This window comes from Chelonia mydas, chromosome 1 (genome assembly GCF_015237465.2).
Source record: "Chelonia mydas isolate rCheMyd1 chromosome 1, rCheMyd1.pri.v2, whole genome shotgun sequence".
In the NCBI taxonomy this organism is placed as follows: Eukaryota; Metazoa; Chordata; order Testudines; family Cheloniidae; genus Chelonia; species Chelonia mydas.
This window is the reverse complement of record NC_057849.1, coordinates 128,820,707-129,109,064: the sequence shown is the minus strand read 5'-3', so window position 1 is coordinate 129,109,064 and position 288,358 is coordinate 128,820,707. Positions and strand designations below refer to the sequence as shown.

Below are 288,358 nucleotides of genomic sequence, written 5' to 3'. Positions count from 1 at the left end.
GAAATGGTATCAATATCCTTTTTTGTGTGCTGAGAATGTTCTCAGTGCATGCATTCTTCTCTATTCTCTTTTCTTTCTGGATGACAGCTGCTAGAAACGAGTAAATTCTTGTCACAGAAAGGATGATCAGTTAATCCAGATAGGGGAAAAGATGAAAGAATAGATGGTGAGATATTTTAGTACTCAGCTCATATCCCTCCATCATTCTTAGTAATAATTGGTCATACCAGCTAAGACACTTGCAGGGCATTGTTTGGAGAATTATAGGCTTTATTATTAACATTTTTTTCATTTTTAGTTTTTAAAGCACAGAGGTAGCATTGAAAGGTTGCTTAACTCCACTGACAAATTAGGGAAGACTGAAATCCTCTAGCATGGAGAGCCCGATTTGTTCCACTGAAGTCAATAGGAAATTTCTCTCAACATCTTGGAAACGTCCATATTACTCAGCTCAGGAATGCATTAGTAAATCTAAAAAGCCTGATGATAAATGGCCTCATCTTCTCTGAATCCCACTGTCCAGCATGTATGTCCAACTTGGAGAGATTCAGGTCCAGTTAAAGTAAATTTAGCCACATTCCATATCATGTACTTCCTTACCTTAATTACCTTGAGAGTCTAATCATGCTGTGTATTTCCCCATGAACAGTTAGCTTGGTCATCTAGTTTTCCCTCAACATTTTCTATTTTCTGCTTCAGCAAAGCAGTTTCAGACTTGTCATTATTTTCCATTGCTATCATCTGTATTACATTTTCAAGTGTTTCTAATCTAGATTTTATAGCACACAGATCCTTGGATAAGGTTTATATGTCTTCTGAGATTTTGTCCAATTTACCTGACAGGAAATCTTTAAGTACTGAGATTTCCTGAGAGTGAGCTGGTTGCTGTGCTGCTAAATCTGACCTGGGGCTCTTGTTAGGCGAGTGTGTCTCAAACCTTTAATTACCCTCTGATTTTCCAGTTATTGATTTTGGTCAGGCACAAATTAATGTTGCGGGTCAGCACTTCCAGACATTTGCCAAACTTGGCAATTTCAGGAGGACTCAAGAGTGCATGTGAGTGATCCAAGCAGTCATTTTTGTTTGTGTTCCATGTGACCCTTCAATATAAAAATACTTTAAAAGTAATAGAAAGCAAACAACAAGAGTGAAGAAAAGTTTATCTTACATCCATCCTGTAGTCTTGCCATGAAGAGAAGGCCTTAATGTACAAAAACTAATGGATAATTACCGTATAGGTGATATTTACTGTTTCATGTCTTTCAAATCAGAAATATAAATGATTTTTTTTCATGAAAGGATCAATATTATTCAACTTGCAAATTCTAAAACATGCCTTTTGCAACCTTGAGGTGAACAGACTGGTTAAAACTGGCAGAAAGTCAACTGAGAGGAAGATGCCCCCAAAGCTACCACAAAAGATGTGTATCCTTCCTACCCCTAAATACAAGATGCTACTTCAGGCAAAATTATGGATGAACACATATGATAATGGCCACAAGCTGCACATACAGATAATTTGGGCACTCAGTGTTGTGCAGGCACAAATAAAAGCTCGATGATTGAAGCTCGATGGCAGATATGACCCTAAAGGTCATCATTATGCATTAAAGGACAAAAGCATATGTACCTCTTGAGAGCCTAAAAGTTACTCAGCCTTTGGCCTGATGCCTCACAGCTTACACTGGGCTTGCATCAATGATCCATTAATACATGCCATGTCACAGATCATTACCCAAACAGCAAATGCAGACAATTTAATAGTTCGCATGCATGTCTAAAATCCATTATTAGCTTTAACATGAAGATGAAATTGAAGTAAGTGAAGACAAAAGAGCATGTTCTATTGAGACACTAAAGAGGAGTCAGTGATACATGAATCAATACATTGTAATAAGAAAACACTCATGTCCTATTAGATAAACCAAGCTTGTGGGGTGGGCGGGGGGAGATGAATTATTGGTGGAGTGGTACCATCTACAGATTTCACATGTTGCCACTAAAACATAAAGTAGTCATTTTCCCTTTATCTGACAGTTACTTATTTCAAGCATATGCTATTCTACCTTTCTAAATCATATCTTTTGGTCACATGCCACAAGCCTGGCCGCTCTATACGTGTGGAATAAATTACATATTGGAAGACAGTTCAGGCCTTAACAGCAATTTGATCATCACAAGCATCTGTAGATCTTATTATTTATAAGCAAAAATGCCTGAGTTGCATATTAAACCACAAATATCTTGTTTAGAGTTAAATTAAAGATCTGATCATAGAATCATAGAATAACAGAGTTGGAAGGGACCTCTGGAGGCCTTTTAGTCCAACCCCCTGCCCAGAGCAGGACCAATCCCAACTAAATCATCCCAGCCAGGGCTTTGTCAAGCCTGACCTTAAAAACTTCTAAGGAAGGGGATTCCACCACCTCCCTAGGTAACGCATTCCAGTGTTTCACCACCCTCCTAGTGAAAAAGTTTTTCCTAATATCCAACCTAAACCTCCCCCACTGCAACTTGAGACCATTACTCCTTGTCCTGTCATCTGCTATCACTGAGAATAGTCTAGATCCATCCTCTTTGGATCCACCTTTCAGGTAGTTAAAAGCAGTTATCAAATCCCCCCTCATTCTTCTCTTCCGTAGACTAAACAATCCCAGTTCCCTCAGCCTCTCCTCATAACTCATGTGTTCCAGTCCCCTAATCATTTTTGTTGCCCTTCGCTGGACTCTCTCCAATTTTTCCACATCCTTCTTGTAGTGTGGGGCCCAAAACTGGACACAGCACTCCAGATGAGGCCTCACCAATGTCGAATAGAGGGGAACGATCACGTCCCTCGATCTGCTGGCAATGTCCCTACTTATACACCCCAAAATGTCATTGGCCTTCTTGGCAACAAGGGCACACCGTTGACTTATATCCAGCTTCTCGTCCACTGTCACCCCTAGGTCCTTCTCTGCAGAACTGCTTCCTAGCCATTTGATCCCTAGTCTGTAGCGGTGCATTGGATTCTTCCATCCTAAGTGCAGGACTCTGCACTTGTCCTTGTTGAACCTCATCAGATTTCTTTTGGCCCAATCCTCCAATTTGTCTAGGTCCCTCTGTATCCTATCCCTACCCTCCAGCGTATCTACCTCTCCTCCCAGTTTAGTGTCATCCGCAAACTTGCTGAGGGTGCAATCCACACCATCCTCCAGATCATTAATGAAGATATTGATATCTTCTGATAAGAAAGGCATTCAAATGTACCAAAGTTGAAACTGTTGATGGCTGGTAGATATTGCACAAATTAAACCACTGCATTTCAAATGCAAAACCATTGCACTGTCCATTTTAAAATTTGTATTTCAAAAATAAAATATAAAAATAAAAACTTCTGGCAAACTGACCCCACAGACTGGCTCTGATCAATAAAACACTTTAGACACATGTTTAATTTGAAACATGCAATCAGTTCCATGGAGTTCAAGTACATTTGTATAGTAGGCTTGCTATTTAGTGAAATCATCTCAAGAAAATCACTTTAAAATTCTCAAGAAAATAGATAATTAGGAATCTAATTTGTCAGTTTTTACTGAAAAAGATCATATTCCTGTCATTCCTTTTGTGAACTCTTATCTGATAGAGCAGGTCAGCATTTTTTGACTGACATTTTTTTCTGCTAAAAATGGGGTTTCAAAGAAAAATGAAATTATGAACAGGAAAATGTCATTTTTGACAAAGCTTTTCAAAATCTTGAAGGGGAATTTCTGAACAAATAAATCAAATGAAATGAAGATTTTAATTAAAGCAAAATGAAAAATTTTCATTTTGAAAACAAAAAAAAATCTAACATTTTGTTTTCTCTCTCCTGCCCATTCACCCTTTTTCCTTTTTCATCACAGAATGCCAGAGAATGAATAATGTCTAGTTCCCCACCTTTTTCTTCCTCTCCCCTTTCCTTTTTCCACTCTAACTTTTTAAAACTTCCTCAATTTGGAAAAGGTAGAATGGCAAAGGAAAAAAAGAGAAAAGAAAAAAAAAAAGAGAGAGAAAGCCCATTGGACATTATTAATTTTTTTTGCACAGAGTGGTAAAAAGAAAAGAAAAAAAAGGGGTGGGGGGATTTATAATTCAAGATTTCAAAAGTTTGAAAAAATTGGAACATTTTTAGGTTCTCAGTTTCAATCCTTCAAAATGGAAACCACGTTGAAAATTTCATTTATTATGTAATTATTTTTCCATTTTTCTTTCAGCTCTATTATCCAACAGGAGGAGCTATGTGCAGTTTTTGTGATAAAACCCCAAATCACATGAAACTCTCCTGGTTTAGAGTTTAGCTAAAAACTGAAAGCTCAGACGAGGGTTGTCAAATGACTGGCTAAGGTTCAAGTAAAGCCAAGCATAGTTTTGAATGTGAATCATAGAATCATAGACTATCAGGTTGGAAGGGACCTCTGGAGGCCATCTTGTCCAACCCCCTGCCCAGAGCAGGACCAATCCCAACTGAATCTAGCTGCTGTATGGTTTTGCAGCAGACATGGAAAATTTGTGATTTTATATGTTTTGGAAACAAAAATGAGAAACTCAGTTATTTCTTACTCAATTCCACTTTGACATTTTTAGGCCTCAATCCTGCAAACACTTAAACATATGCTTAACTTTACTACTGTCAGCATGACATCACTGATTTTAATGGGAGCTATAGCCAGTAGTAAAGTGCTTAAGCATTTCATAACTGGGCCTTGAAGTGTTGGAACCCCAAACTCAGAACAGAGCTGAATGATCAAAAGAGAAGAAAGTGCTTGTAGGACCCCTGCAAAGCAAAATAGTCTAGCACAGTTCTACAGACTGAGATGGCAATGCATGTTTACAGCTTAAATTCCTTAGCAGGACCACTGTGAATATGGCACCTTCATAGAACCTGCTCTAATTTAGGACTCAGAAGAACTGGTCAGGTTCTCTTTTGATTTTGATACATATTTACAATCTTTAATACAACTTAATGGCTTTTTTGTCTTGGAATAAATAGAATATCTGGTTAATCATCAATAATAATTTACATCACTCCCTGCATATTTACAGTGATAAAATTTGGTGCATCTGCATGGGCTTGTAAGTGTGTAAGTGTCACTGCATATTTGTCCAGGTGTTTTACATCATTTATAGGTAAACGAATGTGTATGCTGGGGAAAGCAGTGCTCTAACCAGAGACTAGCATTTTGGTGAGGCTCCACTGTAGAACAAATTATAGCTGTGAGGAGACAGTCACTTTTTTCTTCACTTAATATATTCTTGAATTACACCAGCCAGAAAGCCAGTGAGGTTTACTTTTCAATAGACATTGCTCCTTTAGTACCACGGATATTAATGTTCATACTAATGTAAACATTTGTGGAAAATAATTTCTGCAACAGTTCTTCTTGGAAGTTTCTCTCTCTCTGCTACATACAGATAGGGACAACCCTTTAAGCATGCTGCATATTTGTCTACTTAGCTGGGCTGAGACTCCTCAAACATGTCAGAAAGGGAACTTATTAGAAGATGAGATCTCTGGACAGTCTACTTAATGTAAATAGATTAACTAAAACGAACAGCTATGTGAATCCAGACCATACATGATCTGATATGACCTATCAGAATATTTATGTTATGAGGACATCTAACTCAAAACAATTATATTTTAAATGTATCACAGCTGAATTATGCTTTGCAAAGATTTTTTAAAAGTTATTCTAATTGCAAATGAATTTTGGTTCCCTTAGAATGTCAAACTAACAAAGGTCATGACTGGAAACAAATGACAGGGTAACATTTAAAGCAAGTGGTTTTTAGGTACTGTGAAAAAATGAATAGGCATAACCTCTGACCCCCAATGTTTGGTACCTGAAAGCATTTCTATTTCTAGACAAATTCACAACATAGTCATAAAAGAGGGGAGGTTCATATACAGTAGATGAACAGGTGGTGTATAATTTATGAAGTATGGTATATTATAGACTTAACTGTTCAATATTTTTAACTTTGAGAGAATGATTTTTATGAGATTTGGGCTGTTAAATCTTTAACGATCAATAGGGGGCAGGCAATACATAGTTTAAAACTGAAGTCTTTTTAAATTCCTCAGTGCAAAACTAATAGCTGCATACTGGTAGAATTTCCACTGCAAAGTACCATTTCCATTTGCACTCAGTCTAGCATCACTTGTTCAGTTTGTTCCAATAGGATCTCTAAACAAAGAATAGTTTCTTACTCATCTGGAAATTAAGTTATTCAAAACATAAGGGATTCACAGAAGTTCAAATCTAACAGAAGATGCCAATCTAACAAATCACCCAGCCACAAACCAATTCAGCAGAGTCAACAGGTGAATACCGCACACACATAGCCGAGGGAATAGAACTCAGTAACATCTGCATCGGGCTTGTATTACTGACTGAAAGAAGGGCTTCAACTCTAAACAGATAATATAGTATAACACATATATTACTATGTGTGATTGGGTGTTCACTCCACACTAGCCTAGAAGGGCTTAATGAGGCTGAGTACAGGTCAATTAATTGGATAAGAATTAGGTGGCCTAAGTAACTCCTGGATGAGAAGGAACAGAGGAGGCTAGTATAAAGCCAGGAAGCTGGCACTAGGAAGGGCTGTAGCAGGGGGAGCCTGTAGCCCACCTCTAGACATTAGGGAAGGAAATCTAAGGAAGAGGGTGTAGGAAAAGGCTCAGGAAAACAGCAGTAAGGTTAAGCAGGATGGAGACTTAGCTGTTGATTAGAGGGTCCCTGAGCTGGAACCTGTCAGAGGATGGGCCTGGGTTCCCTTACCAGCCACAGGGGAAGTGGCACAGTTTGGGCAGTGGATGGGAAGACTACCAAAGACAGTGTGTAGCAAGGGACTTTGATACCCTGGAAGGGGAGAACTACAGTAACCTAGCCAGAGGTCCAAGCCACGAAGAGAGAGCACCCTGAGTCACACAGACAGAGAGAGAGAGAGCGAGCGTGCGTGTGTGCGCAGAAGGGGGTGTCAGACCTGAAAAGAGCTAATCCCAGAGTGGCCCGGTGGAGGTGTCCTAGCAGTGAGTGGGCCCTGTGTCCCTATGTAACATATAGAAACCTGTTCCAATAATACTAAGAATTTGACTCCATGTCAGTTAAATCCAAGGAGTGAAATCCTGTCTCTTTGAAACCAATATGAGTTTTGTCATAGACTTCAGTAGGACCAGGACTTCACCCTAGAGCTTCAGCTGGACTGTGTTGCCATAACTCACCTGAAGTCCATACAGCTATGTTGATTTATACCATCCAAGTATTTGGCCCAAGGCTGCTCAGAAGTGGCAATTTTTTGGAATTTAGACATTTGTCCACTGATGAAATCATTTTACTTTCTAGGCCACTGAATATCCATCAAAAGGTCAGAATTTCCTGTCACTAGTAGCCTTGGTTGTATTTTCAAAACGACTGTAAAAGTACCTTCATGCATCGCAAGAGGCACTAGAATAATCCTTAATTCACTACACAGTGATATGCTCTTCAAACTGCAGATCAGATGCTGCATCAACTTTTTCCTCCATTACTGTGGAATCTTTTAAAATGGCTAGAGTAATAACTTTAACAGTACTTAATTTAGTTTGGAGGACAGATTCTAAGAGGAAAAAAATGTATGCAGTACAGTCACAGACCTTTTGCACAGACAACTTCATAGTGTGGACATCCAGCATTTACCCTAATGACTCATCCAGACCTTTGGCTGGAACTACTGTATATCAGTTCTTAGGAAAAAATCTTGTGCTCATCACTCAGAACAAATAACCTGAGCGGAGTGGAAAAAATCCTCCTGCAAGGCTGTTACTCCAAAATTTGGACCCAAGGCACCCCAATACTGGCTTGCCTATAACCATAAATTGATCAATTTATTCTGCCCAAATGGATAATAAGGTTGTAGCCCGCCCTAAAGGAATTGCCAGGGTTTTACCAGGGGGTTTCTCTTTAACTTGCAGAGGACTCCCCAGAGCAGGCTAATCCTGCTAACCTGTGGGAGGACACAGATACAACCCTCCACTCAAAAGACTGGACATCCAAGCAGTAATTCTTTGAAAACAAAGTATCATTTATTTAAAGGAAATAAGCAGTTACAATACATTCAAGAAAGCAAGAGGGAGAACATTATAATACACAAAATATAGTAAAACATTATTAACTCTTGTTTAGAAATTATACATTAAAGGAGTGCAATAAAGAAAAGACACAGACTCCACAGAATACATAGCATACACAGATCATATAACAGTTACAGTGTGATACACAAAGACCCTGCATACATATATATACAAGCCCTACTACAATGCTGATACAAATACTATACTTATTACAGTGTAGCAGGTGGCGCCTCTATACATACATATAGGAAAGCATTATACGCTTGTTACAATTTAACATTACCATTCTGTGAGAGATGATCAAATGGTCATAGGATGGGGTCATAGCACTCAGATGCAAACATCCAGCTTTATTTACAAGCATGCCCAGACAGTCTTTTAAATTAGACAGGGGAAAAAAATCAGATTTACATGCCTTCACACTTCCTCTGAACTGTCTTTTGGTCCTTCTACTCTGTCTGGACACAAAAGGTCCATGACTGACCAGGCTATGTCATTTCAGTTGCTGCCTCCAACCGCTGCCTCAGAGTGCTGTCTGCCACTTCTGTGGCTGCTGTCTTCATAGAATCATAGACTGTCAGGGTTGGAAGGGACCTCCGGAGGTCATCTCGTCCAACCCCCTGCTCAAAGCAGGACCAACCCTCATCTAATTCATCCCAGCCAGGGCTTTGTCAAGCTGGGCCTTAAAAACCTCTAAGGAAGGAGATTCTGCCACCTCTCTAGGTAACCCATTCCAGTGCTTCACCACCCTCCTAATGAAAAAGTTTTTCCTAATATCCAACCTAAACCTCCCCCACTGCAACTCGAGACCATTGCCCCTTGTTCTGTCATCTGCCACCACTGAGAACAGCTGAGCTCCATCCTCTTTGGAACCCCCCTTCAGGTAGTTGAAAGCAGCTATCAAATTCCCCCCTCATTCCTCCTTTCTGCAGACTAAATAATCCCAGTTTCCTCAGCCTCTCCTCATAAGTCATGTGCTCCAGCCTGCTAATCATTTTTGTTGCCCTTCGCTGGACTCCTTTCAAATTTTTCCACATCCTTCTTGTAGTGTGGGGCCCAAAACTGGACACAGTACTCCAGATGAGGCTTCACCAATGTCGAATAGAGGGGAATGATCATGTCCCTCGATCTGCTGGCAATGCCCCTACTTATACAGCCCAAAATGCCATTGGCCTTCTTGGCAACAAGGGCACACTGTTGACTCATATCCAGCTTCTCGTCCACTGTAACCCCTAGGTCCTTTTCTTCAGAACTGCTGCCGAGCCATTCGGTCCCTAATCTGTAGCGGTGCATGGGATTCTTCCATCCTAAGTGCAGGACTCTGCACTTGTCCTTGTTGAACCTCATCAGATTTCATTTGGCCCAATCCTCTAATTTGTCTAGGTCCCTCTGTATCCTATCCCTACCCTCCAGCGTATCTACCTCTCCTCCCAGTTTAGTGTCATCTGCAAACTTGCTGAGGGTGCAATCCACACCATCCTCCAGATTGTTAATAAAGATTTGGTTGTTGTTGCTGCTGATGCTTCAGGTAGCTGCTTCACTTCTCCTTTGCTGGTTGATCTTCTCTGCTTGGTTTTACATACACACCAGCCTGCTGGTTGTCAGCCTTATAGCCAGTCCCTAGCCTCCTCTGATTGGTTGCTTTTCCAAGCTCAGCAATTAGTATAGATCCTCCCTGCCTAATTGTACCAGCTCAGCCAATCATCTTAAATGTATTATCATACACGCTAATCCTGTCTAGATCCTCCTTCTAGCTATTAGCATAAATCCTACTCCTAGCTCCACCCTTCAGGCATTTTGGAGAGGAAGCTGAGTCATGCCTGTTGAACTCTATTTCAACCCTATCTCTTATCTGCTGTTGGTCAATTCAATCTGTGTCCTTCATTTTGATGTTTTCTAATAGAGAATCATTGTGACCACCATTTTGGATTTTTAGCTCTCAACTATCACTATGTATTCCTTGTCTAAAGCCTTAATTTTAAAACTAACTACTGTTTCATGCAAGCTAAAGCATTATGATATTGCCACCACCACTGTTATGTTAATTTGGAGAGGTAATTTCTCTTATGTTTTTAAACCCCTCTAACTGCTTTCCTCTGAATATCTCTGTCCTAGGTGCTGCAAGCGTATTTTAAAGTAACTAAAAGCAAAATTTCTTGTTTCAAGGCCATGGACCTGCTTCACAATCATTTTCAGAACTGGAATGGGCTCCATGGTCCTACTATCCCTGATGGGTGCAGTGTCGGATTTACCAGTCTGGCTCATGCCCCACTCCCTTACTGTCTTTACTTAGTCCTTAAAGAACTGCTGCACTCAGTGATGCAGGAAGCAAATTTTAGAGCCCAGCCATGGGATTCACATGGGATGAGCTTATAAGTGCTCCTGACATCTTTCCTCTTCGCATGTTCTACCGGTCTAGGCCACTCCAAACAGGTTTCTGGGGAAAGTCTTCTAATGTGCAGAAGACTTACTGGTAATGTGCCACCTAGATGCTGAGAATATGCACCCTGTGTTATAAAATGTGTCTTTTCTTTCTTTTCCTCTTTCAAGTAAACTTACAGGAAGCTATCTAATATATACAATAGCTCTTACATATCTGAAAAGGGTGAATAAACTTGATCACCACCCTATACAATTCTGAGGTTCTTTTGGGCTTGAGTGCACTAGACATTTAGGGAATGCATTACTACAGTAGTCAGCATTTAAAAGTCCACATTTATTCCCAGTTACCATGAAGCTATATCAGATATATTGCAACTGCACTCTATTTGTAGTACAAGGAAATACAGTGGTATCGGAGATTCAGCCGTATGGGAACTGTAGGAAAGTGGACTCATTGCTGGCATGCCCCCTTGTCACCAGGCATGGCAGCTCTCTCCTCATGCTATCACAGCTCTGCAGTAGTTCCCCTTTTTGTGACTCAGTCCTCCAGCCAGATCACACTTTGAAGTCTCTCCTCTTCCAGGGTAAACAAGAAGTCCAGTTCAACTAAACTATAAACTAAAAAAAATCCTTCACCCCTACCCAGGCTCTGTCTTACCCCTTCCTCAGCTTTGCAGAGCTGTCCTGCCGCTCTTGTGCAAAATGACACCTCCAGGACTTTCTCCCTAGAGCTTTAGTTCCAGACTCAATAGTCCTTCTCCCACTTGTATCAAGATGTTTTTTTACTACCTCTTCTAGTGGTCAGTAAGAGATCCCAGGCCCTCCCTCCCCTCTGGGTTCCAGGCAAGTGACCCCGTCGCAAGCAGCTGAGGTCTGTTCCCTCACACTCTTTGCTGCTTCCCTGGGCTATTTTTTTTACCTTGGTCTTCCTTCAGGCCCTTTCCCACAGTCTTCCCTGGGCTTACTGTACATCTGCCCCTCTCTCTAGGCCCTTCCTTCACTCTCTAGTAAGCGGAGAGGAACTACAGAGTTCTTTCCCTCTTTCCTTGCAGTTCCCTTCTTCTTGGGTTTTGTGGTGCAGCAGCCTAACTTCCTGAGTCTATGACTGACTTCGTAGATAGATTATGACTTAAAGTCTGTCACATTTCCCAGTATAATTAAAGAATTGTACAATAACTTTTTCAATAGGGCCCCATTTCCCTTGTATTCTGGATAGGTGTTGCAAAGAAAATTTTGTTAGTCTAAGGCTTCTGAGTTCTCCATCCAAATATCTCCTTTCACTGATAAACTCTTATGGAATTGTAAAGACTATCTATTTTTTTCCTGGCCCTTACATGTTTTGCATAGTCCATCCTTATGTTTATTTATTAGAAATAGATTACTATTTAATCTACTGACCTGTTACAATTCTGAATAGAGTCACTTTGCTCTTCCACTCAGAGTAAAATTATATCAACATTTTCAACTGCTGGGCGTACGTCATGGAATTTTTTCCCTTTCATTTCATGTAACACAGTTCTTGCCATTCCTCTCATAGCTTACTTTTGACTAAGTGTTTAAATTCCAGTTTGCTTATGGGGATCTCTAGGTCAACTTGTTCGTGATTAATGGCATTTTTTGCCTCTTTGTCTTCCAAGTCCTTGCCAGCTGTCCCTACATGTATTGGGATCCATGCTATTACTATGGTCACATCCAGCTGTACCAATTCGGTTGTTAGCAGTCAAGACAAAGATAAAAGTAGTTAGCCTTATGGCTTTCTTGAGTCCAGATGTAGGCACTCAGAAATCAATTCCCACTCTACCCATTCCTTCCTCTTTAAAGCCATCAGTATACATTGGACAAAATAGTGTCCCCACTTATCACAAATATCTTCATTTGCTATATCTCGTATTTTTATCATTCTTCTCCTTTTGTTTATTTTATTATATCATTCCATGTCTATCTTGGAGGATGGAGGGAGGGTAGGGGTTTCCAGTGATATTTTCCTGTAGCTATAGACTTTGACCTCTTTTAACCCTCTCTTCTCATTGAGATTCTTTATCCTACTTGCATGAGGAAATTTGATATTTTTGTCTTCCAATTAACTCCCCACAATCAGTATATATTAGTTTAGTGTTATCATCTTCACTATAATCTAGTGCTTGGCCCAAAAGATTAGGTCTAGGTGCTTCATTCTAAGAGTGACAGGCATTTCTCTACCTGTTATCTGCATTACACACAGAGGCATAGTAATGAAGTCAGCACATGCTATGCAATGCTCATGCTTCAATACAGTCCTGTTTTCTCAGATTTGTTTTTGATGCTGGCCTAACGGCCTGGCAGCCATACTTGATTAGTGCTCTGTATAGCATTATCACAGTTTTTTTATCCGCTCCCCAGGAGGCTCCAAATGTACTTTTATGTAAGTTTATTTTTCCTTTGCTATAACATTTTCAGTACAGTACCTCAGGTGAGCTTGTTATCAAATATCATAGAATTTGTACTTTCACTATGCTTATTCATGGTCATAAAAACATAATTTTATCTCTTTCTGAATCTTCCATGTTATGAAGCTCTTTCCCTTAATTTTGTTAATGGAGAACTTGAAGCCCCACCTGTTTGATTTTTTTGGTGGCACTGTGCTGCTGGAGAAGCCCTTAATCAGCTCCTGACACTCCAGCCCCAATCAGGGAGAATGGATTGGGGCTGGGTGAACCACCCTATGTTTGCCTGGTAACTGACCACACCTGCCAGCCTCATTAGCAGGAGCTATAAGGCTGGAAGGAAGGAAGGAAGGAAATGTGGTGTGAGGTGAGGTGAGGTAGAGGGGAAAACAAAATAAAACAAAACAAAACAAAAACACCACGAACGAACCTGCCTAAGAGCGGGAGGGTAGGCTCCGAGGGAATAGGAGCCTCCTAGTCTGTTGCTGGCCAGGCCAGTGGTAGGCCAAGCAGTTGCAAAGCCTGTATATAGTTGGAAACTGGTATTGGGAAATGGATCACAAATAAAGAACACGGGTGTTGAACCAGACTTAAGTGTCCCCGATTCACAGAAAAGAGGGACCAAGGGCCTGAATCCAGAGGGGTGCAGTGTGCACCCTGTTATAGGAACTTTCAAGGTTTCTACTTTTGGTCCATATGGCACAGTCATCAGCAAATCTGATGCCTATCCTGCACACAATTCCTTTGGAAGATCATTTATCATGATGTTAAAGAGGGTTGGGGTAATGACATTCCCCTGTGGGGTTCCATTTATAATGGAATACATGATGGAAAAGGCTTTCTCTACCTGGATTTGTATAGTTTTTGTGCTTAGAAAATTCCTTGTCCATCTGTACATTCTTTCTGCAGTATCTAGGGTTGCCACTTTTATGTAATAGTCCTCCCCCTAACACACTGTAGGCTTTTTTCTATATACAGAAAGATTACTATAACGTGTTCTTTGGTTCTCAAGCTTTGTGCTTCTTTCTTTATCCATATGATGTGGTCTGTCACACTCCTACTCTTCAGAATCCACTTTGTGTTCAATCTCTGAGCCTATTTCTTTCTAAGTGTGCTATTAATCTCTTTGTCACCAGTTTTTCCATAGTTTTACCTAAACATGCCATGCGGGCAATTGGTCTGTATGCCTCAGGCCTACAGCACATCTTGCGTGGTTTCCTCACTGGTACAATAAACATGTTTCCAGTCCCTAGATATTTTCTCTTTCCTCCGTATTCTTTTGTATAATTTTTGTATTTACCTCCAGCTTTTGTCACTTAGGTGTTTGAGCATTTCAAAGCTTATTTCATCGTTGCTTGGTGCGGTGCTGTTGCTACTGATTATCATTTTTTGGAATTCCCTCATGCAGAAGTTTTCATTTAAGATAAGATCCACATTCTCTTCATCTCATCATTATCATTAAGGGAATGTTCTTTTCCTTTCCCTAATTTCTATCCTCTGATCTTAGTCATTACTGACTTTTTGAAACATGGCAGCCAGAGTTTTCTCTTTTTTTCTTTTGGAACTTATTGCTCTATGGCCTTCCACTTGGTATTGAGTGATTGCAAGTCTTTATTCCATTCTGTAGCCTTTATTTTAATTTGAATTGATAGTTTTGTGTTAAATCATAGGGAGTCCAGCTCCTGTGTTGCCACAGTTTTAAGATCAACAGGGTGGAAATCACCCTTAGATTTGGAAACTCTAGGAACACACGAAGAATGAAGACAGTGACCATACACACACACACACAGACTCACAAGTAAAAAGTTTTACTAAGCAGATGATAAAGGTTACAATCACACATGCGTATACAAAACTTGAGGGAACCCATGCAATAGCTGCTGCATTCATGTTCACATACTCGAAGATGTTATAGAGTCTGGTGGCTCTTTCAACAGCTGGTCATTAATAGAGGGGTGGTTCCTGTTGGGGGTCTTCATAATGAGGTCTTACCTCAAGGTCTTCCCACCCTATCCATACCAGAGAACTCTTTTTATCTTGTGTTAGGCATGGTTAAAAGGACCTTATGCGTATACATGTGGGTTCCAACCTCCTTGTCCTTATCTGTATTTCCACATCCCATAAATGTTGGGGTGCCCTGCTTTTCATAGGTTGTTTTCTTATTCTCATTATGTAAATGTTAATAACGTGCTGAACATGCTTCCGTGGTGACCTGCAATCTGAACAGAACTTTCCATGATGTTACAGTCAGGTGTCTTGCAGTCTAGATGGGTACCTTGTGGTATATTTTTCCAGAGCATCACCTATTGGCACATCCTTTATAGTATTCTGGTAACTTTACTGGCATAGAGACATTCCTCGGTCATCTACCTATGTCAAGCCTCCTTAAGTCTGGGGCCTAGTGTAGCTAATCTGAAATCTTACAGGCCTTAGCCTGTAGGTCTTGCATTACAGCTTTGCTTTACTTATATATCTAATACACACTCATCACTCCTAAATACTTGTCATCCTTATACTCTTATAATTCTATCCCACTTATCTATTCCTATACCTACAATTTATCACACATTGATTACATATGAAATAGCATATGAGTTAACCATGACAACAGGATGATACAATTAAATGATAAAATGAACAATTCATTTTCTGAAGTTGCTTGTATACCTCCATATCATTATTGTACTGGTATTGTTCACTTTCCCACAGTATTTCATTCAGCTTTCAATTTTTTCCCTTTTTATAGCATTTTGTGCAACTGCCATACTTTTTTTATATGTATATTCAGGGTGATCGCAGTAGCTTGAATAAAAGAAAAGAGCTCAGATCTTCACCCACCACTCAATTCAAACAAAAACTTCCAATTATGTACCCATAGATCACCAGCTCTCACCTGCAGTGTGATGGGAAGAAGTTGACTGCTATGCCATACACTTGCATCCAGGCAATGCCATACTCACTTCCATCAAATGGTGATTCTATCAAGTCATGGCACCCAGAAAGATAATGGAGTAAATAATCAATTTGTAAGCATGTAGAAGATAATAAGGTGACAAGTAACAGTCAACATGTTTGTCAAAAACAAATCATGTCAAGCCAACCTTACATCCTTCTTTGACAGTGTAACAAGCCTCATGGCTGGGGGAAAGCAGTAGATATGATATATCTCAACTTTAGTAAGGATTTTGATAACATCTCACATGAACTTCTCACAAGCAAATCAGGGAAATATATTCTAGACAAACCTATTGTAAGGTGGATGCACAACTGGTTCGAAAACTACTCAGAGTTATCAATGGTTCATAGTCAAGCTGGAAGAGCACATTGAGTGAGGTCTGCAAGGATCTGTCCTGGATCTGATTCTATTCAATATCTTCATAACGGATTTGGATAATGGCCTAAAGAGTATACTTATTACATTTGAGGATAATACCAAACTTGGAGGGGTTGAAAGCACTTTGGAGGACAGGATTAGAATTCCAAATGATCTTGATAAACTGGAGAAATGTTATGAAATAAATAAGATGACATTCAATAAGGACAAATGCAAAGTACTATACTTAGGAAGGAATCAATAGTATAAATACAAGATGGGAAATGACTGCCTATGAAGGAGTACTGCAGGAAAGGATCTGGGGCTTATACTGGAACGCAAACTAAATATGAGTCACCAATATAATACTGTTGCAAAAAAACAAACAAAACTGAAAATCATTATGGGATGTATTAGCAGGAGTGTTGTAAGCAAGACACAAGAAGTAATTCTTCCAACCCACTCAGCACTGATAAAGGCTCAGCTGGAATACTGGGTCGAAGTCTGGGCACCACTCTTCAGGAAAGATGTGTACAAATTGGAGAAATTTCTCCAGAGGAGAACCACAAAAATGATTAAAGGTCTAGAAAACATGACCTATGAGGGAAAGATTATAAAAAACTGGTTTGTTTAATCTGGAGAGGAGAAAACTGAGGGGGGACATAAGTCTTCAAGTACATAAAAGGTTCTTATAAAGAGGAGGGTGTTAAATTGTTCTTATCCACTGAGGACAGGACAATAAATAATAGGCTTAAATTGCAGCAAGGAAAATTTAGGTTAGACATTAGTAAAAACTTCTTAACTGTAATGGTAGTTAAACCCTGGAACAAATTACCTAGGTAGATTGTGGAATCTCCATCATTGGAGGTTGTTTAACCTGTTCTTAAAAAAACCTGTCAAAGATGATCTAGATAATACTTAGTCCTGCCTCAGTGCAGGGGACTGGGGTAGATCACCTATCAAGGGCCCTTCCAGTCCTACATTTCTATGATTCTATAATCTTCATCATTTTCAGAGAATGCTTGGGCCATCCAGCCCCTTATTTTGGTGTAATTTCAACAGGCCTCACTGATTTCATTCCCTTAAAATGTCAAAGATATTCTGGATCTAGACAACTTATATCCCAGTGTGCGTCACACAGGTCCTTATCTCCTGTGCAACTGTGCAACTCCTAGTCTTGCAGAAGTCCTGCTGCCCCCATCTGCAATATTTCCTGGCTTAATCACACTGGTCTTCCAAAGGACAGAATCTAGCCCTTAGCCCTAATCAGAATGCCATAAATACCTTATAAAAAGACACAATGCTCCATTTTCTCTCTTGGGACCCAAGTCTACCCCATTTACTAGCATTGCCAACTTTGGTTGGACAAACTCCTGGAGATTTCATCACATGACAATCTTTAATTATAGATTAATCTTTAATTCCTGGAGACTCCAGGACAACCTGGGAGGGTTGGCAACCCTGCGTATACTCATCATCCTAAACTGAAGTCAGTGGGCATTTTGCCATTGACTTCAATGGGGCCAAGACTTTACCCATGAGTACTTTACTTTGCAAGTACGCACATGGAAACCAAAGGGGCTAGTCATGGAGAGAGGCACTGTTCATTGTGAGGGATTGTGGCAGAATCTTGCCCATAATAAATAAGGCAGTAATTTCCTATGAAGAATACAACTTTTGAAAGCTGACAGTTGACTTGATACCCTATTTGTGGTACATGATCTCACTGTATTTCCTAGAGAAAATGCTTAAAACAACCTTAGTACTTAAGCCATCATCTCAGAATCTGTAGTCACATTGAATGACATGTGAATGAAGGCTGATTGCTATTTGCTTAACTACATTACTATTATAAGCAACCAAAGTAAATAAATAAATTTTGGCTTTAACATTAGAAAAGCATTTTATAAATTAAACTCCTGCTGTTTTGCACATTCTCAGCTCATTACTAAGACCAAACAACATATTCATTATCTGACACTTGCGTATGAACATCAGTCACTGGAAACAGAAACAGAAGGTGTGTAGGCTGGATTATTTTTAATATAGTTTCTTCAGTTAAAGTTCATTTGTATGATAAAGTAAATTGCATTATTCTGTAGACTTGTACAGATGACAGTTAGAACATTTGGGGGGTTTAGAATATCATATCGTGTGTTTATATTCTAGATAAGAAACTCAGTGAGTTTAGCTATTTAAGATGCCCTCATTCTACCTCTGCAATTAACAGGTTGTGAGATTATAAAATAATTGTAAAGGTTGTGAAGGAACTTGTGTGACAGATATTGCAATGTATTTGTTGGTTCATATTCTTCATTTTAAATCCTTAAAACCCAATAGAAAAGCCTAAGCAAAGTGCGTTTATGTAAAGGGTTATTCAGTATTGGGAATCAGCTACCAGAATTAGGAAGAGCCATTTTTATTTAGTCCGACATCCCATATATTAAACTAAGATTCCTTCTTGAGCTATAGAAACTTTATCATGTTGAAAGGCTCTGGTGTTCGAACTTAACTGAGACCTTATGTGAGTCAAATGCTTTCCAATGTGTCTCTTTTCTGCTGAAGATTTAACAATATGAATAATAAATAAATGATTAATACTTAACTCTTCTATGGCTCTCTTCATCCTCAGAGGTTTTACAAAACTAAAAATAATTCTGTGAGACAGATGTGTCATTATCATCGTTCTGCAATTACAGTGTCCCTTACATTGAAGGATTAGTACTTTTTTCTATTGCCTGTCATCAACTAACACCAAGATAAGTCAGCTGATCCTTACCATAATGAAAGGCACAATCTTGCTCCCAAAGAAGTAAATGGAAGAATTTCAGGGTAAGGATGATCAGATCCTGAGGTTTGAAAGAGGGTATTTCTTTGGCCAGCTCTACACTAAAAAGTTACGTCAATCCAGATATGTCACTCGGGGATGTGAAAAATCCACACCCCTGAACAATGTAGTTAAGCTGATCTAACCCCCAGTGTAGACAGTGCTAGGTCAATGGAAGAAGTCCTACCTATCGCCTCTCAGGGAGGTGGGTTAACTACAGTGATGGTAGAACCTCTCCCAGTTTCTACACTGAAGCGCTATTCCTACCTACATGCCTCCAGCTTTCACCCTGACCACACCACACGATCCACTGTCTACAGCCAAGCTCTGCGATATAACCACATTTGCTCCAACCCCTCAGACAGAGACAAACACCTACAAGATCTCTATCAAGCATTCTTACAACTACAATACCCACCTGCAGAAGTGAAGAAACAGATTGATAGAGCCAGAAGAGTTCCCAGAAGTCACCTACTACAGGACAGACCTAACAAAGAAAATAACAGAACGCCACTAGCCGTCACCTTCAGCCCCCAACTAAAACCTCTCCAACGCATTATCAAGGATCTACAACCTATCCTGAAGGATGACCCAACACTCTCACAAATCTTGGGAGACAGGCCAGTCCTTGCCTACAGACAGCCCCCCAACCTGAAGTGAATACTCACCAGCAACCACATACCACACAACAGAACCACTAACCCTTGCAACAAAGCCCGTTGCCAACTGTGCCCACATATCTAATCAGGGGACACCATCACAGGGCCTAATCACATCAGCCACACTATTAGAGGCTCATACACCTGCACATCTACCAATGTGATATATGCCATCATGTGCCAGCAATGCCCCTCTGCCATATACATTGGTCAAACTGGACAGTCTCTACGTAAAAGAATAAATGGACACAAATCAGATGTCAAGAATTATAACATTCATAAACCAGTCGGAGAACACTTCAATCTCTCTGGTCACGCGATTACAGACATGAAAGTTGCGATATTACAACAGAAAAACTTCAAATCCAGACTCCAGCGAGAGACTGCTGAATTGGAATTCATTTGCAAATTGGATACAATTAACTTAGGCTTGAATAGAGACTGGGAGTGGCTAAGTCATTATGCAAGGTAACCTATTTCCCCTTGTTTTTTCCTACCCCCCACCCCTTCCTCAGACGTTCTTGTTAAACCCTGGATTTGTGCTGGAAATGGCCCACCTTGATTATCATACACATTGTAAGGAGAGTGATCACTTTAGATATGCTATTACCAACAGAAGAGTGGGTTTGTGTGAGGGGGGGGGCGGGGCAGAAAACCTGGATTTGTGCTGGAAATGGCCCATCTTGATTATCATACACATTGTAAGGAGAGTGATCACTTTACATAAGCTATTACCAGCAGGAGAGTGGGGTGGGGGGAGAGAAAACCTTCTGTAGTGATAATCACCCATTTTTTCATGGTTTGTGTGTATAAAAACGTCTTCTCTATTTTCCACAGTATGCATCCGATGAAGTGAGCTGTAGCTCACGAAAGCTTATGCTCAAATAAATTGGTTAGTCGCTAAGGTGCCACAAGTCCTCCTTTTCTTTTTGCAAATACAGACTAACACGGCTGCTACTCTGAAATATAGCAGAGCAGCTGCAGCAGTGTAGCAGTTTAAGCGTAGACATCACCTTTCTGTTTTAACTCACCAGATTGCTTGCTTGTGTTTTAGTGGACGTTACACTGGGACAAAGAACCAAGAGAGAAATACTAAACAGCGGGAAAATTGAGGATAAGTCTCAGACTATTGTCTTTTCCCAGAAACTGGAAGCTAACATGTTTCCAGTAATATAAGTCTTGAGAATCCTATGATAAATTTGCATTTTAAGCAGCATTCAAACTGGGGAACTAAAAGTCTGGGTACGCTCCCTCTCTCATCCAGTCCTCAGTCATCACAGCTGTTCTCCCCCATACTTTACCCAACTTACTTCCCCCTCCACCCCCCGCTGCCTTTTGTAGCAAGGAAGTACAATAAAATGTGTAAATAACATTTTTATATCCATGTACCTACCTACACATCTAAATTCAGGATCAGAGGCTCAGATCTTCAGTTGGACCAGAGGTCTGTTTGGAAGGTGCCATTTTGCACCAGGGTGTCAGGAGGGGAGTGATTTACAGCCACTGAACAAATTGATTTCTAGGTTTACTGGCCAAACTGAAAATAATGTGGTTAAGTTTGAACTGAAACAGATTTTTCTCAATTTCTTGGCAAAATGAAAAATGGGGGTGGGAGGGGGGATTGTTCAGGTCACAACAAAACATTTTGAATATTGATTCAAAATAGTTCTTTGAAATGAAATGTCAAATCAAAAATGATGTTTTCAAAATAAAAAGCTGAATGTTGTCATTTTGATTCAACACTTTCAAAATGCTTGGTTTGTGGGGGTTGGGGGAGTTGGAAATTTGTGTTTTCAGATTTTTTTGAGTGAAACTGTTTGCCAAATACAAAATGAATTTGTGAATAGTTTTAGGGCTCATCCCAAAATGCATATTTTTGATGAACATGCTGTTTGCTGAAGATTTTTGTTCAGCTCTAATGGCCAGCTGTATACAGATTTCTCCTTGTTGGCTATTTATACCAGTTTGCCAGCCTCTTAGTGCCACAGGAGCACACAAAATTATGTCTACACTGCAATCAACCCCCCATAGCTGGCCTGTGTCAGCTGATTTGGGCTTGTAGGGCTCAGGCTGTGGGGCTATAAAACTTCAGTATAGACATTTGGGCTCAGGCTCTGGGACCCTTCCCCTACATGGGGCCCCAGTACTTTGGCTCCAGCCTGAGCCCAGCCATTTCCATTGTAGTTTTATAGCCCTGCAGCCTGATCCATGCAAGCCCCAGTCAGCTGGCAGAGGCCAGCTGTGGGTGTTGAATTGCAGTAGAGACTTATCCAAAGGGGCCAGAGTGATGGCCATGATCTGGACCTGAATGGGAAAAGTGAATCTCGTCAGAATGGAATAAGTATGATAGTACCAAAATGTATGGACTTAGTTTAGATTGCAGTTGTTTGAGTGTCTGAGAATGGTATGCAGTTTGTCGTCAGGGTTTAGTACCTGGGAAGGTACAGGGATACAGTGAGTGGTGTAGAATTTCCCTTGGGTATGTGGTACTTCTCTGCCCATTAGCTCCAAAGATGAGAAGATCTGGGTCATTTTAGAATGGCATTTTATCAGTGGATTGCCACTCAGTATTACTAAAGAAATGATTTAAACATCGTGTAAATATATGCTGCACATTCTGCCTATCTACCTCTCCTCCCACCAAATAATAGTTACATGATATGTCTTCCTGGGTAACAATGAGGATGCCAGGTATATTCCATGTCATGGAGTTTATTTTCCATACAACTGCAGTGGACACACCCTTCACTATGTGGTGAACAAATGTTTCTCCCCTGTACCACTGTTGCTGTGAATGTGCATGTGTGTGTAGGAGGTATGCATACACATAAGGGTGCGCACACACACGCACACACACACACACTCAACATATCAATTAACAGAATTTAGTAAAACAAAATCTAAGGGCTGAATACTACTATTTATTGCTCTTGAACTGATTTGGAGCCCACATTAGCTTCACAGATTTGTGCACTTTATCTTAAAATAAAGTGTAGTGACTTTGAATTGCATTTCCCCCACTTCTGTACACCAGGACTGAGGAAGGCATAATATTCTTAGTTCATATTGGTTCAGTAATATATTGGAGATACAAAGTGCCATGAAGAGCTGACCTATTAAACTGCAATGTGCATGTAACACCTGAAACCTATGAGGAAATTACATTGTCAGAGTGTTTTCAAGGTATCAAACCCACTTAACTGTATACAAGGCTTGATTTTCTGACTGAACTTCTGCCATTCCTTTTGACTTCAGTTCAAGTTATGGGTGCTCAGCTCTTTTGAAAATTAGGCCTATGCCATTTTACTCAGCTGAAACCCACATCTAGTCTCAAGATTAGAACTGTCTGAAACTATCTTTCTCACATACAAAATTGCCTTTGGGGGGGGGGGAGGGAAGAGGGTAGGAGAAAGCAGAGGAGCAGGTTTTTTTTTTTAAATGAAACTGCAAAATGTTAAAAAAAAAGTCAAAACTGACAAAAAACTCTGATTCTTTGATAGGACAGGAATGTTTTGTTCACTGCTCTGCTGACGATATATTTAAAGTTAACTAGCTCAAGACCTAACTAGCTGAAAATGGTCAAATCCGCACTTTCAGCAGCTTGTGCATATAAAGAACTGATCCTAGGCACCTGCAGATACTCAAACTTCCTGGGGGCCCTGGCTCTCAGGGGCTTCAGCAGAAGTAGGGCTTAAAATGGGGACCATAAAACCTCAAGCCATACCAAGTTAGAGGTGATACAAGCACTTCTACTTTAGCCAAAGTAGGCTGGTATTCACCTTCCCATAGCTATACTGACAGTGAAGTCCTAAAAGCAGTAAAAAGTAATAGAAACTTATTTTTTGAAAGAAAAAGGCCAGACTCAGTTACCCCTATTCATGTCAGGTAGCATTTTGTTCCACAAATATTTCCAGTGACTTCAGTGGGGGCTATTTATGGAGTAAGGTGCTGTCAAGGTTCCTCCCCCACTCTGAACTCTAGGGTACTGCATGAAAACCTCCTAAGCTTACTTTTACCAGCTTAGGTTAAAACTTCCCCAAGGTACAAATTAATTTTATCCTTTGTCCTTGGAATATCCACTGCCACACCAAACTCTAACTGGGTTTACTGGGAAACATAGTTTGGACACGTCTTTCCCCCCAAAATCCTCCCAACCCTTGCACCCCACTTCCTGGGAAAGGTTTGGTAAAAATCCTCACCAGTTTGCATAGGTGACCACAGACCCAAGCCCTTGGATCTGAGAACAATGAAAAAGCATTCAGTTTTCTTACAAGAAGACTTTTAATAGAAATAGAAGTAAATAGAAGTAAATAGAAGTAAAGAAATCACCCCTGTAAAATCAGGATGGTGGATACCTTACAGGGTAATTAGATTCAAAACCTAGGCAAAACCTTAAGTTACAAAAAAGACACACAGACAGAAATAGTCATTCTATTCAGCACAATTCTTTTCTCAGCCATTTAAAGAAATCATAATCTAACGCATACCTAGCTAGATTACTTACTAAAAGTTCTAAGACTCCATTCCTGTTCTATCCCTGGCAAAAGCAGCATACCAACAGACACAGATCCTTTGTTTCTCTCCCTCCTCCCAGCTTTTGAAAGTATCTTGTCTCCTCATTGGTCATTTTGGTCAGGTGCCAGCGAGGTTACCGTTAGCTTCTTAACCCTTTACAGGTGAGAGGATTTTTCCTCTGGCCAGGAGGGATTTTAAAGGGGTTTACCCTTCCCTTTATATTTATGACAGGTGCTATTCAACAAAACATGTATAAGGTTATCAGAAGTTGGCCCAGAGTAAGCAGCTGTGTACCAGGGAGCTGATCAGCTGACTGATAGTGTCATATTTATAGAGACTCTTCTTCTGACCAAAAATCACACTTTAAATGGGCAATCTCAAGGCTACATTAAAATTAGACCTAACAGCTGTGTTTTGGGTTGCAGGCTGGTGTGCGCACAAAGCTAAATTTCTCTCCTCACCCTCTCTCCTTGTATGCAGGCAAGATATTGAAATATATAAGTACCGTTCTTCACAAGTACCATAGACAGTAAGCTTTTTGTAACCTTCACACCTTGCATGGTTACCAGAACAGAACAAAGAGAGCACTAGGTAATCAAAGGCTTCTGATCAAAATAAGCATAGACCCTGCCTGCATGATATTTGGGACATGCGGAAGAGAGATGGAGTTTTATCAGCAATGCAGTCCTTGCCTTGGAGAGCTGATAGATTTATTAGGATCAAAATGGAAGTAAGTGTAAGCTGCTAGAGGGGGTCAACCGGGTCTAACAGCACTGAAGGCCTTTACCATGCAAGATGTTTAGTCCAGGGCTTTGGTCTCAGATTTAAAGATTCACATGTTATAATAAACAAAAAAAGATTTAATAGAAACCCAGCTCTTTAACAACCCTTTTCCCCTTTCTATAATTCCTCCTCAGCAGCTTCTCACCTTCAGACCTGAGGGAGGCTGTCTTCTTTAGAGCTACTTGCTTTAACCCCAGGCACTTCACTAACCTACAGGAGTCCACCTTGCCTAATTGCCCCACCCTTCATCTTTAGCATAGCTGCAAGGAACTTAATTCTCTGTCTATCTTAGGTACTTACATGGCTGGTATTATCGTAGCATCTGAGCACCTCACAGTCTGGAATGTATTTATCCTCACAACACCCCTGTGAGGTAGGGAAGTGCTATCATCCCCATTTAACAGATGGGGCAATGAGGCACAGAGAGGCTGAGTGATTTGCCCAAGGTCACGCAGGAAGCCTGTGGTGGATCAAGGACTTGAACCCAGGGCACTCAAGTTCTTCCTTTCCCTGCCAGTACCTCAGAAGCAATTTTTAGAAATATATGTTTCTAAGGTAGGTGTCATTAGGTGCCTGTCAATCTTGGCTTTGTCCCTATAATAAATTCTAATTTTCTCAGGCAGTTTATTAAATGAGAGAGAGAGAAAAATTAGTGTATGTCAGTGGGAGAGAGAGATTTTGCTAATTACAATGTTGCAAAACATTCTTAGGAATACTTGACAGGTTTCAGACTAACAGCCGAGTTAGTCTGTATTCGCAAAAAGAAAAGGAGTACTTGTGGCACCTTAGAGACTAACCAATTTATTTGAGCATAAGCTTTCGTGAGCTACAGCTCACTTCATCGGATGCATACTGTGGAAAGTGTAGAAGATCTTTTTATACACACAAAGCATGAAAAAATTCTTCCCCCCACTCCACTCTCCTGCTGGTAATAGCTTATGTAAAGTAATCACTCTCCTTACAATGTGTATGATAATCAAGTTGGGCCATTTCCAGCACAAATCCAGGTTTTCTCACCCCCCCCCCCCCCACAAACCCATTCTCCTGCTGGTAATAGCTTATCTAAAGTGACCATTCTCCTTACAATGTGTGTGATAATCAAGGTGGGCCATTTCCAGCACAAATCCAGGGTTTAACAAGAACGTCTGAGGAGTACTCCTTTTCTTAGGAATACTGTAACTGAAAAGTATCTGGAGACAGAGGAACAGATTTGTGAAAGTACTATCATAGGCATATCTGTAAATATGAGGGCAATCTTGAAAAACATCCATATTGTAAAGGAAAGTTTTCTGACTTTCAGAATTAACACATTTCTTTCCCTGTGTGGGGGGAGGGGGAGTGGGAGAAGCCTTTATTAGGCTGATCCACTGATGGGACTATAGCTCAGTCAATGCAATAGCAGTGTGGCAGCAGTAATAAAGATTAGAAATATTAAATGCTTCAGATACTTGTTATTCTGTAGGAGGTATGTGAAGGGGTACACCTGGACTTTGTGGATCCCTACATGAGGACCCTGGGCCCCACTATATCCCACACAGGAAGTATTGAAGTGATGGAAAGGAGCAGAGAAGGTGGATCCTCCGGGTCTGCCTAAAGAGGCCTTACAGAAGCAGCCAATCAGAGCCCAGTAGGCTTAGATAAAAGGAGCTGCAGGGCCTTAACACATCAGTTCCTGGCTGGGACCAGAGGGGCGCGGCGCGGCGCGGCGCGGCGCGGCAAGGCAAGGCGCGGCGCGGCGCGGCGCGGCGCGGCGCTTTTCTCTGGCCAAAGTAGCTTAAGGGATTGGCAGAGTTTGGGTCTGGCTGCATTTACTTAAGAAGGGTTTGCAGGGGGAGAGAGGACATAGGAGCCTTAACCCTGATAGAAGGGAGGAGCTAAAAGGGGCCACATAGGAAGAGGACCAGGGAAGCAGCAGCAATAAACTGAAATTGAGCAATGCATAGCTGCTGCTTATATGGTCCTTGGGTTGGAACCCAAAGTAGTGGGTGGGCTTGGGTTCCCCCACTGGCCACAGTGACATAAACCCCAAGAAGGGGACAGGGCTTATTTGCAAGCCTGAACAAAAGGCTGAATTTAAAGGGCCCAAAGCTGGGACTGAAGACCCTAGTGAGGTCAACTGGGACTGTTCATTTATTGGGCTCTTTATTACCACAGAAGGGGTTCATTTGGACTTTGTGACTTGGCTGGAGGGCCAAGCAGTGGAAGACCCATCCAGGTCAGCCGACAGCCTTCAGGAAGCACCAAGGGGGAGAAAAGAACTGCAATACCACATCCAGCCATTAGGAGTGCCCCCATTGCAACATGATAAAAGATCTTATTCCCACTGGTAGAAAGCACACTCTATCTCCTGCTAGGTGGTAGGAAGGGTGACAATATTTCTATGAATTAGGTGCCTGAAGGTTTGCCAAGAACACTTGCGGTGAAATCTGAAGCCAATGGCAAAACTCCTATTGACTTCAGTGGGGCTAGGATTTCATGCATGGTCAGCTAACAGGAATTTTGGAGAATGTCTATAATCCACATGAAGTCATCATGGGGAGGTAGAAGAAAAAGGTTAAAAGAAATAACAGCAAAAAGAAAAGCATATAATGAAAAATCTGTAAAAACTGGTTATAAAACATTGGAAAACCCTATTCATGCTCAAGTCACCTCCTTGAATATTTCATCTTTATAGATATTTTGTGCTACACATCTGGAAAGAGCCTTTCCTCATTAAAACTCCTTCATAAAACTTTCCCCAGTTTTATGTCCTGGAATTAAAGACTTCATATTCGCCTTGAGTAGACTCAGCTATGTTGTATACAATGGTCCTGATTCTCTGTTGCTGGCAAGAAGTATGATCATTTAGGGAGGGATTTTCAAAAGCACTCAGCATTAGCTGCACACTGCTCCTACTGAAATCTGCATAATTTTGACCAAACACTTTTGGAAGTATTCACTCCACTGCGTGTGCCACACAGCACCACTGGTGCAGGTGACTGGAGAATTTGGTTTGGGTATCATTTCACGCTCATTTTGAGCAGGTTTAAACGACCACCCAAGGTACAAAGACGTGATAATCAGGATTCTAGGGCTGGATTCCTCACTGCTCATCAGCCCCTTTGTGCCAACTCAAAGTGGCTGCCAAGCAGTTCCAAAGCTATCAGGAAAATATCGCTTGTGTGGTACTTCTTTACTCAGTGTGCCCTAGACAGCTCGTTAGCCCTACCCATCACAGGAGCCCTCAGCATATGGAGTGTACTGGTGGCAAGTGTACTCTGACAGGGGCAAATGCCCCAGCTATTTCCCGACCGTTCCAATGCTGACTGTTCCTCCATGTTGATAGCAATAAAAACACATGGTAACCATATGGTGGTCAGGGAATCATATCAACAGCAGCAACACTATGCTCGTACCACAGAATCCTAACCAGTGAACACACACAGTCATCTGAGGGGGTGCTGAGTGCCTCTGAGTTGGGGGCCTTGATTCATCCACTGCACCAGAGCCGAGCCCAGTGCAAGGGACTGGGGACAGGAGTTAGGTTTCCAATATTGTGTTGTATAACATTGCTGGGAAAAAATTTGGCCCTCACCACAGGCTGGGTCAGTTCTCAGCTCTGTCTAAAATTGAGCCCCAGCTGCCTTGGCCATTATGTGAATTACTCTGCAACACATAATACAGAGTTTCTCTTCTGATACAATGAATTTAAATCCTCCATATTTTCTCAGTAGCCATAGCCGAAATTATTTTCAGATGCAAGGCTATACATCTGGGCAGGAAGGAACTGACTCCATTGAATACAGGAACAAAAAACTTACTGCAAAATAAGGTTTTTTTATCTAGGAAAAATAATCTTACCCCACAAATGTAGTATACACAATTCCTAAAATAGAATGTAATGCAAACTTTCCACAAACACACATGCACAGGTTGAAATCAAACTAGTGAAATCTGTAAACATTTTTAAAGTAGGAAAATATGGAATTGTAAACAAATAATCACTAATCTGCATTAAAATGCAGTCAAATTTTCTCATGGATAAGTATTTTGTTTTCACTCTGTTGTAATGCAATTAAATCAATATGGAATAAAAAACAGATTTCAGTGAATGAAGCAGCTAAAATCCTTACTGTTTCTGTGTTTCATTTCCTTAGACTCTTTCTATGATACAGGAATATTTTGACAGAAATTGTAACTAAGAATACTGAGCTGTGCCTTGCTTTGCAATATAAGGTTCTTGCATCACAATTCACAGCTGTTCCACATTCATATTTTGTTTATTTCAGACTCAAATTCACCTCTAGCTTACACAAATCTGGTTTTATCAACAATGTAAATAGTTGACAGGTTGCCTCCTGATTATGTGATTATAGGAAAATTTACACTTTATACATGCTAATGAAAATAATATTTATAATTTTAAAATTGACCTGCAAGTGATTAAAAATGGTGTTGTTCTTCTATAAAGAAAACTTGGAAGGTTTTTATGTTTTTAAAGTATTTTTCTGTTTGTTTTTTTTTACATTAAGAAGTCAGGTCATGTCTACCCTGGAAAGCTCCGTGAAGTCGGGAGACCTGCTGAAATTATGACATCACAAGAGACCGAAAACAGAGCAATGAAGAGGGAAAGGGACATGGAATTTGGTTGTTTAACTCACTCTATTTTTTTGTTATCACCTTTTAAATTCTAATGACTAATGAGCTCTTTGGTAAAAGGATATCTTTGTTACAGAGTCAACTCCTCTAATGTGGGGGAGTTCATAATAAACATCCTACAAAGAAAGAAAGAAACTGGGAAGACCAGCTTTCAGATTCCTAATATTTTCCATGCTATATATATTTATATAAAAAAATCCTTTCCAGACCATCTTTACTTTTTCTCCTTTACTGTTCTTTTGTTGTAGGCCTTATTTTGGGTCACTAGCACATCTTTAAAGAGCAAATTTTAGTTTTAGCAAGTGGATGATTATATTCTATATCAGTTGAATTTGCTTGGATCTTCCATATATATTTTAATTAGGACTATCAAGCAATTAAAAAAATTAATCACAGTTAATCACATGATTAATCGTGCTGTTAAGCATTAATAGAATACCATTTATTTAAATATTTTTGGACGTTTTCTACATTTTCAAATATATTGATTTTAATTACAACACAGAATACAAATTTAATTAATGCATTATTATTTTAACGAGCATCATTAGCATCATCAGCATGGAAGCATGTCCTCTGGAATGGTGGCCGAAGTATGAAGGGGCATAGGAATATTTAGCATATCTGGCACTTAAATACCTTGCAATGCCAGCTACAAAAGTGCTATGCAAACTCCTGTTCTCACTTTCAGGTGACATTGTAAATAAGAAGCAAACAGCATTATCTCCCGTAAATGTAAACAAACTTGTTTGTCTTAGGGCTGGTCTACACTACATCATTAGATTGACATTCCCTGCATTAGGACAAATTTATAATGTGTGTGTCTACACTACCAAGCCCTTCCCGCTGACCTAAAGGCCTTTTAAAATCAATGTCCGTACTCCACCTCAAAGAGAGGAGTAGCACTAGATTCAACCGTCCCAGGTTGAATTAGGGGTAGTGTAGACATGCACAGTGTATTTCAACTTGTTTGGCCTCTGGGAGGTGTCCCAGAGTGCTCCAATGTGTCCGCTCTGGACAGCACTTTCAACTCCACTGCACTTCAGTCAAGTAAACAGGAAAAGCCCTGGGAAGTTTTCAATTTCATTTGCTGTTTGATCAGCGTGGAGAGCTCACCACCACAGCTGACCATGGCTGTCTCTGTTCAATGTTCGTTAGCATAATAAAATGCATGAATTGAGGACAAGAGACTCTTTATTCACTGTGCACACTGTGGTTGGTGGAGGTCTAGTTTACAGAGCAGTACATGCGAAAAAGGGAGCAGGTTGGTAAGGAACAACACACAGAACGGTCACATCAGTGTTGCATCATTCATGAAACAGGTTTTCAAAGCCTCTCGGAGATGCAGTGCACCTTGAAGTGCTCTTCTTATTGCCCTAGTGTCTGGCTGCTCATAATTGGCAGCCAGACAATCTGCCTCAACCCCCACACCCCGCCAGAAACTTTTCCCCCTTACTTTCACAGATATTATGTAGAACACAGCAAGCAGCAACAACAATAGGAATATTGCTTTTGCTGAGGTCCAACCTAGTGAGTAAACTGCGCCAGCGCCCTTTTAGACATCCAAAGGCACATTCTACCACCATTCTGCACTTGCTCAGCCTATGGTTTAACTGCTCCTTACTGCTCTGCAGGCTACCTGTGTACGGCTTCATGAGCCATGGGACCAAGGGGTAGGCTGGGTCTCCAAGGGTAACTATTGGCATTTCAACATCACCAAAGGTAATTTTCTGGTCTGGGAAGTAAGTTCCTTCTTGTGGCTTTCTGAAGAGACTGGAGTTCCTAAAGATGCGCTTGTCATGTACCTTTCCCGACCATCCCACGTTGATGTCAGTGAAACGGCCCCTGTGATCCACTAGTGCTTCAACACCATTGAAAAGTAGCCCTTCCGGTCTATGTACTCTTTGGCAAGGTGATCTGGTGCCAAGATAGGGATGTGTGTTCCGTCTATCACCCCACCACAGTTAGGGAACCCCATCACGGCAAAGCCATCCACTATATCCTCCACGTTTCCTAGAGTCACTACCCTTCTTAGCAAAAGTGAATTGATTTCCCTGGCTAATTGGATCACAGCAGCCCCCACGGTAGATTTACGCACTCCAAACTGATTCCCGACTGACCGGTAGCAATCTGGAATCGCAAGCTTCCACAGGGCTATCACCGCTCACTTCTCAACTGTCAGAGCAGGTCTCATTTTGGTATTTCTGCGATTCAGGGCTGGGGAAAGAAATTAGCAAAGTTCCATGAAAGTGGCATTACAGATTCAAAAGTTATGCAGCCACTGTTCCTCATCCCATACCTGCATCACGATGTGATCCCACCAGTTTGTGCTTGTTTCCCTGGCCCAGAAGTGGCGTTCCACTGTGTCAACAAGTCCGGCTGCCACTGCCAGTATGTGCAAATTTCTCCGTTCCATGGCTTCCAGCCCAGCTATTTGCATGGCATCACATTCTTCCGCGCAGCTGGTCCTGGCTAGGCTCTGCAAATATTGCAGGACGATGTGTGAGGTGTCTGTGGGTGGGGTCCATGCTTGCTGTGCTGTGGCATTTGCAAGAATAATCCAGACTTAGGCACGAAAATGATTGTTTGACATTGCTTTGAGAGATGGAGGGAGGGAGGAGACAAGTGCATCATGGGAGGCTGATGATATGTACCCAAAACACCTCACAAAAATGTTTTTGTCCCATCAGGCTTTGAGAGCCTAACCCAGAATTCCAATAGGCAGCAGGAACTGTGGGATAGCTGACCACAGTGCATCGCTCCGTAAGTCATGCTACTCATGGTAGTGGGGATGCACTCCATCGACGGAATGTGCATAGTGGGGACATACACCACCGATTTTGTAAAATCAGAGGCTACAGGTCAACTTTAATAAATTCAACCTAATTTCGTAGTGTAGACAAGCCCTTAGTGGTTGGCCAAACAAAAGGTAGGACTGAGTGGACTTGTAGGCTCCAAAGTTTTACATTGTTTTGCTTTTGAGTGTAGTTATGTAACAAAAAATATCTACATTTGTAAGTTAAACTTTCACAATAAAAAGATCGCACTTTAGTACTTGTGTGAGGTGAATTGAAAAATACAATTTCTTTTATCATTTTTACAGTGCAAATATTTGTAATAAAAATAATAATATAAAGTGAGCACTGCACACTTTGTATTCTGTGTTGTAATTGAAGTAAATATATTTGAAAATATAGAAAAACATCCAAAAATATTTAATACATTTCAATTGACATTCTATTGTTTAACAGTGAAATTAAATCTGTGATTAATTTTTTTAATCACAAATAACTTTTTTAGTTAATCACGTGAGTTAACTGTGATTAATTGACAGTCCTAATTTTAATAATTGATATGGGGTGGAGAGGTGCATGCCTGGAGATGTATTTCCTGAGACTAAAAGAAGAACTTTCTCACAGAAATGCTTTTATATCAGAAGCCTTCAGTCCTACCTTTTGAATGCAGACCCAACCCAGTCATGTATTTGTCACATCAACTTGCTCCTATTGACCTTTGAACTAGGATCTGAACTTCATGTCATAGTGTAAGGCCTAGTTATTTAGTTTAATGTTTTACTCTTTTTATTAATTTGTTTGTTTATTTGATCAGGTGGTTTGTAATAATTTCAGAATCAGTAGGTTCATGACCATATTGTTTATCATGAGCTTTCAAGACAAGGGCAGAAGTGTTTTAATCTCAGCTATGGAATTTAATTGGAGCCAGTACCTTCAAACAGTTCTCACACAAATACCCCATGTGTATGAGTAATCTCACTGACTTCTGTGGGACTGCTCTTGTCAGGAGTTGTGTTTGTACAGCACCTTGAAGGTACAAGGTGCCATATGAGTAGAAGTAATAGGTAAAAGTAGAGATCTCCAAAGAGGTCTTGAAGGTGCAAGGTGCCATATGAGTAGAAGTAATAGGTAAAAGTAGAGATCTCCAAAGAGAATAATATAAAGTGAACACTATACACTTTGTATTCTGTGTTGTAATTGAAATCAATATATTTGAAAATATAGAAAAACATCCAAAAATATTTAATAAATTTCAATTGACATTCTATTGTTTAACAGTGCAATTAAATCTGTGATCTCCTTCAGACTGTTAGGGTCTGACCAAGAAGCCAATGGATATCAATGGAAATGCTGGGTTTAATTCTTTCTGCTGGGCCTTCCTGGATGCTGAAGAGGTGCAAAAAATTCATTGTAAACTCTTAAGGGCGGGAACTGTCTTTGTTCTGTATTTATACAGCACCCAACACAATGGGGTCTGGGTTCATGACTGGAGCGCCAAGGCGCTATGATGATAAAAAAAAATTACATGTTCAGCTGAAAATTCCCCTCTTTTGTTGGCGCTTTGTGTTTTTCCCCCTTTACTAAGTTTCCGATCCTTCAAAAGCTTAAGTGGATGTTAAGCTAGAGACACGAGTAGCTTCACTGAAGGAAATGGCATTACTCACTGTGGATAAACAAAGGTCTAAATGGTTGCAGGACCAGGACCTAAATATGCTGTTCATAAATTTATGTGCCTATGAGAATGATTACACCCTGGAAGGAATATTTTCATTGAATTTCTAATATATGGTCCTGGCATTTTTTTTCAACTCCAGAACAACAGCCAGCTTTATAAACACAGCGTTAATAGAATTGAAAATCATGTGCTGAAGTGGCACGTTGGTTTACTGCTATGTACAGGGTTACCCTGTAAATGTAAAAGAGCATACTCCTTGTACACGAACTACTGCTGCAAAATATAATATGCCAAAGTGCTTAGCTGCATTTATTAATCATATAATAAATCTTCACCAAGCAAAAAGAGTTGCCATTAAATATTTTACAAATGGGAATCCGACTGCTAAAATGTATTATTGCGCAATGTATTGACCTAATAAATGGTATTAAAAAATAAATGAAGCTTAAACTGCACAGAGCACTGAGTTTTCAAATGAATTCCTCAAAAGCTTCCATCTTTCCTTCAGAACAGCTGAACTTTTACTGTACTCAGATCTCCTGGATTTGTTTAGTATGCACTGCTCTGTACTGCACAGGTGTGAGTATATACTATTATATTTAATTGTCTGGTGTGAGCTCAGTATAACCATATCAAAATGATTTATAAAAGACCACAGTGCTCATTTCTGAAAATTTATTTTTCGAACGTTTTTTGGGAAAAAGCATGTATCCAGGTCATTACTGTGATAGAATACTCCAAATGTTCTAACTGTCCAGCTGGGACTCATGGAATTATTGTCCTTTCAGAGAAAAAATGCCCACATATAAGTCATGGACAGAGAATTGATTTCCTCATAATATTAAAGCAAGTCTTTTCCTGGAGGAATTATTATGTTAGTAAACAAATCCACATCTGTCCCATTTATTGCCACGTACTTCATGCAACAGCTGTGCTTCGTAACATTAATCAAAATGTGGTTGTGAAAGGTACAAGACAACTGTTGGCTGTGGTTATTTTTGTGTGTGCATATTACATTAAAAAACCCTGCTTTAAAAGATGATATATTCAAGTACTCTAAAGTTAGGAAATGTCAGAATTAAAGTTGCCCAGGAAACTTTAATCCTGCCCCTTGTGTGTTTTTCCACAAGATCCCTGCCTCATTCACTGGAGAGTGCCTTCCCTCCAGTGGTCGAGGTGGTGCAGGATCCTTTTTGGCTCATCACTGCTCAAACACATCCAAATAGAAGAACATTGGCAGAAATGCTTTATTCTAGGAGGCTTCTGTCATACCTCTCAAATGCAGACCCAACCACAGGAATACATGCCTTTGTCACATCAAGACTTGGTTATTGCAAAGCTCTCTTGGGCTTACCTTGAAGATGACATGGAAATGACAATTGGTTGCACACTCACTGCTTGGTGGGGCAGAAAGATATGAAAATCTTATTCCAATATTTTGCATGCTAACACTGGTTGTCTGTCCAAACCCAGACTCAGCTATCTGAGAGATTGCCTCTTGCTCCATACATACCAGTGGTAGCTACTTTTGATGGGGACTGTAAGGCTTGGTCTACAGCACACAGTTAGGTCAACATCAGTTGCCTTGTGTCGACCTAGTAGTGCATGTGTTTTCATTTAAATTTGTCACCCACCGATGTAAAAGTACCCCGTTCTGCCGACATAGTAACACCACCTCCCTCAGAAGCATTGAGCCATGATCAATGTACTGAGCTCAAAGCAATGTGAGTGTAAACACTGCATCACTTAGGTTGATCCTAACAGTCCTCCAGCAGCTGTTCCACAATGACAAAAACACTGACCGCTCTGGTCTCAGTTGTGAACTCCACTGCCCATGGGTTATGTATACCAGAAGGGCCCCCATCCCTTTAAAGCCCTGTGAATTTTTGAAATGCCTTTTCCTGATTGTCGAGCTAGGGGAACACACCTAGCAGCTCTCCAGTGTTGGGCACAACTGCCCAGCTGATCATGCCAGCTACATGTTCCAGATGCACTCCGGCCGGGAGTAGACTGGAGATGTTGTATCTCCTGGTTGTGTGGGGAGAAGAGGCTGTGCAAGCATAGCTATGGACCAGCTGTAGAAATGTCAACAGCTATGAGCAGATAGCGTGGGGGATGCAGGAGAAGGGATATGACAGGGACCAGCAGCAGTGCCACGTGAAAGCTAAGGAGGTGTGGCAGACATACCAGAAGCCCAGGGAGGCCAACAGTCAATCCGGTGCCACAGGTCTGCTGCTTGTACAAAGAGCTGTGTGCCATACTTTGGGAACACACCACCCTCACCTCACAGATCACCAGGGATACATCTGAGGATCCCAAGCCATGGGCCCCTGGCCTGAACAGCAAGGAGGAGGAGGAGAAAGAGGAGAAGGATGGGGTCCAGTCATGCCACTAGTCATGACCAGTTTGAGACTCCTCCGCAGTCCAGTCAGTCCCAGCAGTTGAGCACAGACAAGCCTGATGCAAGGGAAGGATCCTCGGCTAAGTGTGCAAATGTATTTCCCATTACAGTGATGGCACCCCCAACTTAACAGGACGCAGCTATCAACTTCGTATTAAAAATTTACTCCTACTAGAAGAGATAGTGGCAGAGCTGGATTAACTTTTTGTGGGCCTGGCGGCAAACATATTTGTGGGCCTCCATGAAGGCAATGGAGCATGGTGCAGGGAGGTCAGTCCCTGGAGCGAGGGGCCAGCCAGAGGCAATAGGGCATGGCATGGCAGGGGCAGCCCAGCTCCGCCCCCTGCAAGGGCACTATTTACAAAACGGCAGTTGCCAGACGCACAGTGGCCTGCCCAGCCCTGTGCTGCCAGCATCCCCTAGGGGATGGGCCCATTCCATGCACACAGCCCCCCACACCCAACACCCACAGACTCCCTTTGGCCAGAGCCTCCCCCCAGACCCACTATGCCCAGCACCCTGCCCAGACCCACCCACAAATGCACAGCACCCTGCACAACACCACCCCTGCCCACAGCCCCATCACAACTGCCCAGCACCCCCTACAGAACCCCCAGTCCCTAGTGCCCCAACACACACATAGATCCTCCCCACCCCTTCACAGCCCAGCACCCCCCCTCCCCACAGACTCCCCCGAGACCCACTCCTCCAAGCCCTGCCTCCCAGCTGCACTCACCGGCCCTGCTGGGAGGTGACTGTGTCTACCGGGCTGAGCCAGCAGAGCAGCCAAGGCTGGTCCCAGGGCCAGGAATCACTCTGGCCACTCAGGAGTGGCGCAATCAGCCAGGCGAGCGCCTGCCCTGGCCTGCCCTGGCCAGACTCCCACAAGATGCACTTGCCTGGAGGGGCCAGCCAAGCCCCTCACACTGTCCCCCCGCCACACACACCCTTGGATGAGACTGACCAGGCTTCTGCACCAGTCCCAGGCGGCTCAGTTCCGGGGAGACAGGTGGGTCCCCACAGGTGGTGGGAAGCAGAGACTGCCTGGAGCCGGAGGTGCACTGGGATCTGGCCAGGGGGCTGAGAGGAGCCATTGTAAACCCAGCACTGGATAGTGGTACAACAAAGAGAGGTAACATTGTGATCGGCTTTGCATTCCCCTAGGCATGGGGCCCCATGCAGAGCAGTTTGTTTATGCGTCAGTGAAGTGGCCCAGATGATGCACCAGTGCTTGCATAACCATACAAAATATCCCTTTCTGCTGATGTACTCTGTGACAAGGTGGTCTGGTGCCAAAATAGGGATACGTGTGCATTCTATTGCTTCACCACAGTTCAGGAACCCAATTTCTGCGAATCCATCCAGTATATCCTGCACATTGCTGAAGGTCATAGTCCTGCATAGCAGGTGGCAATTAATTGCTCTACACACTTGCATGACACAGTGGATTTTCCAACTCCAGAATGATTTCCCACTGACTGGTAGCAATCTGACGTTGCCAGTTTCCACAGTGTGATTGCCTCTTACTTCTCCACTGTCAAAGCAGCTCTTATTCTGGCATCTGTAAGTGGGAAGTCTGGGTTAAGCCTGGTACGGAGATCCAAGGATGTGGCCTTGTGCGTCTGAAAGTTCTGCAGCTACTGCTCATCATCCCAAACCAGCATTATGATGCAATCCCACCAGGCAGGGCTCGTTTCTCCGGCCCGGAAGCTGCACTACACTCTCTGTAGCTGCTCCATGAACAGCACCAACAACCTTGAATTGGTTCACTCTATGCACCACAGCAATCTGTCCTCCAAGAAATTGTCATGTTCCCTGCTGATTCGGTTATTCTTGTGGCTGGAGAATTGTGCTTCCTGTGCTTGCAATGCTTATGACAATAGGGCAGAGCTTCTGTCAGATACGGTGGATACTGAGGAGGTCCATTCAGCTTTGTGGGATTTTTTTAAAAAGGTGCAAAAATTATGGGATATAGATGACATTGTGAGATGGAGACAGTTGAACACTGGGAAGTTGACCCCTTGCACGCAGTCACCCCTGTGCAAGTTGTTTTGGTCCCACCATTTATTGCCAAAACTTCCCAAAAGACAGTACGCTGGATGGTGACAGATTGTGGACTGGGATACCTACCTATGGTGCACCGCACTGTGCATTGACCCAAGCACTCCTGGTGAGTACGTGCAGCGCCAACGCAAAGAGCCGACTATGCATGTGCACAAGCAGTATGCTAACTAATGGTGGCTTTATGCCGACATAATTTGCATCAACCAAAGTTTGTAGTGTAGACATGGCCTAAGGCTGACAGAGCCCAGGTTTGAACTTAGAGCATTCCCATTGCACTCCTCTTTACTTAACAATTAAATACGTAATAATAGGCTGGAACTCGAGACTTGACATCCTTCTCTTGCAGCAAGAATAATAACATTACTTAGCACTTGTATACAACTTTTCATCCATAGACCTCAAAGCACATTTCAGAAATGGGAAAACTGATGCATAGATAGGTTAGGTGACAACATGCCCTGATTGAGCAAGCTAAGGAATAAACTCTCTAGATTTGATTCCTTTTAACTAAACCTTTTCAGTATGTCTACCCTGGAGCTGGAGCTGTAATTTCCAGCTCAGAGAGACATATGCGTGCTGGTTTTCATTGAGCCAGTGCACTAATAAGAGCAGTGTAGCAGGATCATCATTAGCTGCCATAAGGTTAGCTGCCATATGCACAATCCTGTTAGACACCCCAGGTATATGGTTGGGTGCTAGTCTATCCTGCCACCTGCATCATTGTGGCTCCACTGTTATTTTCAGTGTGCAAGTTTGGTACAACCATGAGAAAAGAGTCTTTAGGCTGCTATTAGTTGACTGGTGAGATGATTCTTTGTGTGAGGAAGTATTTCAAACTTCATGCAGCACACTGTCACAATGTATTCGCTCATTAGAAATGACCTTGCTTCATCAAAGTCACCAACTTTTCTTTTAAGAGCCTGAACAGTCTGTTAGCTTAGCTTGCTGGTGGTGATCAAAAGGGAAACAAAGAAACAAGGTGACTAAATCCATTAGAGAAACAATCCTTTGAGAATGATAGCCTTTTAAAAATTAATAGCATTTCAGTCAAAGAATCACTGGGGCTTTTAAAGGCTAAGAGCAAGGTATCTTTTAACTAAGGATTAGAGGAGATCTTGAAAGTTTAGCCTGAAGTTATCTATCAGAGTACAACCACTGAAGATTTACATACTCAGTGGTACAAAGTATTAGAGCATAAATGTTGCTTTTAGTTTTGATGTGTAGTCCAAAATACACTCTATCCTGAGATGGGTGCTGCATTGATTTGAAGAACTGGCAAATGGAAAAGAAAACCATTAACTTTATCTCACTGTAGATTTGTAGAGGCTTTTGGTGTATTACACCTTAGAGAGCAATAGAGAAATTTTTTCATTATTTTTAATTATAATCATCATAAAATACTATCTTAAATTAAAAGGCCACATCCTGCCATTGATTTTGCACATTACTGCCACTGAAATCATTAGGATTTCTAAGTTATCATTAGGATTTCAGTAGGGGTTCAATGTATATGGTTCAAAGACATGACTTGGGAAACACTTAAAAACAAATGTATCTCTTTTACTTTCAGTGATTCTCTAGCAACTCATATTATTGCTGAACAGCTAATAGACAAGAGAGTTATGCAAGTAATTTGAAGCTGTTTAGGAAAATGAGTATTCCCAGTGAAGACCATGATGGGGAATATAGACTTTTGCCCTTACAATAACAAACACTGAAATATTTGTGTGTGTGTGTGTGTGTGTGTATTTAGGACCAGGGTCTCAGTTGTACCTTGTTAGTACTGGGGGCAGCTGGGAAGAGGGGGTCCAAAAGCACCATTCAATATTAGACAGCGGTGTAGTGCCAGCCCAATCCCCAGAATAATTTACAGCAGCCTCAGGGTTGCCCCTAAATTGTATCAAATGCCAACAGCCTCCAAGGGCCATTTCTCAGGCTGGGGTTTGCTAAAATCCATGGGCACTCCAGTCACTCACCCCTGCCCCCAGATATGCCCCAAAACAGTCTTAATGGGGCTGAGTATCTAGTTCTTAACAACTTGGGTGCACAATTGTCTGATTTACATACAAACTGATGACAACTGTGCACACAAATTTAGGTACACAATTGAATGTATATTTCTGAGGAACTAAAAACTTAAAAAGAAAATTGTCTTGTATTATCTGAGCACTTGGTCTAAGTTAAAGGCTTTTCTCAGGAGTCCAGGGCAACGGTTGTTCAAGACCCTCAGTTCAACATAAGCATGGAAGGGAATCGGGAGAAAAACAGAGTTTATTGCATATAACCTCAGGCACTAGAGGTGGTCCACGTGGTGATGGATTCATTTATCTTTGTCCACTCACTTAGGAATCTTACTGACTTGGAACCCTAAGAGATTACATCAGCAAATCACATAGCTCTATGCTTCTATTCTATTTTATTAATCAGAGCATTATTTCTTCAACAAGCGGCAGCACGGAAGCTGTGATAAGAGGGGACATTCTGCTTTGGCCAGTCCCATGACACAGTGGCATAGACAAGAAGGCACAGAGAATAATAATAATACTAATAAGCCAATAATGCCTACAAATACAAACATTTGAACAAACTATTTGGTTATGGAGGCACCTGTCTCAGAAACTGTGGCCTCGTATAAGGATATCTCGTGAACTATACCATTTGATAGAAGTGTAGGTAATGTGGAATAACTGGGACTCAAATATTCCAATCTGAGTTAAGATAAATACAAATGGTCTGAATATGGAAATAAAATGGATAGAGGGTCTGCAATATCGGAGATTGCTGAAGAAATGTACAAACAACAAATCACCAGATGCTAAAAGTAGGAGAAAATCATGTTGTTTGAAAACTATATTTAGGGAGGCACAAAAGAATCAGAATGCTTGCAGGTCACTGATAACTAGAAAAGTTCCTGCTTACCCTTACAGTTAAGTATGACTGAAGACAGTGGGGAAAAGGTGTTGGCAGGAAGATATTGAGACAAGGAAATTACCAAGAAGAGGGGAAATTGAGATATTAAATTATAATTCTGTTTATTAGATTAGATAATGAAATACTGATATCTGTATTTGTGTTAAACTTCAGTCAAGTACTATGCCTGAAGATTAATATTGAATTAGGTACATGAGTCTGTGGTCTGGGCATTGCTGGAAATGGTACAGTTGTGCCTGATCTCTGGTCTTCGGAGTGACACAGAGAATCAGTGATAGACTGAACATTCTTAGCCCAATCAATTGTGGGGAAAAAGAAAAACAAGGTTACTGAAATGAGCTGTTTATATATATATATATAAAATAAATGTTCAGTATTATTAATAGTGGATCATATACAAAGGCAAATGTCATAGTATCATTCCTTAACTGAATTTTCATAATTAATTAACCAGGAAGAAAGAGCTATGAATAAAAACCTGAATGATTCTCTATTTTAAATGTTAACATTTACAACGTACATTTTAGTATGACAGCAGAAAAATCCATAAAAACAAAATTTCAGGTTTTGCTTCTCCTTAATTGTCATTTTTCATTCGAGCATGTTCTGTTTTATTTGACGTTGAAGGACACACTGTACAAACAACAACCTCTCAAGGGTGTATCAAAATATTTCAACTTAATTCAAGGGAAGCCTCACAATGGTTTCATACACTATGTCTTTATCCTTAGTGGCAGAAGGCAGTATAAAATAGGCTTGGTTTTTTTAAAATGAACATGATGTGCATGGAGATATTCAATAAGAATATTATGAATATATAGATATAATACTGATATATTCATAATGAACATTTCATGGTATTATAGGACTTTGATCATTCTGAACATCCTCATTTCTAAATGTACTGCTAATAAGTCTTAAAATTTACTTCGTGTTAAAATTTCACGTTGATTTGGGTCCAGGTTAATTTACTTTTATCATGTAAGAGGCTGGATCTTAAATTTAAGACTAACAAAGCAGAATTATTACAAATGTGGCACTAGTTTCTCTCATCCAATGCCCACATTCAAACCCCACAGTGGTAACAAATGGTGACAAAAAACTGCAATAGATGGTCTTGAGACCATTTTGGTTTCTTTTTAAATTCACATTGGGCATAATGGGGGCTAAAGTGTAGACCTTGTGATGGTCCTCTCAACAGAAGTGAATTTCACTGTTATGGTGCCTACACACACTCACACACACACACATATTAGACTCTCATTGGCATATTAGTGTATTTTGAAACATTCTGCTCGATGTTAAGATTCATTTATTGGGTTTTTTAAGTGAATTATGAAACACTGTTATATTATTCCTCAATAAACTTCAAATTTGGTGTGAGACCTTTTGTGTATTGTGGGCCTAGGCCAGTGGTGCCACAACAATTTTTATACTGAGGGTGTTGAAGGCGTACACCATGTATATGGGTTATTACCACTTCAAGCCTGGGGGTGCAGTAGCACCCCCAGCACTCCTAGCTCCAAGCACTTATGGCCCAAGCCTATGAGCTACTGAGTACATTGATGTCAGTTACCCTCAACTTTCATTGACTTCAGTAGGAACTAAGGACACTCAGTACTTTTCATCAGGAGCTGAGTACTTCACATAATTGGGAGAACTGGTCCGAAAATAGTGAAGAAAATTAGAAGAAATTTTGCACCGGACAGGGATTCAGTAGACTTGGGTTCTATTTCTCCCTCTTTCCCTGAGCCGCTGCATGATCTTGAACTAGTCACTTCACCTCTCTCTCCCTTTGGCTGACTTTTCTATTTAGACCGTCTCTTAATATGTCTTTGTGCAGTGCCTAGCACAATGGAGACCACTCCTTGTCTGGATTCTCTAAGAGTATTATTGTTATTTTTAACAACAATTACTACAATCTGTTCTACTTGATCCCAGGCAAAATTATGGAGAGGCTGATACAAGATACAATCAGTAAAGAATTAAAGGATGGTAGCATAATTAATACCAGTCAAAAGTGGTTTTATGGAGAAGAGGTCTTGTCCAACAAGCCTGATCTAATCTTTTGATGAGATTACAAGTCTGGTTGAGAAAGATAACTATGTTGATATAAGAGACTTAAGCTTCTGTTGGATATTTGACTTAGTGCCATATAACATTTTGATTTAAAAAATTACTTTCAACAGAATCACAGTAGCACATATTAAATGAATTAAAAACTGGGTAACTCATAGATGTAAAATAATTATAAATGGAGAATCATCATCCACAGGGCTGTTCCTCGTATGGTCCCCCAGGAATCTGTTGTTGGCCCGATGCTATTCAATGATTTATTTATCAATGATCTGAAAGAAAATCATCGCTGATAAATCTTGCAGAAGACACAAATATTGGTAGAGTGGTAAACAATCATAAGAACAGGTCAGTTATACAGAGAAATCTGAATCATTTCATAATATGGGCTCACTTAAGCAGCACACATTTTAATACAGCCATATGCTACATTGTACATTTAGGAACAAAGAAAGTAGGTCTTGGAGAGCATATCCTGGAAAGCAGTGACTCTGTAAAAGCCTTTGGGGTCTGGGGGTTACCAACTGAACATAAACTGCCAGTGTGATCCTGTGAGGGCTAATGCAATTCTTGAAGGTCCAAGCAAAGGACATTGAGCAGGAGTAGGGAGTTGGTATTTCCTCTGTTTACATCATTAGTGAGACCATTGCTAGAATACTGTGTCCAGTTCTGATGACCATACTCCAAAAAATGGTGAAAGCTATATGAATGTTCTCAGGTTTGGAAAACATGCTGACAGCAAAACACATAGGCAGCTCAGTCTATTTAATTTATTGAAGAGAAAATTAAGAGGGGACAGATTCACAAGGGGGACTTAAGAACCTAACCATCACTTTAGGTACTTAAGTCCAACATTTAGGACCACTGGCATTCATGAAACCACCATTTAGCGCAGTGGTGGGCAACCTGAAGCCCACGGGCTGCACACAGCCCGTCAGGGTAATCCACTGGTGGGCCCCCAGACAGTCGGTTTACATTTGCATGGCAGCCTGCAGTTCCCAGTGGCTGCAATTCACCATTCCCGGCCAATGGGAGCTGCAGAAAGTGGCGGCCAGCACGTCCCTGTGGCCTACACCGCTTCCCATAGCTCCCATTGGCCACGAATGGTGAACCGTGGCCACTGGGAGCTGCGGGTTGCCGTGCAAATGTACACAAACTGTCTGGAGGACTGCCAGCGGATTACCCTGACGGGCCGCGTGTGACCCCCGGGCCACAGGTTGCCCACCACTGGTTTAGCTACTGCCTAATTCTATATGTGGTGAATTTCCATTAGCAAAGTCCCCTAGGCACCTACATTTCTGCAGGTGGGTGCTCACAAAGCTTCCTGAGACCTGACAGCACAAAGAAGCTCAGCACCTATTTCACTCCTAAACCCCAACAGGATTAATAAACTAGTATTCCCCACCTATTTCAGCTGCAGGATCCAGTCCAGCATGCATGATCTTAGACCACTGTCAGACTGGGCCTCATACAAAACACAGTCAGAGGAGGTGGTGGAGGTAACCCCCTTAAAACCAATAACTCAGTGGTTAGAGCACTCAGTGAGAATGTGGGATGCAGCAGTTTAAATCTCTCCTCTGTCTGATTCAGAGCAAGGCCTTGAACCCAGGTTTCTCACCTGAATGCTCTCACTATTGGGCTACAGGAGTGCATTTTGGGGTTGTGTTGTCAGTCTTTCCTGTTAAAGCTGTTCCATTTTGTATTAAGTGCTTAAATAGTTATTGGGGGAGAGAGAGAGAGAGTGAAATTGACTTGATAGCCCAGTGATAAGGGCTCTATAGACTATGCTCGAGATCAGCCAGATGATAGGGGCTTGATGCAGGAATTACTGGGTGAGATTCTATGGCCTGTGTTATGCAGGAGATCAGAGTACATGATGATAATGGTTCCTTTTGGTTTTAAAATCTATGAATCTATGAGCCTCTCCAAAGCAAGGGGCAAGCAGGAGGGAAATTTAGACTCAGAAGAGTGTCTCTTAGTCACAGTATCTCCTGGGAGAAATCCTAGGGGAGTGCAAGTTATGCAGCATCCCTTTCTTAAGGCTGTGACTAAGGTCACAATCTAGCCCTAAGAGACAAAGTAACAAGTAAGCTCAAAATACCATTTTTAGTCACTTTTCCGAGCAGAATGGCTCGTTAAGAGATTCAGTCTAAATAGATATTTTTGGAATGCAATTTTGTATAAATGTATTTGTAAATAACACCCCCCCACACAACAAATGGGATAGACACATTTTATAACTTAAAACAAATAAGATATTCTGCCACTCTTATTGTTTCGTAAATATTCCCATTGATTTCAAAGGGACTGCTTGCAGGATCAGATGCAGATTAACATGAGTGGCAGAATCAGGCCCTAAATAATGAAGGACCAGACTGTGCCCTTGTCTTCCTTGACCGAGAAGGGCAATAACGTGGATCTTGGGTCACGATCTGGTTTGGAGGACATCCCCTGTTCTCACCTATGCCCTACCTATGAGCAAGTGGCAGAGAGGGGTGTGGAGTGAGTGGAGTCTTGACTCCACCCCCGACATAAAGGACAGAGTAGAGTCCCAGGAACTTGCATTCATTCAAAGGCTGAAGTATTCTCCCTTGCCCTGAAGCAAGATAGGGGCAACAGGGAAGGAACTTTGACTCTGAGATCCCCTTCCCAGGGCTGCTCCTGGGGTGCAGCAGTTATCACAGCATCATAGAAATGTAGGATTGGAAGGGACCTCAAGAGGTCATCTAGTCCAGTCCCCTGCACCTAGGCAGGACTAAGTATTATCCAGACCATCCCTGACAGGTGTTTGTCTAATCTGTTTTTAAAAATCTCCAGTGATGGAGATTCCACAACTTCCCTAGTCAATTTATTCCAGTGCTTAACTACCCTTCACTTAGGAAGTTTTTCTTAAAGTCTAACATAAATCTCCCTTGCTGCAATTTAAACCCATTACCTCTTGCTCTGTTTTCTATGGTGTGATGCTAGTAAATGAAATGCCGGCTCTTGCCAAGGTCATAGGCATTAGCTAAGAACTGACAAACTCATAGTTGGAAATCAAACAGCTCACCTGTATGTTAGTTTTGTTCAAAATAGGTAGTAGTCTAATAAAAATATATTTAGATTCTATGAAATGTTTGTAAGGTGTTGCATGCGTTAATCTCCCTTGTAATGTCTGTATTCCATGCTATAAGGAAATATGTAAGTTTTGCTGTATAACTTTGAAAAGATTTTCTCTGAACTTGTGGCCCCAGGCATGGGACTCATCTGCCCCTGCCCATTCAGGAGGTCTATCAAGATTAAACGGGATATAAGGAACATAACAATGCAAAGAATTTGTGAATGGCCTTATCACACCTTGGAAATGCTATATGACAGGGAGTTTGTCTCATGGACCGGGAGGCTAAATGTAAAAGATAAAACAGGGTCACAAGAAATTTTTTCATCTCTTTGCTGTTTGAACTCTAATTCTAAATTAACAGAGAACAGAGACACTAAATTAAGGCAGAGTTCCTCAGGGGTTAACCCTGGGTCTGCCATGAAAGACATTTTGAATTGACAGATTACTACATCTCTGTCATCTTTAGGAACCATAGATGGTAACTCATTTGTGTGTATATGTTTGTTTGCTTTATCCTGTAAATAACTCTCATTTCTTTTTCCTAGTTAATAAACCCTCAGTTAGTTTATTACAGAATTGGCTACAAGCATTATCTTTGGTGCGAGATCTGAGATACAAATTGGTCTGAGGTACATGACTGGAAATAACCTGAATACTTTGTGATCTTTGGTACAAATGACCATGTAGCACTAAGTCCAGCTCCCCGGGTACCAAGATAGACTGGGGAGTCTAAGAGGACTGTCTGTGACTCCATGGTAAGACTGCTACAGTGATGCAGGAGTTCACATTTGTTACTGGGTTGGTGAAATCTAATTATAGAACACACCACCAGTTTGGGGTGTCTGCCCTGCTTTGACAGTCTTCCCTGAGGTAGGCACTCATGCTCATGAGCCACTCCAGACAGCGTGACAAGTGGTTTAGGAGAACAATTTACCTATGTTCTCTTTATAATAACTTTTTATGTTCTTGAAGACTGTTATCATGTCCTCCGTCATGTCTTGTCTTGTCTTCTGCCCAAAAGCTAAGCTTAGAAAGTATCACATTTATTAGACATAGGGTTAGCTTTTGGCATCGAGCCACACAACTTCAAAAGGAACTCCAGGAGGGATTTTGCCTCCACCAGTCTTGCATATGCAAGCGGAGTGCTATGTCCCTGCTTTTGGCTACCTTTGAAGAACATGAATTTCCGTGATACCAGTAGTGTAGGAACTATGATTGTGGTTGGTCCATGGGTGGAATGTGCAAAGTAGAGGCATGGCTTCTGACGCTATCCTCCCTGCCACATTTACTAGGGCAGGGACAGTCTGACCTATAGCTTGCATAATTTGTTGTCATAAATTCATGATGCCTTCCATTTTGTCCAGTCAAGATTCTGCATTATGAAATTTAACTTCGGTTGTGCACCCCATAGTTTGAATTGCAAAAAGAATTGATTTCATAGACCTGTCCTTCCAAGTGACTTCATTTTCCATTGTAACTGCTTTGAACTTCCCTTGGGGAATGATAAACTCCAAATAGACACAACTTTCTACCCAGAACTCAGATTGTAAATTAAGGACCAACATCTATTGCTTTTTTGTTTACTTTTTTTTTCTTTTTTTCTTTTTTTCTTTTTTTTTTTGCCTTTGGCACCATTGGTGCTAGTAGGAAATCACAATCAGGAACAGAAGAAAGACAATATCCCAGATAAGTGAGGCCTCTTACAAAACTCACAAATATTTCCCAAATAAATTTTCATCTTGCTCTGTCCTGCAGTGTATTTTTAAACAGTTCTATCCTTTTTGGTGGCCTGGGATTTTCTCTTCCTAACTCTTCAAAACACAAACCTGCCTAGTTTACCATTGACTTTAAATTATTGGACCTCTTGCTGTTGTGTTTTTAATGTACCATAAATGCCACATGAATATGCTGACATCCCAGTAAAGGAAATATTTGGTTAATGGGATTCAGGACAGATGGACTCCAAACAACTATTTGGAGGTAAAAGGGGTAAAGGAAAAGGGAAAAAAAAGGTCTGACTCATTATCAGTTCCTTATGAACAATTATAAGCAGATTGCCACTTTTGAAAAGGTGATTAAATAGATAGTTGTGTTATTACATTAAATAAATATTTTTTTATCTGAGAAAGATCTTTTGACAACTATAGAGAAAACTATGGCACACATTTGGTTTGGAGATGATATTGACTATATGTGTTATATTTTCTATTTTGCTTTCTCTCTGTTTTTTATTATATGGGAAATATGGTTGTAAATGGGCTGTTTTAAGAACTTCTATGTGTGTTTTGTTTATTTGACCTTCATAATCTTCTGTTTGCAACATCATTGAAGCTAATGGGAATTATGCTTGAGTATAGACTGCAGGAACAGGGCCTTTTAATATAATAAATCAAATCAGTGAATTCTGGTACCCCATATTTAAACAGCAAATACTGTTAAAGTAAACAATATCATCTTTATTTGCCCAACTGGGCATGGTTTTTAATGTTGGTATTACTAGATAGTAACAGATAATTATTTAAGAGGCATTCAGGTTTATTTAAAATTGATGAAAAGTGACTCATAAAATCAGATTAATTCTGTACAATATAACATTCTATTAGTCACTTGCAGATCTCACTTCACATAACCAGTATGTGGCGCTGTCTCCTGTCAAAAAACAGCCCTGACTTTCACAAAGCTGGTCTTTAGGAGAGCTAGTGTTTACATTGCCAGCTGTAAATGTCACAGCACAACACTGAAGAAGGACTAATTGTGTTTTCATAGTAGCATGAGGTCAATGCTTTATGCGTTTAAGGATTATTTTTGCTTGCGTTTTTAATGTTTTTAATGCTGAGAGATGACTTTTTTTAGTTTATTGGGGAGGGGAGGACCCAACAATTCTGAGAATAAAATAATCAAAAGAAACAAACCAAAACCAAAAACCAAGTAAACAAAAACAGATCAATATATTTTAGATTGTGGAAAAGGAAAAGACATGTACTGCATCAAAGTAACACAATTCACAAGAAAAAGGATTTTTAAAAGCAGAAATTTAAGAGTGGTTAGCAGTAGTCAGCAGAAAATCGTGTTTGCTTTAACAAATTACTAATTTTATTCCATGGATGTCTAAAAGTTGTGTGTGTTTAATAAACTAAAACAATCTCTTGTTTACTTCAGAAGTTTGCAAAAAACATGTTACTTTGTGCATCCTACTTGTTTCCAAATCTCATGTTCCATGAAGAAACTTAGTAAACTTTCTCCCTATAACATACAGACACGCACATTCATATATTTACATTTATATGTGTATGTAATTTCTTTCTAACAATCAGGTATATATTTAGTCCTTACAGGTTTTTGACTGCCAACCTTGTTTACCAAGTATTTGAATTACAGTGCCTGGGTTTCTTTAGTTTCTTAATCTCCTTGTAAGAGAAACATGTCCTGTGCGAATTTGGTTTTAGTGGCATTGAACAGCCATTCTTTTGTGTGCTAACCAACTCAGCCTCACTTAAAAGGAATTCAGAGACTACCCTGATGATCTCTGTAACTGTGACCTTTCCAACACAAGCAACTGAATAAACTGTATTCACAAACTTTTTTAATGATTAAGGGCTCTGTGCCTTTTGCTACCAATCTTCAAAAAACCAATAAAACAGCAGGATTCATGGACTTTAATGTAGTTATTTTAGTTTTAATATGCAGCATTGTTTGGTTAGTAGTACAATAGCACTAACACTGGGAATAAATCTGTCTGTCTTCCATACCTGTCATATCTGAGCACCAAATACCATTATTAAAGATGGCTGCAGATTTTTTCAGACCGCCATACTTATTTAATAAAATTGTGGCAAAAGTTGAAAGCATTTGGTATGCTTGTAGACATAATTAATCAGTCAAGGGTAATGGGTTTTGTCAGTTGTCTGTTCCCTTCTAGACTTGGGGTGTCACTGAGGAATTGCAGAATTGTTAGTCAAGCCTAAAACAGACTAAATGGGTCAGAAACAGACATTTTCTGAATTGGATAGGCAGACCCAGGCCACCTCTGACTAGTAAGGCTGTAGCTGCAGCCTTTAGCAGCCTTGCTAGGGCTACACCATAATTTCCATAATGAGGGTGATTTTTTTACTATTATTGGGGTGCCAGATGGGCCAGATTCCATTGTGCATGTTGACTCAGTGGATTCCACCAACTGTTATTAGTAGATCCCAGGATGTTGTCCTCTAGTGATAGGAAGTCTACTAGAAGTGGGGCACAGTTTACAAGCCACCACCAGCCTTCACTCAGCTGAGGGGATCAGGGCTGGCCATCACAGCTCACAAAGTGTGTGGAGTCTTCTGGAGAGGTAGTTGGGACAGCTCCAGAGCTTACTTGGTGCATCTCCAAAGTAGCCTCCATTTCTGGACTTCTTTCTAGGGTATATTGACACTGCCATGGCTGTTCTGGGTCAGCTGCGTTGGGCTTGCAAGCCTTGGGCTGCTGGGCTAACAGTTGCATTGTAGACATTTGGGCTCAGGCTGGAGCTCAGGCTCTGAAACCCGGTGAGGCAGGGTGGGCGGCAGGTTACACTATATGGGGATAAAAAACCCGTGGCTGGCCCAGGTCAGCTGACTCAGTCTCGGGCTGTTGGCCTGAAAAATTGCTGTGTAGAGGTTTGGGCTCCAGCTGGACCCTGAGATCTGGGACTCTGTGGGGTGGAGGGTCCCAGAGTCTGGGCCTCTACCCAAGCCCGAAAGCTTTCATTTCAATTTTTAACCCCACAGACAAAGCCCCGGGAGACTGAATCAATTGACTCTGGCACTGAGACTTGGTGCCACAGGTTTTTTATTGCTGTGTAGATGTACCCCAGTGGCACCCTGCACTGATTTGCTTTTAAACGTGCCTCCCTTGCCGAACCCCTTTCGGTAGGTTGTGGTAGCACTGCCATCAGACCAGTCCCCCTCTGCCACCGCAGCTCCCTCAGGCACAGGAGGAAATTTGTAATTGTTATTCCCCAGCCACTCACAGGGTGACATCTATCGAGTTACCCCAGATTTCTGCCAGTGACCCGAGGGCAGAATTTGATCCAGAAGTACTTCAGGACACAAAAAGAAATTAAAAGTGAAGACTTTCCTCCACCCCTATTATAACTACATATTGCAAGTGGCTGACCGAAACTAGTGTCTGATGTTACCAAATTCCTGTGGATTGTAACACCTAGTCCAAGCTCTGTTTTCTTCTATTCAATTTCTTATATCATGCTCAGCACCAAATTGAATAGAATTATAGCATTAGATATGAATGTCCTTGCTTCAGGCTTAACAATGTCCTTGGTTCATAGGCTTAACAACAGTCTTTAGGGTTTGATTCTCCCTTGATATACCTGTGTAGTGCCAGCTGTGGACAATGGAAGTTGCCTGCATGTGTTCAGGGGAAAAAAATCTCCTTGGGCTTCTTGCTTACATTATGCTGGTGTCAATCTAGGGGTGAGGAGAGCGGTGTTACACTGGTGTAAAACTAGTATAAGTGAGATCATTCACAGCCCTTGTTATATATTAATTTCATTGAAGGAGATTTTTCCAATTTGTGTGTTTAGCTGCATTATAAAATATATTCAGCAAAAGAGACTCCAACAGCCTCTAGACCATTGACATAATAATTTATAAATTATTTCGACAGCAGAGATATTTACACCTCCTGTAATGGCCCCAAATCTCAGTTCTGTCAAGTGATACAAGCTTGGGATCACCTAGTTTGGGAGATTTAATCCACAGACTACTGTTAGAAAAGAACATTTGCTCCTTCTATTCATATGGTTTATTGCAGCAATAGGAGTTTACATACAGTGTTTTAAAATTAATGCATAATGTAATGTATGTGTTTTGTATTGCGTACATGCACTGTAAATATGCAAACTAAAAAGAAAACAGAGAGAGAATAGTTCTTTTATGTGTATTTTAGCTATTTTGTTTAAAACAGGGCAAGATGTTAATCATTTTAATTTTGTAGTTAAAGGCACTGGACTAATGACTTATAAAAATTAATTTTTAAATAACACACTAGGATGAGATTTTATGGGATGAGATTTTATGCAAGCTCCAGCCTGGAACAAATGGTAAGTACTGACTTGGGATTTTAATATGGGAAAACTCCCAGTCTTCAGTAAACCCCAAGCTGCAATTTCACTACGCTTTTTTAGACCTTAACAAAGAGACTTAGAGGAATTGTCCATTAGCTGAATTTCTCAGCTTTATTTACATTTATGAATGAATATATCTGAGTTCATAAGTCAAAACAAGGCATATGAACACAGCAATACTATTAATAGAACAAAGTAAATAGGAGTTTTGACAGTGAAAAATCAACAGACCCCAGGGTGTGCATGTCTCTGTGCATACTGGGTGTGTCTATTTAGGTCTATATGCCTTAGTCGGTCTGTGGATGTCTGTGTTTGTGTTTGCCTGGGTGCATTAGGCATGTTTGTATCCGAGGATAAGTAGGTGTACCTGTTTAAGGGCCAGATCCGGCAGGCTGCTGCGTGTCTTCAATTCCCTGTGATGTCCGTGGGAGCTAACAGGGCTCAGCACTTGGCACCGTCAAGCCGTGTGTGTGTGTGTGTGTGTGTGTGTGTTATAGGGGTGTCTGTGTTTGGGGTGTCTATTCAGGAACAGCTGAGGGTCCGTGCAGGCTGGGCTGAGTGCTAGTCATGTAAGAGGGTGGGGGAATTCCTGTGCAGGGTCTGTGTGCCAGTGTGTTGCAGCAGCCCAGGGTGTACACAGCATGTGTCCAGGGGACCTCGGAGAAGTTCACCAGCTCCCTCGCATTCTCTGTCCCCTGCCTGCGGTCAGGCAGCCCGGCTCTGCTGTCACTCCCATTTCTTGCAGCCAATGGCACAGCCTCCTGTCACCCTCACCCCACCCCCTCCTGGGAGTAAGGGGAGGGGTGTGTGCTGGGGAGGGGAGGAAGGGGGGTGAAGAGAGTTGAATGATTGAACTTTCTTGTTTAGTTTCTGCAGCGCTGAGGTTCCCCCCCCGCCCCCAGTCCAGTCTAGCACCAGATCGGTGCACGGGGGCTTACCCGGGCGTCTCTTGCTCTCTGCGGCACCCCTTCCTCTCCTCAGCACCCACCCACCGCACAGCGATGGTGCTCAAGGATCCCGCCGGGTCTCTGACCCTTTTCCTTTGGATTACGGCTTCCTGGGGCTGCCTGGCTGCAGCTGCCGGGGTTGCTGCTGCTCGCAGGCAGGACGAGTCTTTCTCCACTGTCAGTGTCTACAGAGCCAGATGCACCTCCAGGTGCCTGAGCCTGCAGATCACTCGCATATCTGCCTTCTTCAAGCATTTCCAGGTACGGTAGCAGCGCAATAGGGAAAGAGAGACCCCGCACCCGCCCCTCGCCACGCGCTCTCCACGCGTGCAAGCCCTCGGCCCGGTGACGCCGCTGGCCAGTGTTGCCCAGGTCTGGGGAGTGCACGTTCAGGGTGGGGTGGGGGGTGCTGTGAGGTGGGGGATGGGGTGCTAGTGGGTGTACATGGGACGGCTTGGACTTCATCGCTTCTTTGCAAACTTCCCGGGCAGGAGTTCCCAAAAGGGGCTGCTTATGTCGCAGGGTGTACATCTTCCCCCCCGTCCCTGCGATCGCCCCAGAGGTTAGGCAGGTGGAAACCCTTAACGCCAACACAAGGAACACCCAGGGCGAGCAGACCGAGAATGAGTGGTATTTCGGACCCGTCCTCACGCTGTGCAAACAAGACTTTCATCCTGGCACCGGGTCTTACCGGGGCAGATCGCTGTGCTTGCTGCGTGTTTAAATGCTAAATGCTCCCATTGACGATTAATTGCATTTGTAAATGTCCTAGCGCGGCTGGAACTGGCGTTGTTTGTGCAGGGATTTGTTGGCAGGGTTTTTCACTGAAGCGGGCAGTTTGTGCCGGGGAAGGTGACTTATGCAGGCAAGGCAGCTCTCTTCCCGCTCACAGGTGCCCAGTTTGGTTAGTCTCTAAGGTGCCACAAGGACTCCTTTTCTTTTTGCGAATACAGACTAACACGGCTGATACTCTGAAACCTGTCTCTGATAGTTACTTTGATAGTTACACAAGACCTGCAGCCCAGAGCCTCCCAGGGCTCCTGAATTCATGCCCGGGCGGCAGGCGATGTCCTGGCATGGTTGGCTAAGCGCGCACGTCTCTGGTTTTTAGGAGATTTAAGAGCGGTGTGAAAACTAAATAGGACAAGACACTGGTGCTTTGCGGGTGTGTGTGTGTGTGTGTGGAGGGGGGTTTAAATGCTGAAGAAAGTCTGAGGGGCAGATGATCTGAGTTTTGGTTCTCTGATGTTAAGAAGCAAGTGTTTATTACGGTTCATCATTGGAGCTGGATTTCTCTTATGTTCTGCTTGAAAATTCAGGATGTTTTCTTAAGGGCGATCGTCAAGAGTTTGTAGCCTCTGTTCCGATCTGCCAGAGTAAAAGCGGATGGGGAGTTGGTGGTTATAATAGAACTAGAAACTATGCGACGAGCTATGCGGGACAAATGTCTGTGTGGTGGCGGAGATGATGATGATGATGATGAGGGGTGGGGCAGAAAGGGGACACGACATTGGGAAATAGGTCGAGGTGCATGAGGTCGAGACCTGTCTGGAGTAAAATGAACCACACCTAAATTGGTGGGTCAAAAAGCATATTTAGGACATCGCGGACGAGATCTTAGGAAATCGTGTCTCCAGCTCGGTATGTCCACACCTTCCCTCTAGACTATCTCTGCCGTTCCGACCCCCTTCCCCCCCACCTGTTCGGTGGTGATGTAAAGACTGAACTGCATCGGCCAGAAGGAAATGGTGAAAACACTTTAAATTGCACATAACAACAGCCCTCTCTCCCCTTAATAAACTGGCCTATTTGGACAGAGGGAGCCATTAGCACTGTAGAGATATGTCCCAAAACACGGGTGGGGAAAAGGTGAGAGGGAAGTGATTGTGTTTCTCTCCTCTCTGTGCTTTTAGATGTGCATTGAAGCAAACACAAACTGCGAGGGAAATAGTTGCCTAAAGCCGCTTTGTTCATCCAAAGCAAAGGAGTTCACCCGAAATGTTGGGCTTTTTAAAAACCGGATCACCTGTACATATTTTAAATTCAATGGGAAAATAAAACCCAAATGTTTTGATGTTTCGACTGCAACAAGAGCTTTCTCGTATCTGTAGCTGAATTTAAGAATAAAAAGCCTGGGAATGCAAAAGAGCCCCTCTTAAACGGGGGGGGGGGGGGGGGGAGTGGAGAGCTTGGGGTACGCTACTGACTGTCCATATCAGACAGAAAGGGCAAGGGGAAAGTATTTGAACCTGCACATTCGCGTGTGGGGCAAAGAGCACGTGCAGTCCCAAGGTTTTACCTGAAGGTGTCCTGGATTTTGAAACTGCAAAGTGCTTGCTATGAAAATGTCTTCGTCTCAGCAAATGTCTCGAAAGCAGGAAAAACATGTAAAACAGTTCTTTATCTTGGAATGAGCTTGCACTGTCAGCCGGTTGTAACTTATTTGTTTTAGAGTTTCAGTGGCTAAGGCGCCAGTTTAAATCAAGCCAATTCCTAGTGAAAGGCTTTTTTTGTTTTTTTCTTGGCATGATTTCTTTTCCGAAGTAAAACTGCTGACAGAATGCACATTGCCAAACAATACTGATTACATTTTAATTAGCTAGGGTGAAATAAGCTGCAAATTACTCAGTTAGGGCTTAATAATGGGCTGCCTTTTTTTTTTTTGTAATCAGTTGCAAATCTCGGAGTTTTAACCCTGTAATGTTTAGAAGAAAACGATCTCGCTTATAAAAGTTAAGCTTCCCATTGTCTTTTAATGAAAAAAGGAAGGACTGTTTCATAGGGTGCATTCACTGTTTGATATGCATAATAGACCACAAGGTCATACCTAGGGGACATTATTCAGTGATGAGAACTACCCTCAACTACCATCTCTAAAGTAGCAGTTGCTGAAGTTATTTCACTGCAGAGGATGCCACATTATCTCGTTATCTGACTCAGCCTTTGAAGTGACCCAAACATTAACTCAGCCCAGCAGCAAGAGTGAGGTTCTATATTGTCTCACTAAAGATCACATGAAGAACAGGCAGTGCCAGGGCTTAATTTGTGATGAAAGAGGTGCTGGGCCTCAAGCAATTGTTTTACTTTCATAACTGATGCAGCAAGGCAGAAGTGCCAGGGCTATGAACTGCTGGGCCAGAGGCCTGGGACAAATTAAGTACTGTGCCGTGCCTGTCTTGAGAAGACCCTCTGCTTTTCCTCATCCCCTCAATTGCAGTCACTCAGTAGCTGGGGGTCAGCCAGATAGCTCTGGAGCAGGGGGGTGAGCGGTGCTGCTGCTGCTGGATGACACATGACTCCTGGGGGCTGCCTTGCATTGTAGAGGTGGAGGGTTCTAAAAACACATCATTTAGGGTCTGACAGCAGAAATATCAAGTCATCTGAACAATGAAGAAATCAGTGAAGGGTAAGGATTATTTCTATAATTCCAGGCTCTTATTTTCCCCATTGTCCTGCCCAGAGCTAGTCGATATTTTTCAGATTTTCAAAATGTTGATTATATTTTTCGTGAAGAAAACGGAATTGTTATCACTGTTTTCATCGTTCTTTAAATCACGTCAGGTTCTGATGGGCAGTTGAAATGCTCTGTTTTCTTTAACTTCACTTCCTCACTTCTCTATGGAAATAATAGTATTTAACTACCTCTGAGAGTTGTCTGACACCTCAGATACCCCGATGAAGCAGCCCCACACACCCATTGAAGGATGCACCTTCACTAGGAAGAAGGTGTGTTCTAACCATGTTTTAGCTAATGTGTGGTAAAACCCTTGGTAAGAAAAGGCAATTTGTAGTTTTCATACACATTAGCAAATTCTATCGTGTGTCCCCCATACTTATGATGTATATGAGCACCTCACAATCTTCAGTGAGCAAATTAGGGAAATCAAGCAAACTAGGGAAATATAGTTTTGACAAAAGTACTATAAGGTGGGTGCAAAACTGTTTGAAAGGCTGTACTTAAAGAGTAGTTATCAATGGTTCACCGTCAAACTGTGAGACTGTATTTAGTAGGATCCCACAGGGGTCAATCCTGGATGTGGTACTAGTCAATATTTTCATTAATGACTTGGATAATGGAACGGAGAGTATGCATATACAATTTTCAGATGACACCAAACTGGGAGGGGTTGCAAGCACTGTGGAGGACAGGATTAGAATTCAAAACAACTTTGACAAATTGGAGAATCGGTCAAATCAACACAGTGAAATTCAATAAAAAGAAGTGCAAAGTACGTCAGTTAGGAAGGAAAAATCAAATGTACAACTACAAAATGCAGAATAATTGGTTAAAAGTAGTGCTGCTGTAAAAGATGTGGGCGTTATAGTGGATCTCAGAGTGAATATGAGTCAGCAATGTGATACTGTTGTGAAAAAGGCTAATGTCATTCTGGAGTTTATTAACAGGATGCATTATCTAAGACATGGGATTTTTGTCTCAATCTACTCAGCACTGGTGGGGCCTCAGCTAGAGTACTATGTCCAGTTCTGGGCACCACACTTTAAGAAGGATGTGAACAATTTGGAGAGAGTCCAGAGCAGAGCAACAAAACAGATAAAAGGTTTAGAAAACTTGACCTATGCAGAAAAGTTTAAAACTTGTTTAGTCTTGAGAAAAAAAGACTGAGGGCGGACCTGATAATAGTCTTCATAAATTACTCCTGGAGGAATTCTGCACCAAAAAAATAAAAATTCTGCACACAATATTTTAAAATTCTGCATTTTTTGGTCAAAATAATGCAATATAGTCCAGCTAGTTTCAATTATTTTGGTAATTTATTTAAACTACAATACAATGGATGGAGAATGGAAGTGGGAAGCACTGGAGGAAATCACCAACCCCCCTCTGTCTAATAGTAATATAGCTAGTATTAACCCTTACTTCTAATTATTAGTCAACAAATATATGCAGCCATATGCTCATTGTTACATCATAAGCAACTGAAGAGCAAGTGAGGGCTGGGGACTCAAACTCACAATTTATACTGGCTACTGACCATCTCCAAAAAGGTCAAGTCGCAAACGGTTCATGGAGCACATTTTGATAGGAAATTTTTTCAGTCCAAAAATGTAGACCAGTTCTAATCACTAAAGCACCATAAGCATTTATGAGGCCATACTGCACTTGACAGTAAGGCTCCTTTACACCACTCTGGAAATGTAAAGGAGCCTTAAAATTTTTACACCTGTTTTATACTCTTTTTTGTCAGCATCTACCATTGGCGAGTATACATATCTTCCCTGCCTAGTGGGCTGGCTTTTGTGGATTGCATTCTTTAGGTGATTCTCTCCCCCCATTCATTGTATAGGGAGCCTAGGGCTCTAACTCAGTCTTTGTGAATCACGTTGTTCCTGTGATTTTCTGGGTGCCTAAAAGTTAGGTGTTGCAATGCTCAGCATTCCAATGCCTAAATCCTTGTGTGGATCTGAGCCTGTGATTATTATAAATAGCTTCTTGGCTGATATGATCTACCAGAGCTAAGGAGTTGGCTTGGTAAGGAGTTAGTTTTACACAGACCACTGCAGTTTTTCTCCAGATGTCTTGCTCTGTTCTCTTCTACCAAAACTTGAAAGAATCTTGTTCTTCTAAGGGCTAAGAAACTGGGATCCTTGTACTTAGGTGGTGTACTGAAAATTAAAGGCATGTAGTAGAGAAGACGGTTCCACACATGTATGTACTTCTTATATGTCCACATACTTCTGCAAGCCACATAAATATGTTAGGCCAGATTCCTGGCTTACTTGCTTTTGCAGTTTACCTTAAATATAATAGCTGAGAAGATTTGTATTTTCAAGGAGGAGGATGTATAATGTTGTATAGTTCTAATCAGGAATAATTAAGTCACTTAGTCTAAACATTTGTTATATTCAGTAAACAGTAATTACATTGTGGTGAGAGAATGTTCTCATCATTCCAAATGTACCATTCTCCTATCAACAAATGAATTTAGGAGAGCTAGAGTTTTTGACAGACCAAATAAGGCACATTAAAAAAAAAAAGTCTCCCATTTTACATCCTCAGTCACTTGTGGGTACAAATAATTATGTGCGCAAGTGATATGATTTAGATATCTTGCTACCAGATTGCACGCGCTAATCAGGTAGCTAGTTATCTAAATGCCACCACCTCTGCCTAAAAATGATCACCACCCCAAAATTGATAGCTCTTGACACATTTCAACTTTAATGGATTGTAGGTGCAAAAGTTGTAGGGCCAGGTTGAGGCCCCTTAGCAAATTTGGCCCACAGTGCTCTGTTGCAGAGGTAAGGGAGAGCAAATGTTAACTGCCAGTATAATGTAACAATTGTTACTGCACTTCTCAGGGTATTTCCAGTTTCCGCTCCATGCTTCATATGGTGCGGTGACCAAAACTTAGCATAGTATTGTGCATGAGAATACATTCATTTATATAGGTCAGTGGTTCTCCAACTTATTTGATCGGGACCCCCTTCTTTGTGTCTGTAATAGTTTACACACACACACACACGCACACACACACACCCACCACCACCCTGCTCTGAAGGCAGAGTGGAGAGCAGCGGCTGCTGCCTGGGCACCCAGCTCTGAGGGCAGAGTGCTGGCTGGGTGTCCGGCTCTGAAGGCAGCACTGCACCAGCAGCAGCACAGAAGTAAGGGTGGCAATGTGAAAAATGATATTTGTCATCACTTGTCACAGCAGACTTATCGCCTCATTGCCACCCTTACTTCTGCGCTGCTGCTGCTACCCCAGGGCTGACAGCCAGAGCCCCGCCACCTGCAGGTGAGGGATTGTGGGGAGGGAAGGAGAGCCTGAACCTGGGCTGCCTCCCAAGGAAGGACTGGGGGGGCAGGGAAGGAGAGGCCTGGCAGCGGGGCTCCGGCTTTCTTGCCCCAGTGCGACGGGACTCCGGGTGTCCCCTTTATTCCTGCCTCCTGGGTGTGCGTGCCCCTTCTGCATGAGCCCCAGCCACCTGGGGCTGACAACCAGAGCTCTTAAAAAAAATCCACACAATTTGTGCCTCCCTTGACACATTCCCGTGCCTCCCTTAGGAGGCCTGCTCCATAGTTTAAGAACCACTGACATAGATAATAGCATTATGATGTTTTTTGTTCATTCTTTAACTGCTTCTTAATATGGTTTTACATCTTGAATTCTTTTCTGACTAGTTTGTGATGTCTAGATCTTTTACTTGAATGATTACAGTTAACTTCAAACTCAATGATCTCTCAAATGATCAAATTGTTGCTGTAAATATGCACTCACACTTGTCCACATTCAATTTAATCTGCACAGACTGTCTACTCATCTAGCTTTGTTAGGTCTTTCTTAGCTTTCTCAGTCTTCTTTAGACTACCAAGTAAATGTGTGTTAACTGCCAGTTTAGCCATTTTAATATTTAAATCCCCTTCAAGATAATTAATTATGTTAAATAATGCTGATCCTAGCAGGTATCTTTGGGGCACCCCAGTGGTAACTTTCTTCCATGTACACAACCTTACCATTTATCCAGACTGTTTGTCTCCTGTTTCTTCACCAGTTTCTAATTCCAGATAGAATGTTATCTCTCACCCCATGACTACCTAGTTTCCCCCTTTCTAGAGGAACTTTCTCAAAGGCTTTTTGAAAATCCAAATCCTCTTTTCACTAGATTGTTTGTATCATGTAGAATTCAGTGTTGGTTTGGCTATGTAGTCTTATATCTGGTCTAATCCCCTTGTTGAGATCCATGATCATAGACTCAGGAGTTGTACAGATATGCTAATATGATCCTTTTGAAGGACAGAATCTGAGTGGATCAACCGTTTAGATTGGAGGCTGATGGTAGCACATCAAAAGCACAAATCATTTAAAATGTTGGAAAACCAAATTATGGATCTGAGACAGAATTAAAGCTTTAAGGCAGAATCTAGCTCTGTGATATGGGTCAATGGGATTCAATGGGAGGTTTGCCCACTTTCCACAGGGCTGAATCTGCTCCTTATAATCCTGCAATTTTGACTGATCAAATTTGGGACCTTTAAGTTTGGATAGTGTCCCTTTAAATTTGAAGTACTTTTGTCTGATCATGTCTTAAGTGTAACTTAACTATACAGAAAGATAAGGAAATAGTGGATTTATTGAGGAATAAAAGTTGGCAAGGTACTTCCATCCTGCTACATTTTGCTTGTGGCTGCTTAAACATTCTTAAAATAATACTTTTTACTGTCATGCCCTTCAAAAACCATTTTCATTTTATTTTAGAGAGTCTGATCTACAGACATGATGCAAAAATACATTGTCAATAGGAGTATTGTTGACATTAGCAGAGCTTGCATCAGGCCCAGTATTGATGTTATTTTTAAATCTGGAAATGTAATTCAGAGAAAGAAATATTCAACTTTTAAAAAGTAAACAGATACATTTTTTCTTGCAGTCTGTAGCAGCGTGCTAAAGGTTAAGGATGGCTTAATCTATGAAGTGCTTATTTTAAATTTAACTTATTAAAACATCATTCACTATCTAATAAGGACTATTTCTGTGATTAACTTGTGTTCTGAAATGCATTTAAAATGTATTTGGTTTAATAAGCTTCCTATGAAGAAAAAGTCAATAAGCATCTATGATAGCTTAAAAACCAGAATGGTTTTCCTGTATGTTGAACATTTGTAATTTTGCAGAGGGCAAATTTCCTAGGAGTGAATGTCAACTTTGTGGGCCTGTGAAAGGAGATTATTATTTACAAGCTGGTCTTCCTCTCCTGTGACATAAAAATCATGTTAATTTTTTGCTTCCACTGTTATCTGGAATTAGTAGAGATCCAACTCTGTAAACAGACAGGATAATCTTTTAGAATTCATATTTTTAAAGGCAAAATGATGACTGATGGGTGTAGCCTAGGAGACAGGGTATAATGAAAGAGAGGAAACATTGTTTATATTGACTTAATTATTCAGTACTTAGCAATGAATAAGTTAGTGGGTTCTCTGAACAGATGTAAATCTTTTGGCAAAACAGAACTCAGAATAGGAGGTAATACTGTGGAGCCGCATTCTGCGGTGTGATCATGAAATAGTAGAGTTCATGATTCTAAGAAATGGTAGAAGTGAAAACAGCACAATAAAGATAATGGATTACAAGAAGGCAGATTGTAGCAAACTCAGGGAATTGGTAGGTAAGATCCCATGGGAAGCAATCTAAGGGGACAAACAGTTCAAGAGAGTTGGCAGTTTCTGAAAGGGCACAAGAGTAAACTATCCCAAGGAGTAGGAAAGACAGGAAGTATGCCAAGAGACCATCCTGGCTTAACCAGGAGATGTTCAATGATCTGAAACTCAAAAAAGAGTCCTACAAAAAGTAGAAACTAGTGTCAAATTACAAAGAATGAATAGAAACAAATAATCCAAGTATGTAGGGGCAAAATTAAAAAGGCAAAAGCACAAAAATGAGATTAAACTAGCTAGAGACATGAAGGTTAACAAGAAAACATTCTACAAATACATTAGAAGCAAGAGGAAGACCAAGAACATTGTAGGCCCATTACTCAGTGGGGTGGGAGGAAACAAGAACAGAAAATATGGAAATGGTAGAAGTGCTAAATGACTTTTTTATTTTTGTTTTAATCAAAAAGGTTAGTAGCAACTGGACATCTAACATAGTGAATAACAGTGAAAATGAGGTAGGATCAGTGGCTAAAATAGGGAAAGAAGAAGTTAAAAATTACTTAGACAAGTCAAATGTCTTCAAGTCACCAATACTGGATGACATATGTCCATACTCATGGAGCTGACTGAGGAGATATCTGAGCCATTAGCGATTATCATAGAAAAGTCATGGAAGAGAGATTCCAGAGGACTAGAAAAGGGCAAATATAGTGCCAATCTATAAAAAGGGAAATAAGGACAACCCGGGGAATTACAGACCAGTCAGCTTCACTTCAGTACCCGGAAAGGGAATGGAGCAAATAATTAAGCAATCAATTTGCAAATAACTAGACGATAACAGGGTGATAAGTAACATTCAGCATGGATTTGTCAAGAACAAATCGTGTCAAACCAACCTAATAGCTTTTTTTGACAGAATAACAAACCTGGTAGATATGGGGGGCAGGGAAGTGGTAGATATGGTATATCTTGATTTTAATAAGGCTTTTGATACCGTCTTGCATGACCATCTCATAAACAAACTATGAGTCTATGATTTTATGTTTCCCACAGCTGGGCCTTATGGTCCTAGTACAAAGCCCTCTGTAGTCAATGGAAAGATTACCACTGATTTCATTTGGGTCAGATCAGACAGAACCACTGATACTTGCTTTGTCAACCAAGAAGAAGAGCACTGTGAACCTTCTGTCCCTGTTCCAGTCTTTTAATGCCCCAGAGATCAGAGGACAAGGAAAGAGGTCTGGAAATTTGAATGTTACATTTCAGGTATATGAGACTTGAAAGTATCATCCCTTTCTTCCCCAATTAAAAAAACCAAAAAACCAGAAAAAAACCACAGTTTTTTTTGGCGATGATTAATACATTAACCACCACTTCCTCCCCCCAAATATCTCTAGATATGGGGCAAAATCCTGGCCCTATTGACTTCAGTAGAAAACCCCCCATTGACTTCATTGGGCCCATGGAATGTTTGGATTGCAGTAGCAGTATAAGATGTGTTTGCAGCTTATGAAAGCATTGTAATAGAGAAAATTATTCATAAGTCTTCCAGGAAAAGAGGTAGTTGTGGGGTTACCAGATATGGTAGTGCCTTAATATGCTAAAATCTATTGAGAGTATTATTAACCATATTGTTGTACAGTACAAACAGTTACAGGTGTGACATCCTCTGGCCCTTGTAATGTAGTGAAGTGATGTCACACCACCAACTTAGGAAAGTCTATTTGAAAGCAAATACCTCATCCTTTCACATGCTTTCCACCAGTGCTTCTTTAGGAAGCTGATGTTGCAATCCAGCTGCCAAGTTTTCAGGTGGATCCAATAATAGTATAGCATGGATGAAGGAACAGATGTCTGAATTTCTGTGACGAGACTTCTGCTGCTCACATTCACAAGTGAAACAAAGATTGAGCTTGGTAGCGAGAACAGGATGGCAATAGCATCTTACCTCTAGCTAGTGCAACAACTGACTCCTCTCTCCTTGCTTATTTTTCTCTCAATATATAGATCTCTGTCTCTATTTCTTTTTTCCTGGATCCCTACCCCTCAGTTTTATTACAGAACAACCCCCAAAATAACATCTTTTCACTTTAAGGCTGTGCTTTCACAAGTAATTACACTTGAGACACACTGCTGTGATATGGCATTGCCACTGCCTTCCTGAGACAGAGCCCTGTAATTCACACTAATCTGTTATTATTTTTGTTATTGTTTATTTGTAGTACTGGAGCTCCTAAGATCAAGACCTCATTGTGCTAGAACCTATACAGTCACTTATTGAAAAGTCCCTGCCCCAAGATCTTGTAATTTAGATTACAATAGACCACACTACGGGAATGAAACAAGCAAGATAGGGATGGGAAGAAAGCAGGGGAGGGGGAGGATGAGGTAACAGTAAAAACAGTCCCTAGCGCAATGAGCTTCAGTCATGGCTTTTTTAGAATTTAAGATCCGATGTACAGCTTGATTCATCCCTGCAATGGAGTTATACTGGTGTAAAACTGGAGTAACATGGTAGTGAATCACATCATAATCTGTTTTTCCCCATTTTTCTTAGTCACAAAGTGTATATATAATATGTTTACTTTTGATCCATACATAGCAGCTCTGTCAAGAGAACTGCACATAGGAACCTTGAGCTGTCCCATTTTCTTTTCAGTTTAGTGATTTATTTCTATGCCACTATGAGCTAATAGATCATGAACTAACCAGCAGTCCTTTGATCACTGTAGATCTGCAGCTGGTGAAAGAAGCATGTGGGGTTGGGTAAATTGACAGAAGCAGGTTGAAGAACTCTTTTGATGAAGAGATTGTATCCCTCTGTCTCTTTACACAGTGCTGAATATCAGCTACAGGACACATTTTACAGAGTACTTAAGGAAAGGGAATGTTTTTGTTGCATCCTAGTGGCAGGTGGCAGCCTGCCGTTGGATCTTCATAATTCATATTTTTTTGAATTTTAAAACCGCAGGAAACACAACAGGCTATTTGCAAGTCAGCTGTGTAAACACATCTTCCATCCAATAACCAATGAATTCTTGATGAGCAAGGAGCATGTGAATGGTATTGGATGATATGTACCTAGCATATTAGCTTATCATATCATAAAATTTCATTTAATCACACACACACACACTCAAATCTTTAGTACTGAAAAGCACTGGAAAAAATTCTTACTGGTGATCAAACCCTGGCCAGTTATTTATAATTAAAAAATAGTTTAACTGTTTTCCATCATTTTGGAAATCTTACCGCTCTCTAGTTTCTTCTAGGCAAAAAGGCAGCAACCTGGTCCAGACCTGCAAGCTAAAAAAATAAACTTCAGCCATTTGCTAAACCACAAAAGGAGGAAGTATTTATAGTTTGTGAAATTCATGCCGGCTGTCTTCGTTCAAGGGATGAAAACCATTACTTTTAGATAAATTAACGTGTACCTATGTAAAAACTCTAACAAACTGTAGACTGCTGGGTACTGACAGCCAGTAACTCTTTTACAGTTTCTGGTCTTTCAGTTTTTCTTCTGATTTTTATTTATTCATTTTCAGTTTATAAAATGCCCCCCATCTTTAAGATTCTGATGGTGGGATTTTCAGAAGAGTTTAATGTTGGCCAACTCTGTTGGTCCTGCTTTGAGCAGGGGGTTGGACTAGATGACCTCCTGAGGTATCTTCCAACCCTAATCTTCTATGATTCTATGCACTCTGGTCCTTTTGAAGTCAATGGAAAAACGTTCATTGATTTTAATTGGAGTAGACTTAGACCAGTTGTCACCAACCTGTTGATCGTGATCGACTGGTCGATCCTGGAGCCTCTGCCAGTCGATCGTGATCTCCAGGCCGTTAAAAGTCTGGCGGCACAGTGTGGCTCAGGGAGGCTGCCTGCCTGCCGTGGCCTCACACCACTCCTGGAGGTGTCTGGCTACTGGCACATCTCTGCAGCTCGTGCGGGGGAGGTGGCTCTGCGTGCTGCCCCTGCCCCCACCACTGTCCCCACAGCTCCCATTGGCCAGGAACTGGGGGCGGCACTTGCAGGCACAAGCAGTGAACGGAGAGCCACTGGCCCCCTCCCCTGCAGGGGCCCCAGAGATGTGCCGGCAGCCAGATGCTTCTGGGAGTGGTATGGGGCCATGGCAGACAGGCAGCCTGCCTGAGCCCCATTGTACTTCCGGCTGGGCACTGCCTGTGGTAAGTGCCTCCCGAACGGAGCCTGCATCTTGCACCCCCTCCCACACTCAACCCCCTGCCCCAACCCGGAGTCCCCTCCTGCACCAAACTCCCTCACCCTCTCCTGCACCCCAACACTCTTCCCCAGCCTGGAGCCCCCTCCTCCATCCAAACTCCCTCCCAGAGCTTGCACCCCTCACTCCTGCACCCCAACCCCCTACCCCAGGTTCAGCCTGGAGCCCCCTCCCACACTCCGAACCCTTCGGCCCAAGCCCTGAGCCTGCACCCCCTCCTGCATCTGAACCCCCTGCCCCAGCCCGGTGAAAGTGAGGGGAGAGCGAGCGACGGAGGGAGAGGGGAATGGAGTGAGTGGTGCGTGGCTTCGGGGAAGGGGAGTGGGCCTTGGGGAAGGGGTAGGGTAGATCCTGAGTTGACCTTAAATTCAAAAAGTGATCTTGTGCGTAAAAAGGTTGGAGACCACTGACTTAGACCAATGATGACTGCTTTTTGAAAAATACATTATGAGTGTTATATTAATTTCAAGCGTCAAAAGAGTTAAAGGTGTTATAAAACCAACATAAAACAGTGAGGACTCTGGGTTTTTACTATGGAGACCTTGATTTACTTGGAAAACACCAGAAAGCACCCATTCTAAAATTGAAAGTTTATTGGTCAAATACAAAAAGAGCAAGAAAGGAAACAAGCATGTATACTGAAACTGAAATTGAGTGACTATGTAAACCAAACTTAGTCAGACCCTATCAAATTCTCTCTCCTTTTGGCATTAAAATATCAGTCTCTTATTTTGATTAATAACCTTTCTTTGATGAAACACGTTAATTTTATTCTCAGTCCTGATGTGTGAAGGACATTCATATATCCTGTTTTAAACAAACACACAGCCACAAGGTGGAAGAGAGATAGCATCGAAAAGATACGTGAAACATGGCTTTGTTGATGTTTTTGGAACACTGTGTTGCGGATTAATTACGACTGGATGCTTTGGCTGGCAAGTCAACCATGACATCTGCTGCTTGGACCCTGGTTCACATTCTGGTCATGGATGTCATCTCATTGGATCCTATCTCCACAGGCAAGGCAGGCTTGGATGAATAGGATATAGTTGATTTCAGGATTCAGTGAAAAGCCAGGAGACTGAGAGATCGCATAGGAGGAAAGAACCATTGGGGGCAGAAAGCAACCCAACAAGGGAAGGGAAAACCAGTACAGGATCTTCTGTCACCTTTGTGGTGTGGACAGTTAGATATCCCCACTGATGGACTGAGGACTGGATATCATGATAATGTGATGACTTTCAGCACTTGCAGGAGAAAACAAAGTTCCTTAAACAAGAGAAAGGCCAGGCAGCCTTCCTCTTGGGAAGAAAGCCCCTTAGCCAGGTCTGTTCTTTCTGACTTGAGATGCAGGAAGCTGAGATTAGTCGAGATGAGATGCAGTGTTGGCAGGTTCGGGGATGAGCTGGGGGGGAAGATGATTTTTTTTCTTTTCCCCAAAGTCTCTTTTTAAGAACCCTGAAAAGGAGTAAAAGTGGGTGGCATATTGTATCCTTATTATTTTGCCTACCAATTAAATACATTTCAGTAAGGCCAAACTTGGCATAGGTAACTTTGCTTCCACATCTTCTTGATTACTAAGTATGAGCTCATTACAGTCCTTGAGACTTATATAAATATGCCATTTTTGTTTGGACTAATCTAGTTATTCTGTCTGGTTTTCTTGCACCTGTTCGTAACATTCATTTATTACGAACAACTTCACCTGTTTTCCACGAACATAAGAACGGCCATATTAGGTCAGACCAAGGGTCCATCTAGCCCAGTATCCTGTTTTCTGACAGTGGCCAATGCCAGCTGCCCCAGAGGGAATGACCAGAACAGGTAATCATCAAGTGATCCATTCCCTGTCACCTATTCCCAGCTTCTAGCAAACAGAGGTTAGGGACACCATCCCTGCCCATCTTGGCTAATAGCCTTTGATGGACCTACTCTCCATGAACGTATCTAGTTCTTTTTTAAACCGTGTTATAGTCTTGGCCTTCACAATATCCTCTGGCAAGGAGTTCCACATGTTGACTGTGTGTTGTGTGAAGAAATACTACCTTTTGTTTGTTTTAAACCTGCTGCCTATTAATTTCATTTGGTGACCTCTAGGTCTTGTGTTATGAGAAGGAGTAAATAGCACTTCCTTATTTACTTTCTCTACACCAGTCATGATTTTAATAGACCTCAATCATATCCCCCCTTTGTTGTCTCTTTTCCAAGGTAAAAAGTCCCAGTCCTATTAATCTTTCCTCATACAGAAGCCGTTCCGTACCCCTAATAATTTTTTTTTCCTTTTCTGAACCTTTTCCGATTCCAGTATATCTTTTTAGATGGGGTGACCACATCTGCACACAGTATTCAAGATGTGGGTGTACCATGGATTTAGAGCCTATATGATATTTTCTGTCTTATTATTTATCCCTTTCTTAATGATTCCCAACATTCTGTTCACTTTTTTGACTACTGCTTCATATTGAGTGGATGTTTTCAGCGAACTATTCACAATGACTCTAAGATCTCTTTCTTGAGTGGTAACAGTTAATTTAGACTCCATCATTTTTTATGTATAGTTGGGATTATGTTTTCCAATGTGCATTGCTTTGCATTTATTAACATTAAATTTCATCTGCCATTTTGTTGCCCAGTCACCCAGTTTTGAGAGATCCTTTTGTAGCTCTTCGCAGTCTGCCTGGGACTTAACTATCTTGAGTAGTTTTGTATCATCTGCAAATTTTGCCACCTCACTGTTTACCCCTTTTTCCAGATCATTTATGAATATGTTGAATAGTACTGGTCTCAGTACAGACCCTTGGGGACACCACTATTTATCTTGCTCCATTCTGAAAACTGACCATTTATTCCTACCTTTTGTTTCCTGTCTTTTAACCAGTTACCAATCCATGACAGGACCTTCCCTCTTATCCCATGACAGCTTACTTTGCTTAAGAGCCTTTGGTGAGGGACCTTGTTAAAGGCTTTCTGAAAATCTAAATACACTATATCCACTGGATCCCCCTTGTCCAAGTGCTTGTTTACCCCCCCAAAGAATTCTAGTAGATAAGTGAGGCATGATTTCCCTTTACAGAAACCATGTTGACCCTTCCCCAACAAATTATGTTCATCTATATGTCTGACAATATTGTTCTTTACTATAGTTTCAACCAGTTTGCCCAGAACTGAAGTCAGGCTTACCAGCCTGTAATTGCTGGGAACACCTCTGGAGCCCTTTTTAAAAACTGGCATCACATTAGCTATCTTCCAGTCATTTGGTACAGGAGCTGATTTAAATGATAGGTTACAGACTACAGTTAGTAGTTCTGAAATTTCACATTTGAGTTCCTTCAGAACTCTTGGGTGAATCCCATCTGGTCCTGGTGACTTATTACTGTTTAATTTATCAATTTCTTCCAAAACCTCCTCTAACAACACCTCAGTCTGGGACAGTTCATCAGATTGGTCACCTAAAAAGAATGGCTCAGATTTGGGAATCTCCCTCACATCCTCAAGCGTGAAGACTGATGCAAAGCATTAATTTAGTTTCTCCACAATGGCCTTATTATCCTTAAGTTTCCTTTAGCATCTCAATCATCCAGTGGCGCCACTGGTTGTTTAGCAGGCTTCCTGCTTCTGATGTACATGGTTAATTCTCAGGCAGGCAAAAAGTCCCAGGCTACTGTGACATCTAATTAACTTTTTCATCATTTCACAGTTGATCTTAGAGTACACTTTGTAGGCCCAAGTGTACATATAAATACAACAAGAAACAATATATTGATTAATGACATGTAAAATGAATTCCTTCAATGCCATCTTAATGCATCATCCTCACATCATCCTCCACAGTTCAAGGACAGAATAAATAGATGAACATAAGACATGTCATGAAGATAAAATCAAAGATGGTTTTGTTGGGCCAACAGAGAGAGTGAATTCCATAGTCAAGGGAGGGCCATTCTCTGAAAATAGCACCAAAATTTGAATCAAGGGACAGGACGTTAGAAGAAATGATTCCAGATGATCTTATCTCCCACAAGATAGGTAGACCGGGGGAATAGTTGCCTCTAAGATAGCCAGGAGCCACCATTCAGGACTTTTAAATCAAGATCAACACTTTAAATTTAATCCACAAGTGAAATAGGAACCAGTTTATGATTATTACTATAACATGTGCATCCAGATGCCTTCAGATTCAGAAACATTCCAAAATTGTAAACCTCATCAACAAATGCAAATCCCTGAGGGTGGATGTCAACCCTTCATGCCCTTAAGATGCTTGCCCATACTTCCGGCATACATCTTGTCAGGATGAAGCCTCAGCCAAATCATTCTCATCCAAGCCTCTCTCAGTGCCAGACATGAAGAAAGCAAACAGACCACACTGTCCAGGTCCAGTGAAAAGGATAGATAGATTTAAAAGTCATCGACATAGTGATAGTGCTGCAACCCGACTCACCTCATTATCTGTCTTACCAGCCTCATACATGCGGGAAGATTGACAAAATGGGAGAAAATGGGGAATAACACATGACTGATGTTAGTCATATTGCTTAATGGGCTACTGGAAGATGTTCAGATACTATAGTGATGAGCATGGTATAAGAATCTGCATAGAATAGAATGGGATGAGGGTTCTTGGGCAGATAAGAAGTTGCCTAACAGCAATACCTGGGACCTTCCAAAGATGGAGCCATTGTAGCATTATATAATGCTACAGGGTTGGATGATTTAAGGAAAAAGTACTGGTCTGTGGTATCAAGCGCTGCTGATAGCAAGAGCTGCAATATGTTGGAAAAAGGGAATTTGAGTTGATTTGAATTTTCTGCATTTGAGCACGTTATATTGTGTGTGTGTGTGTGTGTGTGTGTGTGTGTGTATTGGGAAGTTTGGGTTGAGACCACTGAAAGAATATATAATACAGTTGCAGACTTGAGAGTTGGTTCAAAGAATTCCATATCCAACTCTGCATTTTTCAGAAGCCATTAAAATGCTGTGGATCATGCAGAGGTCTAAACTGAAAGGTGGCTTTGAGATCTAAAACATTACAAAGCTTCCAACATTTGGAGCACAAAAGAGCTTGTTTATTTTTCCCTTCCTTTACCTGATGCCAAAAACATTTGAAACATGACTTGTCAGTAAATGATTCCTCTGTATACCAGTTACACCACTGATGACCGGGGATGTGTCAGTGTCAAATATTTCAGTCTTGTCCTGAAGGGATAGATATTTTCTTTTTATAGTACATCCTCATTTACCAGTTGCTAGACTGTCCTCTGAGCCACTGGTAAATTCTGATTTCTAGAAAGCTTTATCAGAATATGATAGAGAGAAATACTAACTTAATTCTTCCTCTGATTTCTGCCACTGACAATCATTATTATAGAGGGATTTGGGAGCTCCCTGTACTTCAGGCTTGCATAATAGTTACCATTCTGTTCCATTGTTTTAATAGCTCATAGCTTTCTGAAACTTTCACATTTCAGGTTGATTTTTTTTTCCAGAATTGCCCTCTGGTTTTATTTCCAGGATAGATGATTTTTTTTCCTGTATGGTTTCAGCAAAATGTTTCAGCTGTATTGGCATGAGAAGAGCAGGAAAAGGAGAAAAGAAACACCTTTCTAATGATCAGAAAATGACATGACCTTTTAAAAACAGCTAAGGCAATAAAATGGCGGGGTAGGGAGAAAGAGTGTAACAATTGAAATTTGTCCTGGAAAAAGCCCTCAGTGAGGAAAAGTGTCTTTCAGTGTTCTGGTGAAAACTGGTTTGGAATTGACTAAGCCTTTGAGCCTTTGTAAATAGCACTTCATGCACAATACAGTTCTGGGTTTACTCTTAGAACTTTTCTAAATATTCAGAGTGAAGATGGGCTATGCTGCAGATTCATACCCAATTCTTTGGTTCCTGAAATACCACAAATTGGTTAGGATTCATTTCCAAACATTTCTGGGAAACTGGTAGACCTGGTTGATGGGATGCTTCTCATCCTCATCCTGTGTGAATGAAGCAGGGTTCCTGTAGAAAAGAAAGCCTGTGATCATATAATTAAAGCAGGCATTGTAATACATATGCAAAAGAGAGCCATATTAAAGTTACAGGGCTACTTTAATACTGGCATTTCCCAACTTTTGAGAGCTTTGTTTTGCAACTTTAATAATATTCTCTTAGCATAGTGTTTGTTTAGGGAAGATTATATGTGTATGTATATAGTTCCCTGAATTCATTTCTATATTTAACACAATATAACATCAGACTCTTTTCACAGCAACCTGAGAGACAAGTGAAGCACCCTGTAGTACTGAGTAATTTTCTGTATATGCTAGTTAAACAGAGTCCATGAAAGTCATTTATATGGCCACCATATAGTACATTGTATTTAGCATGCTAATTGATGAAGTGTAATGAAATAGACCAAAGGTGAAAACTTGCTGAGGTTTACAGAGGCTTGGAATTAAATTACAACACTAACAGCTAGGTTGTGCCAGTAGGCTCAGTCCTGCAATCAGTAACATGGGCAACCCAAACACATGGTAATAGAACCTTTCTGCTATACAACACTATGATGTGCTCTTACATGCCCTATATTTTACAGATAAACTGTTTTAGAAATGTTTCAAAATATTTGATCACCACTGTTTCTTGTATCCTTAGCTCCGCAAGGGCACAAGGTACTGGAACCTTAAACCTGTCATTGATCCAGGAATGAATGCTGCCCAAGCTGAGCCTCAGGCCATTGTAATTTTCAGAGGAAAATGTCAGAGTCTGGAGGAATGATGGGAAATTTCTCTTGCATGTTGATATATGTGCGGCAGATGTTAGATGTTACTCAGCTGTTTGGAGTGTTGGAAGTAGCTCTGGGAGAAATGGATTAGTGGGCAAAGTGCAGGCGAGTGCAGTACATGATAAATATATATTATCCCAAGTATCTTTGCAATGTACCACGAGATCCATAATTAATGATATTATGTATATTATATATTGAAGCTGTACAATCAAAGAATATATTATCATGTTTTCCTTTACAAAATCAAATTAATTTGCAATATAGGTTGCACACAAATGTTGCCCAGACCTGGAACATTGCTGAACTTTTAAACATATCTAGTTTGTGGCTCAGTCAGACTTTAATGTGATTACTAATGACTGCTATATTTTGTGAAATGTAGTTGTTTTTACTTCTGGTACAAAAAAATTTCCAGGAGGTTACATTCAGGTAGATTCTAGACGAACGTTACTTTGCTAGTTTATTTGTTCAGATCCAGTAAACTCTATTGTGCACCTTGACGGAAAAGCTAAAGTGGAAGCATTATGTATCCTGAGGAAACATAGTTCACAGACAAGTGCACAGTAAGACAAATCTTGGTTGTCTTATTCATGCAAGTAGATCCATTGACTTCAGTGGGACTATGCACCTGAGTAAAGCAAGCAGGATTTGTCCCAATGCATATTAAATGCTTTTGAATATGAGATTCCATATTCTACCTTCAAGTTATCATTATTTACTCCTGGTTCTTTGTCTCATACTCCTTGTTGAACTTTATTTTAAATCTAAAATTTTCTTTCATAATGTGACTGAAATTGCTGCTGAATAAAGTAAAACTTCATTGGTACGGGATGACTTCTAGAAAGTGTCATCGAGTAGTTTGTAAAACCACGAGAAGGCAGTCATAACTCACAAGTGCTGCGGAAATCAAAAAGATTGTTTGTGCTCATTTGTTTATACAGCTTTGTTTATCTAGTAGTTTTTGTGTCCATTTTTAGTAGACACTGTGGTAGAAAGAAGAAACGTAATCTCCATTAAAGGCCTAAATTAAACCATAACAATGTGTGGTATATAATTTTAAGACTACAGATCTCCTGTTCATTCTTCTGTTAATGTGGTTTAGATTTTGACAGCTGCCTCACCAGGAGTTTATTAGCTGTGATGGCCAGTCAAGAAACACTGAAGTCTCTGGAGTTTCTGTAGCACTAGATCTTGACTTTATTTTTTTTTAAAATCACTCAGAAAATATTTATCAATTTTATTTTGCTGGGTCATATCTTTTTGATGCATTAGCTTTACAGATTTCACTATAAACTTAAATAAACACAGTCTGTTAGGTAAAGTAAGAATAATCTTTGAAATCATTCACAGGAATTACATAGGATCAGTAAAATGTCATGGAGAGGCTATTTTACTATCATTTTCTTTCCTACCTGTCTATAAAAGTGAAACATAGATACCAGTGTAGCATTGAAGTCCACAGAGTTGCATTGGTGTAAAACCAATGTAAATGATAGGGAAATTAAGCTCATACTTTCTGCACATAACAGCACTGTTCGTAATTTGACATTGATTGATAATTTGGGATGTAGTTTTTCCTAAAATAGTATTGGTGGCTAATCTAGATAATTAAATTCCATATCTATTGTTAGGCTCTATGTTATCCATGGCAATTGAATTTTGGTTTGTGCTTATAGGGATGCAATTAAGTCTTCAAAACAGATCATTAGACATGTCAAAGCTTCATAACTTCTGACAAGCAGTGATCCTTATAGCTTCAGTCTACTGGGTTAGCTGAAAATCCAGGTTTACTTTTCTGCAGCCTAGGTAGTTGTGACATAGCTATGGGTTTTGTTCAGAAATATGTGTATTCCATTTTGCTATGAAGGGCTACACGGTATACAGAGTTCTCCTACTCAAAGCAATAGCTGCACTCCAAATATGTATTCCAAAATATGGACTACTGTTTTGGATTTCTTCCCAGGGAATCTCAGCCCCAAGTTGCCTGCAATAGACAAACAACTAATCCCCCTTTTTTATTTACTTAAAGGATTCTAGAAGAAATGCCAGGAAAAGGAGGCCGTGATGATTTTATTTTACAAACCTCATTCCTGTTTGCCTAAATATCAGTCACAATCATTCCTATTTCCTTACACAAATAATACCTAAAACTAATGCTCATTATTATTTGCCCTCTCACACTACAACTTACCACGTCACTGAACCTTGATAATTACATTTGTTATTTCTTTTGCTTATTAGACCAAATTTCAATAGGTCAAATACAGAGCCTTTACTCCATAGTTAATCAGTTGAGGCAAAACTCACAGTAAAAGAACAACCTATGTAGAAAAGAGAAAAGTCTGTGGGTATCAATCTGTGGAGTTTCCTAGCAGTTCTTCTGGGTTCTTCTCCGTCCTCCCCATGGCAGACGCCAGGGGACCAGCCCCCAAAACCATTAGATCCCTGGGATGGTCTTAGATGGCTCTGTATTCTGGCAGACCACCGTATGCAAGTCTTGTGCCTCTGTGCTGGCTCTTCCAAATGCTGCCCTGAGAATTACCCTCAAGAGGGACAAGCAAGTAGAAGCTAACACAGCCTATATCACTGGGTTCAGTTAGGAGAGAAGCCCAGGTTGTTCACCCACTCCCTCCTTGCCATCTCCAAATGTGCAGTGCTGGATCCTACCCCGTCCCTTTCTCTCCAGTCAAGAAGTTCTTGCAGGATTGGAGTCTGTAGGGAAAGCATACCACAGAGGCAAAACTCTCTTCCTCTGCAGTGACAGACCCTCTTCCATACACATATGTATGTGGAAGGGAACATGGGGCCCTAAGCAGGACTCCAGGATCTGGCCTTGTGGGTTTCGGTCTATTACATGACTTATTTAATTCAAAGTCAGCTCTTGTCATCATTTATTTCATCCATGGCATTGTATCAATTTAAAAGATGAAGTGATTTTCACTTCCAAAGAGGAAAGTGTTATGGATCATCAACAACATGCAGCTTCTCATTGATTTTCAACCTAGTAGTAAGTACAATCATGTTTTACTGTATTTTGCCCCACTTAACTTAAAAACCTACTCGATTGCCCCCACATGACTGGCCCAAGAACATTTTGTGAAAATGGGAGTTTGATACGGATCAGTAGTTAGCAGATCTGTTAGGCTATGTTTACACAGCAATAAAACACTCATGGCTGGTCCTTGTCAACTGACTTGGGCTTGTGAGGCTGCAAAATTATGGTGTAGATGTTCAGGCTTGGGCTGGAGCCCGAACTCTGGGACCCTGTGAGCGAGGAGGGTCCCAAAGCCCAGGCTCTTGTCTCAGCTCGAACATCCACACTGCAATTTTTCAGCCTCATAGCTCGAGTCCAGTGAGCCTGAGTCAGCTGACACAGGCCAGCCCAGGGTGTTTAATTGCTGTGAAGACATTCTCTTAGTGTCAAGAGAGAGTTTCTTGAACAGAGATCTTGCAGAAGCTTCTTTAATCTGGCATCCTGTGACTCCCCACAGAGAAACACTGAGAACCTCAACAAAAGGCAGGTCCACTAGTTGCTCACTGGTCATCAGTGTCCAGGAAGGATATGTGTCCTTAGTGGAAAAACTAGACACTGTACAGACAAGAACATGCCCTTACACTGGGTGGGAGGCGGATAAAGAGCTATTCTGGGCTTGTGTTGCACTAACAAGGCACACCTGCAAGGGTAGAAGAGAGGGTAAACAACAGACAGTGGGACCTGGAGGGGCCTAGGGAGCCCTGCCCTTCCCCACAAATGGTGGAGAATGTGGGCAAACTATGTCTGTTACAAAGGGTTTTTTAAAAAAAAGCCTTAGAGAGGATAGAGTCCAGCTGCTCTGCTCAAGATGGAATCAGAGTGGTGGTATAAATGGGTGGCAGAGATACCAAGAGATATTAACCAACCAAGGGACTAACTTCATCTCCCAACTGATGAAGGAATTATGCTTCCTTCTGAAGGTCAGGTCCCTGAAAACTATGGTAGACCAACCATAGATTGATGGTCTAGTAGAGTGGTTTAATAACACCCTGAAGGGAAAGTTAAAACGCTTTGTCAATGACAACCCTAAGCAGTGGGACTGGCTACTTCCAGCAGACGTTTTTGCCATTGGGGAGATCCCACAAACCTCTACAGGGCTCTTCCTATTCGAGTTGCTGTACGTCTGCCAACCACGAGGCATCTTGGACTTGCTATGAGGAGGGTGGGAAGAGCAAGATGTGGGGGCCTTACGTATGACCCAATATATCTGAGTTTAGAGAGAAAATTAGAAACATTGGGATGTTCACCAGGGAGAATCTGAGGAATGCAGCAACCCTAAGAAGATCTACTGGGATGGGAAGTTCAAGGAAGTGTTCAGGGAACTGAAAACATGACTATGGCAGGCACCCATGCTCTTCAACCCTGATTTTTCCTGGGAATTCATACTACATACAGATGCTTTGAACATCGGTCTCGGCACTGTCCTCTCACAGGACTTTGGAGGAGAAGAACATCCAATCCTATACCTAAGTAGGAAGCTATTCCCTAGAGAAAAGTCATACTTTGTTATTGAAAAGGAGGCATTAATGATCAAATGGGCGGTAGATGCCTTCAGGTATTACCTGTTGTGTAGCTACTTCTCCCTAATTGCTGATCTGAATCCACCCTTACGCTGGATTCAGACCATGAGGGACAAGAGCCCTCTTTTAATGAGATGATATCTTGCATTACATTCCTATAATTTCTGAGTAGAACAACAGACCACACTAACACTGATTTCTTGTCACAAGAGATCGGGGATGGAGTCAACCCCCCTGCCTCTGTGAATGGCCATCCCATCTTGAGGGAAGAGGTAGTGAAGGGACACGCCCTCACACTGGGTTGGAGGAGGCTAATGAACTATCCTGAGCCTGTGATGTGCTAACAAGGTGCACCTGCAAGGCTTGTTGAACCTGGAGGAGGAGAAGCCTAAAAGGGGAAACTTACCCCAGGCCTGTATTAAACACGGATAGATAACTCCTTCCCTATGCAATTTGAATCCCAGCTTCTGCAAATTAGAGGAAGTTAAATGGATGCGGAGAATGTTATTTCCTCTTCAAATGGATTCATTTCCATATTCCTGAAAATGGATTGCCTGTCATTTCTGCTTAGGTAAAAAGGAATCCCCAAGACCGTGTAAGAAATTCTCATTACTTGATCTGTGCTGTACATATAGATATACATGCAAACACCATAAACACGGTTAATTAGTAAGTGGGAGAGTGTGGTATCAGGAGAGAGAGAGAGAGAGAGAGAGAGAGAGAGGTTTAGGAAAAAGTGCTGTTTCACAGCCTATAATGTTCAGGCTGCAGAGACTGCTGACAGGTTAATGAAAAATGTTGGGAATAAGATGCCTGTATGAGCTGCATTTGTAGTGTTGTTAACTCATGTCATCCCCTTACTGTGTTCCTTAGCAGCAGCTATAGGTCTGTCTACTCAGTAGCTTTGTTTCATGCAGGTGACAGGCTGTCATATGAGGGACTTATTTCTACACTTCATTTGTGGGGTTTTCATTTTTGACAGAAGAAGCTTTTGAAGAATAGGCGTTTCAATCAAAAGTGAATCAAAGGTTGCAGAAAGGAACAGACTTTCAAAAACGATAATAGGGACATAGGGATTGTCATAACAGATCAGACAAGTGGTTCATTTAGCCCAGCCTCTTATCTCTAGCAGTGTCAGGTATCAGATACTTCAAAAGAAGGTTCAAGAAACCTCATAATGGAAAATTATGGAATAAGATGACAATGAGGGAAGTTATTTTTGTCATGGCTTGCATCCATAGCTGACAGTTTCCAGTTGCTTTGGAGGGGCATTGTGATAATACTTGTTAAAAGTACTTCCCTGTTCCAGGCCATGGATATAAACAAGGTTCTTGAACTTTTCAGTGCTTTGCATGCTTACAAATCCTCTGATCCGGCAGGGTGCTGAGAACTTTCTGTACACTGCTGGATTCCCTCTGTTTCCATTTAAACTATGGAGTGGAAGGCACAGAACACCTGTGCTTTTCATCTTGAAGGATCATGCCCAGTGACGTTACTGGCTGGGCAACTCAATAGCGCAGTGTGCATGCACACCTGTCAGAAACAATGCATCTAAATATCTTTATCTCATAAGCTTGAATTATATACTTGTAATGTTTCCAGGGCAAATGGCTTTGTCATCTTTCACTTTCTAATCACTTGCATTTGCGGTTCATTTGTTGTAAAATTCAGAAGTAAATTTTCAAAGGCAATCTGGCTTTAAATTTACACATCAAGTACAATGGTCAGATCATGGTCCCATTACAATCAATGGTAAAACTCCCACAGAATTAAATGGGACCTGGATTTGACTCTGTAGAAATACAGATAATGCAAGGGAACCTAGCAGGTAAAATGTCCAAGCTAAAATTCAGGAATTCAAATACTTTGAAACATAAAGTTCTATCCAGATGGGTTTGCATTTAAAAAAATCACTTCTCGAATGTAAATGATATTTGTATTAGTCATTTGCAAAAGGAGAGGAATCAGGGTTCAGAATTCTAGTTTCCATATTGTTCAAATAAAGCACTGAAAATTTTCTCTTTCACCTTATAAAGGATAACATTCAGTACATGTTAGTTTGTGTGCAGCTGACTCTGCTAAGTGATGGTTTTATGTGGCTCTGAACTTAGAATTGTTTTTTAATTGAGTACATACTAGTATACAGTAGGAAAATGCAAATGTTTGTAGATGTAAAACATTAAAAAGAAGGAAAGGCATCCATGTGGATATTTGTTGAGGGATTGTTCCAAGTACCAGATATAATTAAAAAGCAAGAATGTTTTTTTTGTTTCAGTAGAAGGGGCTGCCTCACTAGGATGTAAAACAATAAGTTGCTACTAATCTGTTATTGCAATCATTGCTATTTCTGTTACTTTTTTACATGAAGAAGTAAGAAAATGAAAGTAGCATGTAAAATATTGCTTTAATATTGCCACTGGCTAGATTTGTAAAGAGAACCATTACATTCTAGAGCGACATTGAGGATAACACTAAAGGATTCCCACTCGTGTGTGTTCTTTATAGAGATCCTAAAGTTTTATTTCAACTATTTATGTCTTTTTAAGGGGTTGTGCATGACTTCTCTTTTCATATTTAATTATTCTTGTGTCTATAAACGTTGTAGCTAGTAAAATTCTAAAATAATCACAGCTAAATATGAGATTGTATGTATGAAGGAGTGGCTTTATAGTAGATAATTGGGAAGATGGAAAGGCAAATACACATAAAATATTGAAATCAAATTATATGAGTCAAGAACCTTTTAAGACTGCTATTAAAATGAGCTTTGGATAAGTGGAGTACTGGTTGCTCATCTTTATATATATCATCTTCTCAGTTATTCCAGCAAATAGCTGTGATGCTAAAAACATCTACTCTGCCATATAAAAATAAACAAAACTAAAATTCATTACTGGAACTAAGTGGGATTTCCTGACCTACAGATGCAGGTACTCTCTTCTACCATATTCATCTCCAACAAGCATGTACATAATTTTAATTGCATTAATTGAGCTTGTAAAGTAGAAGTGTAATTCTTGTTAATTCAGTGTTTTTAACGTCTGTCCCTGTACTTCAGAATGGGCCTGATCCAAAGCCCCTAGAAATCAATGGACACACTTAAACTGACTTCAGTGGGCTTTGGATCAGGTCCAGTATACATAGGAAAGGAGTACTTGTGGCACCTTAGAGACTAACAAATTTATTTGAGCATAAGCTTTCGTGAGCTACGGCTCACTTCATCGGATGCATTCAGTGGAAAATACAGTGGGGAGATTATATACATAGAGAACATGAAACAATGGGTGTTACCATACACATTGTAACCAGAGTGATCACTTAAGGTGAGCTATTACCAGCAAGAGAGCGGGGGGAGGGGGGAACCTTTTGTAGTGATAATCAAGGTGGGCTATTTCCAGCAGTTGTCAAGAACGTCTGAGGAACAGGTGGTGGTGGTGGTGGTGGGGGAATAAACATGGGGAAATAGTTTTACTTTGTGTAATGACCCTTCCACTCCCAGTCTCTATTCAAGCCTAAGTTAATTGTATCCAGTTTGCAAATGAATTCCAATTCAGCAGCCTCTCGTTGGAGTCTGTTTTTGAAGTTTTTTTGTTGAAGTATTGCCACTTTTAGGTCTGTAATTGAGTGACCAGAGAGACTGAAGTGTTCTCCGACTGGTTTATGAATGTTATAGTTCTTGACGTCTGATTTGTGTCCATTTATTCTTTTACGTAGAGACTGTCCAGTTTGGCCAATGTACATGGCAGAGGGGCATTGCTGGCACATGATGGCATATATCACATTGGTAGATGTTAAATAAATTGGTTAGTCTCTAAGGTGCCACAAGACCTTCTTTTCTTTTTGCGAATACAGACTAACATGGTTGCTACTCTGAAACCTGTCAGTATACATAGGGTGACCAGATGTCCCTATTTTATAGGGACAGTCCCGATATTTGGGGCTTTTTCTTATATAGAGACCTATTACCCCCCACCCCCATCCCAATTTTTCACATTTGCTATCTGGTCACCAGAAGTATGCAGGTCCAAATTCAGAAAGGGCATGTACTGCATCCTACCACCTTCAGCTCTCTATTATAATCACCGAAAGTTGGAAATCAATGTTTGTAATTCAAGTCCTAGCCCAGCAAAGCGCTTAAGCATGTGCTTAACTTTAAACATGCAAGTTGTCCTGTTGATGTCTGGGACTATTCATGTGTTTAAAGTTAACCACGTGTTTAAGTGCTTTTGCTGTATCAAGGCCTTTGTGTCTGCTTTAAGGGAAAAAATGGACAAAATAATTTTCTTTCCTCTGCTTTTATCCACAGACCCCACTGTACAGAGTAGGTGAAAAATAATAGATGAGATTTTGGAAATTTGGGTAAACTTGCACCCCAGGGGGAGGAAGGACAATAGTGGTTTTAATCCACCTTTGCATTTTATCAATCCTGAGCGACTTTGGGGGCTGTAGAGACCCCTGTCATAACTTAGATTGCCCTACAAGCTTGTCAAAATTACATCAGCCTCCCCAAGCTGCCTTGTGAACTGGAGCATTGCCTAGAATCTCCACAGTGCTGCCTGCCTGATATGCTCTGACACATTCCTTCTGTTCTCAGTTCTGTTCCTCAGCATGCCTCTACGATCAGTGCTGGGTGAAGGGGTCTTCAGAAGGCAGCCTTATGGCTGGGTTCCTCTGTGCCTATGCTGGGGGAACTTTCTCCCAGTTGTAACCAGGACTTTTAAGGGACCTTTATGCCATGCTAGGCCTTTTACCCAATGTAAAGGGGCCAAGGCAGGGATGAGGACCTCACCCAATAACAACTAAACAATTGTCGGGATTGTTACTCATATTGGGCTTATATTGTAACATCAGTTTCCAAACAGAATTAGAAGAGAAGTTCAGTCTAAAAACTGATGGCATAATCTGGGCAATTTTTAATGACATATTTAATATTAATATATCATTTTTTTTCTTTTGTAGAACAATGGTTCTCTTGTTTGGTGCCAGAATCACAAACAGTGTTCAAAGGTAAGTGCTTCTTTAACTACCCGGGAGCTTACACTTTGGTTTTTGGAAATGAAACTTGTCTTTGACTTTAAGAAACTTGTCTTCCGAAGGAGCTGATAAAGATTTCTTCTAAAAAACACTCGCTATGGTAAAACATAGTCCTGTGGTCTTTATAGGAAGATAAAGCACCCAGAGAGCCATATCCTCTGCTGGTGGAAATGGGAATAGGCCTATAGCAGCAGTCAGTGGAATTATCCCAGTGTACACCGACTGAAAATCTTACCCATAATTTCTGTTTGACACAATGTTTTAGAGAAGCGAGTGAAGCAGCCAATCTTGTTAAAGTGTACATCCAATAACTCTCAGATACTCCAACATTAGACATTTCATTCAGTTGGATGCTTAATATACAGCATAGGACTGAATTTCTTGGACAAAATTATTTCACAAATTCCAGTGTTACCCTTTCTCAAGCTGACTCTTTGACCCCAGAAGCTTAGGGGGTAAGTGAGCTGATAACCAACTGATTTTGCTGGACAAGAATTTTGCTAGATTGCCTGGAGAGAAGCAACAATGCTTCAGCAGCATTAGAGGGTTAAAGTGGAACTACAGGGTCTAGTCACTGACTGCTCTTTTCATAAACACACAATGTTAGATGCATCCATTTCCTGCCTTAGTAATTCACCTGAAAACTGTGAAGAATGGGCAATGAGGAACGGTGGAAAAAAGGCCACAGACCCTAAATCTCCATGATGATGTAGGCCTACAATAATTTAGGCATTGTATCATGTAGTGATCTATATTCACTGTTTATTCCCTGATAGATTGACTATGAATGGGGTCAAACCCCAGTAGCATTATAATGGAATAGATCACTTACTAAAGAGGTGCATTGTTTAGTTGACGTAGCTGAGTGTACTCTGTTTTATGAAATCCAGACTCCCCATACGCAAAAAAGTTTGTGCATTACTGTTTTAACATAATCTGCTTAAAAGCTGATTCTAATATTAGCTGTAGCATATGGCGATCCTTGGTATATATTGTATCAACATTCCCACAGTAAGACTTTTAGATCATGTAGGAGCTAATCCAGCTCCCTTTGAAGACAGTGACATTTTTCTAATTGATGATACTGGAGGATCAGTCCCTTATTGAGCATGCTATTGCATGAAAATCAAAATACACCATAGAATGAGTATCAGTCTTATCAATGATAAAAAAGCTATATTTGTAAGTTACATTGCCTGCACATGAACAGTAGCATGTTGGTATCAGAAGAAAGAGTGAAAAATATTCCTACTAGCTCTTCTCAATTTCAATACTCAGCCATCCTGAATTCTCAGGGAAACAGGTTCTACTTGTTACACTGTTACAGAGAAACCTCACCACCCATAAAAGAGGTTCATTCAGAGTATGTGATACATCATAATTAAATCACCTCCTTAAGAATATGCAGGGACTTTCACATCCTTTCAATGATCTTGATGTAGCTTTCCCTTTTTATTATTGAGGCTGATACTGTACCTCCGCTAATCTCTGAAAGAAACTCACTGAATGGCTTTTGTCTGCATGAAAAAAGAAGGAAACAAACAAAAATGTGGTCCAACTTCTAAAGCAGGGCAGAGGTTAAATGAACATCCATTTGAGTCAGTGCCAAGTGCATAGCAGCCATACAACATATATCTTATCTAGCATGAATTTGAGGGCAACCTTTAGATTGAATTACTGTCTTGAAAGGATGAAAGACCGAATGTTCCAAGTTAAGATTTTTTTTTTAAACTGAAAACATGGCTATTATTCACATCTTGGATTGCTGAATGCTTAGAGTGCTCATAATAGCTTGTCTTATCATTCCCTAGTAGGTAGGAGGGTAACATAAATATTTTGCATAACAATAATAGGTTTGCCATTTATAAGGAAAATAAATAAATATGTATTAGACTGTATTCTTTGTGGTTCTGAGTCCATGGGAAATGTGATTTCCCAGAAGGTTTTTGCAGCAGGATTTACCCCATCATATTTTGCAATTTATAATTAAATAGGTGGGTTACATAAAAGCTGAGATTTCAAAGCAGTGCAGGGGATTTTGCCAGACATCTTCTATCCATATTTCCTCCACTGCTCTGGTCATCTCAACCAAAGGGTGTAAAGTGAAGACAATTTTTTAACATTTCAGAACAAATTTTTAAAAGGGCACCACCCAACTTTCACAGTGCACCTTTAGTTTTGTTCGCACAGTCCTTACGGGCACAGTTTTGTGGGGCAAATAACTATAGGCACAAGCGATGGCAATAGATGTTACCTTTTACCTCGTAAGCAAGTGCGTTCAGATAGTTGAACATTAAAATGACATCATTGGCCACCACAACTATTTGCAACTAATATATGACAGAGAAGTTTGTCAAGAAATCATGTCAGTAGCACATGGCATCTCTCTGAGAGACTGTGTGGTTAACTCATTGATTTATTTTTACATTCCATTATTTAAATTAGTGAAGTTTTTTTTCATCAACTCTGTAGACAATTTTAGAGAAAAAGGAAATTGGGTAGTAAAAACAAGAGATTTGAAAGGCCTTGGCATGATCAGGCATGTCCCTTGTATTTTGTACTAGTGCATTCCTTACCGCCTAGATGTTTTTTACATCAAATATTTAACTTACAATTTCCTAACTATTTAAAATCCATTACGTAGGATGCAAAAAATAAGAGATAGAAGAGAACAGTTAAATATTCCACTTTGTCTCCCCATCAGGATTGTTCCCTTATCTTATATTTTTCTAGAGTTTTCTCCATTGTAGGGACAAATCATTCTCTCCTGTGGTAAAACGTACATGTGGGAGCTTTGGGGAAGAAAATGCCCCTCCCCAAATCATTCTATCAATTGGGGAACTTAAGTTTTCTCATTGAAAAGGCCATGGATCCCTGTTTTGGCCTTGGTTGGCCTAGGATTGGCCCCCATTCCTCTTCTGAATTCTTGTGTGGCACAACTGAAAATTGAGTCCATAAACTTTCTACATCATTTTGTGTATATATAGTATCTAAACAAAAATTCAGCTTATTGCCATTCTAAGGAAATATTGTGTACACCTTTAATGCTGCTGTTTTTCTTTTTAAGGAAGCTCTTTATAAGGTCAACATAGTAATTAAAATACAATGGAAATTCATGTTGTTTATCTCATAACTCTGAAGTTACAGAATGATATTATACCAATAACCTCTAATACCAATGCGTGGGACAGTCTTGGTGGCTTGAAAACAGGAAATGTAAATTGAATATATCTGAGAACCATTCTTTTTTTCAAAGAGATGCAAAGGTAATGAACAGAAGTGATTACAGTTCTCACAGGACCAACTATAGACCAGTTATCCCAGTCTCAAATGACCATTTATTTTTTGTTATTTTAATGGAACAGGTCACAAAAGCATGACTATGAATGGCAAGATATGTACCACTGGTTTTGTATGTATGATTTCATCTAATACGATATCTCCAGTGACCTATTTCACAAGATAAAACTGAAGAGCACTATTTGAAGACGCTCTCCCATTTGGATATTAATAGATGGGCAATTTCAAAACTGTTAGCACAGCACAGTATGGGGAGGAGGTGAGCAGCCCTCAGTGGTGAAAGCACAGGTTAAGGACTATTTAGAGAAGATGGACATGCACAAGTCCATGGGTCCAGATCTAATGCATCCAATGGTGCTGAGGGAGTTGGCTGATGTGATTGCAGAGCCATTGGCCATTATCTTTGAAAACTCATGGCGATTGGGGGAGGTCCAGGATGATTGGAAAAAGGCAAATATAGTGCCTATATTTAAAAAAGGGAAGAAAGAGAACCTGGGGAACTACAGACCGGTCAGCCTCACTTCAGTCCTCAGCAAAATCATGGAGCAGGTCTTCAAGGAGTCCATGTTGACGCACTTGGAGGAGAGGAAAGTGATGAAGAACAGTCAACATGGATTCACTAAGGGCAAGTCATGCCTGATCAACCTGATTGCCTGATCAACCTGATTGCCTTCTATGATGAGATAACTGGCTCTGTGGATATGGGGAAAGTGGTGGATGTGATATATCTTGACTTTAGCAAAGGTTTTGATATGATCTCCCACAGTATTCTTGCTAGCAAGTTAAAGAAGTATGGATTGGATGAATGTACTATAAGGTGGATAGAAAACTGGCTAGATTGTTGGGCTAAATGGGTAGTGATCAATGGCTCGATATCTAGTTGGCAGCCGGTATCAAGCAGAGTGCCCCAGGGGTTGGTCCTGGGGCCGGTTTTGTTCAACATCTTTATTAATGATCTGGATGATGGGATTAATTGCACACTCAGCAAGTTTTCAGATGACACTAAGCTGGGGGGAGAGGTAGATACGCTGGAGGGTAGGGATAGAGTCCAGAGTCACCTAGACAAATTGGAGGATTTGGCCAAAAGAAATCTGATGAGGTTCAACAGAGGCAAGTGCAGAGTCCTGAACTTAGGAAGGAAGAATCCTATGCACCGCTACAAGCTGGGGACTGACTGGCTAAGCAGCAGTTCTGCAGAAAAGGACCTGGGGATTACAGTGGATGAGAAGCTGGATATGAGTTAACAGTGTGTCCTTGTTGCCAAGAAGTCCAATGGCATATTGGGCTGTATTAGTAGAAGCACTGCCAGCAGATTGAGGGAAGTGATTATTCCCCTCTATTCGGCATTGGTGAGGCCTCATCTGGAGTACTGTGTCCAGTTTTGGTCCCCCCGCTATAGAAGGGATATGGACAAATTGGAGCGAGACCAGTGGAGGGCAACGAAAATGATTAGGGGGCTGGGGCACATGACTAACGAGGAGAGGCTGAGGGAACTGGGGTTATTTAGTCTGCAGAAGAGAAGAGTGAGGGGGGGATTTGATAGCAGCCTTCAACTACCTGAAGGGGGATTCCAAAGAGGATGGAGCTAGGCTGTTCTCAGTGGTGGAAGATGACAGAACAACAAGCAATGATCTCAAGTTGCAGTGCGGGAGGTCTAGGTTGGATATTAGGAAATACTATGTCACTAGAAGGGTGGTGAAGCCCTGGAATGGGTTACCTAGGGAGGTGGTGGGATCTCCATCCTTAGAGGTTTTTAAGGCCCGACTCGCTAAATCCCTGGCTGGGATGATTTAGTTTGTGTTGGTCCTGCTTTGAGCAGGGGATTGGACTAGATGACCTCCTGCGGTCTCTTCAAACCCTAATATTCTATGATTCTATGATAGTTTGAAGTCCATTTCTGCAGTCACAAATAGGATTGTGTCTCAGTCCCCATTTATGGAGAAGATAGAAGCATTTGCCATGTAATATGTGGATGTAGTTCAAAGTGTTCCATATTTTCCATGGAAAGTCTTTGGTTGGTTCCTTGATGGGGTGTTTATTTGGGACACTGACAACCTTCTACCTTGCTCACCATTAATCTCTGGGGGGAAAAACCCTGAGTGTTTGAGCTCTTGCACTAAAACCAAAAAAGGTTCTCTGGATTGAGCTGGAATCTTGATATATTATTTAGGTCTTTGCGTATTGGAAGATCCTTGTTCCCTAAAATATGATAGAACTCCGGAAGAATTCTCATGTCACAGTGAACTTGGGTTGGGAAGACATGGTTGTGACACTGATTTTATTGTGCCAATAATCATCTGCATGAAGGTGTTAAATTGAGATTTGACAAGTGACCTGTGTGAGCTATGTGCCCGAATGGATGATTCTGCACAAGAGTGGACAAGGGCCAGTGAAGAGGTAGTAGAGCATTTGCATCAGCTCCCCAGGTTGTCCTTGTCGATTTCTGCATGAGATTTACATACATCTTTATTTTGTCTTGAATATTTTTCAAGTGCTAGTGGTATGTGAGGTTTTCATCTAATGTCAATGCAGGATATGTCAGGGTGTGATTGTGTCTTATCTGCTGGTGACAGAAATTCCTGTGTAGTTTTGGCCTTTTTCAGCTGTTTAGATGAGATGATGACATGACACTTTTAGTGAGGTTTGGTTTTAGCTGCCAATATAAGAAATATTCTTCCATGATTTTAAGATCCTCAGTTGGGATTTGCTCTGTGGCAGGTAAATACCATGCCAGTGTGGTCAAAGCACCATCAACTGCATAGGCAAATTTCCATAATGATTTTGGGGAAGGCAGCTGGTGAAAATATGAAACAAGATCATGCTAAGACTGATCCCTATGGTAGGTCATCATTAATAGCATATGGCCTGCTGACCGGGTCATCAAGGACAACATGAAACCTATGATTGGTCAGAACGTATCAGAAGAATGTTATTGTTGCATTGCATGGGATAATTTTGCTGGCTTTCAGGAGGAGGCCATTGCTCCATACAACAGATAAGTGTAAGAAAGCTGCCCCTGACTTGAGTTTTCCTTGGAATCCCACTTCAATTCCTTGGAATCCCACTTGTTAAGGCTAATACTTGGTCAGAAACCCACTTGTTCATTTGGTAACATTTTGACAAGCAGCCTAATTCTTGCTAGTAATATTTTCTCCATGAGCTTATGTAATGTGCAGAGGAGTAATACAGGCCAGTACAATGAGAGATTGGCAATGTCAGTGACCATAGCCTTATGCCAGATCCTCAGGACAAGCCCTAAGGAATGGATATCAGAGAACCGTGCTGCGAGCCATTCCTGTCCCTTGGCTCTGAAGTTTTTCAGAAACTCCACGAAGAAACCTTCAGGCACTGCAGCTTTCCTGGCTTTGGTGAGTGAGGGCCTTATTCCCCTCCTCAACAATGTAGGGCAGTGATTGAGGGGACGAGGCAGGCAGTGCGGTCTCTGCGCACTTTGCTCTTAATAGACTTGTCCCCTGGTGGGCTTGAATTCATAAGGAGCATTCAGGGGTTTTGATGTTTCACTGGGTTTGCAGCCTGAAGCTGAGGCAGCAAGAGCCAAGCTTTGTGGCTGGAGTGAGTAAAGTCCAGAGCTCGATCCATCTTTGATGGTACGCTGTATTCAGTGACTCGAATAGGGGTGTTGCAGTGTTTGGGTCACCAGACATTTGGTATTCCTTTAATAGCCTTTCTGTTTCTGATTTCCAGTATGGGGATTATCCTTTTCAATATCCATGACACATACTTTTCTTGCAGGTCTTCAGACAAACTGGGTAATATGATCAAAATGTTGGGCTTTGTTGGGATTGCGTGTATGGTGGCCTCACCGGTCACAGTTAATCCTAGCTAGGATTGCTGGGAGTTCAGGGCCAATCAATGTAGATAATCACCAGTCAATGCTGTCTGTGGGGGAAGTTGCTAAGAATAGTTCTGGAGGCATTCTGAGGGGTTCCAAACTAGTCTTTGGTGAGGAAACAGAGCTGTGTGCCCGAAACCAATCTCTGTTCCAACAGGCCGAATGAAAAGTGCCTCTGTCCTTTGCATTGGAAAGAAGGTGTGTGTCTTTGTCTGATGGCCATTCTGCAGTATCATTACTATTATAGCCCGTGTTGTGTGGTGGCTATAGAAATGATCACTCATTTAGCTGGGTGACAGAGTAGCTGCCGTGTTAGTCTGTATTCGCAAAAAGAAAAGGAGTACTTGTGGCACCTTAGAGACTAACCAATTTCTTTGAGCATAAGCTTTCGTGAACTACAGCTCACTTCATCGGATGCATACTGTGGAAAATACGGATGCATTCAGTGGAAAATACAGTATTTTCCTCTGAATGCATCCGATGAAGTGAGCTGTAGTTCACGAAAGCTTATGCTCAAAGAAATTGGTTAGTCTCTAAGGTGCCACAAGTACTCCTTTTCTTTTAGCTGAGTGATAGGCTGTTGGTAATGGGGGAGAAAGCCAGTCTGTATTTGATGGTTTATACACCTTAACCACCATTATCTTGCCAATTCTTATTGAGATGGGTTTCAGAGTAACAGCCGTGTTAGTCTGAATTCACAAAAAGAAAAGGAGTACTTGTGGCACCTTAGAGACTAACCAATTTATTTGAGCATAAGCTTTCATGAGCTACAGCTCACTTCATCAGATGCATACTGTGGAAAGAGTAGAAGATCTTTTTATACACACAAAGCATGAAAAAATACCTCCCCCCACCCCACTCTCCTGCTGGTAATAGCTTATCTAAAGTAATCACTCTCCTTACAATGTGTATGATAATCAAGGTGGGCCATTTCCAGCACAAATCCAGGGTTTAACAAGAACGTCTCGGAGGGAGGGGGTAGGAAAAAACAAGGGGAAATAGGTTACCTTGCATAATGACTCCTCCTGAAGGTCGAAACAGCAGACTGGACTTCTACATAGAGTGCTTCCGCCGACGTGCATGGGCTGAAATTGTGGAAAAGCAGCATCACTTGCCCCATAACCTCAGCCGTGCGGAACACAATGCCATCCACAGCCTCAGAGACAACTCTGACATCATAATCAAAAAGGCTGACAAAGGAGGTGCTGTTGTCATCATGAATAGGTCGGAATATGAACAAGAGGCTGCTCGGCAGCTCTCCAACACCACTTTCTACAAGCCATTACCCTCTGATCCCACTGAGAGTTACCAAAAGAAACTACAGCATTTGCTCAAGAAACTCCCTGAAAAAGCACAAGATCAAATCCGCACAGACACACCCCTGAAACCCCGACCTGGGATATTCTATCTACTACCCAAGATCCATAAACCTGGAAACCCTGGGCACTCCATCATGTCAGGCATTGGCACCCTGACAGCAGGATTGTCTGGCTATGTAGACTCCCTCCTCAGGCCCTACGCTACCAGCACTCCCAGCTACCTTCGAGACACCACTGACTTCCTGAGGAAACTACAGTCCATCGGTGATCTTCCTGATAACACCATCCTGGCCACTATGGATGTAGAAGCCCTCTCCACCAACATTCCACACAAAGATGGACTACAAGCCGTCAAGAACACTATCCCCGATAATGTCACGGCTAACCTGGTGGCTGAACTTTGTGACTTTGTCCTTACCCATAACTATTTTACATTTGGGGACAATGTATACCTTCAGATCAGCGGCACTGCTATGGGTACCCGCATGGCCCCACAGCATGCCAACATTTTTATGGCTGACTTAGAACAATGCTTCCTCAGCTCTCGTCCCCTAACGCCCCTACTCTACTTGCGCTATATTGATGACATCTTCATCATCTGGACCCATGGAAAAGAAGCCCTTGAGGAATTCCACCATGATTTCAACAATTTCCATAAATTCCACCATTAACCTCAGCCTGGTCCAGTCCTCACAAGAGATCCACTTCCTGAACACTACAGTGCTAATAAACGATGGTCACATAAACACCACCCTATACCGGAAACCTACTGACCGTTATTCCTACCTACATGCCTCCAGCTTTCATCCTGACCATACCACGCGATCCATCGTCTACAGCCAAGCTCTGCGATACAACCGCATTTGCTCCAACCCCTCAGACAGAGACAAACACCTACAAGATCTCTATCAAGCATTCTTACAACTACAATACCCACCTGCGGAAGTGAAGAAACAGATTGATAGAGCCAGAAGAGTTCCCAAAGTCACCTACTACAGGACAGGCCCAACAAAAAAAATAACAGAACGCCACTAGCTGTCACCTTCAACCCGCAACTAAAACCCCTCCAACGCATTATTAAGGATCTACAACCTATCCTGAAGGATGACCCAACACTGTCACAAATCTTGGGAGACAGGCCAGTCCTTGCCTACAGACAGCCCCCCAACCTGAAGTGAAACACCAGCAACCACATACCACACAACAGAACCACTAACCCAGGAACCTATCCTTGCAACAAAGCCCGTTGCCAACTGTGCCCACATATCTATTCAGGGGACACCATCACAGGGCCTAATCACATCAGCCACACTATCAGAGGCTCGTTCACCTGCACATCCACCAATGTGATATATGCCATCATGTGCCAGCAATGCCCCTCTGCCATGTACATTGGTCAAACTGGACAGTCTCTACGTAAAAGAATAAATAGACACAAATCAGATGTCAAGAATTATAACATTCATAAACCAGTCGGAGAACACTTCAATCTCTCTGGTCACGCGATTACAGACATGAAAGTTGCAATATTACAACAAAAAAACTTCAAATCCAGACTCCAGCGAGAAACTGTTGAATTGGAATTCATTTGCAAATTAGATACAATTAACTTAGGCTTGAATAGAGACTGGGAGTGGCTAAGTCATTATGCAAGGTAACCTATTTCCCCTTGTTTTTTCCTACCCCCCCACCCCTCAGACGTTCTTGTTAAACCCTGGATTTGTGCTGGAAATGGCCCAACTTGGTTATCATACACATTGTAAGGGGAGTGATCACTTTAAATAAGCTATTACCAGCAGGAGAGTGGGGTGGGGGGAGGTATTTTTTCATGCTTTGTGTGTATAAAAAGATCTTCTACACTTTCCACAGTATGCATCCGATGAAGTGAGCTGTAGCTCACGAAAGCTTATGCTCAAATAAATTGGTTAGTCTCTAAGGTGCCACAAATACTCCTTTTCTTATTGAGATGGTTCTGAGGTTGCTCCTGGCATCTACCAGGATGACCTGCTTGATGTATGTGGCGAGGCTGTGTTTTAGGTGATGGAGGGAGGCAACGAGATTGTAGCCGGCAATATGGCAGTGTGATTCTTGGGCATCATCTTTGATATGGGCTTCTTGCAGGGTGATATCAATCATGTCTTGAATGATGCAAGCTAGGTCGTAGCTTTTAGATCAGGACATAACTTTGATGTTCAGTTGGCAAATGCATGGAGTGGGGGCCTACGTTTCCATTGCTGTTCAATCCAGGACTTTACTGAATGATGTTTGGATGTTGATTTGATGGCATTAGCTGTGCCTTAGCATGTAACAGGACAGATCATGAGAAGGATGTCATCACCTGCCACCCTCATTCAGTGCCCAGATTGGAGTACATATAGGCAGAATTAAGACTAGCACTTCTGACTTTTGAATGCTTAACTTTTCAGTCTAAATAAATGTTCTATTAACTTCCTTATTTTGTGTGTAATAAATACATGTATACTGGGCATAGACATTACTGGGGCAGGGACTGTCACTTGATACATATTTATACAGCAGGGTCCTGACATAGTTAGCTTCTAGTAACTATCACAAAATTTTAAATATGCATTTTAGAACAGGAAATAAAGGATAATATAATATTCAAATGAAATTGAAGGGGAGATTTAGATTGACAAAATGCAATTATGCATGTTGGATATGGCCAAAGCAAGACATATAAGTTTTGAATTACAATTAGTTTATGTAGCTGCACTGTAGCTTAAAATAAACAATACGTGATTCTACAAGTTTCAACTCATGCCCAACACTAAGGTTTATTCATCTTTGACGTGTGGTTATAACCCTTATTAGCATTCTAAGAATTATCATCTACATTGTCCATAAATACCAAATAATTCATTTTTTATCTATTCTTATGATGGCAGTGGCAAAAAAAAATCTTCCTGTTTAAAAACCCATGAATTGCAATGTACAGATGACTAGACAGAAAGAATACCTAACACTGTCAGGTCAGACATTTGTACTATTTAGTATTGGAGCAGTGGTACATCTGATCTCAGTGATTTCAGCCTTTCCACTTCTGCCTCCCTGCATTCTGCCTGTCACAATTATAGATTCCTGGGGTTAGGGGGATGGGGGATGTTTACAGTTTTAGCTCCTAGCAGTGCCTCTTTTCTCCCCCATTTTAGTACATTTTGAGACTTTCTGCCATATTTCATATATTTATTAACTGCATATTTAATGTCTGCTGTTTACTCATTTTTGTTGTTGTTGGTGGTACCTGATGTTTGTATATTTTTGTCTACTATGGTTTAGACATTGCTGGCTAAAGAAAACAACAGGGCACTGTGTTAAAGGTTATTATATCTTTCTTTAAAAGTTTAGCAATCTTATATTTTCCCCCTCTTAGCATGACCCTCAAAGCATCAAGGGGAAGACTGGCTTAAAGGCAACACCTTCTAGCTATCAGTGTTCTGTGAGTTGCTTTTCATATTTCTAAAATTAGACTTCAGGGACAAAAGTCCCATGCTCAGGATCTGTTACTTGAAGTGTTGATCTCAGTTGTGGATTCTGCAGTCCTTTTGTCAGCAGAATTCCCACTGACATCAGTGGAAATTTTACATACAGAGTCCCCAGTAGAAGTCTGCAGCACAGAGAGAAAGATGTTGCCCAGTTACAGTAATCATTGTATGCATGTTTTTCTTAGGTTATTCTTCTCCATCTTCACTTGTAATTCCCCAGTGTTTTTGACAGTGGAAAATAATATGCTTGATTTATTCTTTGAATAGTTGCTCTCATCTGGTAATTTCATTATACAGATCCTCAAGAGGAAATACAGGTTTCTTAACGGGTGTGGGAGGAAAAGAGAAAATATTCTCCTCCATTTCATGACTGAAATCTTCTATGAAACATGTTAACCCGTTGCCTGGAAGTGAGGCATAATTTTTCTTGCAAATGCCACCTCTATCTATTGCACACAAATTAAGTACCCAATTCTGCCACGTTTATTTATGTTGATTAGTACCTTCCTCCATCTGTACTCCCACTGAACACAAAGGGCCAGATTCTGATACCTTACTTTTGTTGCCTAGTACCTTCCTGAACAAATAGTCCTATTGAAGTAAATTGAACTATTTGTGTCATTCAGTGTGAGCCAGGTTGTCAGAATCTGACCAAATGAGGCTAGTTGTGAAGGAAGAACTAGTCAACATGAATAAGGGTGACAGTGTCAGGCCTGAAGTGGCTTTATTTGCACACAGGACAAGATTCTGCTTTAATTTTGCTTGGAATACCTGCACTGATTCCCCATCTGCTATCACATCAAATTTAAACTTAGAAGCTCTATGTAACTCGACCTTTCCCTCCTTACTCTCCTTTCAGGCTCCTCACATTGTTCCCTGTCCCCTTTGCTCTGCCAGTGCTCCCAGTTCATTTGTCTGTTGCTCACCCAATCACATCCCTGCCTTCTACTTATAAATGCTCCTTATGCACAGTATGGCCTCGCTGCACTCATCCACATAAACCCTTATATAAACCCTGTTAACAGGCCACTTCTGCTGTGCTGCTTACAACAAATCAAACTGAATTGTATATACATCGTATATAATTTGCCTTTTACTGTTCCCTTTCCCCTAACCTCTGTCTACATGTCTGTTCTTAGATGGTGAGGTCCTCAAAGCAGAGACCAACTTTCTCATGTGTTTGGAAAGTGCTGAACATTTAATGGTGGATGTTCCCATACATTCAAACAAACAAACAAACAAACAAACCCTAATAATAAATGACACCAGTGCAAATCAAGAGTGACTCACGGAAATGGTGAAGTGTTGCAGATTTATACTGGTTTAATGGAAAGCAGAATTTATCCCTGATGAGCATCTTATACAACAGGGAAAACCATTTCAAAAGGATCCTTTAAGTACAGGTCATTTTTGTTACAGAACCTTCTGCAAGTTTCAGAATTTGTGAGCAGTTGAAGTTCAAAAGACCAGCAGGCTTAATTTAGTACTGTGTGTGCAGTGGCATTTACAAGGAGTGGAAATAAATGGGAATCATCATAATGCACCGTGAATCTCAATCTGACTTTCTTGTTCACCGCAGCCAAGGCTCAGACAGTAGCCCTTGATTGACTGATCCAACTGTGAAGCTCAAAGGCCATTTTGAGTTTTCAGAATAGAGAGGATGTGTGAAAGACAAGATAAATAAGTTTACAAATGCAGCAGCAAAATAAACATTCTGTCTCAAAAGAGAAGGCTGATTTCTCTTTAGGATAACACACACTCCTGAATTCTCTCTGTGAGCACTTGTTCCAGGCTTCCAACAGAGTTCTTGCCAGAGATAATGCAGGTGGAAAGATGAGTTAATGGTTTAAACAGTTAGAGATTTGATGCACTCTTCCATCTGTCAAAGCCCCCTGACATGAAATCTCACTGTTTTAATTTGTGCCTCCAGCATCCAATTCAGCCTGAAATGATGTCAGTGATTTGCCCTGCCCACAGTACTGTCATTCTTATGGTAAGCGTTCTGTGCACTCATGCTGGGAGACTTTTATCAGACATATTAGTGTGCATTTGAAGGATCATTAGCCTGCAGTAGCGGGAACATTCCAGGGTTCTTAGCCTGGAAACTCATCTCTCTGCTGGAAAGTATGCTGAGCCACTGTTATGTGCACTATAAACTTACAACACAGATGTGTTGCTTTGTAAGATTTAAGAGAAATAGTGTGTATTCATGGGGTAAATCTATCAGGATTTAAGTACCACCCATAAGAAGTTGAGATAATGTGCATTTGGTATTAGGCTTTTAAAAGGTGTGTGTGTGCGGGGGAGGGGAGGGGGGGAATTAGGAGGAAAGTGTGAACATGTCTGCTTTTGCTTTCCTAAACAAGGAGTTTTCTTTCATCTTGTGAAAGATTAAGAAAAGCCGTTCATATAGTCAGAGTTGATGGCATTTGAGTGGACTATGATATGGAAAATATATGAAGTAATCCTGACCACATGAAAAAATCTGGAGGTAGATGCATTATATAGTGATTACGTCCTGACAGATGTAATGGGTTTATCCACAATAATATAGATAGGGCTGGTAGAGCATTAATGGTTTGAAGATTAGAGCTAAATTGGTTAAAAGAAATAGGTTGACTGAAGTTTCCGGGGTGGTTTTGATTTGGAAATAACCGAAAGTGCTTTGTAATGAAATGGTTTTGTTTTTTAGCTTTTGTTTCCATGCAGACATTAGTATATAATGGTGCAGTGATGCCAGCCATCAAGACAGCAATAGAGCAAAGAAGTCACTGCTTCAGTGAACTCTTGAAAAGAAGGCTCAAATGTGGGAGATATTTACAGTTGATCACTCTATTAGATTTGTAAATGTCAATATTTCTGGTATCAGAAAGCAAAGACTGGCAAGAATGATTGGATTAGGAACATGGAAACTGCCATATTGGATCAGACCAGTGGTCCTTCTAATCTAGTATCCCGTTTCTAACAGGGGCCAGGTCTAGACTCTTCAGAGGCAAATATGGGAAACCCTGCAGTTTGGGAAAAATCTGTCACCAGGAAAAATTTCTTCCTAAACCCCATTAGACAGAGTTTGGTTTAAGCCTGAGGCATGCAGGCTTATATCCCTTCCCAACTCCTGGTTTCGAATTTTTAAAAAATCCTTAATACTATAACTCGGTGTGTTCCTTTTATGATTATAAATGCCTAAATTAAAATACTTCTCAATTTCAAGCACAGAATAAACTTTGGAGAGACAGGTATTTTCCCTTGGGAATAACACTAAATTGTCTTATTAAATAATTTGTATCTACTGTGTGGCAATTGATTATAGTCGAGTCAGTTACATATACTGCCTCTTGCACTTATTTAACATTTTTCTTCCTGTAAATGGCTAATGCCTATGGAGAAAAAGAAAAACCCTTTTTATGGGTAAGTAAGAATCACATTGAGGGCTTGCCCCCTCCCCAGATTTCCTGATTCAGACTTCTGCAGAGTTTCTCATGGGACTGGATCAGCCTGTTTAGAGAAATGGCTTGGATCCCCATCGGATCTGCTCTCTTCCTCGACATTTGTATCAGTTCCACTTGTTAATGAAGGGGAGTGAGTTTGATTACTGTGTTGTTCTAATTTTGGACAGTTGAATTGCTGAACTTGGCCTGCCAAAGATGAATTAGACCTCTTTCCCAAGGAAAGGACACAGTATTGTCACTAGCAGCTGAATTATTCCACTGTATGGCTTCAATTAGAATGAGGAACTTTCCTTAGGGGGAAACATTTGAATCTTGCCTTATATATCCAATTTTATCTGCATGTCCCTGATCAGTGGAAAAAAATGTGTGCACTAAAGTAACAAAAAAAAGCCCCTCCCCACTCCCCCCCCCCAAATATACTTATTAAGTCTGGCATTCTGAAACACTAAATGCTTCTTTAACTTAGCTTTGTCTGCTTCAGTGAACATTGTGTTCAGAATCCAGGATATTCACACTGCAGACCCTGAGCAAGCCCTTTCTTTAGAGCTATTTGGGCACAAAAATAATCCCTTCCTAGAACCTTTTGAAAAACAACTGAACTATGCAGACTAATCAACTGTAAATCTTTGCCATCCAGAAAGCAGTTGATTAAGTAGCATCTAACAGTAGCCCAATCATCAGTGAAGCAGAGTTGATCAGATGCTTTCAAGACAGACAGTGCCTCTGAGACCTAAGGCAAATTAGCAATAAGTCTGCTTCAAAGTAAGTAACAAATTTATCACTTTAAATCTTTAGACAATCTTCCCAGGTCTCTGATTATCCAGGTCTCTCTAACTTAGTATGTAGTACTCATTTTTCAAAAAATTTTCGCTCCATAATTGGAAAAAATGAAAAAAGTGAGCTGTCCTTTGGACTTCACTTTTCCAACAATATTTTTAGTTCAGCAAACTCAGTTAACACTGATGTGAATATTAATAACTCCATTGAAGTCAGTAAAACTATCCTACAGTTACATCTTTGCAATTCAGATCAGAGTCTTGCATTTATCTTATGAAACTTAGATGTATGTTTTAAACTAAATAATCACTTGATCCAAAACAGGATAGAGTATTCTGGTTGAAGTGCCTGATCCTGCTTTCCTCTTTTAGAAAAGTACTGCAGGATTAGGTTGCACATATCCACCTTTAAGCAGGGGTGAAAGTAAGTCGAGCGACTTACCGATACCCTGGGACCTAGGGCAGAAGGGGCGGGGCTGAGGGCTCAGAGCCAGCCTCAGCCCACCCGGTAAGGTAAGTGCCCCCCTCTTTGTTCTCCTCCCCCCCGCCACTGGGGTAGCAGCAGCAGCCCAGGGCTCCGGGGGCTATTTAAAAGGCCCAGGGCTCCCCTGCTTCTACTGCCCCGGTCCTTTAATTAGCCGCTGGAGCCCTGGGGAAGCAGCAGGGCTCCAGCGGCTATTTAAAGGACAGGGGTGGCAGAGGCAGCTGGAGTCCTGGCCCTTTAAATAGCCCCCAGAACCCGCGCTACCCCAGGGCTCTGGGAGCTATTTAAAGGGCCTGCAGCTCCCCTGCTTCTACTTCCCCGGTCCTTTAAATAGCCCCCGGAGCCCTGGAGTAGAGCAGGGCTAGTAGCAGCAGGGCTCTGGAGGCAATTTAAGGGGCCTGGGGCTCCCAGCCCAGAAGCTGGGCTGTCCCAGTACGGTGCACCGACTCTTGCCGGTACGCCGTACCAGGGCGTAACAGCTTACTTTCACCTCTGCCTTTAAGTGACAAAGTTGAAATATGACTGAATTGACCTTGTTTGTAATAGTTTAGTAAAGCACGTTGAAGCCATTGTATAGGGACAGAACCTGAAATACATACCTGCCTGTATCTCAGCTTTGGCTTTCATGGATGTTTTTCCTGAATAAAAGCCCATTGACTTCAAGGTAGGATTGTGTTTTTTAGTGAGCTTCAGGTGGTTCACCACAGAAGTGCTCGTATACCACAGTAATAGGTGAGGTATAAAAACCTGGAGAGATTAAATATTATTATTGTGCAAAGACGAAGCACAGTGTCTTTAGGACTTCTCAGGCACACAGAGGACTGGGGCCACAGCTTATGAGAGTGAAGTTGGGCTCCCCACTCCAGCTAACCAGCACAGCTGGCTGATGTAGGGTTTGGGGGACAGTTGCCCAATAGCCTCTCTCTCCTTTTTCAGGTGCCTCGTTCAACTAACCCTACTCTGTCCTTGTGCTCAACTGAGTGTGGAAATTGTGATTCTGCTCAATTCTGGGGGCAAAGAACAGGGACACTCCTTGTCCCTCCCCCTACACACCTGCACAGATGTGAAGCAAAGTCCATCCCTAAGTAAGAAACGCAGGATTTTGTCCATAATGACTATTACCACATTAATTTAGTAAGGCATTAAAGAGTTAACTGCATTTGCACACACATAAGTAATTTAAGTAGATCACTGAGCACCACCAAAAAAAGAGATGATTCTGAGAGATGCACCATCAAAGGCCCATATCACACCACTGATTCTAAGCAGATCTGCTCTTTGGGCTTCATGGAAGAGTTCTGCTTAAAATCAGCAGCATGATATATACCAAGGTTATTAGATCTGAAAGCTGATCTTCCTTAACAGTTCTTCCTTACTAAGATTCTCACCATATGCATTACGAACAGGCATTTTTTGTTCTTAATCTGATCATAAGATTTTACCTATCGCAGCAGCCTGAAGAGTTTAAACCTATAGAGGCAGGAAAAAGATAGCCACTGGTAATCTCCCTGCAGTGTATAAGTAACCAAAAATGGATCATAAAGACTTAGATATGGAGCTAAAGCAATAACAAGAGAACATTTTAGGTCTGTTTGTCCACTGTCTTCTGCATTGCATAGCCATTTAAACTTGTGCAAAACGGATGTGAAATGCTATCCCTGAATTCCAAACGAGAGTTCTGATTTGCTATTGCACTGTGTCCACTTTGCACAGAGTAAATTATCACACAAGGTGCAATTCAGTGGAGAATCTGACCCATTGACATTTATTGGATTTTTATATATGTACTTATTTAATGTTTAGACTAAATACATTGCTTTTTGGACATTCTCAACATATGGAATCTTCAGTTCTAGGAGGGGCTGGCAAGATCCACCTAAAAGAAAACAAGTGACAACTACCTGATATCTATATATCAATACTGCTGCACCACTGGTGCCTCTGATCATAAATGAGATTAGCCACTTAACTGTCATGTGACTTAATCATATGCTTAGGGCTGAACATATTGCCACACTTGGGGCTGGGAAGAAAAGAGACGACTAAGGGGGGATATGTTAGAGGTCTATGAAATCATGACTGCTGTGGAAAAAGTAAATAAGGAAGTGTTATTTACTCCTTCTCATAACACAAGAACTAGGGGTCACCAAATGAAATTAATAGGCAGCAGGTTTAAAACAAACAAAAGGAAGTATTTTTTCACACAGTCAACCTATGGAACTCCTTGCTAGAGGATGTTGTGAACCCAAGAGTATAACAGGGTTCAAAAAAGAACTAGATAAGTTCATGGAGGATAGGTCTATCAATGGCTATTAGCCAGGATAGACAGGGATGATGTCCCTAGCCTCTGTTTGCCAGAAGCTGGGAGTGGGCAACAGGGGATGGATCACTTGATGATTACCTGTTCTGTTCATTCCCTCAGGGAAACCTGGCATTGGCCACTGTCGGAAGACAGGGTACTGGGCTAGATGGACCTTTGGTCTGACCCAGTATGGCCGTTCTTATGTTCTTAAGAAATTTTCCTGGCAAGCATATTGCCAGGAGTCTGAAGAGGTTAAGCAGGGATCATTTGTGATGATCAGATGAAACAGATCATAGTATACAGACAACTTCCTACAACTGCAAGGTTGGATAGTAGTGGACATAGGTACTTCCCATCTTCTGCTCTGCTGGTTGTTTCTGCATTCAAATGTCTGGCTCAAGCTACCATACAGTAGTTTGTTTACTATGTCTTATACAATAAATCAGGAAATTAAATGGCTACCACCAACAGAAGACAAAGGCTTGGTCTACACTTAAAAGTGATGTGGCATAGTGGTGTCAGTTAGGAATGTGAAAAAAACCACACACCTGACCAACAGATCTATCCCAACAAAACCCCCAGTGTAGATGCAGCTATATCAATGGAAGAGAGAGCTTTTGTTCTATGTAGCTAATGTTGTTCGGGGAGAGCGTGTCCTTGCTCTAACAAAAGCTCCTTCTGTTGGTGTAGGCTGCATCTACTCTAGGGGGGCTATGCCAGCATAGGTTCTATAGTGTAGATATAACCCCAGAAATAACAACTGAAATTAAAAAACAAACTGGGGACAGATTACACCCTTTAAAAGTAAGAGGAGTTTATCCAGAACTAGGATTGCAGGATCAGTCCCTAAAAGAAGTTCAGAAAGGCAGGCACTGCATGACTGAGAATTCCACAAATCTGAAGGTTGTTTAAAGCTTTCCATTGTCTCTTCGATGTTTTGACTATAAACTGCTGAAGGAGGGAACTGAATTTTCTTTCTATCTTACGTATCTGCAAACACATCATTAGAGCCTAACTAATAATCAATAATAACTGTGATAATAATTAGATAATGGCTGCCACATGTACCAGTGTTGGTATGTTCACTGCATGCAACTTATTAGTCTACTTGCAAATGTCTGAAGCCAGGCCCTACTGACACGTGTGTATGTGCTGCTGCACACTTACCAATGTCAGGACTGCTAGAACTGTCTCCATAGAGCCTGAGAAAACACCATGGAGTATAAAACATATCCTTGTGTCATTATTTCTAAAAAACAAAACTAGTTCACTCCGTCACTATTCATATAAAAACTAACCATACTTGCTTCTGGGTGGCAAGAGCACTGAGGGAAGGTTTGGGTAGACACAGCAGGAAGGGCTCGGTCTGGTTACGGTTGTTAATTTTTGTTTGGTTCTGGACCATTCTTCTGACTGATATCTGTATGTCTCATTATTCACTCACTGGGTGGCAGGTAAGAGTCTCTTTTTTTTTAGATTTTAGACAGGGTCAGAAGTTGCAGCTGGAAAAGATGCATTGACACAAAGACAACTGACAAATAACTCTTTATGTCAATGAAAACAACACCCAGTCCATCATAGTTACCTCAGAAAATCATAGATTCACCAAATATTTTTTTAAAGAACAGCTGGTCCCATAGGAAAAACCTTCAATAACATTGTTTTTGGTAACTATTGGCTGGAGAAGTCATCTGACTTATATGTTTGCTAGTGTTAATGGCAGTTTGAAAGTATTAGGTAAAAAGGATTTAATCCCTTATGTGGTTAAAATAAGTAGGTCATCATCATCTTCAGGGAAAGACTCTGATATAGTTACTCATTATTTCTTGGGTCCAGCATTACACAGGTTGCTATATAATAGATTTGAAAGTGGTTAAAGTAAATACAGTACTTTGAAGAAATCCATGAAGCATTTTCCTTTTGGACAACTGTTGATAATAAAACACATTTCCAACAACTATTCATGTGTATTAATGTTTTGGCATCATAAAGGACATCACTCAAATAGACTCACTGGCTCAGATATTCAGCTCTCCTTAGTCCCCTTTGTGCTGCATCTGTGGCAAAAAAGGAACTCAAAGCTGCCTTAAGACAGTGTCTGAGGATTGTCTTAGCACAGAAGAACCCTGAAGTAACATAGGGCTGGCTCATGGACCCTCTCAAGAATAGATCATATTCCAGGGTCAGTTTCTGGTTTTTCAGTGGCGAGAGTGGGTGGTGTTGAAGTATGGTGTACAATCATGACTGTCAGAACAGCTCCTTGGAAACTATTGTCTGCTGATGCAAGTAAGAGCAGTTTCAGGCTGCTCTAATTTGCATCTGAGCTAGCTTGTCTCCCAGCAGCCTTCCGGTTTAGAGTGGAGGGAGTGGCAGGAAGCCTAGAGATCTGGCCCATTCAGTTAGAATTGTCAGACCAGGTCCACATCACAATATAGCGTATCAGAATTTAGAAATCATTCTTCATATATTAAAGTCTTCTCGATTTGTCTTCCCATTTTTAAAGTAATTTAAAACCTGATCCTGAAAACCTTACTCAAGTGAGTGGTCCTTATTCATGTGAGAAGAGGCAGTTGCATGCAGTGAGCTTTTGGGATTGGGCCTGTATTGTCGGTGAAAGCTCCCATATTAACAGGTTGGGAACTGATATGGGCTGTTATGTCCTACTCTGGCCACAACTGAAAGATGTGGGAACTGAGGATGTTTGGAACTTTAATTCAGCAAAGAGGTACACAGTGTGGATCTGCTATACAAGCTTCCCCATACTGGTCCATTGATGTCCCTCAGCTAATCAGGAGGGACAACTTCTAGGGGTGAACAGACAGTTCAGTCTGTAATTCCCTTTAAATCAGTGGTGGGCAACCTGTGGCCTGTGGGTCGCATGCAGCCCATCAGGGTAATCCACTGGCGAGCCGTGAGACAGTTTGTTTACATTGACCATCTGCAGGCATGGCCGCCCGCAGCTCCCAGTGGCCACAGTTCTCCACTCCTGGCCAATGGGAGTTGCGGGAAGCGGTGGTCAGCCCGGGAATGGTGAACCCTGGCCACTGAGAGCTGCAGGCTGCTGTGCCTCCGGACGGTGAGTGTAAACAAACTGTCTTGCGGCCAACCAGTGGATTACCCTGACGGGCCGCGTGTGGCCCGCAGGCCGCAGGTTGCCCACCACTGCTTTAAATCCTTGGCTGCCTCACCGAGTTTGCCGAAATGACTGCCAGCTAGGAGGTGGGTTTTGTTTAGTAAAAAAGGTATATTGTTTATATTTTATGACTGTATAAGTACCTGTGCTTTTGTCAAGATATGGAGGAGCAAATCAAAAAGTAGCATAGATTGCTGATACATTGTGGAATGTAGCTGATTTTAGAACACAAATTACAGTTTCACTAGTGAAACTATTTTGCATTTTGAGTTGGTGCATTAAAGACAATATATGTGCTGTTTACCACAGAAAATGAAGATATTCACAGCAGAACTAAGAACATGCAAAAGGGCTTATTTGTCAATTAATTGTAAAACAAGTGTTTTTCTGATCATGAGTCACCATGGTGATCATCAGAATAGATCAGTACAATTTAAACTCCTGACAAGTCCTTTTACGAGTGTTTCATTTTTACTAAGAAGCTTTGTTGGGCTGGGTCACAAAATGGCCTGTTATGTGTGCTTCCAATTTTCTCCCAAGTCAATCTGAAATTCCTCTACAAAATTCATACTTATATTAATGTAGTTTTATGAAATTGCAAATTTATTCAAAAGCTTTTAAATATGTTTTATCCTACCATTATAGAAAGCTTGTGAAGTTTTCTTTATTGCTCACATTTGGTGCCTGATGTTAGGTTATCAAACAACATTGAGCTGTTTAACACCTTAGGCAGAGACAATGAAGGAACTTGTGACACTTGCTCAACAAGAAGCTCAGTGTGTTTGGGAAATCTGTCATTTAGAAGACAAGTCTGTTAAGGCGTCAAAACCATTCTGACCTATTTTGCCCCTTTTTATATCGCACTGTTTCAGTTTTGCAAGTGACTTCACATTTGGCACGTTAATCTGACTTGAAAGTAAACATCACACAACCAGGAAAGTAAATAAATGTGTCTGCTTGTAGTGTTTATCATCCACAACAATTTATTGTTTTTATTTATTTTAAAAAGTCTTTGCAATTGCATATTCCTGTATTATAGTTCAAGAAAACAGACCACATTTTCCATAAATGGCCTCTAAATATTAAACCTAGTCTAACAGTCGTCTTACACATATTCATTTAATGTAAAATTGAGGCTGGTGGTCTTTCTAAGGGTTTGTCTACACTGGCACTTTACAGCGCTGCAACTTTCTCGCTCCGGGGTATGAAAAAACACCCCCCTGAGTGCTGCAAGTTTCAGCGCTGTAACGTGTCAGTATAGACAGTGCACCAGCGCTGGGAGCTACACCCCTCACGGAGGTGGGTTTTTTAGAGCACTGGGAGACAGGTTGCCAGTGAAGACGTGCCCTAAGTGGTGAATACTCACATAAGAGCCTAATACCATTGATATTTGGCATTCTGTGTACCTGCAGTAACTTGATCTCTACCGTAGTACTGTACCAAATTCACTTTGCACACTCTGCATTATATTTTATCCAGCATTCGGATAATGTGACACTCTGACCTTGTCTGATTGGGGATCTCATTTACTGTGAATGTTGCAAGAACAGTAAACAGAGCCTGGGAGAGCTGTCAAGCCGCCAAGTTGCATTGTTCTTTATCTTTTCAGGGCAATGCCACATAATTTTATCTCTCTTGACATCTTTTTCTCTTGTATTAAGAAATTCTTAACTAAATTCTCTTTTGTTTTATAGTATACCATCTAAAAATACCACATACTATAAAGAGAACAGGTCAAAAGGGCTATATAGAAGAGAACTCAGCAAGTTGGAATAAGTTAGGAAGGAGAGAAAGGCAACTCTAGGATATTATCTGAGATTGATAAAATTGTCATTTAAACAGTGTCGCACATGCAAACATTGAAAGACTATATTAGTATTATAATTTATAAATAATTGTGTATGAATCTACTAGGTAGATGTATTGTTGAAATATGTTGACTGGTGTAGGACATGTTTGCTTATGGTCCTGGTACCCACTTGCAAAGGTCAATTAATGCAACTAATTAGTGACTGTGGTAAACCACTGAAATGGCTAAGACTGGGATTTTCAAAGAAGCCGAAGGAAGCTGGATGCTCTGCTCCTGTTGGATTTATGCACCCCCTTTGAAAGGTGTAGCTTAAATCAATAGAAAATAATTGAATTTGCTTTGAATTGTTATTTCATTGTCTGATGATAAACCTTGCTTTATTATAGAGTTCCATGCATGGAGTGGATAAAAGACTGAGGTACAAAAAACACATCTTGATACTGTAGCTGGGTTATGATCTAATGGCTAATACGAGCTTTTGTTTTAATAAGTTTTTAAAATATTAAAGATAAATAGAATTATTGACAGGAAAAATCTTACTGCATTAAAGGAGAATGACAAATAGAAAAGATAAAGGACTATAGCAAAAAGAACAGGAGGACTTGTGGCACCTTAGAGACTAACACATTTATTTGAGCATAAGCTTTCGTGAGCTACAGCTCACTAGCTCCTGTCAATTGGCTGAAGCATAAGAAGACTCAGAAAGCTCATTAGCTGCAGCTCACGAAAGCTTATGCTCAAATAAATGTGTTAGTCTCCAAGGTGCCACAAGTCCTCCTTTTCTTTTTGCGGATACAGACTAACATGGCTGCTACTCTGAAACCGGACTATAGCAAAGTGGCAGTCAAAATAGAAATTGTGGTTATCTATAGTATAGCATTACCAGTATTCAGGTTTAAGGTCTGTCTTTAATTTATTTATACCAAAGTTAATCATCTTCTAGTTGATCAGTTAAATACTGAGAACATCTCTTTATGAGTCTTCTTATGCTTCAGCCAATTGACAGGAGATAAGCTTCCATACCCATCCCTCCCAGCACTTTCAAAGTGCAGTGGAGCTTGTTATAAATGAATGACTCATACATAGGGTGGAACAAATGCACCATTGGTAGCCTACAGAGATAATAACACTGACCTCCGGTCATTTTACAAGAGAACTCTCTCACGTAGGTCAACTTCCCACTGCTTTAAACCCAGCCTAAATAGACTATTCATGGGGAACTAGACTGACAGATTAGAGATTTATATGCACAAATATGGGCATTAACAGCAGGGTTTCTTCACTTTAGGACAGAAGAAGCAGTTCAAATGGTCTGACCACTAAGAACAGGACATTTTTCTGTTATAAAAGTGGCTTGGTAAACTCCGATCAGCTTGACTGAAATCTGTAGGATAGTCCTTTGGATCCAGTTCAGTAGGGCCTACTCAGACAAAACTCCCATTGGTTTAATAAGAGAGGTTCAGGAGTAAGGAAGGTCGCTGTCTGCAATCTTATATCTGAGGTTACAATTTGTTGGAAAAAAAAATCAGATTCTGAATAAATACATATGTAAATACACCTACATCTCTCTCTCTGTCTCATACACACACACACACAGAGCAAGAGGAGGATGAGTGAATTTGCAGAAGAAAATTAGCATGTGCCAAAGCTACTGTTATCAACTTTAGTACCATCAGAAACTAAGCTTAACTCCAGAAGTTGAATGTGAGTATAAACAACAGCTTAATTGTTCTAGCACCAAATATAACATCAAAGGGTGTCAAATAATTTCATTTCCCAGACACATTAGTATTCAGAAACTGCAGTTTAGCACAAGAAGTGGTCCACACAGAGAATGCCAAAGAGAAATTTAATTTGTGTCTCATTGCAAAAACAAATGCATTCTTCTGCCTGACTTTAACAAAGGACCACGTTGCAAAGAATGGTTTTGAAGGAAATGACAAATTATTGCAAAGAGGAATTTGTTCTAAGAATGAAGGGTTCTCACAAAAGGGAGGAAAAAAAACAAAAACAGAGAGAGAGAGAGAGAGAGAGAGAGAGAGGGAAGATCAGTCCCTAAAATTTATTTAAGGAAAAACATATGCTTTATTAACTCCCCTCCACCCCTCCAAAAAAGTGAGAAGTTCAACATGATCTCCACTCCCTTCAGGGCCCTATTAATGCAGGACTCTGCAGCCTGTAGTCAGATCTGTCAAAAGAAGTTGTTTCCTAAAATATATTATAAACTTGGATGGATTTATATGGTTAATAATGTTCAGCCAGAGGCTGAGGGGGTGGTAAGTTAGAAAGTGTTGAAATTACCTGTTCATTGTACAGAAAGTGTTGAAATATCTTATTATTATTTTAATGCTTTCTACATCCTGATCTTTTAACTCATCTCTTAGTCATTTATCAGATAGAATATAATCTCATGTATATTTAAAAATAAACTAAAAAGGGTATGAGTGAAATGCATAATACAGAAAATAAAAAACCAAAGGTCAAACATTTCAAGTGCTCCTCCTAATCTTTTAACCATTTCCTCTATACTGAAAGGTGATTTCAGCCTGGCAAATTGCCCTGCTTTCTGCAGCAAGGTAGAGAGTCTGCTTAGTCACTGTTACCCTCATCCTCTGTTTGCATTTTACACTAATCTCTTGCATCTTTGTTTTAAATTATACTGTAAACTTTTCAGGTCAGGGGCTGTCTCTTATGTGTGCTTATACACCTAGTAAAATGGGACCCTGATGTGGCCAAGTCCACTGGATGTTTTGGTAATACAAATAAATGCATAATAATAACAATTTTCCACACACACATACACAAAAATAATCAACCAGGCATACTCAAAGGAATCCTTAGCCCTGCCAAACATGGCTTAAAGATTAGACATCTCTTTTTGCTGTGCATTATATTGATTGGGTGATGTGCTTTTATCAGCAAAAATGAATTAAGGTACATATCTTAATATTGAGTGCTGAAAGGGTAAGGAAATGTGAAACATGACCAAAAACCTGTCAGCTATTGTCTTCTTTATCTGACACAAGATTTTCTGTTTCCTTTGAAATGCAAATGTTTTTAAGAAAAATAAAAATAAAAAAACAACAGGGAAGAGGAACTTAATTTAGATTAGGGGGGGTTGGAATAGATAAAATGGGGTTTTGGGGAAGAAGATTGTGTTAATTTTAATAACTCTGCACAGGCTATTTCTGGAACTACAAGGAAATATCAGTTTTGTTTTGTTTTTTTAAAGTAGTCTTCATCCGTCAAGAGTTTTGCAGATAGGATTGATGAGTCAAGTGGCCTCTGTAGCAGTGACTGACAAGGGAGTTTTGATCAATCATCAGGGAAATGCTTGTGCATTTCCTGAAATTTATTAATTTTAAAAATAACATTGGGCCTCTTTCTGTCATGACATGACCCTATTGACTTCAATGGGGTTCCACCGGGGGTTAATTTGGGAGACTCTCTCCATTAGGCTAGGCCAGTTTGCTTGTTTTTTCTTAGTTGCATTAGCCCCAGTACTGGAAAGATCAGGGAACCAATGCTGATGTAGAGAATCAGATTAGACCTAACACAGTTCACTTCTCGGCACTGGAGACTGCCATTTAACCTTTATCCTCTAACTGGAAGTGGAAGCCTGTCTTCACAAGGACTGCTTGTAGGCAGAGCATAGCTTTGTAGGCAGAGGTCAGTTAGCTGGGCTTTACTGCAGAGCACACTCATTTAATCATTGACTAGAGTTCAATTTAACTTGAGGAAAACCTACTCATGAAACTTTTCTAGCTAATTACCACTAGTCGACCAAAAATATGTATCTATAGTCTTCTTAGTCCATTTTGAAGGAGTGGCTTAATAATACAGACATATATGGTTTCAAGTAGTCCTGTGTATGTGGAGGAAAAGACAGATAAGAAGTTCATGATTACGATCCTTGTAAAAAATGAATGAAATACGTGATTATAGATACATCTTGAAAGATTTATTTCTATTTTATGTATCATAATTATGGAGGATATGGCAGCTAATAAAAATCTGTATGCAGCAAGGATGAAATTCACTGTTGGCCAGAGAGACAGCACAATATCTATACATCATTTAAGTCCCACTTAAGCAGCGTTTTAGATACATACATGGATTTAAGTGCTATATAGTTCCTTGTGCTATCTTACCATTTGACTTTCACCCTGAGGGAATAATAATGATCTTGTATAGGTTAGGAGATCTGGCTTCTATTTCTTGCTCTGCCATTGATTGTTAGTGCAAGCCGCTTATCCTCCCTGTTCTTTAGTTTCCCCATCTGTAAAATGGGAATCATACTGACCTCATAGGGTTGGTTCCTTAAAGTTTGTAAAACACATTGAGATCCCTGGTTGTGCTATAGAATTGCAAAGTATTTGTGTTCAGTGAGACAGGCATTGCATTCCTGGGGGCATCCTTGGGTCAATGAGTTTCTAAGCGCTGATGCATGGAACGAAAAGGTTATACTTGTCAGTAGCTGTCCACTTGGAAAAGAGAGCTGTAGATGTGATTTAAAGAGACAAATGTAATCTAGGTGCAATCACTGTCATTGTAGGATAAACTATCCAGTGGGTATAAACAAAGCCTGCTGTCCAGTGTCACTGCTAGGTGTCCCTGTCAATGCAAGACTACCTCTTAGGGTCCTGTGCACACTGGGGAAAGGAGAGAGGGATGAAATGAGTGTGCACAAATGTCATGGGTAGGATCATAATAGTAACAAAATTCAGTCCTCGTTAAAGGGCTGCTCAGCTATGAAGTCGCAGTCCTGATTTTAATGGGTTGATTACTTTACTGTGGTCAGGATGAAAAAAGCTTGTAGTTATTTCTTGGACTGACCATATCCCTTTAAAATTTCCAGTTTGATGACAGTGCAAATTATATAGTGGACTAAACAGCAGAGGTTTGACGGCACACATGAGCTGTATGTGAGGTGCGGCAGGGGAATTATGGTTTAAGATAATATATTATGTATCAGGGCAGATGGTAAGGCAATAGAAGACTATCTGGAAAAATATGGTTTATATTCTTGATTTGTACAACAAACAATTAGAAAAACTTGCTGTATAGATCTGGGTTCCTCTAACATTACATGTAATGGGCCTAATTCACCATTCTGTTATTCCAGTTTTACACTTATGAATTACCATTGAAATCTGCATTTTTCATTCGAAATCATATAGCATTTTAGTGGAATTATGCCGTTATAAACTAGAGTAATGCAATAGTGAATCTGGCCTATGTAGCGGGGTGGACACCTGCTCGGGCCCAGAGGGGTTTAAGATAGCCCTGGGAGAGGGCTGGGGCAGGGGAAGAGCTGGGCTGATTGGCAGAGCAGCTGCAGCTGGGGGCCACACCCCAAACAGACCCATAGGGCCTTATCAAAGCCAGGGAAGCCAGGAACAGATAAGCACTCTCTCTCTAGCTCTGAGAGGGAGGGACTGGCTGCAGAGACCAGAATAGAGGACCTAGTTTGGAGTAGGGCTGGGGAAAGGCCAAGGGAGCCTGGGAGCTCCGGCCTAGGAAAGCCCCAGGCTGCGGGCCTGGTAAGGTCTATTAGGTACGGGGGTTGCAGGGGCAGCCACGGGTAGACAGAGGCAGCAGGTCCAAACCCAACCTTGCCTGTGATGAGTGGCTCATACTGTAGTCTGCCCCAGGGTGCGGGGGCTAGCTGGTGACTGGCAGGAGCGTATGACTGAGGTGAGGTAGGGATAGTGGGTAGGGCGTTCTCCTGGGAGGGGAGACCCAGAACTGTGGGGTACTGCCAGGGGGAAGCACCCAGTGAAAGGGGCACTGGGGTCCTGGGAGAGACACGGGAGCCAGCAGCAAGGCAAGACACTGGCCTGAAGGAGGCGCTCTGGAGGCTGGATGCTAATTCCCTGGTGACCAGCAGGAGTCAGTGCCGGCTGAGTCTGGGCCCCGTGGCAGCCCACTATATGCAGTGTTGGAGGAACCACTATACTATATAGCAAGTTATCCTAACACAAACACACAGATATATATATGTAATGTCAATTATATTTCTTTCTACTATATGGAAAAAAGGATGATGTCCTAGTTGAAATATCATAAAAGGTTTTATATAAAGTAATAGCTGATATAATGATGATTAATTGTGGAATAATTAGTTCTTCACAATGTATTGTATCTGTTCACTTGGCTAAAATTAGGCCCTGGATTAAATGAGCATGGAGAGAGATCTTGTTTCTTTCCTTTCGGAGATAAATTATGCTGGTATAGAATACAGGTGTGAAATAAGTTTGTCATATTTAGCTCTTGCAGCACTTTAGCTAGGTAAAGATAAAGGGCTTGATTCTCCTCTCACACCAAGAAATCTATCCACTGGAGTAAATACAGTTAAAACAATGTAAAACAAAGTTATTAGAGCAGAAGCAGTTTCCCCAATTACTAATAATTGCCATTGTGGTATTTCAAATTTAATTACTAGTTCATACTGATCTTCTATAGACATTCCTTGGTGGTGATCATATCAAACACCTACAGTGACTGACAGTAAAAAGTGAGCTCTTGCCGACAGATACCACATGGCAGTATCTGGGACGCCACCTTTATCTCCTAAACCTCTGTGTGGTAACTGATAGCAGATGTTGACTTTCTAATGGTGGGCATTACCTTCAGAAAATTTCTGCAGTCAACTGTATAGTATTTGCTATTTTGGGACGTAGAATGTACAAAAGATACAAGAACTGGTTCATAGTTATGCAAATACTTTACTCTTATTATATTGGATGACACCTGTAAATACGTTGGTCTTCCATAGCAATATGTCGCTCATTTACCTGTTAAATGACATGCAAGAGACAAATAAACCACAGTATGAGTGTCATCCAGCAAGTTGGAATAAACTTGATTTCATGTTGTGACTGAAAACAATGATTGCACTTTGGGGTTTTGTTCTTAACTCATCATGACTTTGTTTATAAATCTATCTGAAATTAATACTGCTCTGGCTGGGTGTTCCATCAGCTGCCAGCTCAATTCTAATACTTCTTATGACAGTTGCAATGAGGAAACAATTATCATCAAAAGCCATCTGTAGAGGCCATTGTGCTTTTGTAGTTAGCATATAAAGGAGGTTACACAATGAAATAGTGTGTAATGTTGGCTACCAACTCATTGACTGATGGATTTACTTATCAGTAGATTCTATGTCTGATGAAATCGTGACAGTTGATAAAACACATTGTGTGGATCAGAAAATTAGTAATATAATTCATTTAAATATTGAATTGCACTGAAATATAGATTTTAAATGAGCCTTTAATTTTCAAATCAAACTTTATTTCTTATACAAGCATAATGAGTTTATATGATTAAAACAGATAATAGACATGAAAAAAACAATTAACTGATCTGGAAGCATAACAAATCTGATTTACTTCTAAAGTTTCTTTAAAAAATTGTTTTTAAAAATACATTACTTCTGTAGAATAACATTCAATACCTATAAATATTCTAAAAATTCTTGTTGTTGTTTCCCACTTCTATGACATTTTTTCTCATCACACAAGATGAGCGAACAACCTCAACATCTGTGGCCTAGAGGACAAAATACAGTAAATAAGGGGAAAAAATTTAAATAAGAATAGCGATAAAACTGTTCAGTTCATTAGTGCAAAAAGTAAATTACAGCTGTAAAATAAGTACTTCAATAGGAATATATCCAAAGATCCAAATGTGTTAGGATATTTCATATGTTTGCTGTTGGCTTTTCAAAATCCTACAGCTTCATAAAACAGCCTACCATTACCTGATTTGCAACTGATTGAAGTCTTCCTATTAATCAGAAAATATTTTACATGGAAAATTAACTAATTTCAAAACAGAATCTCCCACCAGTCTCCTGTACCCACACAGTTCTGCCCTGTGTTGCAATTGGTATGTAAGATTGTGGGGCATGGCAGCAGACAGTAAAAGTTATCCTCTGTTTTGGAAGGCAGGGCCTAAACTACAGGGTACAGAACAAAGCATGGCTAGCTGTTGCTTACAGCCTGCTCTTGTTGCTGTTATGTAACATTTAAATAAAAAATAATTTTAGTTAAATGAAAGCTGTTTGTGCTGTCATAACAATATGTGACCCAAAGATCTCTTGATACCAACTGGCAGAGGACACAGGGGCACATAAGGGTTTCAGGATCCCCTGGGTCTGGTATCTACATACTAGTCCACCAAAGAATGACATGTGAGATCTCTACTGAAAGCCTATCACATTGGTTGTCATGATCATTGCAAAATGTGTCTGGAAAATGTGAAGAGTTATGTGTATATATACTAAAAATATGTTCTCTAGGTCTACGAATTAAGACAGGTCACCAAAAGGTGATCCACATACTACTGTCAGGCAGGGAGGAAAAGACGCTTATCTATGGCTGGTCATGTGCAAATTGGGTATTGTATGGTTCACAATGGACACCTATTTACAGCCTGATCAAAATGCTAATCAATAGATCTTGCGGGTTGCAGGAGGAAACACAAACAGCAAGGGGATCCTCTTTAGGAATACAACTTTTTGGAACTATATCTGGGTGTGGATGAACACTCAATTATCCTTCAACCAATGAGGACAAGCTGCCAGCGGGCTTGATTTTATGAAATTAGGAATCTCAGCCAACCTGGCTGAAAATGCTGAGAAAAGGATTTGTGGTAAGATACTTTGCAAGAGATAGAGGAATGCCTTGTGAGTTCAGTTTAGGCACTAGAAAGCATATTACAATTTTGTTTTATATGTATCTGTTTCCAATATTCTTCCTTTCTATTACTTGAATCTCTGTTCTGAGATAATAAACTTATTCTTGATCTATCTAAAGTGCTGTGTGTTAAGTAGAGTGGTGATCCTGAGTTGAATTGTACAAGCTGGTATGTACTCTTGCTTTGGGATTAGAGAATCTGAAAGTTTTGGAAGTGTTCAGTGGAACTACTGACTACTTCAGAGGGATGCTTGAAGGACTTAGGGGTTGGTGAGTGTGTATCGCTACCCTGTACAGAGAGAGTGAGGCCTGCGAAGGCCACAAGGGAGTGCTTGTGTTGCCAGAGGCTGGTGGATTCAGGGAAGTGATCCACAGCAGGCACAGACAGACTCCCTCACTCTAAGGGCAGGTGGTAGCGAGGTGCCTCACAACCCTGAGTACTCTTAGAAGCATCACATAACATACTGTATGGAGTAGAAAGGAAAGGAGTACTTGTGGCACCTTAGAGACTAACAAATTTATTTGAGCATAAGCTTTCGTGAGCTACAGGTCACTTATGCTCAAATAAATTTGTTAGTCTCTAAGGTGCCACAAGTACTCCTTTTCTTTTTATGGATTCAGACTAACGCGGCTGCTACTCAGAAACCTGTATGGAGTAGCTGGCCTTGTGTATGCTAGATAACTGAACCATTAGTAGTAGAAACAATGGGATAGCAGTATTCTAAGTATTAAGAGTGCAGTGAGTCCAGAATAGCCAGGGAGTTTCAGGTGCAGGTTGGTTATAGCTTTACCCCACATCCACACTAATTTTCTTTCTGTCTGTACATCATTGTAAATCTTGCCACAAAGTATTTTCCCCACATCCTCGGTGCATATTGAGATGTGCTAACAAGAGGTGTCGCTTGTGCCTCGGAAGTTGGGGGAAAGAAGACAAAGTAGCTGTGGGGTGGGGGATGGGGGTGGAATGGAAGATCAATGAGACGTGGACATTTGTAACTTAATACAAAGCCTTTTTGCCCCTTTTATGAACACAAACAGCAGAATGTATTATATTCAGGAAAAACTCTTCCAGTCCCGAAGGCCAGGTACATTTCACAGTGAAAAGGTTCATCCCTGCTGCATAGGTTCCCTTTCCCCCCACTTTCAAGTGTCAGTTTCTGTTGAAAGAATGAAGGTCCTGGTCCTGCTCTTGTTGAAGTCAGTTAGGGTTTTGGTATTGACTTAAGATGACCAACTTTTCTAAGTGGAAAAATCATGGCACCTGTCATGGTGCGCACACAGAGGATGGTTTGGGGTGGTTGTGGAATCTCCATCATTGGAAGTTTTTTAAGAACAGTGGACAAGAAACTTGTCAGGGATTGTCTAGACGATACTTAGTCCTGCCTTAGTGCAGGCAACTGGACTAGATGACCTATTAAGGTCCCTTCCAGTCCTATACTTTTCTGATTCTGTGATTGTTAGGGAGGTTTGCTCAGTGGAGGCTTGAGGGGAAGAGATGTCCACTAGGGCTGGTCAAACACTTTTTTTGATGAAGATTGGAGTTTTCAACACAATATTTTTCACAAACAGTGTCTCCTTTCCATGGAAAATTTTAACTATTTATTCGTTGTGCTGTCTTGCTGCACATAAGGGTTCATGGGAGCTGTGGGGGTTTAAAAAAGCTGAGACAAAACACTGATGGGGGACAATGGAACAGGCCCTGAAAATGGAGACACTCCTGGTTTTCAAGGACATATGGCAACCCTACATCCTACGTATTTGAGTGGTAGCAGAATCAGACCCTAAATTAGAAGCCCAGATTAGAGTCTGGTTGTGATCTTAGTTATACCCTTGAAAATCAGAAATAACTTAATTGAATCAGTGGAATTACAAGGCTGTAAATGACAGGTTTCAGAGTAGCAGCTGTGTTAGTCTGTATGCGCAAAAAGAAAAGGAGTACTTGTGGCACCTTAGAGACTAACCAATTTATTTGAGCATAAGTGAGCTGTAGCTCACGAAAGCTTATGCTCAAATAAATTTGTTAGTCTCTAAGGTGCCACAAGTACTCCTTTTCTTAAGGCTGTAAATGATATTCTGGAGAAGTAAAGGAATGGGTCAGTTTAGGGGCTTGTCTACATGAACATTTAGTTTGTGGTAAATTGGATGTAAATTTACACTGTGCTTGCCTGCTGAACTAACGATCCATGTGGCTCTTTCTGACGTGTATTAGCAGTTTGATGATGAATTCTCATCTAGTCCTCTTTGAAAAGTTCACTTATTCCTTTTCCATATATCCCCTCCTTCTCTCCCCTCCCATCTCCCCTGTCTCCAGTCCTATCTTCCTATCTTCTTTCCCTATTCCTTTCTCTATCTTTAACTGAAAAGCAGGTGTTGGGGGGGCGGAGGGCGGGGGAGAGTGGATTTTCCTTTTTACTGGAAGTTTCTTTGAAGTTTCTTCAAAACTTTCTTATAGAAAAGTAGAGTAAGTGCAGGCAAACCAACAATGAAACACTTATTTTACCCCTCATCAAAACATGTACAGAGAATTCTTACATCCTAAAAATACCAGAATAGTAAAAATAACTAAATTACTTTGATATATAACAAAGAGGGGGGGGGAGTATCATTTTAGTGAACCTTTGCTTTTTTTAAATGACAAACTATTATATATTTAACTAGTTATAAACTAATAGTTTGGTATTTGCTAAGGAATGCCCATAAAACATAATTTTAAGGAATGCAGTCAAGTGTAGTAATTCAGTGTTATCTAACAATGAAATATAGAATGTAAATGAGTAAATCAGCTTGAAATTTGTAGCATCAATTACTGAAGTAAGAATATTACAATAGCTGTACCTACGGTTAGCTGTAAAGACAGACATCAAGTCTTCAGTGGTGACCGGTATTTTTCAAATCTGCATACGAAATTTTTGCAAGATCTTTCCCTTTTGTTAACCCATAAGGACATTACATCATCTGGAGCCAAAGTAAGGATTTATGGTCAACTTAGGTTAAGATTTCCTCATATATTAGCAATAAACCTATTCTGAACTGAATTGCTAATAAAAATTCCCACTTCTATCAAATCACACAGCCTTCTTATGTTACACTGGAACATAACAGGAATAAAGAAAATGTGAACTAATAAGTTGTGTTCAACAGTTCTTGGAATTTTTAAGTGCCAAACATGTTTTGCATGCTCAGAATCTATTGACCAAAAGTCTTTTTTGAATTACAAATTATTTGTAGCTTGAAAGCCTGTTAGAGAAATACAGGCTGTGAATGCTAATTTGCTTTGGCTTGAGCAATCAAGAAATGTAAATGGAGCAACTCGCATTTTCTTTGAACAACTCTGATTAACATATATATATAATCACCTATATGTTAGACTATTGAAGTTATAAAACTTAATAATCCCATTTAATAATTAAATATAATATTCTTGAAGCTGAAACAATGGCGAACAAAATGGCACAATGCTATCTTTGTATAGGAGCTAATCTAAATCATTTTTGTATTAGAAGAGATTTAGGAGAGAGGAGTTTTGCTATTTATCCTTTAATTCAAATAACTTAGCTGCGAATTCATAGCAGCATTAAGTAACTGTTAGGGTATGCTCATACATTCACCACAATGCAGTTACTGGTTTATCAAAAAATGTTAAAACAGGCACAAATTATTGAAGTAAAATTTCTGACATTTTCTAAATGTAAACTGCAGATGCCTCTTTGTTTTGACACTACATTGTAAACATGCCCAGAATTGGAAACAGTAGTCTGTCATTTTTCATTACTTACATTGGAATAATCTCTTACTAACACGGCTACCCCTCTGATACTTAACCAGAAGTGTGACTTTTATCTTAAAATTGCCGTATAAGAAGGCAGCCCACATTTAATTCTTGGATAAATGCGAAACGTACTGAGGTGAAATTCAGAAAACTAGTAATAAATGGGTTTTGCATGTGAGAGAAATTCAGGGATTGGGGGCAGGCCCCCATCCCAGACCTGCAGAAGCACTTCATCGCTTGTATACCTTCCTGTGGGATCTTGCACCAGCTGCCCACAGCTTTGTACTATTGCTCAGGTATACAAAAAGTTGGCACTGAACTATCCTCTGCCAGGCATAGTGTGTATGCCTGTTCTGGAGCAACTTTCCCTCTCCACTGTGGAACCACAGTGGTTCTGCTGTATTGGGAGCCTTCTATCACATGCTGTGGACTGCTGGCTGTGTGCATATTTCATCCTTACGTATTTCAAGCAATTAAAACTAGAGCTGGTCAAAATTGTTCAGATTCTGAAAGTTTTTGCTTAAAGGACAATTTTTTTTGCAAAATATTTGCAAAGAATTCATCCCCTTTTCCAACTAGTTATGGAACTGGTAAAGCAAAATTGAATTTCATTTTTTATTGAAAAAAGAAAACGTCTGTGAATAATGTCCCAATTTCTCAACCATCTGTAGTTACTACAGTGCACTTGAGCACTGGTTATCTTTCAAGATTGGATTAAAGCAATTATGGCCCAACTTAAAGCCCATTGAAGTAAGTGCAAGGATCCCATTGACTCAAGTAGGCTTTGGTTTGAGACTTAAGAGAAAACTATTGACTAGAGTTTTAATTTTTAACTCTTCTTTCTTATAATAGAAACTTGAGAATACAATTCCTCCCCCCACCCGCAAACATTTTGTCATTGCTCTCAATTTGGCCAGTATTATATCTTGCTATATATTTAGTTTTGTTGGCGTCAGTATATGTCCCTTTGTTTACTTGTCTGGCTGAAGTTAGTAATAATAGCAGCTTCAGGAACAACGGGAGGGATTCCATCTCCTCCCTCTCTTTTTTTCCCCCCCCTGGCTCCGGCATGCTGTGAGGGAGAGGGAGAAAGCCTCTTAGTTGGCCAGGGGAGAATTCCCCTGATACAGACACTGGGTAGAGCTGCTATAGCAGCATCACACAAGGCCCTTTGAAACCTCCAGAGTTAGTCGGGTTGTATGGTGGCAGGGTAGGGGCAGGAGGGATATGTGGAAGACAGTGAGGCCATAGTGTGCAGTGTTGTGGAGATTGTTGGCAGTGCTGCCAGCCATGGGGACAGGCTACCATATCTTAGCAGGGGCTACTACTCTGTCTCCCCACCCACTACTCTCCACAGGAGGCTGGGGGGATGGCAATCAGAGGCAGGGAGTGGGCTCAGCCTTGATTCTACTTAAAATGTGCCTGCCAGTGCAGCGGGAGAAGTAAGGTCATAATAGATTACCACAATGGCATCTTCTGGCTTGAAAGTGTGTGACTGACAAATCAGTAAGCAGTGTAGTTGTAGCCATGTTGGTCCCAGGATATTAGAGAGACAAGGTGGGTGAGGTCATATCTTTTATTGGATGATCTTCTTGAACTCCAAGGAGTTGGTCCAATAACAGCTATTACCTCATCCTCCTTTGTCTCTCTGACAAATCAGTAGCAGATTACTTCCCACTGAATCAAAGGAGGAATTAGGGACTGAACAGAGATTGTCAGAGTCATAGTTTGGTCTCTGCTCCAAGGGCAGTACAACTACCTGCAATCTCTGCTGCAGAACTTGCGGTAACCCCACAAATGAACTCTCAGATCGCTCCTCATTTACATTCTGGGCTCCTCTAACGGAGACCTCCAGTAGAAATAGGGAAGAGGTTTGACATACCTGATATTGTAAAGTAAAGGACTCTTTTTTGGTGAGTGGGGGAAGCTACCAGGCCTTTAAATACAAAAGCAAAAAAACCCCAAACCCAAAACACTAACTACCTTTTCCCCCACTTTTGTTTTTCTCTGACAGTCTAAAGACAGTGTTTTTTTTTTCTGTCTTGTGGGAGAGTGAATAACCATATGGTGGAGGCTGGATGTAAAGAAGTCAAAACTCAATTCTTGTGTGAAACAACCAAGAGGATACACTTTGTGGCTCACCTGAGAGCTATTTCACATTAAAAAGAGTCCTGGGTTCTGCTTCTCTTCTCACTTAACTGGCTTTTACACCAGGGTTAACTTCACTGACTTCATTGGAATTACTCCTGATTTACAGTGATGTAAGTGGAGAGGAGAATCAGACCTCAAATTTTAATCAAGATAAATGAAATGCCACTTTATTTGATATTTTAGAGTGTCATTCTTCGAATGTGTTAATCTCTTTCAGTCATGTGATTCATGCTTCAATTTCATTGCCTGAATTGTAGAGACCCTGGTTCTCTGGCGCCCTGCCTCTAGTGTATTAATGTCTATCAGGGAACAGCGAGTCCAAAGTGGTTGTAAAACACAATCTTTCTAATTTGGCAGCATTTTACATCCACTTGTAAATGACTATACTAGGTACATGGCAATGGAGAATCAAGTCCTGTGCTGGGCTTGAATTGGCATGTGGCTTTGAAGTAGTTAATTAAATCAATGTTCTTTTTAAAGCTGTCTTTCTTTTGCCTTAAAGCAATTCTGATGCTAAGATCATGTCTTTTACAAAAATTAACAACGGATTTTCCAAAGAGGAAAACAAAACAAATGTCCCAAATTCCTGGCATACACATGACAAATTGTATATTTAGTTGCTTTTTGGGAGGTGAGTGGGGAAGGTTTCAGCTATTACTGTTAGTAAACTCTATGGTAAACGTTTGCTTGGTTTTTTTTCCTCTGTGATGCTACATGGAGGTTTTTGGACTACTTGAAATTTTGTCCTGTTTAAGCAGTGGAAAATGACAGAATGCACCAAAACAACACGTGAAACAAATAAAAGCAAAGAACTCAAAGAGTTCCTTGTCACAACATTTTGTAAGACTATTTACTGGTTTGGAAAATGGTAGGGGCAGTGAATGAACTGTTCTGTATTACAGATTAAGAGCAAAATATTTTCTTTATTGTTCTTGGTTCAGATTTCTGCCTTAGAGGGCTGGTGACTTTTCTTCAGGAAAGCAGTTATCTGCTATTAGCTCGAACTTGTCCTTTCTTTTCTTAAATACCTTAATTTTAATAGGTTTCAGAGTAGCAGCCGTGTTAATCTGTATTCGCAAAAAGAAAAGGAGTACTTGATGCATCCGATGAAGCGAGCTGTAGCTCACGAAAGCTTATGCTCAAATAAATTGGTTAGTCTCTAAGGTGCCACAAGTACTCCTTTTCTTTTTGCTTAATTTTAATGATGCTGTGCCACGGTTTTGTCATGTTGGTGTCAACTTCAAGTAGTAAGAAAAATATAAAATTAGGCAAGGTCTATTCCAGAAATTTTTTTACCGCCTCTCGGGAAGGTGGAGTACCTGTGCCAATGGGAGAAGCTCTCCCATCAGTGTGGTAGCGTCTTCACTAAGTGCTACAGCGGCACTGTAAATGTAGACAAGCCCAAAGCTAACTGTAATAGCCAAAATTTAAATGTATACTAACTAGGTTCATTTTTGAAATGCACATATCAAGGGCAAATTCCACTCAAACACAGTGGAAGAAGAGCTCAATTGTATTAAGTTGGAGACAAATTATTCATTCTTATGAACCCAGTTAGCTTAGCCTAAATAAATATTGGGACAATGGGATGCTGCTGCTGTTGCTGCCTTTTTTAATAATGTGAGTAGGAGTACCATTTATGTAAATAGCTTGGCAAAAATGTTGGTCTAGCACTTGTGCCAAAGACAGGAATTTTTGTGAAGGCACCACCGGCCCTGTCCTCCTTGTTGCATTTGTGGCTCCCATTGACTTCAATGAAAGTTGGATATTCTCATCCAAGGGCAGAATTTGGCCCAATATTTCCAAGTCACTGATGTCAAAAACAAAAAACATGTGATTACTTTGTATGTATAAACACATTTTAGCATAACTGGAGAATGCATGAAGATTGTAAGTCAATTCCATCAGCAAGGGTCTCAGGAAACAGCAGAATGCAAAGGGAATGTAGTGGATTTCTTCATAATTATGTCTTAAGATTTTTTTTTATGGTTGATGAAATACCAAAGACTCCTCTTCCTGTTCTTAATAATCAACATTGTTTGCAATGGTAGAAAAATCAAGATGTTTCTCATAATCAGCTTAATAAAACTGACATTTACAACAAAAATTACATGTCTGTTTTACATTGTGTCATTCTGCAAACATCTTTAATAGATTAACAGTTCTGCCTATGGGCAATGAAAGGGTTTGCATGGTGATGGGGACACCTGAGGAGGTCACCAAAAGAATTATCTATGAATATTTATATAGCACCAGCGGTGTCTTCAGAAAGACCGTGCCTATTCATTTTTTCACTGGTCTCTTACCCAGTGAACTATTGTGGCAGGTCCAAAGTAAGAGGAAAATTTCTTTTAAGGAAGCAAAAATATATTCGTTCAGTGGATTTCTGTGACTGATGGATTTGTTGGAACACATTTTAAAATTTAGGAGCAATTGAAAGTCACCATAGATTGCTCCTCTTCCCCCCACCATTCTCTTCTTCCCCCTACACAGCATTGTTTTCTTCCTCCTTGTAACACATTGTCTTGTGCTCTTTCCCTCCTTTCTTATCCCCCATGTATTCCTGCCACCTCCATGTGGCCTCTTAAAGCCTAGTCCTGCTCATGTTGAGGTCAGTGGCAAAACTGATGTCAGTGGGACCAAGATCAGGTCCTTAGAGCGCAGCTTGTTTAACGCCAAGGCCCTCAGTGGCAATTTGCCAGGAGCCTGAGGTCTGTGGCTAGTTTGTATATATTTATGTAGGATTTTAATGATAGATAAATGCACAGTTATTTTTTCTTTATATAGTGCTGTAAGTTTGCACTGTGCCTCATGATACCCACAGCAACACAGAACATACTTTGTGGGCTGTGGGTTTAGTTAATAGGTTAACTTCCTACTTAGTCTTGAGTAAAAACTGAGCAAACATGAATTCTGAGATGTGTTGGGCACCTGCAGCTTCTGTTTCTGTCGATGCTAGTGTTACCCGGGGTTTTCAGAAGCCACAGCAGGGGCAACGTAACTATTTCACTCCAGGTTGTGTCAGGAATTAATCAACAGGAACACAGAAATTCTGTCTGATCAAGGATTAAATGCACATAAGCATGCTCTTGTCTAACACTGCAGTTTGTTAGATTTAAGCACACACAGACACAAGCAATAGGTGTAGAACATCCCAGATATTTACCTAACATCTGGAATGGTATTGAGCAGGGGTTATCAGACTTTTGTACTGGTGACCCCTTTCACACAGCAAACTTCTGAGTCCAACCCCGCCCCCACCATACATTAAAAACACTCTTTTTATATATTTAACACCATTATAAATGCTGGAGGCAAAGTGGGATTTGGGGTAGAGGCTGACAGCTCGTGAACCCCCCCTCCCTCCCATGCAGTGGTGAGCTGCCAAAATCTGAAGAACCGGTTCCTTCACTCGCTCCGGGTCTTCTCGGCGGTGGGTCCTTAACTCGCTCTGGGTCTTCGGAGGCACTGAAGGACCCACCTCCGAAGACCCGGAGCGCCACCAGGTGAGTGAAAATTAAAAAGGGATTCTCAGCCAGGGGAGCCTCCCCAGCCGGGAACTCAGGCGGGCCTGACAGGACAGTCCTGCGGGCAGGATGTGGCGTGCGGACCGGAGTTTGCCCACCCCTTTAACAACCGGTTCTAAACCGGCTTCAAAATTTAACAACCGGTTCGAGCGAACCTGTGCAAACCGGCTCCAACTCACCATTGCCGTCATGTAATAACCTCATGACTCCCTGAGGGGTCCCAACCCCCAGTTTGAGAACCCCTGGTATTGAGTAAGTAACAGCAGGTTTGCAGTGGCCAGTTGCTCATCTGCCGGGGAGAAAGGGTATCAGGAAAAATGTCTCAAGATGCCTCTTCAGAGGACAGCTCCAAAGTACACTCTATTATCTAATCTTTTATAACTAACTTCTACAAAATACATAGGTCATAATGACCCCTACTGGATCATCACTTTTCCAACTTTCAATAAACTTAGTATCAGAGGCATCTAGATTCAAGGTTTTCCGACCACCAAGCTTTTCAGTCTCAGTTGTTTACTTGTGTGTCCCCTCTTCTCGTTCTGATTAGCAGAAACTGTAGCTAGTTTTGACCTTGCTTCTGAAAGCCTGTCTTCAAATTAACCCTTGCCTATGTGGTGTTCTATTTCATTAATTCAGGGTGGCTGAATACACATAATATGGTTGTAATTAACTTGATCACATTCTGGGGTATACACACCCCTCACGTCCAGGGCAACAGCATTTGCAGGTGCTTAGTATCTCTGAGGATTTAGCCTTGAGTTAGAACTTCTGGATGTGGCCCTTTGGCTATGCTTCATTAACTAGTAAAAAGAAAAGGAGTACTTGTGGCACCTTAGAGACTAACCAATTTATTTGAGCATAAGCTTTCGTGAGCTACAGCTCATGAAATTTTCCACTGAATGCATCCGATGAAGTGAGCTGTAGCTCACGAAAGCTTATGCTCAAATAAATTGGTTAGTCTCTAAGGTGCCACAAGTACTCCTTTTCTTTTTGCGGATACAGACTAACACGGCTGCTACTCTGAAACCTTTCATTAACTAGTGTTTCCTTGCACACATTTACATATAAAGGAAAGTTACCAGTCTCATCTGTCAGTCTATGGAGTGCTGGGCAAAAAAGCCTTCCAAGGAACTGCATTTTCTGACAATTGTCCCCTCAGGGTTTTAAAACCAATGCACCGCCTCACTTTTACCATATTTGATTCCTTTGAGGGCTCACTGGGGAGTCCCATTAAGATGAGTGGCAGAAAGCGAGATGAAGCATTACATTTCCCAAACTCCCACTTCACCCTTTTGCTGTGCCTCAGCAGCACCGTTACCACAGAATATTCAGTTATATCCTATTTCATCACCCTGTCATATACACATTGTGCCAGTTCATGTAACGATGAATATAAAAGTGTTACTCTGTCTTTCTCTTTATGGGATGTGCTTTATGACTGGAGGGATCAATTCATTTTAATAATATTAGAAATCAGTGGACAAGTCAAAGTACTCGACTCCTGGGCTAATCTCACTGGGTAAAGTACAACAATTCTTTATATTCCACCATAACCCTCTGTTTTTTCTTTTTAGATGTAATATCTTCCAATTCAGTGAAATGTGTAAGAATGCTTTTTGATTGGCCAATTAACATTGTAAAAGAATACATTAAAGCACCAATATGGGCAGCAAGGCTGAGCTGCTACTTGTGCGAAGCATTCTAAACATATTTTCTAAAACAGCAAATAAAGATTATAAAAAAATAGGACTTGTGGCACCTTAGGGACTACCAAATTTATTTGAGCATAAGCTTTCGTGAGCTACAGCTCACTTCATCGGAGCTCAGGAAAGCTTATGCTCAAATAAATTTGTTAGACTCTAAGGTGCCACAAGTACTCCTTTTCTTTTTGCGGATACAGACTAACACGGCTGCTACTCTGGAGAAAAAAATAGTAATTTATCTTTTGCTTAGCTGCATTTCTTCACTCCTTACTTTTGCTGGAAGTGATATAGAAGGCTAGTCAAAAAATTTCCATGGGGGGGCGGGGAGAGAAAGAAACAAAGCCTGGGTTTTTGATCAAACAATTTTTTTGCAAAAAAAATCTACTTTCCATGGAAAATGTCAAGTTTTCATTGAAACAATGAAAGCCCGAAAACGTTTTGGCTAGAAACCCAAAACTTCTGGGTTTTGGCTGAAAACTGAAATTTTTGGTTTTCTATTTTTGTAGAAAAATGACATTTGTTTTTTGTCTTCACTGAAATTTTCCTCAGGAAGAAAAGAAACTCCTGACTATTATGGGTGAACAAGTCGTGCCCCTTACCCCTATTCTTTTATTTATTTATTGTGCTGTAGAATAAATAAAAGAGCCCATTATCCAGGCCCTGTGCACCCATTCAGTTATTTAAAATTAGAAACATCTTGCTCCTCTTACCAAGCTGCAGCACATATTCAAAATACATTTGGCCACTAAATCTACAGACCCTCTTTTGAAGGCCAGGGGAATCAAACAGGCCCTGCATGTGCCATGGAAGTAATCAAATCTGGACTCTTTCAGAGCAGGAGGGCAATCCAGGGGCCTTACGCAGTCTGCCAGTCACTCCATCTCTTATATTTATGGGGATCTAGTACCCATGCCTTTACTGATCACTACTGTGGCATAATATCATGGGGGAAATAGGGGAAATTCATTACTTATATTAAATACCATTGTCTAATGACGAGGTGACATGGTCATTGACTAGCTCGTCATTAATTTATTGATAGAAGTCACATGTACAGTATTTACACTGGTCTGTGCACTGTTAGAGATATATTACTATGTATTATAGTAATTATGTATTATAGGAAGTTCTATGGCCTGTGTTATAGAGAAGGTGATCACAATGTTACCTGCTGGCCTTGGAATCGATAAATCTACTATAGGCCACTGAATGGTGTCTGCGCATGTGCAGCTGTGAATATCTGTCCCCTAGCCTGTTCAGTCTTTTTCTCTTCAGAGAACACTGTCTCACTTGGACATCAGGAAAAATCAAGCTGTTTTTCTGGAGCAAACCCGAAGGCCATTCAGATGGCCTATAAAGTCATGTGCAGTACACCTGCAGTCTATACACATGAGCATTCTGGGAGGCAGAACTGACTCCTGAAGTTCCCTGTAGGGATGGGCAGCTCCGTGCTACCCTCCATGCAGGAGTGTGTCTATGAGACATGGCCTAACTCTAGAATAATAGATTCATTCAGATAAAATTCAGGTTTACACCGTTGTAATCATGAGCTTATCATTTTCTTATGTGTTTTCAGGAGTTCCTAACTCTGCCATGAAATATTATGCTGATTTATTTGGCTTACGAGATCTCAGCCCAGGAGCAAATGTATTCATTTATTTTCATTATTGAAATAAAATGGTAAGGGTGTGGGTTTGAGAGTCTGTGTGGTGGGCCATTAGTCCATATTGTTGTCTACTTGCTATTTTGAAACCAAACATTGCTCTTGTCTTTTGGTGTGGAGAATCCTACACACAGTGAAATTGCAATGGATTCTGTTTCTGATGGAGTCTCTTTAGAGTCTGGGTAGGAGGACATCACCCCCTGGTGTGCCATGGAACTGTTTTATCAAGTGTCTCCCTCCATGGCAGCAAAGAGAGGATACTGTGGGAGGTTGGTGGGGAAGGCAGACAAATAGCCAATGAATCTAATGCTGTACAGGTCCACAGGCCCAAAGCTCCGAATATGAGGGGGAGGGGCATGAGATGACCCAGCTGCAATTACATCCTATAATGTAGTACACAAGTGGCTGTGCAGCCACTGTGCTGCCAACTGCAAGAAGCTGCCAGTTTGTAAGAAGGACTACTATCCATCCATGTATGTATTCATTCACCACCACCACCACAGCCCTAACTTGTGCAAAGCCTTGTTACTGGCTTTGTGAGAGATTGGACCAATATGTGGTTTTTAGAAACCATACCTTTAGACTTGATGTCCCCATACCCCCTCAGAAAAGATTAGTATGAATGTACATGCTTGCTGGTATGTAGCATGTGTTGCAAGATGATAAACAAAAGGAAAAAAAGAAAGCTATTTTGTGTCCCTTAACCTCTTAATTTTCTGAGGCCTCCTGCTTTCCAAATGGCAAGTAACAAATATCATAGAGACAATCTTAAAATATTATTCAATGCCCTTTATTTATAGACCTGTTATTTAACTGGATCTATTATTTATCATTTGGTATTTAAAACATTTAGTGTGCATGCGGAGAATAGAATACGGGTGAAGATGGACCCAGGTCTCAAAGGCCTATAAGCCTTTGGCACACAAACATCTGTTGGACTCAATGGGAATTCTACATACAGGGATGCTTTGCAGGATCAGGACTCAAATGAGAAACATCATTAGTGCTGATGGACTATAACTGTGAGAGATTTAGCTAAGTGTAGAACATTTAGTGGGTAGTTTTCTTTAGGACAGTGTAGTATATTTTCCTCCCCCTTTGCTACAATTGCATGAAGAAGCTCAGATGCCTGCTGCCAGAATGATGGTCAGGTTAAGTACCACAAACAAGCCTCACAAAGAAAGGCTTTTCAGATCCCCCACTGAAACAACCACTGCATTTTATTATGGCGTGAAATTAGAAGTGAAAAGCCCTATGGCTCTTGCTATTTAGTAATGCGGAATATGTCGTTTCTGATGGCAATGGCAGTGCTGGGAGGGAAGTGGAAAGCCAGAGAAGAGAAACAAAGTAGCAGTTTAGACAAAGAAGGCCTTCTCCCCCAACCCCATCTCTGATTGTTTGGTGGTCTATAAAACCATAGCACTGAGGTGGATACGAGGCAAAAGAGCATTTTGTTGTGGCTCCAGCATTCAGACATGTATGTGTGAATTTGAAAAAGGATGTATAAGGAGAATCATCTATTATCTGAAGAGTTCACTAGTTTAGCTCATTTATAAAAGAACAACAAAAAACTTGACTTCTCTTTGAGAGAGCAGGACTAATCTGACAGACACTTTTTTGAGTACCGTAGCAAGATGGTGCTTACAACAAGGCTGTGCCTGGTTATCTGACGCTGTCTTGTAACAGATTGGATGGAGAAAGTGCCAGCTTGTGGAATTTTTTCTTCCTTGCCTTCTTTTGAGATTGAAAGAACAATGTTTTGGAGATGAAAATTACATGTAGATATAAGTGTCAAAATATTTAGGATTGATTTGGATTTTAAGTGGTCTTTGAATACGAAGGCAAATAGTAAACCAATACAAACTGAGAAAACAGCAGATGAAAAAGACAGTGTCTTAGAGTGTAAGACTGATCAGATTAGGCTCGGTGTCTTTTATGTTTGTCCAGAACCTACATGTTGGCACTACTGGGAGCTAATAATAATTACTATAAACTTTAAACTGTGTAAAACCACACCTGAAACCTTATGTTATATAGATTCATACAGTTAACAGGTTTCAGAGTAGCAGCTGTGTTACTCTGTACCCGCAAAAAGTCTAAGATGCCACAAGTACTCCTTTTCTAACAAATATATTTGAGCATAAACTTTCGTGAGCTACAGCTCACTTCATTGGATGCATGCAATGTAAAATACAGTGGGGAGATTTTATCTACACAGAGAACATGAAACAATGGGTATTACCTGATCACACTCTCGTTAGTGTGTATGGTAAGATGAGCTATTACCAATAGGAGGGGGGGGGGGGAAACCTTTTTGTAGTGATGATCAAGGTGGGCCATTTCCAGCAGTTCACAAGAACGTGTGAGGAAATATATAAAATACACACACACACACACACACACACACACACACACACACCATTATGTAATGGTTTCCAGTCTGCAAAGTAATTCCAATTCAGCAGTCTCTCGCTGGAGTCTGTTTTTGAAGTTTTTTTGTTGAAGAATTGCCACTTTTAGGTCCGTAACTGAGTGACCAGGGAGACTGAAGTGTTCTCCAACTGGTTTTTGAATGTTAAACTTTCAGACATAAAAGTGGCAATTCTTCAGCAAAAAAACTTCAAAAAACAGACTCCAACGAGAGACTGCTGAATTGGAATTAATTTGCAAACTGGACACCATTACATTAGGCTTGAATAAAGACTGGGAGTGGATGTGTCATTACACAAAGTAAAACTATTTCCCCAGGTTTGTTCCCCCCCGCCCCCCACTGTTCCTCACACGTTCTTGTCAACTGCTGGAAATGGCCCACCTTGATCATCACTACAAAAGGTTTTTCCCCCCCCTCTCCTATTGGTAATAGCTCATCTTACCATACACACTAACGAGAGTGTGATCAGATAACACCCATTGTTTCATGTTCTCTGTGCAGATAAAATCTCCCCACTGTATTTTACATTGCATGCATCCAGTGAAGTGAGCTGTAGCTCACGAAAGCTTATGCTCAAATTTGTTAGTCTCTAAGGTGCTATAAGTACTCCTTTTCTTTATATAGTTAACAGTAAAGGTTATTTTTATTATAGTAGTTCCTAGAGGTCCCATTGTTCTAAAGACTGGACAAACTTATAATTAGAGACCGTCCCTGACTGGAGGAGTTTACAGTATAAATAGACATGGTAGGCAAAGGTTGGACTAGAACAGAGGAAAATTACCTATACGCTAACGGAAAGATGGTCCCTGCCCTGCAGATCTCACAATCTGAGACACCACACGTGTACAGAAAATAGATGAGAGAACTACAAGGAAAAAATGAAACAATACTTGTCAGCATGACAAAAAACAGAGTACACTGGCCGCCTAACCACTGTCAAGTTCTTTGCAAGCATGACAGCAAAGCAGAGCTTTAAGGAGGGGTTTGAAGAATGACAATGAGGTGGCTTTGCAGATATGTACTGGAGCTCCTTCCATACCTTAAGAGTGACAAGAGAGAGCACAAAAGTGCTTGTTTGAAAACTTAATTTAAATGGACAATGAAGGCCAATATCATTGACTGGAAGGAGTCATTCATACCATGTAGAGATTATAGATACAGCAGGAATAATCTGTGAATTTTTTTAAAAGGAAAGAACTCACTTGTGCTTGATGCAGTGGAAAAAATTGTTTTTACAGCAGTATTTTCAGTGGATATGAGTGGGGCAAGATTGCACAAGATATGAGATGATGAGAGCCTGGCCAAGAGTTTTAGCTGTGTGAATGGATAGGGAAAACCATATGTCATTATGCTGAAAGATTTAGACTCAGCCTGGATGTGAGGATCTAGATAAAAAGGCAGAGTTAAAGATAATGCCCATATTATGGGTCTTGGTGATGGGGGAGGGGAAGGGGTTGTCCACAGTAACTGAGAAAGTACAAAGGCTGGTGAATTAGGAGGGGAACATTAAGAGGTTTGGCCATGTTGAGATCTTCAAGACATTGTTTGGTTTTAAATCTCTTACAAAAATCAGTGAAGCTCGATTCATCTTGCACAAGTAAGTCCTAATTAAAGTAGGATCTTGTAATGGCAGTGATCAGAGTAGTATCTGAGATCCTACTGAGGCTATCAAGATTATACTAGTGTGTTTTTAATTTAATCGCTTCTTTTTTCTTTCCTTCTCTTTTTACTCCATTTCTTTGCTCTCGGTTTTTTTTTTGCCATCACTTTTTTTCCTCCGATTCCTCCTTCTCTCTCTTTTGTTTCTAATGCAACTGTGGAAAAGCTAAATCAAAGAAGTGAGATTTATCTATCATCCTGAAGACAGTGAGTTTTGTGGACATTCTGATTTCTTCCAGTAGTGGATTCCAGAGATTTGGCCCTATTGCGGAGAAAGCTCTACTTCCCAGTCTGACAAGTTGCATACTTGAGGATGACTGACTTCTTCATATTTCATAAGGAATATAGCTGTTGGGGGAAAGTCATCATGAGGTGCCCTCTGAGGTATCTTGGACCAATTCAGTGGAGATTCTTGAGGACTAACACTGAGAACTTGAATTTGAACCTCTGTTATGTGTGAAGCCAGTGGAGCACCAAGATATGCTCTGAGTAGCTAGTGTCGCTGGGGAAGAAGATTGCTGTATTCATGACTAACAGAAGTTATTTTGAAGTTGGAGTGCTCATATCTAGGTTTAGTAACTTGCAATACTTCAGCCTGGAGGTCACAAAGACATAGAGCACTGTGGCTAGGTCCATGTTTGAGTTGGGACTATATCTGTTGGCTAATCATACATGCACAAAAGTGTTTGTAGCATCTGTCACTATCTTGGTGTCCAGCAGGAAGATACTGAGGCTGCAGACTGGTTAGACCATCTGGGGACAGACCCCTTCAATGGAGGGAAAGGTGATGGTGGCTGCTAGGACTTCAAGTTGTTTCCCCTCTACTCATCCGCATCACCTACCTCTTGCCCAAATTGAACATCAGCCAGCCTCTTTTCATCCAAGTGCTTATTTCACCCAGTCAGGAGGATAGTTGGTAGAGAGTGCTATTTGTGTCCGAGGTAAACAAAAGGTAGAACTAGGTATAATCTCTGTATTGCAGGTGTTTGAGACCATGGCATCATAGCTTGATAGTGGTATTTATACTCAAGCTCTATAAAATCTTTCAGAAACTTCAGAACTATAACATGTCATGTAACAAAATCACCAAACTTACAAGTTTTATTATTTCAGAATTATAAAACAAGCAAAAAACACCACAACCTTAAAATCTTCCTCAAGACAATTTGGCTTGGTATATAGTACACTTACTGTTCAAGACTCTTTATGCAGCAGCTACACCTATAAACTATTAAGTATTTCTGAGGATCAACTTGCCAATTTTAAGATGCTATAAAGAACAAGACTGAAATAAATCTATACCACAAACACACTGTGTGTGTATCCCCCCAAATGGCAGATCAACAGAACTGTATGCAAGGGCAGCTCAAAATATCACTTATCTTTTGAACTGGAAGAAGTTATAAGAGTATTAGCTTCAGTTCACTCATTTGTCAACAAGCCTACCACACTATCCACAAATTGATTGATTGGTATTTGTCAGGGCTGCATTAGTATTTTTGGAGGCAATTTTGTGCTGACATAGCTGAGCATGATTTGATTTGGCAACAAAGACTGGAAACATGGAAACGCTCCTCAAATTTATTCTTCTGTCCTTTCAGAGATGTAGTGCTACTGGGAAAGTTTGACATAACAGACAACTAACCTACACAGATATCGAGATGTCAGTGTTATGTTAGCCCTGGTCTACACTAGGAGTTGAGGTCGAATTTAGCAGCATTAAATCGATTTAACCCTGCACCCGTCCACAGGATGAAGCCCTTTTTCGACTTAAAGGGCTCGTAAAATCGATTTCCTTACTCCACCCCCGACAAGGGGATTAGTGCTTAAATCGGCCTTGCCGGGTCGAATTTGGGGTACTGTGGACGCAATTAGGCAGTATTGGCCTCCGGGAGCTATCCCAGAGTGCTCTATTGTGACCGCTCTGGACAGCACTCTCAACTCAGATGCACTGGCCAGGTAGACAGGAAAAGGCCCGCAAACTTTTGAATTTCAGTTTCCTGTTTGCATGGTCACCTGCAGCTTGCCACGCTGGCCAGAGCTCATCAGCAGAGGTGACCATGCAGAGCTCATCAGCAGAGGTGACCATGATGGAGTCCCAGAATCACAAAAGAGCTCCAGCATGGACCAAATGGGAGGTACAGGATCTGATCGCTGTATGGGGAGAGGAATCTGTGCTATGAGAAATCCGTTCCAGTTTTCAAAATGCCAAAACATTTGTCAAAATCTCCCAGGGCATGAAGGACAGAGGCCATAACAGGGACCCAAAGCAGTGCCGCGTGAAACTTAAGAAGCTGAGGCAAGCCTACCAGAAAACCAGAGAGGCAAACGGCCACTCCGGGTCAGAGCCCCAAACATGCTGCTTCTATGATGAGCTGCATGCCATTTTAGGGGGTTCAGCCACCACTACCCCGGCTGTGTTGTTTGACTCTTTCAATGGAGATGGAGGAAACACAGAAGCAGGTTTTGGGGACGAGGAAGATGATGATGATGAAGTTGTAGATTTCTCCGCTTGCTTGCTGTGAGCTACCGGTTTTCCCGACAGCCAGGAACTGTTTCTCACCCTGGACCTGGAGCCAGTACCCCCTGAACCCACCCAAGGCTGCCTCCCGGACCCGCCAGGTGGAGAAGGGACCTCTGGTGAGTGTACCTTTTAAAATACTATATACATGGTTTAAAAGCAAGTATGTTTAATGATTAATTTGCCCTGGCATTTGCGGCTCTGCTGGATGTACTACCAAAGCCTTTGCAAAAGGTTTCTGGGGAGGGCAGCCTTATTCCGTCCACCATGGTAGGACACTTTACCACACCAGGCCAGTAGCACGTACTCAGGAATCATAGTAGAACAAAGCATTGCAGTGTATGTTTGCTGGCATTCAAACAACATCCATTCTTTATCTCCCTGTGTTATCCTCAGGAGAGTGATATCATTCATGGTCACCTGGTTGAAATAGGGTGCTTTTCTTAAGGGGACATTCAGAGGTGCCCGTTCCAGCTGGGATGTTTACCTGTGGCTGAACAGAAATGTTCCCCGCTGTTAGCCAGGGGGAGGGGTGAGGGGCTAGCCACGTGGTGGGGGGAGGCAAAATGCAACCTTGGAATGAAAGCACATGTGCTGTGTATGTAATGTTAACAGCAAGAATTTACAATGAAAGAGTGTACCCATTGTTCTATAAAATGTGTCTTTTTAAATACCACTGTCCCTTTTTTTTTCTCCACCAGCTGCACGTGTTTCAAGGATCACAGGATCTTCTCCTTCCCAGAGGCTAGTGAAGATTAGAAGGCAAAAAAAATGCACTCGTGATGAAATGTTCTCTGAGCTCATGCTGTCCTCCCACACTGACAGAGCACAGACGAATGCGTGGAGGCAGACAATGTCAGAGTGCAGGAAAGCACAAAATGACCGGGAGGAGAGGTGGCGGGCTGAAGAGAGTAAGTGGCGGGCTGAAGAGAGAGCTGAAGCTGAAAGGTGGCGGCAGCGTGATGAGAGGAGGCAGAATTCAGTGCTGAGGCTGCTGGAGGAGCGTATGGTTGAGCTGCAGGAAAGGCAGCAGGAGCACAGACCGCTGCTACAGCTCCTGTGTAACCAACCGCCCTCCTCCCCAAGTTCCATAGCCTCCTCACCCAGACGCCCAAGAAAGCAGTGGGGGGCCTCCAGCCACCCAGCAACTCCACCCCCAGAGGATTGCCCAAGCAACAAAAGGCTGGCATTCAATAAGTTTTAAAGTTTTAAACTTTTAAAGTGCTGTGTGTCCTTGTCCTTCCCTCCTCCACCACCTCTCCCGGTGCTTCTCTCCTCCACCACCCCTCCCAGGCTACCTTGGCAGTTATCCCCCTTTTTGTGTGATGAATTAATAAAGAATGCATGAATGTGAAGCAACAATGACTTTATTGCCTCTGCAAGTGGTGATCGAAGGGAGGAGGGGAGGGTGCTTAGCTTACAGGGAAGTAGAGTGAACCAAGGGGCAGGGGGTTTCATCAAGGAGAAACAAACAGAACTTTCACACCGTAGCCTGGCCAGTCATGAAACTGGTCTTCAAAGCTTCTCTGATGCACACCGTGCCCTCCTGTGCTCTTCTAACCGCCCTGGTGTCTGGCTGCGCGTAACCAGCAGCCAGGCGATTTGCCTCAACCTCCCACCCCGCCATAAACGTCTCCCCCGTACTCTCACAGAGATTGTGGAGTGCACAGCAAGCAGTAATAACAGTGGGAATATTGGTTTTGCTGAGGTCAAATCAGTAAACTGCGCCAGTGCACTTTTAAACTTCCAAATGCACATTCTACCACCATTCTGCACTTGCTCTGCCTGTAGTTGAACAGCTCCTGACTACTGTCCAGGCTGCCTGTGTACGGCTTCATGAGCCATGGCATTAAGGTGTAGGCTGGGTCCCCAAGGATAACTATAGGCATTTCAACATCCCCAACAGTTATTTTCTGGTCTGGGAATAAAGTCCCTTCCTGCAGCTTTTGAAACAGACCAGAGTTCCTGAAGATGCGAGCGTCATGTACCTTTCCCGGCCATCCCATGTTGATGTTGGTGAAATGTCCCTTGTGATCCACCAGTGCTTGCAGCACCATTGAAAAGTACCCCTTGCAGTTTATGTACTCGTCGGCTTGGTGCTCCGGTGCCAAGATAGGGATATGGGTTCCGTCTATGGCCCCACCACAGTTAGGGAATCCAATTGCAGCATAGCCATCCACTATGACCTGCACATTTCCCAGGGTCACTACCCTTGTTATCAGCGGATCTTTGATTGCGTTGGCTACTTGCATCACATCAGCCCCCACAGTAGATTTGCCCACTCCAAATTGATTCCTGACTGACCGGTAGCTGTCTGGCCTTGCAAGCTTCCACAGGGCTATTGCCACTCGCTTCTCAACTGTGAGGGCTGCTCTCATCTTGGTATTCATGCGCTTCAGGGCAGGGGAAAGCAAGTCACAAAGTTCCATGAAAGTGCCCTTACGCATTCGAAAATTTCGCAGCCACTGGGAATCGTCCCAGACCTGCAACACTATGCAGTCCCACCAGTCTGTGCTTGTTTCCCGGGCCCAGAATTGGTGTTCCACGGCATGAACCTGCCCCATTAGCACCATGATGCCTGCATTGCCAGGGCCCATGCTTTGAGAGGAGTCTGTGCCCATGTCCTCATCACTCTCGTCACCGCGCTGACGTCGCCTACTCACCCGGTATCGCTTTGCCAGGTTCTGGTGCTGCATATATTGCTGGATAATGCGTGTGGTGTTTAATGTGCTTCTAATTGCCAAAGTGAGCTGAGAGGGCTCCATGCTTGCTGTGGTATGGCGTCTGCACAGGTAACTCAGGAAAAAAGGCGTGAAACGATTGTCTGCCGTTGCTTTCACAGAGGGAAGGAGGGCCTGATGACATGTACCCAGAACAACCCGCGACAATGTTTTTTGCCCCATCAGGCATTGGGATCTCAACCCAGAATTCCAATGGGCAGCGGAGCCTGTGGGAACTGTGGGATAGCTACCCACAGTGCAACACTCCGGAAGTCGACGCTAGCCTCGGTACTGTGGAAGCACTCCACCGAGTTAATGCACTTAGAGCATTTTGTGTGGGGGGGACACACAATCGACTATTTAAAAACGATTTCTAAAAAACCGACTTCTATAAATTCGACCTAATTTCGTAGTGTAGACATACGCTTATTGTCACTCCAAACAGATACAGTATTAAGCAGTTGTGGCTGCCGTAATATGATGATGTGGTTCCTTCTCGTTCTCCCACTGAAATAGTAATCTTTCTAAATATTTTCTGTTCAAAGAATTCCTTCGTTGACAACAATATTGATGACACTCATCATCAGTAAATCAAAACATGTGCCTGTGCAGACTTTCTGCTCTATGTAATCTTTTGTTTAATTTTGGGTGCAGTGTGGGATACGGTTGGCTCTTTACCACAAAGACTGTGTACTTCACAGCAAGCTTGACCTAAATGTTGCATCATGGCTCTTGGGCTTTGCATCTCTCCAGTAAAGCAGGCAGACATGCTGTGGCAACTTCAGATACATTTTTAAAATGTCGGGTTTTAGGGGATTAATATAATCCGAACAGTCATCTTCCCAAACCTTTGAAGCAGAGACCCCCCCATCGCTCCTTTAGTTAAACAAAACCAATCCAAAGCCTCCCTCTGAAAAACTACCTTGTGTTCTTAAAGAGCTGTGCATCTTCTGTGATTCATTTTATGACACTCTCCCCCCACCCCCGACCCCCTCCGTTTTATATTCTAGTGTAGATCTTCAGGTCATTGTACGTTCTCTCATTTTTTTACATGCTTTGAGCAGTGAAATAGTTGAAAATGTTGGCATTTTAACTATCATCATTGGCATCCAAGTTAGCACTCATTCAAATGAATGGGGCAGTTCAGACCTCAGAGCTAATGGTTAAGACTCCATTGGAAACTTGGACTTCTTTGCATCAGATATATTCAGTAGTTAGTTTTTGAAAAAAAAAAATCACTAGCAAAACACTTAAAGAAAGAAAGCAAAGAATCTGGACACCAGTTCAGGGGTATGCCCATGTGCTTCAGCTAATTTCTTCCTCAGGGAAGATTAATGAACACTTAAGGAAACAGTACAGTACAATATTCCTCAGTTTAAGTTGGTATTATATTCAAATTATGTTATGTTGCTAGTATAATTTAAATTTTCAATATGTTGCAGAACTTTTTATTGAAAATTTTTATAACTGTTATAGAAAGTGTTATCAAAGCTGGAGGCTTTCATGATTTGGTATGAGACTCTTGGGAGTTTTGTTTTCTGGGTGTAGAAAGCAGATTGCATTTGTGGAATGATCAAACTGGATGTTAAATAGTGAAATAGATACTACCATATTCAAATAAAATGTGCATTATCAGAGTTAGCACCACACTGAGATGAATGGGGAAGTTCACGCCTCTCAAAACTGCTGTTTCAGATTCTCACCAGAAAAAGGAAGGCATTACTTCATTGGTTTATGCTCAGTTCACATTTGGGAGATTGTTTTTGAAATCTTTTTTCAGATTGTTTTTTGTGTGCAGAGATTGTAGCAAGGAAGGGATCATCAATCAAATTGTTCACATGCAGAATTGGAGTGCATGCGAAGCCTGGCTTATAACCAGCTGAGAATCGGTTAAGCAAACAGCCACTGTTGCATATGGAGTCAAAGTAAATCTTCAAGAGTTCTCATAGGGAGGTCTTTACAACCTTTCTTTTAGGGGTATAGCAAATGCTGCCAGGAAGTATGCTTTTCATTACACCTGCTTTTGCCTACACAGACTTAATGCCTTCAGCAGCCGCTGCTTGGTTGTATACCCACCCTCATCTCATAATGCTGCACTGTCATAAGAGTCATAACTTACTCCTCAGTTATCTAAAGCCTCACTACATGACTATTAAATTTTGGCTGAGAAGTGGGGTGAGGCTGTTGTGCCTAGTAGAATTTAGAGATTAGCAAAGTGAAAATTAGCTAGATTCTACTTAGCATTAATATTTCAATTTTCATATTAATCCTGTTAAAGAAAAGCACACTTTATTAGATCTAATTAAACCAGATGGGAATGATCTCAGAGGAGAGTACTATTATTGGGTTGCTAATCTTTTTCTCAAAGATTAAATATTGCCAAATCAATAAAAACAAAATATACACCGTCTCTGACCCAAAGAGCTTACAGTCTAAATAAGATAGATGTAAAATAGACAGTTCATTGGGAAGGGAAAAGGGAATTACTAGGATTTAAAACAAATATTATTATTGTTAACTCACTGCTTATGGGCAGCACAGATCTGAGTCTGTATTTGTCGGTGAAGTCTGCTTGTTCACTCAGTCCCTTTTGAGCTGGTAGGGTACTAAATAGGATTCTGGCATGCTTAAACAAAGATCCTGCTGTCTCACAAGAAAGGTGCATAGGTTTGTTGTTGTTGCCCCTTTTAAATCCAAGCAGCTAGTCAAAGACTGGGGCCCTTGGGATGTTCCAGTTGGGAGCAGAAATTGATGATGGGGTCTGATATTTTCTTTGATGCAATCTTGGCTGTACAAAGTCCTACTTCTCCCACTGTAGCAGGAACAAGAAACGGGATAGCTTCTTTGAGTATAGCCCTAAGCCTCATTAGCCAGCACCAGACACCAAAGTTTTCTCTAGGTTTCTCCTAGGGTCAGATCAACACAGGTCCACAAAGGGAATTAGGCTTTGCAATGAGAGGGGTGTTTCTTTAAGCCCCACCCCTCTCATGGAGATAGGTGCCTATTTATGTTAGCAATCCATAAACAGGAGCCCCTCTTCTGAAGGCTTAGATGCCTAAGTAATTTCTTGTGAGAATTAAGTAAGGTGTCTGCTTCACTCACTAGAGGCGTCATAAAATCTGAGGCCAGGAAGGAACCATGGTGCTCATCTAGTCTGACCTCCTACATAACACAACCCATAGAACATCTCCAAAATAATTGCTAGAGCATCTATTTCAGGCAGCAGCATCCACATTCTAACTCTTAGCCCTGGGGTTAGAACATTCACCTGGGCTGTAGGAGCACCAGGTTCAAGTCCCCTGCTCTACCTCATGGAAAGAAAGGATTTGAACAGGGGTCTCTCACTGCTCAGGCGAGTGCTGTAACCACCGAGCTGGGGGTCTCGCTCTATTGTGCTTGTTGAAGCTGTTCCACTGTGTGCACTTGGAGCCACTGGAGCAGAGAGAAAATGACTCCATTAGCCCGGTACTTAGCACACCCACCTGGGGGGTCCAGTTTCACTGCTCCAGTTACTATTTAATTTATACATAGTAGAATAACTTGGACCACTATCACCGCCTCTTCCAGCCAGACTTTGAATGATATTCGATCCAGTAAGGGTCCTCTGAGTTCACTCACTGGACCAGGCCCCACATGTGAGTTAGGCAGAGGACTTCCTATCTTCCCCTGGTTCATGGACCACACTGGGGCTTAGGCAGGAGATGGGAGCCAGGACACCTAGAGGAAGGCAGCAGTGCACATGTCCAGAGGCAGAAATATAGGTGCCTAGGGAACTTTTACCCTGAAAATTTAGGTACTAAGTGAGTTGAATGCACTACAGCATTCAGCAGGAGTTTTCTGGATTGAAGTGGAGCTTAAAACTTGTACTTGGGTGCCTAAGGATTGGGGCCACTGTGCTTAGAGGCTCGTGCTTTGCTTTAGTTTCTTTCTCTTCCTCTTGGTGTCTGCCAGTTTCATATGTGGCTCACCCTCCAGCTGGACTTTTTTCACACCCTTAGAAGCCCATTCACCTGACCAGAACAATTCCCAGTGGAACCTTCCACCCATATGTGCTAGTTTCTGGACAAACTTCATCACACCTTGCTTTAGGAGTGGCCCCTTAAAGTATTCCTTATAGCAATTTTAAAAGCAGGGCACAGTCACACAAGTTTGAATGAGGTTTTAACTCAGGGATTGGCAACCTTTGGCACATGGCCTGCTAGCATAAGCCCACTGGCGGGCCGGGCCAGTTTGTTTACCTGCCGCGTTCACAGGTTCGGCTGATCGCAGCTCCCACTGGCCACGGTTTGCCGCTCCAGGCCAATGGGGGCTGCAGAAGCAGCAGCCAGCACATGCCTTGGCCCACGCCACTTCCCGCAGCCCCCATTGGCCTGGGACGGTGAACCACAGCCAGTGGCAGCTGCGATCGGCCGAACCTGCGGACGCGTGAGGTAAACAAACCGGCCCGGCCTACAAGGGGGCTTATCTTGGCTGGCTGCGTGCCAAAGGCTGCCAACCCCTGTTTTAACTCAACCCATAACAAGGTCTGACCCAGTTCAAAACAGTATTGTACAGTCACCCAGCAAAGTTCTTTCAAACTTTACTCTGGTACTAATCACTAAACAGAGGGGCTTCCAAGGCTCAGAAGGACAATGTGAGTGAAGAGATAATATTTTCAAGCCATTTCAGCTTTTGGGCTGGTCAGCTTTTTTTAATTACAGAGTTGTTCCCATTTGATTCTAAAGAACTTAGATTTCCCTGTCTTGTTTAATTATAATTAGGGTGACCATTTTTCCTAAAGTAAAAATGGGATGGCCCAGGGCTTGCCGGAGCTGTCCCCTTTCCCCCGCCACCTGTGATAGAGGCTGACCATCTCCCAGAGCTCCTTCCCATCCACAGCTGGGACTGACCTTCCCCTGCCCCCAAGTTCTGCACTGCCCACGGCTGGGACTGGGGCTGGGGATGACCTCCCGAGCTCCGCGTTGCCTGGGGCTAGAGCTGACCCCCGCCCCAAGTCCTGCTGCCCAAGCACCTCGCGTCACCACCCTCCCCAACATTCCTCCATGCCCCTCTAGTGGGGCACATCTGACTTTTTTGGCAAACCAGGCACTTGTTCATTTGCTCTTGCTAACTGCCCACTTTTGTCAAAGTCAGGATGTACAGGACAGTGCTTAAAAAGGGGACTGTCCCGGCCAAAATGGGACATGTGGTCACCCTAATAATAATCCTGTGCAGCTTCTCAGACTCAAGCTCTAGGGAACATAGTGCTCACCTACTACTCCCCTCCCTTTCTCCAAACTGTTCTGTGAGGATAGAGAAAGGCGCAACGTCAGCTGCCCTCAAAAGAAGAAAGGGGGGGGGAAAGGATCTGGAACACATAACATCGCTCTCTCCCAAAACAAAAGGAGACAACAAGTACCTGGGCAGTAGCACCTGTGTTGCCCATAGGATCCTATAGCAGTGTGTTGGGTTGGTTTAAAAAGTAGGGAAAGAAACACCCACCACCTAACCTAGTAAGCGGGGAGACAGATGTGAGGAAACTGGAAAGGAGCACTTCTTACTCCCTGTAATAAGGTGATACAGCCTGTCTTAGGGGGAGAAGCATTCCTTCCTGTCCCCTCCCTCCACCCCCCTGAAAATTCCAAACATGGTGGAGTAGGGATGGAGGGCGGGGGGGAAACACTGCAGGGGAGCAGGAGAGGATGCTTAGTGTGACCTTGGCTTCCCACTCTTTGCAGCAGAGCTGACATCAGCTCCCTATTGCTGGACTTGGAAGGGAGAGGAGATATGAGAACTTTGCCAGCACCCTGGTCTTCCTCTTTTCAGGCCTACTCTTTTGATTGGGAGAGATTTTTAAGAAGCATCTAAAATGAAGAAAAATCCATCAAAACTGGTTTTCAAAAACAATTTTTTTTTTTGAGTAAAGAGAAGGTTTTGTGGAAAGTGTCATCTTTTGTCAAACTTTTGTTTTATTTTGTAAAACCAAAAACCTGAAAACTTTTGGCCACTACTTACAAATGTAGAATCTTTTGTTTTGTTTGAGTGCAGTTATGTAACAAAAATGTAAAACTTTAGAGCCTACCAGTCCTCTCAGTCCTACTACTTGGTCAGCCAATCGCTAAGACAAACAAGCTTATTTACATTTACAAGAGATAATGCTGTCCACTTCTTATTCAGTGTTACCTGAAAGTGAGAACAGGCGTTCACATGGCACTGTTGTAGCCGGCATTACAAGGTATTTATGTGCCAGATATGCTAAACATTTGTATGCCCCTTCATGCTTCAACCACCATTCCAGAGGACATGCTGATGATAGGTTCTGCTTGACAACGATCCAAAGCAGTGTGGATTGATGCACATTCATTTTCATCATTTGAGTCAGATGCCATCAGTAGAAGGCTGATTTTATTTTTTGGTGGTTCAGGTTCTGTAGTTTCTTAATTGGAGTGTTGCTCTTTTAAGACTTCCGAAAGCATGCTCCTCACCTTATCCCTTTCAGATTTTGAACAGTACTTCAGATTCTTAAACCTTGGGTCAAGTGCTATAGCTATCTTTAGAAATCTGATATTGGAACCTTCTTTGTGTTTTGTCAGATCTGCTGTGAAAGTGATCTCAGTTCAAACAACATATGCTGGGTCGTCATCCAAGAGTGTCATAACACAACATATATGGCAGAATGTGGGTAAAACCATGGAGCAGAAGACATACAATTCTGCCTGCAGGAGTTAAGTCACAAATGTAACTAATGCATTCTTTTTTTAAATGAGCATCATCAGCTTGGAAGCATGACCTCTGGAATGGTGGTCAAAATATGAAGGGGCATACGAATGTTTAGCTTATCTGGCACGTAAATACCTTGCAACGTTGGCTACAAAAGTGCCACATGAATGCCTGCTCTCACTTTCAGGTGACATTGTATTTAAGAAGTGGGTAGTATTATCTCCCATAATGTAAACAAACTTATTTGTCTAAGTGATTGGCTGAACAAGAAGTAGGACTGAGTGGACTTGTAGACATTAACATTTTACATTGTTTTGTTTTAGTGCAGTTATGTAACAAAAAGAGCTACCTTTATAAGTTGCACTTTCACAATAAAGAGATTGCACGACGGTACGTGTATGAGGTGAACTGAAATGCTATTTCTTTTTTACAGTGCAAATATTTGCAATAAAAATATAAAGTGAGCACAGTACACTTTGTATTCTGTGTTGTAATTGAAATCAATATATTGAAAATGTAGAAAAACACCCAAAATATTTATAATACATTTTAATTGGTATTCTTATTGTTTAACAATTTAATTAAAACTGCAATTAATCATGATTTTTTTAAAGTTAATTTTTTTTCAAGTAATCGCGTGAGTTAACTGACAGCCTTAGCTTTCAGGTTTTCCTCATTTGTTTTCATCTACATTTTCAATGTACCTTCCCTTTCTCCATTTATTAATCAGCTCTAGATTTTTTTTAAGCTGATTTGATTTAAGCCACTGTTGCCTGGGTCAAGGACTGACCCAGGCCCCTTGAACTGGAGTTTTGCACAAGGCGGTGTCCATCACTGCTAACGTACCCCTTTAACCTTTCTTTTTCACAGTTTAAATAAATACTTCTGTCTCTCCCTGGGGTCTTCTGGGGCTTCAGAAATTAAAGCTTGAAAAGAGCCCGAAACAGAGTACTATTCCTGTTATGTCTTGTGGCCAGAATCCAATACTGTTATACACACTAAATAGCACCTTACTCCATGAGCAATCCTATTGAATTCCTTGCACCTTTTTTGTGAAGGAGGGCACAATTTAATATTAGTAAGGGGAGCAGAAGCTGGTCCTGACTATTTGAACAAAAACCAGGACTTGTTATCTATCATATAGAGGGACAGTGTATTTTTAGTTTAAAGTGTCATGTGCTGTTCCCCTTCCCCCCGCCCCCCCCCCCGAGTGGTTAACCCCTGGGATGTGAGGAATAGCATTATTAACAGTCTTCATTTTGTAAAAAATGTGATGTTTGAATATTGATTGCATCGGCAGGATTTTTCTTCTCACCATGACGTATATCAGGGTTTCTGTTTCTAAGCATAAAGTTACAGTGAGTGACTATAGACGAGGCTGAATTTCTAAGAAATAACCTCTTGGAATAAAATGGATTCCAGCTTCAGCAGCACCATCCTTACACACAAGGCAGTGCATCATTAGAGAACAAAGATAATAAATATGGTGGGGGATCATTTCAGTCAGGATCCAACTAATGACCCTAAAGTATTTTTAAAGTTCCAAAACAATCTATTCATGCATCTCCTCTACAAACGTAGTGACCATTCAAAATCTGAGACCTGGCTTTCATTCAAAACCAGCCCTTCAATTAGCAAGTACTTTCAGGCAGTATCAGCTGGGTTCCCAGATAGCATGATAGTGTCACAGAATAACCCTAACTGTAACTAATTTAATTAAGACTCGAACACAAAACTGCCCTCTTTACCAAATGGTAGTGCTCACTGACCTACAGTAGTGAGAACACAAACAATATAGACTGGGAACACTTCTATGTCATTTAACCCTGTTGTTTCCAGGGGAAATGTTACCCGTTTTATGTCTGCCTTGAGAAGCTCTTTAATGTGGACACAGGAAGAACTTGAGGGCAGCCATGTGGAGCTGATGCTTTGTACCTAATAGCAGGCTTTATATCTGTCATCATTAACAGATGTATTAAGTATTTTAAAGATACTTAATCATTAAATGTATTAAGTATTAAAGATATTTAATAATCCCTCTCAATTAGAGTGGCAGCAGTTTGGTTTGGGAGCTAAAATTTCAGATTTAGTTTGTAGGGAGATAATCACTGATGCTACTGGCTCATCAGCCTAAGGGGATGGGGTGGGAGGGAGAAAAAAATCAGAGAGCGAGCATGTTTCAGTTTAGGATGGATCACACAAAGTGCTCACTGGTCTCCCAGGCAGTGTATTGATATAAGTTGGCCTGACAGCTGCTGCTTCCACAGTTTAGTATTCCTCACTGGGTCTTGTGAGATCTTGGAATTAAGGAGGTGAACAGTTCATTAGTACATCTCCATCTCTAGTGTTTTATTTGTTGCGTGTTCAGAGACAATGTGTGGCCTGAGTTTTCCATTTCATTATACTAGTTTAACACAGTGGATTATTACACCAGTGTACACCAGCTAAGGATCTGGTCTCTTGCATTAATATTGGACAAAAATCAAAGTAAGGAGAACATGAAAAAATAACACAGGGATCTTTTAAACAATGTGGGAATACTGTGCCATTGTCTGTAACCTCAGTTTGATGAGCAAACATTTTCTCCTTGTAACATATACAACTCAAGCCAGGTGTTCGCGTGGGATGGTGTTAACAGAGTTAAAGGAGGGATGATACTCGTATTGAAGGCTGGTAAAAAGGGATGATTGTTGCTTCCTCTTAGTTCATGGCTATAGCCTGATAATATATTAATCCATTTCTTGATAGGTATAAGTCAGAATTTAAACCTGTGTGTGACATTTTTGGATCCACCCAGACCAGTACGAGATTCCGTCACCAGCTGCCCTGTAACTTTGGGGTCCTTTGTGCTATACAGTCATGGTTGAATTCCCTAACACCAGTAGCCCAGGGTGCCAGGACCATATGAAGGTAGAGGGTCTGAGCCAGCATTAAGCTGGGAGCCAGAGTTCAAACTGCTTTGCAGTGTAGACATGGCTCCACTGGATTAATTCTTCAGGAGTGCACCAAAAGTATTTCACAATCCCATGGGCTGACTATCTTTGTTCTCTGGTCAGTCAAGTTTGGTGGATAGTCAAGTTTTCCCACACTGCACCATGAACAATGGGTTACAGTGGCCACATTTTGGCAGCAGACTAGTAAGTCTGGGATAGGAATGGTTGGACTCAGGTTCACATAATGCAGTGTAGCTGCTGGAACCCCAGGTTGGGACCCAAAATTCAACAGTTCCTAACCTGGGGTTACAAATGCATGTACACGCTCAAGCCCTAGATTAACAAACCCAGGGTCTGCTAACTCAAGTTCTCCTAACCCTGGGCTTATATTGCACTGCAGAAGTACCCTTAGTTTTCGACGACTGCAGTTTTCTTTTCCATTTCAAACTGTTCCCGTTTGCTTTGATAATTGTGCATTGTTTCCCCTCCCCCGCGCCCCCCCCCCCCCCCCCCCCCCCCCGGCTAGGTGCTTGAATCCAGTCTTGTCTGGCTGCGGAGATAGCCCCTCCCTCCCTGATTGTTTCACCACCCTCTTGTGAAGCCATGCTGAAGATGCACCACAGTTAGAATTCCAGTTTTCTGTGTATATACATTCATGTCTGTGTACCATAACCTGTATACATATCTCATAATAACTATTAAGTTCAGTGCATGAAAAGCTGTCATAAAAGATCTTACTCGATGTTTCTTACAGTAAAATAACAGCGTGCAATTAGTTTAACTGCTTATTTTGGGGGAGTTAAACCTTCTGTTCTTTCCTTGAGGTGTCTGGACCCTGGCTGTCACACCGAATTTCCTAAGTGAAGAAGTGCCAGTGCAGACTTCTTGTGGCTGAAATACAGCAGTGCGCCTGCTTTGTTTCTTTTAATAAAGCGCTAAGATTAAAAAGCAGTCTTTTGGGCACTTATAACTGCTTCTGTTGGAGTGTGAGTGTGTGAGGGTTACTGTATTTGTGGGCAGGTCATTTGGAATAATACGCAAAAAGTTAATCAAAGGTGTTCGTTTCCATGGGCGTCCCACAAACAGTCATCTTGTGTTTTAAATTGTAAGTAGCTCCTGATGCCTATGCTCAGTTGTATTATGAAAAATAGTTTCTGTAAATGTAGCCTGCATCTCATGACTCTTATCCAGTAAAGAAAAAAAGTGTTAATGGAAAAATAGGACTTGTAATATATTTTCTTATATCTAATATTGTTGCACTAGGCTAGCGTGCTAAGTGTCTGTGGATTTGGACTGGGTGAGCTTCTCCTGTCCTGAAGCCAAAAGATTGCATTATGCTGGCAAGACAAGGTGAACTTTTTGATACACAGAGTGTAGCAATTTCTGTTTCAATTTATAATTGGAGAATATCCACAAAGTACCTAGGATCATCTAGTCTCTTTCCAACCTCTTTTAAATGTTTAGATAGTATTTGTCACCAGGGTACCAAGTATTACACAAACTAAGATACGCAAAAGCCCAGATTAAAAAGACACTTTTCCCTTGAGCAGAGGAGCTTGACTGTTGGTGTAGGATTTTTTTTTCCAGGTTTTTTTTTTTTTAGGACCATCCATCCGAGGGGAAGGCTTCACTGAAAAGATGTGTTGTACACTTTATTGAACACTGTCATTCTTTGGTTGAGTCTGATCACTCTGGCAAGGAATTCTATGGTTGGGATCCCGCCACCAAAAAGAGTCTAGTCTCAGTGCCAGATAGTCACAACCTACATCTTTTCAGAGACTTTGTCCCTGTGGAATGTAGGGGTCTTACAGGTGGACGACAGTTTTGGAGTTATTTAGTTCCCAGTTCATTGCAATATTTCTAATACAATACCCAAGAGGCGTGGAAAAAGGTATGATAACTGATGCTAGAAAAGGGAGCTATGCTTAAGCAGCATTTGTGGCATGACTGTTTTACTCAGTTACCTCTATGGGACAGTAAGAAGCTTCATACAACAAATACAAAATGAAGACTTTCCCCCCTAAAGTAACTAATAGACTGTCATTTAAAAATATACATAATACCAGAAAAGACTTGCAATGTACTATGTGTGAGAGTTTCAAAAGCTCTGTGTTGGCTTAATTTTGTTCCCACTGAAGTCACAAAGGGCTTATAGTTGGGTGAGAAATGGTTTTCCTGTCCATGAGAATTTTTGGGATTTCAAAAATTTTCCCCATCCCAAAGCAGGATGAAAAGTCAAAATCTCGAAACATTTTATGAATTGATAATCAGGGGGGAAAAAAAGTGAGATCAGGCTAATTGAAATGTTTTGATGATTTTGAAATATTTTGTTTTTGATTTAGACTTTAAAAATATTAAACTTTTTTTAGTATAAATTATATACAATTTTAAAATAAAGTGCTTTTGAATCGAAAAATGAAACTCTTTTTCAAATGCCAAAATGGGATGTTTCAACAACTTTAAAACTATTAAAAAATTATTGGGTGATTCATCATGAACATTTTTGACAAATAAATATTTTCCACCCAAAAACATTTAGCTGGAAAATTCCCAACCAGCTGTAGTAAAACCCAGAAATAAGCCAATGCTAAGTAAGCACTTTTGAAAATCCCTTCCCTAAAGCTCCTCGGCGCTCAGATCAAGTGTAAGTAGTCTCTCGGCTTATCAAAGGCTGTGATCAAGTGTCTTGATGTTTTTGGTCTTTTAGCCCTGAGATGAAAACCTTGTCTGGGTCTCTTGGACCGTGAAGTACAAAAATTATTTAAGAATTATAGTCCATACTTTTTGTATGTATATTTGTATTTATTCATATTTAAAAACTCTGCACCAAAGACATTCTTTTTGTAGCGATGAGTGTCCCCACCATAATTTTAAAAACACAATAAAAGGATAGCAAAACAAAACTGAAGAAAGCAGCAGTAATTCAGACAACTCAACCAGTGCCAACCAGTGCTTAACATTATTCCTGATTATACGTAGTCATCATTGACATAGTTTATACCTACATTGGTTTTGAACGATACAAGATACTGAGATCATTTCAGTTATCATTTAAAGCAGGTACTGTGTTGAAACATGGCAATTGTTTAACAGTGCACAGCAACACTGTAAAATAGACTAGAACAGGAAAGGAAAGGCCGAATTAAACTACAGCAGATTTTAACATAGGCATAGTGCAGTTACCCAAAATGGAATTTGGCAAGGCCAGCAGGTTAACACCTTTCCTCTTATGAAGAATACTAGTGGGCCTCTAATGACCACAGGGGGTTCGGGCCTCAGTTTCATCTCTTATCCAAAACATAGCCCTCTCCAGCAGCACAATGTGCCCAACATCATGCTAGAATTGGTTCAGTAGTAACTCAGAGGGAACAGTGCCATCTACTGACTGAATCATCAGAACCACTTCCTGCAGCAGCTTGGTATGTGTTGGTGGTCTGTCCTCCAAGTATTGCACTTAGCTGAGAGCTGGTGGTATTGTTACAGGTGACTTTTTTCTCCTTTATAAGTAAAATAGTTAAAATCAGCAGAAAACTGTTTCCTGGCATAAATTTTGCCTTATCCTGGAAGAATTTTCAGAATCCTTTTACAGACGCACATTTACAATAATCTGGAAAACCAGGAAGTGTTTATCTGCTGGATAGAATACTTTCCCCATGAGTGTTGTAGGCCTTTCTTTGAAATTCTTTTTATTGGCCAGAAGAATTGTATGTTCTCCTCCCCAGCATGAAATCTGGTCTGAAGTCCACTGAAATCAACGGAAAGACTCCAAATGACGTCAGTGCACTTTGGATCGGGCCCTTGGTGACTTTCAGCAAAATCTTTGAAATGTGTCATCCGGACTTTTAATTTCAAGGCACACATACTTTGTTCAGATATTTTCTGAAGAGTTGGACATAAAAAGCAAATATTGCCTACCACTGCTAGTGGCAATGGGTTGACTTTATTTAAATATTCAATGTGACATATTTTATATCTTAACAGTATCTTCCTGCCTAGGCATTATTAATTGAGGGCTTGATCTTACAAGACTTTCATTTGCCAAATTTCTGTTTTTAGGGGCGAATCCTCAGCTGAGTGCCTAGCCTGATTGGATGGGCTAGTCATGGAGAAGATGTGTGTGGGAGGAGAAATTTTCGTGCTTTCATTTATATTAATAATTTAAGCCCCACTTTAGGCACTTCAGCATATGTGGATCAGGATCACTCTGTTGCAGAACATACACAGATAAACAGCCTATTTTTGTAGTGTTCTGCAGAGCACCGCTGTTGCCACAGGGAGGGGAAAAGGGGGACCTTTATTTAAATATAATAAATAAAATGCAGTTCAGAAGAGTATTTGTAATTTAAACTGAAATAGAATGCCTTAATAGAAACTAACACAGGTTGGCCACTATGAGACATACCGATTCCTGTCATGAGAAAATTCACAGGAGAGAGATAAACAGAGAGAAATATCTGCACTGTTCTCCTCCCTGAGATTTGCCCCTGAACATTGCCATTAAAGGGGTAAGGTTTGCCCTCCCTACAAACAGCACATGAGATCTCAGGGATGGTCTCTGTGGTTAATGACCTGGACTGAAATACAAGAGAGCTGGGTTCAAATCCTACCTTTGCCATGGACTTCCCATTGACTTCGGTGCCTAAGTTTCTCACTTGTAAAATGGCAATATCAACACTTACTTACCTCTTGGTGTTGTTATGAGGCTAAATACACATTCATTAATGTGAGTGAGACACTCCTTTGCTATGGTGATGGGGGCTACATAACTGCCTATACAAAGACTATCCTAAATCCTGGGTTATCAGCAGTAGGCCAGGCCCATCTGCACTTTGTCTCTCTGCTCCTGGCGACTCCTTCCCCAGTACCCAGGCAATACAACTCAATTGAAGCTGCAGAGTCATGGCTTCTTGTGCCATCAGCTACTCCCCTCGTAGGCTGATCCCCATGTTGGAGAGGACCTGAGTCAGGCCTCCCAATCTACTCCTTGCCACTGTCCCATCTCCCCTGGCTAAGTGGAGGAGCAGTGCCTTCCTTTCATGTGGGAGGAGTGAGAGGCATATGTGGAAGATCCCTTTTGTATGTAGATAGGGGATCCAGTCAGGTCTGGTGTTGTTTACTAATAAAAGCTTTATGTGGCTCTGCAGTAACCAAACAAGAATTAGGAAAAGGTATAGGGTCATTGAAGTCAATGGCAGAGCTCCTATAGAGTCAGGATTTCACCCATAGTGTCTTCCCTCATATACCATTGTAAATCAGGACTAACTCGATCAAAGCCAGTTGGGGGTTGTAAAATTGGTGTGAGAGCAGAATCAGGCTCAGATGTATGGCACTTATAGCACAGAAGCAAGAAAACTCTGGAGTTCGTTAAACTGACAGAGTTTAGTGAAAGCTTTAAAAAGTAGCAGTCTAATTATGCTAAAGTGTATCTTGTGGTTATTAAACTGCCAGAAGCTGGGATTAAAACTCCAAAATAGGAAATGGGGGATAGCTATATTTCATTATTGTAGCCCCTGTGACTAATACTTTTATGATTTTCTTTTTCCCCACCGAATTCACAGCTGTCTTTCACTAGTAGGGAAAAAAGGCAAATCTTGTTTCAGTGCATTTAGTTTTTTACCATGGCACATACGTATAGTTATGCTTAGATATAGGTTATATGTTTATGTTCATTTCTAAACTGTGTAGATGCACATGGTCCTATGAAAGCCACTCTATTCAGTCCCTGGGAAACATCTGGCACTGGCCACTGTCTGAGACAGGATACTGGGGCTAATGGATCATTGGTCTGACCCAGTGTGGCCATTCTCATGTTCTTATGATAAATTCTTGATTCTAAAACAAAATGCAATATGTATTTAAGGAATACCTGTGATTTTAATGCTAAACTGTACACAAGGGCCTTATTCTCCAGTGTAGATAAGCAGCTTTCCCCTGTGGCCAGGGACAATATATGGAATTTACTTTCAGCTCTATTAGTATTTTCCAAAATCTTCTGCCTTAATAATAATAATAAGAATAATAAGAATAATAAGAATAATTAATAATAAAACCCACCCCCAAAATAAGGAAATCTAGATTTTAGGAAGTGGCAAATCTTTTCCCTTCTCCATGGCAATAGAGGGCCCCAGACAGCCTGGCACTAGTTTTGCTCTGGTGTGCGTGTGGGTCAGGTTTGGGAATTCTGTGCTGTGGATCTGTGCATCCTGCATGCCATGGTACTAAGCTCACTGTATATACCTGTATAGTGGAGTTTGAAGGTGAAGAAGTAGTGGTTTGGGATTGATGAATCTGCTACTACATAACCTTTAGGCCTTGTCTCTCACAAATGCATAAGAACAGAGGTAAAAGCTCTGCTACCGCAACTCCATGGTCTCAGGAGGCAGGATTCCTTCTCCTCCCAGCCTGGCAGAGCCCATATGCCAGCCTACTTACTAGGTTTAGCACAGAAGACATGGGTTAGTTTGCAAGAGCACGTCAGACAATAACTGTTGTCTCTAGGCTCCATGGAGCAATCTGGTGGCATGGTGTTAACGGTTATTAGTATCCAGGTTCAACACAGCAATTAAGGGGATGGCACATACACAGCCAAGGATACTGCCTAGTACAATGAGAAATATTGGAAACATTTCCTATAATCTAACAGTGGTTCAAAATGACCTTGATCTGAGTCTATGACACAATCTTATCCTCAGAAGTGGTTTAAAGAAACGTATTAACTTCCTATGGGTCAAACAATCAATAAAGGCGTAAGGTCTGCTATGAATGTTACTTTTTCCTCTTACTGACTAGTCCCTTTTCTCTTTTTCATGATTTCCCTCAGTGCCTGGAGCCCTGCAAAGAATCTTGGGACTTGAAGAAAAACCATTGCCAAAGTTTCTGTGAGGTAGGTCAGCCCTGAGGCATTCTTTCTCACTTTGTTCTGGCTGTCTCTTTCATTTGTACTACTATGGAGGTTTGCACTTTAAGGTGACAGCTAACACACACAATCTACATATGCGCATTCTCCTGTATTTTGGGAGGATGAGTGTAACAATTTAGTATTAAATCTGAGTAACAACACTATTTTCACAATTTGTTACTGAATTTTTTATACCAACCATTTTCCTCAAGTTGAAACTTGAGTCTCCCATCTAGAACAAGCTTAGTTAACTTTACAGATATGAGAAGTTCTGTTAAATCCCTCTAGCTAGTTGCTATTACTGCTACACTCCCTTCCATTCCTTCAGGCCACATGTGTGTTTGAAACACACAGGAAAAAGTGTGTTTGAAACACACATGAGCTAATATATGAGCTAGAAGTCTTTACAATTCTAGGGTTGATGAAGCAAGACTGAGGATTTATCTGCACATGAAAATTATTCTGGAATAAGGTAGAGTGAGAATGGAATACACATTAACTATTCCTGATTAACTCCATGTGCGGACACTTTTATTCTAGAATAGAGCCTTTTTTCTGGTTTGTTAATCCCCTTCCAAAGTGGATTAAGTGAAACTGGAGAAAGTTGGTCTTATTCCAGAACCAGAATGTCTGAATCAGGAAGAGTGCTTTGGGAATTGCTATTCTGGAATAACTCTGTATGTAGACAAACCCTCAGGTCAGGTCTACGATACAAAGTTTTGCTTGAATAGCCATGTTGGTTCAACGGAATGAAAAAATTCACACCTCCAAATAACATAGCTATGCTGTCAAGAGTCCTTTTACCAGTATAGTGCATATTGTTTGGGGAACTGGTTTAGCTATGCTGGCTTGCACCTTAAGCAAATATAAGGTGTGTATCCACGGGGGGGGCTCTGCCACTATAAGTATACCCATATAGCTGAATCAAAAAAGTCTTTCTTTCTAGCATAGACTAGTTAAACCAGTGCAAACTGTTGTATAGATAATCGTACTTGGTTTGAGAGTGGTTCATATCAATTTATTTATTAGTTTCTTACAGATTTAAACTAAACTGAATTTAACCCAAAATAAGAATGTTTACACAGGGCTTTGCACTGATTTAACTAAATCCATTTGAAAACATCCTTCCATTAAATTAATAAAAATCTGTGCATAGATAAGACTTTTGGTTTTATCTCATGGGGAAGTGTTTTTGGTTTAATCTAATGTGTTAATTTAACTGATAAAGTTATACCGCTTTAACCTCCCTCTCCTTGTCTTCCCGCTCTTATTCTGGAATAAGAATGCCTTTTTTGGGCTTAGTTTATGTCCCTTGGGAAGGGGTTTAAACTGAATTCAAAAAGGCATTTTTATACCAGAATAAGTTTGTCTGCATGGGGTCAGGTTATACCTGTGTAACTATGCATATATAATGTTAGCATAACCGGTAAAACTTCCCTGTGTAAACAAGTCCTTAGATTTCCATAAACTAAGGCTTTGTCTACTCTACCCTACCACTTTTGTTGGTGAAACTTTTGTTGGTCAGAGGTGTCAAAAACCACACCTCTGAGTCCTGACCGACATAAGTTTCACCACCAAAAGTGCTGGTATGGACAGTGCTATGTTGGTGAGAAATGCTCTCCTGATGATATAGCTACCATTACTCATTGGGGGTTTAATTATGCTGGCAGGAGAGCTCTCTCCCGGCTACATAGAGCGGCCACACGGGAGACCTTAGAGTGGCGCAGCTGCAGCGGTACATCTGTGCCATTATAAGGTCTGTAATGTAGACATAGCTTTAATGGTTTAAACGCATGCAGCTTTCTCATGTAGACTAAACCTAAAGTAGTATAAAGTGGGTATAACTTACATCTCATACATCCCTCTTCACTGTGGCTTTACATCTCCAAATCTGAATTAATACATTCTGGTTTAAAAGAAAAACATTAGTAGAACACTGCTCTATTGTATTTAAAATGTGCTAGCATCTCTTTTTGATTAGTGATTTTATGATTGAAGCTAAATTTAGAACCTCAAAGGCCAGTAATGAAGAGCAGCACATTTAGCAGCTAGCAGAAAAATGAGCTGTGATACAGAGTGCGGAAGAGAAGCCTTGAAGACATATTATGCCTCCCAGGGGCTATAAAGTTTTTTAATTAACTAGCTGCAAATTTGTGATGTTTTAGGATTAAAATTACCCTCTCCCTCCTTCTCTCTCTCACACACACTCACTGTCACCCGCAACCTCACTGCAGAAGATGCCATTTTGATTGAATTAACCCAGGCCATTCTCATTTGCAGTGGAAATCTGTCAATTTCTCTTTATTCAGGATAACATTTGGAAGCAAAAATTTAGCTTCAAAGTTTGCAAAGTCTCTACTGGGAAATAAGGGCCTGATTCAACATTTCTTACTTATGTGAGGAATCCATTGAAACAGTGGGACTAGCTGTGTGAGGAAGAGTTACTCACAAGAGTAGGGGTTTGTAGAATAGGGCTCCAAAATCATTCTCTGAGAAAATTCATAATACTTTTAGAAGCAACTTTAAATGAACTCCATAAGCCCATTATTGGAACAAAGATGGCACATGCCTTTTAAAATTTTGTAGCTTTCCGTAGAACTGGAACCTAATTTTTCACATAAGTAGAATTAACTGATAATTGAAAAATATCTCTCCTTTAAAAAAAAAAAGACATTAGCATAAAGATGTTGGTAAGTCCCCTCACGTCAATGTGATTCAACAACCAAATGAAAATATTACTACTAAATTTTGTCTGTGTAATTTGGGGTGGCACTATGCACCGGGGGTGCTGGAATTATTTTTATAGTAGGGGTGCTGATGATGGGAACCATGTATTTGGTGTTTGTTATTACTATTTCAAGGCGGAGGGGTGTGGTAGCATTCCCAGCATCCCTCGTTCCTGCACCACTGCTATGCAGTATACTATAGGTAAAGTGCCATGAAATACAAAGGGAAAAATACAGAATGGTTCCAAAAAGGACTGGTTTGTGAATGGTTTCAATCTGTCATGAAGCAACTTCATAGTCAGCTAATATGAAGAAAACGGGAAAAGCTGGCATATAAAAACAATTTAATTCCATAAAAGACAGTGGTCTTGTTTGAGGGATTTCACCATTCTGTACTCTGCAAGCTTTGTTTAAAAGCTACATGGATATGTAAACCCTCAGGGATAGTCTTGCAATAGCTGAGCATTTGACTTTTCTTTCCAAAGAAATCTCTGGAAATCTTTCAGCATTATTTTTTTTCCACTGAAGACGTGTACAATTGTTTCATGTTCCCTTTAGCCTCTTTTCCCCAAGAAGAACTATGAATGCCTAACTAGCTGTGAATTCCTCAAATACATCGTGTCAGTGAAGCAAGGAGACTGCCCAGCACCTGAGAAGGCCAGCGGTTTTGCGGCTGCCTGTGTTGAAAGCTGTGAGGCTGACAGTGAATGTTCTGGGGTGAAGAAGTGCTGCTCCAATGGATGTGGACATACATGTCAAGTACCAAAAAATCTGTACAAAGGTAGAGATCATTAGGAGGCACTTTTAGTGTGCTAAGTGTTTTATCCTGTAATAAAGCTGCCTGAAAAACAAGACCTTTAAGTTTATAGGGAAGTAAGTGTGTGTGTGAGAGGTGATTGTGAGGATATAATTGTAACTGTAAATTGTTCTGTCACTGGAGGTTTTTAAGAACAGGTTAGACAAACACTTGTCAGGAACGGTCTAGTTCTCAACCAGGGGTACAAGTCGTCTAGATATTTGCCTTGTTTTACAACAGGCTAAATAAAAAGCACTGGCGAAGTCAGTACAAACTGAAATTTCATACAGACAATGACTTGTTTATAATTGCTCATATGCTAGACACTGAAATGTAAGTACAGTATTTATATTCCAGTTGATTTATTTTATAATTCTATGGTAACAATGAGAAAGAGAGCCATTTTTCAGTAATAGTGTGCTGTGACACTTTTTTGTATTTTTATGTCTGATTTTGTAAGCAAGTAGTTTTTAAGTGAGGTGAAACTTGGGGTACGCAAGACAAATCAGACTCCTGAAAGGGGTTCAGTAGCCTGGAAAGGTTGAGAGTCACTGGTCTAGTTATTATGTAGTCCTGCCTTGAGTGGAGGGGACTGGACTAGATGACCTACTGAGGTCCCTTCCGCTCCTACGCTTCTATAATTCCCTCGTGGAATCCCTAACAAAGTGTCAGTGAATCACAGAGAGGAGGCCACAGTGAATCTGAATCATAAGCAGAACAAATTGGCCCGTCTGTGTAGAGTGTCACTTAACTTTACACAGATGAGAAGAACAATTTCAACAATGAAAGTATTTAAAGATAAACAGTTTAAATCACTTAAATCAGAGATAATCTTTGTTAATAAGAATCAAGCGGGTAGCACTACCAAGTACATAGTGAGAGATAATCCAACTGGAGAGCAAATGAGTGCTATATTCTGAATCAATGGCATTGATATCTTGCAGATAAAGCAGTTAGAAAATACTAAAAAATACATATAGGCAGTATTTCAATGCTTGAAGAAGCTGAGGAAACAAGTTCTATTAAAATGTTTTTACTTGCTTTGATTGGAGTATTGAAATTCGGAGAAGAAAGTTTTCCTCATCGTGCAATAATAAGGTATTATAACTTATGGAATGATTGGCTCTAAGAGTGATTCCAGAGTTTGATTTGTTAACAATAACTTTTGTTCACTTAAATATTCTTAAAGTGTGAATCTAACACTGAAAAGTAACTGTATAAAAGGTACTTTCTCACTCCACAGACTTGGTTTGTGTGTATATTAAAAGTAAATTCTCCTTACTTTAGTGAGAAAATAAGATTCTAGCAGTGTATACTTCTGTTAGCCCTGTCAAGGACATTATCAACAGAACTGGACCAAATCAAGCCCACACTACCCAAGTCTCTCTAGCTTGACTTTCTAAACCCAGACAGCGTTAGCAGTTAGAAAAATCTTTTGATTTACTTAACATAAATAAAACAAATTTGATCCGAAAGTTACCGAAGCACAGTAAACCTGGAACCCACAAAGGCACTGTATGTAAAGTGTTTTGGGATGACCTCCAATAAGAGCTTAATCCAGAGCTCATTGAAGTCAATGGAAAGACTTCTACTGGTTTCAATGGTCTGTGAATCAGGCCTTATATAATTATAAGACTTTAATACATTATTATAACATCACATATTAATGTGCAAAAGATTATTAAAAATGAATGATTTCATTAACTCATTCGTATTCTTTTTGATGCAAATGACCCAAAATTGGTGCTAAAGTAATACAGTATCTGTATTGCATGGGAGCAGAAGTTTACAGGATCAAACCTCAAATGTGACGTTATATAGTAAGTTTCATTGAGGACATTCAAATGTATTTCATAATTGGTGCGTGTGTGGAGCCGGGGGGGTGGGGTGGGTGAAATTAAAGGGCTGTATGTAGGGAAGCATACATAGGATATGATATGCTGAATGAATGCAAAAGGAGAAGTCTGGTCTAATTATATACTTGTAGCACTAACATTCTGCTCCAACATCTTATCAGTTATCTTCAGTAGGTATTTGCTTGGAAGCACACAGATGTGTTACACAGGAAGGGCAGAACCAATGCTCTTCTGCTTTCTCAGCTGACGAATTCAGATCATTAGCCCTTGAAATTGTCTTCCTACAACAAAGAACAAGATGGAGCTGGGCAGTCTTGCTTTTCATTTTCTCCAAGGGCAAATGACCTCCCTGCCACTAGGAAGAGCAAAATTGGCAAGCATGACTAAGATCTAGTGAACAAATCCAATACTCATGCTAATCTTTTTGACAGCACTCATAGCCAGAAAATGAACTCAGATTGAAACTAAAATAGTCTATGGGCTTGTCTGCATTATAGGTTATGTCAGTATAACTTATGTTGCTCAGGGGTGTGAATAAACCACCCTCCCTGAGCAAAGTAAGTTACATCGACCTAAGCACCAGAGTGGATGGTGCTGTATCGGCAGGAGAGCTTCTGCTGACGTAGCCACCACCTCTCATGGAGGTGGATTTATTATGCCAATGGGAGAGGACACTCTATGCCAATGGGAGAGCTTTCTTCAGTCATGCCACAGCAGCATAGCTGCATCCGTGCAACTGTGCTGCTGTAGCACTTCTAGTGTAGACTAGCTCTATGCAAGTTTCTATAATTTCACCGTTGATCAAGCTTTGGAGACTGGTAATACACAGAAATACATAGAAAAATCTAATGACAACTTTTAATTAATGTAATATGCTGACAGTTCAGGGCAACTGCAGCTGTATTTCCCCTCCATGGTCCAGCAAGGGCACCCACTTTTAGGCTTCTAGATCCCAGCTGTTACCTGTCTTAGGCAGAGACTCACGTCTCTCTCCCTCCTGACCAGGGTATTTCCAAGCCGTATATTTTCCTGCCCACACTGTGTTATTCCAAGCAAGCAAGACTGCCTGCATGGGCCAGCATCTGTACTTTGCTTAGTCTTCGAAGGCTTCTGAGCAGCATAATGGCCAGCAGTTGTAAGTTACCACACTGCCCTCTCTAAGCAAGAACATTTGTTCTTAAGATGAAAGCATTAGAGAGAACATTAGAAACAATAGAAGAACCTACACTCATGCTAAAAAACTTAAAAGGGATCACCCCAACTTTGGCTCTGGTAGATGCCAGTCCTTCCAACACTTCCCTGAAGATTGACCCTCCCCCACTTTGGACAGAAGATCTTGTCCATTTGCTGGATTAGAAAGAAGGCGCTGAGTTAGTTTAAACTCAGACTGTTTATCCAAAGGTCCATTTTTTTGTCTGTTGGTCTCTGGAGAATCCAGTCTGAACTGGTATATGCAAGCATCTCCAGGTGTTGGAGGTGAGTTAATTTGCCTAATCACCGCCCCCATTATTCTTAGTTCCTGCAGGGCTGTGGTCATTCTCCCACATGAAATTACATACAATCCCTAGCCCACAATGATACATAAACTTAATATCCATATATTTTGAACCCCTCCTCCCCAGCCCCCAGGTATTGGGTTACTCTTACATTTGAGTTAAAAGTATGCTTTCTTATGTCTGATGTTTATATATTGACTTTTTATGGCACGGATACATACATATTAGTTGAAAAACACCTTTGGTAACACATTTTCTGGACTCTGGTATTCCACATATAAAACAAGACATGGGCTGAATTCCTCACTGGAACACTGGATTTCGGAAGACTAATTTGTTCAAGAATGGTTAAAGGGACTGAGCATTTACATAATAAAAAGCACATTGAGTAGTGATTGCATTCACACATCTGGATATGAAACTGATGATGCTGGTTCCACAAAAGGATTTTAAAATGCACTTGTGCTATGCGTTAGTTGTTTGTGCTGCTAAGATCCATCTGCACACAATTACATACACCAGAGAGGTTGAGTTACTTCCAATCAAGTGAATCCAACTGACCCTAATGCAAAGCAGGTGGAAGATTTTTTTAACATGCAAATAGTAGGATTATTGTACATCATAATTAAAGAGGGATTTGAAAATGTAGACATATGAACTGCCATAGTTCATGATGCTCATTACATTAGATTATGACTTCTGGCTGTTGAATGATATCCAGGATTTAAACCTATGTGGTAACAGGATTCGAATGCTGAATTTTCCTCATGATGCTTTTAGGTTTCTTCAACACTACAATATTTGTCTTTATTTACTGTAGCAGATTATGTAATTGGGAAAGGTCTGTTTATAAAGCTCTGCAAAAGGCAGTTTGTTGATCTAAGGAAGTGAAGGAGTTGGAACAACTAAACCTCAGATATTCCTCATTTAAATCTTTGGTAAATAGAGACAAGTGGATCAAAATTCTGATAATTTATGTTTACACACTGGCAGTTTTGGATTTGCAAAGAAGACACAGATGCTTCCATTATACAGTAATATCAGTTATGGATATGGAGAGAAAAAAACATCTGAGACCTGATTTATATATGCTCTTTGAACCAAATTCTTCCCCCATTGATGGCAGTGGCAAAACTCTGACTACAATGGGACTAATGTTTGGCTGTTTTTACACCCCTCATTTGATACATGTCTAATGTAAAAGTATTGAACTCTTAATATTAAAACTATTTGTAATTTCTTGGAGTCATCTGTGTATGAATAGTTAGGGTAGAAGCATATTTAAATTACAATGTATGGCACCAATCCACACAGTGAACCCTGGCACCTGTGCAGAGCCTTATTAAAGACACAACATAATTAAAATACATAGGACAAAATTGATAGGAGGGTTTAAATGTCAACGCAGCAGTTTTATTTGTCATGATCTGAAGTAAGTGTGCCAGATACTGAAATAGATGAGTTCCAAAAGAGTATCCATAGAAATGCAACTAACAACTTGATTTGCTGATTGAATCAGCTCTAGAAAGTAATTCCTTCCCCCAGTCTGTTATAAATGTTGCAAAGAGGTGTTATAGTCATGATGACAAAACTGCAGAGAGAACATAATACTCCATAATAATGAGTGATTGCTGTAAACTTTTAAAAGGCAATTTCAGTAGATTGTAGTGTAGTGGTTGATAAAGGAAATAATGAAGTAGGGTGAGATTTTTCAAATGCACTCGGCATTAACTTTACTAACTTCAATATGAGTTTTACCATTGAGTTTAGTGGGAACAGAGTTAAGCTAACTCTGAACACTTTGGAAAATTCCACTCCTCATGCATGTTAAATCCCTTAACTTTTTTTCAGTCTGTCCAGCCATTTCCCTCTTAATTGTCCCACAACAGCCCCTACATTTGTTTCCACATACACACCCCATTTTGTAAACATCTTAACATTCTGTCTGTACGCTCCTATTTCAGGTGTTCCATTGAAACCCAGGAAAGAATTAAGATTCACAGAACTTCAGTCTGGACAACTGGAGGTTAAGTGGTCTTCAAAATTCAATATTTCAATTGAGCCTGTGATCTATGTGGTGCAGAGGAGATGGAATTATGGAATCCATCCCAGTGAGGATGATGCCACCAGCTGGCAAATGGTGGCACAGGTCAGTCATTTGTATAATAATCCCTAGCTCTTGTATAGCAATTTTATGAGTAGACCTCAAAGTGCTTTTACAAAAGAGATCAATACCATTAGTCCCATTTTACTGGTGCGGAGATGGAGGCACAGAGAGTTTAAGTGACTTGCCCATGGTCACCTAGCATGCTAGAGGCAAACTGGGAAGAGAAGCCAGGTTTCCTGAGTCCCATTGTAATTCTCTATGCACCGTAAGTCATGGTTTTCTGTCAAGTTTTTTTCATGGGAGAGTAACTTCATTTTCCTCAGCCATATTACCTGTAATATTAATATAATAATACCAAATGCTACAGTTTTAGCTCTTTATACTAGTGGAAGGTGACAAGGTGGTGAAAAAGCTGTTAGTATGAGTATACCAGCAAAGATGTAAAAACTTCTCCTAAAAAAACACTTTTCAATCTATATTTTCAAAAATGATGAGTAATTTTGGGTTGCTCAATATTTAAGTGTTCATCTTGAGATGCCCAACAGGCTTCTAATTTTCAGGGGGTGTATGGTCAGCATTGTCTAGAAATCCAATCCTTTTAAGATGTGTCAAGTTTGGCATTTAAAAACAAAGGTATCCAATCTCATGAGTCACTTTTGAAAATTCAGGCTTAGGTGCCAAATTTTGCCACTGAATGCATATGACAGACCCAGCCTGTTCTGAAATCAGCAGGGCCCATAAATAACATACAGTGATAGAGTTTGGGTCTAATCAAAACAGTAGAAAATTAGTTGGTATAAAAGCCAATTGTCTTTAAAAATAAAATAAAAAACAAAGTGGAAGAAAGAATAAAACATACATTTGTTGGTCTGCTTATTTTAAATTGTAGTTTCTCTGGCATTTACCTACCAGTTCAGCAAACTCTATGCTGTCATGCTCTTATTTCTTATAGCAATCCATACTGTATAAGTAAAATTCATATACAAGTGCTTTTTAATGAGAAGCAGCCGACAGAGAATAAATTTTCACTTAGTTCCTTCCCAGTTTCAGTCAGTTTCTTAACATGGTGACAGCCCGCCTGTATGGCAGAACTCCAGCAGTTTATCTTAACCGCTGCAGCCACATCCTTGCTGACAAGGAAAGCAAAACGTGGATGTTAAAAAGAGCTTTGAAATGTCTTTGCAGCAGGTAGCAAGGAGGGGAGAAAAAATAAAGTCCACAAAGTAGAGCCAGGCGTTTAAGTTCTGTAATGACCTGAGTTCATTCTCTATTGAGGTTACATACAAATAAGCTACATTAAAAGAACATTGGGCCTGTAAAGTCAAGCACCAAAAAATTAGTAAGTGCCAGAACGAACACTGCCTGTGCACATGCCACGATCACAGAGCCTTGCCCCGTATCCCAGGAGACGTCTATGGCAGAGAATAGAACCCAGCTTGTCTCAATCCCAGTATAGTACCTTAACAAAGCAACTTCCTTCCTCTTCTTACAGCTCTCAGCTTCATTTACTGTTATCTTGTAAAATGAATGACAGAGGGGTCCGGTAGAGCAAACAGTGTGTGAACTTGTCACTAAAGACTGTATCATATTGCGTATGAACGAGGGGATGGAATTAAGGTTGACTGGGCAACCTTAATTCTGCCATTTCCTAATTTTTGAGTGCTTGACTTTATACCATTAATGCTCTTTTAATGTAGTTTGTGATATGTAATGTCCTAGGTATGTGTGTGTATGTGGTTTCTCTTAACAGTCTCAAAAGACAGAAATTCCATGATGTGGAAACATATAGATCCTACCACTTCCACATACACAGAACGTAGAATTTTACTACTTGAACTAGAAGAGTAACTGATAGAGGATCACAGCCTATCATCACTATGTGGACCACACTGTACGTAGCTTGTGCAACTGTTTGCTAGGTCACAGTGGAATGTTGAGAGTCAGAATGCCTGGCTCTGGAGGTGAACATGGGCTAGTAGTTATAGAGAGCATAGCCAAGTACACAAATTTGACTCGTTTGTTCTGAAAGGCAATGTGGCTGAGTAGATGAGAGTGGGGTTTGTCATATTAGAGATAGGGTTGGATTCCTAATCCTACCTGAAGTGATTATATGCAGCCCTAGTCTTACTCTAGCTATAAAATGAAGGAATTATATTTGTCTGCCTCCTAAATTTGGGGTGTGAGGCCGTGATCAATAATCTGACGAAGTGACGAAGTGAACAGAGTTAAAAGAAAAGGAGTACTTGTGGCACCTTAGAGACTAACCAATTTATTTGAGCATGAGCTTTCGTTAGCTATAGCTCACTTCATCGGATGTAGCTCACGAAAGCTCATGCTCAAATAAATTGGTTAGTCTCTAAGGTGCCACAAGTACTCCTTTTCTTTTTGCGAATACAGACTAACACGGCTGCTACTCTGAAACCTGAACAGAGTTATTTACACGAGTCAGTGGAAAAGCTCAGAATTCATGGTTTCTTCCTGGCTCCCAGCCCAGCACGTCTTCCTCTAGTCGAAAGTTGTGGTGGGTGCTGCTGCTTGTTGAGGTATCCTTTCTGGAGCTCAGGCTTGATGGGGTGAGGAAGATATGCTCAATGCACATGGAAGGTCACTGAGGCCATAGCCAAGGATCCGGACCTGTGTGTGATTGTGGCAGTAAAATGTATTGGATAACTGCTTCCACATTATTACAAACAGTTTTACAATATTTCTTCTGGCTAATTAAAAATCTCTTTTCATGTTTTTTACTAGTGGACCAAGGGTAATGGAGGGTCTATCAGTTCTGAGCTATGTTTCTCTAGGGTTTGGGTTCCCCAACATTTGCTCTAGCCTGTTGTAGAAAGACTCAGCATGACAGTCAATTTGTATGTACTGTATCTTGTTCCCTTGTGTGTATTCTTAGTTTAATTTTGCAAAAGATAATTTTGTAAATGCAGGTTGTCTGCTTTTGCATATGGTTTTGTGTGATACTAATTTTTTTTAAAACTGCTCTTCAAAAAAAAAAAAGACATTTTGCAAACCATTAGCACACAATGTGCGTAACAAACAAACAAAAAACCAAAGTTGAATTACATTATTTAACATATGCAAATTGGTCATTGCACTAATGTAGAAGCTTTATTTTCTTTAATATTTTTAATATCTTTTCCCTAGTACCATTCTAAAACTGCCACAGTATAGTAGGACATATTTTTTGGAAAAATATATTTCAGATGTGTAGAAGATTGACACAATACACCAAAGTGACGCTCAGGGATCAATTACCATATAAAATATATTATACATAAATGTGTTAAGGTACCTTATACTACTCATTTTCACAACTTAACCACCTGCACTTAGGTATTGCAGAATAATACCATCTGAGCAGCAAACATGCTTTATAGGATAGACTCAGGGAGATCAGTCTAATTAGTTTTACAAAGAGAATGTTAAGGGGTGACAGCTCCAATATAATATAATAGCGTTAGGATCATTGTTGTTTGTTGGTCTCTCATATATACTGGCAGTGTTGCAGGTGTGTAATGAAGTTCAGCCAAACAGTATTTAATATTGTACGGCACACTATTTTATTTACCTAATATATAGGACATCTGGTAAAATGATGCTGAATATTATGATCTGGGCTCCAAACACAGTTAACATGATTTATTTTTTTTTTTTTTAAATGCAACTTACCATTAAATGGATATAAAATATCCCATAAGCATTTAACATTTTGTTAAAGTTTGTTGAAATGGTGAATGGTTGCTGAGTGGTTCAGTGGTTTAGTGCTCCAACATCACACCTCTCGAGCTCCAGTTACATGCACTGTATATAATTTGCAACAGACCACCTAATAGGAGTTTTGCCACTGAAACCAATGGGAAGAGGAGTAGGTCTGCGGTCAGGTCACAAATTGGAATGAGGTTGGCAGTCTCAGCCTAGACACAGTTTCTCTCTTTCTCATAATTAATACTAATTGTGCCATCACTGTGTAGTCTTTGTTTCCAACATTCCTAGGTTGGAATAGCAGGACTGTTACTGATCAGGGCCAGGAAGTCTTGGCTGAGAAACTGAGAAATTTTGTGTTATGTCTGCCTGTACTATGACTGTCTTGTTATGACCACTCAATTCACCAAAACGTTTAAAAAATAAACGGTATTTATTACGGTATTAATACTCAACAGTATTGCCACTAATGTATTACCTCTAGAGACACTGGTCCAATCTCTGATCCCAGTTACACCAGTGTAAATCTTGAATAACCCACTGATTTCCACTGATTGTAATCCACATCTCTTTCCTACTGTTACTGCCATTCCCTGTGCCACTATTTAGATTCTAAGTTTTTTGGGTCAGTAACTGCCTTTCTGTCTCCTGTGAAATAATGGCACACCTTTGGGCTCTATAAAATTAAGATATTAAAGGCTGGTTCAACTATGTTCGAGCCCTCAAGGTGCTCATTTGATTGAATAATTCAGTCCCTCTCTACATAATAAAGAAGCAGATCATGGAGGGACGAAGATGCATGGAGGAAGACTATGAAGGGAAAGGTCTGTAGCCCCCTCATAGGCTGCAGTAGTTAATAAGGGAGTCCTAGGTTTGTGCAGATGGAGGAAAAAGCTGGCAGCAGCAGCAGCTGGCTGGGCCTGGAGTGCACCACAACCACAGTAGCTTAAAACAGAGACTGGAGAGGCAAACAATAAGGCAAGAGAGGAGAGAAGACAGCTTGCTCCACACCCCCAACATCAAATATCTCAATTTCCCTGACCGTAGCCTCTTACCAGGTCTGGCTACAGGTAGACACCTTAAGTGCAGGCACCACCTGAAAACTTAAGTGATCAGTGATCTAAAAATAATTTTGCTGGATAGACAGAGCATCTCTCAAAAGTTCAGGCTGGCTCACTAGGCCTGGGACATTCACAGGTATCAGGAGTATCTATATGAGGCAGTGTGCAGCACAACTGGTTCATTTATTCCTTATATAGTATTGACATGAGGAATAAATATGTAATAATGGGCCCTTCATTCGAACAGAAAAAGGTATAATACCATCTAATGGCTGCAATTTAAAGCTAGACAAATTCAGACTGGAAATAAAGCATTCATTTTAAACAGTGAGTGTAGTTAACCACTAGGACAATTTACCAAGAGTCGTGGTGGATTCTCTATCACTGACAATTTTTAAATCAAGACTGAAAGTTTTTCTAAAAGATCTGCTCTAGAACACAGGTTTTCAAACTGTGGGGCATGCGGCAATCCCAGGCAGGACTGGGACAAGCCCTGCATGGTGGGACGGGAGCACCATCTGCACCCCCTGACTTACTCAGCGGGCCACCCAGCCTGTGGGTGTCAACATCTGCTGTGGCCGCACCTATTTCTGCTCCTGGCAGCATCCACACCCAGCTCTGGCTCCGTCCCCAGAGACCGTCACACGCACCTTCTTACACTCTGAAAACCCGAGTTGGGAAGGGAAGGTATTGTGTCTATTTTTATCTGGGTTGGCGGGGGGGGGGGGAGAGGGATGCAACTAAAAATTTTAACTCAAAGGGGGAGCTCGCCTCAAAAAGTTTGAAAACCGCTACTCTAGTAGTTATTTTGGGGGAAGTTATTTGGCCTGTGTTACACAGGAGCCCAGACCAGATGATCACAATGTTCCCCTCTGGCCTCGGAATCTATGAAGCTTGAGGAGACATGGAGCAAACAGACACAGACTTTACCTCCTCTGGGGCACTTGGTATCCCAGGTTTCACAGCAACTCAGCAATGGATCTGATACTGGGAAGATAGATTAATGGGAAATAGATCTTGTCAAACTAATTTTATACCCCTTTTTTTAAATTAGATTACAAGTTTGGTTGACAAAGGCAACAGTGTTGATGTAAGATTTCTACAAGGTATTTTATTTGACACCACACATTTTGATTAAGAAACTAGAATGATACAAATTCAAAAGAGCATGCATTAAGTGGATTAAAAACTGGCCAAATGATAGGTCTCAAAATGTGAATGTAAACAAGGAATCATCACTGAATGGGTGTGTTTCTAGGTGAATCTCATAGGGATCACTTCTTGGCCCTACACTCTTTAACATTTTTATCAATGACCTGGAAAAAAAACCCATAACAGAGTTTGCAGATAACACAAAGATTGGGGGAGCCGAGTGGTAAATAATGAAGAGGAGAGATCACTGACACAGAGCAATACATACTGTTTGGTAAGTTGGGTACAAGCAAACAATATGTGTTTCAGTACGGTCCAATGGAAACTTATAGATCTAGGCATAGAGAATGCAGGCCATACTTACATGGTGGGGGACTCAATCCAGGGAAAGAGTGACTCTGAAAGAGACTTGGATGTCATGGTTTGTGATCAGCTGAACATGAGCTTCCCGTGCTATACTGTGGCCAAAAGGACTAATGCAATCCTTGGATGAATAAATAGGGGAATCTTTAGTATGAATAGAGAGGTTATTTTACCCATGTATTTGGCACTGGTGTGACCGCTGCTGGAATACTGTGTCCAGTTCTGGTCTCTTCACTCTAACAGACAAAGATATAACAAGATCCAATGACTGGAAGTTGAAGCTAGACTTGAAATAAGGTGCAAGCTTTTTAAGAGTAAAGGTATATTTTAAGGGTAATTAATCATTTGAACAACTTATCAAGGGTTGTGGTGGGTACTCCATCATTGGAAATTTTTAAATCAAGATTGGATGTTTTTCTAAAGGATATGGTCTATTGAAACAAGAATTAATTCAAGGAATTTCTATGGTTTGTGTTATGCAGGAGGTCAGACTAGATAATTGCAATGGTCCCTTCTGACTTTATAATCTGTGATTCTGTGAAGATGCTCTTTAAAAATGGGTCCAGGATGCAGCCATATCCAGGATGGTTACAGTGGAGCCTCACTTTCAGGAACCAGGTGGATGGCCACATTTCCACACAGAGAGAAGGCTCTGCCTCCTATGCATTCCTAAGGATCTGTAGTGTTTTTGGATAGGCCTTAAAGTGTATTCTGCTGGAAACAAATCCTTGCTCTGTCTCTGCAAGGAGATCCTTATAGAGATTTCCTCCCCCTGAACTGATTTCCACAGTAATTATAATTGGAAAATATTTCCATCCAGTTCTCCTGAATGTATACAGGTGTAGGGGAGACCAGAATCTTGCCCACTTAAGTCACAAGTGAAAGTAAACTTTGTCACTTAAGCTGATTTTTTGAGGGATATTTTAAAAAAATAATAATAAAAATCCACACTGTTTTGTACAGTTTAGCATGGTCAGAAGCCTTTGGTAAGAATTGTAGATGTGTTGCAGTTCACGACTAAGGTGGGCTGCCAGAGTAATGTCCAGTAGTTGGAATCTGCCGGCACTTATGATTTCACAATTTTATGTGTACTTAAAACAATTTCTCCAGTGTCCCCAACCTCAAAAACCCTACTGAATAAGCTAGTGTATGTCAGAAGATGTGATACAGTAAGATTAACATTTCAGAATAAAAGGAGTCAGTGTGTTATGACATTTTTCCCACCAGACTACAGAAGAGAGAGTACAACTGTCTGACATAAGACCCAGCAGGTGGTACCAGTTCCGAGTGGCTGCCGTTAATGTGCATGGGACAAGAGGCTTCACAGCACCCAGTAAGCACTTCCGCTCCTCTAAAGGTTAGTATTCCTTTCCTCCATCTCACCCTCATCTTGGCTACACATGGAATGCAACCCAATCTTCTTAATGTTTTTGTTGTAGATTTTCAACGGGTGGGTTGTCTGCATTTAGTCATTAGCTTAAGGAATGGCCCAGGTTTGACTGAAGTTATTACATAGATTAAAGGTTAATGATGCCATTATTCTTTTATCTGCAAGGGGGTCTCAGAATTAATGAACATCCTTTCGGGTTCTTTCAACACTGCTAGTAAGAGAACTGAAGTTCTCCTGACCACATGATACTGAATGTCAAATATGAAAGAACTGACATCTCAACATATGCTGTTGCAAGTAGTCTCAATATTTGTTATTTTCATAGGGAATATATTCCTGCCATTTGCTGGACAGACAGTATCACATAATTTTGTTGGTTGTGTTCAAGCAATTATAGCACCAGTAATTTGACTTAGTTCTGCTTCTCTGTGCATGCCCTTCCACCTGCTAGCAGGGATCACAAAGCCTCTGGCACCATCAAAAACATAAATGTCAAGCAAACTTTTTACTCTGAAGAGGGAGAAGTGCTAGCAATTTCATGAACTCAAGTAGAGACTTTGTTGTTTCTATTTGCTTTTATATAGAAGGCACTCACGTGGTGATGCATGGCAGTATAAATCCCTAAGATAGACAGACTTTTTGTTCATTTTGGAAATAGGTGACACAAATCTTTAGTGATGTTTGATGCAGCACACTTCAAGAACCATATACTTTTCTATTTCTGTATGTCCTCTGAGCGTCAACATTCTGAAGGCGTCAGAACTCCAATGAAGAAGGTGGGGCAAATATTCAGCATGTTACATGGAGACATCATCAAGCAATTATGGTCACAGTAATTGGCTATTACTCAATGTCTCAGTGTAAATACTTTTTTATTACTTGCCACTTTGACACTCATTGTATACCACACAGGTAAACTGCTCAGTCCAGATCCTTCCTAGCCACAGCTCAGCAGCTTTCAGCAGACAACAGAAATGGCATCCCTTTCCCCCGTGAGCTAAAAGAGTAAATGTAGAGCTAACATGTTAAATGCATGAAGAGTTCCTGAACAGGTTTAGTTTCAGGGGTTGGAATAGAGCCTCTCTTCTGCATATGGTGGGCTAAACCTGATTAGAGAAATGAAGGGAAGAGGTGTGAGAACATTGAGGAATGGGGACAAGGAAAAGGAAGATGTCTCATCTGTGATGGTAACTTTGGTAGGAATAATGGAAATACAGACATGCTCTGAGGAATAGGAGAAAAAGCCTCCAGGAGGAGGAGAAATGGAATTTAAAAATTGGAATGAAAGATAGATGGAAGAATGAGGGTCAATTGAGAAAACGAGAGAGAGGATGTCATGCTTCCATTTACCCCCATTGACTAGTGTGGCTCTTGGCGATGTCACCCAAGCTGGAATTTGGCCCCTGGTCCAAAGTCAATAAGTATCAGCACTGGCTTATCCCAACACAACCTACTACAAACTCTCAATTGTTATACTATTTTCTGAAGATGAATTAACTTTAATTATGCATGCATCCGATGAAGTGAGCTGTAGCTCACGAAAACTTATGCTCAAATAAATTTGTTTGTTTCTAAGGTGCCACAAGTCCTCCTTAACTTTAATTGTAATTTTACAAAACACATTAGGAAGTTTAATAAAATGCTATGAAAAGGGGCAGTTAATTAATGTTCTTTTCTGACTCCCTTTAGAGTAAATGGGGCTTTTGCATGTGTAACTCATGCAGTGTTTTACCAATGGACTCTGGAGTGTTCTATATAACGTAAAGGTAGTTGTATAAAAGAAATAGCTGATATGGGCCATTGCTAATGTAGCTTTTAATTTTTGGACTCTGGTCTGGAATAAGTATAGCTTAATAAAGCCCAGCAGTGACCAACATGGTCACAGTTAACAAGGGCATGTACTATTGTTGGCAATTTTGGTAAATAAATCAGAGTGAAAGGGTATGAGGACTGAATGAATATGTTATTACTGCCTGTCAGGGTTGAGGCATATTGATAGTTTTCAAAGTCACTGCCCATCCTCACCATTCTGTGAATAAATAAGAGTTCATTTTCTAGTTCTGACACCTTTTGAGTTCACCCATAAGAAAGTTTAAATTAAAAAAATAACGAGAAGACGACTTTTTTCTGTTTTTCTTTTAGCATAAACTGCTATGTGTACTATAAGAGGAGATATGCTGTTGTGTTGGATACCTTGGATCTATAGATGTGCACAGAGTCTATTGTAATGAGGGCTATATATACCTAGACAGATGGATAAACAGACAATAGTCAAAAGTTCTCAATTAATTTAACTACTGGAGAAGTGATGTTGTTCATTATAACTATACGAAGGTCTTGATGCTTTGGAGGTGTCCCTTGTGTGATTGAACATCCACTAACATGAGACTAAGGCCAAGGTATACACTAGAAACTTTTGCCAGTATTACAGTGTTGTTTGTGTGTGTGTGTGTGTGTGTGTGTGTGTGTTTGTGTGTTTGCTTTTGTTTTTTTTTGCAACATTTCTATACCAGCAAATTTTCTTCATGCAGATGTAGTTATACGGGCATGAAAGTGCTGGTCTAGCTTATTTTACTTGCTGAACTGGTATAAATTATACTGGCACGGGCACTTTTTTGCTGGTATAACTGCATCTACATTAGGATTTTTCTGTGTGGCTATAGTTGTCCCAACAAATCTTTTTCAATGTAGACTAGGTCTAAAAGTCATGCCATCTCATCAAGGTGCAGATGTCTGTCAGTAGCAAACTACTAGTGGCCAGAACAGCAGTAACTTGTTCTGTGTTCTGAAGTAAATGGTTTTTTTCCCCCCTGGGGTAGCAAATGTAACATGTTGACTTTTCTCTGACTACATTCATGCTGCTTTACACCACACCTCAATTATTTGTTTGGATTTTGTTAGTCTGAGACAAATATTCTGTCTGGATGCAATTTGAAGCTGTAATTGTGTAGAGATGTAACATATTAACCATGAAGTTTTGGCTTTTGCATGGCATTTTCAGGCAGGACCTGTAGTAAGTTCTAACACGTTTCTTCACTCCATAGTGTGCTAGCCCCAGGAACATATGGCTCTAAATACCCACATGGAAAATGACCACATTTTAGATATTTGGAGCCTCCTATTTTCTGCAGCCTACACTTCTGCCCCTCCCCGGCGCTTGCATGTATAACCTACTACATGTACCTACTACATGTATGTACAAACCTCCTGGTTGGTTTGTTGGCAGAAAGAGCCCTAAGAATTCTATGACAAGGACAGCGAAAGCCTGGAGTACTTTTTACATTCTGTTGCAGAAGAAACTAAAATAATTGGCATCTTTATAGCAGCAAAAAGTATAATCAACCTTGTTCAAAAGGTTACTGTAACCCTCACAAGTAACTGTTTTCAAGGCTAAACGGCAGCCCTCAACAAAGAAATGTGAATTGTCATGCAAGCAGTAGAGAATAGTTAGCTGATCAACTCCATAGTCAAATTTATCTCTCTTCAGGAATTTATATAATTTTTCAGGGTTGCTGGCACTTTTTGTGGCTGTGACAACATCTGTGCCACATTCACAAGTCCAGTAAGATGAAACATGTCTAGAATGAAATAAATGTTACATAACCCTAGTGTTCAGTGGATTGGTTCAGCTATTGGGTATTTATTTTGAAATATTTGATGTCTCCCTCCATAAGAAAGACATATGTATAGGAACACTGTCATATATAATAATAGTACAAATACCACAATCAGTGACAGAATTAATCATCTTGTGCCACTAAGAAATAGTCCAATATTGAATTTGTTGGATGAGCTGAAGAAAAAAACAAAACCGTATAGTCTTTGGCTATAGGATTGCCCAGTCTCCTGACATCTTGTCTAAATCAGCCTAAATCAACCATGTATGTATGAAGTACCTGATAAGTATTAGTGGTTTTATAAGATTTATCAAGGACTAGATCTAGAGTTTCATTAAAGTCTCCAACTATAATAATAGGATGGAGGCCCATGTCATTTACACTCATGAAAATATTTGGGATCATCCTGCTTTGTCCTGTGGAGATTGGCAAAGATGATTTTAGAATTGCCAATTTCATCCATTAGAACAGCAAATCTGACCTCATGTCAGATATTATCCTCAGAATATTAATATTAAACTTTTGATGTATTAGTATGACAACAGCCTTAGCTTTAGAATAAAAGCAAACCAGAAACTGAGAAGCCTACCCAAGCTTTATTCAGTTTACAAGCTTCATGTTCTGTCAGATGTGTCTCCTGGAGCATAACAAAGGCAACATTCTCTTTTTTTAAGCATTAAGTATTTTTTTCCCCTCTTTGAAAGGGGTTATTAAAATCCTTTAAATTCCACGAGACACATTTAATTATCAGAGCCATCATTGTTAAAATATAGTGGGTAAAATATAAGGTCACTTTGTGAATAAATGAAATAGCAACATTTCCTGAGTGCCATATAGTTCTTGCGTAGCTGGGCAGCAAAAGTTATATAATCTAGGGGTAGGGTGTCACTTCCCAGTACCTATTCTACAAGAGTAGGAATGAAATTCCCTAGCATGGGACAGTAACAGGATGGTGGCAGAGAAATTAAATAAGTAAAATAACATGGAAAAGATAGTGGAGAGAGAAATACACATTAGTACTATACAATCAAAAAAGAAGAATCTGTGTAAACAGCCCCAAAACACACACTTGACACCCAGAGAGGGCTGCTGGATCAGGTGAAACTTGGAGATCTTCACAGCCCCTGGGGCCCCAAACATTAATATAGTAATCCCTTATTACCAATAGAATCTTGATACATTAGTCCATAAAGAAGCACCATCTAATAAAACAATGATTTTATATATATAAACTAATGAAATGATAAATTTTACATTGAAGTTCCTTTCCCATGAGTTAAGGCAATAGGAAGTAAATTGATAATAACCCTTTAACTCTTGAACTCCAGAGAGAAAGAAAAAACAAGAACTAACATCAATATCAACCAATGTCCATCAACATTTTTAGAGCAGCCATATAAGATCTCAGAGAGCAAAACATAAATTCTGTATAATCAGATCATTCCGTAGATGTCTCCTCTTGCAAGAAAAGAGCTTGCATTTTTCTGCCTCCTGAGGGGAACTGAATGATACTGTCTTCTCACCACTGTTAATATGGAGTGTTTTCATGTAATTAACAAAATACTTCAAGTCCATCTTCCTGGCCAATGGGTTTTTTTGGTTAAAAGCTGACCTCATTGCAACCACATCACAGGCATAATCATGAAAGAGCAGTATTTTAATTGCTGGTTCTCCCTATAACAGCTTCTTTTTTCTCTGGATTTCTGCAAGATAAGTCCCTTAGTGGTAAACTTCATGAACTTCACAATCAATGCTCTAGACTGACTTCCTGGAGCTGGCTTGGGGGCAAGGGTCTGGTGTGCCCCTTGTACATCAAACCAAAACTCTACTGGCAGATACAACAATTTAGTAGTTTAGGGACAAATTTGGAGGGTTTACTTGTCTATTCCCCCAGGGACACCTACAATCCTGATGTTACATCATTGTGAGTGGCTTTCTAGATCCAGTAGCTTGGTCTTAATGGTCCTGATATCATAACAGTTCTTCATAATCTGTAATTTGTTCTCTCTGAAATCATCTTTCACTTCAGAAATTCTGTGTTCTGCTTCACCCATCCTTCTGGTTACAGCTGTAGTGCACTCTGAATTTCAGTCATGGTGGCCTGTAGGGTGGAAAATGTAGATTTAATTTCAACAGTATCCATGGCCACCTGTTGTAGTATAGTTATCACCTGTGTTCCATCGGGCTCAGGCACCATCTTGTTTGTAGAAGGGAGGCAGGCGGATGTTCTCTTTCTTTCTTTCTTTCTTTCTTTCTTTCTTTCTTTCTTTCTTTCTTTCTTTCTTTGATGCTTTTGGATTTGGAGAAGATGATGTGGTGCTAGAGGGCACCTTGGGGGTCGCAATAGTTGGGTGCAATATTTCTTAAGGGCTTTAGGGGACCATGTTTGGGGATTCCCCGGGGGACACTTCAGAGTTCAAGCAAACTGCATCCACCTGAGTCGCAGTGCCCCCTGGTGTTCTCCATCTTCTTGTTCTTAAAAAACCAAACCAAACAACAACAAACTGCTTATTTCATGAAGCATTCCAATGATAATGACCCTAGACCAGGGGTTCCCAAACTTGGCTTGCAGATTGTTCAGGGTAAGCGCCGATGGGCTGCGAGACACTTTGTTTACCGGAGCGTCTGCAGGTACGGCCGCTTCCAGTGGCCGCGGTTCACCGTTCCCGGCCAATGGGAGCTGTGAGCGGCCATACCTACGCATGCTCAGGTAAGCAAAGTGTCTCACGGCCCGCCAGGGGCTTACCCTAATTAAGCTGCGAACCAAGTTTGGGAACCCCTGCTCTAGACCATTCTGAGTCTATTTGGTTTGATTTTTTTTAACACATTGTTGTCCCTGCTGCCTTTATATTGTAAGGATTTGAGGACAGGAACTTGGTAGTTTGGCACGAGCTCACTTATTTGTTTATAACACTATATAAATAAATATTTCGTATTACACTCAGATAATCAGTGACCTCATTGGAGAGAACAACAATCATAAAATATTCAGAATGTTACAAAGGAGCAGCTGTTTTTTGTGTGCTTGGTTTTTGTTTTTTTTTCCAGATAAAGAGTTCAAGTGTGGCCAATATGCATGGCTTTGCATTGGGAGTGGAGTGAAGCTGCACTGCCCCAGGGGGAACTCCTTAAGGGACTGTGCCACAGAAAGAAAAAAAAATCCCTCCCTGAGGTACTTGTCCGGGTGAGAGAATGCCCAGCTCTTTGGGACAAGGACCGTCATTTTGTACAGGACTTAGCACTGTGGGGTCCTGGTCCATGACTGGGGTGCTGCAGTACAAATAATAACATCAGAATGATGCTCCCCAGGAGAGCTGATTTAGAAATCTTGAACTTTTGACTTACTTTTTTTGCAAGCTTTTGCTCATTTGAGCAGCTAATATTTTCCAAAACAAAAGATTTTCGCAAATAAACAAAATCATAAACAAAAAAACAATCATTTTTTTCCCCTCACATGTTGACTGGTTCTACTCCCCAATCTGTGCTCTGGAATGGGAAGGAGGAGGGCTCCTTGGGAGGCAGCAGTCCCTGTGCTCCATTACTGTGTCTGTCTGGGGGCAGAAGATTGCAGAAAGCTACTTGTGCCCAACCCCAGCTCGTGTGGATGTTCAGTTACCTGCCTGAAAGGTGCTTGGTGCCAATGATATGACTTGTTAGTATGACACAGTATGAAATTCACTTATACAGAAGTAACAAAAGTGCATTTGGGTCAGTGTTTTGAGGCTCTAGTCGTGTAGTATTAACCTAATCCAGCTTTGTATATAATGGAGGTTTAGTCTCTCAAGAACAGGGTCTGCAGTTAACTGGAGGGATCAACATTAAACATTGTCATGTAATGCATTTATTTTTCAAGCCTATTCCTAGATTAATGTGCCATTTTCCTAAGCAAAAAGAGGCTATATAGGTCATCAAACACACACAAACAGCCAAAACACTCTCCCTCTGCTAGAGGCTTTTGTCTTCAGCATGAAGGCAGTTACTAGCATACACAGTATAAATTACCAAGAAAAAGGAAGCAGACAACATTGTTTTCACAGCACATTAGTACCATACTGGATGTGATTTCATGCATACATTACTGAGTGTTAGTAAAACCAGAACAGACACCCACTCCCAGCAATAAAACTCCTTCTGTTGCTCCTATGAGACCAATGATTTTTTTATACTGTTGCACAGCTGGTTTATGTGTGCCATTTCCAATGGGCAAAACGGATCCCTCAGCATATGCCTTGGAACTGTTTAATAGCTAGAAACTTGTCTGTGATGCAGCTTCAACAGTTTTGTAAAGACTTATAAGGTAAAATGTTTAAAAGACAGTGTTTGGTGATCCATTTTATATAATATGTGAAATGAAAAAAGATCCTAAATTAGAACCAAACTTGCTCTGATTATTACAAGTCAGAAGGAGAATTCCAAGTTCTAGTGTCCTTTTTACTCTATGGCATACAGTACAATTCATTTATTCATTATGCTCATTACACATTAAGCAGTTTCCAAGTTTTGACCAAGAAATGGTTGCATTTTGGTAATGGATTAAATGATCCCGCTGCATGGTTTATATGTATTGGTTTGTTAAGGTTGCAAAGTGCTTTTGGATGTAAGGTGGTTTTCAATATAGTAAAGATAATTAATATAGCAATACATTAATTTTTTTTAAAGTATCGAGGATATGGGGGAGGAGGTAGTTAAACAGCAAGGATTCCTCTTTTGGGGGATATGGGGACAAAGTTTTGCATGTGATGGCAGAGTAACCAGCAACACAGGAATTTAACTTATTTGGGGATACACAGGCCAGATATGGTGCAGAAAAATGCAGTATTTGCCCAATGTGCTGTGACGGTGACCTCAACCTTGACCTAATGAAGCTATCATTTCTTGGGGTGAGAAGTGATTTACTTGTCACGTTGCTTAGCCCAGAATTATTTCCAGATCGAGGACAGGTCTGTGTGTGCCAAATTGAAGTATATATGATTATTTTTTTTTACTTGAACTACAGTACTAACCACAAAGGAAAGCGTTGCAAACACTGATATCAGTGTTTCTGCAACCAAAAGATTTGATTGTACCCTCAGGTAAGCACATGCCTCTGCAACAACAACAGTAACAAAAATAAGCATTTGAGAAACTCCAGAACTGGAATTATAAAATAGTGTCATCTTCGAAAAAGGTATCAAGACAAAGTGCACCTAACTACTTTATATTTTAAGGTGATCAGTAAAAGGGGTTAATGAAGTGTAACTATAAGGTAACATGTAGGGTGACCATATGTCCCATTTTGACCGGGACATTCCCTTTTTTAAGCCCTGTCCTGGCCGTCCCAACTTTTTTGGCAAAACTGGGCATTTGTCCCACTTGCTCTTGCCAACTGATGATCAGTTGGCAAGAGCAAACTGGACAAATCCACAGTTTTGGCAAAAAAGTGGGATGTGATCCCTAGCAGGGCGCAGAGGAACTTTCAGGAGAAAGAGGGGGCAAGCAGCAATGCCAGCCCTGCGTGAGAGGGAGGGCTCAGGAGAGCGGCTGGGCTAGGCCAGGCCGGCCCCGCACAGGCAGATGGGGTGGGGGTCGGGTCAGTCCAGCACGTGGGGAAGAGAGGGGGGCTTTTTTACCCTTTGGGTAAAATATGATAACAGGTTATCATCGTAGTCACATTAATCAGTATTTTGTTTCTGTAGAACTCTGTAAGCTTTTTGCATTATTTTGGTACAAAATTTCTTTGCCACTAGCATTTGCCTTGATGTACAAACCATGATATGACTTGTCAGTGTCCGATAGAAACAACTTTTTCATTCAATAATGCAATAGTAAAAGAAAGAATATGAAAAAAGTGTTATCAGATAATTGGGGAACACATTATTAGGGAAGAACACTCTGGTGGGTTAATTACAATGTTCTGTATTTGATATTTAAGAAATTTCACATGACACTTTCTTTGTGTTCACAGTACACTATGTCTGGCTTATCCTCTATTGGTTCTCACTTGTGACTTTTGTCTGAAATAAAAATCTTTTAAATCACAGAAAAACGGGAGATGCCCAAATATTTAGACTTTTATGGAGGTAGTTTTGTCAGTTGTCGTGGCGATGAGTGTCATAGAAATGTCTATAAATAAAATTAGATACCAGTATTGGCATGTAAAGACATTAGAGAAAGTAATGATACGTTAGCTTTAGATAAAATGGAACAGATCCTCTGCTGGTGTAAATTGTCATAGTTCCATTGATTTCAGTGGACTCCATTGACTTAAATGGAGGTATGACAATTTATACCAGCTGGAGTTCTGTACCTACATCACAATCTCAGGAAATATTCCCCACCTCCAGGCAATATTTTATTGCTACTGTCCAAACAGACAGTATTCATATTGCCTTCCGCCTGCTAATCTGTCTTCACAGGATTTATTCTAATAGTCCAAATTTTTAAGAAACTTCAAACAGTGCTAGATTTTTTTAAAAATCACCAGTCTAGAGAATTTTTACCTCTTTCTCCCTCAATGTGAAATTTCTCCAACCAAAAGTCCAAGGTCCAGAATGATAAAAATTAAAAATGTCACCGCCATTTTTTTTTTTAGGACCACAAAATCGGTACACAAAAGAGAATACTCTGAAAATATGTGGTGTTGTCACTACTGCTGGCATGTGACTTAGAAGGGTGACATATAAATCCCTTAGAAAAGAAGAATTTTTTCAAGGAACGTAGGATCAGATCCTCAAAGGAATTTAGGCACCTAAATGGAGTTAGGATCTAGGACTTAGTGTTCTGAATGAATTTTTCATGGAACTCTGAAGAATGGTGTTAACATTCCATTTCAGCAAAAGAACAGCTCTGGTAGCATCTATTCCCATTCAACTCTTCACTTCTTACCAAATGCTTTTCATTACACTGCATGTTTGTCCAGCTGGAGTGTTGGTTTCTGGTAAAGCCATAGCAAATGTTACTTGGTATAGCAATGTCTTCCACCAAGGTTTTGTAGTTATAAAAAATACTCTGGGTGAAATCCCGACCCTGTGATTCAATGGGAGTTTTGCCTTTGGCTTCAGTGGGCCTGGATTTCACCCCATATGTTTTCATTGATGAAATGAAAAAAAAAAAATAGGGACATTTCAGGTTTCCTGAAAGTTCCCAGGAGGTGGTATATGAAAAAACGACATAGTCACTTTACAGGATTGACCAGATTTAGTTTTGGGTACCGGGCATTTTTCTATACATAAAAATATCCATTACCAGCAGTCCTGCCAGGCTAAAAGCAGAAGCTTTATCCAATTGGGAAGGGGAGAGTCCCAGCTTCCCAAAGGGACACACAGCACTTGTTTCTAGCCCTTAATGAGCCTGAGATGACAGATTTTAAAGTTGTCAGAGTTATACATCTAGAGAAGCTATTTCAGTTCATTTTTAGAATTTTTTTATGAGCTCCCTGAGCCCTCTGCAATTGCACTATAAAAACGAAGCCACCAGTCTTTATAGGTAAAGGGATAAAAAAAATAGCCTCAATAACCTTTTTGTATCCTTCCACCTGCAAAGACATACTGTTTAAAATACTCTTAAAATAATTCTTCTGTAACATATACATAATAGTGTCATGTGGTTTACTTGACACTCACATGAGATGACCTGTATAATTCACCTATGGCTTTGCCATCATGGGCAATATGATGATGATGATGTTGATTTATTGGTATTATCATAATGCCTTGGAGGGCATCCAGCATTCATGCTGATAAAACATTTGTTTCTCACACCACCGTACAATCTACAAAATATGTAGTTACAAATAAATAGCGAAAACTTTAAGTCAAACAAATATTTGTCCTTAGGAACAAATTCAGAATTTGGCCCATAGCACTCAAATCATGAAACGTATATTTGTGAACCATATATTTTAATTGATTTCAATAAATTTCCTTGTGATATGACAGTTGTCATGTACAGATTGTTTTAACATATGTAGAAAGTAGACAATAAATTATATTAGAGCACAGTCCCCGACATTAGTTTAAGATTAACTAGGGAAATACATCACTCATAGTTGTTCTTCCAATATACATAGCTAGATTAATTATGTACTTAAGACTGAGGCAGTGGATTCTTCACAGTTAAGGAAGTGACTATAAGGGCAACACTTCACCTGAGGGAAAAAAGGAAACTGGTTTCCAAGAGAGCTGAAAGATTTTGAGCAAGCGTGAAGAAATGAGGAATCCTCATTACTAGGGAAAGTCAGCTTGAATTGCCCAAGTCCAATAACTCAAGTATGCTTGGTAATTTTTATAACCAAAAATGTGGTTGAGTGAAATATGTGAGGAACAGGAGCAGCCATTATTATTTGAAATTCCTTTTTAGTGACATTAATAAGCCATTCATTATTTCACATCTGCTAGTCTTTAAATAGGAAATGCTGTCCTTATTAATTGTGATCATGTCAGTTTGCATCCCCTAAGTGATGGAATTTTTCAGTAAAACCATTTATCCTGGGGATTATCTGATGAACTTTCTGTGCCTGGAAAGTTCATTTAACAGCTCATTTACCATTATAAAAACACTCAGGTGAATCATGCAGTAAATGAATGTCTGGTGTCCCTTTTACACACCTCCAGCTTCATTAGGCCTACAGTTCACATGCAAAATGAGTCTTTTCAAACATATTACTTTCTTTGTTATAAGCTAGTAATATACCTTGACGTTTGGCAAACTGTGTTATTCTAGCTGATATGCTTTTAAATTTGTGTAAATCTTTCTTGTTTCACTGCTTTACTCTGGATCAAGAACTTCTCTTTTTACAGTTCCATAGTGTTTTGATGCTGATGATGTTGGGCCAGAACAAGCATAAAAAATGAAGGAAAAATTGTCTTGTTTCACTAGAGTTTGCCATTTAAAATATTGGCCAAATTCACTCCTTGTATAAGTCGATTATCTTCATTATGATGTCATTTCCCTTAATTCAGTCCCCTTGTGCCCATGCATTATGATACAGTCTTTAATTCCATGATCACACACTTTTTTTTCCTCAGGATCTCTGCCTCATTCAGTGCACAGGATGGACCTGCTCTGGAGATGAATTGGGGTGTGTAGTAAAGGAAGTTGTTTTGTGTAAGACCCCAGCTAGGGTGATCAGATGTCCCGTTTTTAATGGGACAGTCCCATATTTAAGCCCTCCTGCAGGTAGCCCACTTTTTCTTAAAAATGGGCAAATTGTCCCATATTTTCAGTTCCCTCCTCCCCCATCAGTACTGGCGGGTCCTGTTGCTGGCCTGATCCCTGCTCACCAGCCGCCCGCCCACCAGCGGTGTGTGTGGGGGTGCAGTGGCTGACAAGGGGGTGGGTATGCAAGGCTTGTGGCGCTGCGAAGACGCAGTACGCAGGGTCGGCCACTCCCCCTGCTGGTCCGTCAGTGCAGCCCCCGCTGTGTGCCGGCTCTTGGCCTGCAGGGCCCTGCCCCCATCCCATTTCTGGCTGGCCCAGTGCCCCGGGAAAGCCCAAGACCCTCTGCCCAGGGCGCTGGCCAGGAGGAGCTGAGCTCTGCATGTGCCAAAGCCACGCACAGCACTGGCACGGGTGAGCCTCTCCACCCTCAACTAAGCTCTGGAGTGGTGTGGGGAAGCGATTTCCAGTCTGTTCACACCCCGAACCTGCAGGCTGCACAACAACCCCTGGGGCAGGGACTTAGCACCCTCTTCACCCATTTTCCCCCCCACCACACACACACTGGGTCCTGACCTCAGGGAGCACGGGGCTGCTCCATCCCCTAGGTACCTTCACCTGCTGAGCCATTTCTGACTGGGTTTACTGAAGCCCCTGCAGTCAGATTCCCTGGGCCCTGGTGCACAATGCATCCTTAGGGCATTAACCCCTTTCTGCCCACACTGTAGCCGGGGGACAGGAGGCGGCTGGATTATGTCAGTGGTCAGCAGCAGCCTGGAGGTGTTAGCTGCCTTTTGACACTGCGGGCAGGAAGGGACAAGCTGCTTCCAGCCAAAGGGGATGTGGGGAGAAGAGATGAACTCTGGAAAGACACGGGCCAGGTCATTCCTTCTCCCCCTCCCTCCTCTTGCAGCTGGAAACCGCTTCCATCCCTTCCCTCCCGCACGGTGCCGAAAGGCTGCTGCTGGCCACATTCTTATCATAGAATCCTGCGTGCCTCCCCGCCACACACACACGTGTTGTCTCAGGAAGATGCGGTGCCAGGTACCCAGAGAGCCAGGTCCGTCCCAGGGGCCCAGCCAGGCATGTAGGGAAGAGAGCACTGGTCAGGAAGAGTCGCATCGGTCAGTCACCCCCCTGTGTGAGAGAGGGGTATGGGAGTGTCTGTGTGTGTGTGTGTGTGTGTGTGACCCCTCCCTGTGTGAACCCTAAAGCCTTAAAGAAGGTAAATAAAAAGAATCCAACTATGCAGTGTTTCTTTTTAACAGGTGCTCTGTCAACTCGATGTTAATTTGAACGCTTGTACTGCATAGTTCTGATTGCCGTTGAACTTGCTTGAATACGAGTAAGTTACCTCGTGTCCTGTATTCAGTATAGGGAAATATGGTTGCCCTAATCCTTGCAGAAGTTGGGAAGTGTGTAGTGAATGAGATGGGATTGCAGGAAGAAAAAGGAGGGCCTTCTGGTTAAGGGAGCTGATTGCTGCCCTGGTGAATTGGATTTTATCCCACCCTGTGGCTCAGAGTTCCTATGTGATGCTGGACAAATCACTTAAACCAAACTTTTCACAGGTGGTCACTAATTGTGTGTTCCTCATTTTCTGGCTGCCTGACTTGAGACTCTGAGGTCTGGTTTACAGAAGTGCTGAGCATTCACAGCTGCAACTGAAGTCAATGGGAGTTGTGCTTTGAAGTTATAAGGTACTATGTGATGCTAAGTACTGTGAAAAATAGTTCATAGGTATCTCAAATAGGGCATCCAAAATTAATGGATACTTTTGACTTTAATCTCTCTGTGCCTCAGAGAATAAAGGGAGATAATACCAAGGGTTTTATGAGTCTAGAACCATCCTGTACACTGACTGAGGCAGGAGTCCTGTGGAAACAACAGTATATGATCATGTAATTAAAAACTGTCTTGTAATGCATACACACAAGGGAGCCAAATTAAGGTTGCACAGATAGGAAATGTCAGAATTAAGGTTATCTTTTGAATTCAAATCATATGACTTCACTATTCTTGCTGCCTGGGTGCCAATAGGAGTGTCACTGGATGTACAGGAGATACCGGTTCCCTCCTATCATTTTCAGTGCTAGGCCTTACACTGCCCCTGAGCAGCTAGGGCACACCTTATAGGGAATGTACTTCTGAGCCACTGCCACCCAAAGCACAAACATGATCACTTGCTCTTTGGGAGTTCAAAGAAATCATTTCAAAGAAAAGATTACCAGAATTGTTTAACCAGGGTTAAACAATGTATTTTCCCCTAGTCTCAATCTTGGAAACATCTGGACCATTTGGGCTGAAATTTCGCAAAACTATTCAGCCTGAGGCAGACACTTCACATGGAAAATTTCATCCCAAACACTTAGTTTGGGAAAGTTATAAGATCCTACTTTTTAATTGCTTATAATGGGAAGTGTCAGGCAAGCTTAATAATAAGTTGTGCTACCAGCCCAACTGTAGTATATGGTCCTCCTAATCAGGACCTCCTCCTAATTCTCTTCCAGGATCTGTCACTGACTTCCTGGCCTAGGCCATAGTTTGCCACTCTCTCTGTGCCATACTGTCCTAGTTGCAGACAGCAGAACTGCCAACGCTGGACGCCTCCTCTGCATGAAATTGGGGGTGGTGTTGGTAGGACATGCTTTGAGAGAGTCCTCAGCTTTTGAATTCACTCTCCTGCGTGGTGAGGAATAGTCCATATATTGACCTTGAGGTAAATCTTGAGGCATGCCCTCTTTACTCAGGATGTTTTTGGAGAGAAAGGAATGTGACAATATTGGAAGGATGTTATAGTTATTTCTGTGGTTATTTTCAGGTTTTGGGGAAGCTGTTTTTTGGCTGTATTTTTAAAATTGTCTTTTTGTTTTAAATTATTTAACTTATTTGTATTACAAATCCAAATCTATAAAATGGCTAGAATAGCACTTCCCTACCTCAAAGTATTGTGAGACTTAATTTATATTCATAAAGCTCTTTGAGATCCTTGAATGAAGATGCTATTGCTGCCTAGATTTTAAGGTGATAGGCACGTTAGAATCGTGTTGGCTATATAAATCATTGAGATGGTTCTTGGTTCCACAAATACAGAGGCAGTTGCAGGATCCACATTACTTACCAGAAATTAAAATAGTAGGCCTTGTAAGATGCAAGGATTTGTTCATTGGTCTTATTTATTTGAAATAGAATGCATAGATTATAATGATGAGCATATAGAGTATTATTAGCTTTCTGGGTTTCGACTCCCTCTGGCTGGCAGGAAAGGAAGAGAGATGTATCTTTGTTGTTTTTACTCTAAGGAAATGCTCAAATACTATGGTGCTGGGCACTGATATGAGAACCTGGAAGGATGGACAGATAGGGGCATACATAGATCTTATCTCCTGAGAATTCCCTTAGGAAACTGAAGAGAAAAATTCAGTATTCTACTCTTCATTCCTGGAAGGAAGTTAATTTTTCTCTTGGACCATCTATAAAACATTTTTGTCTTATACAGTTCCTTACATGTGTTTTGCATCTCAGCCAGAAGTAAAATCTGTAATATATTTTTTTTTATTGAACATCATAATAAATGTTCAACAAGACTTGCAGAATAATGGCATAACTAAACCTAATCCCAGAATGTACATTTGAAAAGAGTTTGGATTCCAAGTGGTATAATTTACAAAAGTTGATGAAACATATTCAGTTGTTTCTTAAGAATGAAGCAAACTTTGATGATAGCTGGTGTTATGAATTCAGCAGTTAAATCTGTAGAATAGTTACTGAGAAAGGTCATCTTTACTTAATCCATATTACTTCATATTCTTGGGGGGGGCGTTGTTTTTGTTTTTGTTTTTGTTTACTCCAGACCCATCTGCTCCACCAGCCCCAGCTAATCTCAGAATTGCCAACTCCACTACAAATAGTGATGGAAGTGTAACTGTGAGGATTGTTTGGGATCTCCCGGAAGAACCTGATATCCCAGTGCATCACTACAAAGTCTTCTGGAGCTGGACAGTCAGCAGCAAGTCTGTCATCCCAGCTAAGAAGAAAAAAAGAAAGACTACTGATGGGGTAAGGAGCAAACTGGAAAATGAGGCACAAATGCTCCTACTCAGTCATGGTATATGAAAACATATTTCTGGTTTAAAAAACAAAATTGCGCTGTACCAAATAAATGTGAAGTCACATAAATAAATAGGATGGAAAGGTGCATTCCTTTTTAATTTACAAGAAGATCACTCTGATAGTTTTATAGCCAGTTTTCTTTAGAAATAAGCATTGCTATTGTTCTGTAGAAGTCAAAGGGAGGAGCAAGTGTTGATTGACAGCAGAATTGAACCATATATACAGGTGGAACTATTTTAAGTGTCTAATTCCAGATAAACTGGAATCTATTGTAGATGTACAATTAATATATAACACTAATTATTTCTCTAACATAAGGCTTATTTTACTGGAAGCCTCTGAATGATGGAATGCTCATTCAATAAAATGTCACTTATAGCATAGTTTTCATTATATCAAGGGAACTCTGGAAGTGATGTTTGCTCATATCAGAGAAATTTATGATGGGTTAGTTACCATGTAGGTCTAAGATAATAACAAAATCCTTCTTAAATAATCCTACTGTACCAATACGCTGAAATATTTCCATAGGAAAAGATTAATGTCAGCTTCTGAATTGATATGTAACGCATTGGTTTAACGAAAAACTAGCTGCCGTAATCCCTTTAGGCACATTGCATTTTCTTTTTATAAATAGCTTTATAGGTAATAGAAATAGAAACCACTAAAGGCCATGGGACAGACTCTTGTCTTAGTTACATTAAGAGCAACATACTAGCAATATATTACATTCCTGATTCTTCACTACATCTGAGAACGTAGTGCAGAGTGTTGGGCCACAAGGAGGTGATTTCAGCTCTCTGATCCTCAGCCACCTGGCCCTAGTGGAAGTGAAAGCAGCAGGGGGCCTACTCTAATTTCCGCTGTGACAGAGGATCAGGCATAATGGAGCTCTGTTCCCTGGAATCACTCCCTGGAACACCATTGACACATGCCCCATTCCCCTCACACTGCAGATTGGGGGGCACCAGAGTTCCACCAGCAGAGAGTTCCCCTATGCAAGGGCAGTTCACTAGCTATTTCCAGCCATGTTTTACATGACATAAAGTGGACTTAGTGGACCAGAGACTCTGGTTTTATGTCGTGTTCTTCAATTAAAAATTCACTTTCAAAGCCCCATGGTAAAAACACATTGAAAATGAGAGTAGCATTCCAGGGTATCTCTGCTTTCTTATAACCACTGTGTATTCCATTGGTGACACCGGAGTAGAGCTGGCATATAAAAGGCAGGTAGTGAAGTCTGAAGTTCCCAGGTAAAGTACTATAGGTCAGAGATCTTCAACAAAAGAGGCCCCAATCCCAGGGATCCCTACCCAGGTATGTAGTGAGGCTGTCCTTTAAATCACAAAAGGAAGGAAATTCGAAATAGAAATGGATCCTTAGTTTGAATTAAAACCACTTTAGATGTATGAGTAGAAAGTGTATTACATCAAGATGTTTTAGAAACAGATAATAAATAAAACCTTGCTCTTATATCCAAAAGCACTTTACAAAGGATTAAGTATCATTATCTCAGTTTTCCATCATACAAGATGACACGTTTTTATGTTAGTAGGTCCAAGTTCTGGCCTTAGGCTTCAATGAGAGCTGTGAACATATCTTATGACAACCAAGCACATACATCCAAAAGCAGAGATTAGCCCCTAGAATAACTTTCCTTTTACTCTGAGGAGAAGTATCTCATTGTGCTTTGTTCTTTTACAGCATACTGTGAAAGCTATAAAATGATAGTAGTAAAGGGGGAAATTCCCTGATGGAACTCCACTGAAGTCAGTTCTAATCAATGATCCATTAAAAATTAGAACAACTTTTCCAAAAACCAAAATTGCACATTTCTAGACATGGAGAGATGTATTCCCTGATTTGATAAGATCACTCAAACTTTTTAACCAATTTTGCTTTTAGAAATAACCCAGTCCATGCTTTTATGATTAAATCTATATGAAGTCAGTGGAATTGCCAGCAGAGAATTTGGCCTACAATATTTTACAATGAACAATGCCACTACATGAACTGGGGAAATCAGAGCCTTAATCAATTTTATAAATCGCTCTCAGAACAAACCAAGTAACGATTGTTAATTTGCAATACTTTTACACGTACTAACATACTATTTGGTGTTAAATATGACACTGCATGGTTGACACGCCACTCCTAGTTGACACAAGAAAGCTAGACAAGTAACAAGGAATTCAGAGGAGTCCTTGTGGCACCTTGTGGGTGCGTCACTACAAAAACTAATTTTCCCCTGCTGATACTCACACCTTCTTGTCATCTGTTTGAAATGGGCCACCTTGATTACATTGAACTCATTAGCACTACAAAAGTTATTTTTCCTCCCTTCTTGTCAACTGTTGAGAATTGGCTCATTAACACTGACCCCCCACTTGCTAAGGCAACTCCCATCTTTTCATATGCTGTGTATTTATACCTCTCTACTGTATTTTCCACTCCATGCATCTGATGAAGTGGGTTTTAGCCCACAAAAGCTTATGCCCAAATAAATTTGTTAGTCTCTAAGGTGCCACAAAGACTCCTCATTATTTTTGCTGATACAGACTAACACGGCTACCACTCTGAAACCTGTCACTCTGAAAGGAATTCAGAGTAAAAAAGCAGAGTCAAATTTGTGCCTGACGAAATATACAATGGGTGCATTTTTAGGAATAAATCTATAAATAAATGCAAAGAATTCAGAAAGGCTGTGTCTCTTGTTTGCAGTCTTATGGGATTTGTTTTACTTTGTGGATTGTTAACTAGAGAATGAAAATCCAGTTCATGAGCCTCTCCATGCGGTGACATTGGAGAACTGAGTTGTTGTGGGTTGTTTGTTTGTTTCTTTTCTTTCCCTAACAAAGATGAAAAGCGCTCTTGTTGGTATTTTAGCAACAACAGAAGCAAATAGAAAAATATTGTTCAATATACTGCACAGTATGTTCTATCTGTCCTCAGACTAGCTGTCTCTAGACAAAGCTTCCTGTTGCTTAGCTAATCGAGTCTGTCCAGGAGCTGGGAAACACAAAGTTTAGATTTCACTGGCCAAAATCTTTTTGGCATCAGAAAAACTGGTTATACATATAAAAAGAAATTTAGTCTTGGCTTAAAACAGCTGATGCCTGTATTTACTAAAGACAGGCAAGTTCTGTAGACATCACTAAGTTTAGCATTTTAAAAACTACACACAGAACAGAGTCCAAATGAAAGAGAGCATGAAATAAAAATCAAAGAAGAAAGCAAGTTGAGTTCTGGTGAAATTTATAAATTCTTTCTCATTCCAAGAAGAATTTTGTGTGCCTAAGACAACAGGCCTGCTTTTAATTTAATAAGAGCCAGCAATCCCATAACTGTTCTGTGTGTATATTCTCTTTCACTATAGTCCCAAAATTATGTGGTCCTGGAGGGACTGCAACCCAACAGCAACTACATGGTGGAACTGCAGGCAGTAACATACTGGGGACAAGTACGACTAAAAAGCGCCAAGGTGTCTCTCTATTTCAGCTCAACTCAAACAACTATTAATAGTAAGTAACTGCATCCAAAGTCCTCTTACACTCTGTTTTAACTGATGATTTCTCAGATTTCAAAAAATAAATAAATCACCCATTATAGGTGGCTGTATTATAGCATGCCTCTGTGGTCTTGGTCAAGTCACTTAACTTTTCTGTCTTCGTTTCCTCATCTGTAAATTGGGGATAATAAGTCTTATCTACCTTGCCTGTTTTGAAAATTACTTACAAAAATAAACGTGTTACACATGTGCATATTTGCAAGATCAGGGTCATAGTGTTATATTAGTGCTAAAATTCCCCGAAATACACATTAAACTTCCCAATAAACAGAACAGAAGCAAATCCCAGACCACTGGCTTAACTGTACAATTTTCCCTTGCAAAAGTTTTTAAAATGTTGGCAACTTCAAGTAGCCCATAAATTCAGATCTTAGCGCAAATTTATATATCCTGTGGATTCGGACAAAGGATTGATTCTCCTACTAGGATCTTAAAATATAAAACAGTGTCCCTGGTTGGCAAGAAGTTAATCCCAAACTTGTATCACATGCACAGCACTTACCTTCAAGATGAAGTCTTGAGGTATTAAGTTCTTTCTAAAACTAAACTCACGTGCTAAACAATACAGTGGAAAAATTCTTCAAATCCCGAGGGGCCTATACTGTGACACTCAATCTTAGTTAAATACTCTTTGAATAATAATTTGTCTAAGGTCAAGGTCAAGATTGATCTGCCCTTCCAACTGCCGATGTGTCATCTGATTAACCAAATACAACCACTGATGCTTATGACAGTAATAGTTTTCAGGATTAGACCACAAACAGTTTCCAAAGTTTGCCATTTTACCCATCTTTGCTTTCCCCATCTTTCATTCCTTTTGCATTAGTTTCCCTTTTATGTTATAAGCAAAATGAAAATTAATTGCAACAGTTTTTCTAACTCTTATATCATTCTGTATTCCAGTACTGAATATTCTGATTGCTAATGTAGGTGGACCGCTCTGCAAGCATGTTCAGTCTATTTTGGATGCAAATAAGATATATTCTATGTATACTGAGATATAAAGGTTGACAACTACGCAAGAACTCCCATTATAAGCAATGGTGCTTTCCTTTTCCTGAAGCAGGAGGGAGAGACAGAACTGAGTTTCCTTCCCCTTCTGCCTGCAACACACACACATTATTTTTATATGAAATGAGTCAGTTACATTTGGATATACCCCAAAGGATTATTTTGCTATCTTTCTTCAAGCCCTCAGGCTAAATCTGGTTATACAGATGTCATTGCTGTGAGTACCAATAAGTTGTGCTTGGTGTGTGTATGTGGGTGGGTACGGGGAAAGGTTGAAAAATTGTTCAGCAGGCCCCAGAACTGCCAGCCCCAAGCTTTCAAAAAGTATATGCCAGGCTCTAAAGATTATCTTAAAAAATCATGAGATTAATAGTAATTATTTTTGGGGGGGGGTTTCCATTCTGGTTTTTGAGCTGTTAGAGTTCATGTTTTTAAGCTTTTCTCCGCAACCATGAGGGTTAGAAACTTACACCCAGATCCTCAAAGGCATTTGGGTGCCTAACTCCCATTGAAATCACTGCTTTGAGGATCTGGGCCTTACTTTTTTAAAAAACGAAAGCAGAGATTCTCACACAATATTATGATTCTAAGGCTTTTTAAAGAAAATCAACAAATATTGTGAGACTTGCCATAAAATCATGAGAACAGGCAACACTGAAACATATGAAAATGCTTAGGCTAACTCTGGATGAAGTTAGCAAAGCACAGCAAATTAAGGGCTTAGTCTTAGAATCATAGAATCATAGAATATCAGGGTTGGAAGGGACCTCAGGAGGTCATCTAGTCCAACCCCCTGCTCAAAGCAGGACCAATCCCCAATTAAATCATCCCAGCCAGGGCTTTGTCAAGCCTGACCTTAAAAACTTCTAAGGAAGGAGATTCTACCACCTCCCTAGGTAACACATTCCAGTGTTTCACCACCCTCTTGGTGAAAAAGTTTTTCCTAATATCCAACCTAAACCTCCCCCATTGCAACTTGAGACCATTACTCCTTGTCCTGTCATCTGCTACCACTGAGAACAGTCTAGAACCATCCTCTCTGGAACCACCTCTTAGGTAGTTGAAAGTAGCTATCAAATCCCCCCTCATTCTTCTCTTCTGCAGACTAAACAATCCCAGTTCCCTCAGCCTCTCCTCATAGGTCATGTGTTCCAGACCCCTAATCATTTTTGTTGCCCTTCGCTGGACACTCTCCAATTTATCCACATCCTTCTTGTAGTGTGGGGCCCAAAACTGGACACAGTACTCCAGATGAGGCCTCACCGATGTCGAATAGAGGGGAACGATCATGTCCCTCGATCTGCTCACTATGCCCCTACTTATACATCCCAAAATGCCATTGGCCTTCTTGGCAACAAGGGCACACTGCTGACTCATATCCAGCTTCTCGTCCACTGTCACCCCTAGGTCCTTTTCCGCAGAACTGCTGCCTAGCCATTCGGTCCCTAGTCTGTAGCGGTGCATTGGGTTCTTCCGTCCTAAGTGCAGGACCCTGCACTTATCCTTATTGAACCTCATCAGATTTCTTTTGGCCCAATCCTCCAATTTGTCTAGGTCCCTCTGTATCCTATCCCTGCCCTTCAGCGTATTTACCACTCCTCCTAGTTCAGTATCATCCGCAAATTTGCTGAGGGTGCAAACCACACCATCCTCCAGATCATTTATGAAGATATTGAACAAAACCGGCCCCAGGACCGACCCCTGGGGCACTCCATTCCTCCCATTGAATTCAGTAGAACTTTTACTATTTATTTTCATGGGAACAGAATCAGCCCAGAATTTGTTAGCAAAATCTCTTTACTGGTTATTCAGATTGTAGTAACAGATCACAAAACTGGGTAGTTCAAATGTAAGCAGAATATTGCTTGTCTTATAGCAAAGGCATGAATGCAGAACTGCAAAAGCCAAATGCTCTGAGTTATTGTGCTATCTGTCCTCGAAGCAAGGCTCATAGTGGCAATATTTGATATGAGCAAGATTCTAAGAAAATATGGGACTGGCAATGTGTAATTGAAACACATTTCACAATTCATCATCATCATAGTGAAATTCTGGTTAAAAATGCTTTTACAATTAACCCCAACTATGTAAGACTTAGCAGATCTGTTGCAGATAATAAGTAGATTTTGATCATAAAACTAATCAAGTGAGCTTGAATTAAAGTAAAAACTTCATAGAACAGTGTTAACCATGTAAACTATAGACACAATGATACATGATCAAGCAGTTAGAATATTGAACTGAGATCAGGGACTAAAAGTCCTGTCCTCGGATACTGGCTCACCGAGTGACTTTGCATAAGAAACTTCTTTCCCCATCTATAAAATGGGGATAATAACATCTACTTGTCTACTTCAGAGGCATCTTGTTAGTCAGTTATGTTGCATAAGAACTTTGAGGTTCTTTGATGAAAGTTGGTATAGCAATGCTATGAATTAGTATTTAATGTTGTTAGATAGTTTTCAGCACAGTCACTGGGCAGATTGTGATCTCTCTTCCATTGGTGTAAATCTGGAGTATCTCCTTTTTGTTTAGATTCTGGATTCAGACTGGTTTCACTAACGTCAGAATCTGGCTCACTGTTTTGGGCACTGTTGCCACATCACCAGTGCCCAAAAATGCTTCTAGAGTCTGTGTTGCACTGAGCCTCTGCAGTCTCACTGCTGAGTTCACTAACAGGTCGTGTTGCTGAGGAGGAAGGGAAGGAGGAATGTTTGCTTCACTTTCCTTTTTTACGCTTTGACACTTTTCTGCTTCCAGATTCCAATGCAGATCATATTTGACTGACTAACAAAATCTTTACCAACAGGGGTTCATTTATCCTAAACTGCATATCTGAGTTTTGTGGTTTCAACAGTTACTGTTCACTTCAACGGCACTCATCACCACAACTAACTTTAAATTCTCTTCTACAGTTTCTTTGGGATAGTCTAATCTCTCCTGGACTCTTTTACCCTCTATAGCTTCAGAAAATAGACTGGATTATATTTCTGTGAAGTCTATCAATCTCATCTCATTTCTTTTTACTCATGATCTATTTCATATTACTTTGGTGAATTTTTAGGCTATTGCTTTGACTGGTTTTATAGGGTTTTTTAAATCCAAGTACATGACAGAGCTATATTTCTGGTTGGTCTCAAATCTCTGTTATTGTCTTTAGTAATGTTGACCTTAGTAGATTTGCACACAAATATTCAAGAACATTAATTAAATTAAAGCCTGTGATTTCATTTTGACCACAAATCAATTCAATTCACTTTGATTCACAACTCTTTATTCATTTTTTTCATGAACAGTTGCATAAACAGCTTGCGTGCACATGTGTGTGAGGATATTCATGGAAAGTGAAATATTGCATGACTATTATGATTAGTTGTTATTTAGTCATTCGTGACTTAAGTGGAGCTACATCAATTTGCATCAACTGAGAATCTAGCCCAGAGATTTTTGCACTATATCTTGGTTGCTGTTGTGTATGAAAGTAATCAGTACGTAAAATGCCAGAAAAATATCTATTCCAGACCATTTATTCCCACACTGTAAAGTGATCCAGCAAACATCACTGTATGATATTCAAAGCCTCTATAATTTGGTTGTGAGCATTATTTTCCCTTCCTGTTGTTTGTTAGTATTCTACTCTAAATTCACTGAGAAGAGGTAAATGAAGATTGGATGAAATGTCAAGATTGGATGCTTTTTTCTAAAATATATTCTCTAGGAATTATTTTGGAGAAGTTCTATGGTCTGTGTTATACAGCAGGTAAGACTAGATGATCACAATGGTCCTTTCTAGCCTTGGAATCGATGAAACTAAGAAAGCAGAGCTGAATTTCAGCGGGAATTTGGCGCTTCATTCCCTTAAATTCAGCCTGTGTCCCATTATAGGGTATATCACTAGTGCCTGATTCTAAAGGAGATATCATTAATTTACAGAGTATTTTTGCTAAATAAATATTATAATTTCTCATTGCCAGAGAGACACTTTTCAAGGATATTTAGAGAGATAGGGTGGCTGAGGTAATATCTTTTACTGGTCCAACTTTTGTTGGTGAAAGAGACAAGCTTTTGAGCTACACAGCACTGTAGCTCTAAAACTTGTCTCTTTCACTGACAGAAGTTGGTCCAGTAGATATTACCTCACCCACCCTGGCTTTCTAACATCACGGGACCAACGCTGCAAATAACTTTTCAAGGATGACAAGCCAAATTTTACCTATTTATGACACATTAGAGCATGTCTCTGTAACGGAGCGCGTCACTCAACACCACAGCACCTCCTGCTGGCCATCCTGGCAATTAGCTCTGGTTTGCCAGTGCGCTTTCATCTAGTGGCATCTTGCTCCTGTCGTTTCTGTTGTCAGGACCCATGTCACCCTCAGGACTGCGGTGTCCTCTTCTGGACACACCTGTCCAGCTGTGCCCCACTCAGTTCCCCCCCCCCCCGCAACTTCCAGGAGGGCCGGCAGTTCTCTAACCAGCCACTTGCCTCAGTGGCAGGCTGCAGTCCAGGGTCTATCCACCTGTGTCAGTGGCAACTGGGGCCAAAGGGGGGAGCGGGCGGCAGTCACGGTCTGCATCACCTCCAACCCCCACCATCTGTTTCCCTGGGCCATTTTCCCCACTGCTCTAGCACCTTCTCCACCCTTGTATCAGGGCCTCAGTCTGGCAGGGGTTGGCCAGGAGCTCACTTATGCTCCCCTGACCTGTCCAGCACTGCTCTGACCATGGTGCTGTCCTCTCTCCTCGAACTCCAGGGAGTGACTCAAGCTGGTCTCTTCAGCAGCGCTTCTTATATGGCCCAGCCTGGCCCTGATTGGCTGTCTCTCTAAACCTTCTCCCGATTGGCTGTCTCTACAAGCCCTTTTCTAATTGGCTGCCTCCTGTATAGCCTCCCAGGCCTGCTATAACCCCTTTTCTGCCAGTATGGGGCAGATACCCCACCACAGCCTCATAATCTTGAAAATCTTTTTGGTTCCACCAACTACAGAAAACAAAGGACTTGATCCAAAGCCCAGTAAGGTAATTGAAGTTAATGGAAAGATTATCATTGACTTCAGTGGGCTTTGGATCAGACCCTAAGGGGTTTTTCCATGCTCAGGAATGTATTATTTTATCATTCCACTCTGCTTCTCTGCTTCATTTTGTGAAACATACAACATGAACACCTCTTTCTGAAGTGATAGATATGTAGGGATTGTCTTATTCAAGCCCTTGATTGTTCCCAAGAATGGATAGACGAATAGAGGGAAGAACTAGTTGTAAATAAGGCAGAACCTTCAAATTTACATTTTATCCAATTATTTTAATTAATAAATCAAACCTGAGTCTCCTCTCCTTTCTTTGCAATATATTGTTGATTCCTCAGCAGCTTTTTGATCATTTGCATCTTTACTTTCTATTTAAGTACTGTAATTAATTAAATACATCATGTTTCATAATCAGATGTAAATATTGTCCGCTAAATTCGAATTTGCAACTTTCAGGTAGTGAAAGTGTTGATTCAAAGCTTGGATACAATACTACTGTTTTTAAACTGAAGATGCCTGGGGTATATTTAAATTCTGTTCCTAAATACTGACATATGTTAGTAAGCTGTTTCAATGTAAAAAGGCATATTTATTTTAACGTAGCACCTACACCCTGTAGGTTATATTGTATACTGTACTTGTGTATTGTATACTGCATTTGTGTGTATTTAACTACTGTGTGAAAACATAGCACCCAAAATGTTATACAAAACTACAACTACATATAATGCCCATTAGAATCTCAAAGTATCAAATATCAACATTTCTTGCTCGTAGGATTATAGAATCGTAGGACTGGAAGGGACCTTTAGTGGTCATCTAGTCCAGTCCTCTGCACTCATGGCAGGACTAAGTAGTAAATACTTTTATTAAATTAAATTAAATCTAAGTATAAATACAGTAGAACTTTGAAGGAAGGGAATATAGAACTATGGAACATTCTTACATTAAAATAGATTTAAATACTCTTAAAACTGAAAGAATATTAAAGAACTAATTTGCTTATTTATCCTTGATGTTTTGTATATTTTTTGCATTTATTTCACTCAGTTTGGGCAATGAAACAAGAATGGTTAGTTTCTGTCAGTTTCATTTTCTGACTCTCAAACACTATTAGCACAATGCTTTAATGTTTAGGTTGCACTGTATTAAACCAAGATATTTCCCGATGGTGTTGTATGTTGCAGAAGAACAGACCTCTCCAATTGGGAAAACCCGGAAAGGACTAGCTGATCCTCTTCCACCCTTTCAAAGAAGAAGACCGGCTCGTCGTCTTGAAATTGGAGCTCCTTTCTATCAAGACAATCACCTTCAGATCAAAGTCTACTGGAAGAAGACAGAAGGTTTGTTGAAAGTTCTGACTTTAAACAGGGACTACAATGAACCCATCTATGTCAAAGGTGGAGAAGCTCTAACACTGATATATTTACAGTGAACCCCATCAAGCAGTTCTGCCCCCAAAATATCCTATTTGCTTGGCAAGCCCAAATACAGAGAAACCACTGCTGATCATTCTTCCTGGATGGTGAAAGGATACACAGAGAGAATGCACATCTCCTGTGTGTTGATGAGCAGTGCTATGTGGTGGTATATAAGGAAGGGCTTTAGGGCACAGGTTGCAGGGATGCAATGTATTGTGAGAAGAAAAGTGATGAGGAGGAGGACCCCCCTCGCCGCGAGTCCTGGCCCCTCTCCATGGCCCCATCCCTGTTCCTCCTCTTGCCCCGTGGCCAAGCCGGAAGCTGGATCTGGGCAGTGGTAAGAGCTGCCCAGGGAGCTCGGGCTGCTGTGGGAAGCACTGGACCCTCCACCTGCTCTGAGTGGCATTCCCCAGAGGGTGGGAACACAAGCCAGGGACACCTCAGCCCCCCACCCAGGGCAGGTGGAGGGTACAGGACTCCCCAGGTGGCTCTTACCACTGCCCAGCTCTGACTTCCGGCCTGGCCAGGGGGCAGGGTCTTGGGGGGGAGAAGAGGAGCAAGGGGAAGGGCTACAGAGATGGGTGGGGCCTTGTGCCCCTCCCCCCCCAGTTCTACCGAGGTTCTGGCACTCCTGCTTGTACTCCCCATCCTGAGGGTGCGGAGAGGATTCCACACCCCCTTAAAGTGCCCTCTGTAAGATTTTCTGCCGGGGGGTAGAATTTGGCCTTATGCAAAACTCCCATTGAAGTAGATAGTGGTTTGGTTGAGTGAGGCCAAAAGGCCTCAATCTGCATGTGGCATTCCCATTGAAGCCAGTGGGACCTCTCTGTAGGACTGGGCCTAATATCAGGATTATAAGAAAGTAAAACCAGAAAATGAATGTAAATGGAGAGAGAATAGGGTTTCCTGGCTGCCCTGCATATGCCCATTTTCTGGCCTGCCTCCACCTAAGTTTGGGACTGTGCTGATTGTCAACAAGGGTCATGCACCAGGACTCAACACAATATCTGCCAGCATATGCACTGGAGTAAATGTGAGTGAGCAATACATTCTGATAGCAGGAAAAATCTTTACTGGCTTCATGTGTTTTATGATCCCCTGCTTCTCAGTAAATATAGCGCCTAACAACTTCTTTTATGTTTTCATCTTTCCTAAAAGACAAATGCCATAAAATGTAAGTGTCTAATTAGGTTTGGAAGCCAAAAAGGGCTTAGCCTTCACTGCCTTCCAGAATCAAGTAGGGATTGTTACACAGTGTATCAGTTTAGTACAGGGGTAGGCAAACCTTTTGGCCCGAGGGTCACATCTGGGTATGGAAATTGTATGGCGGGCCATGAAAGCTCACAAAATTGGAGGTTGGGGTATGGGAGGGGGTGAGTGCTCCAGCTGATGGTGAGGGCTCTGGGGTGGGGCCAGAAATGAGGAATTCAGGGTGGGAGGGGGCTCTGGGCCGGGGCAGCGGGTTGGAGCACAGGAGGGGGCTCTGGACTTGGGCAGGGGGTTGGGGTGCAGGCTCCGGATGGCACTTACCTCAAGCAGCTCCCAGAAGCAGCAGCATGTCCCCCCTCCGGCTCCTACATGGAGGTGTGGCCAGGTGGCTCTGTGTGCTGCCCAGTCCACAGGAGTCTGGAGGCAGAACTTGGGGCGGGGGAGCGTGTGGAGCCCCCTGGCTGCCCCTACATGTAGGAGCCAGAGGTGGGATATGACGCTGCTTCCAGGACCTGTTCGGAGTCACAGCATGCACTGAGGGGGGCCAGCCCCCGACCTGCTCCCCGGCTGGAGCACCAGAGTGGGGCAAGCCCTTAACCCTGCTCCCCAGCAGGAGCTCGAGGGCCATAGTTTGCCCACCTCTGGTTTAGTACAATGATCAATATCCCCACACGCAGTTACTTGAATATATGCTAACAATGATAGTGGTTTTGCCTTGTAGCTATCTATAAATGTGCATCTCAAATTAATGTCCACATAAAAATACATTAAAATAAATACCAGGTCTGAAGTCACATCCTACCAAAGGAATGATCCCTTTTCCTCTTGACTTTTGCAAGTGATTTTTAGGAACCCTGAAGATTCTTCTATTCATCATTGAAATTACCCTTATCTTAGCTTCTCACATCCAGGCGCTTTCAAATCTTGGTGCTTATTTCTGCACGACATTTAAAAGATCTGGCTGTTCCACTCTATGCCCACAATTAAACTGTTCATCATCTCCTGACTTGATCATGTCAGCCTACTCTTCTTTGGCTGTACAATATCCACCTTGCCCCCCATTCAGATTAATTCAAAATGCGATGGTTAAAATCATCTTCCTGACCTGTGAGTGTGATCATGGCTCCCTCTTCTTCACCACAGCAGATTCCAGCATCTTGTCTGTCAGGGATGCCTATGAATTTATATCTTAGTATTTAAAATAAATAAATAATGGCTTTAAATGATCTATTCCACCCACAGCAAGATTATGTAACTGTATATGCTTATCACTGTTACTGTTGTCCTCGCTCTGATGATTATAATCACTCATTGTTTTTAAAATTAGACTGAAAGTTCTTTGGGGGCAGGGATTCGATCTTGTTTTGCAGTTCCGCAGGTCCCACTATGATAGTGCCTTACTCCTGAATGGCCTCTGTTACTTTAATACAAATAACAATGAAAAGAGTTGTAGAAATCAAGCTCATGTCTAAAAGACATGAAATGGAACACATGGTGGAATGAAACGTTAAAGTAAGTATAGATCAGAAGTTTTCTACTCCCCCTCAAAACTCTATATTGTTTTTGGGTGCATGTTTTTTTTTTAAATATTCTAAATCTAACATTTTAATTTATTCAAGGAGCATAACAAATTCAGTAAAAATAGAGGTCTCATGACTTTAACAAGAATTTTGATCTTAGTACTGATGTCTTGGCCAGATAACAAATAAGAGAAGAAATTTACCGCTGCAGGTGCAAGTGGCTGTGGTATTCTTCTTCACTTATTATCATGAAGTTGTGAAGTGTTGCAGTGACCTATATTAAACAGCTCTCATGCTCCAAATCAGAGATGATTGTGTTTAATGTGTTTTATGTTTGTGATGATTGTGTTTTAATGGTGGGTGAAGTGCCTACCATATAGGGTGCTTTGTGGATCCTTTGAATTGAAAGACAGTTAAACTGAAGTAAAATATTGGTATAAAGACTATTTTTATCTGTAAGAAACCCTTTTATTTTAAATAAATAATTACATTAAATCTTCTCTCAATAAAACTTAAAACAATGAAATGTCGTTCACGTAGTATATTAATAATCATTAATAAATAGTTGTTGTATACGTGGTTACAATGAGCTAGACCATTCTGCTGGGCAGCTTACTGATGTGTAGATGCGGGGCAACCACAGCTTTGGACTTGTGAAGTTTCCTTGGATTTCTGTCTGGAAACCAGGTTTATTCTTCAACCATGGATCGATCTATCTAAGAATTGCTACTGCTGCCCATGACTGTAGTATCTGAGTATCTTCTATGTGAAATAGCTTAGCAACAGTAGAGTCCCTAGTGGTTTTTATAGTGTCTCTGGCTCTTCTCCTTTCTTAGGATTGTTCTTTTTTTTGTTGATTTGTTTGTTTCAGGTCTTTTTGTTTTGTCTTTGAATTTTGGATTTGTTGTTGTTGTTGTTGTTCCCACGGGGGGAAGTGCTAGATGGGAGTGCCGGTGTTGAGAAAATTGTTTTTATGAACTGCAGGGGTTTTCAACACTAGTCCTGTGGTTTCCTGGAGGCACAGGCCATCCACGCAGAGACCCTCTAACTTTCTGGTGATGTTGTTGCAGCTGTCCGTGCAGTCCCAAACCAGCCCACCATAACCCCACACAGAAAACCTATATCCCTCTGTGGCACTTTCAAAAGAGTCTTTGTGGGCCAAGGGAAGAGAGGAATGATGCAATGAAGACTAGACAGCCTCCTTCCATAACCTGACTTCTGTTCTGTCCATCCCAGGAAGTGTAGGGGATAATACATTATTTTACAACACATTTATTGATGGCTTTACTACACCCTCCAGTACATATTTCTATTTATGATTTCAGAGCATCTAATTATATATATATATATGCATGCCAGTGAATGCCAGAAGTTGGAAGGCCAGATTGACTTCTCTGGACTCGATCTTCTCCTCTTTATGGGCCTCATTCTGAGTGTTCCATTAATATCACTGAACTTGGGGCATGCAAGCAATGTAGGATCTGGCCTTCTGTGTTAAAATAGATCACTTTTTGCAATAATATTCAAGCTGAATGCCATTTTATGATGGCAATTATACATGCACTTCAGGATGTGTGTTAATGGGAATAACTCCCATGGGATCAAAAAAGAGGAACTTTATTCTCTATAGATCAGTGGTTTTCAAACTTTTTGTATTTGTGACCCCTTTCACACAGCAAGCCTCTGAGTGTGACCCTCCCCTTATACATTAAAAATGGTGTGTGTCGGGGGGGTAATTTAATTTAATGGGGGCAGGGAGTTGACAGCTCTCAACCCCCATGTAACCACCTTGTGACCCCCTGAAGGGTCACGAGCCCCAGTTGAAGAACCCCTGCTATAGATGTACTTCAATAATTCTCATCGCTTACTGCAGTAATTCTCATCAGTGAGAATAACATACTGTAATTTAGTGCAATGATTTCCTTCCAATGCAAAATGTCGCAGTACTGTGTCCTAAACCCATTGCTGCAACACAATTGATGTTTTAGTGGCTCTTATTTAGGGATAATACAGCTATTTTTACTTAGGCAAACTCCCATTCAATCAGTATTCTGCCTGAGTCATGACTATAGCATTTGCCCCATATTAAACATCATTTTATTGAGTTCATCAGTTTTTCCACTTAGTGTTGAATTTTTTACCTCTTACTTTTGCTTGAAAGTATAGATGTTTAAAAAATATTTGTACTTGGCTTCAGATTTGATTCTTTGCTTTAATACTTACCAGAAATGCAAAGCAAAGCATGTCTTAAGAGGGATTGAAGCAGGGAGGGGCAAAAAATCTCTCCTGCTCTGTCTGATAAATCAACTGAACAGGAATAATCAGTTAAATTACAGGGAAGAATAAAACACAGGGCAAGGCAAAGCAGATAGAAAGCTGCCACAAAAGATTTTATAACCAGATCACTGGAAAACAAAACTAGCTCTTTCTTAGTGCAGGAAGGTAAATGAAGTGACTGTTTGCTTAGACGGTTTGTTTGTAACAGGTCATTTTCATCCTGTAGGGTTAAAAATAATGTGAATGCTTCCCAGAATGATCTCTACCGGGCATTGGGTCCAGTCCTGCAACCCTTCTATATGCAAGCAGTTCCATTAAATTAATGGGACTATGCAAAGTGAATAAGGATTGCCGGATCTGACCCACTGGACAATACATTTGTTAGTGTGGGGAAATCAGCAGTGTTAGGCATCGAGAAATTATTTCAGTTAGTAATAATTAATGCAGGAGGGAGATCAGTGTTTGAGTACATGGCTATTTATTAATTTATCATGATACTTTTTTATACTTCCTCAAACAATTACACAGTTTCACTTTAAAGTATCACCTTGGTCCAGATACTTCCCTCCAACAGGAAAATATCCCTGTGAAATAACAGCAAAGTTTAGGGCAGCACATTTCCCTCACATCATCCCCATGAGAGCATGGGGACAGTGATCCTATGGAATAAGTGTGTGTGTGTCTGTGTGAGGAACCTCCAGTACCACTAAACGGGGTGGGGGTGGGGTTGCCCCAACTACAGGGATCACTGAGACCAGCTGTGTAGAAATTCCCCGTACACATTGAATAATTTGTTTCCCAATTAGCTTACATGGTGCTTTTGGCTTCCTCATCACTGCTGAGCAATCCTGCCTTTTCCAGGAGGAGCTAATGTGATGATGGAGAAATTAATGCTTATTTACCAGCATTAATCTCAGTGGGAAATTGCTAGGGCATTTAAACAACCTGGGCCAAAGGGGCATTCTGCATTGAGCAGCTTCTGCCTAGCTCTGGGTGCGTTGGTGTTACATAGTTCCAGAACAAGTGCAGAGCCCCTCCTGTATGTTACTAGTGTTGAGGGACTTCTTTGAGTGTGGGTATATGAGGCATACGCAGCACTGGCACAGCTACCCTCCCCTCGTTGGCCTTTTGCTGCCCTCCATTCAGAGGAAGGAAAGGGGAGCATTCAGCCAACTATGGTTATATTTGTTATACTTTTATAAGCTAAACAACACTCAAAATATTTATTTCCTATATGCTTAAATTCTGGGTGCCTATCCCTAAACTTTAAGTGCTGGCAAAACTTAAGATCCACCTGGTGAAAGCCATGAAACAATAACATATAAGAGAATTAATAGTAAAACAGATAGTATATAAGTTGGATGTGTAATTGATGGATGAGATGAACAATAATGGTGAAATTCATGCTTCCCAGGTGAGAAACACTGAATGCAATACACCCACCAAACGGACAATCCCCAGGACTGCAGCAAAATCTCTTCATGGCCACAATGGGCTGGAATAATGTCTTCAGATTTCAATACCCCCTACATGGAAACAGTGCCCCTTGCCCGTGATTCAATCCCAAACCTCCTGTCCACACCTACATAGCAGACCTCTCATCCCTGCCTGCATATTCAGCATGGATATAGATGCTCTGTGCATGTCTGTTTCAACTGTGGCTTCCTTGTATAATCTCATCCCGGGGGTAAGCAGTGCTGGAGACTCTTCTCCAGTCCTCCATGAGACTGAACCTCACCCCAAACTATAAGTAGTTGTGAAAGACCATAGGCTTCAATCCTTCAACCCTTTGCCCATATTTAACTTCACTCCTGAGCACCAACTTTTCCTTTTCCCTGGGGGTGCTCCACCCCCGTTGCACCCTGAGGCCCCGCCCCCACTCTGCCCATTCCCCTAAAGCCCTGCCTTCACGCTGCCTCTTCCTGCCCCTGTTCTGCCCACTTCTCCAAGACCCCACCCTCACTCCGCCTCTTCACGACCCCACTCTGCCCCCTCCTGGAGGCCTCCCTCCACCCTCCCTCAAGCCCCTCCCTGAGCTGCCAAACAGCTGTTTGGCAGCAGCACTGTCTCCTATCAGCTGATAAGCAGGGGTGGCAAACAGCTGTGGCTGGTTCACTATTTCTTTTCCATGGGTGCTCCAGCCTTGGAAAACCCATGGAGTCGGCGCCTATGCTCCCAAGTGTAGTAGTCCTGTTGATTTCTTTTACATATTTCCAAGGATCTCTATTGCTACCAACTTCAAGAATATAATTTGTTTTGAGTAGAAGTTTGAACAGCACAATTTCTTTCAAGTTTACATTAAAAGATCAAATAGAAAACAGAGGGCAAATTAAAAACAAAACAAAACATGCCACGAGTGTACTCCAGGGTGTGCTTACCATACTGTGGAATTTTATAAGATTGCTGACAAGACATGCAATGTAACATTAGCTGGGAAATTTCCAGAGAAGACTCATTTTAACAAGGAATTAAAAAAAACCTATGTATTGGCTAACCATTGAACAAACTGTTTGCCCAAATTAGTTAGTTTTTTTCTACTGTTCAAGAAAGACGGGTATGTTTCCAAAAACATCATCTTTCTTTTGCCGCAGTAACATCTGTTTATACAGGTTTACATTTTTCACTTTTTCAGATTCGTTCTTGTCTAGTTAACAATGATCAGGTCTCTCTATAAAGTGAATTCTTCTAATCACTGTTAAGCCACATGTGAAGATATTAACATTTCACTCATTTGGAGACTCGGCCTATTAGTAGCAGTTAACTAACCACCTTGACTAAAGGGCAGATTTTCAAAGGTGTTTAGGCACGTAAAAATACAGATAGTTCCCTAGTGGGATTTTCAAAAGCACCTAAGCAATGAGAGTTATGTGCCTAGTGAGATTTTCAAAAGTATCCATCTGTATCTTTAGGCACCTAAATACCTTTGAAAATTTGGCCCTGAGTAGTTAGCCTGAATCTTAGCTTCATATGGTACCAGACATGGAAAAGTGCGGCATTATAGTTTCTATAATCGGCAGAATTTCCCTTTAAAAATGTGGGGTGCCTGTGGACATTGCTGGCAAACAGAACTCTCAGTAAAATATATTGTTTTGTGTACTCTACCAGGCTCACACCAAATTCCTGAATGCAAATACTGTTAATCATCAGTGCAGTATGCGTCCAGATGTGGATACACACATTGTGGCTTGGGCCCATCTTTAAATTACACACTTTCCATTAATGTCATTCTTTGAAGGGAATTACCATTTTATTATCCAAATGATGTGTGAGAGAGAGAGGGAGAGAGAGAGAGTGTTTTAAATGGCAGAGAGTTCAGAACCAAATTCTTAACAATTTAAACACAAACACTAATATTCCATATTAGATCAGGAAACTATAGATTACCTTTTGAAAGAACTGTTTATTTGAATGAAGTTTAAATGCCAGCCAAGGGTTCTTTTGGTGTTTATTTTCATTGTGCTGTATGAATAAGTGATCATTAAAGGTGGAGTGTTTTTTTCAGAGCTGTCATGAGAACCATAACTACGTAACAATAAAATCCACTGCTTGGCATTTTGGAATCTTTACTTCTTATGCCATTGGATGGGTAAAGGAACAAACAGATAAACTGTCATGTAAATGCAATTGCAGGAGAAAACATACCTAGGACTACATAGGAGGTGAAAAAAGAGGAGAGGAGCAGCAAAATTTTTGCAGGAATGTAAAGGACTTTTATGGGGATCTCCTCCCCACACCTCCACTCCCCGCGCACACACACACACACACACTCTCTCTCTAAACCATTAGGACAGTATAGGACACACCTAAAGGAAAAGAGTTTTTGTTACGTGAATATTAAGATTAGGACCTCATCCTGAGATATGTTCCACAGGGGGATGTCCTGACTATTACCGGAAATGCCATTGAGAATTCAGCCAGTGAATAGATTCATTTTTCCCTCTGAGTTTCAGTGCCCTAGCTTTGGAATAGAGTGTATAATGTTTGCAAAATACACCATTTCACAGGAGACATAAAAAGGCCTGTTTGCTTGCAGTCTCTAAAAAACCCACAGCACTTTTTGCAAGAAGAGTGTTGTAAACTTTAGTAGGACAGTAGTCAAATTCCAGATTAGATACCAGTAATTACATTCTGCCTGTCTTCAGTTTCTTCACTCTCTTTCTTAAGCCATTTTATAGCGTTTCTATGTTCTGTCAAGTAGTTGCGACTGTGTGGGTCACCATAGATTTAGCTGCTTTTAGCAGTGGAGAGAAAAGTAGATAAGAGGAACAACATAAATGAATAAATAAATACATAAAATCACATGTATTTACTTGAACTTTATCCATGTTCATGCCTCTTCTTTACATTTGCTTTCCAGGCGCATTACAGCAGTTGAGTTTTACTTATACAAATGCTCATGAAAAGTAAATTTTAAGCTTCCATGTTTCAGTATTCACCCAGGGCTGAAGCATGGCCCAGCTACCATGGTGGCACAAAGGTAAAAGATGTCTCCTTTCGCCTATGCACCAGCTACTGATATCATGAGTAGCGATGTGAGTGTGGAAGCAGGTTCCACGGTGCCACTATGCCTCCTCCCTGTGCAGGAGGGGTTGGGCAGTGAGAAGAACCTTGGCTCTACTCCCTCCAGCCCACTCAGCAATGTAGCTGCCTTGGCTTACCAAGGGTTGTATGCTGCGAGGGAATGGACCTGGCACAGTTTTCTCCCTCCCTCAAGTGGCAGAAAGTCAAGAAGAGAGTCTATGACTTGGAGATTCAGAATCACCCTCCTAGGCTGCTCCAAGGGCAGCATAACACTGTGTTGCTCTTGATGCTGGGCAGATCATCATGTTACCATCAGCCCTGTGAAAATAGTACATTCTATATAGGATGGTGGAATACTGCTCATCACAGCATATGTATGCAGCTCCCCAAATTTCTTGCTATAGCACTTGCCACAGAGACAGTTAAATAAGCTAGAGAAGTCTTTAGACAAGCCCCTTTCAACTAAGACTTCACCAGCTTGGTGTGAATGTAATTTTGTGATGTGCAGTTAAATTTAAAAACTTTAACCAGTCAATAAATCTTGCAGTCATCTAATTTGTGTAGAAATAATGCCTTGGCATAAGTCTGCGTGATCCAGAAAGGAAATTGTTTAACTTCCCTTATCCTGTTTATCTTCTACCTCTTTCTAAGAGACTCAAAGCCCTAGAGACATGTTCAAGCCCTTCTCCTGTTAATAAGATGCATACTCCTCCATGACGTGATCCTGCCAGAGGCCAAGCATTTTGGCCATGATCCACTTAAGCACATGCTTAACTATTGAAGTCAACAGGACTGCTCACATGCTTAAGTGCTTTATTGAATCAGGGCCAAAGTGCTCAGAATCTTGTAGGATCAAACCCCTAATAAGGGAACAAAAACCAAACCACATCACTTATGTGGCTAATCACAACCAATCAACACCTTTCAAATAATATGGAATACTTAAAGCAAACTATTTGTCATCTATCTATAGAGTAAGGTACACACACAACAAATGATTTGAGTAATTCTGAATATGGAATAAATTAAAGGAAATTACAGTCTGCCTGTTTCCAAAAGTAGACTGAATTTATTTTTACATTATTCAATGTAAATAATTTGCTCAGCTCTGATAAATATCCCTTTAGCAACACAGTCTGTATATTTAGCTAGTTACATTTGTCTAATTTGTTGGGGTCCTTTGTGATGAAAGGCACAACATATAAATACACAGTATTATCATATACTAAAACACTAATTTGGCTTAAATTTGTTACTTGTACTTGAAACATTCCAAGTTAGATCTTTTCATGCTACCCCAATAAAAGCTGCTTTATTTCTAGTTTCATAGTCTTCATTTGATGTTTTTTTTTAAACTACATGTAGGCACATTTCTTTCCACTGTGAATTATCACCCACACCACATTGTTCCAAATTCTCTGGCAAACACAGAGATCAGTTCAGTGTTAGTGTACAAGGGGGATCTGTAGCTGAAGCTTGAGTTTTCATTGGATTTAAATCTTAGACTATGCTATTCTTGTTGAAATCTGCTTTGAACTATATAATGGGCCAAATTCTCCCTGTGCACCAAACTTCAATTGCCAAATTTGAACAAATTTTATGTAAATCTTTTGAACAGATTTACATTAAATGTGTGCAAACTTGGCAATTTAAGTTGGGTATGCAGGGACAATTGGAATTCAAAGGAAAGTCTGCAGAAAACTACGACTGGCTTTGGTGAAACTCTGAAAACTTAAGGTGAAAGTTTTGGAGGTGCTAGCCATACAAGCCGTAGCCTGTCACTAAGTTCATTGTGTTCAAGCAAGCCTTGTCTGATGGACTCTTTCAAATAAGTTTTCACAGTCCATTTGCTCATAAACAAATATCCTCATATGGAGAGCAACAGTATCCTGGATGGCACTCATTAGTACTCTTGCACCAACATGTGTCAACAAACATGCACAGAACTAAATAATAATAATACTAAGCCCCACCTCATATATAATGCTTTTCAGCCACACAGCTCCAAGTTCCTTACCTAGGAGGTCATTATCATTAACCCCATTTTACAGATGGGTAAACTAGAGGGCACATAGATGAACTGACATGCCCAAGATCTCCCAGCAGTCCAGTGTCACCACTGGTAGTAGAACACAGCATTTCCAAGTCCCAGTCCAGTGCTGTATCCACGAGGTCACATGAGCTCAAATACAAGGAGATAAATACCCTTTTAACTCTATAGGTGATCTCTCAGCACAATAGTGAGGCGCATTGGCTTGGTGGGGTGGGACTGTCATACTGCTACTGCCCAAGCTATACCAATACCTATTCTAGCTATGCAAAAGACTTCAGTTTCCTAGATTGTTGTCCTGACACCTTTCAGCAGCAAAACATACACTGTACCATAGGGAAAAAAGCATTTGAGGCAAAGAAAGAAGTTGTCTGCAGTAACATGATAGAAAAAATAAATCACATTTGATAAATTATTCACATTGCCAGTGTCAGGAGGAAAACATATCAGAACAGAAACATGGAATATGTTGGCAGAGAAAATGAGTAGAGGTTACTTATTTTGTTAAGGTTTTTTACTATTTTACTAAGGTTTTACTATTTTAGTATGGTTTTTTTACTATTATTTTGTTTATTTTACAATAAACTTTAGAATCATTTTAACCAAAAATCCCAGCTGAGCAGTAGTAACAATATCAACTAAAATTGCTTTTGGTATTCAAAATAAAACTAAGAGCTTCAAACACTGTTTTGAGATTACAAGATTTAGCAGATGTAGGATATATGCCTACAGGTCTGGAGTTACCCATATCTAGCCTTATTTAAATAAGGTTTTAATGGTTTAGGCAAAGCATGCCAACCTGGGTGCCTAAAGTTGGGATTCTAAATCCATATTTATGCTCCTGAATAAAAATGACCTGAGTCTGAAAGTTGCTGAGCTCCTGGAGCTCTCCAGGACTTCAGTAGGAGTTAAGGTACTTGGTAAAGATGCTTGAAAAATGCCAATTATTTGGCATTGGGAATTTAAATAAAAAATCTTCTTTTCATTTTTGTCACTATTTCCCATTGATTACTCAGTTTTTTTAATGAAAAAAACCCTGACGTTTTTGGGTTTAAAAATGTTAAAAAAATGTTTTCTGTTTGTTTTATGTAAAAAAAACCCAGAAAGTTATGTCTTTGGTTGGTTGGTTGGTTTTTTGCTTTTTTGCAAAAATCTAAATGACTTTTCATCTAAAACTTTTCAATGGCACCTCTGAAAATCAACTCACTTCTATTCAGGCATCAAGGCACGGATATAGGGCACCTATTTAGGAAAGCTTTTAAGCACATGCTTAAATCCATCCCAATTCAAGGTAGCAAGGCAGCAGTCTTTTTGTTAGTCTCTTTAATTTCAAAAGTTATAGTTACAAGGAATAGCAAGGCTTTCTGCTAAAATTAGCTATGATAATGAAAGAATCCTGCTGCATATTGGGTATTCTTACTAATTTTAACTTCACAAACAACTTTTCATATGTGACTTCCAGGCATGCCTATGGATTATAGTGAATTAACTTCAACTGTCTATAATTCTGAATCATGAGCCTTGGTGACTCTGCCATTAGACTAAACAGCAGCTTGAATTGGTTGCCCATTGCATTATCAGCTAGAATTACTACTGCCATGTTTATAGCTGATAGATGAACAAAAAAATCCAAAGAAAAGCACAGTAGTGATCTCAGTAGGGACCAATCCACATTGCTGATGGGAAAAGCTACAATAGGTTTTTCTTTTGCATTAAATCTCACAGATTTATACTACCCATAGATAAAAACCCTAGAATCATACGATTTACACTCACAGTTAGCACCCTAATAAAGAAAAAGGAAATGTATTTTCAGAGGTTTAGAAAAGTTTCTGACTAGGTTTGGCTTTCATATCTCAGCTACGATAGATCTATTTGTTTTCAAATATATTAGGATGTAGTTATTTTTAAAGGTGATGTTGTTACTAAACGTGTATCCTGCATAAACAAAGCATGATTTTTTTTATATCTGTTACTCTGCCAAAGCAAAAACATCCCTCCAACCATTGAAAAAGTGCATTGCTAACCTAGAGAGACTGTTTTTCCCTCCCACATTTCAGTTTTCTATCCGAAATCATGGATGCTATAGAGTTGTGGTTTGTGTTGGTGGGTTTGGGGGTTATTATTTTTTATTTCCTTTCAATCTTCTTGCTAGCCAAAATGCCTGAACTCTTTTTTTGCTTAAACTCTCTAAAAATGTCCAGAAACAAGACCTGGAAAGTTTTAGCCCCAAACGAACAAGTTTAGGAAAATCAGCTCAATGAAAAAGGCCCTTTAGAATGGAAATACAGTGAGTAACCTTAACTGTATCTATTACTATTCATGCATTCCAGCCATGACTGGTTATATATATGTTGAGACAAGTAATTATAACTGTTTATAAAACTAAAAAAAAAAATGAAGGAATATGGTTTTGGTGTGGCAGTTATGTCTAGGTAATCAGGTTGTTACTGGGATATGAAATGTGAATGATAAAAAAACAACAACAGAAAACATGAGTAGTAATTAGAGATATTACAGACTTTCTTCACATCAGCCCAGCAACAATCTCATTTGAATCCAGCAGCAGGAAGCCTCTTGGAAAGTTGTACTTTGAGTTCACTTCTTAGCTTCCCCACCCATGTAGAGAGACAAAGAGGTTGCCACTGCCTGAATGGATAGGCAGGAAGGAAGGAAGGAATGAGGTGTGAGCAGGGTACGTGTATGCCCAGGTGGAAAGATCAGATAACAGGTGGGGAGCTGGACAGAATCCCACAGTTCCCATAGAATTTTCTATCTGGCCAAAACCTGGAAAGATATTTAAATATTGTGTTGAAAGCCTAATTTCATGAGATTTCCAGTCTGAGGATTAGCTAAACTCGAGACTGGTCAGTTAGGATACTTAACCAAAGCAAACTTTTGAAACCTCACAGTTCATAGAATCAAAGAAAATGTAGGACTGACATGGACTTTGAGAGGTCACCAAGTCCAGCTCCATCTTTCGCTGGTTGTTCATATGGAGGTGTTCAATGGTCTATTTGAAATATTAGTGGTCTTCTCTGGTTCTTGGTGGACAGGTGACCAGGCCTCCCTCAATCTGTGACAAAGCCTACAGCAATACTTTTATCTAATGACTAGAGAGTGTATTGAATTTAAAGTTTGAATGGCTCTATAAGTGGTCTGCCTTGTGTAAGTATACTTTAAAAGAGTAAATTTTTGATGATCAGAAAGTAGATCAATAAGAAGATTCACTATACAATCATTCAGCAGAGACTTCAGATGGTTAATAGAATAGCACTGAGTTTTCAGGTCTCTAGATGCCAGATGATGGACTGCATGTCCTATGTGTTTGTCTCAGGAGAGGGAGCGAACAGAGAATAGGAAATAATTGAATAAATCAGAACAGATGAAATCAGATGAGACCTACTTGCAGATGCACTGTGAGTGTGTATCTCCCTCTGACAGGTACGTCTAATGGCAAAGCCACAACGGTCAGATTCAAGTGAGAACACCTACCTTTTAAAAAAATATGCGAGAAAATTATTAGAACACAGTTGACTGTTTCTTCATTCATTTCTTATTGAAAACTTTTGAGCTTCGAGAGCAGTCATGATAATAATTAGCATATATGTTGTTATGAAGACAACAGCTACAAAAATCCATTTTGAGCAAACTTCCAATCAGTCTTTCTTACCAAACTCCATTTGTGCTAGCTTCAGAGATCACTTATTTTGTCTTTAATTTGTAATTCCTCTCTTCTGCTTCCAAATTGCTCATAGCAGTCTATTGCCAGCTCAACCCTAACGCCATCAAAGGTATTTCTTTTCCCTTCCAGAAAACCATAATCATGCACTTGACATGAGTAACTCTGTCATAACAAGTTAATTACTATAAGAGACATTTAATGTTTATATCCACTATACGTAGAAATATGAATACTCCAGGAAAACAACAAGATGCATTTGTACCACCATGTTGCGTTTTCTTTCTCAGTTCTTCATTGTTCTTTGTTTTGCCCCAGTCTGCTTTATCATACAGTCTGCATTGAGAGGACTGGTTATAAATTTTATGCCTGCCACTACAATTCTGTATGGAGCTCTCAAAGAATTTTTACTAGAAATCACTCTGATAATTAGGGAATTGCTGTTGTAAAGTCTGCACCATTGAAGTCACGGAAGTTTTGCCACTGGTTTCAATGAGAGCAAGATCAAGCCCTTAGTATTGTTCCTAAGAGCTGTGACTAGATTTTCGGTTGGCTACATGTGGAGGCGGTTTCATGATACATTCTGAAAGTATAAGGTTCAGGGAAATTTTCACACATGTCCAAACTCAGATCTACCGAATGGTGCCATGCAGCAGCGTTGCAATGTTCTGACAACGTAAACAGTTACAGACGGTTGGCACTGAGTCATTCCCATCATTCCCAAGATATTTGGCAGCATAAACCATGGGGATTTTTTCTCCCTCCCACTTAAATTTCTGCTAAATCCCCCCCCACCCCCCCTTTTTTTTTTTTTTAGTTCATCCTTACTGTGCTCACACATGGATTAAGTTATTGACATGTTTAATATTCTCTTCTTTTTGTTCATGGGCACTTTAAGTGCTTTTGAGCAGCAAGGAACTGACACTTCCAAAGTTCTTAAAATCCCTTGGTTTTATATCCAGAAAAGCCAGGAAAGCTGCAGATGGCTAAAGCATAACTGTAATGTATATTTTCCTTTTTGTATTGCTGTTTTGTTCATTTAGACACTAGTATGAGTCGATATCACGTCCAGTGGTTCCCAGAATCCTGTGTGCACAATGAAACTAAAGGGCCTGAAAAAGCAACTGGCCTGACCTATGTAAGTTGAAATTCAGTCCCTTGCTTAACTTGAAGTGGTTTTCAGTCATTGGGGATGGTGGGAAAGGAAGAGGGAAATGATATGTAATAGCATGCAGAATGTTTTATACCTGTCATTGGTACAGTAGGAGTGGGTTTTTTTTTACTTCACTGCAGATTAGTGATATATTTGGCTTTGTTGATTTAACCAACATGAAAGGTAATCTAAATGAATGTACTGCATTCAAATGCTTTACATGGGTATCTGAAGTGTTCATATTACACTACAAGGCAAACCTGTTTGTACAATGCTTATTTGTACAAAGCTTTGTATATGCTTATACAGTATCTAGGTCAACAGGGACCTGATCCATGATTAGCACCCCGGGAACCACTATTATACAATTACTGAATATTAATCTAAATAAGCAGCTAGGCTTGTTTTCAGACATAGAGAGGATCCATATGCAAGGCTCCCCCTGAGAAGAGTAAGAGATGAAGAAAAGAGCCTCACATGGTAGATGCTAGACATTAATGCTGGAAGGTGTAAAGATATCACAGTGATTCTCCATCACTGGCAATTTTAAAATGAAGATTGGATTATTTTAAAAATATATGCTTTAGTTCAAACAGGAATTAAATTAGGGGAAGTCGTATGGCCTGTATTATGCAGTAAGTCACACTAGATGATCACAGTGGTCCCATCTGGCCTTACAGTCGATGAGTGGTGCAGTATAAGAACCTGAATAGAAGAGAGAAAGATTCTAAATTACTATAGTTCTGTATAATTAAATATTATATCCCAATTATATTTTAGCAATGGCATTTCTTCCTACTGAATGTATTATCCAATCTAGTACCACTCTAATCAAGTAATATGTTATACAAATATTACATTACTGAAATGTCAAGTCAGTGAATAATGAAGGAAACTCAGTATAAGAAAACGTGATCAGCCTTTCTTTTTTACCCTGTGCTATAATAAGAAGTCAACTCACTGAAGTTAATGGCAAGTAAAGTGAGACTAAATCAAAGGGAATAGTTGTAATTTACTGCTATCAGAGAGTCAAATACTGTAGATGGATTTAAAAAGAGGATAGATAATTTTGTAATCAGTAACAACATTTGGAGTTATGAATGCTAAGGTAAGGGAAAGCTAATATAATTAAATAAGTTTATTGCCACTAGAGGTCAGGAAAGATTTTTTTTTCTCCATGAACAGCATTGCACAACTGGCCAGGTGCATTATGGTTTTTTGGTTTTCCTGTAAATTATTTTACAGTGATTAGTCTAGTCTGATTTGGCAAACCCTGTGTTTATTTGTAAGTTCCAATCAATACATTGAGATATTGAATATTATTCTAAAATAGTTAAGAAACTACCTTCAATAAACACATGGTTGCAAAGGGCCTGAAGCTGAAAACCATACTTCCTTTGGGTCTGATCCTGCTTCCAGTGATGTCAATGGCAAAACTCCCATAGACTTTACTAGGTGTACAATCTGGCTCTTGAATAATCTTAAGTAGGAAATACAGGAGTCAGGTTTGCAGGATCAGCTTCTAATACTGTAATATTCTACTTCCGATATATCCTGAGCAATCTGATGTGATAAATAAGGGGCCTAGTCCTAGAGTACTTACTCATGCCAATAGTTACCTCAGCATCAAAGTGGAGATTTGTTTACAAGTGCTGTTCTAAAGGGACTGCACTGGAATGTTTGAGTAATCTATTAGTCATGCACTTTTCATGTATGCAGTGTTCCTGTAACCGTGTTGGTCCCAGGAAATTAGAGAGACAAGGTGGGTGAGGTAATATCTTTTATTGGCCCAACTTCTGTTGATGAGAGAGACAAGTGTTCGAGCTTACACAGAGCTCTTCTTCAGGTCTGGGAAAGGAACTCACAGTGTCACAGCTAAATACAAGGTTTGAACAGATTGTTTAGCATAAGTAGCTAACGCATATTTCAAGGGATCATTCAAGGTGAAGTGGCCTGTTAAAATATGTTGAAATATGTGTTAACTACTTATGCTAAACAATCTGTTCAAAGCTTGTATTTAGCTATGACACATTGAGATAGTTTCCCAGACCTGAAGAAGAGCTCTGTGTAAGCGCATAAGCTTGTCTCTCTCACCAACAGAAGTTAGTCCAATAAATGATATTACCTCACCCACCTTGTCTCTCTAATGCACTTTCCATGTCAGTTATGAGAAAATTTACTTAGCTTAGCTCTAACACTCTTCAGGTGTTTTCAAACACATAGTACAAAAATTTTAGAAACACCTAAGTACTGTAAAGAACTGAAAATCAATGGGACTTGGAGATCCTAAGTCACTTAGGTGAATTTTGGAAATTTTACCAGAGGCTAGAATTTCTCTTATTAAACTTGCTTTGAACAAAAACATGTAGGCGGGGATATTCAAAAGTATCAGGGTTCTTGTTTAGTTGTTACCTTAAAGATATCATTCTACATATAACGGTGTTTTATTGCTCAGTTGTGGATCCTTTTCTGCTTAGAGGGATAACGTGCTATATCAACGTGTGGAAGTAGGATGTCCTCAAGGAAAGACGTATAAGGCCTTCTTGGGATTTGTATGCACATTAAAAGGAGTTCTTAAATGTAGACTAAGCCTGTCTTTCATCTCAGCTTAAATAATCTTCCTTACATTTATTTAATTGGATTAGCATTTTTCATCCTCACACTGCCATTCCCCACTGCCATCATGTCAAGGGAGTGTTCCGTGTGTTAGAAGTTAGCTACTTTGATGCAGCATGACTAAGGTATTGTATAGGATTGAAGAAAGTATCCAACCACCATGATAATGTTTTCTGATTATAATTTAATAATAATATAGGCAATATTTGCTTTGTTCTCTGAATAAAAACCACATTTGCATGTGCTAATCATGTAGAGAAAAATACACTTGACTAGGAAAAAAAAACATTTAATCTTATGCCAACATTATGGTTTTAAGAAAAGGTTTATTCGCAGCATATACTGTTTTTCTTGGTCTAGGAAAACTACATAATTCTTCAGGACCTGTCATTTTCATGTAAATATAAAGTGACCATTCAGCCAGCAAGATCTAAAGGTCGTTTGAAGGCTGAAAGTATTTTCTTTACCACCCCACCTTGCTCTGCTCTTAAAGGAAAAAACCACAAGCACATTAGTTGTCCTGCTGAAGGAGGTAAGTCACGGTCTGAAGCACTTGCAGAGTAGATTTCAAGTGCACTTCTAGGCACTCAAAAACAAGTTTTGTAAAGCAATTCTCAAATGTGTTTTGAAAGACTCAGAATAAGTAGGGGAGACTTATTTTTGTGTCTCTGGATGTCCAGGTAATTACCAGGATATCCTGATAAGTAATGTTTTTCAACATTAAAGAGACATTGAATTCTTTTAGTAGGAAATTTGTCTTACAAACACTTTCAAAAATTTTCCTTGTTACAAATGCAATCAAATTAAATACATAGGGGTGTAGTTTTACCAACATGACAAGGTTATCATAGTATTGGTTGATCACTTAGATAAGAATTTCAGGGGATTATTCAAGTATATATTGTAGCAGTATTATGATTTACATCGCTATTCTTTTTTTAAGGACTTGTTTGTGCTGGAAAGTTTTATCAGTTATACAGATAGAATTATACAAATATTAGTTATACCTTTATAATCCACCTTGTGAATACTCTTATTCCAGTGTAAGAGTGGCTGTTTTTGGTTTAACTTAACCCCTTTCCCAAATAAGCTATATAAAAATAAAATTAAATTAAAATTAAAATTAACAAAGCACTTTTATACTGGTATAAATGTCCACACAGAGAATTATACTGGAATAACTGTCTCAGTTTAAATTCAAACCCTAGGTTATATCTAAAACTATTTTCCTGTGCTGACAAGGCCTAAGGCTGTATGTTTTAATTGCCAGTGCTTTGCACCTTGTGTAGTTTATTTACACCTTTCCAAAGTGAGTGTAAAATGCTCCCATTTTGAATTGGCAGATTGTATACTACTTTGCATTCACTTTGCACAGGTAAGTGACCAAACAAAATACAAGTCAGTTAATAATCAAGCCATGGGACTATACTATACTTTTTACCAGATGCAATAATGAGAAGTTACCTTAAAACTCTCCTAAATTAGAGTTTATGTTGTTCCCTCTTCAGAAGTATCTTTACCTTTAAGAAAAGAGGTTGCAACAAGTTGGCAGAGTCCTGAGTAAACTAGATAAAGAAATGCAATAGACACATCAAGAAGCAGACTGTGACCCTGGGATCTCAAGCTATATTAACACTCTTTCAGCTGTTCCTCAAAATTTAACTCATCCTCTTGCCTCAAATTTTTGCAGCATCAGTTCTCCCTAAAGTGCTGGCCAAACCCGAGAATCTATCTGCCTCTTTCATTGTTCAGGAAGTAAATATTACTGGTCACTTTTCATGGAAGATATCAAAGGCAAATCTTCATCAGCCCATGACAGGGTTTCAAGTCACCTGGGCAGAGGTTACTACAGAGAGCAGACAAAACAGCTTACCCAACAGCATCATTTCCCAATCACAGATACTGCCAGCGGTAAGTTTGTTTTCTTTTCATTGCTGGGGGCATTGCATGTTTGTGTGCATGGCTAATTTTGTATTTTTAGTCATGATTTAGCTGCCAGGCACCATTGCTTTCTCTGGTTCTGCATATGTGTCTGAGCAGGAAATGGGTTCACTTTTCCCCCTTGTTTGGGATACATGTCCAGTACAACTGCTCATCTTGATGACACATCAAACGTTGTAACGTGTGTGATTGTCAAATTAGCAACCATATTTGAGATATGCCTTAATGAAGGCAAAGATTGTCTAGGCAGCAGAAGATATTTTTCTTTTGATGATCAGGCTGCTCTGTTCACAGGATAGTAAGCATTTGTTAATTCTTTGTTCTCCAGGATGAGAAACGTAGTGGGGTTACCCTGAATGCAAGATAATTTCTCTCTCCTTTGTATTAACCTTCTCTCTGCTCCATCTGGATATATGCTTCATGGAAAATAAAGCTCTTCTCCCTTTTCTGCAAATGTGTACCAAGGTATAAAGGGACACATCCTCACACTAACAGAGAGGGGACTAACAAGTTTCTCAGGGCCTGTTCAACACTAACAAGATGCAACTGTGAGACTTGTTCTGCTGGAGTGGGCGGGGAAAGGGAGGGAGGAGCTTAAAAGGGAGGGAGGAGCTTAAAAGGGAAACGCTGCCTCAGGAAGGGTTGGGGGAAGAGGAAAAAGGCTGCCCAGCTGAGAGGGAGATATCAACAAGCCTCATTGCTCCTGAAGCTATGCAACCCAGCCTCAGAGCAGCATGCCCCATGGAGGGGCTGTAGGTGGACCCTGTTTAGACTAAGCTGAAAGGGCTGACTCTGGAAGACTGACTGAGATCAAGGTCACCCTCCCTTCTCTTTAATTTCCCACAGACTCCCCTCTCCCAGAAGGGAAGAAAGAAGGGAGGGAACTTTTCTTTAGTTTGTTTGCTCCAAGAAGCCCCTTGGACATCTCTCAGGAGGTGAGAGAAAGGCATTGCAAGGACCTGAAGCAGGGTCTGGCGGGGACTTGAGGGGATCCCTGCCCCCCTTACAGGAACAGTTAAATAATGGCAATTCAAAATAGAACTAGATCTCTCCTCATATAAAGTGGGAGAAGACTTAACTTGCACTGTTCCCCCTTTTCTTTGCAAGGGCTCCTTTGCTGGCTTCAGTTCCTCCCATGGTAGCAGCAGCAGCAGGCAGGAGGGAGGATATTCAAGAGGTGTTGCCAACTCCACCAGAGGCAGAGATTGCTACTAAGCACCTAGGGCCTGATCCAAAGCCCAAGAAAGACAGTGGTCTTTACATTGACTTCAGTGAGCTAGATCAGGACAAGTGTGCTGAGTACATTTTAAATGCTCTGTCTGTTGCCTGCCAGAAGAAATTTCTGTGCCAGTTCCTGGAATGCTAGGTGTAGCTGTCAGGTGGAGCTTACTTTGTGTTTGTGCAGTGTTTGGTTCCACAGATCTTAGTTTAATGCCACTAGTCCAGTGGTAGGACTAGTCCGATGGATGGCTGTCTGGTGATTCAGCAGCCAAACTAACTTGGGAAGAAGTTGAATTGAAGGTCTGATTTCTTCATTGTATTTCCTTGAGTCATTTACAAGTGTGCATTCTCATTTTACACCTAATCTGCACTTATTTGTCTGGCTGTAAATGATCATACAAGCGGCAAAGCAGTAAAAAGTCTGGCCCAGGGTTAATTAATATTCCAACTCTCACCACTTCAAAGATGGGATTAAAATTTAGGGGCCAGATCATTAGTCTGGGTAGCTGAGTGGATCTATACTAATTTTCACCAGCTGAGGCTCTTGCCCTTGACTCAAAAAGGGCATGAGTTTACAAATCAATGGCAACTAAAGTCAGACATTGGCTTCTATAAAATATTTTATGAGACGTACAATGTACTTGTTAACTGAAAAAAAAATAAAACCTAGAAATAAACTCCATTCATGACACTGACACTTTAATTTCAGGAAACCGACTAGAAAATTGAAGTTGGAAGTATCTGGAAGTGGAATCACAAAATGTACAAGTGAAATCTTAACTATAGGGAAAGCTGTATTTTAAGGGAAAGGGGGGGAAATATCCTATAGGTGAACTCAACGGATATGTTTACACTAGAAACATTACAGCTTCAGGGCTGCAGCTGATCCACGGTAGCACTGACTCTTATTACAGTGACAAAGGGTTCTTCCATTGACCTAGCTGTGTCTACACTAGGGTCACGGTTGGCTTAACTACCTCTCTCATTGGTATGAATGTAGCTAGGTTGACCTAAGATCTAAGTGTAGACCAGGCCTGAGAAATGGCTTTATTTCCAATTCTTGCTCTGTCAAGTATTTTTTGATACCAACTCTTTAGGAATATGCTAACCAAACCAAAAGAGTAGTGAACTAAGTAATAAATGTACAAAATCTTTAATATAAAACCTTAAGAAAACAAGCTGTGGGAATTGCAACACGGTTTTTAAAAAAGTATGTATGTGAGAAAAAAAGTAACTACTTAATGTACAATTTCCGGATGGAGCAATTGTCTATTATTTCTGGTAGACATAAGAATTTATTCCATTCATACATTTTTAGGATCATTATGTGCTGACTGTCCCCAACTTGAGGCCATCAACGCTTTACCGATTAGAAGTGCAAGTGCTGACAACAGGCGGGGAGGGGCCAGCTACAATAAAATCTTTCCGAACACCTGATCTGCTGCCATCTTCATCCCACAGTAAGTGTTGTGACCTGACATAAAAGTATTTGGACTAGTGTATATGCAGAGAAAGGCACTTAAAACATTGTCTACCACAACAATTAAAACAAAGTCCTGGGGTTCTACTGCTCTAACCCTTTATACAGTGAGTAGTCTTAAACTGTTCTGTTTTTAGAGATATTATGGATTCCAGGGATATTCCCTATAACTAAAATGGAGAATCCTGCTGGAACATTTAATGGCTCTGAAACCAGAATGAACTTCTTAATTGCATCCACTGTATATTTACTGCACAGTTTTTGTTGTATTTCCCCCATATATAAATACATGTAAAAGGAAAGTGAACCCAATAATTTTAGAATATTTAGCGCGTAAATAATGCTAGTGTTTCTCATAATCACTTTCTTCCCTCTAATGTAACACTGCAAATTTGAACAAGGTTTACTACAAACAATGGCTTAAAAAAAATTCAGAGCCACAAACTGCTAACCAAGGGACATTGGTAAATGCTCTGTTATGATATCGAATGCTCAGTTACACAAATATTGGTTCAGGTTAAAAACAAACAATCTGCCTATTTGGTATTATAGGCTAAAATGGTAGCTCAGATTATCAGTCTCCAAAACCTGTTAAATCCTCTCTTTCTTTCTTTCTTTCTTTCTTTCTTTCTTTCTTTCTTTCTTTCTTTCGGGGGGAGGGGGGAAACTGCAAAAAGGTAGTTTAAGTGATCTGGTGATATTACCTCAGGGTCATGTCGAGGCCATTGCAAAGTATTGTAGCGAAGAAACTACACATGTGGCACAACCAGTGCATTGCTTTGTGAGAAATCTATGGATAAGAAATCTGGGATACAGAGGTGCTGTAGAGAGAAATGCAAGTAATAAATCACTGGCTGAATTTAGGAATTAAGGGTTCTACAGCAATCAAAGGTTTAGAATACAGAGTATCTGACTTCTTGGTTATCTTGAAATCCAGACTAGATTAGAAGTGATCCAAAGCCTGTACCGTGTCCTGGCTTTCTGATGACCTATATGCAACACTTAAGAGGTGCATAATTAGTTCTTATCAATGTTTCCAGTCAAAGCCCTGAGTTGTAGAGTATTTGCCACTGATTTCAACTGAAGTTTACATAGTAATATATGAACTGTGGTTATTTTCTTCTCCCCCACAAAGACTATGACCCCAAGCCATTGCACATTATTTCAGTTAATATTGTAAATTGATTGTACAATATAAACAAAAAAGGCAAATTATGTTACTCATTAGACAATAAATGCCACCTATATTTATTTTTGCCTGCAGTTTAATGCAGTTAGATTTTAAGAGGCTGCTTACAACAAAATGCTATTTTCTAAGCATTTAGAATAAGGCAGCTTAATTTTATGGGAACCCAAGAAATATCTAAGAAATTAGTCCTGATCCGACAAAATAATTGACCTGCTTGGATCCTTCCACCCTTGCAGAATTCCACTGAAGTCATATGAACTGTGCGTGAGCATGTGTCAGCACAGGGAGAGTGTTTTGCAGGTTCAGGGCCTTGTGTGCAATTACTCCACTGAAAGGATGGATGGTCCAGTGGCAAACTGGGCTGTAAGAGACTCCACTTCTAGTCTTGCTCTTCTGCAGACATTCTGTGTAAGTCACCTGGTCCTTCAGTTCTCTGCCTTGTAAAAGGGGGCTAACAGCACGGCCCTGCCTTATAGAGGGGTTGTGGGGATAAAAACGTTAAAGATTGGGAGGTTCTCAAATACTACGGTGATGAGGGCCTAATTATTTTATCGTCTATACAGCAAAGGTGAATTCCCTTTCTTCTTTACTTAGGGCCTCATCTGAAACAACACCATCCACATCACTACAAGCCACCCCCAGAAAAATACTAGACTGCTTCACATGATTAAACAAATCACTGAGAGAAAAACTGAGCTCTCACAAGAAGACCAGAAAAATGCACATCTGTAGGAACAATAAATCGTTTTTTTCCAGTGGAAGTTATCATCCTGTATGATTTGTAACTACTTCTACATAGTTTAAACATGAAGAATAGTATTTGTACCAATGCCAGGATGAAATGTACAGCAACTATCCTGACAGTACCACCCCTATTCTGCTAAGTGAAGATTGCATCCAATTCAACACATCTGAGAAAAATCAAATGTATGTTTGTTGTAATAACATTTTATTTCCTAGGTTTAAAGTAGATTGAAAGGGTGCAGTGAATAGCAGAGGGTTTTGTTTTGCTAATCTTTATAACAATATCTGAGACATTGTTCTTTTATATATACATAGCTTTGAAAGCCAGAGGCCAGATCTTCAGCTGGGGTAAATTAGCATCTGTCACTTGAACTCAGTGGAGCTGAGCCAATTTATGTCAGCTAAGCCTATACAGTAAATGCAGTTTGCCATTAAAGGAGATCTCCATTTACCTAAAATAAGTGCACAACCAAATAAGTAGCAATAGTAGATACACACAGTTCAGTCTGCAATGGAAACTACTATTAACTTAGCAACAAAAAAAGTAGATCATACTAGCTGATGTATTTCTTTAGTAATATATCTATATTTTGTGTGGAAATGGTACCATGAAGCTCTCTCCTTAACAAAATGTGTTAACAAGGGAAATTTTCAAATGCACAAATGGCAGTTGGTGCCTGACTTCCATTGACGTTCTGTAGTAGCTGGACACATGCCTTTGAAAATCTCCCCCATTTTTTTTTTTTAAATATTTTGAAGGGAACCCTGTATTTTCCCTGTTAGAGAACTAAATAGTGAATGTTCACATTTTAGACATGAACATTCCAAGGCACATGTTATGTTACTTTGGGGTTTCTTTGGCTTTTTGATGTGCATATCTATTTTCCCCGAGGATCTTTTGAACAGCAGAATGGCTGGCTGGCTGGCTACATGGTACTCCGCTCATAGAATTAAGTGACAATACATTGATGTCTGGAAGTCATTGGCTTGTAATTTATTTGAATGCATTTTTCAAATTCAGGCATGAAGGTTACCCTGTTTTTTAACCATAAGGGAATGCAGATGACCTTATTGTGCAATGTAAACAGACAGAGTAATTTGCCACACAGAGAGACAGTCTTTAATAGTAAAGAGAAACTGCTTGGATTTATAATCAGAATGATGGGAAATTTCTCTCTACACACTGTGACCATGCAAATAATCCTGATGACGCAACCTCTTGTCCAAAAAATTGCTGTCTGTGCATTCTCATGTGTAAATTCCATTACCCATCTTTAAATGAGGATAATACATCTCAAGCTTTCTGTAACTTGAAATTCACAAATACCTTCATGGAATCCCCCAACAACAAGCACCACAAAAACGAACCCAAATCTGACTAAAGATAAAGTTTCTGTACTTGACTTTTTCCTGAGATACCCTAAGAAGGGGAAATACTCCTTGTCACAACAACAATAAATATTCTGAAGAACACCACATAAAAAGATAAACATATCTGTGCTTGAAATTGAAAGAGCATGGTTATGCTCAGTATAGCATAGCACAGAAGAAATTCAAATACAGATCATCTGTATTGAAAAGGTTTGACCAGGCTGACGATACCAAGAGTCAAGAGCCCCATTGCAATTTCTGACTAGTTTGTTCCTTCAGTTTTTCCACCATTTGAATATTTTTATATATAACTCAGATTATTGCATTAATTCTACCATTCTCTTTTTATTTTTCCTGGTACCTTTTTGATTTATGCACCCATGGAGCAAGTAACTTCACAAAGCTGTCTTTAGGGTACAAGTCTTGGGCCTTGGATAGTTACCTTACGAGGTATTAAGAGCTGTTCATACTTTGGAACTACAAAAAAACAAACAAATGAAAAAAGAAACCCACCCCACATACCACAACTTCTCTTCCCTATTACATAATGTGAGCAAGCTTTGAAGGGAACTGGAACTGACAGAAGGTCAACTATTTTCACCCAGCTGAAATCTGACATGCATCTAGGTACACAGGTCTTCAGACATAAATTACTAAGTCTATGCAATTTGAATAGGACCCATGCCTGGCACCACTTATACATTTAAATTACATAGGACATAAGTAAGGCTAGGAAAGTGCTATGGGAGTTAGATTGTGGCACCTAATTCCCCTAGGCTTCTCTGAAAACTTCAGCCTAAACTTTTTGGCCAGACTCTCTTCTCAGTAATGCTGGAATAAATCTAGAATAAATTGATTGATGTTAACAAAGTTATGCTGAATTCACATCGATGCAACTGAGTGCAGAATTTGTGTCTCTGTCTTTTTGAAATCCAACGTCTATGACAAACCTTGGATTCAAGAAGATAGAAATTGGCAAATTAACAGCTCTTGATTATTATATGATAGGTCTTGATTATTGAGTGGAATGCCATATTCCTCAAAATGGTTTGAGCTGCTTGCTAGATTTGTTAATTTTTCTTAATTGGATGTTTCAGGAGGAGACTAAAGTTCATTAAAATATTTATAAAATAGTCTGGAGGTTTTTATATATTTATATAAAGATAAATTATTTATTATAGGACCAATCAGCCGAACTCAGGCAAAACTGTCATTGAAGAACTGCTATTGAATTTTGCCTGAGTAAGGCCAGTAGGATTTGACTCTTTATATCTTGGAGATAAAGGTGAAGGGCATGGGAGTGTAATGAACAGATTATAATTTATAAACAGATTAAGACTTTAATCTTGCTCTTTAATAATCAGTTCCTCAACTCAACATTCAGCTATAGAAATTTCATGGGAATAAATGATCCTGAAATTATAAGAGTCAACCAAACCATCAACAAATGAGGCATTAGATTATATCTTCTTTGTTTTTAAATACCAGCCCTTTTCATATAATTATTTGAATTTAACATCATATATTTGAAGACTTTTATGCCTAGATCCAGTTGGAGTTAGGCACCTCAGTACCTTGAGGATGTGGGTCTTTGTGTCTAATTCATAAATCCTCATTTACTGAATTGCACAGGGTATATTACAGTTCACCTATTTGACTAGCCTAAATCATGCTAACATTGCATTCAGCAATGGAGTTTGAAATCACTACTTGAGATTTTTAGTTAAAGATTTTTTTTTTCTCAGTTTTTCTCAGTTTCTCAGTAATAAAGATCAAATATGGATAATGGGATATTTCTAGGTACGCTGCACTTTTACACCCATATATTACTAACTTACTTAGCATACTATTCTGATTGATTTATCAGTTAAATCCTGGATGTCATATATTTTGTTTGCTAATGGAAAATTATAGGATTATTCCATTTTTGCTCTAACATTTTTTATGCATTTGAAACTAGTTTTTATATTGAATACTGTTTAAGAATGAGAATTTTTTTTCTTATGGCAGTTAACTTTTGATAGAGCAGATCAAGAACTAGAAAATATTTCTGTCTTAAAACTTAAAAGGAGAAAAGTTGTACCATACTAATAGGGTGCCAGGTGGTGTTACTGGGAATATGGCTGAAGGAGACAAGAACTTCTTACAAATGAAAGGGCTGAACTGCAAGATACTAAACACCCTCAACTTTCATAGCATTCATCTGGAGTTGAGGGCATAATGCAGCAACTCACAGGTGGCACTAGTACCTTGCAAGATCACGCACAAAATCAAAGAAACACTGGTCTGTTCTTGCACCATTAATGCAAATGGAAATTTTACTATTGCCTTCAGTGGAAGCAGGATTGAGGCTGAAATACTCCATGGGCCTAATCTGAATTCCTTTCCTACTCAAGACTCTCACTGAAATCAATCAGAGTTCTGGATATAGAGGTCCTGCTTCAGGAAAGCATTGCTATTCAGGACAGAACTTAAGCACATGTTTAACTGCATTGATGTTAATAGGACATAAGCACATGTTTAAATTAAACATGTGCTTAATTTCTGTCTTGAATAGGAATGGATTTAAGCACTCCCTTAAGTGCTGTCCTAAATCAGCGCCTTAAAGAACATAGGATAAGGCCCAGACTGTTTTAAATCCCTTGTACAACACTCTTAGAAAATTTATTTTTGCCCTATGTATCTGTAAAGGTAGCTGTGATAGTGACATATTTATTAATTCCTTTTCTTTCCCTGTATGCCAAGTATATTCTGACATTTTTATCAGTACATGTGAACATCAATTACTATAAATACTGTTATGCAAACTTGTGCATTGTAACCTGGAATCTGATGGTAATAAGCTGTTGCATGTAGTTTAAATAAATAACTAAAAACTTTATTTAAAAATGTAAATGAATACCTGCAGATGTGGATGGTGGTTATATATGGTTTTGCATGCCCAAACTCATTGTTCAGTTATAGGCATGAAGTGTAATGACTGTCTTACCTCTACTGAATATATTAGTAAGGTACAATTTACAAAGTAATTAACAGAGGTCTATATGTGAAATAATTTTTCCTTTTTACTTAATTATATTGTAATGCAGAGATGACAGAACTACTTATCTGTTGCCCAAATTGGCTGTAGAAATTATGTTCCTATAACTGTCATTTAAAGTCAATATTTATTTATGTATGTAATACAGAAAGGTTGATTTTTGTGTATGTGTGTGTCTGTCATGTTATTTAGAGCAAAAATGCTTCTTGTAAAAACATTTTGTAAAAAACAAATGTAATTGTAAATAGAGTATGATATTCTGTTACTCGGTATTTTCATGTTTAGAATTTGTACATACTGTTTAAGTAATAAACTATCCTGCTATGTGGAAATGTAGCTTTATTATCTCCTGCAGACAGAGCTTATGCTTTTCCTTCTATTAATTCCTAGTCTTATCCTCTTCTTCCATAAGTTGGCTTCAAACTGCATATCTTTTCTGTGTCCATGTGTCTCATATCAGGTTCTGGAGAATGTTCATGAGAGAGCATCCTATTTTAATTAAGTATTTCAGAGCTTGACAGTCATCACCTCACAAGGCTTTCATCACATTTGGAATCATTATTCATAGTGTCGAAGCAGAAACCATTAACACCAACTTCTGCAGTATCGTGGTTTTTTACTTTTGGAAGTGGTCTCAAAAATCTCACACTACATTGGGATTTCACATGAGGGCTTTATGTTCTGAAACAGTTACTTTCCGGCTACAATCCTTCAGTAGAAAAATTCAACAGTGTTTCTGTTTAATATAAGAGAACACAGTGACACAATTCATTCACCTTTGCTTTTTACAAGTGGATAGAGGGGGAAGAAATGAAAATGTTACCCATTATAAACCAATAGCTTGACCCTGCAAACTTTCCATATATGAAACTTCTAGTGAAATCAATTGGAACTCCATGAATGATGGGCTTCTGAATTTGATCCCATTTTCCCATTGTTAAAATTACGTTATTTTAATTAAAGCAAACATCTAGCTTGCTTCAATATCAGGGTTAGACCACTAAAAGTGAAGGAGTCTCTCCTTCAAATGCAATACTGTCTATCAGGGATCTGCAACCTTTGGCATGTGGCCCATCAGGGAAATCTGCTGATGGCCCGGGACAATTTGTTTACCTGCAGCGTCCGCAGGTCCAGCCAATCGCAGCTGCTACTGGCTGTGGTTCGCCGTTCCAGGCCAGTGGGGGCTGCGGGAAGCAGCGTGGGCCAAGGGATATGCTGGCCGCCACTTCCCTCAGTCCCCATTGGCTTAGAACGGTGAACTGCGGGATCTGCAGTTGGCCGAACCTGCGGACGCTGCAGGTAAACAAACCGTCCCGGCTCACCAGCGGATCTCCCTGATGAGCTGCGTGCCAAAGGTTGCCGATCCCTGCACTAATACATGTTCTGCTCCACGTTCACTTAGGAGAGATGATGCTATTGTTTCCAACTAAGGGTATATCAATGATACTTGTCAGTAAAGGTGCTTGGATAGTATGGTGATGGGAGGTGGGGGAGGGAAATAAATACTTACAGAGAGGAGAAAGCAATGAGCTGTCATCATTTATCAGGTTTTTCTGCAGCTATTATACACAGACTACATAAAGGATAACAAATTAGAATCCATTCAAACCCCAGAAAGCTCCTCTCTCAGTAAAGATAAAAGCTTAATTGCAGCTGATCTTCAAAGTATTTTCATTGCATTGCACTACCTCATGAAGAAAAGACATTTTTACTTCTCTTTTCTTCTTTTCACAGGTGTTGTATTGTCATCACTTAGATAAATGCCAGCCTCCCTGAGGAAGGCCTTAAGCCAAAATACTGGCCTTTATCCACTCACCAACAATGCAACACCAGTAAAAGAAATACACTATGAAGTGCAGTCAAAGCGTAAAATGCCAGTTGACTTGATGGAAGTGTGGTTCAGTGTCTCCTAGTAGGACTACCCCTGTTTGCACTATTTGCAATGGCCTCCCTTGTTTGAAGATTTGAATATTGGCCATGCTAACAGCCTACAATAAAATAAATAATAAAAGATTTGGAGGTGCAGACTGAAACTTGATGCAACTATTTGATTGAGAGTGCAACATGCTTCCAGCTCAACAATTTCTGATTACATGCTTTAAGAATTTTTCACCTATGATGACTCCTTCATGAACGGAGACCATTACATGGACAATTCTAGCTTTTTCAGCCGCCAAGTTTTTGATTAATTTGATTTTGATGCCTCAATGGTATATTCCTGTTGAATTATTCTCTTCTCAGTTCTTCAAAGCCTATGCTTTCTCCCAAGACATTTTTTCCATCTCAAATTCAGGTCAACTTTTGGGAACAATATTGAGATATTCCAACTCCACCTAAGGGAATAATTTGTAATGAATCATATATTTGGTGGATTAAACTCTATTTTTCTATTCACAAGTTGTCTAGGAAAAGAGTCTGATTTTTCTCAAATTTATTGATTCAAAATTATTTGTCAGATAATTTCTACAAACAATTCTTGTTTTGTTGATGGCCAAGACAAAATAGTTCATTGCAAGTAGCCAATATTCTAATTGAATCATTGAGAAATTTTGTTTAGACACATAGGGTCAAGTTGTTGGCTAATATACATGGTCAAACCCCACTGAAGTCAATAGAGCTGTGCCCCTTTACAAGAGTAGAAAACATGGTTTAGAGATCACACAGTATGTTTGTTTCCTTATGGGGGTGGGGTATGTGATGGGTGCCTACCCCACACAAGGCCTGAGTGGGTAAAAAGGACCAGTTAACCCTGTGACAGGCTACACCTGGAAAAGAGTCAGGGTTGATAAGCTTTAAGTGATAATGAATCCCAGCTGGGCAGGGGCAGTCTGAGCTGCTGTAAAATCAGAAAGTCATGTGTAAGAAGGGGGCTGCAGTACAGAAGGCCTGAAGCCACACTTTGGGCTGAGAGAGGGAAAGGAGGAAACCAGGGGGAAATAGAAGCCCTGGGATCCAGGGAAGGGTGTACCCAGATGTGGGTAGAGAAGGCGCCTGACAGAGGTGAAGTAGGAAGTAGTCCGGGGGGACAGCAGCATGGTTTGGGACAGTATGCAGACCTTGGTTGCTGGATGTAGGATCCCCAGGCTGGAAGCTGGAGTCGTGGGCGCGCCCAGGTCCCCCTGCCAGCCCCTGGGGCAGTGGCATAGGAGTAGGCAGTGGATGGGAAGACTGCCTAACACAGTCATCCAGTGGAGGTGTGATACCCTGGAATGGGAGACCTCTGGTGAGCGGGCTGGAGGGCGAAACCCTGAAGAGGGAGCACCCTGAGGGTATGTCTACACTACGAAATTAGGTCGAATTTATAGAAGTCATTTTTTTAGAAATCAGTTTTATATATTCGAGTGTGTGTGTCCCCACAGAAAATGCTCTAAGTGCATTAAGTGCATTAACTCGGCGGAGTGCTTCCACCGTACCGAGGCAAGTGTCGACTTCCAGAGTGTTGCACTGTGGGTAGCTATCCCTCAGTTCCCGCAGTCTCCGGAAATGAGATTCAAAAGTTTGCGGTTCTTTTCCTGTCTACCTGGCCAGTGCATCTGAGTTGAGAGTGCTGTCCAGAGCGGTCACAATAGAGCCCTCTGGGATAGCTCCCAGAGGCCAATACCATCGAATTGTGTCCACAGTACCCCAAATTCGACCTGGCAAGGCCAATTTAAGCGCTAATCCACTTGTTAGGGGTGGAGTAAGGAAATCAATTTTAAGAGCCCTTTACGTCGAAAAAAGGGCTTCATCGTGTGGACGGGTGCAGGTTTACATCGATTTAACGCTGCTAAATTCGACCTAAAGTGCTAGTGTAGACCAGGGCTGAGTGATGAAGAGGGAGCTACCTGACTCCAGAGAGAGCGAGAGAGCAAGGCCATGGGATGAGAAACCAAAGGAGGGGCATCGGACTGGTTGTGAGCTAATCCCCGATGAGCCACAAAGAGGTACCCCAGCAGTGAGTACTGAAGCTTGTGATAGAGGGTCAGGTTTCCAATGTGAATACTCACTGATAACAAGTCTCTGCCCACAAACATTCAAAGTCAGGTTCAAAATCACTTTTCAAACATATTCTGTAACATTTGCTTTCAATTTAAACATCACAGAATCTCTGTGAATATGTCTGCAAGTATTACCTAACTTCTTAGCTAGAAAACTCAAAAGATGAGCACAGAAAGACAGGGAAAGTGAGCAAAAACAATAGCAGCAGAATTCCTCTATTTGCAATAACATTTCTGGGAAACTGCAGTATTCACTTAGCACTATGGCCCACACTTCTAGTCTACCTTGTGCATCGGCTTGCTTTCTTTTAGAGTTTGCATTGGAAGCTTGCTGTGGGAAGCTAATGTTAATTCTTGTGAAGCCCCTTTTATAGTGTCCTTACAGCACAATGTTCACTGAACCTTAGAGAACCATGTGCAATTTTCCTTCCTGGAGCAGAATTCTTGTGTAGGTTTCTTGAATTTGGCTTACTGCATAGTATTTGGCTAACTGACATAACCTACTTTATTGAAGGGCCTAATCCACCACTGAGTTACTGCAGTTTTACAAAAAAAGAAAAGGAGTACTTTTGGCACCTTAGAGACTAACCGATTTATTTGAGTATAAGCTTTTGTGAGCTACAGCTCACTTCATCGGATGCATTCAGTGAAAAATACAGTGGGGAGATTTATATACATAGAAAACATGAAACAACGGGTGTTACCATACACACTGTAACCAGAGTAATCACTTAAGGTCAGGTATTACCAGCAGGACTTTTTGTAGTGATGATCAAGGTGGGGCATTTCCAGCAGTTGACAAGAACGTCTGAGTAACAGTGGAGGGTGGGGGGAATAAACATGGGGAAATAGTTTTACTTTGTGTAGTGACCCATCCACTCCCAGTCTTTATTCAAGCCTAAGTTAATTGTATCCAGTTTGTAAATTAATTCCAATTCAGCAGTCTCTCCTTGGAGTCTGTTTTGAAGTTCTTTTGTTGAAGAATTGCAACTTTTAGGTCTGTAATCGAGTGACCAAAGAGATTGAAATGTTCTCCGACTGGTTTTTGAATGTTATAGTTCTTGACGTCTGATTTGTGTCCATTTATTCTTTTACGTAGAGACTGTCCAGTTTGACCAATGTACATGGCAGAGGGGCATTGCTGGCACATGATGGCATATATCACATTGGTAGATGTGCAGGTGAACGAGCCTCTGATAGTGTGGCTGATGTGATTAGGCCCTATGATGGTGTCCCCTGAATAGATATGTGGACACAGTTGGCAACAGGCTTTGTTGCAAGGCTAGGTTCCTGCGTTAGTGGTTCTGTTGTGTGGTATGTGGTTGCTGGTGAGTATTTGCTTCAGGTTGGGGGGCTGTCTGTAAGCAAGGACTGGCCTGTCTCCCAAGATCTGTGAGAGTGATGGGTCGTCCTTCAGGATAGGTTGTAGATCCTTGATGGTGCATTGGAGAGGTTTTAGTTGGGGGCTGAAGGTGACGGCTAGTGGCGTTCTGTTATTTTCTTTGTTGGGCCTGTCCTGCAGTAGGTGACTTCTGGGTACTCTTCTGGCTCTGTCAATCTGTTTCTTCACTTCAGCAGGTGGGTATTGTAGTTGTAAGAATGCTTGATAGAGATCTTGTAGGTGTTTGTCTCTGTCTGAGGGGTTGGAGCAAATGCGGTTGTATCGTAGAGCTTGGCTGTAGACGATGGATCGTGTGATGTGGTCTGGATGAAAGCTGAAGGCATGTAGGTAGGAATAGCGGTCAGTAGGTTTCCGGTATAGGGTGGTGTTTATGTGACCATCGCTTATTAGCACCGTAGTGTCCAGAAAGTGGATCTCTTGTGTGGACTGGTCCAGGCTGAGGTTGATGGTGGGACGGAAATTGTTGAAATCATGGTGGAATTCCTCAAGGGCTTCTTTTGCATGGGTCCAGATGATGAAGATGTCATCAATGTAGCGCAAGTAGAATAGGGGCATTAGGGGACGAGAGCTGAGGAAGAGTTGTTCTAAGTCAGTCATAAAAATGTTGGCATACTGTGGGGCCATGCGGGTACCCATGGCAGTGCCGCTGATTTGAAGGTATACATTGTCCCCAAATGTGAAATAGTTATGGGTGAGGACAAAGTCACAAAGTTCAGCCACCAGGTTTGCCATGACATTATTGGGGATAGTGTTCTTGACGGCTTGTAGTCTATCTTTGTGTGGAATGTTGGTGCATAGGGCTTCTACACCCATAGTGGCCAGGATGGTGTTTTCAGGAAGATCATCGATGGATTGTAGTTTCCTCAGGAAGTCAGTGGTGTCTCGAAGATAGCTGGGAGTGCTGGTAGCGTAGGGCCTGAAGAGGGAGTCTACATAGCCAACTCCTGGAATTGGCCCACCTTGATTATCACTACAAAAAGTTTTTTCCTCCCCCCGCTCTCCTGCTGGTAATAGTTCACCTTAAGTGATCACTCTCGTTACAGTGTGTATGGTAACACCCATTGTTTCATGTTCTCTATGTATATAAATCTCCCCACTGTATTTTCCAGTGAATGCATCCGATGAAGTGAGCTGTAGCTCACGAAAGCTTATGCTCAAATAAATTTGTTAGTCTCTAAGGTACCACAAATACTCCTTTTCTTTTTACGGATACAGACTAACACGGCTGCTACTCTGAAACCTGCAGTTTTACAGTGGTGAGCCAGCCCCATAATCCTTTAAACTCCACTATCTTTTTGGATTCTCATTTTGTGAAGTTTGTGCTAACATGCCACAATTGTTTCAGCTGAACTTCCCATTAGTGTTTTCTGTTGTGGATCAGCATGACCATTCTGTTGTTGCTGGGTTTGAAATGTAAGGACTTGCCTAAGATAAATTGATAGCACAGCTGTAATGTGCTCCAATTTAATTCTTTTATATTTCTCCTCTCTGCACTGTATGTTACTTCAGCTTTAGACTTGCAATATATTTCCAATAAAGAAAATAAAACCATTGAAATAATAAATCCTCATTCATCGAATGTATTTAATAAATGATTTAAAGAAACTGTCTCTTAGCACAGCCATTTTATTTTTACTTGTAAATTCAGCTAGTACGCTATATTTCATATAGTGTACTAGCACTTACAGAATATAGTCTTATTTTGTTATCCTGGCTAATGTATTTGCTATCCATTTTAATGGTAGGCATGCAAGCTACAGTAAATAGTTGAAAATACATTGAAGCATATTGAACTGGGAGGTGTCAGCAATGCCTGTAGATTGGCAAACATGGCAAGTACCATAAATTATGCTCAGGTTAGTTTAATACATGACCTCGACTGCAGAGCAAACTGTTTCCTGTTCATCTGCAGAACAGGAGACAGGGATGAATAACAGAGGCAGCTAGATGGACAGATATGCAGAAGGAGCAATATAAGCTCTCATGCCTGGACAATATCAAAAAGCACAAGGCTGACATTTCTTAAATCATCTTTATATGTTTGGTTTCCCACTAACTACTAATGCATACTCAGTCCTTTCGTGCCTATTCCGGAGGTGTCACGCTGATCATTTGCATGTTTGTTCCATACATTGAATCCATAACAAGAAAGGAGACTTTTGTTTGAGGGATTTCTGATAAGTTATCCAAACTCACCTTTGGAATCAGACAACAGCAATTGTAGCAGCGTAATTCTAAAAGTGTAGACACTTTATTAACTTCACCTTCGGATGTTTTTACGTCCCGCAATTCAAGCTCTGACTGCAGAAAAATAGCAAATTTCAGTTCTAAAAACCACTAGCATTTTTTTCCAGCCTTTTTCTTTTGAAGCCTTTATTAGATTAAGTCTGTATATTTGTAGTAATAACTGTCAATATTCATTAAGGAAGTTTGTTTTCATATCTTAGCTCAATTCTAAAGCAGTAACATAATTTTTTGCTCAAAACCTTGAACCAGTTAATTGTGAAACAATTGAACAAAAGTAACTGAAAAGTCAAATGGTTAATTTAGAAGTGCAAGTATGGGTTTCAATGTAACCAAACATTCATGCTCACACTACCAACAGAATTGAATAAGGAAAATAGTATAGCACACCATGAATAATTGTGTTGTCATTAGGGACAAACCAAACAACAAAGCAACTGCCTTTGAAGCAAAAGTATTATGGACTCTTTTATTCTTAGTGTTAACTAGAACTTCAATAAATTTACCAGAGACTGGGCTGAAATTATGGTTCCAATGTCTTCAAGAGTGAAATTCAGGCTGTACTGATCTCACAGAAAATAAAACTTGCAGACTTTACCCATATTTTTCTCTGGGCTTGCAATGCACAGTAAGCCTAGACTAAAACAGCATGGCGAGCTGTGCAGCCAAGTTTCTAAAGGAACCCAACCTCGTACGGTAGGCTTGTGAGATGGGGCATCGGTCGGAAGCAGGTTTGCTGTTCCATTTTGCTTACAATAAACATTATTAACATTTCTGAAGGATACTTTAAAATCTCTCCCCACTGATCACCACTCACTAAAGGGCTATAAAATTGTTCAAGAATTGTGGTGAGGACAACCACATAGGTACTGGTATGGCCAATGGTTATCTAATCAATGCCAGGAAAGGAAAGTGAACTACCCTTTCCCATGCAATCCCAAACACATTGAACTTAACTGTGCAGTACTATAAGTAGGGATTTATTTTTCTAGGCACCAGCTGATGATCATCCAACCAAGACTGCATTGAGTCACTTAGGACTTTCTGGAAAAATATTAGGGCAGCAAAAAAATGCTCCATGAGTGACCAACAAGCTAAGGAAATAAAAAGGAGGTTTAGCTATTGATGACAAGCAGTCACGAAAATACTCTTACAAATTGGCTAGTCCAGATCAGATGCAGCCTAAGGAATTAGCCAATACTTTACCACTGACAATTATTTTTGAAAAACCATGGAAAATTTAAAAGTAATGAAAATAAAAATAAACAATCTACTTAGCATAGCCACTATCCCCAGTGAACTAATGAAACAAATATTGACGGGGGAAAAAGTTCTAAATGTCAGGTTGGTAATGTAACTGAACAATATGCAGCTAAAATCTCCAAAGAACAGACCTTGCCAGGTGTAAGTGTTTGTTCTTTTTGACAGAATTAGAAATAAAAAATTGATAAAGGAAAGTAATAGGTGGCAAATAGCAGGATTTTACCCATCATTTGACACAGTATCTCATAACATATCACACTCAAAATTAGGCCAAATTGGGTTAGATATGGGCATAGATATTTGGACTGGAAAATGGTGTATACACCACAGAGTTGTGACAAATGGCAGAGTAATGAATTAGCAGAAAGTAGTTAGGTTTGTACTGCAAGTATCTGTGTTAGGCCTGGCATTGTTTAGCATTAATATTAATGATCTAGAGGAGGGATTAAACAGAACAGCGATGAGATTCAAAGATTACATGAAATTGGGAGGAAACTGCCAGTCAAATACTCACAAATACTGTGTCAGATACACTCACCTTCCCTTTGTAGCTAGTACAGGCTTTGAACTGAACCAGGCAACTGATCTTTCCTCCGGGCTACAAACTGATCCACTTTGGGACGATGGATCATCTTTAGTAAAGTCTCCTTACAAATCCATCACCGCTAGCCCTGAATCAATTTTAAACTTAAAAGCAGTTTTGCAATCTTGAGATTAGCACCCCAACTTGTCCATGGATGCTGTTTTTTGGAAACAGATCCCAGTAAACAGGCATCACTCATTCTTGGGTGGGTTATCTCACCAATTTCTCTGCTTTGACAGAATCTCAGTGCCCTTTTATTTTTCCTTTACATTCCTGTAAATGCTTCCACTAGCTCAACTGACCAAGTTTCCTGTGTTCTCCTTTGCTTATACCAACCATATTTCTACCCTGGGAAGTAATATCCCCTAAGAAGGATCTTTAACGTGATTCTTTGTGGCCCATAGGAATTCTTTCTTTGCTCATTTTTGAGCCACTTCCCTCCTACTCTCTTTCTGGATGATCTGCATTTTTAGTAGGTCAGACAGTCATGCATCTACACCAATAGTTTCAGAGTTAGCTCAGCCATTAATTATCTATCTATATATAAAGATTCCTTGTATAAAATCCCAACTACTAAACAATGTCTTAATGTTCCTTACTTACTGATACCAAAGCCACATTGCACTTCTTTGATTATGGCTCTTATAAATGCTTCTACTCTTTCTCTGGCTTTTTGTATTCTCTGGTCAAAGCATACCTGTTTGTGTATTACATACCCATTTAGAATGGAATACTAATAAGGTTTTTAAAGACTGATACCATAGTTCCTCTTATTTCCTTCCTCAGCAAAGGTGCTTGATCTATAAATATTATCTTCACTCCCCACTGAATAACTTAATGAGATGATTTGTTCTTCATCATTCTGTGTTCTTCATCATTTTTTGTTTCTTCAGTTCCTGATGAAATGCTCCTTCCCCTCCGATGATTCTGGGAGTTTAATAAATTCATGTCTCATGGAAGGTTGAACATCAGCTTATTTTTCACCTCTTATATATGCCAGTTGAAAATTATTCAATTCCTGACACCATGTCATGTGAAAAATGGTAAAGAATCACAAAGAGTCTTTATCTTCGAACACTGAGCACACACATTTAGATAATGGAAGACAGTATTAGCCCTTCAGCTACGCTTTCTGAGACTTTCTGCCTCATTGTAGAGCTTCTGCTTAGAATCTTCCCATCCCCTCCTGCCTGCCTGCCAGCGACAGATCCAAAGAAACCGTGTATATATTCTTGCAATCTTTGTACAGTAAATCAGACAGATTGAATCAATAATATAAGACGTATTGTTTGAAATGTGTTGTAACAGGACTCTGTCCTTTGGATCACTTCCTGCATTTAGTGTATATTGACTCAACCCAATGTGCAAATGCACTGTTTACAAAAATATAGTTTCAGGAAATGTTTCAAGAATGTATGTAGAGCTTTAGTTAAGCAAAACCTTATTACCAAAGATATGTATTCTTTTTTATAACCACTTTACCCAAGGGTGGCCAAAATTGTTGGGTTTTTTTATGTTCCATGAGTGTTTTAGCTGTGGTTAGCCAAGTGATCCCTGGTATTCCCAACCACAAGCATTCACAATCATGGTTCAGACTGCCCCAATTCTGAAAATCCTAGGACTGGCTAAAACAAATCAAGAGATTAAAAAAACATATATACATGCTAGGTGCTTTATATTTGCTTTCTGGTTTATGAGCCTTTGTAAGATTCACATTTTGAAGTTTCTCTACAACCATGAGCACTAGAAAGTTACTTTAGAAAAAGAAAGCAAGCTGAGATTCTCAGGCAGTCAACTGATTTCAAGAGCTGGGACTGCAGAAAAAACTGTTAAATATCACAAGACTTGTGACAAAATTGAGACAGTTGGCAACACTTGACCCCTACTATGGAACTTATGAGTTAGGTGTGCTGGGTGGGTGGGAGGAGGGATAGTGGAATGTCACTGAGCAATGCTGCCAGGCACGTCAGCTCAGGGAAGCAATGTACTTTGTAGTGCTCCTTATTGCTTATCCAAAGAGGGCAATATCTTCTCCCAACTAGCTGCTGTTGCTGCTGCTGTTGCCAGAATGTGTGTGAAGGTACCAGGAGGATGGCCATTCTCCCAGCCAAATAACAGGGCCCAGGGAAAGCCACACAATTCTAGGACTACGAGGGATCCTAGAAATCCCTTTGCCATGGAAAAATGTGGGAAAACATGGAATTTGCATTTTTACATAGTATTTTTAGTTTTTACATTTTGTGAAAAAATAAAAATATATACAGTAGGACCCTATTTATCTGAGTCTCCAGATTTATCCATTATCCAGAGCTTAAAGTGGGTTCTATTGTACATCAATAAAACACTGTGTTCAATTGGTGCCTATATATATTGCAGCTAGGGAAACTAAAGATCTGGATTTAATTTTAATTGCGGGAAAACAAAGGATTTTTATGGTTTTCTATAGGATAATTATGTTTTTTTATCACGGAACACTAGAATCCCTGATTACACAAATCTGTTCCTAGCACCCAAGGAAATAATAAAACTGAGATTTTCAGATGCCTAAGGGACTTGGATACCCAATTCCCATTAATTTTAAGACTTTGTCTGAGACACTGTATGATTTTAAAAATCAATATTTTTGCCTTTCTTTCTCTCAGAACTTAGAGTGGGATTTTCAAGTCATTTGGGACCTGCTCCAAACTCCATTAGTTACTTCTGGAAAAAGTGTTCAGAAACATGAAAAATATGGGGGGAAAATGAAATGAAGAAAATGATAGTTATATTTGATGATTTTTTTGATATAAAATGTTGGCAGGAGTTTCTAGAAGGTTCTCTTCTGACACAAGAGATAAGTTTTTCAATTTTTGTAGAATAAGCATCTCATTCTCTCCCTCTCCTACCCTTTAAGCTAAAGCACTGCATATTAAATTTTAACAGTTCCTTTTGTGTTTTCTTTAAGCAGCTTTAAAATTTTGCTGAAATGATTAAACAGCATGACTTGCTTTTCTTGCCTTAAATGAGTTTGCATTATCTGAGAGCTTCAAGAATGACATTATATAGGTGTAACCAAGAGAAAAATTTGGCCTGTTGGTGGCCTGCCTGGGATAATTTTTTTGGACCCTGCCAAATTCCCAAATTTACTTTTACCCACCCAAAAGGCCATATAGTAGGAGACTTAGTGAGGCACCACAAGCTCTCCCCTGAGTATTACTATAGATATTTTAGTACCAAATCACCCTCTGCCACCTTGCTGCTCACACAGATTACGATGATTCTCGGAAGAAGAAGCAGGAGGGAAGGAAGGAAACTCTAGCATTTTTGCTAGAAACACAGGCAGGTAAAGGGCATCAGTGACACTCTGTATCTCAAAGTAGCACCCTGGAAACCCATATTCACCTCTGTCAGATAATTATGATATGATTTGCACAAAGTATGCCTTGTGAGGTTATTGTTTTAAAAGTCTTAATCTGTTGAACAGTAATATCCTGTTGGACTGTATGTGCTATCCCTACATGTGAGGTTAAGTATTGCTGAAATATGTTGTGAGGTTGGGAACACCCACAACCAGCCTTTCAGTTACAACAAAGGAATAGCTATCACCAGCCAGATGGGCATTAATGGCTCATCGATACCCCATCTACTATCCCAGATATTTCTTGGAAAAGGCACATGTGCGATGGGGGTGGACTAACCCATATCACAGCAAAAATCTTTCCAGCAAGCTGAAAGAAAGCATAATGAGAGACAGGAACATCATCACTTGGACTCTCCCCTCTCCCACCCGTCTCAACACCTGGAAGAATGTCTGCAAGAAAAAGACTTTGAACTGGGGAATTTTGGTCCCAGGCTGGAAAGTGGTCCAGTCTGTGTATAGAGGAAATATAACCTGCTTGTACCATCTGGTCAGGTGAGACATTACTTGATTCAGATCTTGCTTAGTCTGTTTAAATTAGAATAGGCTATGTTTTTCTTTTTGTTTCTTAGCTATGCCTGCTATTTATAATCATTTAAAATCTATCTTTTTGTAGTCAATCTGTTTTATATTTTACCTAAATTTTTTTGTTAAAGAGCTAAAGGAATCTCAGTTCAGGTTACAAAGGCTGGTGCCTGTCCAATTTCCTATGAAAAAGTGGTGAGTAATGAGTTTACACAGGCCTGGCTTCTGACCAGTGCAAGACAGTACAGTTCTTGGGTGGAAGGCTGGGAAGCTAGGGGGAATTGGATGAGGCCTCCCTATTGATGGTTCATGAGTGGCTGGGAGATCATTCATTTAACTCAGTTGGGTGTGTCCCTGCATGCGGATGTCTGTGTAAGTGCAGTGCCTCTCAGAGGTTTGTAGCTTGAGATCAGCATCACAGTGTGAGAGGTCACCCAGGTTGGTGGGTTTGGAGGTCTCAGCAGTCCCACAGTCCAGGTTGCACCCTGGGGACCCCATCACACTATCATCCTGCTTCTATTGAAGCCCTACCAAGGACAGGACAAGAAGTAATTGTCAGCAAGGGAGATTTAGGTTAGATACTAGAAAAAGCTTTCTAACTATAAGGATAGTTAAGATCTGAAACAGGCTATCTACGGAGGCTGTGGAATTCCTGTCACTGGAGGCTTTTAGGTGTTTGTCTAAACTGTTCCGCTTTGGGCTGGTGTAAGTACTTAATCCTGCCCCCTCATGGAGGGATGGACAAGATGACTTCTCAAGGTCCCTTCCAGCCCTACATGTATACAAGTCTAAATCAGTGTGAGTTTTACATTGACTTTAATGTGGCCAGTATCAGACCATAATGGCGCAGACACATCTACAAACAGAGTACCATTAACATAGTAGCATAGCTATTGACACTAAAACAAAATGTAGCCTAAGTACATTTAGAAACTGACACAAGATTATACAGAAAATTGCCCTACTTTAAAGAAAGAAAAGAACAAATATGGTCTTATCTTAAACATTTCATCACTATTATGAGTTACTTTTAATAGTGTCAAATTTAAGACATAATAGCTGATATCATTTGGTAAATATATCTGTCTTTCCACACAAGCAGGAAAAATATAAATCTGACACAGAACTTCAAGTAACAATCGTGAAAAATGATATTGCTTTATATAAAGTACTGTATTTTAGTACTAGAGTGCTACACTGTCATTACAGGAACACTTCTAATTGCTTTGAGAATGAGCAATTTTCTAAGACAGGGCCATTATTTCACTCAAAAAGGGCTCAGATGTTGTATTATTTGGAGAAGTAGTCCTGTTGTCTTTAATGGGATTATACTTGTCAGATGGATTGTTTGCATAAAAAAGAGTGGCAGGATTGAGTCCAGTGTCTAAAATGAAAATCTTAAATCTGTCAAATCTTTTTTTTTTAACTTTCTTCTGCATTACAGGTAACTACATGTCACAAATTTCCCACTTTGTGATGGAAGGGGTCGATTTGGCAATTTGTCAGGGGCCCAAAAGTCCTGCAAGCCCTTATTTACAGGCATGGGCCTTACATATATGAGTATTCCCATGAACTACTCTGCACTAGTATCACTGAAATGATTATTTATACGAGTAAAGGATTGGATCCTTTAGGCCAGATACTGCTCCCCTTACACACACTGATTATTTCCTTACTGCATGACTAGTTCCCCTGGCTACATTCTCAGTTCTTGCTCTTCTCCACTTGTGAAGATGGAAGAAAATCTGCCCCTTATGTTTTTAAGTTTAGAGGACCCATTGTAATCGAGGACATCTATCCCCTGCCTAAAATATTGCTTCTAATGCTATTTCTGTTGCACAGAAGTGGAAAACTCAGTTGCGACTATCTTTTTATCTCTGTATTACTGTATTAAATCTGCATGCATTGCTGCCCTCTTTTCCAGTCTCAAGATGTCTTTTTGGAAATATTTTTCCCCTGGTCAAAAGTGGAATTAATGTACTTTATTATTTCTCTAGAAACAATATACTTGGATTCTGTGAAAATGAAATTTCATGTTCATTGCACAATAGGAGACTTACTGCTAAGGAAGACTGCTTCATTAATTCAAGAGTAGCATAGGAAGAATATGGATTCCTGAGACATGGATTGCCACACTGAGAACTTTGTGATCAGTGCAAAAACATCTTATGATTCACTGGTTAGCTATGGAAAAAATGTCATTTATATTAATGTGAAATAGGACAGTCACCCAATAAGAACCCTAGTCTACTGCCCTTACTGACATTTAGTTGTACCTTACTCTATAACTAGTCCCATCACAGCTGTTGAAGGAATATTCTCTGCTGTTTCAGCACACTCGTGGATGATGTGTGCAACTGGTACAATGCAAATATCTATTTCTGTCTTCAAAACACCTGTGCAGAAGGTCATACATTACCATTTTCTCTTAAAAGGCATGTCTTAAATGGTGTCCTAGTAACACAAGCACAGGGTTAGAAAAATATGTTATACCAAGGCAGTGATGCACTTTCCTAATAGAGAAATGTGATATGGGAAGAGTAAATATTTGCTAAATAGACAAAAAGCTAAGGAGAGACATGGATGTCAAATACTGAAGGATATCCATGTATGTTTCTGGGGAACACTGTAACATTGTTCATCTAGTCGAAATATATTATCCCTTGTGTGAATAAGGCCAATTTCAGCTTGGGTTTTCTGTCATCACTCAATATTTCTCCTTGCATGATTGATATTTATACACACACACAATTGACAAATATCCTGTAAAGTGTTGGTATCTTGAGCAAAATTGTGTGAAATATTATGACAACATTTTCATTTTACACTAACAGTAACTTTCTATTTTGGTCATTCCATTTTTGGTCATTGACATTTATTTGCTCCATTCTAAGGAATGAATGTATTTCCCTTCCCTATTTCCCAGAAGGGTGCAGATGCACCAGATGTAGGGAATAGTGAAAAAGGAATGTAGTGGAGCTTCATAGGCACTGCCATGAGCAAATAATGCATTAGCACATGGGGCTTTTTTCATCCCTATGCCAGAAAATCAACACGTTCCTTTTTGTGCACTGCATTGTATCTTAGACCTCCTCTCAGTGAGGAAGGCTAATCATCAGGTTAAGGTACTGGACTCAGATTCAGAAGATCTGGACTGGATTCCAGACTTCCACTGACTTGCTCTGTTACCTTGGGCAAATTGATATACTCTGTCCCTCAGTTCCCCATTGGTGAAATGTTGATCAGAATCCTGCTTTTGTGTGTTTAGATTGTAAAGTCTTTAGGCCAGTGACTGGCTCGTTCTTTGTCTATATACACAATGCCTAGCACAATGAGGCTACTAGAGTGCAAAGACCACTGCCTATCATACTGACCAATATCGTTTGCTTGTGTTCCCCCATCAGTTGGTATCCATCTGCTGTCTCTTGTCTTACAACCCCTTTGAAGTTAGGACCATCTTTTGATTCTGTTTGAAAAGCACCTAGCATAACAGGGTCCTGGTCCATGATTAGGGCTCCTAGGCACCAGGGTTATACAAATAATTCATTTTGTTTTCAGCCTGGAGGTGCTTCTGTAATGTAAACAATCATTTTAGATGTTCAATACCATACCAAGTCACACTACTGAGCATACTTTAAGTATAATTGTAAACACTGGGGAAGATCTTCAGCTGTTAATCAGTATAGTTCTTAAGTCAATGGAACTGTGATTTACATCAGCTGAGGATCTGTCCTATTATTTTCAAAAATAAGTCTCACTTCAGAGAAATTTTAAATTGTCCCCCAAGACAATCTCTCAAGATAGGGATATTATCATAAGGAATGAGTTTACTAATTTCATCTTTGATGCCACTGACTCAAAGAAAGTTGCATTATACTTTTTCACACTGTGAGCTCAGCTTTCAGAATTTCACCTTCAGAGCTTTTGCCCTATGGAATGAAAGAGAGTTAAGTGTCATGAAAGACGCTGTCCTTAAATAGCTTAGGATTTCTCTTTTTCTTGCCTTTCCTACCTTGAACAAGAATATGAACTCTTTCAACATTAGAACTCAGTAGGGAAATGTGCCCCCTTCTGCAGTTTTGTATTAATAGGTAAACTTTCACTGCTCTTCTGTTGTACAAACACAGCCCTCATGTTGGTACATATCACTGAAATGATCCAAGATAATATTTTAATAGTTTCTGAATGATAAAGCTTGAATATAGGGTGTGATTAACAGAAGCGATATTGCCCAATATAAAATTGAGTTTTTGTTTCTTAAGTATTGGAAGGAGTGGGAGAATGATCGTACAAACATGTCTATGTCCCAAGGGAGCTTGAGAGGCAGTCTACATGAGAAAGTGACACAAATGCAAATATTAGGTAACATATTCAGGCTTGAAAGTTCAAACCTCAGTTCAGATCCAAACTTAGTGGCGTGGTCCCATCTCTATTAAGAGTTTTAATAAACAGTTTGACCTCATTTTTTCACTTTTTTCAAACTCTAGTGTCCTGCCTGTATTTGGCTTCCATCTCTGTCATTTATAGAAAGCAAGTACTCAATCCTTTCTATTTACATCTGCCTATTTTACCTCCTCATAATATTTATGCCATAGAATAGTGGCATTTGTAGCAATCTGGCTGTACTATATCCATAGAAGGAATGGGGTGAAGAAGCTCTGAAATCTGTCATGCAGATGACCAGCTTGATGAGGATTAATTCATTAGCGATTCCATTTATTGAAATGGAATCAAACAGTCCATGCAATCATGGTGTGACAGGTTGTTCTGCTCTCTGAAGGGTAGTGGTCCCTAATGGTCAGTCCAACCCTCTCATGTGGCATGGGCTCTTTAAGATTTTGAAAAGTCCAATATACATACAAGGACCTAGGAGATACTGATGGAAAGGAAGAAGCTTGAGAATAAGTGGTGCTTGGGAGGAAATGTTGTCACTAAAGGTCTGTCTCTAAAGGTCTGTGGACAGGAGACTTGCAGAGTGGACAGGCAAGTCTCCCCTCTCTTCCAAGCAACTGGGAGAAGGGACCACCATATGTGCTGTCTCCTCCCTCCCAGCAGGATGGACACAAACAGTGGAAGTTTGAGGGCTAATTGAGGAAAAACAGGCCAGCTGAAGGAGAAGCAGACTAACATTTTATAGCTGGCTAAATTACACCCAGGAGAGCTGGGGACCTTGACCTAAGGAAAGATTAATAACTCCTTGACTTACCCAGCTACAGCAGGAGGGCTGGGGCTCCTCTTTAAGGAAAGACGGAGACTGAAAGGTAACCTAGAAGGCAGGGTTCGGAGAAGCCCTGAAGGCCAGAGAAACTTTTATTCAGACTTGTTACCCAAGGGATTGAGCTCAGAGTGACCAGCCAGAGGACTCGGACACATGAACCTTTGGATAGTCAATAACTCTGGAGAGGAGGAAACTGAGGCAGAGACTGACTGCAGTGCTACACTCAGCCATCAGGGGGCACTATAGGGCAGTAACAGGACACTTGGACTGTACTTTTGAACTTTCATGTGAATAAGAGCTTCATCTGTTGTAGCTCATGAGTCCGATTCTGTGTTAAGAACAATTGATGTTGATGATGGAGCCTCCCATTGAGTTCAACAGATGAACTACAGTCACTTATTATGAGTCCTTAGATGGGACCAAAGACCACTTTTGGACCTGCAGCCCCGTCTGCAAGTGCCACAAGTGAGGACAACTGTAGATGAATGTGTGCTGCTTTTAGCTGTATTCCTCAATGTCTCTCCTTGATTGCTGCAACCCACAAACTCTCAAAGCCTTTCAGTCCAAGGTGACAGAGTTGCCACCATTGGATCTAGTCCTGGGCCAAGAGCTCCAAGATATTGCAGCCGAGACTGGAGAGTGTCTTTGTAACACTTTCTTGGTCTGTCCCTAAAATGAGTTCCAGTCTGCAATTCTCTGTAGACAACAGACTTTGCTAGTCTACATTCAGACCAAATGACCACACCATCTCAGAGGCACTCTCACTATAAAATCTTCAGTGCTTGGGATGTTGAAACACTCCAGGACCGTGGTGTTTGGAAACAGATTTTGCCATTTAATTCCTGTTATCTGCTGGAAACTTTGTAAGGTGGAATTGTCCAAGTGTTTCTGTGGCATCGCTAACTAGTCCACATATCGCAGCCATGGAGGAGTGTGGTGATGACAGCACAGAAATCATCAATTTTTGTTTGCAGTCTGATACCATGATCATTCCGGAGATGACTGAAGTTTTCCGAAGGCACTGCTGGCAGCACTAATACATTTGTCATGTCATGATCTATCATTGTGTCTCCTGAAATACACTATCTGTACTATAAAGACCTATTAAAGTCTAACAACTTTAAGTACCAGCCCAGTAGCTCGATCTATTTGTACATGACCAAAAGGGATGTAAGAGGAGATTGACCAGTGAGTGCTCTAGAACATAGGATAGATGGGGTGGTTTAAAAAAAAAAACCTGAATGCAAACATTCCTCTTTACACATAGAGGAAATAATGAATAAAATAAAGACCTAACTTATTTTAATTCTGTGTTCTGTTTCCAGTCAATCCTCATCACCCCTGACTGAAATTAAAGCCCTGCTCCTTGAACTAAGCCCCAGTAAAGAGGCTTTGAGTATTAGAAACAAGCAGAGATTCAAAACCTACCTCCTAACCATAGTCAGGGTGTGCAGCAGCTCCAAAGTCTATCCACAGTCACACTGTTCCATCCCTTGGACTAGAATATTCACTAGATGCCAGCATGGCCTTGATGTAGGGCTTCCTAGCTGTTAAGGCACTATCAGCAGGGCCATAACATTGCCCTTACTCCAGCTCAAACGTACATTTTTATGCTGGGCTTTACAAGCCCAATTCTATGTTGTGGAATCTTGCCTGTGCACTTCCTCTAAAGCAGGCCTTCCCTACATTTTTGGGGGGAAGATGGAGGAGGAGAGATTTGAGGGCTTTTTTATGGCCCTGGTGCTGCTTTGTGAATTATTAATAAATGTTTTATATGTTTAGCAGCAATAGTGTGCAAGGTGCTGTACAAGATGCAGATGTCACTACAGCCCCTGCTCCAAGGAATTTGCAATCTAGAAGACCCAGAGGAAAGAATCGTTTCAGATAATTTAACTTTTTTTTTCTTAATCTGTTATTTTAAAACCACCAACCACACATTTGTGGGCCTTATGGAAAGACATAGCTCTTTAGGAGAGATTTACATGAGGAGCAGGTAGTTTGGGAGGTTCCTTCAGACACAGTGGGCTGTGTATGAGCTGGAAAAATGAGAGTAGGAGAAGGAAAGAAACAGACGTGTGGAGGCTGCCATTACTGACTCAGCAAAGGGGTGAAAAGCTCCAAGGTATACAGCAGAGTGATTCCAGGGCCCAACATTTAAGACAAAAGGGGTAAACTTCATGCCACGAGCTAGAGGAAGCTTCTTAAGTAATTCACAGAGGGAAGTGGTATTGTCTGCCTAGACGAGGAAGTCCATTTTGGATGATCTGGAAGGGAGACAAAAAGATGAGGTAGGTTCAGTATCTTTCTTTAATTCTTCCCCCATAATACAAAAGTAATCAGATTTGGAAATAGATGTCAGGGAGTGAATAAAACAGAACCTCTTTGTTGCTAGGACCTTGAGGAAAAATGACACAACGCTGGAAAAAGTCAACTTTTATCTTGCACAGCAAAATAACAAAGGCTTGCCTGGTGAATAGGTTTCTTTTACTTTGATCATCAAGAAACTGAATATCTACTTGTTCAATATGTCAATAATATGAAAGGAAATGTTTGCCTTCCACTTGACACGAAGTTTAAAAAAAATACCACAAAAATCTTGTCTGATGCCATTATCCCTTTGGTGGGAAAATAATGTTCTTGGTGTTCTTGATGCTATCATGAAAAGAACACCACTATGTTGTTACTGCCCCATGCTCTTTAGAACCAACAAAAAATGGTGAAAGATAGGAGCAGATAAGCACCAGACACAGTGATGGGAGGATCCTGCCAGAAATTATGAGTAAAGAGGATATGGGTTGGGGAGATGGTGGGTTAGTAAGGAGAAGGGAATGGGAAAGAACTGAAAGATGGAGAATCCCCACTTCAGATAAACTCTTCTCTTAGAAAGGTGACTAGGAAAACAAATTAACCAATTATCAGTGTCCTTCAAAAAGTAACCAGATATGTGCACATGCTTAAACAAACTAGGTGCATGATTTTACTGCTGGAATCATTGTCCACACCCCCTATTCCCTGATCTCTTCTGCTAAGCCTACAAGGCTTCTTACAGTTTCCTGTCTAGTCCCTCACCTTAGAGCAGCTGCCATCTTCCCTGAAAGCAGCCTGGCTTCAGGTTCATTGCAAAACCATGGGAGGCGGGGGCCAGCTCTGCTACAGGCTTCCTCACTGCCACATGCCAAGACTACAGGGAATTACTGGCAATGTGACACAGGGCAGCTTGGCTTCAATTCTATAATGGACACTGGTGGCCATTTTGAATATGGGAAATTCACAAGTTTGATGCAACCATGAGAAACTGGGGAGAGGGCTCAACTATTGTGAGACTTTCAGTGGAGTCCCTTAAGATTTGCTTCTTCCTTTTCTTTTAAAAATGATTCCAGAGTCACAGCATATGTTTATATAATTGTATTGATTTGTTTTTCTCCCATCTGCTAGCCAGTTAACAGTAAGGGCCACATTCAGTAAGTCTAGAGTCCCTCTTAAAGAATAACAAAATTGGCTCAAGCCCATGCCCAGTGTGGCATAGTTCAGGTGATTTCCAAGTGTGCTTGGTGGATCTGTGGGCATGTAACATATGTAAATGAGACTCTCTTTAGACATTCTTTTCCATTTCCACCAACAACAGGAGCAGAGAGCTTCTTCCATTCTGAAGTTTCTGACTATAGGCTTATCTATAGATTATTTCCCACCGTCTCTCTATCTCCCATCACTAGTTCCTTTTATTTAAAAAAATAGAGAATTCTCCCCCGCCCCCCAGAATCATAGCCTCCCTCTATCTAATGTGATTTTCATACGCCTGGGAGGGCAACAGAGGCTCTGGGTGTCTCTGTTGCTGTTAAGGAGGCAGAAATGGGTCACTGCGGGTGTGTAGGGCACAAAAGGACAGCTTATTAAACATGTTCTCCATTGTCTCCATGTTCTCCATTGTCACTACAATCCAGGATTCTGAATGTGCCAGTAGGGCCTGCCCAGAAGTAACTCCCATGAGTTCCCCCTTCCCCATAACTCTCCCATCCAAGAGTTAATCCCACAACCACTCAAAAGAGCTCAGAGAGTCTAGAATTGCTGATATCATCAGCGTTCTTGATGCACCATCACCCAGTGCTGCTGGAGGCATGGGTTCTCTTGAATAAACTGCCTGGAAGTCTGAACTATTTTGTAACAAGCAAGCAGCAAGAATGGGGCCAAAGAATTCATAGAATCATAGACTTTAAGGTTAGAAGGGACCATTATGAGCATCTAGTCTGACCTCCTGTACAATGCAGGCCACAGAATCTCACCCACCCACTCCTGTAACAAACCCCTAACCTATGTCTGAGCTACTGAAGTCCTCAAATTGTGTTTTAAAGACTTCAGGGTGCAGCGAATCCTCCAGCAAGTGACCCATGCCCCATACTGCAGAGGAAGGCAAAAAAAACCCAGGGCCTCTGCCAATCTTCTCTGGAGGAAAATTCCTTCCTGACCCCAAATATGGCGATCAGCTAAACCCTGAGCATGTGGGCAAGACTCACCAACCAAACACCCAGGAAAGAATTCTCTGTAGTAACTCAGATTCCACCCCATCTAATATCTCATCACAGGCCATTGGGCATATTTACCGCTAATAGTCAAAGATCAATTAATTGCCAAAATTGGGTCATACCATCTCCTCCATAAACTTATCAAGCTTAGTCTTGAAACCAGATATGTCTTTTGCCTCCACTACTCCCCTTAGAAGGCTGTTCCAGAACTTCACTCCTCTGATGGTTAGCAACCTTCATCTAATTTCAAGTCTAAACTTCCTGGTGGCCAGTTTATATCCATTTGTTCTTGTGTCCACATTGATAATGAGCTTAAATAATTCCTCTCCCTCCCTGGTATTTATCCCTCTGATATATTTGTAGAGAGCAATCATATCTCAGTTCTTTACTCTTGTGGTCCGGGATCACTTTGTGATTGAATTAAAGAGATCTTAACTATCGGACAGCTGAAATATTAGTGGTATCTACAATGTACAGTAAGCCTAAAATGATGCGTCCTTTGCAGTTAGTGAAAACATGAGCTGAACAAGCCTGGAGATATACAAATTTGCTTCAGGCTTTGAATGCACAACTCAAAGCCTAGCCAACCCACCTCTACAGTCCTTAATGGGAAATAATGAGGTCTTTGATGTAAGTGCTTTGAACTGCTCCTGTTTAAATTAAGCTCCCAGGCAGATGAGAGCACCATGCAAAGCTCTCTATGCCTGCATACTCAATTTCTTTAGCATATGAAAAATATAACTTGTCTTCTAAACTTGCCAGTTGGTTATCTTAAAAATATGTGAAACTGAATAAAAAATTTGCCACCTTCTTCATGATCAGTGAGATGCTTGGCTCCATGGGAAAAAATTAACTGTAGGTGTGGTGAGTTAGCATTATGTAGTCAGAGCAGAACCAAGTAAACACGATTAAATTCTTGCAACATATTCAAGGAATATATAAAAGAGATGCAGGTGGATGACTGCCTTAATTTTGGGAGTTTAGTTGCACAATAGTGTGGGCAATATTGGAAATGAGGGACAAAATTTTCAAAATTGGGTCCACAAAGACAGGTTAATAAACCCAGAAGACTGTGGATATCATCCTGGGGCACTGTCTAGTCACCCTTCATACTACTGTATTCTTTACAGTAAATTTTCAAGGGGATACATTTAGAGCAAATCACAATATTCATTCTATTGTATAATGTGTGGTGAAATATGTTATAGCATCATTAGTTAAGCATGTCTACATGTTATTACTATACTTTATAACCTGCTTTACGGGATCCTACTAAAGGATGTACAGTAACATCTGATCCTCAATGGATTAATCTATGAATCATATAATTAAGCATTTATATATATTAACACTACTATTTGGGGTAAAATACATAACTGAGGACATACCATCCATGGTCATTAAAAGATGCTATTAAACCTGGGGTCTTGGCTAAATTCCAACACAGGTTAATATCTTTCATCCTGTAATTCTTTGCTTCTGTTTTTAAAATCTATTGATCAAGACCCTCTGATGCACAAAAATTCTGCTCAGTGCAGCTGAGGAAGGGGCAAAAAAGTGGATTAATTAATCTTTATGCTCCTCTCCCGGGACCAGTTAGTCACTATGGATAACTTAGAGCAGCCTCAACACTGTTAAATGATACCAGCTTATATTGGCACCAATGGGCTGTTATGTGAGTGGATTTTTTTAGAGCAAACCATACTCCAACCATAACCAGTTGCACCCCCACAGTACCTCCCTGACATGCCCTCTACACTGGGAAGGGCAGCACAGAACAGGCTATGCGAACTCTATGCCTGCTGGGAGAATCCTCAGCTGATTTATTAAGGCCACCTTCTGGCTCTTTTGCACATCACAATGGATCAAATGGGCTAATGCAGAGGTTAGGATCTGACTCGCTGTCTAATTCGCAGGTGCAGAACAGCTCTAACACAAAGGTGGTTGCATTTCAGTTTTGGGTGAACTGACCTAACGTCAAGATTTTTGTTGTTGATTTTAAGCCTAAAATTAAGCTCCTAGATAAGGGGCTTAAGTCCAAAATTATCTATATGCATACATTTAAAAAAAAATACATAGGGCCAAATAGGAGTTTTGACAGAGGAAGGACAGAATAAAAAACTGATGACCAAATTGTGGAGAGTATGAAAACACATTCCCTGGAAACCAGGGTGGCGGTGTGCCACCTCTGCAGCATTTCACATGCACTCCCACCCTTCCAGCAGAAAACTCCTTACTGGGATCCAAATACACGTTTGAGGAGGAGGACGGATCTGTCCATAATTTACAAACTGTCCCTTTGTGATGTGCCACCCCCTTTTAGAGCAGGGGGATCTGGGGAAACCCCTTTTGAGAAAGACTACAAGAGAAAAGATGTTGTAGAGCTGCGAGAAGGCTTCCAGGGACTTTGAGTTAAGGCTGAAACAATGGGCCTCTACATAGATTATGCTGCTGTCCAGCCAATCTTCTGAGATATACAGGAAGAAATCACAGCCAGCGTTTCACCCTATCTGTGATTTGGGGTGTGTGTCATAAATATAAAGGGAAGGGTAAACACCTTTAAAATCCCTCCTGGCCAGAGGAAAAACCCTTTCACCTGTAAAGGGTTAAGAAGCTAGGATAACTTCGCTGGCACCTGACCAAAATGACCAATGAGGAGACAAGATACTTTCAAAGCTGGAGGGGGGGAGAAACAAAGGTTCTCTCTGTCTGTGTGATGCTTTTCCTGGGAACAGAACAGGAATGGAGTCTTAGAACTTAGTAAGTAATCGAGCTAGAGATGTGTTAGATTCTGTTTTGTTTAAATGGCTGATAAAATAAGCTGTGCTGAATGGAATGTATATTCCTGTTTTTGTCTTTTTGTAACTTAAGGTTTTGCATGGAGGGATTCTCTATGTTTTGCATCTGATCACCCTGTAAGGTATTTACCATCCTGATTTTACAGAGGTGATTCTTTTACTTTTTCTTCAATTAAAAATCTTCTTTTAAGAACCTGATTGCTTTTTCATTGTTCTTAAGATCCAAGGGTTTGGGTCTGTGTTCACCTATGCAAATTGGTGAGGATTTTTATCAAGCCTTCCCCAGGAAAGGGGATGTAGGGTTTGGGGAGGATTTTGGGGGGGAAAGACTTTTCCAAGTGGGCTCTTTCCCTGTTATATATTTGTTAGACGCTTGGTGGTGGCAGTAATAAAGTCCAAGGGCAAAAGGTAAAATAGTTTGTACCTTGGGGAAGTTGTAACCTAAGCTGGTCAAAATAAGCTTAGGGGGTTTTCATGCAGGTCCCCATATCTGTACCCTAGAGTTCAGAGTGGGGAAGGAACGGGTAGGGTGACTCTTCTGCTTGTTCTGTGGTGGAAGAGGGAAGTCTTCAGTTCCTGAGGCAAAGAGACCTGGGACATAGTACAAAGGAATCCACACATAGAGTTTCCTGTTCCCATATGTTGTTCCCCATGAAGGGTTGATGGGGCCCTGAGCAAAAACTTCTATATTTTCCTCAGTCTCCATAGAGAACTCTGGGATTCTTTAGGTTGAAATTACCTAAATGCAATTTTTAAACTTCATTATTGAATATTAGATATTAATTTATTTTTGTTTTTAATCTTTCCTAATTTGTCCATCTTGAGAGGAGCCAATTACTATCACAAAAAGATTAATCGCCAATTTAGATGGTAATAAAATAAAAATCCATAGAGACCTAAGCTACACTACAGGCAACACCTGGATTCAAAATACATTAGCATGCAAATGCTTTATAATATGAGTATGGAACTGTTGGAAGCTCATGTTAGAAAATCCATTTCTATGTATAGAATTTTTACTTATTAGATATCAGTAACATTCTTGGCACCATGCTGCTGCTATGTTCCACCCCACAGTTGTTTGTGTTTCAGTGGCAGATGAGCGAGCTCTTGCTTTTCACTCAAAAGCCTGATCAGAGGTGGTAGTGGCCAGCTATGTCAGATGCAGGAGACATCGTGCCACTTCAGGCTGTCTTAGCAAGGCAAAAGAGACCCCAAAATACCTGTTAATTGCCCTCTGTGTGTCTGGTGACAATGGGTTTGTGTTGACTAGGACTTTAATATGTACAGCTAGAACGTGTTAGCTAATACTTTCTATACATTTAATACAGACATGGCATGTAGACTTTAACATGTGTTAAGCCAGTCTGTTCAATTTATCAGTTGTGCACCTTTCCCTTCCCTCCACCCTCTCTTTTTGTGCCCTTTTGTCTCCACCCAAGGCCAGGATTTCACTCAAACCCCATACTGTGCTTCAGGATATTTCCGAATGATGTTATATAAATGCAAGATAATATTAATAATAATAATGGGCAATCCATTCATACCCGCAGATTGTGCTAAATTGAAACGGAAATAAAAAGTGACTTAATCCCCATTTACAAATGGAAGCCAAGATCTAGAAGCTAACTTGTGATTTTTGGCTGCATTAATCTGATATTCCTAAAAGGGGCCTAATCTACAGAAAGCGCTGAGCACGCTCGAAGTTGTGTGCCCAAGAAATGAGACACACAAAATTACTAGTTGCTTTTTTAAAATCTTGGCCCATTTGTTCTCATTGTACAATGGTATACAATATTTTCTATCATGCTCTTCATGCTTTCTGATGGGAGGTCATGCAAATTGCAGTGGGAGTAAAGTTTCCCCACATAAATTAAACAGATTAGTTTGTAACTTCCAGTTAGGAGTAATTATCTCTGTTTACTTATCATCTAGGTTTGAAGTAATTGACAGAACATTTCATAAAATTGTAGCCCCCTTCCTGTTCACTGGCCCAGTATGAAGTTGTTCAAGATAGGGGAAGCCTGTCTTGTGACTTTTTACACAACTTTGGGAAACTGGGCCTGAGGCTCCTTTATGTGCTCTGTGGTGTGTGTCAGGGTGTGTTCACTTTAGATCACAGCTACTCAAACAAACCACCAGGAACAAGGCCTTATTCTGTAAAGAACATAGAACAGGATTACAGTCCGGTCGCCTCCTCTCTGTTTGCCTGCCTTGTGCTCCCAGATCAATCAGTGCTGAGACCTCCTGCTGGGAGAGTAGAGGGTACATTGTACAACACAACCCCCCTTACAAACATGTTCTAACTCCCACAATAACTAAACCCCCAAACAAACAAGCCCATGCTCTCGTTTTGTGTCATTTAAACTCCTCTCAGGGTGTTCAAGCCCTTTGTGGTCCTACCTGTAAAGAACATAGAACAGGATTACAGTCCAGCAGTCTCCTCTTTGCTTGCCAGCTACACGCTCCCAGCTCAGTCAGTGCGGAGACCTCCTGCTTGAAGGGGTAGGGTACATCCCGGCAGGTACTGGGAAGTTCTCCTAACATACCAGTTTGTAGTCCACAACTTGTAGTTCCCAGGGCTGCTGTGGAAGCACACTAGACTTTGGGCTACAAAATGTTTTAGTACATTTTTGTGACTCACATTAGAAAGCATTTGCTGAATATTTGTATTTTGCATATGTTTGGAAAATATTAAAGTTGATTGGTGTGGCATATGTCATTTACCACTAATAAAAAGGATATATTAGAGGTGTAACTATGAGTTATATTCCTGTTCAAACACCAGGTTGTTCTGATGACATCATGGTAACCATGACAGCAGAGTATGTGTAGTATGTGATGTCACTGGAATTACCAAATGTCTATGCAGCTTCATTCACAATGAAGAATCCATGGCAGAATCTAACCCTGAGTAGTACCATACCCCATATGTATGTAGTAAGGTACTCTATATGAATAAACATGGCAGAAACAGACTTATTGTTAATGCTTTTTTCAATATCCAAATGAATATCTTTGTGCAGATACAAAATATCACTGATTAAGTGGGTACTAAATAGTGGATCCAGAGGAGCTAATGTAGTTAGCAGGAACCAAAGTGAAATGATAATTTGCAGAAAATAGTTAATTTGTTTAATTTAGCCTCTTTTTTTCTGCTGGTGGAATATCCACAATGAAATTACAATTTCCTCATACCTATTTGAATTTAGACACTGCATCAGTTTGAATTGTTTATTACATGGATTGATTGCAAATATTTATATATCAAGCTATGTTGTTTAGTTGTGATTGGTCAGGTAAATCACATGACATTGTTTCTGACTGGATGAGCATGAAAGCATTTCTGATGTGAATATAACATTTCTGCTTTCTGTGACCATTTATCCCAGGAAATTGGATTATTGAAATAGTCATAGAAAGCATGTATAAAAGGAAGGTAAACATTGTCAGTTATTTTTAAAAAATAAATACATATTTGAGGAATACTTTCTGCATTTATTCATATAGCTCGAATAGAGCCATACTGAGAGCTAATAGAAAAAAGTCAAGAAATCATGGCCCCAATGAAGTCAATGGGAGTTTTACCAGGATTTCACCTCATATCTTTAATTTGAAATGGACATATAAATTCACACATATAAATGCTGTACAACATGTTCTACTAGAAGCATAAGAGTATCCAAATTGAGCCTTTGTTTATATCAGAAATAGAACCGCAAACAAGCAATGGGTCATTAAAAGTCTTTTTGTGGCTGTAAATTGATAATATCTTTCTTTCTATTTCCAGTTTGTCTCTGGTTCACAGAGATAGGAGAAATACCATGTGATTTGTTCTATATCACCTGTGTTCCTGACTGGCTGAGATTATCGTATCTACCAAATTTATCAATTTATTTTAGGCTTTTACGTAGCACATCTCAACCTGATATCTATCTGCTAGTACCCAGTATAATTAGGACAGTGAAGCTGGTTTGGAAAAATCCATTTTCAGCTAGCTTCCAAGTAAAAGACTATAATTCATTTGAATTTATTAATTCAGATGTAAAAATCTAGGAAGTCAAATTAAGCCATTTGCCCCTAGTTCTAACACTGGTGTCTGTCTGACTTTGCTGAGCATTGGCTGAATGTATTTATTGACTTGTGTAATTCTTTTGTAAACTATTGTTTACTTCATATTTGGCCTGATATGAGCATTCTCTGAATTTTAGAAGGGAAAAGTATGTTTAATTGATTCTCTTCTGGCATCCGACTGAAACCTTGGAATCAGGACTGCACAGTGCTCACTCCTGTAATTCCTACAGGAAATGGGCAAACTTCTCATTTAATATTTGATCAGGTCAGGATTTGGGTAGATCAGTGGGATGAGAAAGGAGAAGCATAGTTCTGTGCATAGTGAGATTCAGTCTATAAGATTGTCTAGCTTTACAAACTGAAATTTATTCTCTGTAACACCCAAAAGAAGCAAATATCCATGAACCGGTGGTACAACAGAACTGATACTTTTTAGAACATCACATTTTTAACTGTTATTGCCGCCCTGTCTCATCGGGAGTCTAGCTACCTGCAAAATGAACAGGCAGCATCGTACAATCTCTGGGTGTACCATCTCTGTCTTTGGACTGGAGCCAACCATAAACCTTACTCATTGAACATGTGTATAAAATCTCACCTTTAGTGTAAAGCATCAGTCTCTCACTGACTGATGCTTTACCCTAAAGATGAGATTTTATAAAAGCATTTCCCTATGATGCCCTTTTAAATAAAAAGGGATTTTCAGTACCTTGTTGGAATTTGTTATATTTTCCAAAAGTAAAGAAGTTAGAGATGTAAGGTGCTGAAATCTGGTGCCACTGAAGTCAATAGCGCGCTCTTGTTAATTTCAGTGATGCAGGATCAGGTTCTACAGAAGGGAAATAACAAGCTTCCTTAGGGTAGTAATTAATAAGAATGTGCTACTAGATTTTAATGTGCCATTTCAAGCATGAAGATTATGCTGTCAACACAGCTAATATTGAAAACAAGAAGGAGTGATAGGAGATAAAGGGAGGGACTGTGTCTTTGAAGATTCTCCACTAATAACTGCATGTGCACCACTTCCATTTTAAATTAACAATGAGAAACAGGAGTAGTCTGTCTGGGCAGTTCTATGGCCCCCCACTCTCAGAGTATCAGAGCACCTCCCAATGATTTAAACATTGAAGAACAATCTCTTTCTTCCTTGCCCGCCTGTAGGAGAAATATTTTAATTTATTTGATTACCTATTTCAGTTTACACTGAGTGCAAAATTACCTCCCCATAGCTCTAGGCATCCTTGGCAATATATAAAGCTACAGTTATAATTCCATCATTTCCACCTACACCTGAGCTGATCCTCCGGAGACAACAATGGCCAGGCAAAGAAATTATGATTGAAAAAGTGCCCCACCGTCTTTTGTGGAGCAGGCGTTGTTGTGTAAAGATGTGGCGTGTGGTTGCAGAGGTCAAAGGGGTCATCATCTAGATTGGAAGGTGGGGTCCTGGAACGAAGGGACAAAAAAAGTGAGTATCAGGGAACAGCAGACTTTTCATTTCTGTTGTGCTAGACTTATGCAATCTTTAAACAAAAATAATGTAGGGTATGTCTACACTGCACACTCCTTATGGTGGCTGGTAGAGCAAATACACCGCAGGCACCCTTAGAACAGGCAGCCATGTAGATGGTGAAGCATGACATGTAAAGTGAGTAAAGACATGCCTGAACTCTTAGGGTATGTACCCTACACAGCTCTCTACGTGCCCAAGCAGTGCTTCCCATGTCTATGCTGCTATGTTTAGCAGTGCACTGTCCCACTGCTTCCCTGATGCTGCAGTCTTTCCCCACTGCAGGAAAAGGCTCCAGCAAGGGGGAAAGTTCTGGTGGGGGGATGCAGTGGGGAAAGGCTCTGGCAGCTCCCTGCTACCAAAGCCTTTTCTCACTGCAAGGAGCTGCTGGAGCCTTTCCCTGCTGCCGGGAAAGTCTCTGGCAGTGAGTAAAGGCTCTGGCAGGGGTTTCCCTGCTACTGGAGCCTTTGCCCACTGCCTGTCCCTTGCCAGAGCTTTTCACTGACACCAGTAGCTGCATACTGCAGTGTGGATGCAGCTCACTTTTCACTGTGGAGTATAGGTACACATACCATCCATGCTGCCTCCAATGTTGTGCAGAGTAGACAGGGCTGTACCTATGGGGGTGCAAGGCCCGGGACATTAGAAACTCAGTGCCTATCTGCGGGGGATGCTCCCCTCCCCTGCTTCGCTGAGGCCCTCCCTCAACTCCACCCCTTCCCCCAAGGCCCCACCCTGCCTCTTCCCGCCCCTGCCCCACCCTCACCCTGCTTCTTCCCCACCCAATTTCACCCCCTCCCCATGAGCATGCTATGCCCTCACTCCTCTCCCCTCCCCGCCCAGCACCTCCTGACACTGTGAAACATCTGATCCGCGGCAGGCGGTAGGTGCTGGGAGGGATGGGGAGGTGCTGATTGATGGGGCCTGCTGACAGGCAGGAGGTGCTGGGAGGAAGGGGAGGTTCTGTTAGGGGGGCTCCTCCTCACTCCCCCCCGCCCACCTGCCATTCACCTCCCCGTTCGCCTCCTCATCCCGCTCACCCACCCACCTACCACTACACCTCCCCACCTGTGGGGCCCCCCAAAACACAGGGTCCGGGGGGGGGTCACCCTGATTCACTGTTCCCAAGGGACTGCTCTGAGCGTAGACATAGCCTTCGTTGTTAAATACAAGCTCTCATTACTTTAATGAGATGAACTGTACATCCTCCACCATTATTAATTATAAATTTCCCCTTTCTCCAAGACCCAGATTGCTTGCTAAGTTCAAACATCAGAGGAAGTGAGTTCCAAAGTCTAAGTCCCGTTTCTATGTAAGTCCAGTCTCCCCCTCTCATGAGCCTACCCCTACGTGTCAACAGTTCTATGTTTCCAGTGGAATAATGCTGTGACAAGAGGTTACTGTTGTGGAAGACGTGGCAATCTCTTAAGTAGTTAGGACCAAATGCATGGAGGACTTTGAGTATCAGAACATTGACCTTAAACTGGAGTCTGCCCTCCAGCATCAGGTGCAGCCGTTGTTTTGCCTTATCTCTTCATGGTAGGATAAAGCTTCTCCAAAACTTCACAGTGGTGCCAACTATCTTCCAAGTGGCCATGCTCTCTTCAATTGTTTTTTTTTCCTTGCTGGAGGGGAACTACTTTTTCTGGCTCTAGTGTTCTTCCCCATCCCAAAGATTCCCAAACAAACAGGTTTACTCAGTTCCCTTCCTGAGTTTCACTTTTTCAGCCACGTGACTCTTCTCACAGTTACTCCAATATGCTGTTGCTGCTGCTGCCGCTTCTGCCACCACTGCAGGTCCTTCCAGGCCCCCTAAGTGGAGAGATGTACAAACAACCAGTGCTCTCCTCCATATATCTTCTCCTTGTGAAGGAAGGGAACTTATTTATATGCTGTTTCCACCTTCCCAGCAGAACTTGCTTTCAGCAACTGACTAGGTACTACAATCCGCATACTGCCTTGGTCATGAGCTAGAACAGAAACAGGACTGCTGACTCTGGGGTTTGTTCTGAAAGGGCTAGCATACGCTTTGTTACAGGGACCCAGAGTAGAGCACCAAGGTGATGTGTTCATGGCAACTAGTGTTGCTAAGCAGATGGGCTGCTGAGTTTTGTCCTTGTTGGAACTTTTTCTGTGTATGTGACTTCATGTAGAACAACATTGGAGATCATAGAATCATAGAATATCAGGGTTGGAAGGGACCTCAGGAGGTCATCTAGTCCAACCCCCTGCTCAAAGCAGGACCGATCCCCAAGTAAATCATCCCAGCTAGGGCTTTCTCAAGCCTGACCTTAAAAATATCTAAGGAAGGAGATTCCACCACCTCCCTAGGGAACGCATTCCAGTGTTTCACCACCCTCCTAGTGAAAACGTTTTTCCTAATATCCAACCTAAACCTCCCCCACTGCAACTTGAGACCATTACTCCTTGTCCTGTCATCAGCTACCACTGAGAACAGTCTAGATCCACTCTCTTTGGAACCCCCTTTCAGGTAGTTGAAAGTAGCTATCAAATCCCCCCTCATTCTTCTCTTCCGCAGACTAAACAATCCCAGTTCCCTCAGCCTCTCCTCATAAGTCATGTGTTCCAGTCCCCTAATCATTTTTGTTGCCCTCCGCTGGACTCTTTCCAATTTTTCCACATCCTTCTTGTAGTGTGGGGCCCAAAACTGGACACAGTACTCCAGATGAGGCCTCACCAGTGTCGAATAGAGGGGAACGATCACGTCCCTCGATCTGCTGGCAATGCCCCTATGTATATATCCCAAAATGCCATTGGCCTTCTTGGCAACAAGGTCACACTGTTGACTCATATCCAGCTTCTCGTCCACTGTAACCCTAGGTCCTTTTCTGCCAAACTGCTGCCGAGCCATTCGGTCCCTAGTCTGTAGCGGTGCATGGGATTCTTCCGTCCTAAGACGATATGATACAGCGTATACTGTGGTGGCCAAATTGTGTCCACTAATAACAGTTGTGTCCACTAATCTTCTGCCCAATCCCAGGTGGAACTGGATGTTTTATTTTTCACGGTGCTTTGAGCATACAATAGCATGAGGCTGCAGATGAGTCTAAACATACCCCAAGGCCACAGACCTTGATTTAACAAGGCCAGATAACCTCCATATTGAAGGATGATGTTGTAAAGGAGCCAAGTTCTTCAAAATATTTCCCTCTTCCTACAATAGTGTCTGTTTTTATGAAACACCCTATCATACTAAATAGCATATTATTCAGAACCATTTAAAATGATGAATAAACACAATACATTCATGTTTTCATAGCCATAAATAAAGTTTTGATAAATGACAGAAGGATATGAGGATTAACAATATAAAACCAGATCAGACTCCAGATTTTATCATTCCTGTAGCAATAATACATATAAATACATTTCTTGGAATGTTTGATTATCAGTCAACAATATTCAAGACATTTCATATTTTCCCACAAGCTTCTGTTTTTCTCATCATGCAGACTGCTTATCTCCCATTGACTTTATTAGGCTCTGGAGCAGGTCCTATTGCGGTTTCCTGTCAATAATGAGATAACAGTCTCCGTCTCTGCTTATTCTAAGACCTCAGTGGTAGTTTTGTCTGATTAATGACAGTATTTCTGGCCCTAAATATGACTTGTGTCTTATAAACTAAAACCTATATGGTCAAAAGCATTTTTTTTAAAGTATCATAATTTAGCATCTAACTGGTAAATGGACCATAGCAATCTACTATAAATTGTATGGATAACTACTTTCTTTAATGTCTGAATAATAACATACATAATAAATCAACTTGGAGAGAGCTATTACTGTAATTATCTAATAATGGTCACATGGTTTGGGGTTAATTAACAGAGGGTTTGACCTTTCTGTCCTATCAATTTTGCAGAGTCAGTTTGACCTAGGTCAGAAATTCTCCCAGGTCTCTTCTGCTCATCAGTGAATTTAAACCTACCCATTAGGTTTAACCAAATTCCACCAGTTATGTACATAAAAAGAAAACAAAATCCCATGTTCATACCAGATATTTTTATAAATGTTCTTTTACTTTTCACTTACAGAATAATGTAGACATTATGTAGATTAAAGAATAAAAACAATTCAAATGCTTTGTTATTTTGTATGCTATGCAATAACAATCCAAGGACTAATTCTCCAGAGTTACATTAGTGCAAATTATTGTATCATATGCAGTTGTTAGTATGTGACTGAGGAGCAAATTTGGACAAACATATATGTCTTACAACCACTGAAGAGTATCAGTGATAGTACATACTGATATGCACTCCCTCCAACTGTATACATGTGGGTCCAGTATGACACTCCCTCCAAATATACATGTGGGTCCATTATGACAGCACACCTCTTCTTATTGATTGATTGATGTATCTGGTTCTGTTAGGTGAACACAAAAGCTGAAATATTAATTGAGCATTACAAGATCGTATCACTTAAGGTAAATGAGTTATCTATCACTGAAGAAGGCATTTGTCTCCTAATATTTTGTATATCTATATATGTATCTGAAATGACATCCCAAATATTATATTCAAACAACATCAAATTTAAAAGTCAAGCTCTCAGAAGTCATTGAACTCAGAATTAAGGTTTTCCATGTAAACTTAATTCAGCCCCCTGTGTGTATGCATAATGATACAGTCTTTTATTACATGATCACAAGAGAAAGTCTCCCTGCTCTCAGTTCCAGTGCCCAGAGCGGTCACAGTGGCCTTTGGCAAATGCAAGGAGCAATTGCAGGGAAAGTCTTCCTCAGTCCCTGAAGCTCTGGACTGGAGTATGCTCAGTGGAGATGGCACATGTGGAATCTGGTCACATGTAAGAGCTCTGAGGGGCTGGAGCATGTTTTGTGCAGATGGATTCTTCAGAGAATTTATTTGCCAAACTCTAATAAGTTTCTACTGAGAATGTGCACCTTGAGATTGACTGTTGTTCCTGGCACGTGTGTGACTGATTGTTTCCAGAGTGAACAACACATGAGGCAGCATCATTATACCCTGCTAGATGCAGGCCACACTCCAAACAGTGGGTTTGTTTTTATAAATTAGCTAAATGGTTTCCAGAGAATTATGTGCTAAACTAAAAAGTGTTTGGGACACATTTCTTTTAAAAAAAACGATGAAAGGAATTCAGAGTAGTTCCAAATGGGCCATTTTTGCTTTGTTTTACAAGTCAGGCACCCTAGTCACCTGGAAAATATCTATACAACATCGAGATTGTGACACATTCTAATTTACTATTTAATTTTTACTTTGATTCTTAGCAATATATTTTTTTAACAGAAAGTTTCCATACTAATGCACAGTTAATACCAAGTCAAACAAGCTGCAACTGATATAAAGAACTTTGTAATCCACCTATTAAAACCAAATTCTGTGGAACTGACTGATTATTATTATTCGCTATTTGCATTAAAAAAACCTGGGGTCATCTAATGGACACTGGGCAAAATTGTTATATTATGTCAGCTATAGACCAAAGCATTTTGCAATAAAATGACTGTTCACAGACTAACATACATTTTCAAAAAGGGCAAAATCCTGAAAGGTGCTGAGTGCTTTCAGTTTCCAATGATGTCAATATGAGTTGACAGTCCTCGGTAGCACACAGGAGACATTCAGTTACTCAAAAATTAAAGAAGGAAAGTAAAATAATTTTCATTCTACCAGTCTGTGAAAATGTGGCTGCAAAAGCTTCATTGTTTAAGAATAAGAGATATATCAAATAAAAAATCAATGTCCCCTATTCTGCTCTTATCCTGGTTGCTTACTGGTCTAACTCTACTGCCTTCAGTTGTTTTACCCCTTCTTTATACCAGTGTTGATAAGGTCCAAATCAAACCCAGTAAGGAGCCTGACATTTTTACTTGTTGTTTTTCAACTATAATAAAAACAGCAGTTTGAATCCCGGATTAGCCCCCACTTATGTTGTCTTGGCCATCGCAGCAGTGCTGGAATTGCTAAAAGCACAAGTTTCTACAGCTTGAGTTAAAGAGCCAGGCTCTCATGCTAAGAGCTGGAACAGATCCATATCCTCTGTGGATCAGACACAGAAGGGGATCTGTAACACACACTGACAAGCAGGTTACAACAGCGTTATTACCAAATGAATGGGCATAGATGAAATGATGTCCAAAGAACAAACTAGATCATTATGTCATAGCTAATTACTCCCTTTACAGCAATAGGGGAGACTGGATGTGCACAGTTATCACACCCTGTCTGTAACTGCCTTCATGTAAGAGAGAATGAGTTCGTTTGGCAGGTATTGATTAATCACTAGGTAGAATGGATACCAACCTTGCAAGGTACTGAGCATTCTGGCCCCAGTCTGGCAAAGCTAGGGTGACCAGACAGCAAATGTGAAAAATCGGGACAGGGGATGGGGAGTAATAGGAGCCTGTATAAGAAAAAGACCCCAAAATCGGGACTGTCCCTATAAAATGGGGACATCTGGTCACCCTAGGCAAAGCACTTAATGCATGTACTTAACTTTAGGGATGTGAGTTGTCCCCTTGAAGTCAGCTGAATTGGATGTAAGCCGCTGGTGGGACCTATGGATGGGCCAGTGCTCACTTTTCTCTGTAGCTTTTCTCTATTGTACCAGTGACAAGAGTGCACAATCCATTGGCCAGGGAAAAAGGGCTCCCCTAACCCACGCACTGCTGCTCCCCTCACTTGTCCAGATATTCCATCTGCTCTCCACGTGGGCTGGGATCCAGTCCAGGAGAACCAACACCCCCCAACTTTCAAGAGGGCCCAATTTGGTAGTTTCCCATTACCGAGCTGCTTAGGGCATATATAATTAGTACAGCTTGCCTGTACTAGCTAGCAAGTAGTGTCCTAGGGATACCCATTCACACCACTGTGAATTATGCTTTTGTGGAATATATTCAATCTTTGTTGAATTTAGCAACCCAAAGCTTAAGAAAAAAAAAACTTTGGTAATCAATTACTTTGATTTCTCATAACATATACACATCCGTATTCTACCCTCCATGGAGCTCCCCTATTCCTCCCCCATTCCGTCCAAATCAATATGCCAGCAGGTGAAGAAAGGGAAAAACAAGTGAAACATACTACCAAAAGCAATCATGCCCAGCATCAAGAAAGATAGTTCCTCTGCATACATTAATTAGGAGGTTAAAATAAACGGGAATGGAGGGGAGTACAGCTCTCCCTGCCCTTTGCTATAACCAGAGGGCGAATTCCCTCCTTTGGAAAAGCAGGGTGCTTTCTAGCTCTCTCTCCTCCTTGGCTGGTGTGGTGAGAGATCCCAATCCTGCTTCAATCTGCTTCATCCATTGTGTTAATCTGATCTGTTGCTTATGTAGTCTAGCCATGTACTCCAGATTTGTCCATTCTGTCCTGTGTAACCTGGAAATCACTTTTCCATAAGATGCCATCTGAGTTAACGAAACTTCCCACGCAGAGGACTGTTTATCTTTCTGATGCTGTAATATCCTGTCAGTTAAGATCAAGGTTAATTATTGTTTGTAATGACTACAATGGGCCTTTATATGAATGAGTAGTTTAAACTGAAGGGTGATTTCTTATATGGTGTGACTTATTTTGTTTCCAAACAGAAAAGTCAAAAAAGAACACATGTAATGTATTTTTTTCCCTTCCATTTCTCAATGTGGCAGGACTAAGTATCAAATTATTCAATTCTTCATTCCCAGGCTTGTCTTGTCATCCTTCCACCCCCCTCTCCTCCTCTCAGTAATATGGGTAGTAATAACAATAAAAATAATTATTATTGGAAATCTACAGGGGAAAAATTGCCAACAGTGTTTTACAAAGCATCATTCTCCTTCTCTAAAAATCAGGATAAAGTAGAGAAGCTTTTGCCAACATTTTCAAAACTGGCAGGTGACTTTGAGGGCTTCCATTTTGTGAGTGCCCAAAGAGACACACCTGGTGTCAAGATGGGCACCCAAAAATAAAGCTTCTCAAACCACAGACCACTTTTGAAAATGTTACCCAAACTAAGAACCCAGTTTGGGAAAGCATCCCTATTTAAGACATCCCTACTGAAGTCAATGGAACTTAAGCACAGGTTTAAAGATGAGCCCTGAATAGAGATGGGATAGAGCATGTGCTTATGGGCTTTTCTAAATCAGGGCCCAAATGACTTTGTTCAGTCATATTACTTCCTGGGATAGGAGAGGCAGACTTTTCTGAGGCTACTATTGTGGCATAGCCAGACATACTGGAGAAGAGCGCCAATAAAAATATTATTTATTCAATGTCTCTTGCCTAGGATCTGAGGGCCAATGTACTTCCACTGAATTCAATTCACACCAACTCAGGATCTGGCTTTGACTGTTCAGAGCTTACTTATGAAAAGAAATATTTAATATTAGTATTTCTTTGTCGAGGAAAGTTCACTTGCAATACAAAATCCATTTGTTGGTGTGTGGTGTTGTTTCTAGGGCTACATGAAATATTGGCAACAAAATAGGAAATCTGTGCAAGATTTCAGGTGTGATTATCTAGCAGGGTACTGAGATGAGCCTCCTCACTGTAGTATCTGAGCACTTCACAGCCATTAATAGATTTTATCCCCATAAAACCCTTTTTGGGAAGGAAATATTATCCCCATGTTACAGGTGGGGAACTGAGGCACAGGGTAGATTTGCCCAAGGTCACAGAGATGAACCAGCAATTGAACTAACGTCTTCTGTATCTCAGTCCAGTGTTCTATCCATTAAACCTCGACCGCACTACAAACACAAAACTACAGCTATGGCTATACTTGGAGCTGGGGATGTGACTCCCAGCTTGTGTGGATATACTCATGCTAGCTTTCATTGAGCTATTGCACTCAAAATAATAATCTGTAATGCCGACAGACCCTGGTCGTTGGCAGGCAGGATCGAACCTGGGACCTCTGTGTACGAGCCTCTACTGCATGAGCTAAAAGCCACATGCCATTTAGCTAATGCTGTAGTAGACTCATCAATATCTAGGTGGGCTAAGTGCCAGTAGAGAGGGACAGAACCCCACACCAAGCAGGTATGGGTTACATACGACTCCTAGCTGAGGAAGCGAGTCCCAAACTTCAGATACTTCCCAGCTGATATCCCAACAGACCCTGCTTGTCATCAGATGGGATCGAACCTGGGACCTCTGGAGCTAAATGCATGAGCCTCTACTGTATGAGCTAAAAGCCACACAGCATTTAGCTAAGGCTGTAGTAGATTCATCAGTCTCTAGCTAGGCTAGGTGCTAGGCTAGGGGGACAGAGCACCACACCAAGCAGGCATGGGTTACAGATAGGCATGGTAGCATGGGCTGTGACAAGTGGTGGCATGGCATAGTTGCCCTGAGCACAAACCCACCAGAACCCCATAAGTACGTACTTTGAGGAAGGGGGGTGGGTCTAGCCCATACCTCCACTCACTGCTGTCTGTGCTACCATTTTTAGCACACTAGCTTGATGAGAGCTAATGTGAATATGGCTACTTGAACTGGGAGTCACACCCCTAGCTCCAAGTGTAGACATCACATCAGACTTAGTGCTTTGAAAGTCTTGCAAGATGACTAAAGTTTTCAGATACTTCTGAGCTAATGAGTGAAATCATCCAAAATTCAGTTTCGCATGAAACCAGGAGAAATTCAGCTGTTACTGAGTTTTGGCTTTATTCAAACCCCAAACTGAAAGCAAAGCATGAGGACAGGAGGGAGAGGAACCTATCTGAATCAAAACAATGGCTCGCAAAACACCTGCAATATGAAACTGCCAAATTTCTCACCTTGGTATTTTCAGACTAGTTTTCTTCCAGATTGAGAGATCCAGTCAATTACCAAGATCATAAAAAGATCTAATTATTTACCAAGGTCACATAGTCATGTAGCAACTCAGCTGAGATTTGAACAGGTATTTCCAGCAGTTTGCTATATCCCCTACATCAGTGGTTCTCAACCTGCCAGCTACTTGAGGCCTAATCAGTACACAGCTGCAACCCATGTGACATCATCAGGGCCTACAGGGTGACCTTGGGCAAGTCATTTCACCTTTCCATGCCTTAGATTCCTCACTTATAAAATGGGATAATGATATTGACCTCCTTCGTAAAATGTTTATAAAAAGTGTTATATAAGACATACGTTTTCTTATTTTTATTTATGATATGCTTCTATTTCTTTGTACATTGCCTAACCTAATGTATTGCTGGTGCTTATTGGGATCTTTGTGGCCTTTGGGTGCTACCAAAAAAATATAATAATTCCTAGGGAAAAGACATAGGACTGGAAGAACGTCCATGATGGGTCACATCAGTGGTCCATCTAGCTCAATATCCTATCTTCCAACAGTGGCCTGTGCCAGATGCTTCAGAGGGAATGAACAGAAGAGGACAACTTTCTATTTTTCTGTGCTAGAAAAATTCAGACTGGAAATAAGGAGCGAAACTTTAAAAGACAATTTATCAAGGGTTGTGGTGGATTCTCCATCACAGACAATTTTAAAACCAAGATTGGATGTTTTTCTAAAGGATACATGGTAGGAATTATTTTGGAGAAGTTCTTTGGCCTATTATACAGGAGGTCAGGGCTAAATGATCACAATGGTCCCTTCTGGCCTTGGAATCTATGAATCTATACATTATATAAAGAACCTCTTCCCCCCACCAAAAGAACAATTAAAAGGACAATTCTCTTTATGAACCTTACAATGCAAAAAAGTCTTGATTATTGCAATAAAAACTGAGTTGGAAGGCAACATTAGTAGTGGTTATGTCTTTAAAGAAAATAAAATCTAATAGATTTTTTAAAGAAAATTAGCTTGTAGTAAAGTGAGTGATCAAGACATTTAAGAAGGTTTGCTAACAGATATTATCATGATGCAATCAGAAAGGCAGGGCACCTCCCACACCAAAGCATTCTTGCTGGAATATTTGACAATATTTGACCATGATCATTTGACTGTTTGCAATGTTGCTGTAACCATGTTGTTCCCAGGATATGAAAAAGGCAAGCGAGGTGAAATAGTATATTTTACTGGACCAACTTCTGTTGTGGAATGGATAAGATTCTGAGCTTCATGGAGCTCTTCCTTAGGTCTGCAGAAGGTAACCAGAGTCTCCAAGCTAAATACTAGGTTGGGCAGATTGTTAAGCATAAGGGATTCACAGATGTTGTAGAAGACCACTTGAAATGAAGTGGGCAATTAAGGGTTAGCAGGCAGTAGGGTGTGATACAAATTGTTGTAATGAGACATAATCCAGTGTCTCTGTTAAATCCATTTTTAGTGTCCAGCAGAGTTATGCGTCTACTTTCCCAGGCTCGTCTTTTGAAGGAGTTGTGCAGGTTTCCTTTGGTGATGAGGACTGAGCGGTCATATATGGTGTGATCACTTTGTGAAAAGTGTTCACCCACATCTGATACAGTGTTTTTGTCTTTTATCATTTTCCTGTATGAATTCATTCAAAAGCATAGTGATTGTCTGGTTTCACCCACATAGTTGTTGCAGCAGCATTTAGTGCACTGGATGAGGTATACCACATGTTGCGATAGGCATATGTAGGACCCATGGATGATAGAGTGTTTTTTCTTTTATCATTTTTCTGTGTGATTTCATTCAAGAGAGTAGTTATTATCAGGTTTCACCCTCATAGTTCTTGTTGGTCATTTAATGCACTGAATGAGGTACATCACATGTTGTGATAGGCATGTGTAGGATCCATTGATCTCAAAAGGTGTGGGGGATGTTGATCATTCTAACAGTGGAGATATGTCTGCATGTTTAGCATCTGTCATTATGGAAGGATATGGCGCCATTTTGAGTTGGTGTGTCTTGGTTTGTGGGAACTTGCTTCTGATGATGAGCTTGGTGGGTTGTCTGGAGGCCAGAAGAGGGGGTTCAGGAAACATTTATTTCAGTATGTGGTTCCCATCAAGTATGGATTATAGCTGTTTGATGATACCCTGAATGGGTGTCAATGTGGGGTTGTAGGTGACAACTAGGGGTGTGTGGTCAGTGGGCTTTTTTATTTTGTATTGAAGCTGTTTCTTCTAGGGCATTTGAATGGTCTATTCCATGATGTGATCTACTTCTCTGGTGAACTGTGCTTGTTTAAGGTGTGTAGCCCGGACTTTCACTTTGGAGCAAATTCTGTGGTATCTGGGTGCCTGGCTGTAGATAACAGATTTCTTAGTACATCTGGGGTGGTTGCTGGATCTGTAGAGATAAATATAGTGATTGGTGGTTTCTTGTATATAGTCATCTATAGGGTTACATTGTTGAAACTGATCGTGGTGTCCAGAAGTTGATGCTGGTATATGAATGTTCTAAAGAGAGTTTGATGGACAGGTGGTGGTTGTTAACGTTGTGTTTGAAATCTATGAGGGAGTTTAGATTTTCTGTTCAGAGGATGAAAATAGCATTGATGTATTTCAGGTATATCATTGGTTTCGTGGGTAATTTTTCCTGAGGTTCTTCCTCAAGGTGACCCATGAAGAGTTGGTGTATTGGGGAGCCATCCTAATACCCTTGTTCCTATGGTATGGACAAAGTGTTTGTTGTTGAAAGTAAAGTTGTTCTGGGTGAGGGTGAAACAGATGAGTTTGGCAATGTGTTTGGGGTGGATTAAAAAAGTAGTTGAGCAGGGGACCGGGCCCAGGGTCTCCTACCTCCCAAATGGGTACCCTACCTGGTGGACGACAGAGTCCCTTTCTCTCTCTCTCTCTCCCCTCAGTGATTATTTAAGAGTTTATCCACAGTGGAACAGTCATTGGGCCTGAGAGAAAGAGAGAATTTCAATGAGACTTAAGCTCTTAAGTCATGTCTGAAAATGAGACTTAGGCATTTTTGAAAATTTTACCCAAATTTCATTGATTTATTTCTAACATGGATGCCTTATTTTCTATGTCTTTAAAATAGCACATTTCTGTGAGATCAAAATACTCCAGTAGAATTCTTGTTCCACTAGCAATAATTCATACCAAGCAACAAAGTACTCAGATTCAACAAAGTCAACATCTTCTTTGTACTGGGGAGTCTTAAATCCTGATGCACTCAGAGTATTATCAGTCTTTCTGCAGTGGAGCAGAGGCTCTGTCCATGCAGTAGGAAGAAACAAAGAAAAAGCTGAGACAAGGTGGAAAGGATAAACTCAGCAATAATCAGATAAGTGGTAACAGCTAATTAGCTTGATTAGGATGTTGTAGATAACTAGGTAAGATTTATATTTGACAAAGCCACTGCAGAAAATTGTTATTGAAGTTCTATAACAGAAGAATCACCAGTGTGATTACAGCAAGTAAACCATATTGGGTCTAATCCTGGAAAGTGATGAATATCTGCAAATTGTATTGACTTCAGTGAGATTTACAGGTGATACAGAGATACTGGGGTGTGAGAGGGCCCTAGTTCTTCACACCTTACTCCCTTGTCAGAGTACCTTGCTGGACACACAGGAGGGATTAAACTGATTTAAGAAATTGAAATAATATATTGCTTCCCCAGATCAAAGGGGGAGCAAGGGGGCAAACATGATTATCTGAGTCACAATTGATTCTCCTATCTGTGTCTGAGACATCACAGCTATGCACCCCCTCTTACTCAGGGCAGATTGTAAGGTTACAGTCTAGCCCTTAGTGAGAATGCCAATATAAACGAGTGCCAATATAAATGAGGAAGTTTGCTGAAAACTAAAATGATTTCATTCAAAGATCTCAATGCACTTCACAAAGGTGGGTGAGCATTACTGTCCTCATTTTATAGATGGGGAAAGTGAGGAACAGAGATGTTCTGTGTTTTATCCAAGGTCATACAGAGCATTAATGACAGAGCTAGTGTCTCTTGACTTGCAGTCTAGTGTTCTATCCACCAGAATATGCTGTGTCTTAATTATGTTCGTATTAATGACCCTTTGCAGCACTGCAGAATTTTACAACACTGTCCAATTGTCATTGTATTAGTGACTATTAACCAAGTTAAAACATTCTAAAAATGATGTGGCAGTCTCCATTTAACAGACAAGAATATCAACTGACTTTCCAGGCTTATTGATTTATTTCCCATTCAGTGGATGATCCTAATGGTCATCGACCCACAACTGAAAGGGAGAATGTTTATGCTTTGTTTGTTACTGTTCATAGTCCGCAGACAGCTAGATTGGTGTCTCTAACATGCTATATCAGCATTAATGTTTCCTCATACTGATTCTGTGGAAGGTTAACATTTTAGTACTACAACTCATATAATAAAGAACACTTTTATTCTAGGCTCTCCTTTAGAATCTTTGCAGATGTAATGTAATAACAAGGCTGTGAGGCCAGTTCATTAAATTACCAACTTTGCTTTTTGCAGATGTTTCAAGCAGGTGCTCTGTATGTGGCCAAGAGTTTGCTTTCTTCTTTTGCATGCTGCACTGTGGGTCAGAGGTTATGCCTCAATGGCAAGGTCTCAAATGCATAGCAAGTCTCAGCGGTCTTTGTTAGAGAAGAAAAAGAATGCAATCTCCTTGAAATTTATGTACTGCAAAAGATAACCATTGCACCTGCAGACTGTTGTTCTTATTAAAAACACATGATAGCTGTTGACAGAAATATAAAATGCTGCTCTTTAGTTCCTGTTGAGAATATGCAGGAACCCCAAAATGATCTGTAATATATCAGAGATATACTACTGATTCATGGTCCAACACTGCATAGTTATGGTATACATGGACTTATACTACACCAGGAGGTTCCATATGCATTTTAAACTTGACATTGGGCAGAGTTACATTCACAGTCAAATAAGCATCTCACTTTATGTGTTGTATGCCAGCAGGGATTCCAAATGACCCAGCCTAGTTCATAATTGGAAAAGATTGGTCTAGTCTTTCCCGACCACCTGTGTGTTAGCTTTTCAACTTCTCTATTGGAAACAGGGAAAATAGATTCTTCTAAACACAGGGAATCCTATAAAAGAGACCACCCTTATTAGAGAACGTCATGTTTAAAGAGACCACCTGAAATTTATTGAGTTCAAATCTGCTCCACCTTTACCAGAAGACCACCTCCAGCAAGCACCCAGTTTTTGTAAATTCCTTCAACAGTCACTTAAAACAACAAGATTCCATGTAAATATTACTCTTAATCATTAAGTAGGCCAAGAAGAAAAATGTGTTTGTATGGTATTAGCCAATGTTGACATATAGTCAGAGGTGAAAGTGGGCCGGTACGGCGAACCGGTAAGAAGGGGCCGCCGGTACCGGCCCATACACAGCTGACCTTAAAGCACTTTCGTGGCAGACCTTAAATGTCACTGTCCCTTTTGCCACTGATGGGGGGCAGCGGGGGAAGGGGCAGCTGCCCTGGGGATTTAAAAGAGCCCGGGGCTCCCGGTCGCCACCACCGCTACCGTGGCGGCAACCAGAGCCAGGCCCTTTAAATCGCCACTTGAGCCCTCAGTAGCATAGGCTGAGCAGTGTGTAAGGGCTGACTGGGGCAGCCTGACCCCCAGCCCCGCCCCTTTCCCCCAAGGTCCCGCTTCTTCCAGGGGCCTGGAGCCAGTCCCCCTTACCAGTACATAATTTATCTTATTTTCACCCCTGCATATAGTGGCTGTGGTGCTCTATACAGAGTCCCTTTCAACAAAGTTTCTTGAGGCTGTGACACCAGTAAATGTTGTAAATGCAAGAGAAGCAACAGAAATAGTGGAATGGCTACAATTAGGGGAAAAGCACAGAGCTACAATCTCTCTCACTGTCCCATCGAAGGATCCGATCTGGTACAACTCCTCAATATGTTATCACTATACTGCTATGTAGAAGGAGAGTGGCCATTCAGCCCCTGTATTAATATGCCGTGGATAATGCTATCAGTGAAAACCTGATGTAGTATTGACAGGTTTCAGAGTAGCAGCCGTGTTAGTCTGTATTCGCAAAAAGAAAAGGAGTACTTGTGGCACCTTAGAGACTAACAAATTTATTTGAGCATATGCTTTCGTGAGCTACAGCTCCGATGAAGTGAGCACTTACACGAGCACATCCTGAAGCACTTACACGAGAGGAAAGTGATCAGGAACAGTCAGCATGGATTCACCAAGGAAAGGTCATGCCTGACTAATCTAATCGCCTTCTATGATGAGATTACTGTTCTTTGGATGAAGGGAAAGCAATGGATGTATTGTTTCTTGACTTTAGCAAAGCTTTTGACACGATCTCCCACAGTATTCTTGTCAGCAAGTTAAAGAAGTATGGGCTGGATGAATGCCCTATAAGGTGGGTAGAAAGTTGGCTAGATTGTCGGGCTCAGCGGGTAGTGATCAATGGCTCCATGTCTAGATGGCAGCCGGTATCAAGTGGAGTGCCCCAAGGGTCGGTCCTGGGGCCGGTTTTGTTCAATATCTTCATGAATGATCTGGAGGATGGTGTGGATTGCACTCTCAGCAAATTTGCAGATGATACTAAACTAGGAGGAGTGGTAGATACGGTGGCAGGTAGGGATAGGATAGACAAATTGGAGGATTGGGCCAAAAGAAATCTGATGAGGTTCAACAAGGATAAGTGCAGGGTCCTGCACTTAGGACGGAAGAATCCAATGCACCGCTACAGACTAGGGACCGAATGGCTAGGCAGCAGTTCTGCAGAAAAGGACCTAGGGATGACAGTGGACGAGAAGCTGGATATGAGTCAACAGTGTGCCCTTGTTGCCAAGAAGGCCAATGGCATTTTGGGATGTATAAGTAGGGGCATAGCCAGCAGATCAAGGGACGTGATCGTTCCCCTCTATTCGACATTGGTGAAGCCTCATCTGGAGTACTGTGTCCAGTTTTGGGCCCCACACTACAGAAGGATGTGGATAAATTGGAGAGAGTCCAGCGAAGGGCAACAAAAATGATTAGGGGTCTGGAACACATGACTTATGAGGAGAGGCTGAGGGAACTGGGATTGTTCAGTCTACGGAAGAGAAGAATGAGGGGGGATTTGATAGCTTCTTTTAACTACCTGAAAGGTAGATCCAAAGAGGATGGATCTAGACTATTCTCAGTGGTAGAAGATGACAAGCCAAGCAGTAATGGTCTCAAGTTGCAGTGGGGGAGGTTTAGATTGGATATTAGGAAAAACTTTTTCACTAGGAGGGTGGTGAAACACTGGAATGCGTTACCTAGGGAGGTGGTAGAATCTCCTTCCTTAGAAGTTTTTAAGGTCATGCTTGACAAAGCCCTGGCTGGGATAATTTAATTGGGGATTGGTTCTGCTTTGAGCAGGGGGTTGGACTAGATGACCTCCTGAGGTCCCTTCCAACCCTGATATTCTATGATTCTATGCTCAAATAAATTTGTTAGTCTCTAAGGTGCCACAAGTACTCCTTTTCTTGACGTAGTATTGTAGACCACATCATTATTTACAGGGAACTTATTTTATCAATATCACATATAGCTAAGTATAAGACTATAGATTGTATACAGAAGCTATGATATATACAATATACCTGCATTAGAAAGTCTTTCAAAAGTAACTGTAATAAGTATATATATATAAGACCACAACATCCACAATTTACCCAAGTTATTTTTTAGAAAGAAGAAACATGATGCTGAACATGTACTTGCAGTAGTGGAGATATTTGTTGAAATTGTGACCCTCTTAAAGTCTATAGGAATTTTTCCATTAATTTCAATGGGGCCAGGATTTTCATTCATTTTCTTTCTTGTTTTCCTTATTTTTCATGAACAATTGCGCCCTCAAATTTACAGCCAGCACTGACTGTTATGTGACAATGTTAGTATAAACAATCTATTTTCACCTGCAGATTAAAGAACAGGACAGATGTTACACTCCCATATCAGGCTGCTGCTTTAAAATGAAGCACATTACTGAATTTTTTGCAAGAATCAAACAAATAGACACAACTTACAAAATCACACAGCTGGAGAGTTTTTCAGGAGCACTAAATTCTGCTACAACCAAACACTGATCATCAGAGCTATGTATCACTGACCTACCTTTCAGGAGAACAAAATGTTTTAAAGAGACAGGGTACTGAAAAATTTAGCCATGGTATTCCATCCAGTTTTTTGTAAAACAAGCACCACTTTACACACACACACACACACACAACTATATTTACACCTATATATATATTATAACTTTTGCATACTATACAGGTTGATCCACAATTTATAACTGGAAACTTACAAAGTAATTGTCAACTTTTTAGTAGTTTTATTAATCTCCATGTAACGTTCTTTTTCAGATTCATATTCAGACACTAATCATTATTACGCATCATTTACATTTATCTACTACTTATATGGAAAATCCTATGATATAGGAAACATTAATAAATTCTCAATGTTTAATTAATTCAGATCCTAAAACCAGATCCTAAAACCAGATCCTAAAGTCTTTATTTGTGTTTTATTCTGAGGAACACTTGTAGAATTCTGGACCCCATGATTTGGATCATAGACTATAAAGCAAAAATGAAATTAAGTCACATTACACCATAAAATAACAATCATTCTAATATTTATGAATTATCAGCACTGAAATAACTCATTCATCTTTAGAATAACTCTGCTTATTTTATTATTGCACATAAAAAAACTTACGTAAAAAGCATCTTAAGGTTGCAAAGTCAGGCACTCATAAATTGGGAATGCCAGAATTCAGGTTGTCCATGCTGTCCCATTTTACTGTCTTCTAATTTAAATTTGAGACTTCAAGGTCAGATTAAATAGTCACAATGGTCCCTTGAGACTTTAAAAGCTATGAATTTGTATCTGACCTCTTAACATAGTGCCTTGTGCCAAAAGGCTAATTTCTGTACAGTACCTGTCTCATTTCATGGTCTGATAAATGGCGACTGTTTAATAAAGTACATAAGAAGCACTTTTTTAAAAAGTAGGATGAAGCCTTTGAAATGGCAGTACCCTAGTGAGAACACTGTTAACATGGCTGCCAAAACCAGGGAGTTTAAAGTGGAATTTGTGCCACTAGCACATCAAAATGCTAAAACAAATGTACCAAAGGGAATGGCTGTTAACTGGAGGAGAAGCAGATATGAAGTCTTCCTTTCAGGTTTTGTAATGGAACTGTCATTGCTAGGATTTCTGCCCCTACCCACCTCATACTAGTAGTTGAACCCATATCAGCATTAAACACTCACAAGTGTACTAATCAGCCTCATTACCTAAGGCTTAAACACATGAGGCCAGATTTTCAGGAGCTCAGATTATTCCGTAGGGGCTACACTTTCAAGAGCATAGTTCCTAGGCACCAATATAAGTGGCCAGATTTTTAAAAGTGCTCAGCACATTGGGTGATGAGATCCTGTGACAAACTGGCTATAAGTGTCACCCTGGGAGCTGTTAGGTGCTGAGCACTTCTGAATATCTGCCCCTTGTTTTGGTGCCTCAATGGAACCTGGCCACTGGCACTTTTGAAAATCTGGTCCCAATTGTGTGGCTCTGAGCTCTTTTGAAAGCCTAACATTCTGCTCTGTTTGTGCTCCTTAAGCAACACAAAGGAACAGAAATCCTCTGCTGTGGATATCCCTGGCATGGAAGCTGAATGTAGTGGAGAATCTATTCCATAGTCAAAAATCTGGAAATAGGGATGATGTTTCTAGCAATGGGTAAGGAAGTGGGATAGAATATGATCATGGCTCTTCTAACATTAGATTTTCCTGATGTAGCTTAAACACACATACATATACAATTGGTTTGCATGTGTGTGGCATTAACTTTTGCTTAAAGGGTTATATTAAAAATGGGGAATAATTATACCAAATATTAAGAGGTAAAGCTATATCAATCAAGTACTATACAATCCAAAATTTTAAAATTAGACATGTGAACTCCAATTTTTAACTTGAATGCTTAAGTAAGTTTGCCCAACTCTGCTTTTATTAATAATTATTAGTAGTAGTATTACAATAGCACTGAAGGGCTCCAATCATGGATCAAGGTCCTGCTTTGATCACTGTATAAGCACAATACAAAAAGATGAGCCCTAAAGAGTTTGAGTGAGCATCAAAGATGCCAAGTATCAATGTTGAGTGTTTATATCCTGATTAAAGCACCCATATTATGGATGAAGTATCCTGGCATCGTCACCCCGGTTTGGAAACTGGGGCTATGTCTACACTATGGACCTTACAGCGGCACATCTGTACTGCTGCAGCTGCACCGCTGTAACGTCTCCTGTGTAGTCACTCTTCAATGGCAGGAAAAAGCTCTCCTGCTGGCATAATTAAATCACCCCCTATGAGCAGCGTTAGCTATGTCAGCAGGATAGTCTCTCCTGCCGACATAGCACTTTCCACAACAGCACTTTTGCCAGTGAAACTTATGTTGGTCAGGAGTGTGTTGTTTTCACGCTCCTGACCGACAAAAGTTTTACCAGCAAAAGTGGTAGTGTAGACAAAGTCATGATAACAACTCCTGCATCATCAGTACATCAGCACATGAGTGCAAAATAATTTATTTTTTAATGGCTTTATTTGTATCTTCTTCACTTTCCTTTTTTTGGCATATGACTTATTCAGTTCCTAGTCTAAAACATCAAGCCATTTTTATTTGCTTTTGCACTACATTGTGTTAAGCACTTGTATGATCACAGACAAGGTCAGCTCCCAGACTGCTGCACTGGGCTGCACAGTATGGGGAGGAGGTGAACAGCCCTCAGTGGTGAAGAACAGGTTAAGGACTATTCAGAAAAGCTGGGCATGCACAAGTCCATGGGGCCGGATCTAATGCATCTGAGAGTTCTGAGGGAGTTGGTTCATGTGATTGCAGAACCATTGGCCATTATCTTTGAAAACTTGTGGCAATTGGGGGAGGTCCCGGAAAATTGGAAAAAGGCAAATATAGTGCCCATCTTTAGAAAAGGGAAGAAGGAGAACCTGGGGAACCAGAGACTGGTCAGCCTCAGCTCAGTCCCTGGAAAAATCATGGCGCAGGTCCTCAAATAATCCATTTTGAAAAACTTGGAGGAGAGAAAGGTGATCAGGAACAGTCAACATGGATTCACCAAAGGCAAGGCATGCCTGACCAACCTGATTGCCTTCTATGATGAGATAACTAGCTCTGTGGATATGGGGAAAGCGGTTGACATGATATATCTTGACTTTAGCAAAGCTTTTCATACGGTCTCCCACAGTATTCTTGCCAGCAAATTAAAAAAGCATGGGTTGGATGAATGGACTATGAGGTGGATAGAAAGCTGGCTGGATGATCGGGCTCAAGAGCACAATGTCCAGTTGGCAGTCAGTATCAAGCAGAGTGCCCAAGGGGTCAGTCCTGGGGCTGGTTTTGTTCATTATCTTTATTAATGATCTGGATGATGGGATGGATTGCACCCTCAGCATGTTCGCAGATGACAATAAGCTTGGGGGAGGGGTAGATAAGAGGGTAGGGATAGGGTCCAGAGTGATGTAGACAAAAGAAATCTGATGAAGTTCAACAAGAACAAGTGCAGAGTCCTGCACCTAGGACGGAAGAATCCTGTACACAGCTACAGGACCTGGGGATTACAGTGGACGAGAAGCTGGATATGAGTCAACAGTGCGCCCTTGTTGCCAAGAAGGCTAATGGCATATTAGGCTGGATTAGTAGGAGCATTGCCAGCAGACCGAGGAAAGTGATTATTCCCCTCTATTTGGCACTTGTGAGGCCACATCTGGAGTATTGCATCCAGTTTTGGGCCCCCCACTACAGAAAGGATATGGACAAATTGGAGAGAGTCCAGCGGAGGGCAACAAAAATGATTAGGGGTCTGGGGCACATGACTTATGAGGAGAGGCTGAGGGAACTGGGCTTATTTAGTCTTCAGAAGAGAAGAATGACAGGAGATCTGATAGCAGCCTTCAACTACCTGAAGGGGGGTTCCAAAGAGGATGGAGCTAGGTTGTTCTCAGTGGTGTCAGATGACAGAACAAGAAGCAATGGTCTCAAGTTGCAGTGCGGGAGATCAAGATTGGATATTAGGAAACACTATTTCACTAGGAGGGTGGTGAAGCACTGGAATGGGTTACCTAGGGAGGTGGTGGAATCTCCATCCATAGAGGTTTTTAAGCCCCAGCTTGACAAAGCCCTGGCGGGGATGATTTAGTTGGGGTTGGTCCTTCTTTGAGCAGGGGTTAGACTAGATGACCTCTTCAGGTCTCTTCCAACCCTAATGTTCTATGATTGTATGGTCAATGCTACCATTCCTATAGTGGAAATCATAGTTGCTGAAAAAAAAAACCCCATTAATAAGTTAAACACCTCATATGCACTCTTTCTTACAGGACATCTTTCCATATTGCCTATGTTGTGTGTTTTGTTCAGTTATTCATCTATTCTGAGTTGCATTTTAGGACACATTGGCTTCTGGAAGTGCTTGTGCAAATCTGTCATCACCTCCACTATAAATCTGGATGTTTTAGGGATTTTTTATAGCTCAGCTGTTTTAATTTGCATTGGGATAAACAGCACAAGAAGTGTCATGAAACTTTCTGTTTTTCTAATTTCCTCATATATCTATATATTTTTTTTCAGTACATTACATTAACCCCATGCTGTTTCTCCTTTTGGAGGAAAGTGTAGCTGTGCAGTTCAACAATAAAAAGGGATCTGGTGCTATTGCATTCATATTTAGTCACACATTTTGCAGGTGGCTTTGTTGTAATCTTGTGCAGTCACTTAACACGATGGAGGATTTCCCTATGGAAGACATTTTGGTTACAATAGGTTTTATTCTGTTAAACAAGTATAAAGGAACAAAAGGAAATGAAAAGGTTTTAGATAAAAAAAAACCTTCAGAGAGCAGGAAAATTAATCATTAGTATCTTTTTGAAAATGAAACTTAAATGACTTCTACAGAGTGACCTAGTGATTCGGGGCCTAAACTATCACTCAGGAAATGTGGGTTCAGTTCTTACTTCTGCTCTTGGTTTACTGGGTGGCCCTGGGCAAGACATTTCCCTTCCCTGTGCCTCAGTTTCCCCATCTGTAAAATAGGGATAATGATACTGACCTCCTTTGTAAAGTGTGTTGAGATCTACAGATGAAAACAGCTAGCTACTGTCATGACAGAATGTCTAAAGTGACAGAGAGAAGCATGGAAGTCTCAGTCCTGCCATGTGGTCTGCACAGATGCACATCAACGTCAATATGGCTCTCCCCATGCCGAACTTATTGCAGGATTGCAATTTAAGTGTAGAAAGAGAATTGAATTTAAATTTTGTGTTTAACCAAACACAATGGGGCAGGGGGAGAGGGCAGTAAGGAAAGCAAATCATTGTCTGGTATTTGTCGTCGCGTTTTAAAAACAATGGTTTAAAAAAAAAAACCTGATTATTCACTGTTGATAGTAAAATAATGAAGGTGTAATTTGGGACCTGCTCCAACTTCCATTGCAGTCAACACAATTCTGCTCAGGCTATTTGAGGTGAGGGGATGCCTCCCCACTGAGTCGAGGCCCACTGAGTCGAGGCCACCTATTTTTCCCTTTTGTTTCTCTCAAATGTCTCTCATTGGATGGACTGATCATTCAGGCCTGTCTTTCACAGCCTGTCTACAGCACTTCTCAATTAACCAAAGCAAGTCATCTGGTGCTCTCCACATGGACCTCCCTGTCCTTGTGTGCCTGGAGCTGAGGGACACAACACAGGCTGGCTACAGCATAGACCTCTGGACTGTCATATTGTTAATCTTACGTTACACAACAGTCCCATTGAGCTAATCAAGTACAATATGGTTGCTCCCAGTGGGATTCAGGGCAGAATGTGTCCCATTAAGTGCTAAAATAAGGTTCTAAAAGATGCTCAAGTGATAAAGATGAATATTTATATTTTTCAAGAAACACTCCAGTTTTTGTAAAAGTTGCATGGAAGTAGGCACTGAATTTGTAAGAAAAATAAAGGAGATCAATATCATAATCATAGAGCTGACTTGGAAAGCCTATCACAAAATGTGAAATGTAAGGTATAATAATTTGCCAGGCCAGCCTTGTTTGTGACATATAAACACAAGCCATCTGTTACTGACATGAATATTTTATCTCAGATCACAACACTATTTCAGACATGACCAATTCCCCAGCAGGAGTCACTGGAGAAAGTGACCTACAGGCCATGATTAATTTCAACAACGTGGGGAGCCATGATAAAAAAAAATCCTCAAACCTAAGAACCCAGCATATTATGAATAAATATGTGTGTAATACCTGCTGAAATGCATGATTTAAAAGCACTGACACAAGGGAGTGCCAGCCAACTAGCAATTGCAGTGTAAGAGGTCTTTCTGAAAGCTTTCAGCAAATATTATTGTATTACCGTTGTGCTGCCTTGGGGCCTTGGTGAAAACTAATTTCCTTTAATAAGGTGAAGGCACTAAGAAGATAAATGGGATATAACTAAATCTTAAGATGGAAATCTCTCATGTTTGTTTCATAACTCAAAATGGGTGTGATGGGGTCTCATTGCAGAGAGCTTTCAGTTACAGGTCAAAAGTGCAAAATGCCACCATAGAAAAAAGAAGAGCACCGAGAAATCACTAAACCGATTCCCTGACATTGAACGGGCCTTGGGCATTGGTGCACTTCTGTCCTTTCTATTTGCTTCCTGTGGCACACAATAGGTTAATTTCCTGAAGGCTGTAAGACTTTAGTCCAGTCCAGGTTATTGGGTTCAGTACAGGGACAACTGGGTGAATTAGTGGCCTGTGGGGTGGGTTAGTAGCCTGTGATATACAGGAGATCAGAGTAGATGGTCTGATGGTCCCTCCTGGCCTGGAACTCTATAACTCTAAATTACATATACAAATATTACTTGCATTGCTGTTACTACTCAGGAGCAATAATAAAAGATCTCCTCTCTCTCTCTCTCTCTCTCTCATTCACAGATGCTGACAAGGAAAAAACTACAGCTAAGATGGCAGCTTGGAGGCCCTTTGATACCCAGCCATGGGACTGAGGTCAGAGGCTGTAAAATGACTAAATAAATTAGCCAAAGAATCATGGGCTCCTTGATGTCAGGCCTCACAGCTCTCTTTGTGAAAACAGCACATGGAACTTGTTGCAGGAGGCCGGGAGGAAAGAAAGGAAGAGCCCATCAGGAGGCTCTAGGCAGTAGCCAGGCCGGCTCCAGGCACCAGCGTTCCAAGCAGGTGCTTCGGACGGTAGTTAGAAAGGGATGGCAATTTGGCGGCAGCCCCTCTGTTCCGCTGGCCGTGGCGGCAATTTGGCAGCAGCTTTTCCCTTTTGCTGTCCATGACGGCAGTTTTTTTCACTGCTTGGGGCTGCAAAAACTGTAGAGCCGGCCCTGGCAGCGGCCTTAGAGGAGTGGCAGCTGGCTGGAACTATCTAGGTCTTGCTAGAGAGAGGGGATCTGAAGTCTGCATGCAGAGACAGAAAAAGAGGCTCACTAAACTCTGTGAGAAAGAGAGAGCGCGAGAGAGAGGGAAAAAGCCAGCCTAGCGGCAGAAAGACTGGGAGAAGCATAGACAAATTCATCCGGGCACACAGAAATCTCCTTCAAAAGAGGAGGAGACCCTGCTTGCTGAGCCATTTCCCAGGCAGGGAGCCAGAGCATGCTGCAGGATACCCTTCAAACTGGCCCTGGTCACCAACAGCCAGCATATACCCTGGGTGAAAGAAAGGAACTTAAAGCAATGGAGACCATCAAAGGAGATATACCCCTCCTGGACTGAAAAGAACAAACTGTGAATTGTCAGGGGACTGCCCCTTCTAGAACAATTAGATAGTATAAAAATGATATTCAGCAGCTATAATTTTACTATTCTAGCCCCTCCACTCTACAAATAAAACCATGTTGTTTATGCCCCTGCTATGTGATCATCGTTCTTTGTATTCTTAACTTTGTATTTCTATAGAACACAGTCATGCTAAAGGACCTGATCCAGCAAAATACTTAAATATGTGCTTAACTCTCATCCCATTAATAGTTCCATTGAAGTCAATGGGAAAATGAAGTGCTTTGCTGGATCAAGGCCAAAGTTAGCTTATATAAATAGATTATTCTTGATTTGAGATATGAATGTTCATATTCTCAAGCTGCAATGATGAAAACGGAAATAACTCATTCACTAGAAGGAAACCAACCAGCTGTGGACAGAGCAGATACACAGAAATCACAACAGCACTCACTTTCCACAGCATACCACAAAAGGGAGGATAATTTGAGAATTGTCAATTCTCCTTAAACCCAACAAAAACAAAAGGTTGTTCCTCAATTCTTGGAATAATGGGACCAGTATAGATTTAAAAGCCACCTTAATCCTCCTTGGCAGCATAGGACATTTCTTAAGCCATGGGTGGGAAAGAAAATGATGAGATCTATACAGCTATATGTAACCTATTTATTTAATCTACATTTCTGAAGATACCTTTCCCTGTTTTTAATTTATTGTGCACCACTTTGTAGTTGTGGAGATTTTCTTTTAGTGGATTGGTGTTAGAGGAGTCAACAAGCATGTGGTCAAGGGGGATCCAGTGGATATTGTGCACTTATATTTTCAGAAAGCCTTTGTCAAGCTACCACACCAAAGGCTCTTAAGCAAAGTAAGCTGTCATGAGATAAGAATGAGGGTCCTCTCATAGATCAGTGACTGGTTAAAAGATAGGAAACAAAGGGTAGAACTAAATGGTCAGTTTTCAGAATGGAGAGAGGTAAATAGCAGTCCCCCAGGGGTCTGTACCAATGCTGTTCAACATATTCATAAATGATCTGGAAAAAAGGGTAAACAGTGAGGTGGCAAAATTTGCAGATAGTACAAAACTACTCAAGATAGTTAAGTCCAAAGCAGACTGCGAAGAGTTACAAAGGGATCTCACAAAACTTGGGTGACTAGAGAACAAAATGGCAGATGAAATGCAATGTTGATAAATGCAAAGTAATGCACATTGGAAAACGTAATCCCAAATATACCTTTAAAATGATGGAGTCTAAATTAGCTGTTACCACTCAAGGGAGAGATCTTGGAGTCATTGTGGATAGTTCTCTGAAAACATCCACTCAATGTGCAGCGACAGTCAAAAAAGTAAACAGAACGTTGGGAATCATTAAGAAAGGGATTTATAATAAGACAAAAAATATCATATTGCCTTTATAAAAATCCATGGTATGCCCACATCTTGAATACTGCATGCAGATGTGGTTGGCCCACCTCAAAAAAGATATATTGGAATTGGAAAAGGGTAACAAAAATGATTAAGGGTATGGAACAGCTTCCATATGAGGAGAAATTAATAAGACTGAGACTTTTAAGGTTGGAGAAAAGACAATTAAGGGGGGGTTATGATTGAGGTCTATAAAATCATGACTGGTGTGGAGAAAATAAATAAGGAAGTGTTATTTACTCCTTCTCATAACACAAGAACTGGGGGTCACCAAATGAAATTAATAGGCAGCAGGTTTACATCAAACAAAAGGAAGTATTTCTTCACACAATCAATCTGTGGAACTCTTTGCCAGAGGATGTTGTGAAGGCCAAGACTATAACAGGGTTTAAAAAAGAACTAGACAAATTCATGGAGGATAGGTCCA

General features: G+C 40.6%; 1 protein-coding gene across 2 annotated transcripts; it reads left to right on the top strand.

The window, feature by feature from the left end:
- Positions 1 to 53,615: 53,615 nt before the first annotated feature.
- ANOS1 (anosmin 1) lies at positions 53,616 to 229,515 on the top strand. Of its 2 annotated transcripts, none has more exons than XM_037899891.2 (14): positions 53,616 to 54,024; positions 83,401 to 83,448; positions 154,706 to 154,768; positions 158,068 to 158,290; positions 163,622 to 163,806; positions 171,276 to 171,405; positions 188,044 to 188,249; positions 191,680 to 191,824; positions 199,097 to 199,252; positions 215,633 to 215,727; positions 218,719 to 218,890; positions 220,049 to 220,269; positions 222,839 to 222,980; positions 224,784 to 229,515. In XM_037899891.2, the coding sequence occupies exons 1-14, from the start codon at positions 53,662 to 53,664 to the stop codon at positions 224,840 to 224,842; spliced, it is 2,208 nt and encodes a 735-aa protein (XP_037755819.2). In that variant the 5' UTR covers positions 53,616 to 53,661; the 3' UTR covers positions 224,843 to 229,515. The 2 variants fall into 2 exon arrangements, with proteins under 2 accessions (XP_037755819.2, XP_037755830.2); XM_037899902.2 differs by having other exon boundaries at positions 53,657 to 54,024; positions 220,111 to 220,269.
- Positions 229,516 to 288,358: the final 58,843 nt, after the last annotated feature.

Excerpts from the sequence above, each read along its gene's own strand:
- ANOS1 (XM_037899891.2), top strand. The coding sequence starts at position 53,662 with ATGATTGAACTTTCTTGTTTAGTTTCTGCAGCGCTGAGGTTCCCCCCC. Across the intron at positions 191,825-199,096 it reads AACTCAAACAACTATTAATA|AAGAACAGACCTCTCCAATT; the intron begins GTAAGTAACTGC and ends TGTATGTTGCAG. Across the intron at positions 215,728-218,718 it reads AAGCAACTGGCCTGACCTAT|GAAAACTACATAATTCTTCA; the intron begins GTAAGTTGAAAT and ends TTCTTGGTCTAG.